Consider the following 288,358-nt stretch of genomic DNA (forward strand, 5'->3'; position numbering starts at 1 on the left):
TACATTTGAGCGTTATCTTCATTTCAAGTTTGGGAACACGAATCACGTTATTATCGCAATCTAAAACAATTAATAATTACTCCTTCGTGAACAAACTAAATTTATCTTGCTTTCATTATACATGATATTCTATGTGTAACATTATGTTATTCTATGTGCAATACTATGTTATTCTATGTGAAACTATTTGACAATTTATGTGAAAAACAATGTGCTATGTGATGCATACATGAAATCAATTTTTCCTAAACAAAAACATTATGATTAAAAGTCTCATCCATTCCTTGTTTTGAATTTCTAGATGTCGTCATCTCGTCAGTACTCTCACTCTCCCAGAAAATCCAAGGCTAACTCCAAAAAGAAAATGCTGACGTTCATGGCAAATCAGATTGCCAGAATCGTGCCAAAGATAGTGTCTGAGATTCAAGCCTCCAGCACTCCCAATCATTCTGGCGATTCTCACGTAGTACAGCCTAAACCAGTCTCGTTTAACTACAAACACTTCACTGCCTGTAACCCCAAAACATTTGTGACATCTGTGTCACTTAAGCCATCAAACAAATACCAAACCAATGAAATATTGTATTTCATACTTGGGATTTGTATAAATATGTGTATCGTTTGCACATATTGATTCTTGTTCGATTTCGGGCTTTAAATCACTTTCTGGAAGGTTATACGCGATCTGATTCGTAAATATAACCAGTTTAATGCAACAAACATTCCGGAATAGTGACATTGGCTTAACATGCCTTAAATAACCCTTACATAACTTAGAAATAAGTTTTGGGTGGTTTGGTATGCCAAAATCAAGTTTATTCACTTACAGGGACTAAATATGACAAACTGCGAAAGTATGCCAATTTGAACTGTAACGAACATTCCGGAACTTGACCATAAGTTAAACATACCCTAAATATCCTTTGCATAGCCTAGAAATAGGCTTTGAGGTATTCGGTGTGCTAAAATAAACTTTTTGGTCATTCAGGGACTAAAAGCGTCAAAAAGTGCATAAGTTTGCACTTTCGCGCATAACTTACGTTCTGGATACTTCCGGACATCCAAAAATTTATGTAAGCATTAAAATATTATGTTTTAGTGTTTGGCATGAGAAAAATCCATTCGTCGCGAAATTTGGATCGTTTTTCGCGCTTATGCGCATTCCGTCGTAATTAAGCGAACATCGCGATCGTACGACCAAACAAACCGACATCCGAGATATTTTTGAGCATGTTTTGAGTTCCCTATACTTTAACTTCATTTTAGAGCCTTGAAATGAGGTTAACGGGGCTTAAACGTGTCAAAAATGGGCCGAAACGCATGTTTCTAAGCTGCAGGGACCAAAACTGACAAATCTGTCAAACTTTGCCCAGGCGGCCCGCGTGAACATTCATGCAATCCTTAGGCGGGCCGCGTGAGGTCCCCAGAACTGCAAAAACAGTTTTAACAGCTGCTAACAGCTGTTATGCACTCAAAAACCCATTGCAAATGGTATTTTCGAATCAGGGGACTGAAACAATGGGCTCAAATGGTTTTTAAAAACTATGGGTACACATGGATGGCCAAGATCGAAGCACGCTTTGCGAGGAACGATCTTAACGGCTCAACGAAATCTATAAATACCCCTCCATGCCTTGCCCATTTCCCTCACACTTGAATTCTGAGGTTGCTCTCTAAGTTGGGGTGCTTTGACACTTCATACCTGAGAGTACTCGGAATTCAATCTTGCGGGGACCCGTTGTAAGTATTCCTTCGTTCTTTTATTGCTTTTCGAGTCCGAAAGTCAAACTTTGTTTGACTTTCTGCATTGACCAGTTTATGGTCAATGCGAAGTTCGTTTGAACTTCATAACGTGAGCGTAATCACGATGGTTATAGTCCCCAGTGACTATACCTACTGATTACCACGTTATCTAGGCTCAGTGACGAGCCGTAGCTTCGGCCAGAATGCGCATTCTCGCGTATTTTGTAACCAAGCTACTTTTAGGTGTCAAAACCGTTTGTTTTGATACCAAACCTGTTTTCTAACTTTGTTAAACATGTTTCAACATGTTTAGCTCGTCACTTTTAGTTTAGTGCTTGTGTAGAGTCGTAAGTCAAGCGGACTAAACACCCGCTTAGACTTTCGGACACGACCCGTTTGGTCGATCATTAGGATCCGACCAAACATATTTAGGGACCATAGTTGCATAGGAAATAACCTTCCGAGGTTATATCTTATGGTAACCTAATTTAGGTAGTTGTATGATAAGTAGTTTATATGCCTTAGGTAAATTACCAAAATGCCCTTTTCATACATAATTGGTAATTAAGCATATGTAACCCAAACTTTTGTCACTTAACTGATTAAGCAACATAATTAAGCATGTTTAGGCATATAATACTTGTCATAGGACTAGTTAAACGGTCCGAACGCGTTTTACGCAAACGACGCGTTAAAGTAGCATAAGCTACCTAAACGGGTCGTAATAGGTCGAAAGCACTAAGGTTAGGTTTCCTTTTAGTATGTAGGCCTTGTTAAACCATATCATATGAGTTCCCATACTCATTTGGTTTACGAAACCTCATACCATCCAATTCCCCGATTTAGGTCCGGTTAATTATGTAGTTATCTATATAGGGTGCCGTTTGATTCCGTGATCTTCTAGCATTGCTTGGTGGTTATCCTACGACTTCTAAGCAATCTCAAGTGAGTACATAGTCCCCTCTTTTACTGTTTTCCAAACATTTTGGGGTGAAACACATGTGCCTACTTGTTACTTTCATTCTTTTCATGCTTTCATATCATATACTTGCTATGTTCATTAATACATTTGTTTTACATGACATTTTCACGCTATGTATGTTCATCATACTTAGTGCATTTGTTTTACATGACATTTTCATGCTTACATTTTGGGTATGACATTTGGTTTGTTTAAGTGGGACAATATACATTCATTAACATTGATCACGCCGCTCGTTAGTAGGTAATGGTACCATAGGAATTGACAACTCCCGTTCCTGAAATCCTGGGTATGTTTGGATTGGAAGGAATGACCGAATTCGATTAAACATTTAGACAGATAGACCTTTAATTTGTTTAAAGGTTTATCACCACAGTTGCAAGGCTTGGATGTATGCATTTTCACAATACCGCATAAATGTCTGTATTCATTATAGCATGCATTTTCCACAAAACATAACGTTGATTTAAACCACGTTTTACTTCAATACATTGTTTTGTGCATTTTTACCTATGGTTTAGTTGATACATATATCACTTGCCATACATGACATTTTGTTTACACATTACATGATTGACATTTGACATAGACATTTTGGTAATGACATATACATTTCATAAACATTTTGACATAAACATTTTGACATGGTTTTCACAATGACATTTGACAATTGGTTTAGACATGGGCAATTTACATTGGTGGTTTGTTTGGGTAAGTGATTTGGGTAACGAGGTGTGTGGGTAATGTGATACAAGCATGGTGGATACGCCGCTGGTACTTCCTATGTATAAGTGTTTGTATGATATTACATGTCGCAGCGTTGTTTAAATCATTCATTTTGGACCTATACATTTTATACAAATAACATACTTTTCACAAGATATTGTTTTACAAAACATTTTGATTTATACAAATTCATTTTACTTGGTTATTCATTTAACCTTACATTATTCTTTTAAATATACATATCTATCATCGCTTTTCAAATGATTTATAAAACAAAACATTTTATAAGGATCAATACTAACTTTTTGATAAACAAACTTTTTTCTAAACTTATAAGTCATGAATCCTAAATCAATAAAACCTATGTACTCGCCGGCATTTTTATGCTGACGTACTTTCACATGTGTTTCAGGTACAATAGTTGATGATATTTGCTGATGATATCGATGTCTGCTCACATAGAATTGGATGAGGCCTTAGTGACATTAAAAGATGCAAGACTAGTAAATTTTGTTATGTTTCTTTATTGTTAAGACATTGTAACTCATTTAATTCAATATAACGAAATTTGTTCAATCCATGGTTGTGAAACAATGATTCTATTACAACACTCCCCGACGTTTCCGCCACGTTTTGTTGTTTTACGTGGTCGGGGTGTGACAGAAAAGTTGGTATCAGAGCCCATGGTTATAGGGAATTAGGTTATTAGTAATGCTTTGACCTAGACTATAACCTTCCTAGGACCCTAACGCGAGTTTACTTGCGTTTAGTCATAAAACAATACCGTCACTTATCCTTAGGTGACAACCACAACAAGAACATAAATTTGATCCGCTTTGAAAACTAATCATTTGTTCTAGGATGATTGATTACTAGGTTTTGAACCCTTTGATGTAAGGTTTTGAACCCTCCCAGTTTAACTCATATTTGGCTTTGTGCCTTTCGAGTTTTCAAAATCCCGTCAAAGTTTGGGTCTAAATGATGTGAACACGTGCAAACTAGAAGAGTGAATGCCAGTACTCTGAGTTTTCTGTCTAAGGCTAGAGTGTTCGTACAAATCCGCAGTATCGGACCAGTCACTCTTACCTGGGAACTCTTGGGGTGAGTGTTCACTTATAGGCGAGCATGTCTTCAGCAATACATTATTATGACCCGCTTACTTTGATTCTTCACCATCTCATTTGTTTGCCTTAAGTAACAAACAAATGATCTCAATTTCTATGCGTTGTCATTTTGTTTTGATCAACCGATAACCTTTCAATCTTTTCTTCCTATGTCTTTCATTTTCTTCTAGAATGTCTCTTTATCTCAGCAACGGTCAGATGTCCAAGCAAGCAGCCAAACTTGCCCAGCAAATAGGCGAAGTAGTTCTGAAGACCGTGGACTTAGGTATTGCCATGTCCCGCCTCAAAAATGGAGCCACTCAAGAATCACTGAGGAAAGTAGAAGTCAAACCTGCACCAAAATCAAGGAAGCGTAAGGCTTCAAAGAAACCCGCAGCAGTTGCACCTAATCCAGCAGGACCTAGCCAAAAGGCAACACCACCTGCTAAGAAGCAATACAAGGGAACGGCACCATTATGCGACAAATGTAATGGGCATCACCAAGCTCACTTACAGTGTCGTCTATGTGAATCATGTGGGCGAGTTGGTCACCTGGCGAGTGTTTGTCGAACTAACCCAAACCAGGGTGGTCCAAATCAACCACAAGTCAATTCTGCTCAAGCTCGCTTTCCCCATGGATCGTGCTACAACTGTGGCGAGACAAGCCATTTCAGGAACAAATGCCCAAAGCTTGCTAAGGCAAATCCAACCCACGAATAAGCAGTTGGCTGATTAGAAGATATTGTTGTCTTATGCTTCTGTTTCTTTTGTTTTCTTGTAGTGTGAAACAATCCGTTTTGTTTACAAATGAAAGTTGTTATTTGCAATTCTGATTTACAAATGTAGTTACATGTGTGTATGGCATTTTCCTATGATACCTACATCAAGGAACTATGTTCCTTACGAACTACTCTTGTGATTCTCCCTTTCAAGTGATCGCTCATGATTTCCTCAAAAATTTTAAGTACTCGTTTCGTTCTATGAGACAAAGTGCAAGAAATAAAGCAAAATTTTGGGTAATCGTGCTTCTGCACATTGTGCCATTGAATCCTTGGTAAGATAACTAAGGGTATTTTCAAATCTCATACTCACTATGTTCTGATTTTTCAACATGCATAACATAAGTTTTCAAAACAACCTTCATGACTTCAAAAACATTTTATATATAGTTCAAAAAAAAAAAGTTTTTAATATAGTGTATTTACTTAACATATCATATGCATAATTTCAAAAACATTGTCTGTATTTTCAAAAACGACCTTCATGATTTCAAAATATTATTAATACAGTATAATTACTTATATCAAGTGCATGATTTCAAAAGCATCATTCATGTTTTCAAAAACCTTATACATAATTTCAAAATTCATCCCGCATGATTTTTAAACATTTTTATAAATATACCTACCTAATACACCTACTTTATGATTTCAAAAGTATTATATATAAGGTTTCCAAAAACATTAAACACATTTTAGAACCCCATGCATAGTTTTCAAAAATATTTTCTTCATTCATTGACTTAACCTTCAAATTCTACTTCATATGTCACCTTGACATATCCAGCATCCCATCTTCATAAGCATTTTTACTTCACGTTTTGACTTAAGCACATCCTGTGCAAGGTTTCAAAACATCTTCAACTTCTAAAATCCATATGGGATCTTTTTTATCTTTACAATTAGACCCTTGTGGTTAATTATCATTCAAATCAGAGTCCTTAATTGGATTCCTTGTGTATCTCAATTCGAACATTTTGGTTCCTTGCAATCGAAATCAAATTTTCTATTTAAGATCTTTCTATCTTCATAGTTGGATTCTTGATAATGTTTAAAGCCCCAATCAGAATCCACTGATTGGATACCTGGTGTGCTTTAAATGCATGTGCTCAGTTAACAGAACAAATTAAATCATGACAAATTTAAAATCAAGATAAACAATTTTGTGGTTATGTGACTATGTGTTTATGCATTTTGTGTTTCCTTTTATGCATTTTTGTGATTTTGTATACTCTGGATAATTCGTTATCCAAATCCTCATAGAACCTTTCGTATTTTTATATGAGAGATTCGTAGTAGGATATTCGAAGGTACTATCTCGAATCCTTAATTGGGCTTCTACGTGATAGTTAAGACCCATGGATTTTATAAGTGCCACTCCATCATTCATAGAGACCCCTTTTAGTGGTCTAGGTCAAAAGATTGATTCAAATTCTGGTTGAGAATGACATGCGATGATATAAGCTGAAAAGACTCCTTGGCGGTCTGGAGATCATTTATTGACTCAATTAAAAAGGACCCCATTATGGTCTAATCACAATCATCACAGGCTCGTTCATCGTTTTCCTCCCCTACACATTATAAGATGCACTACGTGACTATGCAAGGAATTACGTAATTATGGATGCATACATAATTATGAAGTTCAGTGCACGGAAACCGCGGTAAGACTTATTATGTGTAAGAACCAATAGTGGCAACCATAACAAAATGTGAACAATGTAATAGAGGTACGGTGGACGCACCAATAACGCTTTATATACTTGTATATAAGTGACCCTCTCACATTGCAAGCATGATGTTAATTAAAGTTACTAGAAGTTCAGGACTCTAACCAGTGATTGTTCGATCTTTTCAACTTCATGTCTCAAGCTCTCACAAGTTTCCTCTAAATAAATTTCGGGACGAAATTTCCTGAAGTAGGGGAGACTGTGACATCTGTGTCACTTAAGCCATCAAACAAATACCAAACCAATGAAATATTGTATTTCATACTTGGGATTTGTATAAATATGTGTATCGTTTGCACATATTGATTCTTGTTCGATTTCGGGCTTTAAATCACTTTCTGGAAGGTTATACGCGATCTGATTCGTAAATATAACCAGTTTAATGCAACAAACACTCCGGAATAGTGACATTGGCTTAACATGCCTTAAATAACCCTTACATAACTTAGAAATAAGTTTTGGGTGGTTTGGTATGCCAAAATCAAGTTTATTCACTTACAGGGACTAAATATGACAAACTGCGAAAGTATGCCAATTTGAAGTGTAACGAACATTCCGGAACTTGACCATAAGTTAAACATACCCTAAATATCCTTTGCATAGCCTAGAAATAGGCTTTGAGGTATTCGGTGTGCTAAAATAAACTTTTTGGTCATTCAGGGACTAAAAGCGTCAAAAAGTGCATAAGTTTGCACTTTCGCGCATAACTTACGTTCTGAATACTTCCGGACATCCAAAAATTTATGTAAGCATTAAAATATTATGTTTTAGTGTTTGGCATGAGAAAAATCCATTCGTCGCGAAATTTGGATCGTTTTTCGCGCTTATGCGCATTCCGTCGTAATTAAGCGAACATCGCGATCGTACGACCAAACAAACCGACATCCGAGATATTTTTGAGCATGTTTTGAGTTCCCTATACTTTAACTTCATTTTAGAGCCTTGAAATGAGGTTAACGGGGCTTAAACGTGTCAAAAATGGGCCGAAACGCATGTTTCTAAGCTGCAGGGACCAAAACTGACAAATCTGTCAAACTTTGCCCAGGCGGCCCGCGTGAACATTCATGCAATCCTTAGGCGGGCCGCGTGAGGTCCCCAGAACTGCAAAAACAGTTTTAACAGCTGCTAACAGCTGTTATGCACTCAAAAACCCATTGCAAATGGTATTTTCGAATCAGGGGACTGAAACAATGGGCTCAAATGGTTTTTAAAAACTATGGGTACACATGGATGGCCAAGATCGAAGCACGCTTTGCGAGGAACGATCTTAACGGCTCAACGAAATCTATAAATACCCCTCCATGCCTTGCCCATTTCCCTCACACTTGAATTCTGAGGTTGCTCTCTAAGTTGGGGTGCTTTGACACTTCATACCTGAGAGTACTCGGAATTCAATCTTGCGGGGACCCGTTGTAAGTATTCCTTCGTTCTTTTATTGCTTTTCGAGTCCGAAAGTCAAACTTTGTTTGACTTTCTGCATTGACCAGTTTATGGTCAATGCGAAGTTCGTTTGAACTTCATAACGTGAGCGTAATCACGATGGTTATAGTCCCCAGTGACTATACCTACTGATTACCACGTTATCTAGGCTCAGTGACGAGCCGTAGCTTCGGCCAGAATGCGCATTCTCGCGTATTTTGTAACCAAGCTACTTTTAGGTGTCAAAACCGTTTGTTTTGATACCAAACCTGTTTTCTAACTTTGTTAAACATGTTTCGACATGTTTAGCTCGTCACTTTTAGTTTAGTGCTTGTGTAGAGTCGTAAGTCAAGCGGACTAAACACCCGCTTAGACTTTCGGACACGACCCGTTTGGTCGATCATTAGGATCCGACCAAACATATTTAGGGACCATAGTTGCATAGGAAATAACCTTCCGAGGTTATATCTTATGGTAACCTAATTTAGGTAGTTGTATGATAAGTAGTTTATATGCCTTAGGTAAATTACCAAAATGCCCTTTTCATACATAATTGGTAATTAAGCATATGTAACCCAAACTTTTGTCACTTAACTGATTAAGCAACATAATTAAGCATGTTTAGGCATATAATACTTGTCATAGGACTAGTTAAACGGTCCGAACGCGTTTTACGCAAACGACGCGTTAAAGTAGCATAAGCTACCTAAACGGGTCGTAATAGGTCGAAAGCACTAAGGTTAGGTTTCCTTTTAGTATGTAGGCCTTGTTAAACCATATCATATGAGTTCCCATACTCATTTGGTTTACGAAACCTCATACTATCCAATTCCCCGATTTAGGTCCGGTTAATTATGTAGTTATCTATATAGGGTGCCGTTTGATTCCGTGATCTTCTAGCATTGCTTGGTGGTTATCCTACGACTTCTAAGCAATCTCAAGTGAGTACATAGTCCCCTCTTTTACTGTTTTCCAAACATTTTGGGGTGAAACACATGTGCCTACTTGTTACTTTCATTCTTTTCATGCTTTCATATCATATACTTGCTATGTTCATTAATACATTTGTTTTACATGACATTTTCACGCTATGTATGTTCATCATACTTAGTGCATTTGTTTTACATGACATTTTCATGCTTACATTTTGGGTATGACATTTGGTTTGTTTAAGTGGGACAATATACATTCATTAACATTGATCACGCCGCTCGTTAGTAGGTAATGGTACCATAGGAATTGACAACTCCCGTTCCTGAAATCCTGGGTATGTTTGGATTGGAAGGAATGACCGAATTCGATTAAACATTTAGACAGATAGACCTTTAATTTGTTTAAAGGTTTATCACCACAGTTGCAAGGCTTGGATGTATGCATTTTCACAATACCGCATAAATGTCTGTATTCATTATAGCATGCATTTTCCACAAAACATAACGTTGATTTAAACCACGTTTTACTTCAATACATTGTTTTGTGCATTTTTACCTATGGTTTAGTTGATACATATATCACTTGCCATACATGACATTTTGTTTACACATTACATGATTGACATTTGACATAGACATTTTGGTAATGACATATACATTTCATAAACATTTTGACATAAACATTTTGACATGGTTTTCACAATGACATTTGACAATTGGTTTAGACATGGGCAATTTACATTGGTGGTTTGTTTGGGTAAGTGATTTGGGTAACGAGGTGTGTGGGTAATGTGATACAAGCATGGTGGATACGCCGCTGGTACTTCCTATGTATAAGTGTTTGTATGATATTACATGTCGCAGCGTTGTTTAAATCATTCATTTTGGACCTATACATTTTATACAAATAACATACTTTTCACAAGATATTGTTTTACAAAACATTTTGATTTATACAAATTCATTTTACTTGGTTATTCATTTAACCTTACATTATTCTTTTAAATATACATATCTATCATCGCTTTTCAAATGATTTATAAAACAAAACATTTTATAAGGATCAATACTAACTTTTTGATAAACAAACTTTTTTCTAAACTTATAAGTCATGAATCCTAAATCAATAAAACCTATGTACTCGCCGGCATTTTTATGCTGACGTACTTTCACATGTGTTTCAGGTACAATAGTTGATGATATTTGCTGATGATATCGATGTCTGCTCACATAGAATTGGATGAGGCCTTAGTGACATTAAAAGATGCAAGACTAGTAAATTTTGTTATGTTTCTTTATTGTTAAGACATTGTAACTCATTTAATTCAATATAACGAAATTTGTTCAATCCATGGTTGTGAAACAATGATTCTGTTACAACACTCCCCGACGTTTCCGCCACGTTTTGTTGTTTTACGTGGTCGGGGTGTGACAGAAAAGTTGGTATCAGAGCCCATGGTTATAGGGAATTAGGTTATTAGTAATGCTTTGACCTAGACTATAACCTTCCTAGGACCCTAACGCGAGTTTACTTGCGTTTAGTCATAAAACAATACCGTCACTTATCCTTAGGTGACAACCACAACAAGAACATAAATTTGATCCGCTTTGAAAACTAATCATTTGTTCTAGGATGATTGATTACTAGGTTTTGAACCCTTTGATGTAAGGTTTTGAACCCTCCCAGTTTAACTCATATTTGGCTTTGTGCCTTTCGAGTTTTCAAAATCCCGTCAAAGTTTGGGTCTAAATGATGTGAACACGTGCAAACTAGAAGAGTGAATGCCAGTACTCTGAGTTTTCTGTCTAAGGCTAGAGTGTTCGTACAAATCCGCAGTATCGGACCAGTCACTCTTACCTGGGAACTCTTGGGGTGAGTGTTCACTTATAGGCGAGCATGTCTTCAGCAATACATTATTATGACCCGCTTACTTTGATTCTTCACCATCTCATTTGTTTGCCTTAAGTAACAAACAAATGATCTCAATTTCTATGCGTTGTCATTTTGTTTTGATCAACCGATAACCTTTCAATCTTTTCTTCCTATGTCTTTCATTTTCTTCTAGAATGTCTCTTTATCTCAGCAACGGTCAGATGTCCAAGCAAGCAGCCAAACTTGCCCAGCAAATAGGCGAAGTAGTTCTGAAGACCGTGGACTTAGGTATTGCCATGTCCCGCCTCAAAAATGGAGCCACTCAAGAATCACTGAGGAAAGTAGAAGTCAAACCTGCACCAAAATCAAGGAAGCGTAAGGCTTCAAAGAAACCCGCAGCAGTTGCACCTAATCCAGCAGGACCTAGCCAAAAGGCAACACCACCTGCTAAGAAGCAATACAAGGGAACGGCACCATTATGCGACAAATGTAATGGGCATCACCAAGCTCACTTACAGTGTCGTCTATGTGAATCATGTGGGCGAGTTGGTCACCTGGCGAGTGTTTGTCGAACTAACCCAAACCAGGGTGGTCCAAATCAACCACAAGTCAATTCTGCTCAAGCTCGCTTTCCCCATGGATCGTGCTACAACTGTGGCGAGACAAGCCATTTCAGGAACAAATGCCCAAAGCTTGCTAAGGCAAATCCAACCCACGAATAAGCAGTTGGCTGATTAGAAGATATTGTTGTCTTATGCTTCTGTTTCTTTTGTTTTCTTGTAGTGTGAAACAATCCGTTTTGTTTACAAATGAAAGTTGTTATTTGCAATTCTGATTTACAAATGTAGTTACATGTGTGTATGGCATTTTCCTATGATACCTACATCAAGGAACTATGTTCCTTACGAACTACTCTTGTGATTCTCCCTTTCAAGTGATCGCTCATGATTTCCTCAAAAATTTTAAGTACTCATTTCGTTCTATGAGACAAAGTGCAAGAAATAAAGAAAAATTTTGGGTAATCGTGCTTCTGCACATTGTGCCATTGAATCCTTGGTAAGATAACTAAGGGTATTTTCAAATCTCATACTCACTATGTTCTGATTTTTCAACATGCATAACATAAGTTTTCAAAACAACCTTCATGACTTCAAAAACATTTTATATATAGTTCAAAAAAAAAAGTTTTTAATATAGTGTATTTACTTAACATATCATATGCATAATTTCAAAAACATTGTCTGTATTTTCAAAAACGACCTTCATGATTTCAAAATATTATTAATACAGTATAATTACTTATATCAAGTGCATGATTTCAAAAGCATCATTCATGTTTTCAAAAACCTTATACATAATTTCAAAATTCATCCCGCATGATTTTTAAACATTTTTATAAATATACCTACCTAATACACCTACTTTATGATTTCAAAAGTATTATATATAAGGTTTCCAAAAACATTAAACACATTTTAGAACCCCATGCATAGTTTTCAAAAATATTTTCTTCATTCATTGACTTAACCTTCAAATTCTACTTCATATGTCACCTTGACATATCCAGCATCCCATCTTCATAAGCATTTTTACTTCACGTTTTGACTTAAGCACATCCTGTGCAAGGTTTCAAAACATCTTCAACTTCTAAAATCCATATGGGATCTTTTTTATCTTTACAATTAGACCCTTGTGGTTAATTATCATTCAAATCAGAGTCCTTAATTGGATTCCTTGTGTATCTCAATTCGAACATTTTGGTTCCTTGCAATCGAAATCAAATTTTCTATTTAAGATCTTTCTATCTTCATAGTTGGATTCTTGATAATGTTTAAAGCCCCAATCAGAATCCACTGATTGGATACCTGGTGTGCTTTAAATGCATGTGCTCAGTTAACAGAACAAATTAAATCATGACAAATTTAAAATCAAGATAAACAATTTTGTGGTTATGTGACTATGTGTTTATGCATTTTGTGTTTCCTTTTATGCATTTTTGTGATTTTGTATACTCTGGATAATTCGTTATCCAAATCCTCATAGAACCTTTCGTATTTTTATATGAGAGATTCGTAGTAGGATATTCGAAGGTACTATCTCGAATCCTTAATTGGGCTTCTACGTGATAGTTAAGACCCATGGATTTTATAAGTGCCACTCCATCATTCATAGAGACCCCTTTTAGTGGTCTAGGTCAAAAGATTGATTCAAATTCTGGTTGAGAATGACATGCGATGATATAAGCTGAAAAGACTCCTTGGCGGTCTGGAGATCATTTATTGACTCAATTAAAAAGGACCCCATTATGGTCTAATCACAATCATCACAGGCTCGTTCATCGTTTTCCTCCCCTACACATTATAAGATGCACTACGTGACTATGCAAGGAATTACGTAATTATGGATGCATACATAATTATGAAGTTCAGTGCACGGAAACCGCGGTAAGACTTATTATGTGTAAGAACCAATAGTGGCAACCATAACAAAATGTGAACAATGTAATAGAGGTACGGTGGACGCACCAATAACGCTTTATATACTTGTATATAAGTGACCCTCTCACATTGCAAGCATGATGTTAATTAAAGTTACTAGAAGTTCAGGACTCTAACCAGTGATTGTTCGATCTTTTCAACTTCATGTCTCAAGCTCTCACAAGTTTCCTCTAAATAAATTTCGGGACGAAATTTCCTGAAGTAGGGGAGACTGTGACATCTGTGTCACTTAAGCCATCAAACAAATACCAAACCAATGAAATATTGTATTTCATACTTGGGATTTGTATAAATATGTGTATCGTTTGCACATATTGATTCTTGTTCGATTTCGGGCTTTAAATCACTTTCTGGAAGGTTATACGCGATCTGATTCGTAAATATAACCAGTTTAATGCAACAAACACTCCGGAATAGTGACATTGGCTTAACATGCCTTAAATAACCCTTACATAACTTAGAAATAAGTTTTGGGTGGTTTGGTATGCCAAAATCAAGTTTATTCACTTACAGGGACTAAATATGACAAACTGCGAAAGTATGCCAATTTGAAGTGTAACGAACATTCCGGAACTTGACCATAAGTTAAACATACCCTAAATATCCTTTGCATAGCCTAGAAATAGGCTTTGAGGTATTCGGTGTGCTAAAATAAACTTTTTGGTCATTCAGGGACTAAAAGCGTCAAAAAGTGCATAAGTTTGCACTTTCGCGCATAACTTACGTTCTGAATACTTCCGGACATCCAAAAATTTATGTAAGCATTAAAATATTATGTTTTAGTGTTTGGCATGAGAAAAATCCATTCGTCGCGAAATTTGGATCGTTTTTCGCGCTTATGCGCATTCCGTCGTAATTAAGCGAACATCGCGATCGTACGACCAAACAAACCGACATCCGAGATATTTTTGAGCATGTTTTGAGTTCCCTATACTTTAACTTCATTTTAGAGCCTTGAAATGAGGTTAACGGGGCTTAAACGTGTCAAAAATGGGCCGAAACACATGTTTCTAAGCTGCAGGGACCAAAACTGACAAATCTGTCAAACTTTGCCCAGGCGGCCCGCGTGAACATTCATGCAATCCTTAGGCGGGCCGCGTGAGGTCCCCAGAACTGCAAAAACAGTTTTAACAGCTGCTAACAGCTGTTATGCACTCAAAAACCCATTGCAAATGGTATTTTCGAATCAGGGGACTGAAACAATGGGCTCAAATGGTTTTTAAAAACTATGGGTACACATGGATGGCCAAGATCGAAGCACGCTTTGCGAGGAACGATCTTAATGGCTCAACGAAATCTATAAATACCCCTCCATGCCTTGCCCATTTCCCTCACACTTGAATTCTGAGGTTGCTCTCTAAGTTGGGGTGCTTTGACACTTCATACCTGAGAGTACTCGGAATTCAATCTTGCGGGGACCCGTTGTAAGTATTCCTTCGTTCTTTTATTGCTTTTCGAGTCCGAAAGTCAAACTTTGTTTGACTTTCTGCATTGACCAGTTTATGGTCAATGCGAAGTTCGTTTGAACTTCATAACGTGAGCGTAATCACGATGGTTATAGTCCCCAGTGACTATACCTACTGATTACCACGTTATCTAGGCTCAGTGACGAGCCGTAGCTTCGGCCAGAATGCGCATTCTCGCGTATTTTGTAACCAAGCTACTTTTAGGTGTCAAAACCGTTTGTTTTGATACCAAACCTGTTTTCTAACTTTGTTAAACATGTTTCGACATGTTTAGCTCGTCACTTTTAGTTTAGTGCTTGTGTAGAGTCGTAAGTCAAGCGGACTAAACACCCGCTTAGACTTTCGGACACGACCCGTTTGGTCGATCATTAGGATCCGACCAAACATATTTAGGGACCATAGTTGCATAGGAAATAACCTTCCGAGGTTATATCTTATGGTAACCTAATTTAGGTAGTTGTATGATAAGTAGTTTATATGCCTTAGGTAAATTACCAAAATGCCCTTTTCATACATAATTGGTAATTAAGCATATGTAACCCAAACTTTTGTCACTTAACTGATTAAGCAACATAATTAAGCATGTTTAGGCATATAATACTTGTCATAGGACTAGTTAAACGGTCCGAACGCGTTTTACGCAAACGACGCGTTAAAGTAGCATAAGCTACCTAAACGGGTCGTAATAGGTCGAAAGCACTAAGGTTAGGTTTCCTTTTAGTATGTAGGCCTTGTTAAACCATATCATATGAGTTCCCATACTCATTTGGTTTACGAAACCTCATACTATCCAATTCCCCGATTTAGGTCCGGTTAATTATGTAGTTATCTATATAGGGTGCCGTTTGATTCCGTGATCTTCTAGCATTGCTTGGTGGTTATCCTACGACTTCTAAGCAATCTCAAGTGAGTACATAGTCCCCTCTTTTACTGTTTTCCAAACATTTTGGGGTGAAACACATGTGCCTACTTGTTACTTTCATTCTTTTCATGCTTTCATATCATATACTTGCTATGTTCATTAATACATTTGTTTTACATGACATTTTCACGCTATGTATGTTCATCATACTTAGTGCATTTGTTTTACATGACATTTTCATGCTTACATTTTGGGTATGACATTTGGTTTGTTTAAGTGGGACAATATACATTCATTAACATTGATCACGCCGCTCGTTAGTAGGTAATGGTACCATAGGAATTGACAACTCCCGTTCCTGAAATCCTGGGTATGTTTGGATTGGAAGGAATGACCGAATTCGATTAAACATTTAGACAGATAGACCTTTAATTTGTTTAAAGGTTTATCACCACAGTTGCAAGGCTTGGATGTATGCATTTTCACAATACCGCATAAATGTCTGTATTCATTATAGCATGCATTTTCCACAAAACATAACGTTGATTTAAACCACGTTTTACTTCAATACATTGTTTTGTGCATTTTTACCTATGGTTTAGTTGATACATATATCACTTGCCATACATGACATTTTGTTTACACATTACATGATTGACATTTGACATAGACATTTTGGTAATGACATATACATTTCATAAACATTTTGACATAAACATTTTGACATGGTTTTCACAATGACATTTGACAATTGGTTTAGACATGGGCAATTTACATTGGTGGTTTGTTTGGGTAAGTGATTTGGGTAACGAGGTGTGTGGGTAATGTGATACAAGCATGGTGGATACGCCGTTGGTACTTCCTATGTATAAGTGTTTGTATGATATTACATGTCGCAGCGTTGTTTAAATCATTCATTTTGGACCTATACATTTTATACAAATAACATACTTTTCACAAGATATTGTTTTACAAAACATTTTGATTTATACAAATTCATTTTACTTGGTTATTCATTTAACCTTACATTATTCTTTTAAATATACATATCTATCATCGCTTTTCAAATGATTTATAAAACAAAACATTTTATAAGGATCAATACTAACTTTTTGATAAACAAACTTTTTTCTAAACTTATAAGTCATGAATCCTAAATCAATAAAACCTATGTACTCGCCGGCATTTTTATGCTGATGTACTTTCACATGTGTTTCAGGTACAATAGTTGATGATATTTGCTGATGATATCGATGTCTGCTCACATAGAATTGGATGAGGCCTTAGTGACATTAAAAGATGCAAGACTAGTAAATTTTGTTATGTTTCTTTATTGTTAAGACATTGTAACTCATTTAATTCAATATAACGAAATTTGTTCAATCCATGGTTGTGAAACAATGATTCTGTTACAACACTCCCCGACGTTTCCGCCACGTTTTGTTGTTTTACGTGGTCGGGGTGTGACAACATTCACTGGGAAGGATGGAGTGACAGCTATGTTGGAATGGTTTGACAGCATGGAAGTCACGTTCATAAATAGTGAATGTCCAGAGGAACTCAAGGTGCGAAGTGCCACTGGTGTTTTCCAAGCCAGGGCACTAGACTGGTGGAATAACGAGAGAAACATTCGATCCAATGAGCTAGCTTACGCGTTGTCTTGGGAAGAGCTCAGGCAGCTTATGATGGAGGAATTATGCCCTCCTCATGAGCAGCAGAAGTTAGAAGAAGAGTTCTGGACCCTCAAACAAGTTGGGGATGAAAACCTTGCATACACTACTCGGTTCAAGCAGTTGTGTTTTATCGTGCCTCATTTGGTGTTGACCACAGAACGCACCATTCGGAAGTATATCAATGGGTTGCCTCCTACGATGCGTGATACCATCGAGGTGGCTAGGTTGGATAATATTGAGGATGTGTATCGCCTCGCGGCAAGTTTGAATAATAATCGAGTTCGTGATAAACAAATCGCAGCAGCATCTAAACCTACATCCTCCTCCAAACCCGCTCATCAAATCACCCACAACAATAGGGGAAAGAAGCGTGCTCACCAATCCTCAGTGTGCAACGCTGTTACACCAGTTGAAAATCCAAAACCTAACCCAGCAAACCCAGAAAAGAAGCAATACACAGGAACAAACCCTAAGTGCACCACTTGCCACTTTCATCACCCAACTACGGGCCCATGTAGACACTGTACCTCCTGCAATCGTTATGGACATTTGGCAGCATACTGTCGCAACAACCCTGTGACAGCCCAAAATCCAAAACCAGCAAATGTGGTCAGGGCATGTTTCAAATGTGGGGATCCAACTCACCTACGACCTCAGTGTCCTCAATTGAGGCAAGATCTACAGCAGAAGGCACCACAAGGCCGTGCTTTTGTTATCAATGCTCAGCAAGCGCGCAATGACAACGAGGTCGTGAACGGTACGTTCCTCATTAATAATTTGTATGCCTCTGTTTTATTTGATACTGGTGCAGATAAATGTTTTGTATCTGTAGAATTTGAACCATTGTTAAAATGCACACGCTCAAAACTACCTAAGTCATTCCCAGTCGAAGTTGCCAATGGCAAGTCTATTCGTATCGATTCTGTTCTTCGTAATTCTACTCTCACTTTGAATGATCATGCCTTTTCAATTGACCTCATACCCATGGAGTTAGGTAGTTTCGATATCATAGTAGGCATGGATTGGCTTCGAAAGAACCATGCTGAAATTGCCTGTTTCGAAAAATACGTTCGTTTGCCTCTTCCATCAGGCGATACCCTACATGTTTATGGGGATCGACCTTCCAATGGTCTAAAGCTAATGTCATGCACCCAAGCGAACAGATACTTATGTAAAAAGTACTTTGCCTTTTTAGCCCACGTAGTGGAAGAAAAGGGCAAGGGAAAATGCGTAAGCGATGTTCCAGTGGTGTGTGATTTCCCAGAAGTTTTCCCTGAGGATTTACCTGGTCCTCCTCCTCCTCGGTCAGTTGACTTTCGTATCGACCTTGTGCCTGGTGCAACTCCTGTTGCACGAGCTCCCTATCGCCTTGCACCATCTGAGATGCAAGAGCTTTCCAGCCAACTCCAGGAGCTTCTTGACAAGGGTTTCATTCGACCCAGTACCTCTCCTTGGGGTGCTCCTGTTCTATTCGTTAAAAAGAAAGATGGTTCATTTCAAATGTGTATCGATTATCGAGAACTCAACAAACTTACTATCAAAAATCGATATCCACTACCTCGCATTGACGACCTCTTTTGATCAACTCCAAGGTGCAAGTTATTTCTCCAAGATCGATCTTCGATCTAGCTATCATCAACTTCGTGTCCTCGAAGAGGATATCCCAAAAACCGCTTTTCGAACGCGCTATGGACACTACGAGTTCGTGGTCATGCCTTTTGGTCTGACTAACGCGCCTGCTGTGTTCATGGATTTGATGAATCGTGTTTGCAAACCTTATCTAGATCGATTCGTAATTGTCTTCATTGATGACATTCTAATTTATTCTAAATCTCGAGTCGATCACGAGCGTCATTTACGTCTCATACTCGAACTTTTGCGAAGTGAACGTTTATACGCAAAGTTCTCAAAGTGTGAATTCTGGATCAAGGAAGTCCAATTCCTTGGACATGTCGTCAGCGAAAAAGGTATTCATGTCGACCCTGCTAAAATTGAAGCAGTCAAAAGTTGGATCGCACCTAAAAACCCATCAGAAATTCGTTCATTCCTAGGATTGGCGGGTTACTACCGTCGATTCATCTCGAATTTTTCTAAGATAGCTGTTCCTCTCACTATGTTGACCCAAAAGGAAAAACCTTTCGTCTGGAGTCACGAGCAGGAAGAAGCTTTTCAAACCCTCAAGGACATGCTTTGCAATGCTCCTATCTTAACCCTACCTGACGGAAATGATGACTTCGTAGTATATTGCGATGCATCAAATCGTGGTCTTGGTTGCGTCCTTATGCAACGAGGCAAGGTCATTGCATACGCTTCTCGCCAATTAAAGATTCATGAGAAAAATTACACTACTCACGATCTTGAACTTGGTGCTGTCGTCTTCACATTAAAAATATGGCGTCACTATCTATATGGTACGAAATGTGTTGTATACACTGACCACAAAAGTCTACAACATATCTTCAATCAAAGAGAATTAAATATACATCAACGTCGTTGGGTGGAATTACTTAACGACTATGACTGCGAGATTTGCTACCATCCTGGAAAGGCGAATGTCGTAGCTGATGCCCTGAGTCGTAAGACTCATTCCTATCGTATGCGTTGTTTTCAAGTGTCAAGTGACCTTCACAATTGTATTCGTGAGGCACAGTTTGCGTCAGCTAACGAAGGAAGTCTGCTCGTCGAAATCCGTGGTGCCTCTATGGATCAACTTGTGACGAAATCAGACGGACTTCAATATTATCTTAATCGCATTTGGGTACCAAATCGCGACAATCTTCGTGAATTTATCATGAACGAGGCTCATAAGTCTAAATACTCAATACATCCTGGTGCTGATAAGATGTATCATGATCTTCGAACATCTTATTAGTGGCCTGGTATGAAGAATGATATAGCCTTGTATGTCTCAAAATGTCTTACCTACTCGAAGGTTAAAGCAGAGCATCAGCGTCCCTCTGGTTTGCTTGAACAACCAGAAATTCCTGTTTGGAAGTGGGATAGTATTGCAATGGATTTTATAACTAAACTTCCTCGAACCTCATCTGGTAATGATAGTATTTGGGTCATCGTTGATCGTTTGACCAAGTCAGCCCATTTCTTACCTATTCGGGAAGACTTCAAAGTTGAAAAACTTGCTCGAGTCAATACTGATGAAATCATCTGTCGTCATGGCATACCTCGTGACACCATTTCAGACCGTGATGGTCGTTTCACGTCTCGCCTATGGCAAACTTTTCAATCAGCCATGGGTATTCATTTAAATCTTAGTACAGCCTTCCATCCTCAAACAGATGGACAGACTGAGCGTACCATTCAAACTCTCGAAGATATGCTTCGATCCTGTGTCATTGACTTTGGTGGTAGTTGGGATGTGCATTTGCCTCTGGTCGAATTCTCGTACAATAACAGCTATCACTCCAGCATTCAAATGGCCCCATTCGAAGCATTATATGGGCGAAAATGTCGATCACCAATCAGTTGGCACGAAATTGGTGATAAGCAATTTACTGGTCCTGAGCTTATTCAAGAAACCACGGACAAGATTCTTCAAATCCGTGACAATTTACTCAAGGCCAGGAATCGACAAAAGAGTTACGCAGATAAAGGACGCAAACCCATGGAATTCAATGTTGGGGATCAAGTATTTCTTAAAGTATCTCCATGGAAAGGGGTTGTTCGATTCGGTAAAAAGGGTAAACTTGCCCCTCGTTACGTTGGACCTTTCAAAATCCTCGAACGAGTTGGCAAGGTAGCGTATTTGCTGGATCTACCACAGGAACTGAGTAATGTTCATCCGACATTTCACGTTTCAAATCTCAAGAAATGTCTAGCTGATGAAGGACTTCATGTCCCAATCGACGACTTGCAAATCAACGATACGCTTCATTTCGTGGAAAGACCAGTTGAAATTGTGGATCAAGGTACCAAGCAGCTCAGACGCAGCAAAATTCGCATTGTAAAAGTACGATGGGAAGGCAAGCGTGGTGCTGAGTTTACTTGGGAACTCAAAAGTGTCATGATGGCAAAGTATCCACATCTCTTCGATCAGTCTTCTTCTTAAGATTTCGAGGATGAAATCTCCTAAAGTAGGGGAGACTGTGACACCTCGTATTTTCGATCTTTCCATTTTTGGCAAGTCTACTTGTACTTTCTATTTTTGTAAGTTGTACCTTTGTGGTATTTGGTTTTATTCCCAAATTGTACCTCGAGACTTGAAATCATAATGAAAGTGCATTATTTTATTCATATTTGTGTTTGAATACTATGTATTGTCAAAACAATTGATAACATGTTAAACTATGTTAAACACGTAAAAACAGTGAAAATACATCTTAATCTCAGCTCTCAAATTCATCACTGCCAAGAGATTACCCTAAACCGTACAAAAACCGGGAATTTATACGTTAATTCGGTAAAAATATCAAAATTTGGGTTAAAATAATTTTTTATTATTTTATTAATATTTTAAATAAGTAAACTAATAATTAAAATTAAATAAATAAATATTTAAAACTGAATTTTTAATGATTTTTGTTAGTTAAACTAACTCAGTTAGTGAAAACCCAGTTAAATCAGCTAACTGGGTTAATTTTATCAAAGGGCAACACTAACTGAGTTAGAAAACTCAGTTAGTGGCTAACCCAGTTAGTCAGACTAACTAATGGCAAAAAGGGGGTCTCCTGGGTGAGAACCGGCCCTTGTGCGGTTCGAACCCGGGTCTTTCGCCTCACACACACGCGCACTTACCACTCGGCCGGGCATGCCTCATCCGACAGATATCGCAATTTAATTGCATTTAACAACAAATTAATTACGCGAATTTAAACTTAAACCGCCAAATGATTCATCTTCTTCGACGGTTGATACGTTTTACCGGAAACCTGACCCTTCATGCTCGTAACTGAAGGAGACCGATCGATGTCCTGCATCTCCCTTATAAAACCCGACCAAATCTCAAACACAAACGGTTCCTTTCACGTCCGATCACCGAAACGAACATCGAACAATCCCTCACTATCGAAACCATAACCAACCTGTTCGCTATCGATACCGCACCGACCCGCACCTTCGTTTACACCTTCGCCGGAGGTTGCCGGGAATCGTCAGCCACCACCGCCTGCCGTCGCCGGTACCGATTTCGTTTCTTTCTTTTCCTGCTCCTTTTATATTTTCGGTTTCTGTAATATTTTTTATTATTATTATTATTATTAGTATTATTATTATTATTATTATTAATATTATTAATCAGATTTATCAATATTATTATTATTATTGTTAATAATCAGAATTTTATTTAATATTAGTATCAGAATTATTTATATAAATATCAGAATTTTTATTTTATAATTAATCAGATTTACTATTTTATTTAAATCAGAATTATTATGTTATATAATAATCAGACTTATTATTATTATGTTATATAATAACCAGATTTTATCAGAATTATTATTTATTTTATTTAAATCAGAATTTATATTATATAATCAGAATTATTATTTTGTATAATAAACAGACTTATTAGTTTATTTAAATCAGAATTATCATTTTATATATGTAAATCAGAATTATTATTATATAATAATCAGATTTATTATTTCATTTTAAATCAGAATTTTTATATAATAAACAGAATTATTATTTTATACAAATCAGAAATTATTATTTTTAAATACATAATAATCAGGAATTATTATTATTTATAATCCAGAATTTTAGAAATGATAGTTATAATATATTGGTAAAATCAGAAATATTATATCATATAAAAATCAGTATTATTATATTCACTTATTTATAAAAATAAATTTGACATTATTAAATACAAACTATAAAAATGAGACATATGATTATTATTTTAAAAAATGTTAATATTAATTTATAAATGCCTTGTTATTTAAATGACCTTTAAATTCCCAATATTTAACAAATCCTCAAAATTAATAGGATAAATCTCTTGTGCGCATTCTCTTGGACAATTCCTTGATTCTTAATCTTTTCCAAGAAAAACGCAACGCAACCTAAGGTAAGTATACATGACCCATTTTCTATTTTATCACATTTTGGGTACTGTATGCATTTCTATATGAAACACACTATGTTAAACATTTTTGCACCCTCAATCCACATTTCATGTGAATCTATTTGACTCATGTTAATCACGTTATGCTACTGTTAAACATTTATGACTGTGTGTTCATTAACTTTGCAAGCCTCCCCTAACAATGGCAGCGCTGTAGGTTGAGAAACGCCCCTCCCATAATATTATGGGTATTGTTAGGTTTATTCTATGTTACTCATTTACCACCCTTCTAGGGTTAGGCTATGTTAATTGCGTTAAACTTTGGTTTGAACACATAGATATCATCGTTACGAGTATAATTGTTAATATGAAATCATGTAGTCACGTGGATTTGAGCATGTTAAACTATTTCAAACATATTATACTATATTTAAACTTGTATACTCGCCAACATGTTTTGTTGACTTTATTTTAAATGCATACTGCAGGGTGAGGAAGTCAAGATTTGAAGGAATGAATAGGATGGCTTAGAAACCCACTTTTGAAATAAACTATGTTTAATGTTTGTTATTTCCTTTTATGACAATGTATGAAGCTTTGCAATTTTAATAAATGAAATTTAATTATATTGTCACATGTAGTCTTATGATGTTTTGAGCAATTTGTTCGTCTCATCCCGATGTTTCCGCCATCGGTTGGGGTGTGACACCCACCACTCACTTGATCGCGTAATAAAAACCCCTCCTTAAGCTAATCATACCAATTATAAAATGTCTGAAATAATTTGTAAACATGTATTCCACCCCCGAATTATAAAACCGAAAACAGTAAAGGAATAGGGGGTCATGAACTCACCGTAGTGCGTCTTGACTCGAACTTAACTCTTTCCGCTACACGACAACCTACAACGTACTAATGTCTATTAGACGAACGGGCCGTGCCTTGGCTTAGAGTTTAGTGTTTTCATTTGCGTTACTTAGGTATTATTTTGTTAAAATAATAATAATTATTTTAACTTAACTATTGTCTTTAGAAAAATAGTTAGACAACTATTTCGTATCTATTTTCTCGAATATTTTACTAAGTGTTCAGATTTTCGGAAAATTTCGGCAGAGTCTCCTCTATAAATAGAGGTGTCCATGCTTAAATAGCATATCATTTTCTTTTACATAAATCCAATAGTTCATTTTCAATAACCAAACCGACATATCGACAAACAAAACGTTACATACTTCATTTCAGCTTTATTACTCGAAACCGGACTGTTTTCAAGGATTTTTATAAAATAGTTAACCTTTTCTAAAAATTCTCAAATTTTTACAGAATGTCACATATGTTCCAAAGTTTATTGTGTAAAAATATTAAAGTCCAATTCATTACCCATATTTTATAGAAAATCATTTTCTCGACTGCAATCAGATTTGTTACCGTCTGATTACAGTTTACGGAAATATTCACTAAAAATTAACCGTAAGTCTGTTTGACGAAATTCCAGTTGGAGGGTCGTCCTGATAATGGTGTCTATCTACTGTAAAAATTTCATGAGTTGATTTTACTCAGGTTTTAAGTTATGACTCCGAAAATAACACACTTTTTCTGCAGTAAAAATGCAGCTTGAGCTGCTGTCCAAAAATAGTCTTTTAAAAATAGTAAACGGTCTCGAAAAATTATGATTCTAGTGCCATTTGTTTAGTTATTCCAAAATACTCATTTTAGGCTTTAGAAAATCCGTTTTTCGACTTAAAATGATCCCATTACAGCCTGTTGAAGTTGGCTGGATATCCAACTCAGCAAGCTGTTTACATTGTAGAAGCGACTAAAAGTGCATAAACGAAGATCCTAACCATGGTTTATTGATGAACAAATGTTAAAACTTCAATCATGCTTTATCCAACCCTAAATCATTCAGATTTCAACCTCACACAACCTTTTTATATGTGGTTTTTAGGCAGAAACTTAGGTTCATATTTTAGTGTTTAAACTTTTGTGTGTGAAGAACATTCAACAAATCGTAACAAGAATCAAGGTGGAACAAGAGTATGAAGGGACTTACTACTAGCACAAGGCTAGGGTAGTAATCTTAGGATGAGATGATGGTGAAAAGTTGGTGACAAAGCTTGAATCAAACTTCCTCGAACACCTTCAATCTAGCACCTCTATGGATGAACTTCACAACTTGAAAGAGCTTGATGGAGAAGAAAATGGAGGATGTGAGAGTGATGGTGGTGATTTCGGCTATGGAGAGAGGGGGGGGGTATATGAGCCGAAAATTAAGAGAGAGGAAGGAGGAGATTGGTTGAAGTTTTTGTAATGATGGAGTTCCCTTGGAAACATGCATAACTAGAAGTTAGGGTAATCATACCCATCCTCTTGGCCAATGGAAGCAAGATCCTCTTTACAAAATCTAAACTAAAATATTGTTTAATTATTTGGGCAGATTTTCGGTTAGGGGGGGGGGGTAAAGTGTAATTTTTTGTTAATTAGTAGGTAATTATTAAAAGGTTAAGGGTATTTACAAGTATGGTGGGTGTATGTCATGTTTACATGGTGCATGGGGATTTTTGTGACCATAATTTATTTAAAATGATAAAATAATATTTCTAACAATATTTTCATGTCTCGGGTAATGTCTGGTTGTTCGGTTTCGCATCGTTCCGTTAAAGCGTTTAATTGTCCCGTAAAGCGTCTTTTGTGCATCTTTTTGTAACGAAATTAATTCCAACACTTAGGAAAGTGTACAGGACCATTTAGTCAATACTCTGTATAATATGAGTGTGTTAAAAACTGAATTGTTACTAAAAATGTGGAATTTTGTATATAAATTGCGTTTTAGGCACTTTCCGGCACTCAAACTATCACCTAGTAACCTAGTCTTATGGTCCTCACTTCCCTACACTCCATACTGGTGTAGTGTTTTATCCCTGGCCCATACTGACCTAAAAATAGTATCTGTCTAAGTGCTGGCATTGTCAGCATGTGTCTGAGTTATCCGCTTACTGTGCTAACTGTGCTTTGTGCATCAGGGTTGTCACTAAGAGTCTGTATGAAATAATTGGAGTGACTGTATGTAAAGAATGCACATCTATGTATATAACATGAATCAGTAAGCAGTTTAAAGTGTCAGATGTAGTCAAGCACAGTCATTAAGCACATAATTAGGGTTAATTAATTTGTACAGTACTTGTAATTGTACGGGTTGTCACATTCTCCCCCTGTTAAGAAAATTTCGTCCCGAAATTTTAGGTTCTACTTCTAGTTGCAGGGGTCTTGGGGAATAAATGTGGGTACTTAGCCTTCATACGATCCTCACGCTCCCACGTGAACTCCGGGCCGTTTCGTGCATTCCATCGAACTTTGACGAGTTTGACACTACTCCGGCGTGTCTTATTAATCTTCCAATCCGTAACCTCAACCGGTTCCTCAACAAAGTGGAGTGTGTCATCGATATGGACCTCGTCAGTAGGAATGACAACTGTCTCCTGAGTTGGACTCTTCTTCAGGTTCGATACATGGAATGTATCATGAACACCATTAAGTTCCGCAGGTAAGTCCAACTTGTATGCTACAAGTCCAATCCTTTGCAGAATTCTGAAAGGACCAATGTAACGCGGATTCAACTTCCCACGCTTTCCAAAGCGTGCCACACCCTTCCAGGGTGAAACCTTTAACAAAACCATATCCCCAACTTGAAATTCCAAAGGTTTCCTTCTTTGGTTTGCGTAGCCTCTCTGTCTTTAGCGGGCTGCCTCGATGCGTTTCCGAATTTGAAAGATCTTGTCTGTTGTTTCTTGAACCATTTCGGGGCCAACCAACTGTCTATCACCCGCATCAGCCCAGCATAGCGGTGATCGACACTTGCATCCATATAGAGCTTCAAATGGTGCTGCTCCAATGCTGGTGTGGTAGCTGTTGTTGTACGAAAATTCGACCAAGGGTAAGTGTTTGTCCCAGCTACCACCCAGGTCCATTACACATGCTCTCAGCATATCTTCCAATGTCTGAATCGTTCGTTCACTCTGGCCGTCAGTTTGTGGGTGAAACGCTGTACTCAGGTTCAATTGAGAACCAAATGCTTCTTGGAAGGACTGCCAAATCCTTGATACGAAGCGTCCATCTCTATCAGAGATAATCGAGAGAGGCACTCCATGACGTGCAACAATCTCCCTCATGTATATTTCAGCCAGTTTACTCGTATTGTCCTTTTCCTTGATCGAAAGGAAGTGCGCAGACTTTGTCAGTCGGTCTACAATTACCCAAATTGTATCATGGCCCTTGGGCGTCTTTGGCAATTTCGTTATGAAGTCCATGGAAATCGGTTCCCCTTTCCATTGGGGTATTACAGGTTGTTGCAGGAGACCTGAAGGCTTCTGGTACTCGGCTTTAACCTTGGCACACGTTAAACATCTGCCAACATATACTGCAACATCGCCTTTCATCCTAGGCCACCAATAGAAATCCTTAAGATCTTGGTACATTTTATCCGCTCCTGGATGAATAGAGTACCGTGACTTGTGAGCCTCATCGAATATAACCTTCCTCAATCCTCCAAACAGAGGAACCCAAATTCGATTCATGAAACGCAAGATTCCTTCCTTGTTTGGCACTAACTGTTTCTCCATTCCATGGAGATACTCATCCTCAATATTGCTTTCTTTCAAAGCTTCTCTCTGCGCGGCACGAATGCGCAACGAGAGGTCTGTCTGGACAATCATTTCTAAAGCCCTAACCCTTATGGGCTTAATCCTTTCTTTTCGACTTAGGGCGTCAGCAACTACATTCGCCTTTCCAGGGTGATACTTGATTTCACAGTCGTAGTCGTTCAACAGTTCAACCCAACGTCTCTGTCTCATGTTAAGTTCTTTTTGATCAAAGATGTGCTGTAAACTCTTGTGATTAGTGAAGATTATACATCTTGTTCCATACAAGTAGTGTCGCCAGATTTTCAATGCGAACACTACGGCGCCTAACTCTAAGTCATGCGTGGTGTAGTTCTTCTCGTGAACTTTCAGCTGGCGCGAAGCATAAGCTATAACCTTCTGTCGCTGCATCAACACGCAGCCTAAACCCTGACGCGAGGCGTCACAATACACCACGAAGTCCTCCGTGCCTTCGGGTAGAGCTAAAATCGGTGCGTCACAAAGCTTGTTTTTCAACAATTGAAACGCTTCTTCTTGCTTATCGCTCCAATCAAACTTCTTGTCCTTCTGAGTAAGTGCGGTGAGAGGTTGAGCGATTTTGGAAAAATCCTCAATGAATCTGCGATAATACCCAGCCAAACCTAAGAATTGCCGAATCTCGGTTGGCGTTTTCGGTGACTCCCAATTCTTGATCGCCTCGATCTTTGTGGGATCCACATGGATTCCACTTCCATTAACCACATGTCCAAGAAACTGGACTTCGCGTAACCAAAACTCACACTTCGAGAACTTAGCGTACAACTTCTCCTTCTTAAGCAGCTCTAGAATAGCTCTCAAGTGTTGCTCGTGCTCTTCCTTCGTCTTCGAGTAGATCAAAATATCGTCAATGAATACGATTACAAACTTGTCGAGGTACGGCTTGCAGACTCAATTCATCAAGTCCATGAAAACTGCTGGAGCGTTTGTCAACCCAAACGGCATAACCAGAAACTCGTAATGTCCATATCGAGTTCTAAAAGCAGTTTTTGGAATACTTTCCTCTTGTATTCTCAACTGGTGATAACCTGATCTTCGATCGATCTTTGAGTAAAAACTCGAACCTTGTAGTTGATCGAACAGGTCATCGATCCTTGGCAGAGGATATCTATTCTTGACAGTCAACTTGGTAAGCTCGCGGTAGTCTATACACATACGAAAGCTACCATCCTTCTTCTTAACGAACAAAACTGGAGCTTCCCAAGGCGAGAAGCTTGGTCTGATGAATCCTTTATCTAACAGCTCTTGGAGTTGTGTCGACAGCTCTTGCATCTCTGAAGGTGCAAGTCGATAAGGTGCCTTAGCCACAGGCGCGGTGCCTGGAACTAAGTCAATGCGGAATTCGACTTGTCTTGGAGGCGGCAATCCTGGTAAGTCTTCTGGAAAGACTTCAGGATATTCCTTCACGACAGGAATGTCTTCGATCTTTGGCTCGGCGGCTTCCTTATCCACGATGTGTGCCAGAAAGGCAACACATCCTTTCCTCAAACACTTCCTAGCTTTCAAGCAGCTAATGATCCTCAATGGCGTATCGCGCTTCTCTCCGTGAACTACAATCGTCTCTCCATCGGCCATTGGGATGCGGATGGTCTTTTCGTGACAAACCACTTCGGCTTTGTTTCTAGACAGCCAATCTATCCCTATTACCACGTCGAAGGTTCCCAACTCGACTGGCAGTAGGTCTAGCGTAAATTCGTGTCCTCCCAGTTCTATCATGCATCCCCTAATAACTTCACCCGTTTCCACTAGTTTTCCATTCGCCAATTCAATAGAGTACGGAACGTCTAACTTACTAGCGGTTAACCCAAGCATGTTCTTAAAGTCTAACGATACGAAACTATAATCGGCACCAGTATCAAAAGGAACAGACGCATAGCGTTGATTTATAGGGAACGTACCAGTGACAACATTCGGATCTTTGCGCGCTTCCCTCGCACCAATGTTAAAAACTCGTCCTTGCGCTTAGCTTTGGGCATTCCCTTTTGAAGTGCCCGACGTCCCCGCAGTTGAAGCATCCTGGCCCTCGGCCATTCCCATTACCATTTCCGTTTAGATTTCCGTTAGTTCCCCGGTTACCAGCTTGATTCGGGGCATTCCCACGATTTCCGTTTCCCCCATTATTTCCTTGCGGTCTGTTTCCATTACCGCGGTTGTTGTTATTGTAACCCCTTTGGCCACCTTGGCCTAATCCAACCCAACACGTCTCCTTTGAATGGCCCGTCTTCCCGCAAGATTCGCACTTTCTGAGTCGGCACGGGCCGGGATGGTGGAACTGACATGTACCACACTTGGGCAGAGTGCCCATGTATCCTCTTCCTCTGGTTTCGGCACCAGTTCCGGCCCTGGCTGGTGCACTTCCTTCTTCCCTCTTGCTAACACTGCTGTGCCCTTTTTGAAATTTGAGAACTTCCTCTTGTTCTCACTTGGCGACGATTCAACATGTGTTTCCTTCTCTTTCGGTTCAGAGATTGAAAATTTGTTCAATCTGATGGCTTCCTCTGTAAGTGCCACACTGAGATCAATGGCTTCGGTAATCTTTGGGGGTTTGGACGTCGTTACCATGCTCATGATTTGGGGTGCCAATCCCCAGATGAAACGCTCAATGCGTTTAAACTCAGGCTCAACCATATACGGCACAACGCGTGACAAGTCGTGAAACCTTTGCACATATTCAGCAATCTTTGGGCCGTCCATTTTGAGGTGCCAGAACTCAGTTTCCAGTTTCTGTATCTCGGCCCGAGAACAGTATTTCTTCCTCATGAGCTCCTTCAGCTCAGTCCATGTCATAGCATACGCCGCTGCTTCCCCCAGGGTCTGTACTTGAAGGTTCCACCATGATAGGGCACCATCAAGAAAGAGCCCTGAGATGTACGTAACTTGGTGCTCGAGAGCACACTTGCTCATCCTTATAACAGAATCCGTCTTCTCCGTCCACCTAACGAAAGCAACAGCACCCCCAGTGCCGTCATAGTTCAAGGGCTTACAATCCAGGAATTGCTTGTAGGTACAACCGTTGGGAGGGTTGTTGTTGCTGTTCGGAACGTTGCCGCTTGTTTCTCCTTGAGAAGCAGCATACTGCGCAATAGCGGCAGCGATGATTCCTTGTAGTTCTGCCTGGTTAGTCGGCATGCGTGCGTCACGTCGAGGAGGCATTTCCTAGAGGATGTCCCATATTGGTCAGGTCATAGTAAGTATAATAATCATACGTATATGTAGTAACATTCATCATTCACATAACATCTCATGTCATAATCATAACAAATAATCAACAATGCATGAAATTAAAGGACTTGCGATTAATGTTTCATAAACAAACCACCAATACAGTCTCACAATTTTACCATGTGTCAAAATATATGTCTGAGTACAATAACAAATAAACCAAAAACCAAAATCGTGGTCTCAAAAGATCTTCTTAATCTTGGCTCTAGCGCTGTCTTCCTCATTAAGAGTAGCCGGTCTGTGAAAAATCTGGAATCCCTGTTGCCCCGAGTATATCCCTAAGCTGACGGTGGAGGAGGAGGTGGAAAATGAGAGAAAATCAATCGGCGCAACTGCACCAAATCCTCCTCAAGTGCATAGGCAAAACGTAACACGAAAGCAACCTGTCGATCGAGAGGGAGGAAATGAACGTCTGAATCCTGAAATGAGGGAAAAGAAGTGTGCGATGCTGAAAACTGAGCCTGACAGGGACAGTGAGGATGTGGAGCTCTCTCCAACCGCTGGACACATTGCCGCAAGGCGTCCCGCCGTAACTGCAGCGACGTGAGCGTATCCTCCACAGAGAATCCGTCATAAAATGGATGATAAGTGTCAGATACAGGCATGACATAGGGTGCTGGCCATAGGGATGGTTCACCCATCGGGGCTGAAACCGGAAGTGTAATGTGTGGGGTAAATACAAACTGTGAAGTGACATGGGGTAACTGGGTCTCGAAAGGTGCAGAAAATGACACTGGTGGAACAAAATCTGAATAAGGGACCTGCGGTAAGAACTGGCAAACCTCTGGCATGAATGGGGTGTGCCCGAAAAGCTGACTCGACGATCCCTCCCCAGGTTGGGGCGGAGGAATGTCCTGAAGGACGGTGATAGGAAGGTCAGTGCGGTGAGTATCGGATGTGGATGGAGGAAACAAGGGAGCATCGAAGGGTACCGCGATAGGTGCGGGAGGGGGAGTGACTGGGACTACGTACGAAGGGTAGTCATCCTCCTCAATCCACCCATTGTTGGAGTGGGCATACCTCGGGTCCATGTAGGTAGCGAATGGTGCAAGATCATCAAAGATAGCCATGGGATCGGGTATCTCAACGGCTGGTGGTGCAACAACGGGTGTAACAGAGACAGTAACAGGGTCGATGGCAAGAACGGGCTCGGAAGTGACTGGAGCGAGCTGATAATCAACGAGCATGGCAGGAATCGGATCATTTGGATGAGCAGGAGCCTCAGCAGGCTGCTCCAACTCCATCTCCTCATCAGCGTCCATGCGAGGAATGGAACCGAGTCCCAACGGTGGGATATGTGAAGCTATCGACTCAAAGGAATCAGAAGCGGATGAATCGGACTGAACCTCCATATCAGGAAGCTCGACCATGGGAACAATAGGATCAACATCTGGGATATCATCAAGTGGAAAACCGTCCTCTTCCGGGGCCCCACCATCCTGGTCTCCCTCCGGGGGACCCTCGATGAGTAGGTCGATGTCACCATCGGGTAACGCATCGATAGGTTGTTCCTCAAAGGGAACTGCAGCGAAGGGGAGAGGGGCAGGGATTGGAACAAGAGGTAGGTCCTCTCCTGGTGGGCCGTCAGCTAAAGGTACGTCATCTCCGAAGTCTGGTAGGGCAAAAGGCTGAAAGTCATCTTCATCAGTGCTCGTGTAGTCTGAGGTGTAAACTCCCGAATCGGTAGCCATCTCGTCGTCAGAGGTAAAAGTCCTCGGGTTACTCGCATCGGATACTCCGCTACCGGATGATGCCATGGTGTCTGTAACACATCCACAACATATGCACACAAATAAGGTAAGCATGTAAACAAATAATAATGAAGTCATGTATGCATCCTAGTCTTCCCAGACTATCCCACCCAATCTCTAAGACTGAATTCCCTAGTCTCTCAGACTAACTCCCTGGCCTCTAAGACCAACCTCCCAGTTTCTAAGACTAATTCCCTGGCCTCTAAGACCAACCTCCAAGTCTCTAAGACTAATTCCCTGGCCTCTAAGACCAACCTCCCAGTCTCTAAGACTCGAATTTTTCCCAGCCTCTAAGGCTAAACATCCCCAATCTCTAAGATTGAATCCCTTAGTCTCTAAGACTGAACTCCCTCAGTCTCTAAGACTGATACAAAAATTTTGAAAAGTGTATTTGTGCCCTTTTTGTTTGTAAAAATGTTTGTGCCCTGGATCTGGACTTTTAGTGTATGCAAATGTAAAAACGTTTGAAAACATTTTCGTGAGAGCCCTACTGATCATAGTCTAGACTCGAGAAGGAATCCTAGTTCGCTATGATCGAGGCTCTGATACCAAGCTGTCATACCCTGGCTTTTGCGGAAGCGTGGGTTTATTTGGTGTGACTTCTTAATACCATAGCAACAATCACAACATGCTATATGATAAAAACAAGTGATGTTCATCCATTAAAATAGTTCAGAAATATGCATAACAACAATTGTCTTAACACATCAACCACAAAAGAAACGTTACAAAACATGACTTGTTCAAAAAAAAAATGAGTTCATAAGACTCGACGAAAAGCTACCAACGACACAAGGACTTGAGACATGTAACTCGTCCAGGAAAGAGTTACACTTCCCAAACCTACGACTCCGGATGACATCCTTATTAAGTACGCAGCTAATCATGCATCACTTGCCAGATCCAAATTAATTACCTGGAATACATGTAGTTTAAAAAGTCAACAAAAAAGTTGATCGAGTTCATGTGTAAGTCTGTGTATATAAAACCGTTTTAATATGTCTGTAAATAAAATAGTCCCTGGTATGTAGCAATAAGGAAAAATGATCACCACTGGGTTGCAAATCCAATAGTATATGTGAATGATGCAGGAAGACTCAAACCTAGCAAATTTGTCTCTGGTATGAAGACATAGTCACCACTATGGGCCCCCGGCCTCATGGGTGTGGGCTCGCTACACCCAAATAGATCTATCACTCATGTCCCGTGGTCCTACGATGAGGATTAATGGCCTTAAGTGTCATGCCCACCACTCACTTGATCGCCTAATAAAAACCCCTCCTTAAGCTAATCATACCAATTATAAAATGTCTGAAATAATTTGTAAACATGTATTCCACCCCCGAAGTATAAAACCGAAAACAGTAAAGGAATAGGGGGTCATGAACTCACCGTAGTGCGTCTTGACTCGAACTTAACTCTTTCCGCTACACGACAACCTACAACGTACTAATGTCTATTAGACGAACGGGCCGTGCCCTGGCTTAGAGTTTAGTGCTTTCATTTGCGTTACTTAGGTATTATTTTGTTAAAATAATAATAATTATTTTAACTTAACTATTGTCTTTAGAAAAATAGTTAGACAACTATTTCGTATCTGTTTTCTCGAATATTTTACTAAGTGTTCGGATTTTCGGAAAATTTCAGCGGAGTCTCCTCTGTAAATAGAGATGTCCATGCTTAAATAGCATATCATTTTCTTTTACATAAATCCAATAGTTCATTTTCAATAACCAAACCGACATATCGATAAACAAAACGTTACATACTTCATTTCAGCTTTATTACTCGAAACCGGACTGTTTTCAAGGATTTTTATAAAATAGTTAACCTTTTCTAAAAATTCTCAAATTTTTACAGAATGTCACATATGTTACAGAGTTTATTGTGTAAAAACATCAAAGTCCAATTCCTTACCCATATTTTATAGAAAATCATTTTATCGACTGCAATCAGATTTGTTACCTTCTGATTGCAGTTTACGGAAATATTCACTAAAAATTAACCGTAAGTCCGTTTGACGAAATTCCAGTTGGAGGGTCGTCCTGACAATGGTTTCTATCTACTGTAAAAATTTCATGAGTTGATTTTACTCAGGTTTTAAGTTATGACTCCGAAAATAACACACTCTTTCTGCAGTAAAAATGCAGCTTGAGCTGCTGTCCAAAAATAGTCTTTTAAAAATAGTAAACGGTCTCTAAAAATTATGATTCCAGTGCCATTTGTTTAGTTATTCCAAAATACTCATTTTAGGCTTTAGAAAATCCGTTTTTCGACTTAAAATGATCCTGTTACAGCCTGTTGAAGTTGGCTGGAAATCCAACTCAGTTAGCTGTTTACATTGTAGAAGCGACTAAAAGTGCATAAACGAAGATCCTAACCATGGTTTATTGATGAACAAATGTTAAAACTTCAATCATGCTTTATCCAACCCTAAATCATTCAGATTTCAACCTCACACAACCTTTTTATATGTGGTTTTTAGGCAGAAACTTAGGTTCATATTTTAGTGTTTAAACTTTTGTGTGTGAAGAACATTCAACAAATCGTAACAAGAATCAAGGTGGAACAAGAGTATGAAGGGACTTACTACTAGCACAAGGCTAGGGTAGTAATCTTAGGATGAGATGATGGTGAAAAGTTGGTGACAAAGCTTGAATCAAACTTCCTCGAACACCTTCAATCTAGCACCTCTATGGATGAACTTCACAACTTGAAAGAGCTTGATGGAGAAGAAAATGGAGGATGTGAGAGTGATGGTGGTGATTTCGGCTATGGAGAGAGGGGGGGGGTATATGAGTCGAAAATTAAGAGAGAGGAAGGAGGAGATTGGTTGAAGTTTTTGTAATGATGGAGTTCCCTTGGAAACATGCATAACTAGAAGTTAGGGTAATCATACCCATCCTCTTGGCCAATGGAAGCAAGATCCTCTTTACAAAATCTAAACTAAAATATTGTTTAATTATTTGGGCAGATTTTCGGTTAGGGGGGGGTAAAGTGTAAATTTTTGTTAATTAGTAGGTAATTATTAAAAGGTTAAGGGTATTTACAAGTATGGTGGGTGTATGTCATGTTTACATGGTGCATGGGGATTTTTGTGACCATAATTTATTTAAAATGATAAAATAATATTTCTAACAATATTTTCATGTCTCGGGTAATGTCTGGTTGTTCGGTTTCGCATCCTTCCGTTAAAGCGTTTAATTGTCCCGTAAAGCGTCTTTTGTGCATCTTTTTGTAACGAAATTAATTCCAACACTTAGGAAAGTGTACAGGACCATTTAGTCAATACTCTGTATAATATGAGTGTGTTAAAAAATGAATTGTTACAAAAAATGTGGAATTTTGTATTGAAATTGCGTTTTAGGCACTTTCCGGCACTCAAACTATCACCTAGTAACATAGTCTTATGGTCCTCACTTCCCTACACTCCATACTGGTGTAGTGTTTTATCCCTGGCCCATACTGACCTAAAAATAGTATCTGTCTAAGTGCTGGCATTGTCAGCATGTGTCTGAGTTATCCGCTTACTGTGCTAACTGTGCTTTGTGCATCAGGTTTGTCACTAAGAGTCTGTATGAAATAATTGGAGTGACTGTATGTAAAGAATGCACATGTATGTATATAACATGAATCAGTAAGCAGTTTAAAGTGTCAGATGTAGTCAAGCACAGTCATTAAGCACATAATTAGGGTTAATTAATTTGTACAGTACTTGTAATTGTACGGGTTATCACAATTTCCACATGATTAAACAATGTTTTCACATAGATTTGCACATATTCATGATGAAAATGATTGAAAGATGCTTTTCCAACTTTCTTTCAATTCTTTTACACTCAATGCACTCAAAACCGATAGAATCGGAGCTTGTTCTGATTTTCTACTCTTTCTTGGTGATGTGTTGGTTCAAGATCTGGTTTCTATCAAAGAGACAATCGATTCCGGGTTAAACATGAACAACCGTCACGAACCAGTGAACGGGTCGGATTTGGGTGATTCCTGTTCGATCGGGTCACTAGGGTCTTGACGAGGTTCTGTTGTTTAGTATGTTGTCAAACCATCTCGAACAAACTACAAAACTTTCAAAACAATCAAGTGTTAAAGGCGATCAGGCCGTTGGGACGGATTGCCATCCGATCGGACAACCATTCGATCGTCTTACACTTGGTTCCACACTTAAACTTTTGTTTCAATTTTCAAAGATTTGGACGTCGAATGGAATGCCGTCCGATCGGATAGCCATTCGATCGAACGACCATCCGACCATGTGATGTTTGGAACTTCAACACTTAACAATTTTCAACGTGTTCAATGCACTACTAGTTCTAGCGGATTGCCACCTGATCGGTAGACCATCTGATTGGATGACAACGCTGCTGTGAGCTTGTTCTCTTAGAGATGTCTCGCCGAACGGATCGTCATCCGATCTAGCAACCTAAAAGGTAGAGATACTTCTCTATTTTCAAAATGCTATAACGAAAACTTCAAAGGCAAACCATCATACACAAACACATCCTTACCAAACAAGGTGTCAATCTAATCGAATGGCCATCCGATCGGATGACCATCCGAACGGATTGACATCCGATCGACTGGCCATCCGATCGGATTGCCATCCGATTGGATTACCATCCGACACTTACCACCTTTGCAACGTTTTACGCGTCGCTTATCGTTTATGCTATCGTTAACTGTTCAGACTAATCTCTCTCAGCGCTCCCTTCAATCCAAGAGAGTGTTTACTTGTTAAACATAATCTGTGAGTATACTCGATCCCTTTTTGCTTTATGCACTTTTGGGTGTTACATACGTTACTTATTCTAAAACACAATCGACACACAACGCAAACACTATTTATACGCTAACCATTATTGCATGCTACGTGTAATTCGATGAATGCTTGTATGGTATGTTAACACAGTGATTGTTGCCTGACACCTTAGCAACGATAGTACTATAGTTTGGACTCAGCACCTGTCATGGACAGGGGTTGTTAAGGGCTTTACTTCACGTGTCCCAGTGGGGATATGTGTTGCGCATTCTACAACTCGCAGTCACGTCTGTGCATATTTCTCTGTCGATAACCTACTAGCTTTCACTTTGCTAGATGTTACATGCTGGTTATGCGTAAACTATTTCGAACCCTATATATTACTATCAAACTTGTATGCTCACCTTTACACTATGTGTATTGACCTTTATTTTAACGCATGTGACAGGTGTTTAGGATGCTTGCTAGGAATTGCTTTGCTTTACCTGCTTTTGTGGAATCAAGTAGGATGTAGTCTAGAAACAAACAAAGACAATTTATTTTACTTTATTAAATCTGGGTTGTTGGAACATATTTTGTTTTGAGAATATCTCTGTCTGTAATAATTAGATTACTTAATGGGTTATGGTATGGGACATAATATTAACTATTTAGTAATTTAGTCGTTATAGAATTTCTCTTGACAATCTGTTTCGCTTAGTGCCGCGCCCCGATGTTTCCGCCATCGGTTGGGGTGTGACATTTTCTGACTCTCACAATGAAGAACTTATATTGTTGGAAGTATGTGACCGACTTTAACTCTTTGTCGAGGTTAGTACCCTATCTGATTACTTCAGAATCAAAACACATTGCGTGTTTCATAGGTGGTTTGGCACCTGAGATTAAGGGCATGGTAAAGGCTTTCAAGCCTACCTCCTATAGGTCAGCAGTGGACCTATCATTGTCTCTCACTCTGGATGCAGAGAGACAAAATTTGGTTAAAACTGAGACCGATGGAAAGAGGAAGAAGGAGGAGGATAACACCCAAAAGTCCAAGAAAAAGGGTAAGTCCGGGTTCAATAAGAACCAGCAGAGGTTAGATGAGAGACCAGTCTGCAAGACCTGCAACAGAAGACATTAGGGACAATGTCATTCGGATCAGCAGGCAAAGCGTTGTGGTATTTGCAATAAAACGGGGCATAAGACCATAGATTGCAAGGATCTTAAGAATGCCGTCTGTTATGGCTGTGGCGAGAAGGGCCACATTAAGACTAACTGCCCTAAAGCTGCCAATGAAGGTGCAGCTAAGCCTGGAGAGGCAAAGAAAGGAAACACCTGAGCCTTCCAGAGGAATGCAAGGGAGGCAGTCAATGACACTAATGTCATAACAGGTACGTTCCTCATTAACGATATCTTTGCTAGAGTTCTTTTCGATTCAGGAGCTGATAAGTCTTTTGTAGACCATAAGTTTAGTAAACTACTAAACCTACCCATAAGAACTCTAGATATTGCTTATGAAGTAGAACTAGCCGATGGTACTTTAGAAACTGCATCTTCTATTCTCGATGGATGTTCTATATCCATTAAGAATCATTCTATCCCTATCTCTCTTCTGCCAACGAATTTGGCAGGGTGCGATGTAGTCTTAGGCATGGATTGGTTGTCACACAACTGACGTGACCGTGTCATCCCGATCAGTCAAAAACCCAATTAAACCTAGGTAGCTAGGGTAAGTCGGGTATCGAATCCACGAAGAGCATGTGGTCAGTATCGCACGACCTGTTCGACTAGTTAGACTATTTACAAAAATGTACAATGTGATTATGAAGATTCCTAATTTTTTTTATAAGTTTATTTGGTCGGAAAATAAATCGGAGTTACCCGACAATTGGTATTATCTAAAACACTTGTGATTAACTAAAATTGCAACTAAATTACTAAATGATTAAAACAAGAAATTAGAGACAAGTTCCACACCGGGTTCGATTATTGCAAGTCCTAGGGTTCCTACGTGTTTTGACTTGATTCAATTGCATATAGTGATTAACATATTACTATCACGAAGCTTAGGTGCCAATTGTTATCGACATCATAGACAACGGACCGTAATGTATTTCGTTACCTCGGACATGTAAATCCTAACCTACGATAAGGCATAAGTGCACAAATTCATTTCGCAAAGTCAAATTTTATAATCATTCGACAATTCACAAATTCAATTCAAATGCACGACAATTATCAAAGGTTTCAAATACTAAAAAATTTGTCGTAAAATAAAAAGAAAAGACAAATTCATAAACCCTAGAAATTCTTACAACAATCTATACCTGGGTGAAACCGAATAGACTAGCCGTTCATGGTCGAAGAGGCGTGATCACCGGAGGATGAATACGATCACCGAACCATAATCTTGAGTCTTGAAGGAGAGTTGAGGGTTAGGGTTTGGATGGTGGAGAATGGATGAAGATGAAGTGGTGGTGTGTTGTGGCTCCAAGATCACTTTTTTAAACTCCCAATAAAAGTGTTGCTGTTACGTTTTGTTCCTTTTTCTTTTAGTCAACATGTATCAATTAATTCCAATAAGATAAACTCTGTTGGTGCACTACGTTTGTCGACTACGTCTTACATCGAGTCTTAGTGTTGTATAGAATAGACATGGCATGAAAACCAAGAAATGTGTGTTAGAGATAGTTTCGCTTTTATGGTCAGGGTCATAGGTTCGCTTATTTGTTCATGGTAGGTTCGCTTATACGGACATGACCGTATAAGCGAAAGTCCCTCACCTATATATAGGCAGTCATTTCAAGCGAACCTAAGTAGTGTGTTGTTGGTGTGTTCTTCCGGTGAGCCAAAAAGTGCTGCCGAAGTGCTGTCAGAGTCTGTAAACGTTATCAAGATCAATAAAACAGCAATTATAAGTGAATCCGGCTGAAATCGCACCAAATCATTAGTTTTCGCCTCTTGATTTGGATAGGAATTCTTCTGATCGACTCAAACAGGGCCGAACGCGATCCTACAAGTGGTATCAGAGCTCAGGAGGAGGAGTTCTTGCCATTTCAACTGCATTTCTTCTGTTTTTCTACACTTTCTTCAAATTTTCAAAATTTTATCGGTTGAAATTGTCTCAAAATTTCACAGAGTGTGCGTAATTGAATATTAACAAACCCTGGAAAGTTTCAGACCAAAATACAGACAAAAAATGGACAAAATGACCTTCAAACTTAGTTCCGCTTTTACGGACCCTTGATAGTTTCGCTTCAGTGACAGTGTTGTTTCACTCCAAGGGACAGTAATGTTTCGCTTCAGTGACAGTTAGTTTCGCTTAAGTGTCATCTTAGTTGTAGTTCCGCTCAAGAGATCCGCTTGAAAAGACATCAGGTAGATCCGCTTGAACAGACAACTTGTAGTTCCACTCGAAAGGTCCGCTTATAGGGATTAATTGTTGAGGGTTCGCTCAAGAGTTCCGCTTATTTGACACTTTGGAGGTTTCGCTCTTTTGACCAATCAAAGGTTTCTCTTTTAAGACAGTTTGAAGGTTCCGCTTTTAGTAACATTGGAGGTTCGCTTTTAGTGACAAGTGAAGTTTCGCTTTTCTGTACAACCAAAGGATTCGCTTTTGTGAACAAGTTTGCCTAAGCTTGAAAATTTGTGATCTTTGAACCTTGAACAATGGACAGCGAATTCTATAACGCTTTTGCTAGCCCGATCTCTACTACTCAGAATGCTTTGATTGATAATGAAACCGGAACGTCTCAGAAACCACCTAAACTCATGGATATTGATTATTATAACGTGTGGTCTGAACGATTTGGAAACTGGGTCGAGGCTTATCACCTAGATGCGTGGGAACACACTGAAGAACCATATGTTAGACCCGTTACAAATGGTGTGTAGCAAACAATTCGAGAAATGAGTACTGAAAATAAAAAGAAATATCGAGATGAGAAACTGATGGTGAGTCTACTTCAGCAAGCGATAAAAGAAGACATCTTGATATTGCTTCAACATGATGTAACTGCTTATTCAATCTGGACAGAATTGGAAGCAAAATTTGTTGGAAGTGATGATATGCTCAAAAATAAGATGTCTCTCATGAAGAAAGAATTCGATTTATTCCGTGGTTTGAAAACTGAAAACACCAAGCAGATAATTGATAGATATTGTAACTTGGTGAGAAATATGACAAAACTTGGAATTAAGAAAGATACTGATGAATTGATTGAAAAACTTGCAGATGCGCTACCACATGAAACATGGGGAACGTTTCTGATGATGCTGAGATCCAACAGAAAAGATTATAAGAATATGACACTGGGAGATTTCATCAAACACCTGGAAGCTCAAGAGATGGAGCAAAGGAAGATAGCCAGGATGAAGAATTACGATGGAGAACAAGATATCAGCTTATACTACAAGAGTGGTGTTCCTGGAACGACAAGTCATTCTCCAAAAATTGAAACTGCATTCAGTGTGAAAGATTCTTCTGAAAAGAAGTCATCCCAAGGATCAAGCAGCACAAGATTTTCTTCATTCGATCCAAATATTTCTGTAACAAAGAATGGAAGAAAACTTCAGTGCAATATTGTTCTTAGTATTGAAAATGATCAAGATTACACTGAAGAGATTGCTAAAAATCAAATATCTTTGTTGGGAATCGTTCTTGAGTCTTATAGTAGTTTTGTAGCCGGAAAGATCGGTAATCCAATGCTTACGAAAGAGGATTACGATCAAATTGATGCTGAGGAAATGGAATTAATGGACATAAAATGGTGCATGGCTAGTGTGATGAGACGAGCTGAGAAGTTTAAACAAATTACGGGAAGAGATGATTTTCGTGATGCAAATGTTTCAACTTTAGGCTTTGATAAATCTAAATTTACGTGTTTTCGTTGCAGGGAAAAGAGGCATTTCAAGAGAGAGTGCAAAAATCGTGAAGCTACTGGAGCCCAAAATCCTTTTGGAAACAACGATTATCACAAAAAGGCAATTTATCATCAAGTCACACCACCAGCACAGCATCAGGCACAAACTGCACATGGGAGAGATGTGATTGACGGGTCAAAAATAGCATGTCTAAGCAAATATGAAAACTTTTCATGGGATAAATATATTCCAACAAACAGCAAAGTGTGTTTGGCAGAACAAGATGATGAGAAGTTGGCTGAAGGTTTTTGTTGGGATGATGTTTGCCCAGATAAAGAACTCATGACCAAAGAGATGTCCAAAAACACTTCAAATGTTAATGCTTTCATTGCTAATGCCTATGATTTGAAATGTGCAGAAAGAAGCAGAAAAGTCATAGAAGCTGCTGAAGCAAGACGGAGAAAGCTTGAAGAAGAGGAAGAGAGATTAAAAGCTGAAGCTGAAGCTGAGAGAAAAAGGAGAGCTGAATTTTTACGATCAAACAGAACAGTCAAAGAGGTTCCTGAATTTGTAGTAAAAGTTGATGCTGAACCAGTCAAAGTTCTCGAAAAATGCATGAACTGTGATTCTTTAATCAAGCAGAACAATGAGTTGCTGCATAACATAAACAGATTGAAAGAATCATATGATAGAATGAACAGAGAAATAAACAAGTATACTGATTCGAGTGGTGAACAAGCTGTGGCAATGAATACAGTGAAGATAGCGTACCTGAGACAGCTTGATGATGCTAATTTTCATATAAAGAAATGTGCTGATCTGGAGTTGGAGTTAGCAACACAAAAGATAGAAACTGAGAAAGTTAAAAAATTATTAGAAAGTTACTCATGTTCTACTTTTGTTGTTGACAGGATTTATCCGGTTGTGGAGAATTTGAAGACGTTTGGAGAAGAGAAGACGTCCGAAGAAAAGAAATCTGTGACAAAAGACGAAGAAAAAGTGAAGACTTCTGGTAAGAAATCAAGTGTGGTCTACAATAGATGTCCGCCCCCGGTCGAAAATGGATATTCACCTCGAAATCCAAATTCCGAGAGAGTCGAAAAAGCAATAAACTTAAAATGGGAGTCTGGGCCATCGGATAACTTGCCAGAAAATATTGATGTCACGTACACGTCATCCGACACTGATCATGAGTCAAAGTTGATAAAAAGTGTGGTCGATCAGGTGTTAGATAAAGATGACAGTGAGGAGTCCAAACCCGAGTCAAAGTCTGGGTCCAATGCGTCAAAGCCGACATTCAAAAAGGACAAACGGGTTTATGATAAAGAGCTTTTGATGTCAAAATCTAATTTGAATGATGAATCATTCAAAGTGGCTTATACTTTGAAAGATTCTGACAAATTATATTCTGATGATGCTTTTCCAATAAGAAGTGTCAGACTTGAAATGATTCAAAAGGTCTTCAAAATATCAGAAATTAATATTTCTGAAATAAAAGATTTAAATCTTATCGGAAAACCTAAACAATACACTTCAAGAGATCAACAAAGAATTAACAAGAAAATGGGTTACAATTGTGGTTATAGTTTCCAAAAGAAACCAAACCATAATTGTAATTTAAAAAAAAAGGATTAGGATTTGTACCACCGAAAAACTATAAAAATGAAAAAATGTATAAACCAAAAACTATGTTTGTTTCAGGGAAAACGACAGAAGCTGAAAAAGAACAATCATTCAGAAAGCAGACAAATCAGGAATTCCTTGCCAAGAAGCAAGAAGAATTGAAGAAGAATGATGTTCCAAAGAAGATTGAAAAGAGAACCTGTTTTCAGTGTAAAACTGTTGGTCATGTTGCTAGAAATTGTCCGAAGACATTCAAGCCAAAACAGGAAGTCTCTAGTAAAATGAAAGAAAAGGTTGTCGAGACGACTGAACTGTCAACCCGGAAGTTTACTGGCTTTGAAAATTCAATTTTTGAAAAAGGAGAATGTTCAAAGAGTGCTTCAAGAAGAAAAGAAAATGTAAAAAATAAAAAATGGGTTGTGAAAAGTTCAGGTAACAATTCTGGTGATGAATCTGATTCCACAAAATCAGAGGAGCCACGTGTTGAGAAAAAGGTTGATAGAAAAGTTCAAACTATGAACGATGAAAATTTTCCACCGTTGCGTGCTGAAAATTTTATGAAGAAAGTTGGAAAAGTTGAAATTTCAAATCAATTTTATTCTGATAAGAAAAAATTTGATGTTGAAAAGACTTTCAACGGAAATGTGAAACATATTGTTGGTGCAGTCATCTGTCGACTACGTCTAATGTCGAGTCCGGGTTGCGATGCGGATCTGATCAAGCATGATGTCATCATGGTTAATGATGACATCATGTGACATTAGCATAAAATGAATATCATCAACATATCAGTAAACGACAAAGTCTTGAAAGTGAATTGTGACAATTGATTGTGATTGGACCAAATGATGGTCCAATGAGGGATCACCATCACAAGAGCCAATGATGTGCTTCCATTTAGAGGTCAAATGAGATGAGTTCAAATGAAGACAAAAGATCAAGGTGAGTCGTTTATTTGGTCAACTTTTCAGATCGCTTTTATGGCAAGGTGGAATCGCTTTTAAGTCAAGTTGTCAGATCGCTTTTAAGGACACAAGGTGAATCGCTTTTAAGGAAAGCATGTAGAATCGCTTTTTCGGTTAATCATGAGGATCGCTTTTGTGTACACTGTCATTACGAGCGGTCCTAGACTACTATAAATAGGTTCAATGTTCATTTCATTTGTAACATAGTTCAGAATTGATACCGAGGTATTGCCGGTTTTTTCCTTGTAATCTAAACGTTGTGAAATCAATCTACAAGAGGTTTAAAGTGTGAATCTAGCTGTGTACGCATCCGTTTCTTTGTTTCCGCCTCTGAAACGGAGTTGAGCTCTTCCAAACGACTCGTTTAGGTCGGAAATCGATCCTACAATTGGTATCAGAGCCAAGGAGGAGGAGATCTCGCATATACAGCTCGTTTTTCATCATTTTTCTGCTTCTACACCTTTCTTTTTCGGAAAAACGCAACTTTTTACGGTCAAAATCGCTTCAAACTTTCACAGGGTCTGAGTAATCATGAATTAACAAAACCTGGAAGTTTTCAGAACTAAATTCGGCTTAAAATTGATTAAAATTGAAGTTTTGTTCAAAAGCGGTTCGTGTTTTGCTGACATCACATCGTGGACCGCTCCAATATACTGTCTTGGGTCGCTTATTTGGTAAAAGGCTTGATTCGCTCTTAGTGACATTACTGAACCGCTCATTGAGACAAGTCGTGGCTCGCTTTTAAAACATTTGAGGACCGCTCATTGTGCCAAAAATCGTGGCTCGCTTATAGGACATCATCAGGCCCATCTGGCTCGCTTTTATGTCATTGCTTTTAATAAGCATTTATGTTAACTGCCCAACAAATATTGTTTCCCAATATTAAAAACGGTCCACTAAAAAGCATTTGGTAAAAAAATTAGTGGAATTTTAATTCAGTTTTGTATAATCGAGGTCATTTGTGTTGATGCATATTTTGTCTATTGCCTTCGTCAATCCGGTTAATCCGAGTCATAGTGAAAAGCCGAGAAGAAATCAAGCGTATTATGTCATATCTAGTTAGAAATGGCAAGGTGGCAAACTTGTAATTAGTGGGAACTCTCACTAAGTTGCCTTGACCATATAAATAGGAGTTATGTCATATTTTGAGTTAGACTTTTGGAAGACTTTTGGAAGACTTTTAGAAGAGATTTAGAGAGGAGACTTGGAGAAGACTTTCTAGAGAGAGAAAGTAGAGAGAGAAAGCTGTAAAGTTGTGATTCTTGTATCAATCTTGTCAAAGTTAGCAATGGAATCACATTAAAAGTACGTTATCGTGTGTTCGGTCACGTTCGTTCACGGATTCCGCACGTGAAACGTTCGTTACGCAATCGAACGGTGCCAAAACCGGTCCTACAAGTGGTATCAGAGCTAGGAGCTCGATTGCTTGATCAAACACGTTGTTTTCGTACTGATTCAGAGCCGATTCAGATCCAATTTCGTCGATTTTTCATATTCTACTCGTTCTTTTCTGAAAAACGTCAAATTGAATAGGTAAATACGGTCCAAATCGTCTGATTTTTGGATATAAGGTGCGTTTAGACCCGATCTACAACCCTACCAAGTTTCAGCCCGAAACTCCAAGCCGTTTTGGAGAAATCTCGATTTTTAGGTCCGAATTCGCAGGTGTGGATCGCTTTTAGAACACCTGGATCGCTTTTGTGGATCGCTCATTGAATGATCCTGAACCGCTCGAAAATACATGTTAGGATCGCTCTTTTGGTAAAATATCCAGGATCGCTCCAAATTTTCTCTTAGGATCGCTCAAAATTGTACTGCATGGCTCGCTCATAAAGTCAATCGTTGAACCGCTTTTGTGAAAACATATGAACCGCTGATAAGACTTCTTATGAATCACTCATAAAGTCATCACAGTGAATCGCTTATATGTCAGATGACAGGAATCGCTTATATGTCAGATGACAGGACCGCTCAAAGTGATTGGGAACCGCTTATTGATCATTTACGTGGACCGTTTATGTGACAAGTGTGGATCGCTCAAACAGTTCAATTTTGGTCCGCCTATATGACCTGCTTTTGAGACATTGTCTGGATCGCCTTTATTGCACCGTCCAAAATTGCACATGATAGCAAATAGTCCACCGCCTTTTTGTCTTTAGTGAAGGCACAAATCCAAACACTGTCACCGTCCCATATTGCATGATTCACCGCCCCATTTATTTTCTTTTGCCCAATCAAAGCTATTCACCGCCCAATCCACTTATTCTTGTCACCCATTTCCTATAATTGTTCCACTGCCCATTACCTAAGCTTGACCCAATAAGAGCTTTTGATAACCGCCCAAAAATTGATAAAAGCCCATCATTGATTGTTGTCGGCCACTCAGTGTCAAGTATTAAAAAAAAGTATTATTTGTTGATTGCTGTTAGGTCACCGCCCACAAAGACATCGGCCCTATAAACTCTTGTTATCACCGTTCCACTTGTTACATGTATTAATTGTGCCGTCCACATTCATATAATTGTTTAGTGAATGGATTAGAAGTTGGTCAAATCATTTGGTTTGAATGTGAATGGATTTTTAATTGGCAAAATTTTGTCAGGTCGAGTGGTTTGAGTTTTTGGTGTCTATCAGTTCACACAAAAGACAATTCAAGTTTGCACGAATTCACAAAAATATTGTTTGTAAATATTTCATTTCTGCATTTCAGTTTCTCTTTCAGAAAAATTCAAAAATATTTTTGGTGTGTTTTAGCATAAATTTTTGAAAATTCAAAAAGATTTTCGACAACTGATGTTGAATAGCTGATTTTCAAAATTCCGAGTGCTAAACATGATGAGCAATACTTGAGGGGGGGTGTGTGTGTGAAATTGAAATGTTTTTCATAATCTAACCTTTTCAAGTGGTTCATCACAATCTGAGTTTGTTTTGAATGAGAATCTGGATTGGTTCAAATTCATATGTTTGAAATATATGTGAAAGAAATTTACTCTGAGGTAGAGTTTTTACAGGAAAACCAGACGTCGATCCTGAAGATGTTGCTGAAGATCAAAGGAATACCAGCAAATCGAGAGGGGGAGTCTGAAGATAGAGAGAAAGAAGTCCAAAGACTGATAAAGACTGAAGTCGTTGAAGACTCGACACTTAAGACTCGTCAACATCTGAGGGGGAGTCTGTTGGTGCAGTCATCTGTCGACTACGTCTTAATATCGAGTCTAGTTCTCGTTGCGGATCCAATCAGACATGACACCACGAGTGACATCACCCATATGACATCACAAGTGATGTCATGAATTAACAAAATGGATATTAGCCGTTTACCAATTCACATCAAGGTCTTGATAATTAATAATGTCAACATTTTGTGATTGGACCACTAAGTGATCAAATGAGAAGTCACCAATCAAAGGACCAATAAGGTGGTGCCTTTTGAAGGACCAATCACATGGGAGGTCCAATCGATGAAGATGATGCTGCTATTTGAAAGATCACAAGACGACAAAAGCTTTTTTAGGAAATCATGTGGAATCGATGATAAGGTCAAGAGAGGGGAACCGCCTTTATGGCATCTTGTGGGATCGCTCGTAGTGTAACATGCATGAACCGCCTTTGTGGCATGTCTCTATAGGCGGTTCACAACTAGTATATATAGGATCATTTGCCATTTCATTTGTAACGTGGTTCAGATTTGCTACCGAGGTGCTGCCGGTATTTCCTTGTACTGTAAACATTGTAAAATCAATCTACAAGAGGTTTAAAGTGTGAATCTAGCTGTGTACGCATCCGTTTTTTTGTTTCCGCCTCTGAAACGGAGTTGAGCTCTTCCGAACGACTCGTTTAGGTCGAAATCCGATCCTACAGTGCGAAGCAGGAATCGGCATCCTGATTGGTAAAATGGTGATGTAGACGTAACATTCCTACAAGTGGTATTGTTTGTTTACAAGTGGTTAGAAGATTTGTTTGTGCATAACTTGTGCATACGGTAAATCAAGGACATTAATTTGTACTTGATTTTCTACTGATGGTTTATGATCAAACTGGAAATGATAAATCTTTAAAATGTTTGAAGAAAACAAGATGAAGAGATAACCCCGAATCTACAAATGGTTTGAACACAAACTAATTTTTCCGGAAAAACCATTTTGATTGAAACAAACTTAAGTGTTTTGAAATCATTATGGGAAAATAGTTTGTTGTGAGGGGGAGTTCTGATTGTTTTTGCACAAGAATGGTGAATTGAGGTGATTCACATAATGTTGTCATATTTCTTGTATAGTTTGTTTTCAATTTTTTTTTCCTCGGAAAATCAAAATTGAAACATATTTTGATTTTAGGGGGAGTAATAAAATTTTGAAAAATTTAAAAAAATTGAAAAATGAAAATGAGTTTTGTTGCAAAAAGAGGAGATGATAGTACATCGGTGGACTATCACAGCATGCTAGAGATTTGTAAAGACAAAATTGTTTTTAAACAAGTCTTACTAATGATGTGTCAGTAGACTTCGCACAGTTAGTAAATTGTATTCGAGATATAAACATAAAATCAAAACTTACTTATTTTGTGGGGAACACTACTTGGATATATAGGTAACCCCTGAAATCTCGTTTGAAAGGTTTCTTATTCTGGAATACTAGGTTCTTGTACTCAATTGATGTCTGGGGTATTATTCCGGGACTTCTGCTGAACGGTAGTTCTGACCTAGTCCCTGGCTAATACTTTCTTCATATGCTTGAAACATAGCATAAAGCCCTCAGCTGATTAGACAATAAAATTGATGATCAGTTGTTGTAGCTGAAAAGATCCTCTAAAGGGGACCCACTGCTAAGTCGAAGCTGATATCTCTCTGCTGAACGGAAGTTCTGACCTGAGATCCCTCAGTTCTCGCATTTTTCCCCTAATTTATATACAGATATCATTTGTAGTTATACTTACCTGTAGATCAGAATATTGGGATCTGGATACGGGAGTATATTCAAGAGGTGGGACACTCAAATAAGTTTAAGTGCTAATACATTAAATACGTATCTTGAATCAATTGAAAATTTGTGTAGAGGTTTAAGTGGACAACAATACTGACAATCAGAAGTAAATTTGTTTTTAACATTTGCTGATTAATCAAGATCAACGGTGTTGGTGATATGTCTCAAAAACCGATATGATCCTCTTGCACAATCTCTCAAAAATAGTGTTCATTTCTGTATTGTTCAAAATTCAAAAATCCAAAAATATTGTATTTTTGTTTGATATTTGAAAACTACAAAAAGATTTTCGACAACAGAGTGTGAAGAACTGATATTTGACATTTCAAGTGCTAAACATGTTGAACTTGTGGTTTGAGAGAGAGTGTAAAACTGTGAAGATTTGAAATGCAAATTTGGTTCATTAACTTGATGAATAAGTTGAATGGTAACCTACAGTTTGATCTTCATAATTCTTCTTTTATGATTTGTTGATTCATTAAGTTGAATTGAAAATTGTATTAGTTTGTAATAGTATGGTTGAGTTTTGCAGGTTTCTGATCCTGTTGCTACGAATAGCCAGGAGACACATCAGAACCAGAGAAGAGCTTAAACAGAGAAAGCCAGGAGTTGATTTCAATGGTGATAACGATTTCCAGACAGAGATCCCAGCATGATGATAGGGGGAGTCTGATGAAAGTTAGAGCCAGAGAATGATCCAGGCATGTGATTCCAAGAAGAAATTCTTGAAGAAAATTTGATTCCAGGCAGAGTTCCTGAAGAAGACCGAACAAGAGTGAAGAGCTGGAAATGATTGAAGACTCTCACTAAAGATTTCGTCAACATCCAAGGGGGAGTTTGTTAGTGCAGTTGTCTGTTGACTACATCTTAGTTCGAGTCTTAGAGAGAGAGAGAAAGACAAGTCGTTACGAGTTTCACTACGAGATTGACTACGGCAATATCCAAGGGGGAGATTGTTGATGCATATTTTGTCTATTGCCTTCGTCAATCCGGTTAATCCGAGTCATAGTGAAAAGCCGAGAAGAAATCAAGCGTATTATGTCATATCTAGTTAGAAATGGCAAGGTGGCAAACTTGTAATTAGTGGGAACTCTCACTAAGTTGCCTTGACCATATAAATAGGAGTTATGTCATATTTTGAGTTAGACTTTTGGAAGACTTTTGGAAGACTTTTAGAAGAGATTTAGAGAGGAGACTTGGAGAAGACTTTCTAGAGAGAGAAAGTAGAGAGAGAAAGCTGTAAAGTTGTGATTCTTGTATCAATCTTGTCAAAGTTAGCAATGGAATCACATTAAAAGTACGTTATCGTGTGTTCGGTCACGTTCGTTCACGGATTCCGCACGTGAAACGTTCGTTACGCAATCGAACGGTTCCAAAACCGGTCCTACATCCTTAGTTTATCTTTTAAATTCAGCTTCAAATTCTTTGGAACTTAGATCATCTTCATCCCTATACAGTGTAAGTTCAAGGAGATCCTGCAAATCTTCAACACTAAGGCCTAGTGCTTCTTTCCTTGATATGTACTTCACTTCACCATTGGTTCTGACCAGAGTCAATACGTGGGTCTTTTGATCAGATATCCACTTTAGTATTTTTAAACCAAATGGGTTTCTTGGGAGAGATTTATTCTTTGATGAGTTAGGAGATAATGGCCTTGTGAACACTTGCAGACTTTCAGACATTCTTTTGAAGGCTTCTTCAATGACCTTGTTTGCTGCAGCTATGTCTTATGCAGTTTCTTTCTCAATTTGCTCTTGCCTTTCAATTTCTGACATGTCTGTTGCCGTGTTTGGTGATGCAGGTTTGTTTAATACCTTCTTAACATGGTTTTGAAGCTTTGTTGAGCTGTCTTCTTTTAGACCCATTTTCATGATGGTGTCCTTGAAGTACTCTGCTTCCTTTTCTTTGACCTCTTCTTCAGTCAGTTGTTTACCTTCTTCTTGGTTTGACACAAAAATAGGTTTGTCTGCTGTTTTGAACAATGTTCTGAGGTTTTCAATCTGCTGTTCAAGCTTCATCATTTCTCACGTTTCTTTGAAGCACTTGAAACAGTTATCTTTCTTTTCTTTAGCCTTTCATAGGCTTCATCAGTCTGCTGCCTGGACCATTTTGATATGGCTTCAGCAGTATCCATTTTTGCATCCACCAGCTCCTTTTGCTTTCCTTTATACTCTGTAGTTAGGTCAGCAAAGAGCTTTTTGTATTTACTCCAGTTCGGAGCATTCTTCTTCTTTGTAGGATCATTCTTGATTTTCTCAATCCTTTCAGCCTCATGCTTTAGAGCAACTAATGGCCATTCTTTGAACTGTTGTTCTTCAGCAGGATAGAATTTCTCTTTCATGATGTAGGCTAGATATTGTTTTCTTAACCTTTTCTTTTGATCAGCCTTTTCTTTGTTTAGCTCTTGTGCAAATTCTTCTATCTGCTTTACTTTTGTGAAGTAGAACTCCAGTCTTTTAGCAATGCCTTCGTCGCTTAGACCTTCACTTTCACTATCAACCTTAGCTTTTACTTTAGCTTGCCTTGCCTTGATCTTGAGGTAATCATCCATATCTTCTGGTGCCATGTAGCCTATGAGTGAGGAGAATCTTCTTTTTGAAGGATCTTCTTCTGTATAGAATTGCCTCATCTCATTTTTGATAGCTTCAAGTTCTAGTGGATATTGTGAAGCATTAGGATCGTGTATACCCTCATTGGCAGAGATTGGCTTTCTTTTTCTACTGAAGAGCTTTGGTTGTGATGTAGAAAAGGTGAGAGCAGTGGTGGATGGTTGACTAATAGCTATTGAAACAACTGGTGCTTCAACCGCTGTTGTCATTACAACTACTGATGTATCAGCAGATGTCTTCTGCTTTTGAGCAGGGGTTATGATGGCAGATGTTTGAGTGGTGATAAGTGGCTGACTAACAGTAGTTGAAACAACTGGTGTTTCAACCACTGTTGCCATTACAACAGATGTTATAACATCTGTTGTCTTCTGCTTTTTGGCAGGGGGTGATGATGGTTTGGCTGTTTTTGATGGTGATGGTGGTTTTTGTGCTGTAGACACAGATGGTGGTGGAACAGTAGTTGTGGTGGTGTGTGGTGATGTGGTGTGTGTTGATACTGTAGTTTTAGTTTGGCTACTTTCTGGCTCAACATATATACCATCATCAATTCCCTTTTTCTTCCACTTGATCTTCTCCCCCTTTTTGGCATTATCTGAGAAGGGTTCACTCATGAAGAGAACAGTGGAGGGAACCTTTCCAGAGGCACTTTGAATGTGAGCCTTTATAGCTTTTATATCCGCTTGAGTATCCTTGAATCTTGATTCCACCATATTTGTCAGCTTTTGAACATGTATGGCATGCTACTGATCTGCCATCTGCTTTTGTCTTTCCAGCAGTGGTTGAAAAAGATTCCATAACTCATTTGCAGCAGGTGCTTGTTGAGCAGGTGCTTGAGCAGGAGGAGTAGTGGATTGGGCTTTCTGAGCTTTTAATAGCTGCTGCACCATATCTTTTATTTCAGCAACTGAGGTTTCAAGGTTTTCGACCCTGCCCGTCAATTCCTGATATCTTGAATCGTCACCTGAGTTAACAGGATCACCTGAATCCCCACCAGCAGTATTGGTTTTACCAATGAATGACTTAGGAACAGAGTCCCAAAGTCATCCACTGATGCCCCTTGTTCTCGGTACTGGGGACTTCTTTCTTCAGCACTTGATAACCTTTTGATGTTGCCAGTAGTCAAAACAAACTCACTGGTGGTTCTCAGTGGTGCTATAGAAGAAATTGCCTTCAAGGGAGTCTTACTAATGAAACCACTGTCCAAGTGTAAACCTGTAGATTCAACACTTGTAGTGGCTGCTCCACTTGAACTACTGATAGGAATTACTTGTAATTCCTGCAGTGTAACCTCCTCAATTGTTGCTGGGATAGCAGAAATGTCAACATCAGACCCAGTCACCTATTGAAGTATACTCTCAGTGATAGGTGGTTGAGAGGAACTGGTTTGTGTCTGAGTAACATCAGCTGCATGCAACAAGGTTATGGTGGATGGTGGTATTATGTGGGGTGAGGGTAAAGGAGTTGAAAGTGACATGTCCTTGTGATCAGGACTGTGGAAGATGGATCCGAGTGGGTCAAGAGCTTCATATTGTGGTGTCCCTGTGCTTACAACCTGATCCTTTTGTGAGGATGCAGGAGGAGTTTGAGGCAAGGGTTGAGATCTTTCTTCCACCTGCTGTGAGGAAATAGCAGCAGTGGTTATTGGTGACTTTTGTGCTGTCACTGGCATTGTCTCTGGGATATCATCTTCCAGAGATGCCTTTGTTTTGGGTTTGGTGGGCTTGCTGGATATTTTTCTTTTTGTCTTTTTAGTGGTGGCAGGTGTGGGTTTCAAAACAGTGGGTGTGCTGCTTTGATCACCTGGAGCAGTGGGCTCAGCAGCAGATACCTGAGGAGCAGTTTCATCTGCTGAATTCTGCTCAGGCACCTCTGCTTTTGTTTTTATTGGTGCCAACATTCTAGAGAATGTTTCAGGTGTTAAGCAGTTTATTTTAAAAGAGGCACCTTGTTTGGGCAAATCTGCTTCTTTCTCTACAAATTTTTGTTCAAAATAGTAGCTTAAAAATCTTGGAAAGAGCAGAAATGCCTTATTATCAACGTTTTTTTTTACCAAATCATCAAATATTTCCTGGGAGTAATTAAAGTTTTTATTATTTAAAATCGCATACCCCAGGCATTGAATTTTTGTTGGTATTTCATTAAAAGACGTTGTTTTATTAGAAACACACATTAACAGTGTGTGAAATAAAAATCTGGGTGCAGAAGGAAAATAACCTTTTTGTAAGGTATCCCTTTTCGGTTGCTCTGCATAGCCCCTGTTTATGAAATCCTTTTTCAACTCGTCTTTAGAAAATGAGGTTTTTCCTTTCAAATCATCGTGTTTAAAGATTTCAGAAATAGATTGTGGAGAGATTTGAACCTTCTTACCCTGTATCGAGGAGTTGATGGCTGTGATGATGTCTCCTTGTTTTTCAAGGGTGGCTTTTTTCCAGAACTCTCTCTGGGTTTGAAGATAAATGGGAGCGTCTGCTGTTATCAAAGTTTTGTACTTTGATGCAGATAAGATGTCAATGATGGAGTCGAAAGTGTTGTCAGTTGTGGGTTTTGTGAGTATACCCACATAGTTGTGAGGGGATTTGTAGCGAATCTCCGTAGTTTCAGCGGCCATTTGAGTGGCGTCTGATGGGGTGGAGGAAGAAGATGTTTTGATTTTGACTTCGATTTTGGTTTCGTCATTTTTGATGAAGAAGATCGAAGAAAGTTTTTGGAGTTATGAGAGGGAAACTGCTTTGTGAAGAGAATGTTTGGAATTCAATTCGACAGTGAAACCCTTTTTGGATTTAATCAGGGTTTTATTCAGGGAAAAAATGAATGCTAATGTGGCAGCGGTTATAATGATCTGATGGCTAAAAACTGACCAAGTGCCAACCCCTGATGAAATGGTAAATAATGCAGGACAGTTGTTTTGACAACCACTGATGGATCAATCATCAGTAGTTACAACGGTAATGAAATGAAGCAGTGGGTGTATCAGTGGATAAAACAATGATTTTAAACATCAGTGTTTTTGAAAGAGCAGGGGTTGACTATTAGCAGTGGACATACTTTAGAGAACAGATGTTGAGGCACAACAGCATTTAAGGTACAGCAGTGGTTGAAAACAATAATGAGGATCATTTGTGTAACAACTATTTGTGCAGCAGTGTTTTGACTTTCGACAAATAATTTTAGCATCTGCTTGTTCAGATGTAGGAATTGATTTTGTCTTGTCTTGTGAGAGCACAATATCTTATCTAACATCTGTTTAGCACCAGAAATGCTATTCTTAACAAAATACATTTTAGATGTATATTATCAAGATTAAATTGCCAGCAGTTATCTACAGAATTTTTGTTCAAGGTTTTGCCAAATGTCCATTATTCCAGACAGTGGTTTAGCATCCCAGATGATGAAGACAATTCTACTAAAGCTACTCATTTTGTGTCTAATTACTTGAACTAGAACATGAGTATCTCAGTAGTTCAAAATCAATTTGCAATCAATTTTTGATCTGTGACAACCAAACTTGAGCTTAACATGACCTTGATATGTGTGCCATTTTCTTTTGATCAGATTTAAGGATAGTAATTTCACACAAAAATAAGGAAATTGCATCCTGACCAGAGATGAACTTTTACTAACAAAAATGAGTAAAAGTACAAAATATATTTTACAAGAAGTAATATATATATCTGGTTTTATTTGAGAAAAACACCTTAAAAAAATTAAAGGATGTTTTGAAAATTATCAAAAGGATCTGACAGCTTTTCAATAAGTTCATGATCATATCATTCTCAAGTTATTTTGACCATTGTTTGGGGTCATTTTCTTGTCAATCGATTGTAAATTCTTCTTTTAAGGTCAATCACTGGGAATGTCATTGTTACCTGAACAATTCCTGTATTGATGAATGCACATAGTTGCATGATTCCATTGTTTTACCCAACTTTAACCTCAAGAGTGTTTTATGCTTATACTCTTTTCTTTTGATTTCAAAAGTTTTGAGATAACCACACTTTGAGATTTGTTCATTTCCCTTTTCCCTTTTTACCCTTTCCATTCACATGTTCAGAAATACTCACTGGGAGATTTTATTTTGAACAAGCTTAGTCCAGAATCATTTTGAAGTAATGTTTTGAGAGATCTGGCCACATTTGTGCATGTTTTATTACCAGATCTCACATTACGTATGATTAGGACTGTTTTGACTCCTTATTTTCTTAATATGTTTTGACAAAGTTGATTTGGTCCTTTTTAGGATTCTCAACCTGCCTTTGAGCACATAAGAAATTTTGACTAAAGCTTTATTTCCCTCTTTCTATGTCAGCAGAACACTAGTGTTTAGATGAACATAGGTTTTGCTGATCTGAGGTGCATACTTTAGTGTAAAATATGAAAACATCACAAATTTCATAACAACAGTTGAAATCAATTTTGAATGAAGATGAACACACCATAGTTTTCAGATAAGTTTCCAGATCAGGAAACTATGAGTGATTTGTGCATGACATCACCAGTTGTATGAGATTTGTGAATCTTATGACATCTTGGTTGTTTTACAGAGCTTTTGAGTCATCATTTTGAACATGATTTCTCGTTACTCTGTTTTTCAACTGAAATACGACCAACCTTAGTATCAATGAATTGTGAGCTGAACTGTTATGCCAAATTGATTGTTAGATCGAATTTGACTGTCCAAGCTCTGATACCAATTGTTAGGATCGGAGGCTCTCATGATTGTGTTTGTTTGTATAAATTGAACAGTCAGAATATAAGAAATGATATAAAGTGCAGCGGAAATGGATACAAACTTTGTAAACACAATCAAAGAGGAAAATAGTTTGATAAACAAATGCTTTTCATTAAGTTGAATGATTGAAATACAAAGCAAATGATTACAGCATGTTTACAGAACTAAGCTCCCCCTCAGCCTGATACCCCAAGGTTGGTTGCACAAGATGAAAGGGTTGGACTGAAGAAGAAGAATCCACTCAGTCAATCAAATGTAACAGTATAGGGTACTGCTCCATTTATAGGCAAACCAAACCACTGAAGCATCTCAGCTGACGTCACCATGATAGTGACATCTAACAAACTAACAACCTATATACACTGTTCTAAACAAACTACTGATATGCAACATTTGATTATCAGTACAATAAGAGATAACAACTGCTTCACGTTCCACTGTTGTAGCCTGAGCACTGATGTTGAACTTCAGTGCTTTCTTCAAAGGTGATCAGTCTTTGAGTGGGCAGTGCTTGTGTCTTCAGCAGTACTTAGGAAACAGCAGTAGATAGAGCAACAGTGTTTGTCTTCAGCAGTTCTTTAGAGTTTCGTCAGTGTTTGGTTCATCAGTTGTTGTAGTGAGCAGTACTTAAGATTCATCAGCTGTTAGAATACCACTGTCAAGGGGAAAGCAAAGTGTAGGCTGCTGCTTATTGTTAGTCCACTGATGTGATCCGGTTTTGGCTTTACATTATCTGTTCCTCTGGTAGGGTTCAATCCCAACAACATATCATTTAATCATTCTAGAATATTCAGGGATTCCCACCCTACTTTGATTGGTAAATAATTAATTTCCTTGGATGGTGAGCATTTCACCAGATGGGGTTTTAACTTCGATGAGTTTCTTATCACATGCAATACGGACTTGGATGTTGATCGGTGTATTTTTGTATACTCTAGTTTATTTTAATTATAAAAAAAAATCATCGATATTGTTATAAAAATACCACTTTGATCGGTTTTGTTGTTTTGTAGGTTGTGAAGAGAACTAGTTTAAAATGATGAATTTATAATTAATATAACATAAATAATAAACTTTGAAAAATCAAATAAGAAATACTAATTGCAATTGATATTCAAATTGTTTTCTTTGTTTTTGGAGTCAACGAGAAAACAAAACAGAATACTAAACAATTAACTTAATTAAAATTGCAATTAACGTATTTGTAATTAATGTGTTTGTTGTTTTGGAATTGTGTACAGAATGAAATATAAATGGAGTTCAAAAAGTGTGTTGAAGAATGGTTATACAGAAGTGAAATGGAGCATGTGCAACTAATTGGGTTTTCTATAACTCTTGCCATAAACAATCATGCATAACCCACCATAGAGTTTATCTTATTGGAATTAATTGATACATGTTGACTAAAAGAAAAAGGAACAAAACGTAACAGCAACACTTTTATTGGGAGTTTAAAAAAGTGATCTTGGAGCCACAACACACCACCACTTCATCTTCATCCATTCTCCACCATCCAAACCCTAACCCCTAACCCTCAACTCTCCTTCAAGACTCAAGATTATGGTTCGGTGCTCGTATTCATCCTCCGGTGATCGCGCCTCTTCGACCATGAACGGCTAGTCTCTTCGGTTTCACCCCGGTATAGATTGTTGTAAGAATTTCTAGGGTTTATGCATTTGTCTTTTCATTTGATTTTATGATAAATTGTTTAGTATTTGAAACCTTTGATAATTGTCATGCATTTGAATTGAATTTTTGAATTGTCGAATGATTATAAAATTTGACTTTGCGAAATGAATTTGTGCACTTATGCCTTATCGTAGGTTAGGATTTACATGTCCGAGGTAACGAAGTGCATTACGGTCCGTTGTCTATGACGTCGATAGCAATTGGCACCTAAGCTTCGTGATAGTAATCTGTTAATCACTATATGGAATTGAATCAAGTTAAAACATGTAGGAACCCTAGGTCTTGCAATAATCGAACCGGGTGTGGAACTTGTCTCTAATTTCTTGTTTTAATCATTTAGTAATTTAGTTGCAATTTTAGTTAATCACAAGTGTTTTAGATACTACCAATTTTCGGGTCACTCCGATTTATTTTCCAACCAAATAAACTTATAAAAAAATTAGGAATCTTCATAATCACATTGTACATTTTTGTAAATAGTCTAACTAGTCGAACAGGTCGTGTGATACTGACCACATGCTATTCGTGGATTCGATACCCGACTTACCCTAGCTACCTAGGTTTAATTGGGTTTTTGACTGATCGGGACGATACGGTCACACCAAAATGGCGTCGTTGCCTGGGAGCTAGTGCGCTTAGTATTGTATTATTCGTTTGATTTGTTTTATTGGGTAGTTTTAAATCTTAAAAAAAACTCAAAAAAAAATTAGTTTTTAGTATGCTTTCTTTTTTTTTCTATTTGATTTTACTTTGGGTAGTCGAGTTTTTCCTGTACAGGTATATGTTTTGCCAGCACCTTATTTCACCATGAATTGGGTAGATGATGACCCATGTATATGTTGTGGGAGCAACTGTCACTGGGTTGAGGATTGTCTGATGTTTGAAGTTAAATACGGAAATCGCGGGAGGTATTGCTCTGAATATAGGCGAGAAAAAGGATATATGAGGATTTGCTATGATGATGACGGGATACCCTTTTATTATCCCAACTTTGAACCACCTCCACCACCAGAGCAAGAAAGCGAAGCTTATCAGTCATGCCCTTGTTGTGGAAAAGTTCACATACATGAAGATTGCCCAGTGTTTTGGAAAGATCCAGTGTTTTGGAAAGGAAAAATAAAGTCCGGTTACAAGCCACCTTCATATCAAGGATACTATCAGGCAAATGTCAACAACAATTATGAGCCAAAGTGGGATTATGATAGTTATGAACCCGAGATGTCACGTTTCCCAAGTTACCAGGAGGAGTATGATGACTATTATTATGAATACCCTCAACCGGCATACGAGGAACCTCAAGATTCAATAATTTCAAAGCTTGATACGATTCTGAATGTAATAGAAGATTCAAGGCAAGAAATTAAAATGGAATTGAAAAAGGAACTTGAGGTGAGAGATAAAGCTCACGAGGCATTGGCAAAGCAAGTGGGTCAACTCGCCGAAGAACTGGCTCAACTTAGACGGGACCAAGAGATGTTGACTAGTGGTACCGTGGTAGATGGTGATGTGGTGGAAGAGGTTATGGATCTTCCAAAGCAAGAAAACGAGTGTTTAAATTTAAATGAAGACATAACACCTTTCAAAGAAGTAGTAACTGAGGTAATCATAGTGTATCCTAACTATGATAAAGTTGGGGAAAAGAGCGTGAGATTGAAGGAAAGAAAGGTGAGATGGCAAGACCTCGCTCAAACTATCATGAAGTGGCCCCGCATAAGTGTTTCAATTTTCATACCAATCGTTTGGATGGAAATGTGGAACTGGCAAGTCAACTACCGAGCGTATGTTGGAAACTCGGTAGGCAAATGTTCACTTCGACCACCATGAGAGGCAAATCAGGTATGATTGTTGTAGAGTTTGTATTATTATTCGTTTTATTTTTTTTCTTAGATAAATGAACTTTGTGGGTGTGTTCCCTATATAACCCTCAAGAGACCTTTCTCGTCCTCCCGAGCTATCGGGAGGTTTAAAGGGCTTGTTGCATACACTAAATGCAACCGTGATTCCTATGAAAGTGAGTTAGGTTTGTTGTTGTAAATTATTTTTTTCCACTAATCAAAGCAATTAATAGATTACTTGGTAAATGTTTTTGTGAAATGGTAAAATGAACAATCTTATGGATTTTAATTGTTGTGATAAGCTTGCTTCTACACATATTTGAGGTTTGTAGGTACCTTCATGCTTTGCTTTGGCAACCATTTCGCTTGGAAACAAGGACTATCATGAAATGTGAAGAAATCATGTGTATCTATTTTTAATTCTCTAAGCTTTGATTTTTGTATATATATTTTTTAATAGTGGATTGTAATTGTATATTATTGGGGTGAGGTCATTGTAGTTGTAACATTTGTGCCTGTAATCATCATGAACAGTTCAATTATCAATAAAATAATGTTATTTGATCCCAATGTTTGTTTGGTTGTGTTTTGCATTTTTCATGTTTTGACTTTTGTTCAAATTCAAACTCTACATCGCTTTCTGGAGAATTATACGCAAACTGGTGCGTAAACGTACTCAGTTTAATGCGACAAATACTCCGGAACATCAACATATACTCAACATACCTTAAATAACCTTTACATAACTTAGAAATAAGTTTTGAAGGCTTTGGTATAGCAAAAACAAGTTAATTCGCTTACAGGGACTAAACTTGACAAACTGCGAAAGTATGCCAATTTGAACTGTAACGAACATTCCGGAACATGTCCATAAGTTAAACATACCATAAATATCCCTTACATAGCTTAGAAATAGGCTTTGAGGGGTTTGGTATGCTAAAATAAACTTTTGGGTCATTCAGGGACTAAAAGTGTCAAAAAGTGCACAAGTTTGCACTTTCACGCATAACTTACGTTCTGAATACATCCGGACATCCAAAAATTTATGTAAGCATCCTAATATTATGCCTTAGTGTTTGGCATAAGAAAAATCCATTCGTCGCGTCATTTGGATCATTTTTCGCGCTTATGCGCATTCCGTCGTAATTAAGCGAACATCGCGTTCGTACGACCAAACGAGCCAACATCCGGAACATTTTTGAGCATGTTTCATGTCCACAATGTTTAGGCATCATTTTAGGGCCTTAAAGTTGGCTTTACGGGCCTTAGAAGTGTCGGAAATGGCTTAAACACGCAACAGGGACCAAAACTGTCATTTTTCAAAGTATGTGCAGATCAGACGGGCTCAGGCGGCCCGCCTGAGTTTTTGCATATCCTGATGCGGGCCGCGTGGGACTGTCAGACAGATTCAATGCATCTATTTAATGCAGTTGGCCTTTCGTTCGATCAAGGGGCGATGCCCTTTCACCCAATCAAGAGCAAAGGGGCATTTTCTGACTTACCACAAGAATTTGACAAGTGTACGCTCGAGATCGCGGCACGATATTCGATAAACGATCCTAACGGTTCCACTTTTCCTATAAATACCCCCCCCCTTTTGTGTAAAAACCCACAAGAATCAGATCTAAAGCTCTAAGTTGGAACCATTGTTTCATACCTGAGCTATTTGATCTAGATTAGCACTCGGGGACCCTCCGTAAGTCTTCTTTCGCTCTTTTATTCGCTTTTCGAGTCCGAAAGTCAACGTTTTGTTGACTTTCTGCATTGACCAGCTTATGGTCGATGCGAAGTTCATGGAACTTCATAACGTGAGCGTGATCACGATGGTTATAGTCCGTAGTGACTATACCTACTGATCACCACGTTATCTAGGCTCAGTGACGAGTCGTAGTTTCGGCCAAAATGTGCATTCTTGCATATTTTGTAACCAAACTACTCGTGGGCATCAAAGCCGTTTGTTTTGATGTCAAAACTATTTTCAAACTTAGTTAAGCATGTTCTAACATGCTTAGCTCGTCACTTTTAGTTTAGTGCTTATATAGGGTCGTAAGGTAAGCGATCTAAACCATCGCTTATACTTTCGAACCCGACCCATTTGGTCGATCATTAGGATCCGACCAAACACTTTAGGTGGCCATAGTTGTAACCTTCCGGGGTTATACCTAGTGGTCACGATGTTAGGCGTTCCAGACACGTTCTACGCAAACGACGCGTAAGGTAGCATAAGCTACCTAAACGGGTCGTGATGGACCGTAAGCACTTAGGTTAAGTTTCATTTTAGTATGTAGGCTTTGTTAAACCATATTACACGAGTCTCCATACTCGTTTGGTTTACGAACCCGCGTACTATCCGATCCTTCCGATTTGGTCCGGTATATTAACATAGCTACCTATTAGGTGCCGTTTGATATCCCGTGACCTCTAGCATTATCTGGTTATTATACAAGAACTCCAAAGCAATCTCAGGTGAGTACATAGAACCCCATCTTTTACTGTTTTCCAAACTGTTTTGGGGTGAAACACATGTGCCTATCTGTTACATTCATGCTTTCCATGTTTTCACATCATATGCCTGCTATGTTGTTAGTACATTATAGTACACGATTTCATTACATTTTATGCTATGTATGCCCATTGTGTGCGTACTTAGTGCATTGATTTACATGAACATTTCTGTTGCATATGTTTACTCAGCATATGGACACATCGATTTACATGAACATTTCAGTTGCATATGTTTACTCAGCATATGGACACATTGATTTACATGAACATTTCTGCTTCGTATGTTTACTTAGCATACTTAGTACAATTGTTTACATCACATGCCTTCATTTTGTTATGACATTTGGTTTGTTTAACATGGGACAATACATTCATTAACATTAGCTACGCCGTTCGTTAGTAGGTAGTGGTACCATAGGAATTGACAACTCCCATTCCTGAAGTCCTGGGTTTGATAGGACTGGAAGGAATGACCGAATTCGATATACATAACTAAGATAAACCTTTAATTTGTTTAAGGGTTTATCGCCGCAGTCTCAAGGCTTGGATGTATGCATAGTTTACAATACCACATAAATGTTAATATCAATAGAGCATGCATTTTTCCACAGAACATAACGTTGATTTAAACCACGTGTTTCTTCAACGACTTGTTTTGTGCATTTTACAAATGGTTTAAGTTGATACATTTCGCTTACCATACATGATACATTTTGGGATGCACATTACATGATTTACATTGAACATAAACACGTCGACATTGACATACACATTTGGTGGTTTACATTTGAACATAAACATTTGACATGGTTTACAATAACACTTGACATTTGGTTTACACATGAACAATTTACATGGTGGATTGGTTTGGGTAAATGATTTAAGTAACGTGGCGTATGTAATATGATACAAACATGGTGGATACGCCGCTGGTACTTCCTATATATAAATGTTTGTATAATATTACATATCGTGGCGTTATCTAAGTCATTTCAGTTTAGACACATTACATTTTACATAAATAACATATTCTTCACAAGACATTATTTTCACAAACAACTTATCTTATTCAACTCATTTTACTTGGTTATTCGTTTAACCTTGCACTTATCTATACATATCATTTGATGTTATCGTTTTTCAAATGGTTTACAAAGCAAGACAAATTACAAGGTTCATGACTGACTGTTATTAAACATTCTTTAAACTCAAGTCATGAATCCCATTTTCACAAAACCTATGTATCTCACAGGCATTTTTATGCTGACGTACCTACTTTCACATGTGTTTTCAGGAGCTGTTCCATAGGACGATGAACACGACACTAGGGCGGACCTGTGCCTTAGAGACCAAAAACTGAAGATAGAACTAGAATAACTGTGTTCTGGATTCTGTACTTCCTTTTAAGACAATGTAACACCCTTGTTTAATAAATAAAATGTAACTTTAATTTCCATGGTTGTATAACAATTAATTCTGTCCACGACACTCCCCGGCGTTTCCGCCGCGGTTGCATGTTATACGCGGCCGGGGTGTGACAGAAGAGTTGGTATCAGAGCCAATGGTTATAGGGAATTAGGTTATTAGTAATGCTTTGACCTAGACTATAACTTTCTAGGACCCTAACACAAGCTATCTTGTGTTTAGAGTTTAAAACATGCACATCACCTATCCTTAGGTGATAACCACAACGGGAACTTCGGTTCCGAATCCGCTTTGAAAATTAATCATCTGTTCTAGGATGATTGATTACTAGGTTTTGAACCCTCTGTTATAAGGTTTTGAACCCTCTGTTATAAGGTTTTGAACCCTCTGTTATATGGTTTTGAACCTCTTTGGATTTCAAAAAAAAATCCCGTCAAAGTTTTGGGTTAATAGTGTGAACACGTGCGAACTGGAAGAGTGAATGCCTGTACCCTGGGTTTTCTGTCTAAGGCTAGAGTGTTCGTACAAATCCACATAATCGGACCAGTCACTCTTACCTGGGAACTCTTGGGGTGAGTGTTCACTTATAGGCGAGCATGTCTTCGCGATACACTAATCCTGACCCATTTACTTTGACTAGACATTTCATGTCGCTTAATTGCTTTGCGATGCATAACCGCCATCTTTGCTTTTGTTGATTTTGCTTCATCTCATTCTCTTCATCCAATCATCTCACTCGTTTCATTTCATGTTTTTCTCTTCTAGAATGCCTCCTCGACGCGACACCCAGATAGCTACTGCCGAGTTGGCGGAGATTATTGCGCAGCAGATGGCTGCTCAATTTCCGAATCTCTTTACTCAATGGAACCAGGCCAACAACAACAACAATGGTACATGCAAATACAAGGATTTTAGCTCGGCTAAGCCACTCAAGTTTAGTGGTTCGAGAGCATCGAGAACACTTTCCGTCATGTGCAGTGTCCGGATAATCGCAAGGTCAAGTTTTCTTCGAGCGTGTTTCAGAAGAGGGCTCTTACATGGTGGAATGGGGTTATGAGAGATCAAGGTGCAGAAGTTGCTCTAGCTCAAACATGGGCTGAATTGAGAGCTCTTATGATGAGGGAGTTTTGTCCTCGTCATGAGCAACGAGCGTTGGAGAAAGAATTTGATGTTTTGAAGCAAGATAGTGGCGAGCACAGGGCTTATACGGATAGGTTTGAGGAGTTGAGTCTTCTTTGCCCGACTATGGTTACCCCACTCGATAAGGCCATCGAAAGGTACATCGACGGCCTACCTGACTCAGTACAAGACATTCTCACTGGTAGCAACCCTACCACACTCCGTCAGGCAATCGAGTTATCAGCGACACTGACTGAGTCGCAGATTCGGAAGAATAAGCTACACAGGAAGGGTGACAAGGGCAAGAAACAGTCGGCTGACAAGGAAGATAGCAAGAAAGGTCAAAACATGAAGGGGAAGGATTCTGGTTTCTCAAGGGGGTCAAGGAAGCGTAAGGCTTCCCAAAACTATGCTGTCACTGCCCAAGCAAACCAGGCAGCTCCCAACCAGCCTCCAGCAAAGAAGCCCTATTCAGGGAGTGCACCTTTGTGCAATCAATGCAACAGTCACCATCAGCCACAACATCAGTGTTGTTTCTGTACAAACTGTGGGAAGTCGGGTCATCTTGCCGATGTTTGTCGGTTTGCTCAGAATCGCGCAGTTCAGAACCCTGCTCAACAAGTTGCTCAGCAACAGGGTCAGGCTGCACGACCAAACTACCCACCAGGTGCTTGTTATAACTGTGGGGATCTGACCCACTACAGAAATCGGTGTCCAAGGCTAGCCAACCTGAACCAGAATGCAAACCAGAATCAGGCACCGGCTCGAGGTCGAGTCTTTAACATGAATGCACAAGAAGCACAAGCAGACAACGAGGTGGTGAGCGGTACGTTCTTTATTAATAATCAGCCAGCATCTGTTCTTTTTGATTCGGGTGCCGACAAGAGCTTTGTGTCATTGTCTTTTGAGACAATGCTTCGCGTGTCTAGAACGAAACTAGGTAAACCTTTGACAGTAGAGGTTGCCAGTGGTGAACCCATTGTTCTTAATTCTGTTCTACGCAACTGCCAGTTGAACCTTAACGACCATATTTTTCCTATTGACCTCACGCCAATGCAACTTGGAAGCTTCGACGTTATTGTGGGAATGGATTAGTTATCTAAGCATCGCGCAGAGATAGTTTGTTCTGAGAAGATTGTTCGTGTGCCGCTGTCTACAGGCGAGATCCTACAGGTTCGTGGTGAGAAGCCTGCCGGTGGTCTCAAACTCATGTCTTGTTTTAAAGCTCGGAAGTATCTGCGAAAGCACTACGTGGCTTTCTTAGCACATGTTACAGCAGATAAAGGCAAGGGTAAGACTATTTCAGATATTCCTGTCGTTCGGGATTATTCTGAAGTTTTCCCTGAAGAGTTACCTGGTCTACCTCCAGCACGCCAAGTCGAGTTCCGTATTGATCTCCTACCTGGTGCAAATCCCATTGCCAGAGCTCCATACCGTCTTGCACCATCAGAGATGCAAGAGTTATCTAAGCAGCTTCAGGAGCTCTCCGACAAAGGTTTTATCCGTCCTAGCTTTTCACCTTGGGGTGCTCCCGTTCTCTTTGTAAAGAAGAAGGATGGATCTTTTAGGATGTGTATCGATTACCGTGAGCTTAACAAGCTTACCATCAAGAATCGGTATCCCCTACCTCGCGTTGATGATCTCTTTGATCAATTGCAAGGCGCTTCTTATTTTTCAAAGATTGATCTACGATCTAGATATCATCAGCTTCGTGTATATGAAGAAGACATTCCCAAGACGGCGTTCCGTACTCGTTATGGACATTATGAGTTCACAGTCATGCCATTCGGTTTGACTAATGCTCCTGCTGTTTTCATGGACTTGATGAATAGGGTCTGCAAGCCTTATTTAGATAAGTTCATCATCGTTTTCATTGATGATATTTTGATATATTCTAAGACGCGAGCTGATCATGAAGAACATCTTCGCCTTACGTTGGAACTCCTAAAGAAAGAGCAACTTTTCGCCAAATTCTCCAAGTGTGAATTCTGGCTTAAAGAAGTTCAATTCTTAGGACATATTGTCAACGAACAAGGTATTCATGTGGATCCCTCCAAGATCAGTGCGATTAAGGATTGGGATACACCTACTACTCCTACTGAAGTTCGTTCTTTTCTTGGTCTAGCGGGTTATTACCGCCGCTTCATTGAGAATTTCTCAAAGATTGCAGTTCCTCTAACTGCTCTAACTCAGAAGAACAAGCCCTTTGATTGGGGAGTCAAGCAAGAGGAAGCGTTTCTGACTTTGAAACAGAAACTTTGTGACGCGCCTGTCCTAACTTTGCCCGAGGGTAATGATGATTTCGTCGTTTATTGCGATGCATCTAAATTAGGTCTTGGCTGCGTCCTGATGCAAAGAAACAAAGTCATAGCATACACATCAAGACAGTTGAAGATACATGAGAAGAACTACACCACTCATGATCTTGAGTTGGGTGCAGTTGTCTTCGCTCTTAAGATTTGGAGACACTACTTGTACGGTACGAAATGTGTGGTTTTCACTGACCACAAGAGTCTTCAACACATCTTCAACCAGAAAGAACTCAACATGAGGCAAAGACGTTGGGTTGAACTCCTAAACGACTACGACTGCGAGATTCGCTACCATCCTGGTAAGGCGAATGTCGTAGCCGATGCATTGAGTCGCAAGGAACGTACTAAGCTTCATTGTGTTCGTGTCCAATCTGTTATTCAAACCGACATCCAAGCACGTATTTCTCAGGCTCAACAAGCTTGTGTTTCACAAGGTTTAATGGATAAGGAATTTCCTTATCACATAACACCTGCTCTTGAACTGAAGGACAATGGATCATATTACTTCATGGACCGTTTGTGGGTCCCGAGCCAAGATAATCTTCGTACCTTGCTTATGGATGAAGCCCATAAGTCTCGTTATTCTATTCATCCTGGCTCAGATAAGATGTATAAGGATCTTCGTATACAGTATTGGTGGCCTGGTATGAAGAAAGACATTGCCTTATATGTATCAAAATGCCTTACTTGTCTTAAGGTTAAGGCTGAACATCAGCGTCCTTCTGGTTTATTGGAGCAACCGGAGATCCCAGTTTGGAAATGGGAAAACATTACTATGGATCTCATTACTAAACTTCCGCGCACAAAGAAAGGTCACGATGCCATCTGGGTAGTCGTTGATCGTCTTACAAAGTCAGCGCATTTCTTGCCAATCCGTGAGGATTTTTCGGCTGACAAACTTGCTCAAATCTACGTGGATGAAATTGTAGCACGACATGGTGTTCCTTTGAACATCATTTCTGACAGGGATGCTCGTTTCACTTCTCATTTTTGGAGAACCATGCAATCTGCTATGGGGTCTCAACTTAATCTGAGCACAGCTTATCATCCGCAAACGGATGGTCAATCTGAAAGAACAATCCAGACACTGGAGCATATGCTTAGAGCTTGTGTGATAGATTTTGGTGGTAGTTGGGATTCACATCTTCCATTGATTGAATTCTCCTACAACAACAGTTATCACTCCAGCATCAACATGGCTCCTTTCGAGGCTCTCTATGGTCGAAAATGTCGTTCACCAGTCTGCTGGAATGAGATTGGCGAGGCTCAACTTACTGGACCTGCCCTCATTTTAGAGACAACAGAAAAGGTAAAGAAAGTTCGTGATAACCTTCAGACAGCTAGAAGCCGTCAAAAGAGTTACGCGGACCTAAAACGCAAGCCCTTGGATTTTCAAGTAGGTGATCGTGTATTACTCAAGGTCTCACCTTGGAAAGGTGTGATCAGATTTGGAAAGAAAGGAAAACTTGCACCTAGATACGTTGGACCATTTAAGTTCGTCGAAAGAATCGGCAAGGTAGCCTACAGACTTGAGTTACCTCCTGAACTTGGAAATGTTCATCCAACTTTTCACGTGTCCAATCTCAAGAGGTGTTTAGCTGATGAGAACCTCCACATACCGCTTGACGAAATTCGTGTTGATAAAACACTGAAATTTGTCGAGAAACCAGTGGAAATCATGGAACGTGAAGTCAAGTGGCTTAAACGCAAGCGCATTCCTTTGGTCAAGGTTCGTTGGGAATCTAAGCGTGGACCTGAGTTTACTTGGGAACGTGAAGATCAAATGAAGGCAAAATATCCGCATCTTTTTCCACGAGTTTCCTCTAAATAAATTTCGGGACGAAATTTCCACAAGTAGGGGAGACTGTAACATTTGTGCCTGTAATCATCATGAACAGTTCAATTATCAATAAAATAATGTTATTTGATCCCAGTGTTTGTTTGGTTGTGTTTTGCATTTTTCATGTTTTGACTTTTGTTCAAATTCAAACTCTACATCGCTTTCTGGAGAATTATACGCAAACTGGTGCGTAAACGTACTCAGTTTAATGCGACAAATACTCCGGAACATCAACATATACTCAACATACCTTAAATAACCTTTACATAACTTAGAAATAAGTTTTGAAGGCTTTGGTATAGCAAAAACAAGTTAATTCGCTTACAGGGACTAAACTTGACAAACTGCGAAAGTATGCCAATTTGAACTGTAACGAACATTCCGGAACATGTCCATAAGTTAAACATACCATAAATATCCCTTACATAGCTTAGAAATAGGCTTTGAGGGGTTTGGTATGCTAAAATAAACTTTTGGGTCATTCAGGGACTAAAAGTGGCAAAAAGTGCACAAGTTTGCACTTTCACGCATAACTTACGTTCTGAATACATCCGGACATCCAAAAATTTATGTAAGCATCCTAATATTATGCCTTAGTGTTTGGCATAAGAAAAATCCATTCGTCGCGTCATTTGGATCATTTTTCGCGCTTATGCGCATTCCGTCGTAATTAAGCGAACATCGCGTTCGTACGACCAAACGAGCCAACATCCGGAACATTTTTGAGCATGTTTCATGTCCACAATGTTTAGGCATCATTTTAGGGCCTTAAAGTTGGCTTTACGGGCCTTAGAAGTGTCGGAAATGGCTTAAACACGCAACAGGGACCAAAACTGTCATTTTTCAAAGTATGTGCAGATCAGACGGGCTCAGGCGGCCCGCCTGAGTTTTTGCATATCCTGATGCGGGCCGCGTGGGACTGTCAGACAGATTCAATGCATCTATTTAATGCAGTTGGCCTTTCGTTCGATCAAGGGGCGATGCCCTTTCACCCAATCAAGAGCCAAGGGGCATTTTCTGACTTACCACAAGAATTTGACAAGTGTACGCTCGAGATCGCGGCACGATATTCGATAAACGATCCTAACGGTTCCAGTTTTCCTATAACTACCCCCCCCCTTTTGTGTAAAAACCCACAAGAATCAGATCTAAAGCTCTAAGTTGGAACAATTGTTTCATACCTGAGCTATTTGATCTAGATTAGCACTCGGGGACCCTCCGTAAGTCTTCTTTCGCTCTTTTATTCGCTTTTCGAATCCGAAAGTCAACGTTTTGTTGACTTTCTGCATTGACCAGCTTATGGTCGATGCGAAGTTCATGGAACTTCATAACGTGAGCGTGATCACGATGGTTATAGTCCGTAGTGACTATACCTACTGATCACCATGTTATCTAGGCTCAGTGACGAGTCGTAGTTTCGGCCAAAATGTGCATTCTTGCATATTTTGTAACCAAACTACTCGTGGGCATCAAAGCCGTTTGTTTTGATGTCAAACCTGTTTTCAAACTTAGTTAAGCATGTTCTAACATGCTTAGCTCGTCACTTTTAGTTTAGTGCTTATATAGGGTCGTAAGGTAAGCGATCTAAACCATCGCTTATACTTTCGAACCCGACCCATTTGGTCGATCATTAGGATCCGACCAAACACTTTAGGTGGCCATAGTTGTAACCTTCCGGGGTTATACCTAGTGGTCACGATGTTAGGCGTTCCAGACACGTTCTACGCAAACGACACGTAAGGTAGCATAAGCTACCTAAACGGGTCGTGATGGACCGTAAGCACTTAGGTTAAGCTTCATTTTAGTATGTAGGCTTTGTTAAACCATATTACACGAGTCTCCATACTCGTTTGGTTTACGAACCCGCGTACTATCCGATCCTTCCGATTTGGTCTGGTATATTAACATAGCTACCTATTAGGTGTCGTTTGATATCCCGTGACCTCTAGCATTATCTGGTTATTATACAAGAACTCCAAAGCAATCTCAGGTGAGTACATAGAACCCCATCTTTTACTGTTTTCCAAACTGTTTTGGGGTGAAACACATGTGCCTATCTGTTACATTCATGCTTTCCATGTTTTCACATCATATGCCTGCTATGTTGTTAGTACATTATAGTACACGATTTCATTACATTTTATGCTATGTATGCCCATTGTGTGCGTACTTAGTGCATTGATTTACATGAACATTTCTGTTGCATATGTTTACTCTGCATATGGACACATCGATTTACATGAACATTTCAGTTGCATATGTTTACTCAGCACATGGACACATTGATTTACATGAACATTTCTGCTTCGTATGTTTACTTAGCATACTTAGTACAATTGTTTACATCACATGCCTTCATTTTGTTATGACATTTGGTTTGTTTAACATGGGACAATACATTCATTAACATTAGCTACGCCGTTCGTTAGTAGGTAGTGGTACCATAGGAATTGACAACTCTCATTCCTGAAGTCCTGGGTTTGATAGGACTGGAAGGAATGACCGAATTCGATATACATAACTAAGATAAACCTTTAGTTTGTTTAAAGGTTTATCGCCGCAGTCTCAAGGCTTGGATGTATGCATAGTTTACAATACCACATAAATGTTAATATCAATAGAGCATGCATTTTTCCACAGAACATAACGTTGATTTAAACCACGTGTTTCTTCAACGACTTGTTTTGTGCATTTTACAAATGGTTTAAGTTGATACATTTCGCTTACCATACATGATACATTTTGGGATGCACATTACATGATTTACATTGAACATAAACACGTCGACATTGACATACACATTTGGTGGTTTACATTTGAACATAAACATTTGACATGGTTTACAATAACACTTGACATTTGGTTTACACATGAACAATTTACATGGTGGATTGGTTTGGGTAAATGATTTAAGTAACGTGGCGTATGTAATATGATACAAACATGGTGGATACGCCGCTGGTACTTCCTATATATAAATGTTTGTATAATATTACATATCGTGGCGTTATCTAAGTCATTTCAGTTTAGACACATTACATTTTACATAAATAACATATTCTTCACAAGACATTATTTTCACAAACAACTTATCTTATTCAACACATTTTACTTGGTTATTCGTTTAACCTTGCACTTATCTATACATATCATTTGATGTTATCGTTTTTCAAATGGTTTACAAAGCAAGACAAATTACAAGGTTCATGACTGACTGTTATTAAACATTCTTTAAACTCAAGTCATGAATCCCATTTTCACAAAACCTATGTATCTCACAGGCATTTTTATGCTGGCGTACCTACTTTCACATGTGTTTTCAGGAGCTGTTCCATAGGACGATGAACACGACACTAGGGCGGACCTGTGCCTTTGAGACCAAAAACTGAAGATAGAACTAGAATAACTGTGTTCTGGATTCTGTACTTCCTTTTAAGACAATGTAACACCCTTGTTTAATAAATAAAATGTAACTTTAATTTCCATGGTTGTATAACAATTAATTCTGTCCACGACACTCCCCGGCGTTTCCGCCGCGGTTGCATGTTATACGCGGCCGGGGTGTGACAGTAGTGGTGGTTAAGTCTTGTGCATCCTGGTTACGCTTAAAAAGTTTTCAAAAGTTAAATTTAAATCTTACCCTTCATTAAAAACACTACACATTGAGGACAATGTCAATCTCAAGTGTGGGGATGGAGAAGAAAAATTGGAAATTTTGAAAACTTTTGCCTTTAAGTCGACTTGATCGTATTTGAAGACCGAATTTCTCAAAGTAAATCATCAACGGGTTCCGAACCAAACCACATGTATAGGTCCTTAGTCATGGTCATGTTCCATGTGATTGTAGTAGAAAAGGTAATTCTAGCAATTTTTTAAGAAAGAGGAAAAGAAATGCCTAGCTATAGCTAACAAGCTTTTGGTAAAATAAATGCATGCTTCACATCGGTAACCTTTCTCCCCTACTTGGTGAGATTTTGAGCCTACTTTAAAACAAAAAAAAAATCATTATCATATACATATATTTTTCATTTGTTTGAGAGTAGGCCATATGTTAGCTCTATGTTAGAACTTGTATGATTTGATACACACCGAGGCCATGGACTAGACATTCGCACATAGATGATAAAGGCAATTTAGGACCACCTTTTTGTTTTAACACCCTTATGTAGTTTTACCAACTTATCCACAAACCACCCATTAGAAGCCAAACTTGAACCCTTTTCCATTCGTTTGTTAACCCATATCATTACCCAAGTTAAACCTTAACCTCGTTTGAAAACCGTCTAGATAAGATCCATTTGTTTATAGTTTATAAAAGCCAACAAACGGGTCGAAAGACCACAATCGAGGCTAAAAAAGATATGAATAAGTTAGATACGGGTCAAAATTACCCAATATCTTAGTTTATTTGCTTAGAAGAAAATAAGGATTCTTTAACGGTTCGTGTTCACCATTTTTCATTTTAGCCACTTTTTAGCCAAAAAAATCCTAACCTTCGCCTAAGCCAAAAACCGTAAGACCTTTTAATATGTGCGATGTCTATGTGTTGTAGTGGAGGTGTAATTGTCATTCAAGCTTATAATTATAGAATAATATAGTTGGTCTTTGAGTGCTTATTACTAGTGTATTACATGCTAGTTCAGAAATGAAACCGAGAGGAGTGATCAATTGTGAGGGGTATGTTGCATGAGAATAAAAACCAAAGCACGTTAGATTTGGTTAGGCATTTCCTTGTTTTAAAAAGATTATCACTTTGATTTGCTATTTAATAACCAATAAACTATGATTAACATTGTGAATGGGGTATGACTATTGACCTTAACTAAGAATTCGTAAGGAATTTGTGAAATGTATTTGTTAAATAATGGTTGGATAATATCGAAAGAGTTTGCTTGAGGGCAAGCAAAAGATAAGTGTGGGGATGTGATCGGTGTATTTTTGTACACTCTAATTATAACCTTATTAAAAAACAACTAATTTATGCATATGGGAATTGTACAATTGGCTTTGGGAGCTTTTCAAAAAAAAATTGGAATTTCCCTTTTTGATCCTAAAGTTTTAAACTTTGACAATTTAAGTTTAAAGTTTTAATCTTTGTTTCATTTTTCACCTTAAAGTTTTAATCTTTGACAAATAAGTTTATAGTTTTAATCTTTGTTAATTTAACCTCTTTCATTAATTTGATATTTCACTTCTAATTCAAAAGTTTTCATCTTATATAATTTAACCCCTTTGATTAATTTGATTTTTCACTTCTAATTCAAAAGTTTCCATCTTTTGCGATTTAACCACTTTGATTTTTTTACTTATGTGTTGTAATCTTGGCTTTGCGAGTTTTTCAAAGAAAAAATGGTTATGCATATGGTTGTTGAAACCTTGGCTTTGAGGGTTTTTAAAAAAAATTGATTTTTTTTACTTTTCACTCAAATGTATTTCATAAATTACCTTTAATGCAAAACTATTTGTTTTTTTACTTTTAACATAAAACTTTTTATCTTTTGCAATCTATGCTAACAACTTTTTTACTTTCAACTTTGGCCCTTTATATTTTTCATTTTCCGCAAATTTTTCGCTTTATGCTTCGTTCTAAATTTTGTGACTAAACACATCGAAACGTGCGTTTTTGGTTTAAAGTTTTTATGTTTCGTTCTAAATTTTGCGAGTTAACACGACGCAACGTACGTGTGTGGGTGAACGTTTTTACATCGTCTATTTTTTTCCCGTTTGAAAGGTTCAACATAACGTGCGCGTCCTAAATCGACTTAGTTATAACTAAAGAATCCCCGCCGCATTGCGGCGGGTCGTAATTCTAGTTTATTTTAATTATAAAAAAAATTCATCGATATTGTTATAAAAATACCACTTTGATCGGTTTTGTTATTTTGTAGGTTGTGAAGAGAACTGGTTTAAAATGATGAATTTATAATTAATATAACATAAATAATAAACTTTGAAAAATCAAATAAGAAATACTAATTGCAATTGATATTCAAATTGTTTTCTTTGTTTTTGGAGTCAACGAGAAAACAAAACAGAATACTAAACAATTAACTTAATTAAAATTGCAATTAATGTATTTGTAATTAATGTGTTTGTTGTTTTGGAATTGTGTAGAGAATGAAATATAAATGGAGTTCAAAAAGTGTGTTGAAGAATGGTTATACAGAAGTTAAATGGAGCATGTGCAACTAATTGGGTTTTCTATAACTCTTGCCATAAACGATCATCCATAACCCACCATAGAGTTTGTAGGATCGCGTTCGGCCCTGTTTGAGTCGATCAGAAGAATTCCTATCCAAATCAAGAGGCGGAAACTAATGATTTGGTGCGATTTCAGCCGGATTCACTTATAATTGCTGTTTTATTGATCTTGATAACGTTTACAGAGTCTGACAGCACTTCGGCGGCACTTTGTGGCTCACCGGAAGAACACACCAACAACACACTACTTAGGTTCGCTTGAAATGACTGCTTATATATAGGTGAGGGACTTTCGCTTATACGGTCATGTCCGTATAAGCTAACCTACCATGAACAAATAAGCGAACCTATGACCCTGACCATAAAAGCGAAACTATCTCTAACACACATTTCTTGGTTTTCGTGCCATGTCTATTCTATACAACACTAAGACTCGATGTAAGACGTAGTCGACAGACGTAGTGCACCAACAGACTCCCCCTCGGATGTTGATGGAGTCTTCGAGTCTTCGATTGTCAACCTACAGTCTTTATCAGTCTTCAATCTTCCTCTGAAGAATTTGTTATTTCAAGAATCCGCAAACTCTATCTTCATCATCAACAAACTTCTCTCTCTAGGATGTTGACACGGTGTCTTCAGACTCCCCCTCTCAATCTGCTGGGATTGTAGTCTGGAATTCACAGCTTCAAAATTTATCTTCAAGATCGATACCTGGCTCTATTCCATCACAGAATAGTCACCTGGCACACATTTACCTGCACAATCTCTACCTTCACATAAGTTTCTTTAAAGATTAAACTTTCAAATTTAAGAAACTATGATGGTAAACTACAGTAATGATTTTGCATTCAGGATCTTTTACTGGCACTTTTCAAGCAAACTTAACAACATCACATACTCTCTCCCAAACCTGTTCTTCATGTTTAGCACTTTGAACTTCGAAAATCAGCTTCTTAACACCAGTTGTCGAAAATCTTTTTGGATTTAAAAAAAAACAAAGTAACTAACACCATTTGTAAAATACAAAACAATGCAGAAATGAAATATTTACAGACAATATTTTTGTGAGTTCATGCAAGAGGATCATATCAGTTTTAAGACATATCAACAACACCGTTAAGCTAGATTTCATTTTAAGTTCTAAACAATTTACCTAGATTGTCAGTATGTTTGTCCTCTTAAATTTTCACACAGTTTTCAACTGTTTCGAGATATGCAATTAGTGTCTTAGAAACTTAAACTTATCCGTGTGTCCCACTACTTGAATATACTCCTGTATCCAGATCCCAATATTCAGTCTTACAGGTGAGTATACCACAGATGATATCTGTAAAAGGGTTAAGTGCGAGGGCCGTGAGAGCTCAGGTCGATACTTCCGTATACGCAGAGAGATGACGGCTTCGACTTTCGGTGTGTTCCCTTTAGAGGATCTTTTGTTACAACAGCAACGACTATCAATTTTATTGTTTCATCAGCATGCTGAGGGTGAGCTTATATTTCAAAGCTTTTTTGCAGAAAGCATTATCCGGGGACTAGGTCAGTATTTCCATACATCAGAATTCCCGGGATAATACCCCAGATATCACTGAGTATAAAGACCTAGTATCTCAGAATAAGGAACCTTTCAAACAAGATTTCAGGGGTTACCTATATATCCAAGCAGTTTTGTTAACCCACAGAATAAGCAAGTTTGAAATTTAGGTTTATATCTCTTTACAGTTTACTAAATGTGCGAAAACCTACTGACACATCCACATTAAGATTGTTTATCACATTTTGACTTTACATTTCTTTAGCATGCTGTGATAATCCACTGATGTACTATCATTTCCTCTTTTATGCAACAAAAACTCATTTTTCAGTTTTATCATGTTTTTGGCTTTTTCAAATTTTCTGATGTTTTTGGATTTTCTAAAATTTCTTACTCCCCCTAAAATTCAAATATATCTAATGAAAATTTAAAACAAACTATACAGAACATGACAACTGATATCGAATCGCTTCAATTCTCCATCCGTTTGGCTTAAACAGTTAGAACTCCCCCTCACAACAAACTATTTTCCCATACTGATTTCAAAACACTCAAGTTTGTTTCAATCAAAATGGTTTTTCCGGAAAATAAGTTTGATGGATTTTACCACTTGTAAATTTGTCAATTAACAAATTCGGGGATGTGGTTCATCATATTATCTTTCAACCACTTGTAGGAAAAATTCAAGCACAAATTAATGTCCTTGATTTACCATATGCAGATATGCACAAACCAATCTTCAAACCTGTTTTTCAACCAATTACCATCTGTTGGTTGAATTCTCAAGGTGCCGATTCCTACTCCTCGCTTACAAACCTGGGAGTTCCGGCAAGTCCTGCAAAAACTTCTCAAACACATTATACAAAACATGATAAAGAATGATGCCGATTCATGATCCACGATTACCAACTTGGGATCTCCGGCAATTCAGGTTTTTACTCTTTGAAAAATATATCCACCCAAGCCTGACCTTCCTTGGGTGTAACTGTAGGATCGATTTCCGACCTAAACGAGTCGTTTGGAAGAGCTCAACTCCGTTTCAGAGGCGGAAACAAAGAAACGGATGCGTACACAGCTAGATTCACACTTTAAACCTCTTGTAGATTGATTTCACAACGTTTAGATTACAAGGAAAAAACCGGCAATACCTCGGTATCAATTCTGAACTATGTTACAAATGAAATGAACATTGAACCTATTTATTGTAGTCTAGGACCGCTCGTAATGACAGTGTACACAAAAGCGATCCACATGATTAACCGAAAAAGCGATTCCACATGCTTTCCTTAAAAGCGATTCACCTTGTCTCCTTAAAAGCGATCTGACAACTTGACTTAAAAGCAATTCCACCTTGCCATAAAAGCGATCTGAAAAGTTGACCAAATAAACGATTCACCTTGATCTTTTGTCTTCATTTGAACTCATCTCATTTGACCTCTAAATGGAAGCACATCATTGGCTCTTGTGATGGTGATCCCTCATTGGACCATCATTTGGTCCAATCACAATCAATTGTCACAATTCACTTTCAAGACTTTGTCGTTTACTGATATGTTGATGATATTCATTTTATGCTAATGTCACATGATGTCATCATTAACCATGATGACATCATGCTTGATCAGATCCGCATCGCAACCCGGACTCGACATTAGACGTAGTCGACAGATGACTGCACCAACAGACTCCCCCTCAGATGTTGACGAGTCTTAAGTGTCGAGTCTTCAACGACTTCAGTCTTTCTCACAGTCTTCGGGCTTCTTTCTCTCTATCTTCAGACTCCCCCTCTCGATTTGCTGGCATTCCTTTGATCTTCAGCAACATCTTCAGGATCGACATCTGGCTTTTCTACATAAACTCTACCTCAGAGTAAATTTCTTTCACATATATTTCAAACATATGAACTTGCACCAATTCACACTCTCTATCAAAACAAACACAGATTGTGATGAACCACTTGAAAAAGTTAGATTATGAAAACAATTAATTTCATACAAACACTCCCCCTCAAGTATTGCTCATCATGTTTAGCACTCGGAATTTTGAAAATCAGCTATTCAACATCAGTTGTCGAAAATCTTTTTGACTTTTTCAAAATTTATGCTAAAACACACCAAAAATCTTTTTGTATTTTGAAATAAAGAAGCTAAAATGCAGAAATAAACTATTTACAAACAATATTTTTGTGAGCTCGTGCAAGAGGATCATATCAGTTATGAGACAAATCACTAACACCGTTAAGCTTTAAACATACTCAGTTATAAACAATTTACCTAGATTGTCAGTATGTTTGTCCACTTAAACCTTCACACAAATTTCAATCGATTCGAGATACGATATTAATGTTTTAGAGACTTAAACTTAATTGTGTATCACTCCACTTGAATATACTCCCGTATCCAGATCCCAAATATTCAGTCTTACAGGTGAGTATACCACAGATGATATCTGTAAAGGGGTTAAATGCGAAACCGTGAGAGCTCAGGTCAGAACTTCCGTTCAGCAGAGAGATGACGGCTCGACTTTTGGTGGGTCCCCTTTAGAGGATCTTTTTGCATTTCATCAGCAGCGACTATCAATTTTATTGTTTCATCAGCATGCTGAGGGCGGCGCTTTTTCAAGCATTTGCAGAAAGTATTATCCGGGGACTAGGTCAGTACTTCCATACAGCAGAAGTCCCGGGATAATACCCCAGATATCACTAAGCATAAAGACCTAGTATCTCAGAATACGGGACCTTTCAAACAAGATTTCGGGGGTTACCCATATATCCAAGAATAGTTACCCACAAATCAAGCAAGTTTGATTTAGGTTTATATCTCGTTTCAATTTACTAAATGTGCAAAAATCTACTGACACATCCGCAGTAAGATCGTTTATCACATTTTGACTTTCCAATTCTTTAGCGTGTTGTGATAGTCCACTGATGTACTATCATTTCCTCTTTTATGCAACAAAAACTCATTTTTGATTTTATCATGTTTTTTGACTTTTTCAAATTTTCTGATGTTTTTGGATTTTCTCTAAAAATTCTTACTCCCCCTAAAATTCAAATACATCTAATGAAAATTGAAAACAAACTATACAGAACATGACAACTGATATCAAATCTCCTCAATTCGCCATTCACTAGGTATAAACAATCAGAACTCCCCCTATCAACAAACTATTTTCCCATTTAGATTTCAAAACACTTAAGTTTGTTTTAATCAAAATGGTTTTTCCGGAAAATAAGCTTGATTGATTTTACCAATTGTAGATTATCATTTGTAGAAATATCCAACAAATGTTCGGGGTTGTGGTTCATCATCTTGTCTTTCGACCAATGTAGGAAAATACAAGTACAACTTAATGTCCTTGATTTACCATTTGCATTTCAGAAACCTCTGTACCAGTTGTAAGAAATACACAAACAAACCTCTTTACCGTTTGAATGATTGACGTTACCGAATAAAATTCTGAGAAAGATGCCGATTCATGCTCCACGCTTACCAACCTGGGAGCTCCGGCAAGTCCTGAGACTTACTGTTCATAATATGTACCATCCCAGTCACAAACCAGGGATGGTTCAACCTTTTCTTTCTTTGTTTTCTTCTCATAAAATTCCTTAACCCCTTTGACTTTTCGATCAATCATTTTGCCAAAGATATGTTTTACCCTGGGGTTAAAGACCTTCTCAGCATCAAATTCATGTTCATCATGATAAAATTGGTTAGAAATTTCAACTTTACCAATTTTCTTTTTATAATTCTCAGCACTAAGTGATGGAAACTCATCATCACTAACACTCGGAACTGAGTTCTCAACTTTTTCATCAGCTTCACATTTTGAAATAACTTGTGGCTCAACTGACTTTGTGGAATCAGTTTCATCGCCTGAAGATAGCTCCTCTGATTTCGACCTATCAGAATCATCGCTAGAGCTTTCACTACCCTTCTTCACAACCCATTTCTGGTTTTTAGATTTGGCTCTCTTCTTGTAAAACCTGTTTGAACTCTCACCAATTTCAAAAATAGAATCTTTGAACAATTTTGTTCTATCATGTGGTGATTCGAACGCAAACACTTTTTCTGAGATTTTGCGAAAAACTCCCTGTTTTGATTGTATCGCCTGAGAACAATCTTTGGCGATATGTCCAACGTTGTTGCACTTGAAACAGGTTCTCGAGTCCTTCTTTTGTTCAGCTTGTTTCTTTTTCAGAAATTCACTGTTCTTTTCCCTCCAGAAACATGTCTTTTCTTCTTCATCAGTTGAAGTACCTGAAACAAATGACGTCTTGGATTGAAAATCACGAACATATTTTTCATTTTTCTGTTTTTCTGTAGGAGTAAAACCTAATCCTTTCTTTTTAAAATTACCGCTATGGTTTGATCTCTTTTGGAAACCAGAACCAGAACTGTAATTCTTTTTCTTGTTTAATCTCTGTTGTACTCTAGAAGTGTATTTTTTAGGTTTTTCATTAAAATATAAGCCTTTGAATTCAGAAATATTGATTTCCGAGAGTATAAAAACCTTTTTAATCAGTTCAGTTTTAACACCTCTTATAGGAAATTCCTCATCAGAATATAATTTGTCCGAATTATTCAAAGTATAAGCAACTTTAAACAATCCATCATCCAAATTAGATTTTGATAGAAGGAATTTTCTATCATAAACCAATTTTCCCTGTTTTTCTGTTTGCCCCGGAGTTTTTGACTCAGATTTTGACTCTGACGCTGACTCCGACTTTGACTCTTCACTGTCGTCACTATCTAACACATGATCCACAACTTTCTTCATCAATTGAGACTGTTGATCAGTGTCAGATGATGTGAACACAACATCAATACTTTCTGGAAGATTAACCGACGACTCTGACTCCCACTGTAGATTTGTGGCCTTTTTGACTCTTTCATCGTTAGGATGTCTAGGCAAATATCCGTTTTCCAGTGGAGGTGGACATCTGTTATAACTGACACCTTTCTTCTTACCAGATGAAGCCTTTTCAGTATCCTTTTTCTTGTCACTCTTCCTCTTGTCAGCAATCTTTTCTTCAATACTGACTTCAGCTGCTTTTTCTTCAGTTACCTCATCCTCTTCCCAGACCTTCATGCTCTCAACAGTCGGATAAATCCTGTCAATCACATAGGAAGTACATGAGTAACTTTTCAATAAATGATTTACTCTTTCAGTTTCTATTCGTTGCAGCTCAAGCTTCTGTTCTAAAGCAGCACATTTTTCAATGTAATTGTTTACAACTTTTTGTTTTGTCATAAATGCTCCCTGAAGAGTCTTCATTGCTACAGCTTGCTCTTCACTAGTTTGATTGTACTGATTCATTGCCTTGTTCAGCACATCATAAGACTCCTTCAGTCTGTTTAAGTTGTTAATCAACGTGCTGTTCTGCTTTTTCACAATCTCACAGTTTTCACACTTTACCGGAATCTCTTTCGCATCAACACTTCCATCAACTTTGAACTTAGGCACTTCTTTGACAGTTTGCCTTTTCATCACTGGCACTTCTTCATCATCACTACTCACCGGCGTTTTGATCTTCTTCTTTTTCTTTTCCTTCTTGACTTTTTCGTCTTCGCTATCACTCTCAGCAAGCAACTTCATATCTTCTCTATATTTTCTTGCCCAATACTCTGTATCATCATCACTATCATCTACAATCTTTGCTGTAAATGCAGTGTAAGCTGTAGTTTGATCAGGAACATAATCATCCCAAGTAAACTTTGCCCAGCTAAAATCTTCTGGTAATCTCTCATCATCTTGGTCAATTATCAAAGCACTACCATCTTTTCTTTTTCCACAATCATAACTGCTTACACAAGCTCTTTTTCCGGTATCTTCAATCACATCTCTTCCGTGTGCAGTCTGAGCTTGATGTTTCTGTTGTTGAGACGATTGACCAACTTGGTGATAGACGGCTTTGCGATAATAATCGTTGTTGTTGAACGGATTTTGAGCTCCACTTGCTTCTCGGTTTGTGCACTCCCTCTTGAAGTGTCCTTTTTCCCTGCACCGAAAACAAGTGACTTTAGATTTATCAAAACCTAAAGTAGAAACGTTCGCATCACGAAGATCATCTCTCCCCGTGATTTGTTTGAACTTCTCAGCTCTCCGTAAAACACTAGCCAGACACCACTTTATGTCCATCAACTCCATCTCTTCAGCATCTATCTGGTCGTAGTCTTCTTTGGTTAGCATTGGATTGCCGATACGACCTGCAACAAAACAAGTGTAAGATTCCAAAACCATTCCTAATAAAGACATTTGGTTTTTTGCAATATCCTCAGAATAATCTTGATCATTTTCAAGATTCAATACAATGTTGCACTGTAATTTTCTCCCGTTTTTAGTTGCAGAGATGTTCGGATCAAATGATGGAAATGAAGTAAAACTGGTTTTGCTGCTTGATCCAGATGATGGGCTTTCAGAGACACTTTTTGCACTCATACCAGTAACAATCTTTGGGGATGAATTCGACGATTTCTCATTTACCCCAGCTTTATAATATAACCCGATATCTTGTTCACCATCGAAATCTTTCATTCTAATCACTTTCCTCTGTTCCATTTCTTGAGCTTCAATCTTTTCGATGAACTTACTGAGTGTCAGGTTGCTAAAACCTTTCTTGTTTCTGAGCATCATCAAGTATGTGCCCCAACTCTCATATGGCAACGCATCAGCAAGTTTGTCAATCAACTCTTCATTACTCTTTTCAATACTCAATCTTTTCATATTTGCGAGCAAGTTACAGTATCGTTCAATAATCTCACGTGTACTCTCATTCTTTAACCCACGAAAGAGATCAAATTCTTTCTTTAGAAGCGACTTCTTACTTTTAACCATCTCCTCACTTCCCCTAAACTTCAATCGCAACGCTTTCCAAATCGAGTAAGACGTTCCGTTGTGTTGTAGAAGAACCATGATGTCTTCCTTCACTGCCTGCTGTAGAAGACTAAGCATCATTTTCTCATTTTTATACTTTTTCCTCTCATCATCTTTAAGATCTTTAATTGGAACTGGTTCTTCATCATCGTTCAATGGTCTAATATACTTTGTTTCTACGCATTCCCAAGCGTCAAGATAATTCGCTTGCACCCAATTCTCAAACCGACCTTCCCAACCTTTGTATTCTTCGATGTTCATTAACTTGGGAGGTTTTTGCATCGTTCCGGTTTCGTTTTCGAGCATTGTGGTTTGAACAGCAGTGATTGGGGTACTCGGAGTAGCGAATGCGTTGTAAAAATCAGAATCCATGCTTCAAGAATCAGATGATATTTCGGGAAATACCTGAAAGACAAACAAACAACACAATCAGTTTAAGAATTTATCAATTAATAGAATCGAAATGGTACTCGAACTGATGAATTTTCTGTGCGGACTGAAAATTGACACACTGAGCGAACTGCTTTGACTCGGATCAATGACCTGGCAAAATCACACGACTTGGAACGAAATCGAACTCAAACAACCGGAACATAATCAAATCTCAAATGAACTGGCTTGATGTAAACTGATTCACCTAGTGAAACACCTCAGATTTAACTAACTCAACTTTCTAATATGATTTGAACGGTTGTTTTATAGTGGGGAGGTCTTGAAGATTAAAGGACAGTGTAAGTGGGCGGCTATTGCTTTGGACTTTAAATGGGGCGGTGCTGACTTGCCGACAAGACAAATTGTTAGTGCAGTTGTCTGTTGACTACATCTTAGTTCGAGTCTTAGAGAGAGAGAGAAAGACAAGTCGTTACGAGTTTCACTACGAGATTGACTACATCTTCATCGATTGGACCTCCCATGTGATTGGTCCTTCAAAAGGCACCACCTTATTGGTCCTTTGATTGGTGACTTCTCATTTGATCACTTAGTGGTCCAATCACAAAATGTTGACATTATTAATTATCAAGACCTTGATGTGAATTGGTAAACGGCTAATATCCATTTTGTTAATTCATGACATCACTTGTGATGTCATATGGGTGATGTCACTCGTGGTGTCATGTCTGATTGGATCCGCAACGAGAACTAGACTCGATATTAAGACGTAGTCGACAGATGACTGCACCAACAAAGGAACTTTTGGTGAGAAATAAAGGTCCTGAATAATGAAGGGTTTTGGCATTATCTGTTCCAGGGGGAGATTGTTGGGATTGAACCCAACCAGAGGAACAGATAATGTAAAGCCAAAACCGGATCACATCAGTGGACTAACAATAAGCAACAGCCTACACTTTGCTTTCCCCTTGACAGTGGTATTCTAACAGCTGATGAATCTTAAGTACTGCTCACTACAACAACTGATGAACCAAACACTTATGAAACTCTAAAGAACTGCTGAAGACAAACACTGTTGCTCTATCTACTACTGTTTCCTAAGTACTGCTGAAGACACAAGCACTGCCCACTCAAAGACTGATCACCTTTGAAGAAAGCACTGAAGTTCAACATCAGTGCTCAGGCTACAACAGTGGAACGTGAAGCAGTTGTTATCTCTTATTGTACTGATAATCAAATGTTGCATATCAGTAGTTTGTTTAGAACAGTGTATATAGGTTGTTAGTTTGTTAGATGTCACTATCATGGTGACGTCAGCTGAGATGCTTCAGTGGTTTGGTTTGCCTATAAATGGAGCAATACCCTGTACTGTTACATTTGATTGACTGAGTGGATTCTTCTTCTTTAGTCCAATCCTTTCATCTTGTGCAACCAACCTTGGGGTATCAGGCTGAGGGGGAGCTTAGTTCTGTAAACATGCTGTAATCATTTGCTTTGTATTTCAATCATTCAACTTAATGAAAAGCATTTGTTTATCAAACTATTTTCCTCTTTGATTGTGTTTACAAAGTTTGTATCCATTTTCGTTGCACTTTATATCATTTCTTATATTCTGACTGTTCAATTTATACAAACAAACACAATCATGAGAGCCTCCGATCCTAACATATGTATCTCCAAACATGATACCATTTAGTGTTTTTAAATCGATGCATCATCACAATGGTCATCAAATCCACAACCTGAAGTTTGAGTGATCGATGCTTAGCTAATGTGATAGCATGCATATTATTCCAGACTGGTAAATTTATTTTGGTAATAACAATGAATTTAATTGTTATTAATGATTATTGGAATAATTGTTGAACATCGTATAACTTATGTTCACATAAGAATTGCTTAGTTGAGAAGATCACTAGATGTTTACAATTAATTGCAAAGCAAATGATCATGAGATCAACAGTTCATTTGGGTACATGTGATTTTACATGTACAACGGATGCGTGTAGAGTGTGTTATATTTTTATTAATATTTTAAGCCCATTTTACACATTAGTCAAGGTTTAAATTTATAAAACACGATATTCTACTAACACTAAACACACATATGGGCAAGTGCACCCATCGTGAGCGTAGTATAGCGTTGGTAAGATACCGAGGTCGTCTAAGGACATAAGAGCTTTTAGTACCGGTTTATCCTCAACGTCTAATCAAATCAAAATTTTTAGAAAAGGTTTTAAACATGAAAAATAAAAACTAAAATGCTGAAAAAAATAAAATAAAAACAGATAGACAAGATGAATCACTTGGATCCGACTCGCCTTTAATGTAACCTTTGATGATTTTCGCACTTTTGCACTTTTTAAGAGATTATCTTAGTTATAGTAGTAGGCCCCTCTTTTTAAGGTGACGTTACCCTCAACCCAGTGGTTTGAGTCAGCAAGGATACAATCCCAAAGGGTCGGAATATTGAAAGATAATTAATTAAGTTATTAATGCGTAAAGTGGTAGGCCCCTCTTTTGAAGGCGACGTTACCCTTGGCTAAGTGGTTTGAGTCAGCAGGGATACAATCCCAAGTAGCTGGTTTAATGTATTAATAGTAGTTTACATATGAGGGGATCAAGCCATTCGCACCACCGCCATCTAATACCAATGGGTATTGAAGGAAGTCCTAGTAAGCTTGACCCAGGTCCTGTCCTTACAGGATCTATACACTGAACAAGGCAAAAACCTTACCAAACCATTCCCTTAACCCCCGACCAGGTAGCCAACATATCTCTATATAGACCGTAGAGATATGAATGGTGAAAATCTTTTACTTTATATAGACAGTAAAGTAATGCCAAGACACCACTGACAAATGATAAAGAAAGTGCGAAAGATTAAAAATCAAAAGTATTACATTAAATGCTTGTCTTCACCAAGTGATGTAAGAGACTTAGCCAAACATGGCCTTTGATTGACAAGGACTCTTACTATCAATCTTGGATCCCGAGACTACTACACACACTTTAAGGTGGATGATGGATGATGGTGGTGGATGTGGGTGTTGTAGTGGTGGTGAAGTGGGAGAGAGGTGGTTTGCCAAGGGATGCCTTTGAAGTGAACCAAGCACCCCTATTTATAGCCTGAACAGAAGCCAGGCCACGGCCCCGTGTCGGCTGGACACGCCCCCTGTGGCCATCATCTTTCTCTTTCTTCATTAATTGCAATTGTTTGCATTAGGCTCCACACGGCCCCGTGTTCGCTGGGCACGACCCCGTGTGCAGAAGCGTATCTGCACTATCAAGATTTGCAAGATTCTGCGAATCTTAGGGTTGACCACGCCCCGTGCTGAGCTGGGCACGCCTCCGTGCTGGGAATAGAAGCTTCTACAGCTTTTTCATCTTCTGCAGACACCTGACCACGCCCCCGTGTCCGCTATGCACGGGCCGAGGTCAGCCTTCTGTTTCTTGTTTTTGCTTGGGGAGATGCTGTCGAGGGGTCGGGCATGCCGTGTTTATTCCTTTTCTTTGTATTTATGTTAGTTTTTGCTGCATATTTGTTCCGTTTGTTCATTTAAGCTCGTTTGGTCCTGAAAATACAAAAGGGAGACAAAAGCACACTTTTTCCAACATTAGTACTAAAAAAAGGTTAGTTTTATGCCTCATTTGATGTAATTTATATGTTGCATTTTACACACATCAACAACATTAATTCACATCAAGCTAGCAAGTTATAATACTTTCTCCCCATATAGATAGTTTTTGGTCAGGAACTAAAGATATCCCATTAAAGAATTTGGTTGTGCGATATATATTGAAATTGATCCACCACGATGCACAAAGATGAGACTTGGAACATGGGTGAGAATTTATGTTGATGAATAGATCCATTAACGAGATATTTATTGATATCCATCTCAATGGATTAACATTCTCAACATCAGGGGAGAGATAAAAGGCAGTTGGTGTCACACCCCCAAAATCCACCTGCGGATAACACCCGCTTCGAGGGCGTGACTGACCAGGATCCAGCCACCAATTATACTGAATAACTAAGTTGATAACAAAAGCAATACTTACTAACCATACGATTAGCCGGTGTTAAGTTTAAAGTTCAAAGTCTTAAGTTCAGAGTAAAATGTAGCGGAAGCATAATTAACAGTTTTAAACATTGTTCAAAAGGTAGACATGATAAATGCCCAACATACGGGCCGACGACCACTACACATCCCAAGCAGCTGCTCCAGTCACTGGCCACCTGCAAAGCATGCAGTAAGGGGTCAACAATAATGCTGAGTGAGTTCACTAGTTGTCCAGTTTTAATTACCAAAAACTTGTTTCACCAGTTAATTTATCCGTTTATACATGCCATGGGGAGCTACCCCAAAAGTTAGCGACTAAACTGTTTTTTCCAATACCGAACACTAGGTAACCGTTTGCGTTTCCGCAGGATGCCCCGATGTCAATGTTCTATCATCATTGACGGATGCCTGAGTACATTAGTTCACGACCGATCCCATACCATGGCACGGTGTGAGGCTGGTAAAACCTAAATAGCGCTATCAACTAATAACCCGTTCGCCTGGCACCGGCGACTAATCGGTATTATGTAGTAGGGACTTGAGTGATAGAGTTGCGTTTAGTGCCGTTAGTTGCAATCCGTATAAACAGAAATTAACTAAAAAGGTTTCCCAATACAAGGGAAGATAAAGTAAGTTTGTTTCCCAATAACTAGGGAAGGAGTGTAGACGGTATCCCCTTTACAAGGGGATAGGGTTGTTTTAGTCTCGTGTCCCAAACCACCGGGACGCATGCTTTTAAGTTGTGAACTCACCTTGGGTTGCTCGGTATGATACGTTACTTGGTTAAGTGTGTTGGTCACCACGTCCTAACATGGTTACCAAATATGGGTCAAGTCGGGTACAAGTAAACACGTATAGCATGCACGTATACAAACAGTTAACAGGCAGAACTACAAACAGTAACATATGTACATACAGTAGCAGATCAGAATGAAGTCCAGTCAATAGGAGGCCCAACAGTTGAAGCCCAAAACAACAAGACAAACAGTCAAGGCCCAATAACATAAAACAGCCCAGTCGAAACTAAGGTGGTTGCGACTCGCAACCGAGGTTGCGACTCGCAGCTGCGGTCTCGGTCCGTCATGTTTTGGTTACGACTCGTAACCGGAGATTGCGACTTAGCAGGTGTGGTTGCGACTCGCAACCAGGTTTGATGCATGCTGATTGCGACTCGCAACTGGGAGGTTTCGACTGGTCACGCGTGGTTTCGAGTAGCAACCAAAGGTTGCGACTCGCAACCGTGATAACTTGCATGGCAATCCCTTCTAGAACCTGCAGACTTGTACTATCCAATGAAATTGCATTTTCATGTAAATGTTGTACCATTTCCACTAAAACATGTTTGTTTGTCTGATCATTAGCCAAAACAGATCAAATATACACATTTCAAAATATTTCAAAGGCATTCAAATTGTTCTTCATGTTCATCATCATTTTACATAACATTCAAGCAATAAACTGAAAATCATTCAAACAAAGACATATTACTAAAACCCAAAACCGTGCACTTAAAACCTCATAATCAAGCCCTTGATATAATTATTCAAGCAATTTGCACGTATCCGAAACATACATTTATAATGATCACAATCCATCTAAACTTTCTAACAAACCGAGATACACACAAACATCTTTTTAATCATCAACATTAACAAGCACAAACCAATAAGGATCATATAAAAGCCCAAACACTAACCGGTTACCCATTTAACACATTTTGATCCACACACACATGTCAAACAAACATCATCCATACACAAGAATCATAGTAACACATAACACATATTTGTCCTAGTGACCTTATTAACACATGAACATCTAGAAAGAGCTAAAACCACTAACCGGTTATAGATTCAAGATGTGCGGGTATGATGGATCGATGAATGAGCTTCCGGTTGGCGGTTCCGAGCTAAAGCCGAGTATGTTCTTGATGTTGGTTGAACCCGAGAAGAAGGAGAAGGATGAGAAGAGTGGTCTTGGTTGCTAGAACTTTAGGGTTTTGTGTGAGAGATGAGAGTGTGAGAAGGGAGTGTGTAAAATGGCTAAGGGAGGTGGGGTTGGGTTTATATAGTGTACCGAGTTGGGCTAAGGGTTTCCGGGTTGGGTTCTCGGTTACAAGGCCCAAACGGCCCAAGTCACTTGTTCACTCGAGACCATTCTGGGTCTCGAGTCGGGTCGAGGTTTCGGTTTACATATATAACACTTATACATATATATATACATACACATAAGCAAATCGGCATATAACACATAATAACAAATAGTTTTTCATACATTTTTACTGTTAGTCGATTACGTACACGTTTGTTACATCAAAAGGTTATCCGGAAAGATCCGAGGTGTCACATTATCCCCAAGTTTTAGGAACTTTCGTCCCGAAAGTTAAGGCAGCCACTGTCAAGCTAGTGTAACTGAAAGCGTTTCAACGGGGTGTCACATCATCTCCCCGTTAGTTTGGAATTTCGTCCCGAAATTCGGCTGTAGCTTCAGTGCTGGGGTTTTCGTTAGGGAACAGCTGGGGATACTTGTGCTTCATCTGGTCTTCCCGCTCCCAGGTATACTCTGGGCCACGTCGCGAGTTCCAACGGACTCGTACGAGAGGTATCTGGCTACGTTTGAGGGTTTTGATCACTCGATCCGTGATCTCGATTGGTTCCTCAGTAAAGTGTAGCTGTTCGTCAATCGTTAGTTCCTTAAAAGGAATTACAAGTGTTTCATCTGACAAACACTTCTTCAGGTTAGATACGTGGAAAACGTTGTGTACCGCACTCAGTTCTTCAGGCAGGTTTAATCTATAAGCGACCTTACCGATCTTCTCGGTAATTTCGAATGGTCCGATATATCGCGGATTAAGCTTGCCCCGTTTACCAAAGCGAACCACACCCTTCCAGGGTGAGACTTTAAGTAGAACCCGGTCACCGACCTGGAATTCCAATGGTTTCCTACGCTTATCAGCGTAGCTCTTCTGACGGTCACGAGCTGCCGCCATGCGTTGTCTGATCTGGGCAATCTTTTCCGTTGTATCTACCACCATCTCTGGGCCCGTGATTTGACTATCACCGATTTCTGCCCAGCAGAGAGGTGACCGGCATTTACGACCGTACAATGCCTCAAAAGGTGCTGCCTGAATACTAGTGTGGTAGCTGTTGTTGTAAGAGAACTCTACTAACGGTAGATGTTTCTCCCAGTTCTTGCCAAAGTCGATCACACACGCTCTAAGCATGTCTTCGAGAGTTTGGATGGTGCGTTCGGACTGTCCATCCGTTTGCGGGTGATAAGCAGTGCTCATATCCAAACGTGAGCCAAAGCATTTGTGCATAGCTTGCCATAGTTCCGAAGTAAATCGAGCGTCTCGGTCGGAAATAATTGAGGTTGGCACTCCGTGCCTCGAGACTACTTCCTTTAAGTAAATCTCTGCCAAGGTAGAAAACTTGTCTGTTTCCTTAATAGCCAGAAAGTGCGCGGACTTGGTCAATCGATCTACGATTACCCAAATAGCATCATTTCCGCGTTGAGATCTAGGTAACCCTGTAACAAAATCCATGGAAATTTGCTCCCATTTCCATTTCGGGATTTCTGGTTGTTGGAGTAGGCCTGCCGGCTTCTGGTATTCTGTCTTGACTCTCGCGCAAGTCAAGCATTTGCTGACGTATGTTGCTATATGGGCCTTCATACCAGGCCACCAATACGTAGTCTTCAAGTCATGGTACATCTTGTCCGAACCAGGATGTACTGAGTAGCGGGACTTGTGGGCTTCATCCATCACGAGTTCACGTAAACCTCCAAAGAGTGGAACCCAGATGCGCCTTGTTACATAGTAAGCACCATCTTCTTTCTGTTCTAGTTGCTGTCTCGACCCTCGCAGAGACTCAGCCCTGATGTTTTTCGGCTTCAATGCTTCAACTTGAGCATTTCGAATCTGGGTAGGGAGGTTAGACTGAATGGTAAGTTGCAGTGCTCGCACGCGCCTTGGTATAGTGTCCTTTCGGCTGAGGGCGTCTGCCACGACATTGGCCTTGCCCGGATGGTATTTGATGGCGCATTCGTAGTCATTCAAGAGTTCGACCCATCGACGTTGTCTCATGTTCAATTCCTTTTGCCTAAAGATATGCTCGAGACTCCTGTGATCGGTGTAAATAGTGCACTTGGTACCGTACAGGTAATGTCTCCATATCTTAAGAGCAAAGATCACTGCTCCCAGTTCCAAGTCATGCGTCGTGTAGTTCTTTTCATGCGTCTTGAGTTGTCGTGAGGCGTAGGCAATAACTTTCTCGCGTTGCATTAACACGCAACCGAGTCCATGAATAGACGCATCGCAGTAAACCACAAAGTCGTCAGTACCGTCGGGCAACGAGAGAATAGGAGCGCTACAGAGGTTATCCTTAAGCCTCTGAAAAGCAGATTCCTGTGCTGCATTCCACTTGTAGGCGACGCCTTTCTGAGTGAGTGTTGTGAGAGGTTGTGCAATCTTTGAGAATCCCTGAATGAATCTGCGGTAGTAGCCTGCTAAACCCAAGAATTGACGAACTTCAGTGGGGGTCTTAGGTGTAGGCCAGTTCTTTATCGATTCGATCTTAGCGGGGTCGACGTGAATTCCGTTCTCATTAACTACATGGCCGAGGAAATGGACTTCTCGAAGCCAGAAGTCACATTTAGAGAATTTGGCGTACAGTTGCTCGTTGCGAAGGAGTTCGAGGATAAGGCGTAGGTGCTGTTCATGCTCTTCTTGACTTTTTGAATAAATCAAGATGTCGTCGATAAACACAATCACGAATTTGTCGAGGTAAGGCTTACATACGCGGTTCATAAGATCCATGAACACAGCCGGCGCATTGGTCATTCCAAAAGGCATAACGAGGAATTCATAGTGACCATAACGAGTCCTGAAGGCAGTCTTGGAGATGTCTTCATTACGAACTCTCAGCTGATGATAGCCTGATCGCAGGTCAATCTTTGAATAGTAGCTCGATCCTTGCAACTGATCGAATAGGTCGTCGATGCGCGGGAGGGGGTAACGATTCTTGATGGTAACCTTGTTCAGCTCACGATAGTCGATGCACATTCGGAATGTGCCATCCTTCTTCTTGACAAAGAGCACTGGGGCTCCCCAGGGTGATGAACTAGGACGGATAAATCCTTTATCCAAAAGTTCTTGTAGTTGCGTAGAGAGTTCCTTCAGTTCTGCAGGGGCTAGACGGTACGGTGCACGAGCTATGGGTGCTGCTCCAGGAGCTAGCTCGATTTGAAATTCGACCTGACGATGGGGAGGGAGTCCAGGTAGTTCCCCAGGAAATACCTCGGGATAGTCGCGTACTACAGGAAAATCTTCAATCCTCTTTTCCTTTTCGCGAGTATTGGTGACGAGTGCTAAGATAGCGGTGTGCCCTTTCTGCAAACACTTCTGGGCTTTTAGAAGCGAGATAATGCCTGTGACTTCTCCACCTTTGTTGCCTTTGACGATGAGGGGTTGACCAGAATGGCGAGGTATGCGAACTGCTTTCTCTTGACAGAGGATCTCAGCACGATGTTTGGATAACCAATCCATACCAATAACAACGTCGAAGCTTCCAAGTTTGAGAGGGAAAAGATCGATACTAAACGTATGGCCAGACAATTCTAGGGTGCAGTCATGGATCACATGCGTGGCCTCGATGTTCTTGCCATTAGCTATCTCGACGATATGCTTAGAACTTAATAATGCGGGCGAATGCTTAAGTTTCTTACTAATGCGAAGGGATACATAACTGGCATCGGCACCGGAATCAAATAACACAGAAACATAATGATCATCAAGTAGGAACTTACCCGCCACGACGTTGGGATCGTTCCTAGCCTCTCCAGCTCCAATCACGAAAGCTCTGCCCCTTGCATTTCCAGCATTGTTGTTTTGCTCATTGTTCCCAGCTCCCTGATTGTTGCGATTCTGATTCAGTTCAGGGCAATCCTTTCGCATGTGTCCTGTTGCCCCGCATTTAAAACATGCTCTGTTGTTTCCCTGCTGCTGTTGCTGTTGGGGTTGTTGCTGATTTTGCCTTGCCGGGAACTGACTTCTACAATCCTTGGCTTCGTGCCCCATCTTGTGGCATCGCTGACACTGACCCTTGTTACATGCCCCATTGTGGTGCCTGTTACACTTGTTGCACTTAGGGTAGTTTCCCCGGTAGCCACCCTGTTGCTGAGCGCCCTTGTTGTTGTCAGTTTTCCTTTGCTGAGCTGGGGCTTGAGTAGGGTTAGCATCCTTGCCCTGATTTCCATCCCACTTTCGTTTGCCATCACTAGAACTTCCTTCCGCAGCACTGATCCTTTTGGGCAACCTGCCCTCTTCCACAGCCTGATCAGTGAGTTTGTGAGCAAGTCGAACGATCGGCTGAATGGTAGTGTGGTTGGCTGAAGTTACATGGCTTCGAATTTCTGGAGCCAGACCCTTGATGTACAGTTCGATCCTTCGATACATAGGTCGAGACATGTTTGGACAAAGAGCAGCATAGTCATTGGACAGCTTGGTGTAGGCCTCAATCTCTGACCCAACCATCTTGAGTTCATAGTACTCATTCTCCAGCTTGTGGATGTCATCCCTGTGACAGTACTCTTCCTTGATCATATCCTTGAAATCTTCCCACGCAGTAGCGTTAGCAGTCTCTAGACCAAGCATTTGAATTTGCGCTTTCCACCATGAAAGTGCGCTTCCCTCTAGAGTACCAGTAGCAAACTTCACCCAATTAGCAGTTGGGCATTCACAGACAGCAAAAACAGCTTCGACCTTCTCAATCCAGTGCAGAAGGCCTATGGCACCCTCCGTGCCATTGAAAGGAAGAGGCTTGCAATCCATAAAGGTCTTGAAGGTACAAACACGTGGTTGCACAGGTGCAGGCTGACCTATCGGGTGAGCTGCGAAAGCTGCGGCCACGGTGTTGAGCAGGCTAGTGAACTGAGCCGGGGTCATGTTGACGTTTCCTCGTCCGCGTCCACTCATTGTCTTCATAACCAGAAAACATAGTATGAGTGCGTGATAGCGAGAATAAGATAGAAGAGAGAAGATGTATCTATCTATTCAGGCAAACTAGTACGTATAGCAAAACGGAAAGCATAAGACAATCAAGCTAGTAACTATGGGTCCGAGCTATGAGGTCAGATAAGTCGAGCCTTGTACTTGGAGTGTAGTGTCGTCACGAGTCACGGGTTATAGTCTGGTTTTTTTTTTTTTTTTTTTTTCTCAAAAAGATTTTTTTCCCCTTTTTAAAACCAAGTTCACTATAACCAATGGCTCTGATACCAATCTGTCACACCCCCAAAATCCACCTGCGGATAACACCCGCTTCGAGGGCGTGACTGACCAGGATCCAGCCACCAATTATACTGAATAACTAAGTTGATAACAAAAGCAATACTTACTAACCATACGATTAGCCGGTGTTAAGTTTAAAGTTCAAAGTCTTAAGTTCAGAGTAAAATGTAGCGGAAGCATAATTAACAGTTTTAAACATTGTTCAAAAGGTAGACATGATAAATGCCCAACATACGGGCCGACGACCACTACACATCCCAAGCAGCTGCTCCAGTCACTGGCCACCTGCAAAGCATGCAGTAAGGGGTCAACAATAATGCTGAGTGAGTTCACTAGTTGTCCAGTTTTAATTACCAAAAACTTGTTTCACCAGTTAATTTATCCGTTTATACATGCCATGGGGAGCTACCCCAAAAGTTAGCGACTAAACTGTTTTTTCCAATACCGAACACTAGGTAACCGTTTGCGTTTCCGCAGGATGCCCCGATGTCAATGTTCTATCATCATTGACGGATGCCTGAGTACATTAGTTCACGACCGATCCCATACCATGGCACGGTGTGAGGCTGGTAAAACCTAAATAGCGCTATCAACTAATAACCCGTTCGCCTGGCACCGGCGACTAATCGGTATTATGTAGTAGGGACTTGAGTGATAGAGTTGCGTTTAGTGCCGTTAGTTGCAATCCGTATAAACAGAAATTAACTAAAAAGGTTTCCCAATACAAGGGAAGATAAAGTAAGTTTGTTTCCCAATAACTAGGGAAGGAGTGTAGACGGTATCCCCTTTACAAGGGGATAGGGTTGTTTTAGTCTCGTGTCCCAAACCACCGGGACGCATGCTTTTAAGTTGTGAACTCACCTTGGGTTGCTCGGTATAATACGTTACTTGGTTAAGTGTGTTGGTCACCACGTCCTAACATGGTTACCAAATATGGGTCAAGTCGGGTACAAGTAAACACGTATAGCATGCACGTATACAAACAGTTAACAGGCAGAACTACAAACAGTAACATATGTACATACAGTAGCAGATCAGAATGAAGTCCAGTCAATAGGAGGCCCAACAGTTGAAGCCCAAAACAACAAGACAAACAGTCAAGGCCCAATAACATAAAACAGCCCAGTCGAAACTAAGGTGGTTGCGACTCGCAACCGAGGTTGCGACTCGCAGCTGCGGTCTCGGTCCGTCATGTTTTGGTTACGACTCGTAACCGGAGATTGCGACTTAGCAGGTGTGGTTGCGACTCGCAACCAGGTTTGATGCATGCTGATTGCGACTCGCAACTGGGAGGTTTCGACTGGTCACGCGTGGTTTCGAGTAGCAACCAAAGGTTGCGACTCGCAACCGTGATAACTTGCATGGCAATCCCTTCTAGAACCTGCAGACTTGTACTATCCAATGAAATTGCATTTTCATGTAAATGTTGTACCATTTCCACTAAAACATGTTTGTTTGTCTGATCATTAGCCAAAACAGATCAAATATACACATTTCAAAATATTTCAAAGGCATTCAAATTGTTCTTCATGTTCATCATCATTTTACATAACATTCAAGCAATAAACTGAAAATCATTCAAACAAAGACATATTACTAAAACCCAAAACCGTGCACTTAAAACCTCATAATCAAGCCCTTGATATAATTATTCAAGCAATTTGCACGTATCCGAAACATACATTTATAATGATCACAATCCATCTAAACTTTCTAACAAACCGAGATACACACAAACATCTTTTTAATCATCAACATTAACAAGCACAAACCAATAAGGATCATATAAAAGCCCAAACACTAACCGGTTACCCATTTAACACATTTTGATCCACACACACATGTCAAACAAACATCATCCATACACAAGAATCATAGTAACACATAACACATATTTGTCCTAGTGACCTTATTAACACATGAACATCTAGAAAGAGCTAAAACCACTAACCGGTTATAGATTCAAGATGTGCGGGTATGATGGATCGATGAATGAGCTTCCGGTTGGCGGTTCCGAGCTAAAGCCGAGTATGTTCTTGATGTTGGTTGAACCCGAGAAGAAGGAGAAGGATGAGAAGAGTGGTCTTGGTTGCTAGAACTTTAGGGTTTTGTGTGAGAGATGAGAGTGTGAGAAGGGAGTGTGTAAAATGGCTAAGGGAGGTGGGGTTGGGTTTATATAGTGTACCGAGTTGGGCTAAGGGTTTCCGGGTTGGGTTCTCGGTTACAAGGCCCAAACGGCCCAAGTCACTTGTTCACTCGAGACCATTCTGGGTCTCGAGTCGGGTCGAGGTTTCGGTTTACATATATAACACTTATACATATATATATACATACACATAAGCAAATCGGCATATAACACATAATAACAAATAGTTTTTCATACATTTTTACTGTTAGTCGATTACGTACACGTTTGTTACATCAAAAGGTTATCCGGAAAGATCCGAGGTGTCACATTATCCCCAAGTTTTAGGAACTTTCGTCCCGAAAGTTAAGGCAGCCACTGTCAAGCTAGTGTAACTGAAAGCGTTTCAACGGGGTGTCACAGTTGGAAATAGAAATGAGTTAGAATGAATTGTCATTGATCCTTGTACTAAACAATGTGAACTAGAAGTTCAAAGGAGAATTCATTCTCAAAGATTAGCGAATCAATTATCAGACGCATTCACTGACCTGAAAAGAATGACTAGCTAAGTCACATATGCCAACTGCTAAGGCTCCAAATTAAGATTATTGTCCCTGCAGGACAAACCACATATTGGTGATAAGTCTATGACACACCTAAAGCGTGGTAGACTAGTCGATTCCAAGAGGAAAAATCCTCGGGAAAGGTAGCAAGTAATGAAGTTGGTCAAGTCGAGGTGTAGTAAAAGGTCTCCTAAAGAGACATTAGACATGATGGTTCCAGAAGAACCACATGTACCTATGTATGTGTTAATTAAAAAGTTTACAAGATTGTAGATATCTTAATTAATGGTCAAACAAAACTACATATATAAACGTCGTATTTAGTTGAAGAACTAGTTTTATAAAAACGGAACAATTTTAACAGTTGAAAAAAGTTCGAGTGACTTTAAGAAACAATATTGAAACTTTTCATTACATTCTTTCTAACGAATGGCAAACTTAAGCGAAGATCTTAATTAGTTTCACAACTCAAACGATCAATCGTTACCTTCATCATAGTCAAACAACCCAACACTACCTTCGAATTTAGCTTCGGTTCCTATTAATCATACATAAAAAAGAGTCATGGCATTTTACAAATAAATAAAAGATCAACTGACCAAAACAATTCAAATATAATAATAATAATAATAATAATAATAATAATAATAATAATAATAAAATAATAATAATAATAATAATATGTTTTACAAACCAAGCAAACGAGTTCCAACAATTGCCGATGCAAAGTTGGAATTTTGAACGAGATCCTCACAAGAGCGTTTACCGTTCACGTGAGCTTGTATACCTATATTCGTACGTGTAAATTAACAAGCTGGTAAGATTGCAGATATCTTAATTTAACAAATGAAACAATTTCAAAAGTAAAGAAAACTTTGAGTGAAAATATTTTCAAGAACCATGAACAAAGCACACAAACCCGAGTGGTTGCGAATGGCTTCCACTTGAGCTTGGATCATACCTGTCAATAGTTATAAACAAAAAAGCGTTGTAGCATTTTACAAACTAAATAAAAGATGAATTAACCAAAATAATTCAAATATCTTAATAATAATATGTTTGTATTTACAACCCAACCTACCAAACAAGTGGTTACCAGCAGTAGCTGATACAGAGTCGTTCGGATTCTCAATAAGACCATCGGAACCTATGTATTAATGAACAACGTAAGACTAAGCATCTTGATTATATAGTGCTCAAACACTAAACCACTATTAGAGTGAATTTTAACTGTTTATATTCAAGAAAAAAAAGTGAGTACCTTAAGGAAATAATATTGATTAATGCTCAAACTAAAGCCATACATAATTATTAAAAGAAAGAGTAGTGTGCATAAACCTAATTGTTATTTCCATGAATCTGATTTTGTTCATAATTGTTCTATTTAGTTCAATGATTCCGTCTTCTTACTTGAGTTGAACTCCTACACTACAACTTCCACCATTTCGTCTTCTCTGAGTTCGGGAACACTTGTACAACTGTGCAAATTTACAACTCATGGCGATCTAAAATAAGGAAATTTAGACTCTTTGTTTTTCCTAAGGAGTACATCTAACATCCTACACTTTCACTTGGTAGGCATTTTATCCAACACTTGGTAGGCATATGCACATGACACGAAATTACCGCAAACTCAAATCTTGTAAAACAGTTAGACCTAAACACAACACAAAATTAAGACGTAAAATTGCAGAAGGATAAAACAAAGTAGGAACCACAATCTGGATCACTAAAACTCATTTTGACATAATAGAACAAGTAAAAAAACTCAATATTGCAAGTCTATTGTATATAATAAATGAAAGGATTTGGGCTGCCTCTAGGATTCCATTTTGGCGGGAAAATGAGCCGTGTTTTATCCTTCCACGCGGATCCCATTTTGAGCAACCCGAAACCCATGTTTTCGGACCCTATTTGTTTATCTATTTGAGGAGCCTTTTTCTTTCTTTCTCTTTCACCATCTAAAAACCCTAATCTCTCAACCGCCACATTCTTCTCCTTCACGCCTGTTCATCCTCCTCCTTCTGCTTCAACTTCCCATCTGATGTTGATTCTATATACAAACAAACTCTAATGAATAATATACCCGTTCAATGCGTTCTTTAGTTTGTTCATTCCTTTTTCAAACCCTAAAACTCTAGACGTACATAGATTGAAGAGATTCAGCAGGGTTTTATAAATCTTTCAATGTAATATTGATTCTGATTGTTTTGTGTGATCTGATGAATCTCTGCAGTGGCGCTTCATTTTCTAAAACCCTAGATATGAAATTCGTTCTTTATGATCTACTCATCTTCAATCCAGAAGATTCATGTGACAACTCGAGTTTCTGAGATTCCACTTTCGCATTTATTGCACATTCACTGTTTGTTTAGTTGCTTACTTACACAATTGGTTTGCTTTGTAACTGTATACGTTGTGATTTGATAAAGTGTATTGTGATTGTTGCATGGTTATGTGTTATTTTCGAATGATTTGACAAATACATGAACTTGCCGATGAAACTGTAAATTATATTGTGATGTGTGTGCTTTATGTAAAAGATGATACTTAGGGGTGAGTAGAGTAGTTAGTGAAATCTTAATAACTCTTAACCCTAATCTCTTTCACCAATCATCATACGTACTTTACAATCTTCCTCTACAATCCTCTCCTACAATTATCTTCTTCATCATTCTTGGTGGCACAAGCTCTCAATCATCATTTTTGATCCCTCTCTTCATCTAGAATCAATCTAAGGTAAATGTTTAATGATTATTTGTTGTTAATCATTGGTTATTTGATTCTTGCAAACCCTAGTTCTCCAAGTACTGGTTCTGTGTTTATTGATCAATTTTGATTATTGTGAAATGGTTTATGATTAGTTGTGTAATCACTCGCTTGATGTTAAGATGCCTGTTATGATACAGATGTTTGATTGTTGATTATATTACTTCATTGAGAATGTATGAAAACTAGGGTTTTTGATCGTAAATGTAACTGTTCCATTGAAATTCTGTAAAATGGTTTTGGAATTCACGCATATTGATAACTCGGAGTTAAGTGTCAGGGTTTTGTGAAAGCCACAAGTCTGAGTTTTATTTGATGCACATGGTCCGAGTTTGTAAGGATGTTTGATCTGAGTTTTGATTAAATGTTATGTAGTCCGAGTTTTGGTTAAGGGGTTTGGTTCGAATTTCTTGTGATGCACACAAGGTCCGACTTTTGCATAAAGGTTATAAGGTCCGACCTTTGTATAAAGGACACTAGGTCCGACTTTTGTATAAAGGACACTAGGTCCGACCTTTGCATAAAGGACACTAGGTCCGACTTTTGTATAAAGGACACTAGGTCCGACTTTTGTATAAAGGACACTAGGTCCGACTTTTGTATAAAGGACACAAGGTCCGACTTTGTTAAGAGGATATGGTCCGACTTTTTGGTGATGAAGGGTAGTCCGAATTTGGTGATGATGTGTAGTCCGAATTTTTGTAATGCTTGAATGAACCGAGTCTTGTAATGCTTGAATGATCCGAGTTTTTGATGCTTGTAATGTTAAACGTAATACTTATGAACTAGAATTGTTACATGACTGATAAGACCCGATGATATGGTAAAGCCTGATATAGTTGATTTAATCTGATTTCTCGGATTGTAAAGGTTCAATGATAAACAGAGCGTGTTACCAGTTGTATAGCGTATTCATTGGATTAATTTGAACTTGTATAGCTGATAAATGCAATGTGTTGGTTGTTACTTGCATGTACGTGATGACCTTGACTGTTAGTTGAACCTTGTGAATGTAAACTAATTGCGAATACGTGCATAACCTTAGGACTCGACTGATTATTTGTGAGCATATACCTTGCATACCGAGCAAACCAAGGTGAGTTCACACTCTTACTAAGGCATGGGATTCCCGAGGATTGGGAATGGGTTGAATGATGGAATTGAACAATTACTCGTACTTACACGGCTACTAGACTATCTACCATGGTCCTCGGGTTAAGCAGGATACTTATGTAAAACCTACGTAAACAAGTACTTACCACTGTCCTCAGGTTTCAAGGGACACTTACGTAAAACCTACGTAAACTCACACATGCTACTGTCTTCCGGAGTCAGGAAGGACACTTACGTAAAACCTACGTAAACCCTACGCGTACCACTGTCCTCGGGTAAAGAAGGACACTTACATAAAACCTACGTAAAGCTTGTACGCACTACTGTTCTCGGGTTAAGAAGAACACTTATGGTTACAAATAGTCTAGTGTATATACAAATATGGGAAGCCCCCACTAATAGAACATACTATCGGCCTAGTAGAGCCACATGTGATGAAAAGAACTTACTATTACGAACTTACTTACTGTGAACTCGCTCAACTAGTTGTTGACTCTCTGTTACATGCCTTGCAGGTCGTTAAGTATACATGGAGCTTGCATGGGGAGGCGTGGTCGTTGTGGACAAGGATCGTGATTGCTTTGTTTAAACATTTGACATTTCATACTTTACTTATGTTGGACTTTTACTCATATGCTTCCGCTAAACGTTGAATTTATACCTATGTTCTGAACACCTTTCATATGGATTGGTTTGGTTAAATTACATTTACTTTTACTATTTACGTTGTTCTATATGATTGGTGGCTTGATCCTGGTCAGTCACGCTCCCAAGCGGTGATACTCCGCGGGTGGATTTTGGGGGTGTGACAATTCAAGCTGCAATCATCAGGGATTCTCAATCCTTATTCATTCCTGCCCTATTTTGGTCATTTTCAATCTTCTTTTAGTTATACTTATTAGATCTGGACATGTTTTAATTCGAAGACAGACTTGGTAGACATGTGTCAAGTCATTGATTTTACGGTGCATCCATCATTTTTTTAACTTCATCTAAATCTTACTTTTTGGAATAATTAGGTGTTTCCAAGATTTTCAAGCGTCACCAGCAACCGTTATATTGTTTATCGTCTTCGTAAGTGGTTCTCTATTATTCCTACTTTTGATTAGTTTTGATTTTGATGTAGTATTGTTAACGAATCCTTGGTTTGATTTGTTATTGATTAGGGTAGATTGAAAACACTGCGATGGGTTAGGTTGCATCAGGTATGTTTTCTTTTCACTGGGAACAAGTAGTTTTCAATTTCGTGAATTCGATTTTTTATTTGTTTCTTCATGAACTCTGATTGATCTGTAGAATCATGTCCTGCTCATACCTTTTCAAGTGTAGAGAGTGGTCTCCCTCAATGGTTTTGTTGCTAACTTTATTTGGTTAAAACCATATGCTTGTAGTAGACACTAATTTTCCAATTGCTAAGATATACTGATATGCTTACAAAAGAATAAAGAGATAAAATAGTATTCATACTCACTTCTAAGTGTGATCAAGTTCTAGTATGTGACACACTTATTTGAAATAATATATGAATTCTTTGAAGTTGGCCTTTTGCTTTGTTTATGTGTTAACATTTTGTTTTTGTTTGTGATATGTAGTTGGACAATTTCAGGCCCGAGTTTCGAATCTCAAAAACCTCTGCAATCTAAAGAAATCTTCACTTATTTGTCTTCGTTTCAGCCATTCGTGATGACTAAATAGGTTCTTGGTAGTGGGTAGGGTTCGTATGTTCTAAGAATGATTGGTGGAAAGGGTTCGGTTAGCACTTTTAATTGATTGTTCTTGTATTGCCATTCATTTATTGTTAGAGTTTTTAAATTTTTTTTTAATTGTTATGTCTTAAAAGTGCATATAACAAGACTGTAATGCTCAAAATGTGACAGGTACAACCTATTATGGAAGCGGGATATGAGACCCAATATTGCTTAGGGAGATTAAGATCCCTTCGTTGCAGAATTCATCAGTGCGTATATGGACCATGAATGTTTACTTTTGTTTGTTCTTGGATTAAACCTTGTGAAATAATTGAAACATCATTGTAATGGTTTACTGTTTTTAGGTGGCAAAATGTTATCAGATTTGTTGTACCTGCTGGTCAACGTGATACGCCTCCTTCAAAGTCAACAGTAGTAGCCAGAGTTACGACTTCTGTAGTTAACATGGAATTTCTGCATTGTCTTAATGCTCAATAGGGTCAACGTCAAATGGAAGAGCTCGTCAGTTAAGAAGCGAAGGTTACGATAGGTATACACTATACACTTTCACATTACTTCTTTTAAAAGTCTTTCACTTTCACATGTGATATCCATCTTAATGTTATTTGATACACTTTCACATTTCTTTACTTCTTTTATAGTAACACTTTTTAAACTGGAATTTGTTGGAATAAAAGTTGTAATTTAGGTTGTTCAGGGGCTATTTTTCAGTCGTATAAAACTAAGAAATGCAGTCACACAAGATTGTGAAATATGCTCGTACAAGGCTGGTATATATGCTCATACATGAATGGAACTTTAACAGTGTAGGGGCTGTTATACAACCACATAAGGCTGGGAAATACAGCCACAAAGGGCTAGAAATATGCCCGTTTAGGGCTGGTTATACCTAGGGTTGTACTAGACATACGATGGCATTAAACTAAATGTTGAGATAGATTGTAGAATGACTTGGTATATGGTCCGAATCATAAAGGTAAAAAAAGGACTTTGTAGTAGTTCATGTTGAACCCTACATGTGTTGGAAATGGGTTTTATACAAGTACAGAATAAAAATCTATTATATATAAAAAATGAAAGAATTTGGGCTGATGAGGAGCAAGATTAGAGCCTCCTAGGTGTGTCTTTGCTATACCAATTTGTCTTTTTTTTACTAACTGTTTGGTTTTTTTCATGTAGTGTAAGCGTATTAATTTATTTTACTCTAGATTCCAAGAAGATCTGGGTATTCTGGTGAATAAGAGTACAGTTAAATTAGAAATGAATTTTATAAAATTTGAAACTAGGTTAATAACATAACCATAGACATATATGAAGGGCCCAGTTGGGTTGAAATTATAAAAAGAACGGGTCGGAATTGGTCGTTTAGGTTTTATGAGAACGCTTCACATATCATATTTTTTTTTCAGGAATACTCAGTAGAGATATGTGAGTGGTCTGGATCAAGTTGGGACTTGGGAACTGCTGCTGATATAGAAGCCACCACAGGTACTCTTCTGCTCACATAATCATCTACACAGGGGTAACCCGCAAAAAATAGACGACCATCTAGATATGTCAAAATGGCTAGCGTCCTTTGCTCGGGTAACCGGTAAAAAACAGACCATTTTAGTAGTAGAGCTAAAAGGCTGGTCAGTCTTTTTTTGTGTAACATATCAAAATGGGTTGGGTCGGGCTTCTCCGGTATATTGTTAAACTAAGCCTTTTTAATATATGTAAAGGTGGGTTATTGTCTTGCAGAATAGGTCAAAAGGATTTAGGATATTATAAGCATTTTTAATATATTAAAAGTGGATTATAAGCTAAGAAATGGTTTTGACCATTTTGATCTCACACCATGAGTAGGTGAAAAAGAATTAGAACTGATGTAAGGCCAAAATGGTCATAATTAGTTTGATGCTGTTCGAGCACCTCTCAACCAACAAAATGGTCATAATTAATTTGATGCTACTCGAACACCAGTGCTCAAAAAAGGCATGCTTTGTGAATATTCTTTTAATTGATTGGTTTTCTTTGACTTTGTTATCATTGTGAAACTTTAGAAAAAACCTGCAGTTTTGGTCGGTTTTTTTGCAGAAAAAGTCGGCTGTTTTTCGGGCCTTTTTTGCCAGAAAAACATGCATTTTTTCGCTGAAAAAACAACAGATTTTTTGTTGTTTTTTTTTTGCTGAAAAACCTGCAGATTGTAACTGCTGTTTGTGCCATTTATTGTTGTAAAAAACTGCAGTAAATAACTTATATATTGTTATAAAAACCCAATGAAGAAAAACTATAGAAAATCAGCAGAATGCAGCTGCTGTTTGCTGTTGTTTATTGCAAGGAACACACTATTTTTTTGCAGAAAAAACCTTATAAATTGCTATAAAAATGCTGATAAAAACAGAATTTTTTTAATCAAAGACGTTAAACATAAAATACGATTCATTGATTAAACGTTAAATGTGAAAAACCATCAAACATAACAAAGGAAATACATAAAGTTAAACTATTAACCCGCAAGAACGTCCACTAATATATAATTTTTTAGTGGAACTAAAATACTAATATATCTTGATTAGCGTCATTTGATCTTAGTCGCCACCCGAACCGGAACATTCCAGCACTTAAAGTTGTCTGGTTTGTTGACATCAAGCCTTTTATAATTCTATGTTAGGCTAGCACCCTTTAGGCCTACTTTTAGATGAAGATAGTTAAAACAGGGGCATTTAAATCCTTTGCAAATGAACTTTTGCACAAATAAAGCATATGATAACATTAACTTTTTAGGATTTCATGTGACTAGGGATGAGCATATGGTACCAGTATCGAAAATACCGGTACTGAAAATCACCAAAAATGGGTACCGGTACCGGTACCGAAAATGTTCGGTGCGGTACTGGTATTTGATGGTAAAATTCTTTACTTTATCGGTACTGTATCGAACCAATACCAAACCGAAAGTATCGATACCGAAAACTCCAAAAAGTGGGTGCCGGTACCGAAATTCCGATATTTGAAGGTAAAAACTGGTATTTTACCGGTATCGCATCGAACCGATACCGAACCGAAAGTACCGGTACCTAAAACTCCAAAAAGTGGCTACCGAATAAGTACCGAAAATGATGAAGTACGGGAAATTCAGTACCGATACTCGGTATCAAATGCTCATCCCTACATGTGACCACACTTTTATGTTGTTAATCATTTTGGGCTTCCACCTTTAAAGTTCATTGGATCTTTATATTTTTAACTAAAGTAACTGTGTTTTCTGTGTTGATCATATTTGGACCGAGAGATCTAAATCAATCATATTTCTTCTGAGTTATGCTAAAGAGGATATTTTGTATAAAATAAAAAATTAACATTTGTCGTTTTAATAAAAATTAACCAAATTTGATGGATGGATCCGGTTACTAAAAACTCATCGTAGTAAATTAGGACTTTGTGTTGTTTCTAATGATTGTTTCATATACATGGCCATTATGACAGCGTGTGGAGACACTGATCCACTGTATTTCAACTTCTGAGGCTGAAGAAATGACTGCAAAACTTGAGGAATATTAGATTAAAAATCTACCTAGACCTGGACAAGTGGATTTTTATCAATGGAGGCCCCTATATGCTAGGTACTCATTTCTTATACAAAGCTCTCTTAAATTATCAGAAGTCATATACAAATTATGGGTGTTAAATGGGTCGTGTTCATGATTTGACTTATCAAAACCTACACGACATGAACGTGAAAATCGTTCCAAAGATGACATTCGTGTATCAAATGAATGTCTCACATATGACCAATATGCAACAGTTAGCCAAATTTATAGATATTCAACAACTCTCCTATGGTTTCTTAATAATATATTGGACAAATGCAATATGATATTGTAAAAAAAATTATAACTTTACTGTATTTAGAAAAATAATATTGTCTCACGATATATAAGTTATATTCTAATAAAGTTACGAATTGCAAAAAATGATATAGTAACTCTTACATAGGGTTGTAAACGAACCGAACGAACGCGTTCGTGTTCGTTCGTTAAGGAAATATATGTGTTCACGAACGGTTCATGAACACTTACCGAACGAGATTGTATGTTCGTGTTCGTTCATTAAGGAAATGAGCGTGTTCGCGAACGGTTCACGAACACAAATAAATTTGGCGAACGCGACGAAGGATAAAGATAGATGGCCCAGAGAGTAGCACTTGAACTTGAATCCCTTATTATGGAATGGAGATTAATGGTATTCGCTGATGCAAAATAATGAGAAATGAAAGGAATGTGATGCATAAACAAGGTAAAAGTGGGTTTCCTAGTTTAATTGTTAGGGTAATAAAATAAATAAAAGTTTAATAATATAAAAAGTACAAATAAAATATAAGAAAGTACAAAGATCTTCAATTAAAACCCAAACATACATAAACGAACGCAAATCAACGAATGTTCAGGAACACCTTACCGAACGTTCACGAACACAATCGAACGAACGAGACCTCTGTTCATGTTCGTTCATTTAACTAATCGAACGGAATTTCTTGTTCATGTTCATTTGTTTATTAAACGAACGAACATAAACGAACTTCCCGTCGAACGGTTCACGAACTGTTAGCTGAACGTTCGGTTCGTTTACAACCCTACTCTTACGTAAAAGTTTCCTAATGCTTTAGCTTTATTAGTGTTTGTTTCTATTGATTGAATTATTTAGGAGGTAATGTGCTTTTTTACCCTTTTTAAAATATTTGACAAATACTTAATGAGTTATTATAACTATAAAAACAATACTATTAACTTTCGATGTTTTTTTATCGAAAATTTTATAGATAATTATAATATTTGGAATTTTCAAACAACAATTATTTTCCACCTATTCATGACAACCTTGAATCTTGATAATTGTAGCATTTTCATGAGACGGTCGATGCATTCCGAGTGAAAGCAAATGACAAACGGTGTAAGTGACTCTTTTGTTGGTGCTCTCCTAATAAAGATTGTTGACGACCAATCCATTTTTAGAGGTAATATCAACATTCCAATGTATTTTATTGAAGTCGATTTTACATGACAAAAGGTAAACATGTTACCGGTTCAATGCCTTTACTCATGGACAGGTCCATGTAGTTTACACTTTATATAAAAGACTAATTCACACGGGTCATTTTTATCTTTTAGTACGGAGTGAAATGGGTTTGGGCACTTTTGTGGTCATTTTATAAATAACTAATGTGGTAGTTATGGTTATAAAAACGATGTACTATCTCTATTCGCTTTTAATTTGGGAACACGGTCGAGGACATGTTAGTTTCTTCTCTCTTTTCCCAAGTAGTTTTTTGCTCGATTTTGCCTCATATCTATTTTCTTGTGTTGTAGGTACTTGAGAGATCCAAGACAGTCATGTTGTCGTAAGAGTAGTGGAAAGGAAGCTTCTTGAGTTGCAACAAGTGTGTATATGTGTATATAAAAGGATAATGTTACGGAATACTTTATTTAATCCATGATTTTAATTATGTATTAATCATAAATAGTTTTTAATAAAACTAACTTTCTTGAGCTCGGGAAGCAATCCCGGGTGATAACCTAGTATTAACATATAAAAAACAAGTTTTTACATAAAACAATATGTCAATTCACATTAAACAACTATGAATGCTTATTATCTAGAAACTCAATGGATCTTAAAACAGAATTATGACAAATTTGTTATAAACTACTCAATCCAGATAAGGTAATTTGAAATCAGAAACGAACAAGATCACGTGTAGAATGAACATCACAAATTCACCGGTACCATTCACAAAGAGTAGAAGCCTTCGTTTTGACGGCGATAGAGATCGTGATTTATGCGGTGGAGATCATGATGTGTATTTAATTGAACATAGCAGGTGAAGGAGGGACGGCGATGAGAGGTGGTAGCGGCGGTGAGGAAGCCAGAAAAGGGAAAGGGGCGGTGGAGGAGGGACGACGGCGAGAGGTGGTAGCGGCGGTGGGGAAGCCAGAAAGGGGAAATGGGCGGTGGAGGAGGGGTGAACGAAGACTCTCTAGAGACCTAATTCAAACTTTTAAAAAATGCCTAAAATACCCCTCTGTGTTTTTTAAGCTTTAAAAAAATCTAATCTAATCTCAACCCTTGATTAAGTTAATCCTAGGGTTCCTAAGGAGGTTCCCCGGTTCGCCACTTTTTTGGTGTTCCCCATTGAATCTCACACAATATATGTGTGTGTTCCTTGCTTTGAGTGATTTAGGTTGCATTGTCTTCAAAACTAAAACGAAGTGCATGCCTTCTCTATCACATAAGTGTAACAAACATAGTTTACTACCTTTACAAGCCGAATGAAGTCTTTCCGTTTTCGAGAAAGGATGACAAGTAGTAGGTTGACAGAAGCAATCCACATGGGATTTGTTCGATAAAGGATCAGTATAGTGATGTGTTGGATTGGAGCCCATTTTCCCTACAAGTTAATATGTGCTTTTGTTGCATCAAGACAGGTCTAACGATTGTTCTATTAGGTCTAAGCAATCGGATCGTAATGCTTAACGATTGTTCTATTAGGTATAAGCAATTCGTGTTTGAAGATTAACGATTAGCAGTCAACCAGTTACCTTATTATCACGTGTATAACCATCTCAATCTTTCCTCTCTTATCTTATCCGATATACTAGCTGATTCCAACGTTCTCCCTAAAAACCTCATTTTTATTTTTTATTTTTAATCTTCCGAGAGAAAGGACAAGTTTTAGGAAAGAAAGGGACTAAAAGTGTAACTGAACAAGGGGGCAAAGTGAAAGATGAAAATACCCAATTCCCGTAAGCTTACAAACCCTAAATCGGAAGCTGTCTGTCTCTCAGAGATGGCATGCGAAGAAGGTATGTAATCGATGCTCTCGTTTACGATAGAGGTCATTTATCGTAGGTATGAATTTTTTATGATGTTTCCGTTGAACAATATTCTTATAAAATCACTCGTTTGGCAACTGAATTCAGTTGTTGTTTATAAAGAAGAAGAAAGTGATGAAAAGTTGTTGTTTCTTAAAAACTTTTCTTTTTAAGAACCGTTCCATTGCTGTTATAAACAATTGTGAAAGTTGACAGATTCATAAACATTCAAAAACTGTCTGATAGTTGTTTATTGTTTGAGCATTACTCTTATATTTAAATTCTTTTGCTCAATTGATCTTTTATTTGCTTTGTAAAATGCCATGACTCTTTTTTCTTTTTCTTTTTTTCATCTTTGATTAATAGGTTCCGAAGCTGAATGGGAAGGTTACGCTCGATCGTTTGACTATGATGAAGGTAACCCTCGATTGTTTTGAGTTGTGAAACTAATTAAGATCTTTGCTAAAGTAATGAAAAGTTTGAATATTGTTTCATAAAGTGACTCAAACTTTTTTAACCTTTAATCAAGATATCTGCAATCTTATCAGCTTTTTGATTAATACATACATAGGAGCTTTCATAATCGTGTTTATTTGTGGGTATGATAAACAAGATTGTCGTTTTCTAAACTTTATCTTCTTCTTCTTTTTGGTCATTGACTTTCACAATCGATTCATTGTTGTAAAAGTTGTCTTGCTATATAGAACATTGGGTTTGTAATAAAAATGGAAAGGGTTTTGACTTGTAATAAATAATAGAATCATGATGAACAGTTGTTTGAATGAAGTCAATAGAACAAATTTGATTCTGTTTGAATCGTCATAGTCCTTGATAATATATAATAAATAAATTGAATAAACTATGCCATCGGTAAAAACGCCAAAAACGCCGAGACTTATCAAAACCCTCCTTTTCCATTTCACTTTTTCCCTATAGATCTGATCGATCTCTTCGTTTTTTTTTTTTTTTTTTGAACAGCTCATCGTCTTCAAAGAAGGCAGCAAGTTGACCGATTAACTGGATTGGGTGATGATTTTCTCTACCTAATCTTTTCCCGATTGGATTTTCTGGAATTGACAAGCATTCGAGGCACATGGTCGGTTTCGATCTTTTGTTTCCGGCAAAGAGTTCATACGGGTATATCACAGGGGAGCGGGAGCTAGCTCTCTGTGGAACTTTACCTATATTCCTGGCCCGAGATCTAATGACGATTATAGTTACCGCCGCGAGAAGTTACCCGGTCAACAGTCGATTCTTGCAACACGGGAAGCCGATGGGATGCAAGTTATCATCCCGCTTACCAAATTTGGGGCACAATTAAGTCCGTGGTCCATTTTCTTTGTTGGGGTTTGGCGTTCAATCTTAGTATTCCGTCTTATCAGCTACGGTTTCCTCCTGTGCAACCTGTGGACCATGAAATCGACAACAATTTGGTCTCCGTTTCCTGAACAGAGGTATCTTGACTTGGCTCAGTTGGGTTGTAGACTCATCGAGCACCCCAAGGACGAGCTCCACACTTTATTTGCCTATGTTCATCTACATCGCGCGGAAGGTGAACAAGGAGTGACCACTCTGCAGCATTTCACTCATCGCGCTTTTCAAGATTTTCAGATATCCTCCGCTACTTTGTCCACTCAAACCTCGCTTCTCATGCCCCAAGAGATTGCTCATCCTTTGGCATGATTATGCCGATTAGGTTAGAGCCGATGCATGCCTTTCTCACTATGCGAGAAAAGGAGCCCGTTCACCTTCTCGTACCAAATGAATCCTTCGTCAATGTGCCTCTCCCACTGAAATGTTTTTTGTCATGAAAGATCTCTGTTCCAACAATCAGGGGTATTTAGCAATTGTGGAGTTTAGGCTGTAGGGAGGGGCCTGGAACCCTAAACAGCTATTAAGGGTCACGTTATTTCGGGTAACACCTACTGGTTATGAGTTCTTATCTACTTTCCCACCACAGTTGTTGCAACAAGGATTCTTTCATTACAATGATTTTATTTTGGGAGAATGTGACATACTTGTAACACTAAGTGTTCACATGAGATTGTCGAATGATCCGCTTCTCAATTGGACTCTTGTCATCATGCATTACGACGTTCACACCTTGAAATGGACATCGGAAACATTTGCCTTAGGCGTGACGCACCTCGGTCATACCTTTAGCTCTCGGCTAAAGGTGATGCCGTTTTGAAGGTAAATCAATTCTACTCCTTTATTGTAATATTCAGAAATTTTTATAGTATATATGAATACAAATTTCTTTATTTATTTGTTTAAAAAAAATTGGGAAATGAATTAATTAGATGAAATGAATATATTTAGAAAGTAATATATACTTTAAAATGTATGCTTCCTTTTAGAAGCTGATCTCGTTAAAGAAAAAAAAAATTATGGTGTATACATGTTTTTGCAAATTGGTGCAAGGAAACAAATAATAGGATAATATAACAAATGGATTTAATTTAGGTGAGTTGACCAAAGATTTAATCTTTTAAGCCTGCTTCGTTTCAACCTTTGCAAAAGTCGTTCAACATTAATATTAAATACTATCCCCATTTTCATCATCCTAATTAGGCTCATCCCATGTTTACTTTTAAAATTTTGATCCCCTCCTAATAACCAACATTGATTCCTCTATAAACCTTTAAACCTTGTAAAAGAAATCCTTCTTATCTATTTCCGTCTCTGGCCGCGTCACCACTCGCCAGCAACCACAACCTACCACTATCATATCGACCACCTCTGTGTTCGAAGGATCACCACTGCCGCATCTTCACCACACGGATCGTAGTTAGACTTAACCGAAGAAAAAGCTTAGTCAAAGCCGCCACTCCAACTCGCCGCAGTTGTTTTAGTTCGAAGCCGCACCGTCGTGACAACTTCGCCACTAACCAGAATTATAGTCTCCGTCATAGTTCCAGTTACCACTTAAATCTGCCACCACACCGTACCCACCTCGTTCCAATCTACAAGGTAAAGGAACCTACCGGCCTTGTTTGTTTAATTTTCTGGTTAAGACTTCCGAATTGGGTTATGGGCGGGTTGTTTCCGGCGACCGCGGGTTGAGGTTTGGTTTGGGTTGTTAGCCTGCGATTTTGATGAGAGAGAGAGAGAGACTTGATAGCGTGTGTAACGGATTTGAGTTTGTGTGTATGTTTGTGCATGAATGTGTTTTGGATGTTGGATGTATGTGGTCATGTTGTTGCATGTATATGTACGTTGGTTGTATGTGGTGTATATGAATATGTTTAGAAGTGTGCGATGTCGATAATATATGTATATATGCATGTGTTATGTATTGTGTACTGTATGGATGAATATATAGTCTAACACTAGGCTATCACCCGGGAACATCCCGGGATAGGGAAAATTATATTTGAAAAATCAAATACATAGATAAAATTAGTAAACTAATTAGTGTGTTCTTTCCCGTGCTAACAAAATCTTTTATTCGGTTTTAGTAATATTCCAATTTGGCCTCCATGAGTGTTTAAAGGTTTCATGTGGAATTATTAACTTTTAGGTTAAGAGTGAAATATAATTATAATAATGTTTGGAGATGGTGAAGATATTTCTATGTGATGATTTTATGAAGTTTTCAAAAGTGATATTTGTTGATGTTTAATAATGCTCTGTAATAGCGGTGATATTCGGTCCAGATAGCAAAGGATTAAAAACATATTTACATAAACCCCGTTTAGTATGATAGTATTTTTTTAAACCTTATTAATTAAATGAAAACAGAAAAAAAATATAATTATTAAATTGAAATATGTTTACAGCTTTGACTGGCATTTTGAAAAGATTGGGGTATTTTTGGATACACAGTTATAAATAGTGTATAAAATCTTTTAAATTACTAATACAAAATTTTAAGTTAAATAGGAAAGTTTTGTGAACGTATATAAGTAAATTTGAGTAATATATTTTTTATTGACATATGGTATTATAGTAATAGAAAATATAATTATACCAGGTTAATGGGCCGCTTTATAAAAATTGATTGGGCCGCATTATAAAAAATAATCCACAATCACATATACCAACAAATACTGGCCTACAAATTTAATTTGTAAACTATCATTGGGCCATCCAAACTATCATTGGGCCGTCCAAATATGTAATTTAATACAGCAAATTTTTTGACATAATTAAACATGAAACATAATACACTTAATTCTTTTATTATTAAACTAAGGAAAAGATAAAACACAAGACACTTGAAACAAATTAAATAGTTCGATAAACAAAAGATGAAATAGCATCATTTAATTAAATTTTTCTATCAGAAAGGCGAAACGATTGTCTCCAAAAATAATGCGCCTTTAGGTCCGTTAAAGCTGTCAACATGTTGAATGTAGTTAAAGGAATCGTTGCACAGTAGAACTTCTACAGTATCTCCCCAAATACTTGTTACCAACCACTTATTGTCTTGAATTATATTCGTCCTTTGCTGCGGATCCAATTGTTGAACTATGCGAGCATTGGTGAAAGAAAATACCGTTATCCAATCATCATGTTCATATTTGACCAATTCTGCAGTTAGTTCATCAGAATATCGAACAACAATGCCATGGAGCCTGTCCGAAATTGTTAGAAAATGCACTTGGCAAGGATTGACTTGAATACGCTCGGGAAAACGAAGAATACTGAACGATTCAGATATAACATCAAAAGCAACAATGTTACATTCACCAGGTGGAATCCAGTAATTGGAAACAGTGAAATAAATTGTTTTGCCCGAATAACTTCCGTGAGACCATGAATAAAAGCTTGAACCAAACAAACATCCTTTCAAGAAACTCAAGTTTCTCCATGAGTCATTATGTCGTGAATATACACGAGCAGTAACTGCGCCAGCGAAACAGTTAATATGAAGCACTTTCAGATCGTTGTGCTCGTCAACGTACATCCCACCCGTATCGTCATGTCGACCAAAATAACGACTAAAATAGTCGTCCGATATCAACTTAAAACGCCTAATCGTTGGATTCCAAAGGACGAGCTCATTCGCATCAGTCATCCTAATGCAAAGTAAAATCAGTCCATTAAACGAACCTATAATGATTAATCTTGATGGCTGGACATCGTATGGAAAAGTGACGATTTTTCTGGTATCGACTTCCAAGTTGCCAGATACTATGTCGTCAACGACAATGGTATGTTCATTCAAAGAGAGCAGCTTCTTTTGTAGTAAGTTTGAAAGTCGTCGAGTATGTATTAAAACAAACTTTGGTGTAGATAACTCATAACACCATTGTTTGCAAACACACTTGAATTGACAAACTACCTTTGCAGGTAGTCTCGATAAGATCTCTTCAAACATCATGTCATCACCAATACGTTCCATGATCCTTAATACTCTGATAACAAAAAAAAAATAAACAAAAAACGATTGTATAAAAACTTATTGTATAAACACTTGAGAACTATCAATTGAATATCAAAAATTTTATAATAGTAAAATTTTATACAATAACCATAATAGAATAATTTTAATACTTCAAACAGGATGTTCAAAAAATATAAAAAAAAGACATTAAAAAAATAGAAAATATTTATATAAAATCACCAAATCTAACCATTAACAGTAAACCTAATCAAAACAAAATCCATTAATAAAAACACGAAATCTTCAAATAAGTTTATGTCAAACCCAATACTTTCGATCACTGTACCATAACAATATAAACAAAATTCCATTGTACAAGATTGAAGACATAGATTATTACACTCCAGACCAAACAATCTTGAGTATTGTTTTGGTTTCCGGTTTAATCTATAGATAAAACATCAAGAAACACATACTATCCAAGTATATGATTGAAGATAATCTTATACAAAATACTTGTATAAGATTGAAGACATAGATTATTACCATAAAGAACAAATAATTTCGAGTAAAAAAGATGAAAAAAATACACCAATCGGAGATGGAATCAAACATTTAACCAGAAATATTAGATGAAGACAAACAAAACATCCAGGTATGCGATTGCATGTATAGTTACATAATCGGAGATGGAAAGCTTTACATTTAAAGTAAATAAGATGAAAACAATACACCAAAAACATTTTAGGTATGAAATATGCAGGATATTACCGATGTAGATTTTGAGGTTTTTTGATGAACTTGTTGAAGATCAAAGGATTCCTTGGTTCTCGAGATGAAGCAATATAAATAAGTGAAATATTGTGTGAGAGATATTACTAAAATATCTCCTATATATAGTCCGGATACAGATGGATGGGCGGTTCGGATTTCTTGCACATCTCATGGAGTTATGTTATAACTTTGTAGGATTAATTTTAAAACTATATAATGTATTAAAAGTGACTAATATTGGTATGACTGTACAATAAATATTTTAAATTTGAAAATACAAACCTATACAATATGAATATGAAATTTATATATCTAAATATATATATAACGTATTTAAAGTGACTACGGGAGATCTTTAAGAGTTAGGTTCATTCGTTTGGCTGTAGTGCCATCCTTTTTGTAGGTATAACCAATATCAAGACCCTTATGGTGATGCCATCTCATTATCCAAGGCCACAGATTAACATGACACACCATACCTTATTTAGCATGACACACCATACCTTATTTAGCATGTCCAAACATTGATATTGAAATACCAATGAAATCGTTTAAAGAAACCGATATAAAATTTGAATTAAGAGAACTTTTTATATTATTCATAAAATATTAAAAATAACATATAACGATCAAATACCCACATCAAACATACTAAAAATCCAAAATACCATTGTTATAAAATTTAAAAATCAACAAAACTGATTTTAAATAATAGAAATATGAACTAACTTAATTTCTTGCTAACTTTCTCCAAAGTCTTGAAAGTACTTGAAGTTGAAGACATGTAGACGTCATCCAATGTACGTTTTTTATTTTTATTGGTATCACAACTGGTGTTAACATCATCGTCCTTCCCAATTGGGATGTGACTATTCTTCTTTATAAATTCTTTATCATTTACCTAAAACAAATGTGAAAATAAATTAAAATATAATATAATTAAAAATTATATAAATACTAATTTATTAGTATGAAACGTGTATTGGAAAAAAAAATACCTCCGTAATCTTCATCTTTTCTTTGAGCTTATTAATAATTGACTCATCATCAGTCAAGTTCGTGACAGAATACATTTCATCAAAGTTAGTAAGATTATAAGTTGTTATCTCAATTTTAAAGGCAAACTTCTTTCCAATCAAGTTGTTTAAATCCACGGGAAAGATAACTTTTTCAACAACCTATGAATCAAAATATTGTATTCAAAAGTTAATAAGAAATTTTTAGAAAATAGAATGAAAAAAAATACACAAAGGTAAAAAATGATTTGTACATACAGGTGTTATATTTTCTTGAAACAATTGTTCAGCCGACTTGAGAACAACTTTTTCAATGATTTCATCAACCAGAGGATGAAATAATATTAGTGGAACATCATCACTGCTGTCTTGCACTTGAACTTTTATTTTGAATCTAATTAAATTAAATAGAATCATTCATATATACAAATAGATTATTTTACAAAACATATAAATATTAAAGAAGAAAAAAAATTATCATATTACCTTGGAACTGGATATATAACACTTTCGTCACAATTAGGGTTCTTGCACACATAGAAAAATTGTTCCTCCATACTCTGGGTGTCTATAAAATCTGTACCAGCCTCGATTAAACATTTAGGACACTCCATATAGTGCCAACCAAAATGCTTATCGATACCAGTAATAGTACCAAGTATAATAACAAATTGAGGCTGTATAAATAAAATTTATGAAAATAGTTAATTTAAAGACAATGTTCATCTACTTTTGGCATTATAAATATATATACACACCTTCATAATTTGCCAAAGATCATATATATTCCTCAAAGGAGTATTCATGATAAATTCATCAGTTGACATCTACAATAATATAAACGAAAAGTTAATTTTGTATGTAGAAAATCAACTACTAAGTGACATTAATAAATTAATAAAGTTCTTGTATATTACAGTAAAAAAAAAAAATTAAACTCATACCTTCTCAAATTCAAGGACAAAAAAAGTTTTTCCTCTTCGAATGTATACATTTCTAACAACTATGAACATGTATTTATAAAAACGTTGTAATTTAGGAAGTTGTTTCATTTTAAATGTTATATTACGATTTAATTTTAAAATAAAGGTATATATATAAAAAATAAACAGATGATTGTATTTATTTTTGGATTTATGAATTTTATAGTTAATATATTTTTTTTTTTAGAAATAGTTTGACTATTATGTTTTTGGAATGAATCGATGCCTAGATAATTAATACACTTAATTTAGAAAGTTTAAAACTATGTTAACAATTAACAATGTGTAACTAAATATTTTTACGCAAACTTAATAAATTCTAAGTTGAATTTAATAGACATAATATATTGCAAATAACCAAAATTTACAATTCTTATTAACTAAATTTACGGCCAGAATATAATTTTATGAAATCACTAACATATATATGCATATATTTAAATTATGATAAAAAAGTTTTAATTTTGGAAGTTGTTTAATCTAAAGTGATATGTAAATTGTTTTGGAATTACTGAAATTTCTTCCTGTAATTAATCCAAGAATATCAAATTCGTAATTAAATATTAATTAGGTATTCAAGAATATCAAATTTAAATTTGAAATAATGAAGTATGGATTTTATAACACATTAAACTATATTTTAGTATGCCTCATAAGTTTAAAACCTATATTATATTATAATAATTAACAAACTATAAAATTAACAAACCATTGATGTGAAAGAGAACATAGAATTGTATCGACGGATATTTTTTAGAAAATACTTGCTGTTTTCATTACAATTTACAAATAGATCCTTGTATATTGAAGGAGGCTCTTTCAATTCTGGAAGCTCAACTTTTCCATAACCACAACATAAGTAATAAGTTAATTTACCAAATGTAATTCTCCCTTTTCCACCTTCATCAGACCATAATAATGAGTCACACATCTCACATTTAAGGCTTTGATTACCATGATCCAAGTAATCTGAAAGCATCAAATTTATTGACCAATAAATAATAAATTAATTAATAACGTTTATTAAACTACAAAGATTTCTAGTTTTATTATTACCTTTGGATACACCTTTAAAAGGGTCTTGAATGCAATGTAACCCTTGATTCTCATCATCAGAAGTAAGATCTACCATTGGAATAGGTTCGATAACGCGTTTTTTAGGTAGAATCTTTTGTTTACCAGATTTAAGCTTTGTCAACGAAGAAGCTTGAATAAAGTTGCTATTCTGTGTAACAATGTTTGAGAGCACAGAAGATGGATAACTGGTAGAAGTAGGGGTTAATTGGTTATCCAAATTAAGTGTACCTGTAAAAGACAAATATAAAAAATACTACCATAAATTAGGATTATATCTTTACATATATGCAGATTTATATAAAACAATTTTTGACAATACGTACCGTTTGTTATGCAACTTAAAGGTGTTGTTATGGTTAAAGATTTCACACTATGAAGGGTGTGGAAAGTATTAGATGATGAAGGAATATTAGGATTATTATTCTCTTGGTTGATGAAGTTGGATCTTTTAACAACTTTAGATGAGCCTCTACCACGCGGAACATTATTTTGTTTATTTGAAGTTTTCCGCCTACCATCGAGATAAAGCTTGCGCATTTTCCTTCTATGAGCGGCAAGTAATGCTGAAATTTAGATATATTTAGAATCTATATAATTCATATTAATTTATATATAGTCTAATAATATACAAAAAAAAATTAAACAAAAGTGTTTCAATTATTTTTTGGTCATAACACATTACGCTAACTGTAAACATACCATTTGAGTTAAGAGATAATGGAACTGCTTCATTTATACCTATAATAGTAAATATATAAATAATTTGTAAGTACAATAAACAATAGACGAAAATATATAACAAAATCATTTTAGAAAATATAAAATACCGATGGATGATTCAGTTGTGGTCCTGAATGAGATACCTTATTGAATTGCTCAAAAAAACATAACAAATTAGAAATAGATTTTAAATGTACATTAAAAAAATAATGTAAAATTGTATAATGTAAAATGTAAAATATTACCATTGGTGATATTTGACAAAGGTGATCTTCTAACGGTACCTAAATTATTATTTCATAACAAACAATTACAACCATATAAATTTAATATGCTAATTCTATAACTGTTAACGACATACTAAACATAAAAATAACTTACTACTCGATGATTCTCCAAATGAAGAAGAACATATAATCGGTGTACTTTCTAATCTTCTCTTATTCGACATTTTCTATATTAAATAATCCAAAAATAAACAAATATATAAGTCTTATTTTAATTATTAGTATAATATAATAAATAAAAAAGAAAAATAGGCAACATATCATAGCCGTTGTAGAAACCTATAACATCAAATCAATATATATTTTAATTGAAGAAAATGATGACAATGTATAAGACACAATTCTCAACACAATTACCAAACCAAACTCATCTTCATCTACGGCAAGGGTTTTCATCCTCCATTTCAGCTACTACCTCGAAGATAATCAAAGGGTTTCGACCGACTGGTTTAATTTCAATCAAAAAGGTACGATTTGCATCTTCGATTATCATCATCATTTAGAAATTTCGAAGTCTAACAACTTCATTAAATAGATTTATATGTTAAAGTGTAATAGAGTATGAACAGGGTAATAATTTGAAACTCCAAATCAGTAATATTATTAGCTTTCATGTTTGAAGTATCTAAGGATTAGGGTGTTGATGAAATTTACCTATGATCTTCATTAAAAAAAAGGATAAAGATTAGGTAAGAAAACACATTTACAATATAAGGAATGTGGAAAGAAATGTGGAAACAAAAGTTCATATTTTGAAGAAATATTCATAATTTTTTGTTTAGGTATACATATTATATTGAAATACTTTGATTAGTAACTAAATAAAGTTAGTTTCTTAGATACTCATAATAGTGGTTTAAACAAAATAACAGATGGATGGATGAAATACTTTGATTAGTAAGTAAATAAATTTTTGTGTCATTTATATTCTAAAGTCATAAGATACAAATGATATAAAAAAATAATATGAAATAATAAGTTTGATACGTTGCAGTTTTGAAGATGGTTTTATCATTTGTTCAACGGATGGATGAACCTAAAGACATGTCATTGGTATGAGTACTTTGAGTATCTAAGTTGATTAAATAAAATGTTGTGAACATTACAGTCCATATTTAACTTTTTTGTTTATGTATAATATGACATTGTTAATGAAGGTGGTACCTGTTGAATTTGTTAAAAAAAAATGGGGACAAGACTGGCAACATATGAACATAGAGGTTCATCATGAAGACGGTAGACATTGGATGGTAAGACTTAGACACATGGATAGCCTACCAGTATTAACCGATGGTTGGAGGGCCGTTGTTAATCATCTTCATTTGGCAAAAAACACTTGGTTGCTCTTTAAAAGTATTGGAGACAAAAAATTGGAGATCTATCCTTTCCTAAACGATGTGTGTGGTCAAACTTACATAACAATGAACAACTACACAAAATTGGGTCTTACGGTAAGCGTATTTTTTGTAAAAACTTGGTTAGTAACACATATATTACTAATTATATTTTATACTATATTATATTAACTTGCAGGTAATTCCAGAAGAGTTTATTACCATGTTTTACAAAAACCATGAGTTAAACGGAAATTACAAAGTATACGCAGGTGGTAAGTACTGGGATGTGATGGCAGGAAAACTTCATGTAACATATGCTTTTACAGAAGGATGGTCGAAACTGTGTGGGAGTCTGAAAATTATGAATGGTGACACAATGACGTTTGAGAAGGTTGATAATGTTGTATTTCAGTTGAGGGTATTCAGGAATGGCGTTGAAGTTGAATTGGGTTTTAAAGAAGAATCAGAAGACAGTGATTCTTGTGAGCTTATATCCCGACAGACATTCCAAGAAAGTGTTTATTTTGTAAGTATCTTTTATTACATAAATATCATTTGAGTAACAAAGATTACTTATATTTTAAAAATTTAATTACAGAACTATGATAACTCTGAGAATGGAACAGATACAAGTGGAGATACTTTGATGCATGAGGTAGTGTATTAGAATAAACTTGTATTAGTTAGAATAAATTGATTGATAAATTCACATAACTGTTTAAATTGAAACAGTGCATAAATGAAAGTTGAACTAACATTAAATAGCAGGAAAAAAATTCTGGGAATGAAAGTGACGAAATGTTGAATATGACCCATCAAGTTAAAAAACGTGAAGAGTTGACACCACCAGCTAAAAATAGTTCAAGTTCTAAAGTTCCCGTGAACGAAGAGGTAATGCTAACTGAATAAACGTTTATATGCCATTATATATGATTGTATATATAACAATTCAGCTGAAGCATAGTTATATACTGAACTTATTTTTATCATAGATTGGAAAAAAAGGCAAACAGGTTGCTCAAGTGATTTGCTCAACATCAAAAAAAAGAAAAGTAAGTGACCAAAGTGAAGAAGTCGTCACACCGTCATATTCATATTGTCTTCGATCATCAATCCAGAGAGAGGTAATTTTTACTAAACTTACAAGTGTAATTTAATTATGATTGATTACTTTTTGTAACTCTAATAACCCTAAATATTCAATGTTTTACATTCATATTGAATTTTGAAGGTAAAAAACTACAATGAGAATGCACGAAAAGTTGAGGGTGAAAAGCAACCGACATGTGATAGAAAAAAACCAATTAAAGCTCAACTTGATCCTGAAAATTATGAGTTTAGTAAAAAAGGAGAAAACAGACTAGTATGAAATTATGTAACATAAATTAATAAAAGTTTTCTATGATTTATAAGGAAATGATAATAATGGTATGTTTCATTGTTTTTTTTGGTAGCGTCTACCAATGGAAGTTGCAAGGAGATCAGGTCTAACAAAGTCACTACATTCATTGAAGATTCAGACACTGGATGGAACAATGATGGAAAACAAAGTGGACATAGAGAAAAATGGTCTTAAACCACGTTACTCAATGGTCAAGTGGGGGGATTTTATGGCTGCAAATGGTTTGAAAAAAGGTGACATTCTTCACTTCAACTTTGTTACGTCAAAACAGGTGCTGGAGTTAAGAAATGTGGATCGAGTTTAAGACAAATGTGTTGACTGATGGTAGTAGGTATAACTTTTGATATATGGGATGTTAATGATTATGTTTTTTTTGAAATATGCATATATTTGCATATGAAAACATTGGTACAACTGTGGTTAACTATATGCTTATATAATATGTGCATATGTCTGCATATATGGATAATGTTAAGTTTTTGGAACAATATATGTTAGTATGTTATGAATGTTAATCATCTAATTTATCTGTTGAATGGAATATAGTAGAAATAGTTAGTCTAATAAAAACAAACACCATTAAAAGTTGTATAACAAAAGGAAGTAACATATAAAATGAATAAAACATACCTGATAATATGTATTCACTAAACGGCTTGATATGATTATGAAGGAAAGACACAGAGATTAGGGAAATGGTAGTAACTTATTCTTGTAAGTGATTAAGAAGGGAAAATCAGAAAGTATAGTGTTTATATGAAACAAAACACAATGAGAGCCAATATAGTTGAATGTATACTTTATATAAAACAATATCAGTATTTATAGAAAAACGATAAGTTTGGAATATATATCAATCAATTTCTAAAATTGTAACAATTAAAACATAAATTAAGGAATAAAACGTTGTAATGATTTTAGGAATTTAATAACAAATTCCTAATATTAAGAAAGGAAATAAATATATATTATTTGAATTATAATCAATACTCCATGTAGGAATGTTTTAATTAGACAATGACGGGAGCAATATATCTCATGATAACCCATACTTAAAATACGATTATTCCATAGTGAAATCACAAATTATTTGATGTCAACAAAACCGCTAATTGTAAACATCATAAAGTTGATAAACAAAACGCTGGCCATTCTGAACAATCACCATCTCCTCCAAAACATTTGAATTATTTTGAGTTAAATGATAATCATCACCAAAATATAGTTGACTGAGTTCACGCGGCCACAAATCCATCAAAATAGACGAATTGATGAACAAACCTTGATCTTGGAGCATTTCCTGGAAAACAAATCATAAACAAAAGAGGTTCAAAACACATAAACCTAATAAGAAAAGTAATTGTGTTGTCATATAATCAAAATAAGACGATAAATAGTACCATATAATCCTCAACATAAGAACCACGTTGTTCAACAAATTCTTTGGAGGATAAACCATCACGCCATTCTTTGCATACTAACTTGAAACGATGTATAGATTTGGTATCAATTTTGATTAAGATATTGAAAAGTATCAGGTGAAAAGGAAGCTCAACCATTGTATCTCGAATACCTAAAACATTTTAATCATTGCACAATATCATTTGGCGGTATGAAAATGAGTTGTGAAGAACCAATATATATATCACCATTACGAATTCATGAAGATAATAAGAGTAATAACTTACTGACCTGCTTAGCTGTTATAGAATAAGTGATCTAAAGACAAGGGTATATATAATAATAATAAACATGTCAATTATGGAATGAAATTGATAAGGATGTTTTCAATTCTTAAGAGATTTGAAATATAATATTAACTTTTAATATTATACAATGTTATTTTTTTATATCTTCAATTATATGTATCCGATTAAAACAATACATTAAAATAAGATATTTTAGTTAGAGTAAATACAGATAAAAATATTTAAGTATCATATCATTTGAATATAGTATGTTATTTTTAGAACAAGATCATTATAAAATAATGTTTCAAAAATTGAAGATATAAAAAATAAATAACATTACGATTATAATATGTTATTTCTTTATGATGAAATTTAAAAAGATAACATGAATATGACGGACTTTGAATTTTGATCTGTGTTTAATATTTAAAAAAATATTAAATAACTTTATAGATTTAAATATAGTAAGTTTTTTGATAATGTAAAATTATTTACCAAATATATACAAAAATTGAAGATTATAAAACATAGAAATGGTCAACAATTATTTATTTTCTGAAAGTTGATGTTTAGTAAAGTAAATAAGGTCAACAATCCTTTACAACATAAAAAATGGAGACAAAGATTGTTACACGATAGTAAAATAAACCAAAACAATCAATGGAAGAAAAAATTTATGTTTTCCGGTTACAATGTGGTTACCAACATTTGTTTAAATTGATAAAATCCTTTTTAATAATTAACATTAGAATCATATTAACTAACAATTAAATACGTACTGAACTAACTAATATTTTTTACAAATTATTCACCACAAAACAAACCAACAAACTATATAACGTATATTAGGAAATATTAATATCCAGTTAAAAACCAATTCAATATTCAAAACAACCCGCAAAATGTATTATTGAGAAACACCAAACTAAAAAAAAACTGGAAATTAAATTCGACACGACACGGATATTTCTTTATTTCTCTAACTTTGGGGTGATCAGGTCCAAATTGACATCATCGTTGAGGTTATCATTCCCAGGACTGTTTCGACGTTTAGTAGACGAACTTTGAACAGCATCAACATCATAAACATCTTGAAGGTTACGTTTGATGTTCTCGAACTTTGACTGATCTTGATCATTAACATCAAAATTATCTGGCGTAACACTATCGCCGATCACAGATTGAGACCCCTATAAAAGGTGAATATAATAATATATCATAAAAATCAAATAGTTATTTATATTTAATACACAATGATGTTAAATAAATAAATAAAACAACATACCTTTGAGCAACATTTAACATTTCCAACAGAATCGGACAAGCATTGGACATTTGAATCAGACATATCAGACTGTAAAAATATACAAAGGTCGGTTAATTTGTCACATCATGATTAATAGGATATATAAAATAAATTTTTTTTTTAAAAATAAACACTAACATCATTAATTTTCCATTTATTCTCCAGAGCAGAAAGTATGTCATCATCACAACTTAACATCGAAATTCCATAGTTTTCTATCTGGTTAGAAATGTTAAAACTGGAAATTTTGATTTGAAATGCAAACTTTTTGTTGATCAAGATATCAAACTCAGATGGAAGTGACTGAAAGGAGCCTTCGGTAGAATTGTCAACCTATACAAAATTACACAATCTTATCTTAGTATATATAAATAAATATGGTGTGGATAACAAAATAATTTTACCTTTGAGTACACATCAAGAAGCTCTTTGGAGGTTTTTTTTATAAGCTTAATAGCTTCATAATCAAACAACGTACAAGAAACAGTCCCGGTCGAGTCCTGAACCCTTAGAGGAATCTTGTAACTGACAGATGAAATAAAATAAAATATTATAAAGTAATAAAGAAAGAGTACAAATTTAATTAACTAAAACACAAACAATACCGATAAACAGGAACAACATCAACAGCATCACAATCAGAGTTTATACACTCAAAAGTCTTCTCATCCAAAACATCAAAACTTCCGTCATCTTTTTCAACCAATGTTGACTTCTCTTCAATTTGCTTCTTACAATTATTGCATGATAAATAATACCAAGGCTTATCATTTGAAATTGCTATAACAGTACCAACAATGATAACCTTTTTCTCCTATAAAATTTATATTAAAATTAATAAGATCAATACCATAGTGTACCAAAATTGGGAATTAAATAAAAACTAAGATAATCAATATAAATATAATATAATTTTTATCACAGAAATTGATACAATATAAGCAGTCAACACAAAGTCTTCAGCATTAAGAAACTCATCTTCTGCACTGGATATAACTTGAGAGCACGACTGTTTAATGGAAGATGAGTTAGAAAACTCCTTCTCAATATACCTGTAACAGTAGATTATATTATATACTCAGAATGAATAATTATCATGTCTCATCATTAAATAATAATTATATACCTGTCCTTGAATTCTTGTATCTGATCCAGATCAGAATTTATGAACACACGACTCGCTTCAAACATATTAGTCAGGCCAATCTTACCTGAATAGAACGTCATAATTTACTACATGATTAAAAAACGATATAATTTTGTAACATCATAAAAGGAGGTACATATCGTTACAAATATTTAATATAGATTTCTGAACTAAATTTAAGAATTTAAATTTATACCTTGATAAATGTTTACCGTGCCAAAATGGACGAGAATAACAACATGATCAGGTCGATTTTTATCATTCATGTACTCTGACAAACTGATTGCATAGTTTTCCCATAACGTAAGACTAATCTTCTGATCTCTGTATAATGAATATTTAAAAAATTAAAATAAAACATATCAACTTAAGAATATGTACATAAAAAAATATCAAAAACTCAATCTATATATATATGTATATATAGATATAGTCAATACTCGAGATCTTTCAGAGTTATGTTCATTCGTTTGGTTTTAGAGCCATCCTTCCTGTTTGCATCTTCAATAGGATAAGACACAACAACATAACCGATGAAATCTGTATGTTTACAACAAATTGTGAATAGAAATATATGAATTTATGTAAATGTTATAATAATAGTGATACAACTGTAAATACCTATTGGAGTATTGACTTCAACTTTTTTACTCAACACTGATTTAAAATCAGTGAAACGAAAAAAGTACCGAGGACCAGACCAGTTTTCAGTTTTCAGAACGGAACTGAATGCGTACAGAGATAGCTTCTGATCATTTCCAGTAACCTTAATCTTGGTTGTATCTTTGGCTAGTGATGGCTTGTGAAACAATAGACAGTCATCAACAACAAAAAATTTAAGGAACCGTTTGAAAAGTTTATGTAAACAGCTACATTGAATGAATGAACCCTGAAATAGTAAAGATATAATGTGCAATTTAGATAAACAACATGGAAAAAAGTTGTTAAAGAGGAATATAGATAATATTTAAAAATCTATAAATTTGTTACCTCCTCATCCATCAACAACATGTCAACTCGATAGATCTGACTATTAGAACCATTCATTTTCTTATTCCACATGGATATGATCTTGGCCTTGACTGTGTAGTTCGTAGATTGAGCATTAAGTGACCTGAACAAAGTGATCTTATTGTTCTCCATCTCACTGTTAAAAGAAGAAAAATATGATGAGACACTTATGATGTTTAATATAATATTAATATGAGAATTGAACAACTGTTAAGGGTTGTACCTTGATTCGTAAGAAAAATGATATGAAAAATGAGAACGAATATGAATGACAAACAATAGAGATGTTCTATATATATAACAAAAGCAAAGAGAAAGATATGGAATGATTTGTACTTTTTTTTGGAAGTTATAAATTAAAATTATTTTTTATGGCAAATGACAGGAAGAAATTTATGTTTCATTGGTATTTCCTAATATAATAGTCTTGGAAAAAATTTTGAAAATATTCAAAAAAAGTCTTTTGCCGGGTTAAATTATTCAAACCAAGGAATAAATGTAACAAATTAAATACAAAAATTGAAGGAAATAATAAGTTTAATGTGGTAATGATGAGTGAAGGAAAGACGATTAAATTTAGGGTTATAAAATTTGTAACGTAGATTGTGTAAGATTTTAAAGATATTGATACAACCATATAATTGACACAAGGACTTAGGTACCAACTAAATACTACAATTGAAATTTGGATATTCATCAACATGAAAAAAATAATTGTATGTAGAAGAAAACAGAGACAACTATGACCATCAATAATATAAATTGTAATCTTAGAAATAAAAAAATTAAAACTTACTTTTAGTCATATAAGGCTTTGGTGTGCTTACATACCTGAATAGTATGAACATGAAAAGAAAATCAACAAATGAATACAAAATCAAGGAAGAGCACGATAAGAACATACCAAATAAACAAAAAAATATTGAATAAAATGAAGCAGCAGTTTATGATGGAAAAAATTGGATCAAACCTTGTAAGAAAATTGCTAACCCTAGCTTCTGTAATTCAGAATCCGCATGTATCCCCAATGTTTATTCCTTACATTCGAACAAAGATCATGTTACGGGAGATAAATGAAATGAAAGTAATACAACTGAACTGATTTGTTTACCAGGAACAAAATAAGAAGGATTTATGGTACCAAAAGCACAAAACCTAGGTTATGAAATCCCAAAAGTTGCTTAATCAATCCAGTGTTATATGTTACAAACACAAATCAAAAAGAAGAATGAAACAATAAATCTCGAGAAACCGTTCCTGAAAGGTAATAGACAAACCGATTTAGGGAAATACTGGATTGATGATGAAAATTGGTTGCTTCACGCTGAAAGGGACTTGAAAAAACTGTATCGATGAAGAGAAAATCTCAAAAGAAGGTTAACCCACAAAATTTAGGGCTTTTTATTTACTCTTATATACCCGGGTCAAAACTTTGCGGGTATGGATATGTTAACCGGATCCCGTGTAGCAACATCACAATTCTCTAAGTTTCCCGCCAAAAGTTGTGTGAGGTTGCACCATATATGGACACGTGTCCCACATCTTGTTTATTTATTATATATATAGATGTGTGTGTTTTGGTTTCTGTTTGTGTGAGTGTGTGCTTTGGTTTGTGTTTATGTGTGTGCGTGAGTGAGTGTGATATGTATAAGTGTGTGCAGTGGCGAACTTATAGTGTGAGTAGGGGTAGCGCGGGCTACCCCTCAACCCCGTCTCCGTAGTGTAAAAATACCACTTAACTCCATTTCCGTAGTGAAAAAAAAATACCCCTCAACTCTGTTTCCGTTATATAAAGGATACCCCTGATCCTAAAAAAAATATAATAATAAGATACCCCTAACTTTTTGGGCTAGTTCCGCCACTGAGTGTGTGTTTGATTACATTTTGCGTTATGAGTGTACGTGTGTGTGAGTTTGATGTGCATGGTGTATGTGTGTTAGATATATTATGTGTGTGTGGGTTATATTTTATATTATATATTATCTTATTCAACCATATCTTATCTTATATTATATATATTATATTCAGCAACATGAACGACAAGAAAAATAAATAACTAGGTAATATCAAATAGATCGTGTATGTGTCTGATATATACATATATATATAACTAGCTCTTGTGTTCGTGTAAAACGAGACAATTAAATTAAGTATCGTGAGTGCTAAACTAAAAGCGTATTTTATTATTTCATAAGTTAATTAGTCCGTGGTCGCCGGGAAAAAAAATTTAAAGAACGATCCTTTAAATGAAATTATACAATTATAATAAACTGATCTCGTAAATGCGGGATTTAGGTTTGCTTAACTTTTGACGAGGATCCTATTTGTGGACTTTTGCTTGCTAAACTAAGGTACGGATTCTGTTTCGATTACATCGTAGTATCTTTTGATTATTAGATTCATTACTCTTTGGTACGAATCCTTTAGTCTTCTCATCATAGTATTTCTCTTTATCATATCCGTTACTTTGTAGTACGGATTATTGTCTCTGTCTTAAAGTGTTATTTTCATGATTCGGCACCTATATTCGTTTGATATGTGCTACATTATAGGAGTCAGTTTGTATTTGTTTGTTTATTAGTGTGTTGTAACATGCCATACCTCAGATTTGTACTCATGGTCGCATGTTCTTGTTACTATTATTTTTAGTTGCCTTTAAATTATTTATAAGGCCTTAGTATTGGTACTCTGTCACCCAAGCATGTCTGACTTGTCGTTTGGGCGTCAACGGCATGGCACTTATCGTGACAGTGCATAATAAAAGTTCACGGCGTCTCTAGCTTGTGCTTGTGTAGCACCTTGGCCACTAGAGGCGTATAGATCGATCTTAGCTCTGAGTTTGAATCTGTTTGTTTGTCTGGAGATGGAATAAGGGGTGCACGCCACACTCACCATCTCATAGGTGCATGGACTAGCTAGCTGTGTACCAGTCTGTTTCTGGCTCTGGGTGCTTCTGTGTTAGACGATTATTTTGTTGATATATACATCTGTCGTGTAAGTTAGTATACGTTTCTGTATGTGATTATGTTCAATATGGTCTGATACGTCTAATATGTTTTGTACGCGTCTGATTATGCTTCCAATCGTGTATCGGGTTATGTTTCCGATTATGTTCTCTGTTCCGATATGTCTGATATGTTTGTACGCATTTGGTTATGATCCGATAATGTATCGAGTTAGTTATGCTTCTGATTATATGTTTAGTATCCGATTATGTTATGTATTAGTTATGTCTGTTTCGACTCAATATCTGTATCGGTTCGTATCAATTTCGCCCCAGTATTAGTCTCGATTTGGATTGAGACTCTGTGTTATACGTTTAGTTTGTATCCATCAGTATCTATATTCAGTATCTGATTCAGTGTTTGTTCGACATTTGTCGTTGAATGTGTCGTTGTTTGGTGTCGATTTTCTAATCGGTTTATGAAGTTTCATAAGGATTTTATTATTCAACATAGAAACTCACATTATCTAAATTATTTCAGTCACTAAATATAGATCTTTAAAGTTATAAAATAGTTATTTTGACTAAATAATAATTTATGAATATTGATTAGCTAATAGATATGGATCTTACTCTAAATGTTTATTTAAAGATAATGGTTTTGATAATTCTTTCTTTTAAAGATTTCGAGATTTTAAATGGTATTTAAAATGTCCCGGCTTACGTATTTGGTTTTGTTTCTGTATCGGCTTCCTGTGTCGGTTTACGAAACTTTTATAAATATTTTATTTTGAAATACATATTATATAAATTATTCTATTTCTCGAATACAGTTCGTGGAAGTTATAAGATTATATATTTTTTTATAAGGAGCCGTTATGAAATTGGCAAATTACTTTGTTTTATCTAAAAATTCACTATAACAAAATATCTTTGCCAAATAACTCTTTTAAAAATATTAACACTATTAAACGATGTTGAAATATTTGATAGCCAATAGATCTGATTCCTTCAAACATTTTATTAAAGACGCTAGGTATGACCAATTTCTTATTTAGATAATAAATGACATTTAAATGAGTCCAGTTATACAAGATAAAATGCTTTGGTCGCCATGGTCAATGATGTACTAGTCACTTCATCGGTTTTGCGTTGGGTTCGGTATCAATTATGTATATGACTGAATTTTGTTTCCGTATCAGTTTCCATTACAATTTAAAATGAGTTTGTGTATCCGTTTTGTATCAGTCTTGTGTCTACATCTGTTTTCAGTACTCGTGTCAGTAATCGTTTCAGTTCAGTTTCAGTTCTATTATGTTATGTTTTGCTTCCGCTGATATGGCTTTACTTGTACTGTTGATTTCTCCGTTACTGAGCAATTTTTGGCTCAGCCGTATTTCTTTTTGTGTTTGTCTTATTTGTTTTTCAGGTAATCTAGGATAATTTGGGATTTCAGTGAGGAGCGTTAGGATGTTGCTGACCAAGATCTTTATTTCAGTAATGTAATAAAATGTAATTAGGATCTTTTATTTAATGTTATGGATTGATTTTTAGTTTTGATATCTGTAAAAGTGACACGTCAGCCCTAGCGGGCCTGGGATGTTACATTTATTGACCTTTTAGTTGTATTTCAAGCAACATACATTGACTCAAAAGTACCATTAGCCTTCTACTGGTTAATAGAGTTTTGAGCGTCCACCAAGTCAGTTGTTCTTGTTTTCTTTTTATATCGATATACATATAAAAAGAAAACAAGAACAACTGACTTGGTGGAGGCTCAAAACTCTATTAACCTGTAGAAGGCTAATGGTACTTTTGAGTCAAAGTATGTTGCTTGAAATAAACAGTTTCACACCAATTATATGAACAAAACACTGAAACTGAAACCTCTAAGGAATAATTTATAAATTTTTATCTAAACACTACTATAAGAACGACAATGAAAAATAAAGGGCAGAAACGACTAATCATCAACTTTACCAAAAATTATAAACATATTCTATGGTCCTGTTATTTTGATGTCACTTGTTTAGATTATAAAAAAAATCATGTCTTACCCTACAGACAAGTTAAATGATGATTTTACGGGACAACTAAAAGGTCAATAAAGGAGTAGAATTGATTTACCTTCAAAACGGCATCACCTTTAGCCGAGAGCTAAAGGTATGACCGAGGAGCGTCAAGCCTAAGGCAAATGTTTCCGATATCCATTTCAAGGTGTGAACGTCGTAATGCATGATGACAAGAGTCCAATTGAGAAGCGGATCATTCGACAATCTCATGTGAACACTTAGTGTTACAAGTCCGTCACATTCTCCCAAAATAAAATCATTGTAATGAAAGAATCCTTGTTGCAACAACGTGGGAAAGTAAATAAGAACACGTAACCACTAGGTGTTACCCGGAATAACGTGACCCTTAATAGCTGTTTAGAGTTCTAGGCCCCTCCCTGCAGCCTTAACTCCACAATTGCTAAATACTCCTGATTGTTGAAACAGAGATCTTTCATGACAAAAAACATTTCAGCATTCGGATCCGATGGGAGAGGCACATTGACGAAGGATTTATTTGGTACGAGAAGGTGAACGGGCTCCTTTTCTCGCATAGTGAGAAAGGCATGCATCGGCTCTAACCTAATCGGCATAATCATGCGCAAAGGATGAGCAATCTCTTGGGCCGTGAGAAGCGGGGTTTGAGTGGACAAAGTAGTGGAGGATATCTGAAAATCTTGAAAAGCGCGATGAGTGAAATGCTGCAGAGTGGTCACTCTTTGTTCACCTTCCGCGCGATGTAGATGAACATATGCAAATAAAGTGTGGAGCTCGTGCTCGATGAGTCTACAACCCAACTGAGCCAAGTCAAGATACCCCTGTTCAGGAAACGGAGACCAAATTGTTGTCGGTTTCATGGTCCACAGGTTGCACAGGAGGAAACTGTAGCTGATAAGACGGAATACTAGGATTGAACGCCAAACCCCAACAAAGAAAACAGACCATGGACTTAATTGTGCCCCAAATTTGGTAAGCGGGATGATAAATTGCATCCCATCGGCTTCCCGTGTTGCAAGAATTGATTTTTGACCGGGTAACTCCTCGCGGCGGTAACTGTAATCGTCATTAGATCTCGGGCCAGGAATGTAGGTAAAGTTCCACAGAGAGCTGGCTCCCGCTCCCCTGTGGTATACCCGTATGAACTCTTTGCCGAAAACAAAAGATCGAAACCGACCACATGTGCCTCGAATGCTTGTCAATTCCAGAAAATCCAATCGGGAAAAGATTAGGTAGAAAAAATCATCACCCAATTCAATTAATCAGTCGACTTGCTGCCTTCTTCGAAGACGATAAGCTGTTCAAAAAGAAAAAAAAAACGAAGAGATCGATCAGATCTATAGGGAAAAAGCGAAGTGGAAAAGGAGGGTTTTGATGAGTCTCGGCGTTTTTACCGATGGCATAGTTTATTCAATTTATTTATTATAGTTTATTCAATTTATTTATTATATATTATCACGGACTATGACGATTCAAACAAAATCAGATTTGTTCTATTGACTTCATTCAAACAACTGTTCATCATGATTCTATTATTTATTACAAGTCAAAACCCTTTCCATTTTTATTACCCCCTTCTAACAATCTCATCATCCTCAAAGACCGACTTCATTCAAACAAGTGTTCATCATGATTCCATTTCAAACAACTGTTCATCATGATTCTATTATTTATTACAAGTCAAAACCCTTTCCATTTTTATTACAAAACCCCTAATACTTTGACTTTTTCTATTACCATAAAACAAAAGCCCCTTCTTACAATCTCATCATCCTCAAAGACCGACTTTATTCAAACAAGTGTTAATCATGATTCCATTTCAAACAACTGTTCATCATGATTCTATTATTTATTACAAGTCAAAAACCCTTTCCATTTTTATGAAACTTAGGAGAGTTGCATGTACTTGAAGAACCATTGGGTTGTTATAAACAATTGTGAAAGTTGACAAAACATTCAAATTCAATATGATAGTGAGTATTAATTAATCAAGATGTTTATGCACTCTTATGTTGTTCATTAATACATACCGACGTAGGCTCCGATGTTCTCAATCGCACCTGTGATGATATTGTTGAGAATCCAAACGGCTCTGCTTCTGCAACTGCTGGTAACCACTTCTTTGGTAGGTTGGGTTGGTTTGTGTGTATATACATATATATATAAACATATTGTTATTATTAAGATATTTGAATTGTGTTGGTCGATTCATCTTTTATTTATGACTCTTCTTTTATTTATAGGCATGATCAAAGCTCAAGTGGGAGCCATTTTCAACTACTTTGTTATGTGTGCCTTGTTCTTGTCAATGCTGTCACTCAAACATTCCTTGACTTTTAAAATTGTTCCATTGGTTTAACTGAACGGGCCTGTCGGGTAGCAGATCCATTCATGATTAAAGTGGTTTTGTTTGAGCATTATTAAATCTGGATATCTGCAATCTTATCAGCTTGTTAATTAACACGTACCAACATAGGTAGAAAAGCTCAAGTGAAAGGGAAGCACCCTCGTGAGGAGGATCTTGGTACGTTTGATTGTGATGAAGGTAACGCTCGATCGTTTTGAGTTGTGAATTAAGATCTTTGCTTAAGTTTGCCGTTCGTTAAAAAGAAGCAAGTAATAATAGTGTTTCATAACGCCACTCAAATTAAGTAAGGCTGGGACTATCCGGACACCGCCTGCGCCTATTTTCACACTTTTTCAAACCTAGACGCCTCGTATAGCTCTATACGAGGCGTACATGCACTGAATTCGATGGGGTCTCAGAGGGTGTCAGGCACGTTGTTTAAGGAACCCTATACGCAGGGTATAGGGCTATACGAGGCGTCCATGTTTGGTTTTTTTTTTTGGCTGAAATGAGGGGTGTTTTGGTGGGTTTGGGTATGGTTTTTTGGATAGTTTTTGAAGATGTGTTTTTTTGTTGAAATTTTTTTTGGTTTTAAAAAAAGTTTTTTTTCTTTTTTACACTATAAAAAGTTTTTGTTTTTTAAAAATTAACTATTTGCCTTTAAAAATCGTTCTTTTTTGGTTTTTAAAAAAGTTTTGTTTTTTTTTTTTTTTTTTTTACACTATAAAAAGTTTAAAAAAGTTTTTGTTTTATATCAATTAAATCAACTATTTTAAAAATCGGCTCTTTAAATATATTATATTGATTAAATATTATATTGTTTTTAACATTTTACTTTTTTAAATATTATTCTTTGGATTAAAATTTTATTTCTTTCAAATATTGTATCCATATTATATTCAGGGGGTTATATTGTTTCCGTATTACCTAAATTTAAGACAACAATCATTAAGTAACCGAATAACTGAAAACAAACATAAATATGACATATATAAGATAACTGTTTACATCCATAACAAAAATATATAAGATAAGTTTGTACATCCATAATAACAATAAAAACAACAACGGGTCTATGCATCCAAATCCGAATCTGAATCCTGATGCTGCTGCTGCGGCTGGTGCTCCTGATGTGGTGCTCGAACCGGTGGAAGCGGTATCGGGGGTAATCCCTCTCTCTCTCGTCTATCCTGCTCCGCCCGTACCAGCCAACCTACCAAATCGTCGAGCCTGTCAAGCCTGGCTCGTACATCCGGATGTAGCGCAGCTCCTGGGGCACGACCTCGAATAACGTGACGTGGAAACTGAGGTGCCCCGGCAGGTGGCGGTGGCTGTGGCTCCGCTGCACCGTCTAGATCCTCCGGAGGGTCCTCCACGGGCACTACATCAGCAGGATCTGCAGGAGGATGAACGGGCTCGAAATGCTCTGGTAAGGCCTGCTCTGTCCATACGCCCCCTTCGCGGTTTTTAAACCGCGGGCCAATGGGGAACCTCCTGATAACCCTCATCCCCCATAGCGACTGCATACCCATCCGCGTCGGCATGATGGCCGGCGTCCGTAGATGTGGGTCCTGGTGTGGTACGAGGCCCAATGAACGGGCAATGACGGTCACGTACGCCCCGCCATACAAAAATCCGCGCTCCTGCCGGTGATGGCCGGAGGCGAAGTACTGGGCTAGACCGTGTGCTAGCGCGCACGGCCTCCTATACAACAAACAGTAAAGGAAAAAAAGATCTGTGGTCGTACACCACTCACGGCTGTAGCCGCGCGCTGAAATAGAAGTGGCGAGCAAATGGTGCAGATACCTGCAGATAGTGTTAGCGAAATACAAAAACAGAGATTAATAAACAGTGCATATAATCACAATAATTGCAATAATAAACGTACATACCTGTATAGTGGGTCCCTAACAAACGACACCCTCCCCTTCGACTTTTCGTGCTCCCAATGATCCGCCCCCGCAATCACCTGCCAAAACCCTACAAGAGTGGGTTTTTCAACCACCACTAGCCCCGCTGTGTAAATCTCAGTCTCGATCTCCTCCTGCATGTATAAACCACAATGCACCGCAAACTGTGCTAGCGTCATCGAACGCATAACGCCAGCAAGCCTGAAAGAAACCTCAGGCGGATGGGGAGCACCTGGGTACGGAAGCGGCACTGGCTCCCCAGGAGGGTGAAACGTGAATGACGAAAGGAACTCGACCAGCAGCTCCCTGTAGGTCGGCGTGTGCGCCAAATCAAAAAGACGATGCCACGGCGAATCGATAGGTATAAACCGACGCACTCTCGGCGTCTCAGCAATCTCCTCCATCGCATCCCAGTCGATCGATGCATGCGATCCAACGTGCATCCTCCTAAGCTTCTGGCAATGACGGGCGGCGTCAGTGCCGTCGGGAAACTCAAGATATGGATGCCCCTGCAGCGTATCCACAGGCGGTCGCTGTCTCCGTCGTGGACCCTGCTGAACCGGCTCTATGTGAATGTCATCGCCCGGTATCAGATCGTCCTCCATAATAAATACTGTATACGTATACAAACAATAATAAATAAAACAATAATAAATAAATAAATAAATAATAATAATAATAATAATAATATAATAATAATATAATAATAATATAATAATAATTAATAAATAATAAATAACAATAATAATAATGTTTTTAATAATAATAATTAATAAATAATAATAATAATAATAATAATAATAATAATAATAATAATATCTAATAACAATAATAATATTAATAATAATAATAATGTTTTAATAATAATAATTAATAAATAATAATAATAATAATAATATTTAATAACAATAATAATATTAATAATAATAATAATAATAATATAATAAGAATATAATAATAATTAATAAATAATAAATAAAAATAATAATAATGTTTTTAATAATAATAATTAATAAATAATAATAATAATAATATAATAATTAATAAATAATAACAATAATAATAATTAATAATAATAATAATAACAATAAACAATAATAACAATAATAATAAAAAAAAAATTCAGACCCTCGTATAGCCCTCGTATAGGGCTATACTCGGCGTCCTGTTCTACAAGTTCATCATCATCATCATACTAAAACCCCCAAAACCCAACAAAATTCAAATTCAGGGCAAACCTACGGTCTAAAGGCATAAACGAGACAAAAATACTTAACTAGGGGATGAAATACGTACCGGTAATGCTTCGATTCTTCAAAAATACGGTTGAAAATACGTCCGACGCGTATAGATCAAGCAGCAGCGTATGTGTGTGTTTTTTGTTTGGGTGTATGATCTGTGTCGTCTAGCCCCCCCCCCTGTGTTATACGAAGCCTAGACGCCTCGTATAGATCTATACGAAGCGTCTATTCTTTTTGTTAAATGACCATTTTGCCCCTGTTTAGCCCTCCGTATAGCCTTTTTTCAGGGGCAAAATGGTAATTAACCAAACCAAAAAGATATTTCTGGAATGGTTAATTACCATTTTGCCCCTGAAAAAAGGCTATACGGAGGGCTACACAGGGGCAAAATGGTCATTTAATAATACATTTTAATAATAAAAAAAGAAAAAGGTGATAAAGTAATCGCCTCATTTGTACTCCTCGTACAGACCTGTACGAATCGTACAGGCTTGAAATTACCTTTGAGCCCCTGCTAAAAGGCTATACTGGGGTCTAAACAGGGGTAAAATAGTAATTAACCAATAATATTTTCAAAATTCAAATTTAAAAGAAAAGAATTGTTACCGCTCAAATAGACGCCTCGTACAGGTCTATACGAAGCGTCCATTTTCAAAAAATTCAAATTTTGAAATTCAGATATTCAAAATTTGAATTTTCAAAAACCCGCTCTGATAGACGCTCAGTATAGCACTATACGAGGCGTCTGGTTTAAGTGAAATTACTTTTTAGCCCCTGAAATAAGCCTAGATTGGGGGCATATCAGGGGCTAAATGGTCTTTTGTGCAACTATATACGAGGGGTCTAGTTCTGTACGAGTCGTACAGTTGTATTTTTTGTAGAAAATTAAAAAAAAATAGTATTAATAACAAAAAAATACTATTAATTACAAAAAAATAGTATTAATTACAAAAAAACACTATTAATTACAAAAAAATAGTATTAATTACAAAAAAAATACTATTAATTACAATAAAATACTATTAATTAAAATAAAATACTATTAATTACAATAAAATACTATTAATTAAAATAAAATTCTATTAATTACAATAAAATACTATTAATTACAAAAATCATTCTTCCGTGTAACTATCTATGTAATTAAGACTGGGGTTTGATCTTGGCCGAGGATTCATTATCGATGTATACCATTCTAGACGTGGCAAGTACATATCTTCCCATTGTTCTGTATGGGGTCTTCGGTGGGTCAACCATAGCCCGTGTGCTGGTGGCATAGGATAATCCCCTTCCAGCTTAACATGTATGAAGTGGTTCTCGTTAACATGTGTAAGCGTTATGAATAATGGTTGTTGATTAGCCGGAGGACTTAGTATTGGGAAGTAAGTGGAACTCGCACCCATGGTTGTCGTTAACAGGTGCACCCCGATACCGTACGTTTGTGCAATAAGAAGTCCTGCAAAGGGGAAGTCCATCCAGTGATTCTCCCCACAACCTGTCACACCCCGAAATTATCAGAGCATTGGCGTGACTGGACTGGTATCTTCATTGCACAGCGGAAGCAAACAATCTAAGTCTTTTAGAAGTTGAACGCCCACTAAGTACTCGACTCTTCATGGTCCTCCTATTCCAACCGTGCCTTGTCTTAAAATGCAACCTGAGAAAGAAACATGCGAAAAAGTCAACATAAAGTTGAGCGAGTTCATAGTTTGTTTGTAAAAGATTTGAAATAAATCTTTTTGAAGTAACCGGTTTTTGAAGTATTGTTGAGAAAACGAATTTTAAAAAAATCATTTTCTTGTACACATCACGCATTCTTACTTATGTATAATTCACATTTCTCTTGAGTACCCCACGTACTCAAGTTAGTTCCCGTTTTCTTGAGTACCCCACGTACTCAAGTTTAATTCAAGTTTTCCAGAGTACCCCACGTACTTCAAGTATTAATCAAGTTTTAGTATGGTATGAATTTTATGTAATTAAAGTATTCCTGTAAATATCAGGATTGTTAATGGGTTGCAAAGCCATTAACATGTGACACGACATAGGAAGTCACCAAACCTTAGGCATTTAATTGGTATATTCTGAGACACAAAAGCACTACTCGATACTCGCCCTCATCGAGAGTGTGGCTGCCCGGCACCCGTTAGATCTAACCTTTTGTTCTGCGGTCTAGGTATATTGTTGATTAATGGTGCTTCTGTACCCTATTCGTGACACGATTCCTCGCATCATTTTTTCATAGCGCATCCTACTTGGTACTCGTTTCTCACCAAGCGCGCTTCCCGTATTCTTATATCACATCACACTTGGTACTCGTTTCTCACCAAGTGTATTTCTTGTATTCTTATATCGCTACACACTTGGTACTCGTTCTCACCAAGTGTGCTTTTTATATTTTCATACCATAACTCATGTATTTGTAAACTCTTGTATTTGTATTTTAAAAAAAATACGCTTGTCTGGAAAACCGGTATAAATCATAAGCATTTCATAAACCATTTGTGTTCTTTGTAACATGGTTTAAATATATAATTCTTGTATGCTTTGCAAAAAGTGCATGCCTTTCCACCCCGAAAACATTTATAAAAGTGTAAAAATGTGGGGTTATGAACTCACCTGAATATTCCTGTGCAAAGCTAGCTAATTTACGACTTCTTGATGTCGTTTCCAAGGCGGGACTTGCTAGCGTGCATTCTACAATATTCCTAACATGGAATATCTAATAAGTTTCTAAGCAAAAATGGTAACTACGTGTTACCGAGCTCTACCGAATCGTTAACTGAACGATTTGACGTAAATTGTCAACTTAAAATAAGCGAAGAAGTTATACTGGTTAGCTCGTTTTAAGAAGTTGTATGTTGATATAAAGGAATATTCGTATGAAAGTAATATATAATAAACTCGTATTATATATTGCGTCTTGTGTATATTTGCCAAAATATACGTATATGCCGTTTCGGCGTTTGAAATAAATATAAAAGTTATATTTATAAAATTTCATCGAGTCGTTGTATGCTTAAAATAAATATATACTATATTTATTTATTTTTATGAAAGCGAATCCGTGTTGTTCGATATCCGAAATAAATATATATAACACTATATTTATTTAATAAAGGATGTGTTTTGGTTGCTGTCGAAAACAAATACATAACTATATTTATTTTTATAAAAGGATTCGTCGAATTTCCGAAGTTCAAAACAACTATGTTTGTTGTTGTAAATAGTTTCCGAATCGTTGTTTTTTTTTGTTATATAATAAAACGCGTTATTTTTACGGATTTTCTCGAAAAACAGGCAGAGTTTCCTCTGTTTTTGGACGCCCCGACAACACAAGTTGTCTTTATATTTTCAAAATCAAATCAATACTCAACAATAATTACGTATCATCAATTTATAAAAACGAAATAATAAATCAAAGTACTCTTTAACTATTACTTTCGTTATTTTGTTTGGTTCGAGCTCGTTATCACGTAAGTATAAATCACGAAAATACTAAACGTGTCATTAGTTTTTACCAAGTCTTCATGTCGAAACGCGGACTAAGTTGACCCGGGTTGACTCGCTGAGTTGACTGAGTCAACCGGGTTTGACCCGAGTTGACCGAGTCAAAACTGAAGCTGACCGAGCCGCTTGACTGAACTGACCGAGTTGACTCGTAAGCTGAGTTGACCCGTACCGAGTGGACCCGTAAGCTGAGTTGAACCGAGCCGGACTAAGTCGTGCTGAGTGGGGCCGAGTTGGACTGAGTCGAGACCCGAACTCTCAGATGCGGACCCGGAGCTGAACTTAACCTGAACCCGAACCGAACACACCTTACATCTGACCCGTATTGAACGGTTAATTCTTAACCAAAAAGAATACATGTAATTAAAATGTTTTGAAATCTGAAATTTATATAGCATTTACCTTAAGAAAAGAACTACAATATAAGCCTCCTGAGCAAATTACTAACATCAACAATCAGCTGAAGTTCAAAATCCACCAAATCTGAACTCAAATCTGAGATGAAAATAACCCGAACCAAGCTTGACCCGAACATGAATCCGGTTCCTAAACATATAATCTGACCCGAGCCTTACGGGAGACCCGAACCGCGGTTGTGACTCGAACCGCTCTCCACCCGAACCCGAAGCTTCCAAGAACTGAACCGGAACTAGTTTGCCCACCGAACACCGAAAATTTGTCGAAGCATACGCACCACCGCTGCTGTTCGACTCCACCGCCGCGAAACTGAACCGCCCAAAGTGAATCTGAACCCTCGAATCTGACCGGAGTTTGAAACCCGTCGGAAAATCATGCCGACCATCAGACACATGAACCGACCGGATAATTGATCGGACCACTGGATAATCGATCGGACCGCCGGTTTTTCTCTCTCTCTTTCAGTCTCTCTCTCTTTCAGTCTCTCTCTCTCTCTCTCGGACTCTGTCTCCGCCGTCGCACCACCACCGGACTGTGGTGGTGGTGGTGGTCGTTCTTGTTGCTCGAAAGAGGGGGGGTATTCAGGGGTGTATGGGTGTTACCGGAGGAGGAAGTCGCTGGCATCGGTGCTGATGTTGGCTCCAGTCGGCTTGACCAACCGATCGAGAGCAGGAGAATGTTGTGGTTGGTCTGGGTGTTGTTCTTTTCACATATCCGAAAGAGAGGGAGAGAAGGGAGATCAACTTTAGGTGTGTGTATTTGTTTTTGGTCTGCCCAATTGAAGAGGGGTATGGGCCTTTTTATACACGTGAATGTGGGTTTTGTTTAGAGGTTAATGTCATTATCTTTCAACAAATTATTATCCATAAGAATTTATGTTCCCATTTTTGAGACCAAATCTCTAGTGTATATTTTGTAGCGATTTAGTGTAGATCTTATAAGATCTTGTAAAGGATGTTATGCAGGTTTAGATTTGTGGGTGTTGGGCTTCGGCCCAGGGCCCACAAGCCCATCTCATGTGTAGGTGGCCCGTAATTTCTATGAGACCCGATATCGCGACCCAAACTCCCTGAGCATAAAATATTCGTGTAACGTCCATATTTGTCGGCGTCGTCATTATTTCGTACGGTATCAGTCCGTTGTCATTTCATGTTCCGCAGATTCCACACGAGTTTTCATACGCGTACTGTAGAGTCGGATAAGCATTCCTAGGCACTCCAAAGGCCTAATTAAGTTGATTTATGCTGTAATCACTATTTATTATTGCGTTAATCTCCTGTTAATCGCATAATTAAGAGCCGTAAATTACCGGTTGTCACAGTCTCCCCCTGTTAAGAAAATTTCGTCCTCGAAATTTAGACTACGTTAACTCCCTAGAGTTACGTTATGCGTAGAAAATACGAATAGTACCAAAGTGAACAATCATGAAATCGAATCAAGACTTATTCGAATGATGTGAATTCAAGGACGTATCACAAGACGCAAATGAATTCTAGAAATGCTTGCATCCAATAAATGAATTTAGATTTCAACAAGCTCAAATGTACTAGTTTGCATGAAACGCTCGATCATGATCAGCCCAAGCTGCAAGTTCTACCGACGCCACAAGGTGTCGTAGTGAATGAAACAATTCAAATATAGCGGTGATCGAACAAGTATCACCTGTGTTTTGCATAAAACGTTTAATCATGATTAGCCCAAGCTACAAGTCTGTATTGACACCACAAGGTGTCGAAATCAACAAACGACTTAATGGAGTCGTAGATCAAACAAATGTACTACGACTCGGAACAATGAAACGATTGTTAAAACGAATTCGAATACGATGTTTTCAATACATCATATGGTGTCTTGAATTGAATATGTGAAATGAAGAAGTTCAAACAATTGAATTTGACTTCGGCGCAAGCCGACAATAATTGCATGTATCGACAAGAAAACTTTCGGCATGGTCACAACGAAAACCATGTATGTAACTTGAAAAGAAAAGAAATTTCAAGAGAACGTGTTGACTTGATTACAAAGGAAGCCAACAATTTCAATAATGCGGGTCATTCGAATCACAAATCAACAATAAGATTTAGCGAAACAATATTTGAACTTCAATGAAACGCTTTATTCGAAACGAAACCACATGCGTAACAAACGATGCATGCGTAACATATGAATTTTCAAGAAATGAAGCAAATGAATATTCGCTATACTGAAAGAAATGATCGTGACACAATAACCATCAAGAGGAGTAGAGATACGAAAATCTACTCAGTAAGTGTGAAAGTCGAAATTTCAATAAAAGAAATTTAAGGACTTTACCTGGGGTTGCATGTGACGACCAGTTGTTAGGTGACATTAACATGGAATGTCAAACATAGCGTACTTGTCATTATTCAGATAGGGGGGATACGGTGACTTGCGTCTTTTCCTTAGCATGGCTCGTGTCGTTTGCAGGACCGCGTGCCAAATCGCCGCTTCCTGATCGATAGTTTTCGTGCTGACAGGATCTAGCGTCGTTGCTGAATTGCGCCATCGTGTCCTTTCTAAGGCATCGCCTTGATAGTCGTATGTGACATACTTCAACCTCCGTTGATCGAGTTTTCGTGTACTTTTGCACGCTCGTGCTTCGTTTTGCGTAGGTTACCTGCTCGGCTAAATAGCATAGATGACATAAAAATGACGTTTGTCCGAGTTAATAAACGTGGTACCTACGTGGTGACCTTTAATGAACTTCTACATGAGTTTCCGAAGGTCTTAAATGCATGTTTCCTAAATTCTCAGAGTTTTGTGTACTGTATGCGACTGTTTTGTGTACCGTGTGTAAAACACCACTTTAGCGTATGTTTGAAAACAAAAATCTTGACTGTTTGTTTTTCGGCAACGGTTGGAGACCATATTCGAGTACTAGGCGTTCTTTATGTGTCCAGGTTTTAATATTCTAAGTTCCCAGAGGAAAATGAGGTTAGAGCCTAGGTATCTTCTCAGAAAACCCTATTCGCTGTAACCTATAGCTCTGATACCAATCTGTCACACCCCGAAATTATCAGAGCATTGGCGTGACTGGACTGGTATCTTCATTGCACAGCGGAAGCAAACAATCTAAGTCTTTTAGAAGTTGAACGCCCACTAAGTACTCGACTCTTCATGGTCCTCCTATTCCAACCGTGCCTTGTCTTAAAATGCAACCTGAGAAAGAAACATGCGAAAAAGTCAACATAAAGTTGAGCGAGTTCATAGTTTGTTTGTAAAAGATTTGAAATAAATCTTTTTGAAGTAACCGGTTTTTGAAGTATTGTTGAGAAAACGAATTTTAAAAAAATCATTTTCTTGTACACATCACGCATTCTTACTTATGTATAATTCACATTTCTCTTGAGTACCCCACGTACTCAAGTTAGTTCCCGTTTTCTTGAGTACCCAACGTACTCAAGTTTAATTCAAGTTTTCCAGAGTACCCCACGTACTTCAAGTATTAATCAAGTTTTAGTATGGTATGAATTTTATGTAATTAAAGTATTCCTGTAAATATCAGGATTGTTAATGGGTTGCAAAGCCATTAACATGTGACACGACATAGGAAGTCACCAAACCTTAGGCATTTAATTGGTATATTCTGAGACACAAAAGCACTACTCGATACTCGCCCTCATCGAGAGTGTGGCTGCCCGGCACCCGTTAGATCTAACCTTTTGTTCTGCGGTCTAGGTATATTGTTGATTAATGGTGCTTCTGTACCCTATTCGTGACACGATTCCTCGCATCATTTTTTCATAGCGCATCCTACTTGGTACTCGTTTCTCACCAAGCGCGCTTCCCGTATTCTTATATCACATCACACTTGGTACTCGTTTCTCACCAAGTGTATTTCTTGTATTCTTATATCGCTACACACTTGGTACTCGTTCTCACCAAGTGTGCTTTTTATATTTTCATACCATAACTCATGTATTTGTAAACTCTTGTATTTGTATTTTAAAAAAAATACGCTTGTCTGGAAAACCGGTATAAATCATAAGCATTTCATAAACCATTTGTGTTCTTTGTAACATGGTTTAAATATATAATTCTTGTATGCTTTGCAAAAAGTGCATGCCTTTCCACCCCGAAAACATTTATAAAAGTGTAAAAATGTGGGGTTATGAACTCACCTGAATATTCCTGTGCAAAGCTAGCTAATTTACGACTTCTTGATGTCGTTTCCAAGGCGGGACTTGCTAGCGTGCATTCTACAATATTCCTAACATGGAATATCTAATAAGTTTCTAAGCAAAAATGGTAACTACGTGTTACCGAGCTCTACCGAATCGTTAACTGAACGATTTGACGTAAATTGTCAACTTAAAATAAGCGAAGAAGTTATACTGGTTAGCTCGTTTTAAGAAGTTGTATGTTGATATAAAGGAATATTCGTATGAAAGTAATATATAATAAACTCGTATTATATATTGCGTCTTGTGTATATTTGCCAAAATATACGTATATGCCGTTTCGGCGTTTGAAATAAATATAAAAGTTATATTTATAAAATTTCATCGAGTCGTTGTATGCTTAAAATAAATATATACTATATTTATTTATTTTTATGAAAGCGATACCGTGTTGTTCGATATCCGAAATAAATATATATAACACTATATTTATTTAATAAAGGATGTGTTTTGGTTGCTGTCGAAAACAAATACATAACTATATTTATTTTTATAAAAGGATTCGTCGAATTTCCGAAGTTCAAAACAACTATGTTTGTTGTTGTAAATAGTTTCCGAATCGTTGTTTTTTTTTGTTATATAATAAAACGCGTTATTTTTACGGATTTTCTCGAAAAACAGGCAGAGTTTCCTCTGTTTTTGGACGCCCCGACAACACAAGTTGTCTTTATATTTTCAAAATCAAATCAATACTCAACAATAATTACGTATCATCAATTTATAAAAACGAAATAATAAATCAAAGTACTCTTTAACTATTACTTTCGTTATTTTGTTTGGTTCGAGCTCGTTATCACGTAAGTATAAATCACGAAAATACTAAACGTGTCATTAGTTTTTACCAAGTCTTCATGTCGAAACGCGGACTAAGTTGACCCGGGTTGACTCGCTGAGTTGACTGAGTCAACCGGGTTTGACCCGAGTTGACCGAGTCAAAACTGAAGCTGACCGAGCCGCTTGACTGAACTGACCGAGTTGACTCGTAAGCTGAGTTGACCCGTACCGAGTGGACCCGTAAGCTGAGTTGAACCGAGCCGGACTAAGTCGTGCTGAGTGGGGCCGAGTTGGACTGAGTCGAGACCCGAACTCTCAGATGCGGACCCGGAGCTGAACTTAACCTGAACCCGAACCGAACACACCTTACATCTGACCCGTATTGAACGGTTAATTCTTAACCAAAAAGAATACATGTAATTAAAATGTTTTGAAATCTGAAATTTATATAGCATTTACCTTAAGAAAAGAACTACAATATAAGCCTCCTGAGCAAATTACTAACATCAACAATCAGCTGAAGTTCAAAATCCACCAAATCTGAACTCAAATCTGAGATGAAAATAACCCGAACCAAGCTTGACCCGAACATGAATCCGATTCCTAAACATATAATCTGACCCGAGCCTTACGGGAGACCCGAACCGCGGTTGTGACTCGAACCGCTCTCCACCCGAACCCGAAGCTTCCAAGAACTGAACCGGAACTAGTTTGCCCACCGAACACCGAAAATTTGTCGAAGCATACGCACCACCGCTGCTGTTCGACTCCACCGCCGCGAAACTGAACCGCCCGAAGTGAATCTGAACCCTCGAATCTGACCGGAGTTTGAAACCCGTCGGAAAATCATGCCGACCATCAGACACATGAACCGACCGGATAATTGATCGGACCACTGGATAATCGATCGGACCGCCGGTTTTTCTCTCTCTCTTTCAGTCTCTCTCTCTTTCAGTCTCTCTCTCTCTCTCGGACTCTGTCTCCGCCGTCGCACCACCACCGGACTGTGGTGGTGGTGGTGGTCGTTCTTGTTGCTCGAAAGAGGGGGGGTATTCAGGGGTGTATGGGTGTTACCGGAGGAGGAAGTCGCTGGCATCGGTGCTGATGTTGGCTCCAGTCGGCTTGACCAACCGATCGAGAGCAGGGGAATGTTGTGGTTGGTCTGGGTGTTGTTCTTTTCACATATCCGAAAGAGAGGGAGAGAAGGGAGATCAACTTTAGGTGTGTGTATTTGTTTTTGGTCTGCCCAATTGAAGAGGGGTATGGGCCTTTTTATACACGTGAATGTGGGTTTTGTTTAGAGGTTAATGTCATTATCTTTCAACAAATTATTATCCATAAGAATTTATGTTCCCATTTTTGAGACCAAATCTCTAGTGTATATTTTGTAGCGATTTAGTGTAGATCTTATAAGATCTTGTAAAGGATGTTATGCAGGTTTAGATTTGTGGGTGTTGGGCTTCGGCCCAGGGCCCACAAGCCCATCTCATGTGTAGGTGGCCCGTAATTTCTATGAGACCCGATATCGCGACCCAAACTCCCTGAGCATAAAATATTCGTGTAACGTCCATATTTGTCAGCGTCGTCATTATTTCGTACGGTATCAGTCCGTTGTCATTTCATGTTCCGCAGATTCCACACGAGTTTTCATACGCGTACTGTAGAGTCGGATAAGCATTCCTAGGCACTCCAAAGGCCTAATTAAGTTGATTTATGCTGTAATCACTATTTATTATTGCGTTAATCTCCTGTTAATCGCATAATTAAGAGCCGTAAATTACCGGTTGTCACACAACCGGCCACTGAATCCCAAATTAGGCCCTGACGATGCGTGTGAAAATAACCATCAGCCCATGCTTCAAATATTGGGAACCAGATCGATTCGTTCTGATCCATTTCTTGGACAAGGTCCCTCCTAATAAGCCCCCATGAACTCTAATCCATCCCTAAGCCCACAGCCACAGACCGAAACCCACAATGACCGTCCGGCATCACATCTCGTATGCACGAGACGTACGGATGGAACACTGGCGGAATGTCAGACTTAAACCGTTCGATGATTCCCACGTACTCGTCCCCAATGATTAAAGGAAAACCGTGATCATCTCGTGTCTCTTTCTTCTTAGAACTCTTTGAACGGCTTAGGGTCGCTTTGGGTTTTTGGGACCTTATAACCGACTGTCGTGAGGCCTGAGACGGAACGTACGAGCTGTGGCGAGGTTTATCGTACTTACTTTGTCGTGAACCTTCAAAGCACGTGTTTGCATCACCGAAGGAGCTTCTCCTCAATTCTTCATCTATACGAGAGGCCTCGTCCAACCTTTCTTGTACCTGCTTTGTTGTTGGTCGGCCACGAGTATTTTGTTGGACAACCGGTGGTTTCTTGGTAGATTTCGTTGGAGTCAACACCGCTTTAATCTTTGAAAGCAGGCTTTTTTGCTGAGCTGGGGGGTGCGACTGTAATTGTTGTCTAACAACATCTAGCTCTTCGACCACGTCAAGTGAGTCGTCTATCAATTTACAACTTTGGAAGTTAAGTTTCCGCTAGAAGACGTCTATGTCTTCGAGTTGAATCGGACGCTCTTCACGGTTAAAAACAATATTGTTTAAGTAAAATGAAAAAAGGAAATATATCACACAAGTGTTGTACGTTCAACAATTATTACCTTCACGCATGTACTTTTCTATCCTACAAGCACAGGGCAACCCACAGCTGTGCCACATTTGGCAACCACATGATGAATTAAAGCGCTCCAATACATCTAGCCTCCTAATTGCCTCTCCATGCAACAAGTCAAGGGCTTTGTGGGATACTTTTCCAAGTAGGTGTTGAAACATCGGGCGTTTGTGGTGTTTCATTGTTTTTTCGATGCTTTCTCGAAAAGTCTTCCTTATTTCACCGAACTGTGTCTCAACTATATCCCGGACACAACCAACTATACGGTCCAGCGAGCTCCTATCTTCGACGTATCTCTTTAAGTTGGCATGTTGGCTCTCAACTCTGTTTGTAGTACGATTACCAAAGTTGCGCCTCTTATCAGTCCACGCAAAGACAAACATCTCCTTATAGTCTTTTAGCCAGTTATCGTACACGTATTTGAAGACTCCTAAAAAGTAAAAATAATTTAATAAAATTTGCATAGGTGAGTCGTATGTTATTAGAAAAACTTACTAGAACGTTTGCACTCCACAAGTCGCTTTCGCATGTTGCGCAAGTGGTAGTCGTAGATGGGTATGGATGGAGACTCAATCAATGTCCCCCAGAATGACATAAATTTCTTCCAGTCGTCGTCTGTGAAGGCACCCTTGCAGTGCTTCATAACATTCTGTTGTATGTGCCACCTGCAAAGAAGCCTGGAGGCGTCTGGAAATACTTTAGCACACGCGCCCATAAGGGCTAGGTCTCTATCCGTTAAAATCACACGTGGCTCCATACATTCATCCAACAATGCCTTAACCCTCTCAAGCACCCACACAAAGTTATCACCCCGTTCTTTACTAACAACGGCATGCGCGATAATAAACGATTTGTTGGTAGGCGTCATACCAACAATCTGGATAAAGGGCATATTGTATATGTTTGTCTTGTACGTTGCATCGATCATCATGACGTGGGGGAATGCACGCCACATGACTCTCGAGTCCTGATGAAGAAAGAAGATCTCTGTTACGATCTCTGTTCCGGGTTCTTCCCGTGTCTCGTAAATAAAGTCGTTGTTCATCAGCACATTTTCTAGTGACTGCATGGGAGTCAATCCTTGTCTTTGTTCGGCTCTAATCTTCGCTACAACGTTTTGAACGTCTTTCTGAACATGAAACCTGTCGGGGTCCTGCTTCCTTATCGTTTGAAATATTTTGCGCGGCTCCATGTTTTGAGCTGTCAGCTGCTCGATCAGTTTCATTTCGCTTGGAGTAAACCTTCGCACAAACGCGTGGGCCGACAGGTCCTCACAAAGTTCGTGGTTATGTTCAATTGTTCCGTCTTTTATCTCCCAGGTTTCATACGGGTGGTTTCGAACAGCTAGCAGGTAAAACGGGCAACCGGTTTTTTTGCTTCCAGCTTTTCTAAGTGTTGCTGTACTCTGGTGCTCACCACCACGATCACATTCAAGCCATACCCTCCCGGTTCTTCCCCCGATTTTCTTTGATCGACGGGTGACAATAACGAAACCATCCGCATTTGCTATTTCTTGTATCCGTTTCTTTAGTTCATCTAAGGAGTTGAAAACCTGTAACATCGACAATATTAATAATAATAATAATAATAATAATAATAATATAATAATAATAATATAATAATAATATAATAATAATATAATAATAATAATAATAATAATAATAATAATAAAAATATTAATAATAAAATAGTAATTTATACCGTCTTTTTTAAGTACAGACTGTCCAGAATCGGAGGTGCTTCACCACCATATCTACCATATCCACCATAACCACCATATCCTCCAACGTCCGAATTGTTTTGATGAACATAAGGAGTGCCCGGGGAAATGAATTGCTGATGATCACCGTCTCCTCCGTATCCACCGTATCCCCCGTATCCACCGTATCCACTGTCTCCTCCGTATCCACTGTCTCCTCCGTATCCACCGTCTCCTCCGTATCCACGGTGTCCTCCGTATCCACCGTCTCCTCCGTATCCACCGTCTCCTCCGTATCCACCGTCTCCTCCGTATCCACCGTCTCCTCCGTATCCACCGTCTCCTCCGTATCCACCGTCTCCTCCGTATCCACCGTCTCCTCCGTATCCACCGTCTCCTCCGTATCCACCGTCTCCTCCGTATCCACCGTCTCCTCCGTATCCACTAGCATGGTATGAGTCATCTACAGGGGCTGTTTCATCAACAGGAGGATGCTTGTTCAAATCTAGAAACGGGCTGTTTTGTTTTCCTTGTATACTAGACACAACCTCCTCTTGCTCATTAGAATCGGGAACGCCAGACTCCTCCAAAATAGACAACCGTATCATCATTAGTAAATAATAAACTAAAACAACAAGCAATTAAAACATTTACGCTAATAACTGTTACCGGAACGCCTTCGTGCCCCCACTTTTCGCTAGAATACTGCCCGAAGATATAGTTGCCGTCCCAATATGATGACATTTCAACACTCCGGGATGATAATAACGCAAAGACAAATAAAAGAAGAAACAGAATGTGAGTGTTTGTTTGTTGAATGCTCGGATGTGGACCAAGAACGCACTGTAGGTTGCAATTTATGTGAGTTAAAGACGCCTCGTATAGGTCTTTACTCCCCGTATGCCTTTAAGTCATGTCGAACATAGTCTCATCATAGTCAAATCGGTCAGTCCAAGACGCCTCGTATAGACCTATACGAGGCGTCTAAGTACCTTCGTATTGACCCTTCGTACAGGGCTAGACTCCCCGTATAAGTTGACTGATGTGACGTTGTACGAGGTGCAGAAGCTGTCGGGAAAAGCAAACCTATACGCCTCGTATAGGTCTATACGAGGCGTCTAGAAGGGTGTGGATTTAGGGGATAAGGTGTCTGAATATGTACACCCTTAAGTAATTTTGTTTGACCATTAATCAAGATATCTTATCAGCTTTTTAATTAATGCATACACAGGTAGAAAGGCTCAAGTGAAACGAAAGCGCCCTTGTGAGGATCTTGGTGAGAGTTCATCAGCAACTGCGGCTGCATCTGGTAAGCACTCGTTTGGTTGGGTCGTTTTGGTCAACTGTTATTTTGTGCAATGCTACAGTTTATTTTTATTTAATAGGTACCGAAGCTCAAGTGACAGAAGAAGAAGAAGAAGAAGAAGAAGAACCCTTTACCAAGAACCGACATCCGTATGATGTATATCCGTATCTTGGTACAGTTAACACTCTGAGTTCTAAAACTAATTAAGATATTCACCTCTTCACTTAAAAGTAAATAAATGTGATATTTGTCACTAGTTGATACTATAGTGTAATTTAATAAGTAGGAAAAAAGTATCGATTTTATAATGAAGTTTACGTTATAAAAGATATCCTATTTATGAGATGTATCAGTTTTCCTTGCTAATTATGATGTTTTGTTATCCGAATCTCAGATATTGTGTACCAATACGAGGGAACTCCTTAGTGCAAAAATTCTTTTTCCCTCCCTCCCGCCTAAATTACGTACGGCTTGTTAAAAGAAGAGGACCTATAACTCCCGAGGAAGCTGCTATAAAGGAGCCATACTATCATCACCTTGTTGCTTCTGGCTGGGGTAAACTTTTTCCCCCCTCAAGATGTCATTGGGTCTTATGGTGGTTATTACAAGTAACTAACTAAGTTAATGTTGGTTGTTAGGTCACAAAGTTAAACCAATGGGAAAACAATAGTTGGCCAAGCTTAGTTGAAACTCTGCAGCAGCAGCAGCAGATTCTTAAATCCACTCAAGATCCTTTTGGGCTGTAAGTAAGTAAACCTTATCTAAAATGTTTTGGTGTATTGTCACTTTGACCTATGGTATGGGGCAAAATTACTAGGTTTGAAGGTTGCAAGTCAGTAAACCGTATTTACATCTTAAATGTTTTGGTGTGTTTAGCACTTTTCTCTATGGTATGGACAATATTACTAGGTTTGTTTGATGTTTTCATATTCCGTCATGCTTGTTAACGTTGGTGCCATTTTCAACTTGCTAATCCACTGCACACTTTTAACTAATTCATAAAGTTCTCTTATTAATTCACAGTCCAAATCCAGTGGGTTTTACAACTTATTAGTTATCTGAAATGTTTTGTACAAATCCAATCTCTACTATCTTTGTATGCTTTGAGCCTTACCAGACGACTACTTTTGTGGTGGGTTTTTTTTTTTTATCCTTTGATGCTTTCGGGTACAACCTCCTATTTGTCTTCTTGGGTTTGTGGAATGACATCCAGTTCGACTACTACGGAATAATGCTGATAAATAATAGTTATAATGAAATTTGATATGAATTACTAAAAGTTTGATATGACAATATACATGCATTACGAAATGATAAATAATACTGATGCAAGGTTATCTAAAAGTTTGATATGAATTACTTTCCACCACGCCAACTCCTTTCTTTATGTTAGGATCGGTCTTGCAGGGATTTGAACCCACGTCTACCGGTTAAAGCACCTCTATGTCCCACATATGTACGATGACCCATGAAAAACATAAAGAATTGTGATAGAATCAAGTTAACCAACCATAAGCCATAAACTTGTGAAATCACGAGAGTACATACCTACAAAGCGCGGGTCATGTGACCATTGTAAGAAGGCAGAAAAACATCAGCATTTAACGTAAACAATATATGTTTCAATATGGACTGAGTTCACCATCTCAAGCCAACATACAACATTATCAAACTAAGTCTTCAATGGCAAACAGAACATGTAATGAGCTTTACACAAATTGTCATTGTATTAATGGACTTTCAAACCCAAACACTTTATACGAGCGAACAAACATAGAACCATGCCAAAACTTTGTAAAACAACAGAAATTGTCTCTTACTTTACAAGTTAATAATAGCAAATTATAAATTAATTGTTTAATGCCTATTCAACAACACATGCGTAAACCATTTTATATAATGTGCTAAGCGGGTTGAATAGTTATAATGAAGTTATTAACATATCAAATGGCATGTAATCAAAGTACACAAACAACTCAAATTCTCATAAAAAATGTTATAAGTTGCAATTAGGTAGGGTGATGTGAAATAAAGCCTCTAGCTAGTTAAAACGATAAGTTTGCGCCACGTAGACGGTGCGAGCTATAAATAGCTTCACCCTTAACACCCATGGTGTGGAATAAAGCCTCTTAATCATTTCTCAATTTATTATTAATTTATTCCTCTACTTAAACATTATAAACTTAAATAAAAATTACATATCTAAAAAAAATAAAATACATAATTCAAAATAAAAATTATGTTACTAGAAAAAGAGTACATAATTAAAATAGAAACGGCTTAAAATAAAAACTTTTAAAAATAATCATTAGTGTAGAAATGGTTACCCAATCAACTTCAACAAACAATCAAACCCCTAAATTTAATCCACGTGGCCGGTCTTATTTGTCACTCACTCTCTCTATATCTGATTTGGGTTTTTGATTATAAAGGATCTGACTGAGTGATGAAACAGTAGTTAACACTAGGCTAGTCAGCTAGGTCGTCTTGTGTCTAAGGGTTCAATCTCTCTCTCCACTCGCCGTATGCTGGGTTCCTGCAAAACAGAACACCGGTGACTCGACACAAGGAGGGGAATAGGGGGTTTCTCCTTGTGACCACCATCCGGCGTGAGAATAATTACTGTTATGAGGAGAATAGTGTGTGTTGTAGGTGAAATAGAGAGAGAGTAGAATGTTAAACCTGAGGGAGGAGTCTCCTATTTATAGCCGAAGGATGAAGGAGGGAAGGAGGGCCTTGCCAGCTACCGCTGAATGCCAACTACCGCTGAATGCCCCGACCAAGGGGAATATCCTCTTGGTCTCCTCTGTCATTCCCAGAGTAGTGGATGACGTGGTGCATCCCTATTTGTCCAGATAGGAGAATTTCAGCAGTGGTTATTGGCCTGTCCTAGGAATATCTCGCAGGTCCAGCTGGCGTCTAGCTACTGGTGACACGTGTTGTCCTTTTTGTCTGGGAGAGCATCTTTAGGTGTCACCTGCGATTTCTTCCTAGAAGCTTCTGGATGTGTCTTGCTGATGTAGGCATCATACTGGACAAAAGTGGTGTGGTCCCTGTCATGTGTGCATGGAGTTGGGACCATGCCTCTTCAACTCCCCCCAGTCTAGTGTGCTTTTCAGTTGAGTTTATCCTCTAGGAAGAATTCTGGACTCAAGGGTAGAAGTATTGAGATTGGATTTGTACAAAACATTTCAGATAACTAATAAGTTGTAAAACCCAGTGGATTTGGATTGTGAATTAATAAGAGAACTTTATGAATTAGTTAAAAAGTGTGCAGTGGATTAGCAAGTTGCAAATGGCACCAACATTAACAAGCATGACGGAATATGAAAACATCAAACAAACCTAGTAACACTATCCGTACCATAAGATAAAAGTGATAAACACACCAAAACATTTACGGCTTACTGACTTACAACCTTCAAAACCTAGTAATTTTGTCCATACCATAGATAAAAGTGATAAATACACCAAAACATTTAAGATATAAATACGGTTGGTTTACTTACAACATTCAACCCTAGTAATTTTGTCCATACCATAGAGAACTAAAAGTAAGATGTTAATACAGTTTGTTTACTTACAACCCAAAAAGATCTTGAGAATCTCTGCTGCTGCCTAGCCAACCAGTGTCTTCCCATCAGTTTAACTTTGTGACCTATAACCAACATCAAGAATAAGAATGTAATAAACATAAGACCCGATGACCTTTTGATAAAAAAATACAACGGTAAATACCACAAGCAACAAGGTGATGATAGTATGGATCCTTTAGAGCGGTTTCCGATGGGCAAGTCTCAGGGAGAACTATTCCTCTTTTAGCAGGCAGTATATTACTGTTGCGGGAGGGAGGAAATAAAAACGGTCTGGTGGTTAGTATGTGTTTTGGCCAAGGTGCGGGTCCTGACAACGCTCACCTCGGTCTCGCAACTGTTATCCCACTGCTTGGCGTTGGATATGGACCGCCATAAAAAGCGGATGGTTTATGCGGTATATCTATTAACGTACGCGCTTTTAACAGAAAGTCAGCAACAGCATAAAAAGCGGATGGTTTGCGCTTTTAACGTTCTGCCGCTACTTCAAATTTTTAGTCTTCAAAAATCTTTTATGTTTGTTAATGGATCCTGCTCGGAGCCGAACTGATGAGGAATGAAAAGATAGCAAGCAGGGCTGGCTCAACAAAGCGGATGACAGAATTTTGGGCCCTTTTCTTTAAAAAGTTACTTTACTGTTTTCATCCTAAATCATGGTCCATAAACTCAAAAAATGCCACAAAAAAAGGTTTGATTTGCCTGTATCTACATTAGTTATCATGTTTTCCAACATTTACAATCTAAGGAGAGTTTATAGCTTGAGGAAATACATATCAACAACAAATGATATACATATAAAAAGAAAACAAGAACAACTGACTTGGTGGACGCTCAAAACTCTATTAACCAGTAGATGGCTAATGGTACTTTTGGGTCAAAGTATGTTGCTTGAAATAAACAGTTTCACACCAGTTATATGAACAAAGCACTGAAACTGAAACCTCTAAGGAATAATTTATAAATTTTTATCTAAACACTACTAAAAGAACGACAATGAAAAATAAAGGGCAGAAACGACTAATCATCGACTTTACCAAAAATTATAAACATATTCCATGGTCCTGTTATTTTGTTGTCACTTGTTTAGATTATTGAAAAAATCAAGTCTTACCCTACAGACAAGTTAAATGATGATTTTACGGGACAACTAAAAGGTCAATAAAGGAGTAGAATTAATTTACCTTCAAAATGGCATCACCTTTAGCCGAGAGCTAAAGGTATGACCGAGGTGCGTCACGCCTAAGGCAAATGTTTCCGATGTCCATTTCAAGGTGTGAACGTCGTAATGCATGATAACAAGAATCCAATTGAGAAGCGGATCATTTGATAATCTCATGTGAACACTTAGTGTTACAAGTCCGTCACATTCTTCCAAAACAAAATCATTGTATTGAAAGAATCCTTGTTGCAACAACTATCGTGGGAAAGTAGATAAGAACTCGTGACCACTAGGTGTTACCCGGAATAACGTGAACCTTAATAGCTATTTAGGGTTCCAGTCCCCTCCCTGCAGCCTAAACTCCACAATTGCTAAATACCCCTGATTGTTGAAACAGAGATCTTTCATGACAAAAAACATTTCAGCATTCGGATCCGGTGGGAGAGGCACATTGACGAAGGATTCATTTGGTACGAGAAGGTGAACGGGCTCCTTTTCTCGCATAGTGAGAAAGGCATGCATCGGCTCTAACCTAATTGGCAAAATCATGCGCAAAGGATGAGCAATCTCTTGGAGCATGAGAAGCGGGGTTTGAGTGGACAAAGTAGCGGAGGATATCTGAAAATCTTGAAAAGCGCGATGAGTGAAATGCGGCAGAGTGGTCAGTCCTTATTCACCTTTCGCGCGATGTAGATGAACATAGGCAAATAAAGTATGGAGCTCGTCCTCGGGGTGCTCGATGAGTCTACAACCCAACTGAGCCAAGTCAAGATACCCCTGTTCAGGAAACGGAGACCAAATTTGATGCGTGTCAGTGTATATATGTTTTAGATGTATATTTTAAGCCCCTTTTTACACTTTTAGCCAAGTTTTAAATTTATAAAACACGATATTTACTAACACTAAACACACATATGGGCAAGTGCACCCATCGTGGACGTAGTATAGTGTTGCTAAGATACCGAGGTCGTCCAAGGACACAAGAGCTTTTAGTATCGGTTTATCCTCAACGTCTAAACAAATCAAAATGTTAGAAAAAGATTTTTAAACTAAGAAAATAAAACTAACTAAATGCTGAAAAATAAAATAAAAATAAAAACAGATAGACAAGATGAATCACTTGGATCCGACTCGTGTATTAGTATAACCTTTGATTATTTTCGCACTTTTGCACTTGTTTAAAAGATTATCTTAGTTATTGTAGTAGGCCCCTCTTTTGAAGGCAACGTTACCCTCAACCCAGTAGTTTGAGTCAGCAAGGATACAATCCTAAAGGGTCGGATTATTGAAAGATAATGAATTAAGTTATTAATGCAAATTATGGTAGGCCCCTCTTTTGGAGGTGACGTTACCCTCAACTAAGTAGTCTGAGTCAGCAGGGATACAGTCCTAAATAGCCGGGTTATGGTATTAATAGTAGTTAACTTATGAGGGGGTCAAAGAGTTTGGATCCTCGCCATCCAATACCTTTGGGTATTGAAGGAGATCCTACTAAATTTGACCCAAGTCCCTTGCAGGACCTCTAAACGCTGAACAAGGGCAAGACCCTTACCAAACCGTTCCCTTAACCCCCGACCAGGTAGCCAACATACCTCCATATAGACCGTGGAGATATGAATGGTGAAAATCTTTTATTTTATATAGACAGTAAAATAATGCCAAGACACCACGGACAAACGATAAGGAAGAATCACCTTCAACATAAGCAACTAGTTATTAAAGTCATTAATACAAAACCAAATAAAAAGTGCAAAAGATTAAAAATAAAAAGTATTATACTAAACACTTGTCTTCACCAAGTGATATAAGAGACTTAGGCAAACATGGCCTTGATTGTCAAGAACTCTTACGATCAATCTTGGATCCCGAGACGACTCACACACTCTATGATGGATAATGGATGATGGTGGTGGATGATGGTGTTGTGATGGTGGTGGATGGTGGATGAAGTGTGAGAGAGGTGGTGTGCCAAGGGATGAGTTGCAATGAAACCAAGCACTCCTATTTATAGGCTGAACAGAAGCCTGGGCACGGCCCCGTGTTCGCTGGGCACGGCCTCGTGCCTGTCTGACAATCTCTCTCCTCATTAATTGTAATTCACAATTACAATTAATGCGCCTGCAGTACTTTCGCTACGCCCCCGTGTTCACTGGGCACGGCCCCGTGGTGGGCAATAGAAGCTTCTATAGGTTTGTCTTATCTGCTGCTTCTTGGGCACGGCCCCGTGCTGGCTGAGCACGGGGCGTGTTCAGTCTTCTGCCTTCTCTGTTTTGCTTGGGAGGATGCTGTCGAGGGGTCGGGCAATCCACTTATATTCCTTTTCTTGTATTTATGTTAGATATAGCTGTCTTTTTGCTTCTTTTGTTAATTTGAGCTCATTTAATCCTGAAAATACAAAAGGAAGACAAAAACACTCTTTTTCCAACATTAGTACTTAAAAAGGGTTAGTTTTATGCCTCGTTTGATGTAATTTATATGTTGCATTTTACACACATCAAATATCCCCACACTTGAATTTTTGCTTGTCCTCAAGCGAAACTCTTTAATACGTGGCTTACACTCCCAAATGGAATGGGTAGAAGAGAAGGTTTTGGCTTGTCATAGAGTGTCGGGAATCCAAGATCTTTATTGGGTTTTATTTTTATTTATTTACAATCCTATTCGTTATGATTTATTTAGAATGTTTCATAAGAGCTTTTGTTTTAGGAGCTTTGTTTGTTTATTTATAACTTCATTGTAAGATTCCCTCTCTCTCTCTCTCTCTCTTTTTTTAGTCACACGAAAACCGAGCTAGTTACTAAAATAAAGGGTAAAAATAAAAGGGTTTTTTGGTGGGTAAAAAGGGTTTTGGGGGTAAGAAATGAAAAAGGTTTAGGCTCAAAGGGGTTAATTAGGGGATTTTTGGGTAGGTAAAAAAAATAAAAATAATGGTGTTGAAAGAAAAAGGGTTAGTCCTAATGCCTCCATCATATACTCACTTGGGTTTAAGTTGGTAAGGACCGGGAATGAATTGTCGTGGCAAGTTCTAGAGTCGTAAGAACCAAGCGGCTATTCACACAGGAAACGAAAAATGAGCATTTAGCATAAAGATGTATATTTGTATGCTCAATAAAGGCTCAAAACTCACTTTTTGTGGGAATGGGTTTTTATGTGATCAAGTATATATAATCGAATTTTAACTAAGCTTGTCATGCCGTTTCATAATTTTCTTATGTTGGTTCTTTTTATCACGACGCTATCGGTTGTAAATTTGTAAAAATATAACCTTGTTAGTCTTAGAATTCCCCAACTTAAACTTTAGACAAGTAAAAAAAATGAAAATTTTTGAAAAGAATTTGGGGTGATTAGCGGTTCCAATAGAGTTTTGTGTAAGGCTTGTTATTAGGACTTGCAAAATTCAAGGTTTTAGCATCCCCCCACACTTAAATTACACATTGTCCTCAATGTGTCCCAAAAATAAATTTTTAGGGTGATTGAATGTGTAACATGGTGTTAAAAGCAAAAATTTATGTTACTGGCGGTCTAGACACGGCCCCGTGTTCAGGTGCCAGTAACGATAATTAAAGAAAAGAAACAGAAGCCTGGACACGGGGGCGTGTCCGGTGAACACGGCCCGTGTCCAATTACCTGAACTGGGCATTTTTCTGCAGGGTGTTCAGCACGAGGCCGTGTTGGCTGGGCACGGCCCGTGCTGAACTTACTGTAATGGAGAAATTGTTGTCGGGTGGCCTTGTTCTTGTGCATGGGGCCATGTTTCTCGTTTCCCTTATCATCCTTTACCACCATGAGAGTGTTTTATTTGTTATGATCCATTCAACCCTTAAAACCATCATTCCATTAAAACCATAGAGAGATCTTACATAGTCCTAAATTTATATTAAGCTAGATAAGAAAACACAAGAAGCATTAAACCATGGAGTTCTAGCCTACACGTTATTTTAATTAGCAAAATTTCCAAGAAGCTAGTAGTCTTGGTCAGATGTGGCCTTATAGAACTCCTTCTTCCGGGTGTGGCTTTCCTCACATGTCGGCGAGCCACTCCTCCACCTCCCTTGGGAGGAGAAAAGAGGGCTCGTTGGCGTTGGTTTGAGGAGTTGCGACTTCCACCGGGATTTCTTGTTGATGCTCTATGGGAGGTTCCGCCGGAATGTCGTTCCATCGGCTCCATCGGGGGTGTTACAAGAATATTTAACCTCTGGTGCAAGAGGTTAATCTCTTGGAAGCTACTCTCAAGTCCCACCGTAAGACCGTTAATACGGTCGATTAGGACCTCCTCTACTGACGTCATTTCGTCGAGAGCCTCCCTTGATGCTATGACATAGTGCACAAGTGTAGCTTCAATGGAGGGCCTCCTTCCTCTTCGACTGTTTGATGAATGCACGGAAGATGTCTCGCTGTTTTCACTCGACATTCTACGAAAAATAAACTGAAAATAGTTTATTTGCTGAAATAGTAGACTGGACACGGCCCCGTGCTCATTGAGCACGGCCCCGTGTTCATCTTTCTGCAGAGTTTTGGAGCAAGGAAACTTGAAGTTTTAAGTTATTTTCTGAACTTGTGGGGTCTTTTTAAACATTAGTAACTTAAAACAATGTTATACAACATATTTTTGCTAAGATTCCTTGAACAAAACTCAAAAATCCCTACCACAAAGCTTGAAAATTCAAACTTTAATGGAGGTTCTTGGAGAAAGATGAGGAAGAAGGAAATGGTTAAAAGATGAAAGGACATGATGGGTTGTTGGAACCTTGTTTTAGAACATACCTAGGATAGTTGAGAGAAGATTCCTTCAAATCTCTGTCCCAAGTTGGTCCAAATGTGCAGAATTCTTGGCTGCATTTATAGAAAACGACAGCATCCTGGACACGGCCCCGTGTGCAGATAGAATTCTGACACAGTTTGTCCGTATCCTGACGTAAGGGTCAGAAGGGAATCTTTTGGTGAACACGGGGGCGTGTTGGTTGGACACGACCCCGTGTCGAGAGGCTGGTTATGAAGCTTGTCTAGTTTTTTTAAGGAACTTAATCGTATCGGGTGGTTCTTGACTGTTTGGAACAACCCCAAAGTGCCTAAGATACCTTAATTGTCCTAGACTAAGGCGAGAACGCAAGAGGTTGTCGGTGAGGGTAATTCCTATTTTTATTCTAGGTGGACAAGTCCAACCCTTTCCCGGGCTCTCGTTAAAGAAGGTATATGCCGAATCGCTCAGGTCTATGTATGCACCGAACGAAGTCGATGGAGAGTCCTTCACGGCATAATCGGCACAGGGACGACTATCGTCCAAGTCTTTGCTAGGTATGAAGGTATTTTTGGGAGCAACGAGGTTGTTGGAATGCAATCCCAACATTTCTTCATGGTCATCGTCTTGGGGTGGATTAAGGAAATCCTTCCTAAGCTCTTTTGACCAATTTAAAATTAGATCTTCTAGTTGAAATAACTCGTCAAGGAGCATTTCTCCTAGAATATCTGGCTGGGCGCATTCGAGGGAGAGATAGTGATTATTTTTAATTTCGCCCCTCTTAAGGTTATAGGGAGACAGTGGGTCTATGTATGGGGCTTATAATTTAGAAAGTAACATTCTAATTCTTTATGTTCGCCTCCACATAATTGACACCACGTACCATAAGAGTGCCGAAAGTAAAAAGAATTACCATCACTCATGTTTGTGTCAGAAATTACCAACCGCCGGGATCTAACGGTTCTGTTTTCAGTAAGTGAATCTTGGGCATGGGGGCGTGTTGAGTGAGCACGGCCCCGTGTTCAGCTTACTGTCTGACTTAAAATAAGATTTCCAGTTCCAACGATTGAGCACGGGGGCGTGTTCAGCAGCACGGCCCGTGCTGAGCTCTGCAGAAGCTGAAAAACTAAGAAAGTCCTAAAAAATTAAAAAGAAAAATAAAAATATGATTAGGCCGTTGATTCCTAACTTTCTTAAAATCCTTGTGTCCCCGGCAACGGCGCCAAAAACTTGATGCGTGTCAGTGTATATATATGTTTTAGATGTATATTTTAAGCCCCTTTTTTTACACTTTTAGCCAAGTTTTAAATTTATAAAACACGATATTTACTAACACTAAACACACATATGGGCAAGTGCACCCATCGTGGACGTAGTATAGTGTTGGTAAGATACCGAGGTCGTCCAAGGACACAAGAGCTTTTAGTACCAGTTTATCCTCAACGTCTAACCAAATCAAAATGTTAGAAAAAGATTTTTAAACTAAGAAAATAAAACTAACTAAATGCTGAAAAATAAAATAAAAATAAAAACAGATAGACAAGATGAATCACTTGGATCCGACTCGTGTATTAGTATAACCTTTGATTATTTTCGCACTTTTGCACTTGTTTAAGAGATTATCTTAGTTATTGTAGTAGGCCCCTCTTTTGAAGGCGACGTTACCCTCAACCCAGTAGTTTGAGTCAGCAAGGATACAATCCTAAAGGGTCGGATTATTGAAAGATAATGAATTAATGCAAATTATGGTAGGCCCCTCTTTTGGAGGTCACGTTACCCTCGACTAAGTAGTCTGAGTCAGTAGGGATACAGTCCTAAATAGCCGGGTTATAGTATTAATAGTAGTTAACTTATGAGGGGGTTAAAGAGTTTGGATCCCCGCCATCCAATACCTTTGGGTATTGAAGGAGATCCTACTAAATTTGACCCAGGTCCCTTGCAGGACCTCTAAACGCTGAACAAGGGCAAGACCCTTACCAAACCGTTCCCTTAACCCCCGACCAGGTAGCCAACATACCTCCATATAGACCTTGGAGATATGAATGGTGAAAATCTTTTATTTTATATAGACAGTAAAATAATGCCAAGATACCCCGGACAAACGATAAGGAAGAATCACCTTCAACATAAGCAACTAGTTATTAAAGTCATTAATACAAAACCAAATAAAAAATGCAAATAATTAAAAATAAAAAGTATTATACTAAACACTTGTCTTCACCAAGTGATGTAAGAGACTCAGGCAAACATGGCCTTGATTGTCAAGAACTCTTACGATCAATATTGGATCCCGAGACGACTCACACACTCTATGATGGACAATGGATGATGGTGTTGTGATGGTGGTGGATGGTGGATAAAGTGTGAGAGAGGTGGTGTGCCAAGGGATGAGTTGCAATGAAACCAAGCACTCCTATTTATAGGCTGAACAGAAGCCTGGGCACGGCCCTGTGTCCGCTGGGCATGGCCCCGTGCCTGTCTGACAATCTCTCTCATCATTAATTGTAATTCGCAATTACAATTAATGCGCCTGCAGTACTTTCGCCACGCCCCCGTGTTCACTGGGCACGGCCCCGTGGTGGGCAATAGAAGCTTCTATAGGTTTGTCTTATCTGCTGCTTCTTGGGCACGACCCCGTGCTGGCTGAGCACGGGGCGTGTTCAGTCTTCTGCCTTCTCTGTTTTGCTTGGGAGGATGCTGTCGAGGGGTCGGGCAATCCACTTATGTTCCTTTTCTTGTATTAATCTTAGATTTAGCTGTCTTTTTGTTTCTTTTGTTAATTTGAGCTCATTTAATCCTGAAAATACAAAAGGAAGACAAAAACACTCTTTTTCCAACATTAGTACTTAAAAAGGGTTAGTTTTATGCCTCATTTGATGTAATTTATATGTTGCATTTTACACACATCAAATATCCCCGCACTTGAATTTTTGCTTCTCCTCAAGCAAAATTCTTTAATACGTGGCTTACACTCCCAAATGGAATGGGTAGAAGAGAAGGTTTTGGCTTGTCATAGAGTGTCGGGAATCCAATATCTTTATTGGGTCTTATTTTTATTTATTTACAATCCTATTTGTTATGATTTATTTAGAACGTTTCATAAGAGAAATTACTTATTTGGGCATAACATGCCTTTTTAAAATTCCATTTATATACAAGTTCACATACCTCACGGGAGAAATCACTCACACTCGGCCGAAGGTGTCTTTTTTAGTGAATCACTCGAGAGCGGCATAGAACTTATTCCTACCATAGGCTTGCCAAGCAATCAATCCTCCTTTTTTTTAACTTTTTTACCTTTGTAAATATCAAGATGACTTTTTAGGTAAAGGCTTGGGCTAAAGGTGGGTAGTTGGGTTAGTGGTTAGTAGAAAAGGGCGAAAAGCGTAAAAAGCGTCGGTTTTCGTAAAACATTTTGTTTTAGTGACTTTTTATTCTTAATGAAGTATTTCACCACATGTGCCTCGAATGCTTGTCAATTCTAGAAAATCCAATCGGGAAAAGATTAGGGAGAGAAAATCATCACCCAATTCAGCTAATCGGTCGACTTGTTGCCTTCTTCGAAGATGATAAGCTGTTCAAAAAGAAAAAAAAAAGAAAAAAACGAAGAGATCGATCAGATCTACAGGGAAAAAGCGAAATGGAAAAGGAAGGTTTTAATAAGTCTCGGTGTTTTTACCGATGGCATAGTTTATTCAATTTATTTATTATATATTATCACGGACTATGACGATTCAAACAAAATCAGATTTGTTCTACTGACTTTATTCAAACAACCGTTCATCATGATTCTATTATTCATTACACGTCAAAACCCTTTCCATTTTTATTACCCCTTCTAACAATCTCATCATCCTCAAAGACCGACTTCATTCAAACAAGTGTTCATCATGATTCCATTTCAAACAATTGTACATCTGATTCTATTATTTATTACAAGTCAAAACTCTTTCCATTTTTATTACAAAACCTCTAACACTTTGAGTTTTTCTATTACCATAAAATAAAACCCCCTTCTAACAATCTCATCATCCTCAAAGACCGACTTCATTCAAACAAGTGTTCATCATGATTCCATTTCAAAAAACTGTTCATCATGATTCTATTATTTATTACAAGTCAAAACCCTTTCCATTTTTATTACAAAACCCCTAATACTTTGACTTTTTCTATTATCATAAAACAAAACACCCTTATAATAATCTCATCATCCTCAAGGACCGACTTCATTCAAACAAGTGTTCATCATGATTCCATTTCAAACAACTGTTCATCATGATTCTATTATTTATTACAAGTCAAAACCCTTTCCATTTTATTACAAAACCCCTAATACTTTGACTTTTTCTATTACCATAAACCAAAACCCCCTTCTAACAATCTCATCATCCTCAAAGACCGACTTCATTCAAACAAGTGTTCATCAAGATTCCATTTCAAACAACTGTTCATCATGATTCTATTATTTATTACAAGTCAAAACCCTTTCCATTTTTATTACAAAACCCCTAATACTTTGACTTTTTCTATTACCATAAACAAAACCCCCTTCTAACAATCTCATCATCCTCAAAGACCGACTTCATTCAAACAAGTGTTCATTATGATTCCATTTCAAACAACTGTTCATCATGATTCTGTTATTTATTACATGTCAAAACCATTTCCATTTTTATTACAAAACTCATAATACTTTGACTTTTTATATTACCATAAAAAAAAATCCACTTTTAACAATCTCGTCATCCTCAAAGACCAACTTCATTAAACAAGTGTTCATCATGATTCCATTTCAAACAACTGTTCATCATGATTCTATTATTTATTACAAGTCAAAACCCTTTCCATTTTTATTACAAAACCCCTAATACTTTGACTTTTTCTATTAACATAAAACAAAACCCCCTTCTAACAATCACATCATCCTCAAAGACCGACTTCATTCAAACAAGAGTTCATCATTATTCTATTATTTATTACAAGTCAAAATTCTTTCCATTTTTATTACAAAACCCCTAATACTTTGACTTTTTCTATTACCATAAAACAAAACCCACTTCTAACAATGTCATCATCCTCAAAGACTGACTTCATTTAAACAAGTGTTCATCATGATTCTATTATTTATTACAAGTCAAAACCCTTTCCATTTTTATTACAAAACCCCTAATGCTTTGACTTTTTCTATTACCATAAAACCAAAACCCTCTTCTAACAATCTCATCCTCCTCAAAGACCGACTTCATTCAAACAACTATTCATCATGATTCTATTATTTAGTACAAGTCAAAACTCTTTCCATTTTTATTACAAAACCCCTAATACTTTGACTTTTTCTATTACCATAATACAAAACCCCCTTCTAACAATCTCATCATCCTCAAAGACTGACTTCATTCAAACAAGTGTTCATCATGATTCTATTATTTATTACAAGTCAAAATCCTTTCCATTTTTATTACAAAACCCCTAATACTTTGAGTTTTTCTATTACCATAAAACAAAACCCCCTTCTAACAATCTCATCATCCTCAAAGACCGACATCATCCAAAGAAGTGTTCATCATGATTCCATTTCAAACAACTTTTCATCATGGTTCTATTATTTATTACAAGTCAAAACCTTTTCCATTTTTATTACAAAACCCATAATACTTTGACTTTTTATGTTAACATAAAACAAAATCCCCTTTTAAAAATCTCGTCATCCTCAAAGACCGACTTCATTCAAACAAGTGTTCATCATGATTCCATTTCAAACAACTGTTCATCATGATTCTATTATTTATTACAAGTCAAAACCCTTTCCATTTTATTACAAAACTCCTAATACTTTGACTTTTTCTATTATCATAAAACAAAACCCCCTTCTAATAATCTCATCATCCTCAAATACCTACTTCATTCAAACAAGTGTTCATCATGATTCCATTTCAAACAACTGTTCATCATGATTCTATTATTTATTACAAGTCAAAACCCTTTCCATTTTATTACAAAACCCATAATACTTTGACTTTTTCTATTACCATAAACCAAAACCCCCTTCTAACAATCTCATCATCCTCAAAGACCGACTTCATTCAAACAAGTGTTCATCAAGATTCCATTTTAAACGACTGTTCATCATGATTCTATTATTTATTACAACTCAAAACCCTTTCCATTTTTATAACAAAACCCTAATACTTTGACTTTTTCTATTACCATAAACAAAACCCCCTTCTAACAATCTCATCATCCTTAAAGACCGACTTCATTCAAACAAGTGTTCATCATGATTCCATTTCAAACAACTGTTCATCATGATTCTATTATTTATTACAAGTCAAAACCCTTTCCGTTTTTATTACAAAACCCATAATAATTTGACTTTTTATATTACCATAAAACAAAATCTCCTTTTAACAATCTCGTCATCCTCAAAGACCGACTTCATTAAACAAGTGTTCATCATGATTCTATTATTTATTACAAGTCAAAACCCTTTCCATTTTTATTACAAAACCCCTAATACTTTGACTTTTTTCTATTAACATAAAACAAAACCCCCTTCTAACAATGTCATCATCCTCAAGGACCGACTTCATTTAAACAAGTGTTCGTCATGATTCTATTGTTTATTACAAGTCAAAACCCTTTCCATTTTTATTACAAAACCCCTAATACTTTGACTTTTTCTATTACCATGAAACAAAACCCTCTTCTAACAATCTCATCATCCTCAAAGACCGACTTCATTTAAACAAGTGTTTATCATGATTCTATTATTTATTACAAGTCAAAACCCTTTCCATTTTTATTACAAAACCCCTAATACTTTGACTTTTTCTATGGCCATACAACAAAACCCCCTTCTAGCAATCTTATCATCCTCAAAGACCGACTTCATTCAAACAAGTGTTCATCATGATTCTATTATTTATTACAAGTCAAAACCCTTTCCATTTTTATTACAAAACCCCTAATACTTTGAGTTTTTCTATTACCATAAAACAAAACCCCCTTCTAACAATCTCATCATCCTCAAAGACCGACATCATTCAAAGAACTGTTCATCATGATTCCATTTCAAACAACTGTTCATCATGATTCTATTATTTATTACAAGTCAAAACCTTTTCCATTTTTATTACAAAACCCATAATACTTTGACTTTTTCTGTTAACATAAAACAAAATCCCCTTTTAAAAATCTCGTCATCCTCAAAGACCGATTTCATTCAAACAAGTGTTCATCATGATTCCATTTCAAACAACTGTTCATCATGATTCTATTATTTATTACAAGTCAAAACCCTTTCCATTTTTATTACAAAACCCCTAATACTTTGACTTTTTCTATTATCATAAAACAAAACCCCCTTCTAACAATCTCATCATCCTCAAATACCGACTTCATTCAAACAAGTGTTCATCATGATTCTATTTCAAACAACTGTTCATCATGATTCTATTATTTATTACAAGTCAAAACCCTTTCCATTTTATTACAAAACCCATAATACTTTGACTTTTTCTATTACCATAAACCAAAACCCCCTTCTAACAATCTCATCATCCTCAAAGACCGACTTCATTCAAACAAGTGTTCATCAAGATTCCATTTTAAACGACTGTTCATCATGATTCTATTATTTATTACAACTCAAAACCTTTTCCATTTTTATAACAAAACCCTAATACTTTGACTTTTTCTATTACCATAAACAAAACCCCCTTCTAACAATCTCATCATCCTCAAAGACCGACTTCATTCAAACAAGTGTTCATCATGATTCCATTTCAAACAAGTGTTCATCATGATTCTATTATTTATTACAAGTTAAAACCCTTTCCGTTTTTATTACAAAACCCATAGTACTTTGACTTTTTATGTTACCATAAAACAAAATCCCCTTTTAACAATCTCGTCATCGTCAAAGACCGACTTCATTAAACAAGTGTTCATCATGATTCCATTTCAAACAAATGTTCATCATGATTCTATTATTTATTACAAGTCAAAACCCTTTCCATTTTTATTACAAAACCCCTAATACTTTGACTTTTTCTATTAACATAAAACAAAACCCCCTTCTAACAATCTCATCATCCTCAAGGACCGACTTCATTTAAACAAGTGTTCATCATGATTCTATTATTTATTACAAGTCAGAACCCTTTCCATTTTTATTACAAAACCCCTAATACTTTGACTTTTTCTATTACCATGAAACAAAACCCTCTTCTAACAATCTCATCATCCTCAAAGACCGACTTCATTTAAACAAGTGTTCATCATGATTCTATTATTTATTACAAGTCAAAACCCTTTCCATTTTTATTACAAAACCCCTAATACTTTGACTTTTTCTATGGCCATACAACAAAACCCCCTTCTAACAATCTTATCATCCTCAAAGACCGACTTCATTCAAACAAGTGTTCATCATGATTCTATTATTTATTACAAGTCAAAACCCTTTCCATTTTTATTATAAAACCCCTAATACTTTGAGTTTTTCTATTACCATAAAACAAAACCCCCTTCTAACAATCTCATCATCCTCAAAGACCGACATCATTCAAAGAAGTGTTCATCATGATCCCATTTCAAACAACTGTTCATCATGATTCTATTATTTATTACAAGTCAAAACCTTTTCCATTTTTATTACAAAACCCATAATACTTTGACTTTTTATGTTAACATAAAACAAAATCCCTTTTAAAAATCTCGTCATCATCAAAGACCGACTTCATTCAAACAAGTGTTCATCATGATTCCATTTCAAACAACTGTTCATCATGATTCTATTATTTATTACAAGTCAAAACCCTTTCCATTTTTATTACAAAACCCCTAATACTTTGACTTTTTCTATTATCATAAAACAAAACCCCCTTCTAACAATCTCATCATCCTCAAATACTGACTTCATTCAAACAAGTGTTCATCATGATTCCATTTCAAACAACTGTTCATCATGATTCTATTATTTATTACAAGTCAAAACCTTTCCATTTTTATTACAAAACCCCTAATACTTTGACTTTTTCTATTATCATAAAACAAAACCCCCTTCTAACAATCTCATCATCCTCAAATACTGACTTCATTCAAACAAGTGTTCATCATGATTCCATTTCAAACAACTGTTCATCATGATTCTATTATTTATTACAAGTCAAAACCCTTTCCATTTTATTACAAAACCCATAATACTTTGACTTTTTCTATTACCATAAACCAAAACCCCCTTCTAACAATCTCATCATCCACAAAGACCGACTTCATTCAAACAAGTATTCATCATGATTCCATTTCAAACAACTGTTCATCATGATTCTATTATTTATTACAAGTCAAAACCCTTTCCATTTTTATTACAAAACCCCTAATACTTTGACTTTTTCTATTACCATAAAACAAAACCCCCTTCTAACAATCTCATCATCCTCAAATACCGACTTCATTAAAACAAGTGTTCATCATGATTCCATTTCAAACAACTGTTCATCATAATTCTATTATTTATTACAAGTCAAAACCCTTTCCATTTTATTACAAAACCCATAATACTTTGACTTTTTCTATTACCATAAACCAAAACCCCCTTCTAACAATCTCATCATCCACAAAGACCGACTTCATTCAAACAAGTGTTCATCATGATTCCGATTCAAACAACTGTTCATCATGATTCTATTATTTATTACAAGTCAAAACCCTTTCCGTTTTTATTACAAAACCCATAATACTTGGACTTTTTATATTACCATAAAACAAAATCCCCTTTTAACAATCTCGTCATCCTCAAAGACCGACTTCATTAAACAAGTGTTTATCATGATTCCATTTCAAACAACTGTTCATCATGATTTTATTATTTATTACAAGTCAAAACCCTTTCCGTTTTTATTATAAAACCCCTAATACTATGAGTTTTTCTATTACCATAAAACAAAACCCCCTTCTAACAATCTCATCATCCTCGAAGACCGACTTCATTCAAACAAGTGTTCATCATGATTCCATTTCAAACAACTATTCATCATGATTCTATTATTTACTACAAGTCAAAACCCTTTCCATTTTTATTACAAAACCCCTATTACTTTGACTTTTTCAATTACCATAAAACAAAACCCCCTTCTAACAATCTCATCATCCTCAAAGACCGACTTCATTCAAACAAGTGTTTATCATGATTCTATTATTTATTACATGTCAAAACCCTTTCCATTTTTATAACAAAACCTAATACTTTGACTTTTTCTATTACCATAAACAAAACCCCCTTCTAACAATCTCATCATTCTCAAAGACCGACTTCATTCAAACAAGTGTTCATCATGATTCTATTTGAAACAACCGTTCATCATGATTCTATTATTTATTAGAAGTCAAAACCTTTTCCATTTTTATTACAAAACCCATAATACTTTGACTTTTTATATTACCATAAAACAAAATCCCCTTTAAACAATCTCTTCATCCTCAAAGACCGACTTCATTAAACAAGTGTTCATCATGATTCCATTTCAAACAACTGTTAATCATGATTCTATTATTTATTACAAGTCAAAACCCTTTCCGTTTTTATTATAAAACCCCTAATACTATGAGTTTTTTCTATTACCATAAAACAAAACCCTCTTCTAACAATCTCATCATCCTCAAAGACCGACTTAATTCAAACAAGTGTTCATCATGATTCCATTTCAAACAACTATTCATCATGATTCTATTATTTACTACAAGTCAAAACCCTTTCCATTTTTATTACAAAACCCCTATTACTTTGACTTTTTCAATTACCATAAAACAAAACCCCTTCTAACAATCTCATCATCCTCAAAGACCGACTTCATTCAAACAAGTGTTTATCATGATTCTATTATTTATTACATGTCAAAACCCTTTCCACTTTTATTACAAAGCCCCTAATACTTTGACTTTTTCTATTACCATAAAACAAAACCCCCTTCTAACAATCTCATCATCCTCAAAGATCGACTTCATTAAACAAGTGTTCATCATGATTCCATTTCAAACAACTGTTTATCATGATTCTATTATTTATTACAAGTCAAAACCTTTTCCATTTTTATTACAAAACCCATAATACTTTGACTTTTTATGTTACCATAAAACAAAATCTCTTTTAACAATCTCGTCATCCTCAAAGACCAACTTCATTGAAACATGTGTTCATCATGATTCCATTTCAAACAACTGTTTATCATGATTCTGTTTTTTATTACAAGTCAAAACCCTTTCCATTTTTATTACAAATCCCCTAACACTTTGACTTTTTCTGTTACCATATAACAAAACCCCCTTCTAACAATCTAATCATCCTCAAAGACCGACTTCATTCAAACAAGTGTTCATCATGATTCCATTTCAAACAACTGTTCATCATGATTCTATTATTTATTACAAGTCAAAACCTTTTCCATTTTTATTACAAAACCCATAATACTTTGAATTTCTATATTACCATAAAACAAAATCCCCTTTTAACAATCTCGTCATCTACAAAGACCGACTTCATTAAACAAGTGTTCATCATGATTCCATTTCAAACAACTGTTCATCTTGATTCTATTATTTATTACAAGTCAAAACCCTTTCCATTTTTATTATAAAACCCCTAATACTTTGAGTTTTTCTATCACCATAAAACAAAACTCCCTTCTAACAATCTCATCATCCTCAAAGACAGACTTCATTCAAACAAGTGTTCATAATGTTTCGATTTCAAACAACTATTCATCATGATTCTATTATTTACTACAAGTCAAAACCCTTTCCATTTTTATTACAAAACCCCTAATACTTTGACTTTTTCTATTACCATAAAACAAAACCCCCTTCTAACAATCTCATCTTCCTCAAAGACTGACTTCATTCAAACAAGTGTTCATCATGATTCTATTATTTATTACAAGTCAAAACCCTTTCCATTTTTATTACAAAACCCCTAATACTTTGACTTTTTCTATTATCATAAAACAAAACCCCCTTCTAACAATCTCATCATCCTCAAATACCGACTTTATTCAAACAAGTGTTCATCATGATTCCATTTCAAACAACTGTTCATCATGATTCTATTATTTATTACAAGTCAAAACCCTTTCCATTTTATTACAAAACCCATAATACTTGGACTTTTTATATTACCATAAAACAAAATCCCCTTTTAACAATCTCGTCATCCCCAAAGACCGACTTCATTAAACAAGTGTTTATCATGATTCCATTTCAAACAACTGTTCATCATGTTTCTATTATTTATTACAAGTCAAAACCCTTTCCATTTTTATTACAAAACCCCTAATACTTTGACTTTTTCTGTTACCATAAAACAAAACCCCCTTCTAACAATTTCATCATCCTCAAAGACCGACTTCATTCAAACAAGTGTTCATCATGATTCCATTTCAAACAGCTGTTCATCATGATTCTATTATTTATTACAAGTCAAAACCCTTTCCATTTGTATAACAAAACCCCTAATACTTTGACTTTTTATATTACCATAAAACAAAATCCCCTTCTAACAATCTGGTCATCCTCAAAGACCGACTTCATTCAAACAAGTGTTCATCATGATTCCATTTCAGACAACTGTTCATCATGATTCTATTATTTATTACAAGTTAAAACCCTTTCCATTTTTATTACAAAACCCCTAATACTTTGACTTTTTCTATTACCATAAAATGAAACCCCCTTCTAACAATCTCATCATCCTTAAAGACCGACTTTATTCAAACAAGTTTTCATCATGATTCCATTTCAAACAACTGTTCATCATGATTCTATTATTTATTACAAGTCAAAACCCTTTCCATTTTTATTACAAAACCCCTAATACTTTGACTTTTTCTATTAACATAAAACAAAACCCCCTTCTAACAATCTCATCATCCTCAACGACCAACTTCATTCAAACAAGTGTTTATCATGATTCCATTGTTATTTATTACAAATCAATTAATACTAAAAAGGAGTAAACTTTTCACAATTTACCTTTCTTTCTTGAGCTTCTCCTCACTCTGTTGAGCATGTTTGATATGGAATAGTATGGATGTTGATGTTAGTGCAAAAAATGGTTTAAATTTTAGATAGCATTGTATTATTATTATAACTAGGTTTATCACCCTAGCCGCGTTGCGGCGAACTTCTTTTGCTATTTAGTCTGTATTTACATGTGTTTTAAATCACTACGAGCGCGTTGCACGCGAAACCACTAACAAGAATAAAAAGAAAATGTAAAAAACAATAAAAAAATAATCGAAATAAAATCAACCAAAATTTTGTATGTTAATGATGTTGTCTGTATGAAACCCGTGGTCAGAGATGAGCAAATAATACTGGGCACCGGTACCAAATTTCCCAAACCGAAGGATCCTAAGTACCAATTCGGTACCGACTTTTGGCGTTCCTAGTACCGGTTCGCTACCGATTTTTACCTTCATATACCGGTACCGTAACCGGTATTTTCGGTATCGGTTGCCACCGAGCTCATCCCTACCCCTGAAACTAAAAAAGGAAATAATTAAAAGTTGAAGAAAATCAACAATACGATACCGTTGTTGTTTGTACAACACCCGTGATCAGAGATGAGCAAATGGTACCGTGTTGCAGTACCGAATTTCCCGAACTAAAAGATTTTTCAAACTCAATCTGGTACCGACTTTTGGCGTTTTCTGTATCAAGCTGGTGCCGTTTTTTACCTTCATGTACCGATAATGAACCGGACCGTACCTGTATTTTCGATACCAGTATTGGTTGACACCAAGCTTATCCAACTGAGAAAGTAAAAGATTTTTCAAACTCAATCTGGTACCGACTTTTGGCGTTTTCTGTATCAAGTTGGTGTCGTCTTTTACCTTGATGTACCGATAATGAACCGGACCGTACCTGTATTTTTGATACCAGTATTGGTTGACACCAAGCTTATCCAACTGAGAAAGTAAAAAGATTTTTCAAACTCAATCTGGTACCGACTTTTGGCGTTTTCTGTATCAAGCTGGTGCCGTCTTTACCTTCATGTACCGATAATGAATCGGACCGTACCTGTATTTTCGATACCAGTATTGTTTGACACCAAACTTATCCAACTGAGAAAGTAAAGAAAATAATAATAGTAATTATTATTATATTAATGTATTATTATAATATAATAAAACTACTGTTCATTTCACTTCTAAAAGTAATATATAGTAATAATATATAGTAATATATAGTAATAATTTATATTCATGGTTACTAAGTACACGTGACTTTACTAATGTACACAATTTACATTTAAATACATCAAATCAAAAATAGATGAGCAACCTTGACAGTCGTATGCGTTACGTGTGCAATATTTTGTTGTTTAGATGATTTTTTGGTTGTTACAACTTACAAGACACCCATGAAAAATAGATAAAGACTTGCTTAGGAAAGTAGCTCTAAATAATGTTTTCGATAGATTTCAAAAAATGAAAACCCGCAGGATGACATTTTAAATATGTTTGTAACGACGTTTGACAAGTTTTAGCTTGATGTTCTTTTGTTTTACATGACCCAATCCGAATCGACACGATCCGACCTGATATGAACCAATTTTTTTTTGTATATCTAGGGCCTAAATCTTTAAAAATATTCCGCACTCTCACGAAAAACTTTCTGGGTCAGCCACTGGTTTTACCTTATACATGATAGATAGCAAAGAATTGCCTATCAAAGGACAAATATATACAAGGTATAAACAGAATCATTCTTTCTATGTACAGTTATATAGAGAATTGGTCTAGTGGATTTAACCTTGGATCAAAAGACATCGAATATTTATGTAGTTATGATGTTGGATTTCTCACGTAGTTATTAGAACAAGTTCATATAGTTATTTTGCGTGTGATATATCTATAAATATTTATAGGTGTATGTTTTCAAGATCAATTGATGGACTGAAAACGTCAATCAATTTCATATTTCACAAAACTTTCTCCGTAGCCTAGATTATTCTAGGCTAGTTTCGGTTCTCTTTGTATTTTAATCTTATTACATACACATTTGTAAGAAATTATAACGAACGTCACTCTTCGAAGCTAAGCATATCTTTCCATAACGTTGATACTATAAAGTATGAGAATATGCATACAGATGGATGTTGACAAAGTGATAGTACTACATACACTACTTATAATGCTAGATATAATAAATCATGGTCATACCTCATACGAATGAATTCAATTGAACATTAAGTCTTCTTAGCCATACAGAATGAAGAATTATGCAGTGGCGGAGCCACACTTTGAACAACGGTGTCGTCCAACACCATTGAATTTTGTGTAGCAAATACAACGTATAATAGGAAAAATCCGAGCGACACCATTGTATCTTTACGAGCGACACCATTGTCTTTTTACAAACGACACCATTATTTTGTTTTCTTCTAAAAGAATTACATAATAAACAAATTTATATTTCAAAAATTAAGCCCAGTTACTTGAATTTAATTAGTATACTTTAAATCAATAAAGGTCCATGCTTAATTTTTATTTTTTTCTAATACATTAAGCATTATAGCCACATGTCTAGTTGGTTTTGTTCAATTGTTTAACCTAACAGGATGTTTGATGATCGTTTGAATGATGCGTGCATTTGTTTGTTATCATGAAAAAGAGGGGTTTTTTTTGCAAGTTGCCATTGAAAACATAATGAATCGTTTTCAAAACATGAAAACACGTACAGAGCAACTATTAAATGCATTTTTTTTACATATTTCAAATGACTTTGTAATTTTATTATGTGTTTTTATTTAATGACATTGTACGTTTACTTGATATTTGCTTTTATTATGTGATTTGACCCGACTAGATCCGAACTGATCCAAAAGTTTGACTCCGAGTTACTATAAACCGAGGAATCCATAAAAAAAAGACACCGTAAGAAAAAATTTCTGCCTCCGCCACTGGAATCATGTGGAGGACATCAAAGTGTTTGGCTGGAAGGTTAACCATAAAGTGTCGTTGCACCTCAAGTACCTTTTTTTGCATTTCCAAATACTTTGAAAAAGGTATCTCTTGCAAGATTCTTTTGATTTCTGGAATCTTATCTATTGGTACTTGTATGGAAAACTGACTCCAATCACATCACTATATGGTAGAGCATAATGATCCTTGATTAGTACGGGAACACATCCCGTGTAGATTGCTTCCGTCGCCCTAGTGCTTGCAACTTCATAACCACTAGGGCATAGACAATATTTACTCTGGCTTAATAACTTGGTGTAGATTTTACCCTTGGGAAGGTAACTTAAGACTTGAATATCATCGTCGTCTTTGTTACCCAAAGTTGAAATAATCTTTCCCGAACAAACCCATGTTTTCCACCTGAGAAAAATGCGAGAATTGATCGATTGTAAGGTGGTTGACCACTACTTGAAGTTGGGATATTATCCACTGGTCCGTTAATCTCAGTCATAGATACATCCCGGATTGGAATGAAACCTTCGGAGGTATTGGCATTGCAAAGCACTCTTATGAAGTTTTTAAACAGGTTAGGATTTCCTAACGAAACCAATGGTGCCTGCCGTGCATATACAAAGATATATATCAATACACTATAACTAAAATATCATCTTTGATAGGCTTTACTTACGTACCCAATCATGACATGATACAAAGAAGTGATCGGCTCCATTGCTACGATTCCAACAAGAATATCTTTCCGCGATGACACCAATGTAGTCTTTGACTATTGCTTGCATCCTTTCTCAAAAACCAAAGGCTTCACTTGGCTTGTAAAGGTAGGAAACTATGTTTGTTATGCTTATGGGGATAAAGAAGACATGCGCTTCATCCGGATCTCTAGCAACCATAGGATTTCCTTTTCTCTCCATCTCTTCGATGAAGTCGCCCTCGATACTGTATACATATTTCATTGGACCATTATGCATCAAGGGGGTTTCTCCTTCCTTGTAAGTCCATATTACCAAACCGGGTGTGAACCTTGTTCTCAAGTATTGTTTAAAACCATTAATTAAGTTTTCGTGTAATCACAAGCATTCAGGTTTTAGTAGTTAATCATTCTCGCATCATACTTGTCGGTTTAATCCGACATCTCTTTTCAAACAAACAATTAAACTAAATTAGCAAGCTTCATAAAGTGTGACAACATTAAACAATCAATCACGTCTATACGCAAACCACAAACTCTTCGTAGTTCGACCCTTAACACATTGTTAAGGGTAATTTGGGAACTATAAATATTATCTTTGACCGGGGCGCGACACTCCAATCACTCATAAAAATACGCTAAATTGTAATGGGCCTAACAAATTTAAATTAATATATTAATGAACGAACTTAAACAAACAACATAAATAAACATGAACAAGGGAACATAAACGAATGTAAACAGACGTATAAATAAACGAAGATGTATAAATGAATGAATAAGACACGTTTTTATGTTTGTTCTAACTAAATGAACAAAAAAAATTGTTCATGTCCATTCCTTGATTAAATAAGCGAACTTTCCGCCGAATAGTTCACGAACAATTCACTGAACGTTTAATTTGTTTATAGACCTACTTGAGTATCAACGTGTTTGAACGCCTTAGATGTTTTCGGGATGAAAACTTACTTAACTATCATATCAAAGCAACCCTTTGACTTAGGATGTGTCCCACACCTCAACAAGGACATTGAGTCCTGCTAGAGAAGGATGAGGACGGGAATGAAAACATAAATGTAAAGAAGGATCTACACATTGTCTTCACCTAAAAAGTTGATGTACCAAAAACAAAGTTCTAAGCTAACAGTTGGCAAACCAGTTAATGTTGATTGATAGGAGTGATAAGATGTTACATTAATATTGTTACAATACATATTATTTTATTATACATTAAAATTAACAAGTCGGATCGTCAAAATTAAATACATGAACTTTAAGCTTCATCCAAAGAAAATAGTGAAATACATTTTCATAATGTTGGTCCATGCTTTCAGATCCAGAAAGAACAGATGATAAGGAAAGCCAAAACTGGTTCAGAACAGTTGATCTTCATAAGCAGTGTTTGAACAAGATTCTCCCCTTGACAGTGGTTATCCAGTATCTGATAGACTCCAAAGCACTGATCAACACAACATTTGTTTAGCCAAAGACCTGATCTGTTTAAAGACTGAAGCTCTATCTATTGTTCTCTCCTAAGTGCTATTGAAGACCAAAGAACTGATGACTCAATGAAGAAAGCACTATGCTCAACATCAGTGCTTAGGCTACAACAGTGGAACGAAGAATCAGTAGTTTAATGTAATCAGTGGTTGTATGTAACAGTGTTTAGAGTTTGTTAGGAGGTTAGATGTCACTTTCATGGTGACGTTAGCAAAGATGCTCAGTGGTTTGGGCTGTACTATAAATAGAACAGTACTCTGTACTATTCCATTAGCTCTTTTTTCACAAGTCATTTTGTACGAACAAATCACTGAGCTCAGGCTGAGGGGGAGTCTTGTGCATGCATGCAAGTTGTTTTGATTATTGTAATTTGATACAATCATTCGATTAAATGGAAAACATGTTTGCTTAAACTTTTCTTCCTTGATTGTGTTTACAAAGTTTGATTGTTATTTCCGCTGCAATTACTACATCTCTGTTCTTTTATTTTACACCAGTTAATTCAAACAAACACAATCTAAAGAAACTCAGATCCTAACACATAATAAAGTAAATAGTACAACAACCGAAAAACAATCCATCACAAAGGAGATACATCATCTCCAAACTCAAACGTTATATAGATATATTATTCTTGTATCTTCGAAGTATTCCTTATATTATCAAGGAGTAAACCTAGTAAAACCAAACCTTAACATCATCTAACACAGGACCACAAAAGTGACCATAATCATGTAGCTTTGTGTGATAAAAGGCACTATAAAACGTTAGTCGTGTCCGGTTTGAAATGGCTTTGAATTTGAGAACTCCGGTTTTGAACTCCCCCTTTCCTTGAGACTCGTGTCTCACTTTAACCGTTTCCCTAGCGGCAAAGGCCTCAACCATCATGGACCCGTGGCAACCATTCTTCGCATCACCAATAACGAATGTTAGCCTATAGAACTTGTTAGGAATAGTTCGTATGATTTGCGCAATGGCTGTTTCTCGGCCTCCAACCAACTCAATCGCGGATAGCCCCGAAGGTACGTTAAAGTGCCTTGAGTCAACGTATTTAGCTGGTTTGAGCGATTCAACGATCCATCCGGGTAATGGGGATATAATGTCGTGTATTTTGGGGAGGAGTAGGACTCCGGTTGAGAAATTCTTGAAGACGTATGGACCGATTTCAAAGTTGCCATTTTTCACAAAATTTCCTGCATTTAAAGTTATTATTTGTTAAGTTCATTTTCCTGTAAAAATATGAGAGTATAATTTTCTATTTTAATTTAACTATTCCTTGTTGATACAACAAAAGCAAATGGGATGAGAAGCGGTACATGTTTGGTATTAAATCCGTAAAATAAGCTTCATCACTGTTCATTCACTCGCTCTACTAACATATATTAATATTAACTAGTTGATTTTCCGCCCGCGCGTTGCGGTGAGGACCCAATGACTGCAAAACGCGTGTCAGTAACGGCAAGTAGATACCGAATATCAAAACATAAATAAAAATGTCGTGAAAAGCATAGACACTCCGTCCTAAAAAAACGATTCTAAATAACCTAATATATAATAATAGGACCCACACGTCATACACGTTGGAAATTCGGTTGTTTTCAGTTCAGTTATTACGGTACTAACACGTTAAAATATGGATGAGCTAGGTACCGATAACGGAAACAAAAGTACCGATCCAGAAAATTATCGAAATTAGGTACCGACACCGAAAATGCTCGGTACAATACAGTATGGTATTTGAAGGTAAAAATCAATAAATACAGGTATGGTGCTAGACCGGTGTCGAACCGAAAGTAACGATTCTGAAAACGCCAAAAGATGGGTACCAAATTGGTACCGAAAATGATTTGGTATAGTAAATTTGGTACCGATACAATAACGGTTTGATTACAGGATTTGATACGATTTCTCATCAATAATCGAAATATCCAAGTTAATTTTATATGCTAGAATTCATTCATTACAGAAAAAGACAAAAAATAAAGCAAAATAAGTTGTGTATATAAAACCTCATTCAAACGAAATATAGTTTACTTACTGTGTGTATGAAAAGTAATCTAAACGGCGCAATTACTTGCATTGCTACGTTGCTACAGGATTTGATGAGCTCGGTACCAACCAGTACCGAAAATACCGTTACCGAAATCCCCAAAAGTGGGTACCGGTACCGAATATACCTGGTACGGTACCGGTCGGTACTCGTACGACACTGGTATTTGAGGGTAAAACCCGATGAATACCGGTGCCGAACCGGTACCGAAAATACACCCGGTTTGGTAAATTTAATACCGGTACCGGTACCCGATACCATTCATTCAATTCTATTTTTATTAGTGTTCATTCCATTCTGTTTATAACTAGGTGTTGCCCCGCCCGCGTTGCGGGGCGATGTCCAAATAATTCTTAACCAATTAAAAAAACAGTACCATAGTTTTGCTAGAAAGAAAAAAGTAAAAAAAATGTTAGGCAACTTCTTGACACAATTTTTAGCTGCGGGCAAAGTCATATTTTTATTTTTACTTGGGGGAAAATCAATTTTTTTCCCGATGGTAAAATCCTAATTTTTAGCTAGCGGCAAAAGCATAATTTTATTTTGAACTGGGGGTAAAGACGTAATTTTAAACTGGGGGAAAAACCGTAATTTTAAAGTGGGTATAAAATAATAAACTGGTGTAAAATCGTAATTTTGAGCCGGGGGAAAAAGAAAATTTTATTTTGAACTAGGGTGAAAACGTAATTTTGGCTAAGGGTAAAAGCGTAATTTTTTTTATCGAGGGCGAAACCGTATTTTTGGTTTAGCTAGGTGTAAAGTCATATTTTTATTTTGAACCGGTGGAAAATCATAATTTTGAACCGAAAGTAAAATCGTAATTTTGAGGTAGGGGAAAACAATAATTTTAGGGCGGAAAAGGAATTTTAAACTGAGGGTGAAATCGTAATTTTGAACCGAGTGAAAAATCGTAATTTTTAGCTGGGGGCAAAATCATAATTTTATTTTGAACTGGGGGCGAAGACGTAATTTTCAACTGGAGGCAAAACCGTAATTTTAAAGTGGGTATAAAATATAAAGCTGAGGGGAAAATCTTATTTTTTAACCGATGGCAAAATCGTAAATTTGAGCTGCTGGCAAAAGGGTTATTATATTTTTTTAGTTGGGAGAAAAACGTAATTTTAATCTGAGGGCAAAAACGTAATTTTAAAGTGGATATAAAATAATAAAATGGTTGGTCCAATAAAGGAAGGCCGGCCGCCCATTTCAGCCAATGGCTGGCAAGAACTATTGAAAAATGATGTCAGCATCTTAAAAATGTATGTGTTGATAATATAACTCGGTTTGATAAATTTAATACCGGTACCGGTACCCAATACCATTCATTCAATTCTATTTTTGTTACTGTTTATTCCATTATGTTTATAATATATATTTATTACTGTTCATTTCATTAAGTTTTTAATATATAGGTTAATTAGAGTAAACTTTCGTTTTGCTCTCTGTGGTTTGGTTATTTTAACGGTTTTTCCCCAATCATTTAAAAAAAAGTATTTTGGTAAATTCAAGTATAAATCAGAGGGTATTATGTTACCAAATACCCTTTTAGTTAACAAACAATTTTGATAGAGTTAGAGGCGATGAGCAAAATGGGAAAAAAATAGTTTGGAGGAAAATGGTCGTTTTTAAATGATTGGGACAAAACCATTAAAACGATCAAACCACAGGGAGCAAAACGAAAGTTTACTCTATTAATTAATTGTGTGTGGTTATGTTTTGAATTAGTATAAAAAATTAAAAAGATACTAAAGCTTTTTTTTTTTTTTTAAATAATGTAACATCAATAACGAATTAATTTCATATTAAATATTATCATAACGATTAACAACTTAGTCACGTCACTTCAAAAACCATTGTCGGTTACTCTTTCTTTTTAAAAAAACTATTTTTTACACATTAAATCTACATTAATTTTATAAAGGACAAATATCATATCACTAGTGGTTCAAACATGAATTATTTGCTGGGGGTACGAATGAGTGGTTCAAATATATTTTCAAGTGATGGTATCGGGTTTTTTTTGCCTAAAAATACACTAATTTTTTCTCAAGGGGTGCGTCGATCCGCCCACCTAGGGTTGCACCTGGGTCCGGCCCTGGGCACAGGTCTTAGCTGGTTACTCATATCACTATATTTTACATGTATAGTTCAATCAGTATTCTTGAAACTGGAACGATAGAACTATAAATCGCCTGCCCAACTCATTTTGTGTACCATATTCATTTGGACTAATGGATTAAACCGTCAAACAAATCGGTGGTTGAGCTGTATTTGTAAAAAAAAATTTGCGAATCTCATTTACTATTTCGGAGTTTATATTTGTTTGTTCTGGACTTTATATGTTGTACATATTAAAATATACATATGAAAACGTAAGAGAGGTTTATACATTAATATAGAAAACTGAGTTTAATGCATTTATTCATTATGAACTTCGGTGGTTCAGCTTAAGAGGTGCTGCGGCTAATTTACTCAATATCATGGCACATGTCTCCATGCCTAATCACTTACATTCGTTATGTTTTAATAATAACCAATAAAACTCCCTTCGTTTTAAGATGTGACATGCCCAAAAATATATCACTAGTAAAAATGAATACTGATATCAAGGGGGACGGGGCGCTACGTGGTGGCACGGTGACCACGCGTGGATCCTCGTGGAACACCGCCGCCGCTCAACCCTATCACGTGTGGAACTGATAACGAGTGGCTACTATGACGTGTGAAAACTTGCAGAGAATGTGAGGTAAATTGTTGGGTTGTGAGGAAAATTGTTGGGTGTGGTGAGTGATAGGCGTTTCCACTAAAATCAACCACTAGTGATGAAATAAAGCTCGATGACGTGTACCGACAATCGCTTACCGTAAAATATATTATTCAGTTATTACAAATTTAGTTATTTTATTATTTAATTTTAGATTTTCTATGTATTCAAAAATTATTTTGTCAGATAGTATGTTAATGTTTACGTGAGAATTTATTGAACTCTATGAGAATAATAGATTGTGAAGATGCTGCTATCTAGAATATAAAAAGTAATAAGTCAATGGTCAAGGTTATTAAAATTTTAACAAATTACTGTATTATTTGTCGCTCGCTTGAACAATCACGTGATGGAACATGTACATCTAACATTTCCTTTCATGAATATCTTGTTTTAAATCTGGTTCTGGAGAGTTTAACGGGAAGGAAAAGTTATTAAGAATTACTAAATTAGATGAACATTTCTAACGCATACAAATATAATCGGTTTTAGTTTATTATTTTAACCTGTTAAAGAAACAAGTAGTGTTGGAGTTGAATTTGACATGTATGATTAATATATTAGAATTAAAAAAAACATTTTATTAAGATCAACATGTAAACCAACTTGCTTATGACTCTTATAACTTGATTACAAACAATAGGTTACATAACTGTATTTGGGTTACACAATTTTAAGCATGTTTGGACTAAGTTTTATTTATTCCGAAAAGGAAAATATCACAGAATAGTAACCAAGTTTTAAAGGTGTTCTAATTAGGTCACTTGTATCGTTTTTATCTTAATTAGTTAACTTAACATTCAATTCGAGCCATGTCTTTTTTTCTATGTGTAAGAAAAAAATGGAGCATAAGATGTTGAGGTCGGATTATTTTAATATATGAAATTATATTATATTTATTAAAAATAAAACACTATAATTACATTAAAAATTAAAAAAACCAGTTAAAATTCACGTCATCACTCGACGTTAGCATCAAATAAAAGGAAAAAAACAAAAATTCACATCACCATGGTTACCTATGAAATGGATGAAAAAACCCTTAATTTAAATGAAAAATGAATGTTGAATGACTTTATTAGAACACTTTTAAAGTTTGAGTAACCTAATTAGAACACTTTTAAAAGTTGGTTACTATTCTACAAAATTACCTATATTTGAAACATGCAAGGAAATACATGGTCATGCTTGGGAAGATCAACCCAGCCCGCTAACCCGAAATCCTTTAACATCTTCTTCGTTTGGAATCTTAAAATATAAATATCATATTATCAATAATATTATAATATTTTACTAAATTACTGTAAAATCTGAAAGATGTATCTTTAATATCTGTAGGTACAAAATCAAAATTGTTGAGTACATTACAGATAAGGAATCAGATAGTACATACATATAATTGTATGTACGAGACCGTATATTTACAAAATGTCCCAATTACGTAACACTATTGTCAAGTAATTTAATTAAAATATTAAAAAACCTAAATTGCTAATATATGGTGCATGTGGTTACAAGCTAATGAAATTATAACCATAACTACCTATCTTATGTTAAATATTAATCAAGCAATTTAATTAAAATATCAAAAAACCTAAATTGCTAATATATGGTGTATTGGTGCATGTGGTTACAAGCAGGGGCAGACCTACCATGTTACTAGGGGTAGCCTCCGCTACCTCTTAACGCTTCGTCGGTAGGGTAAATTTTGGAAAAATTTGACGTTATTTCGATTTCGTTACCCCTTTTTATATGTAACGTTGCCCCTATACGGATTTTCTAGATCCGCCACTGGTTACAAGCTAATGAAATTATAACCAAAACTACCTATCTTATGTTAAATATTAATTGAAGAAAATAAAAGTACATGTGGTTACAAGCTAATGAAATTATAACCAAAACTACCTATATAATTTAAGAAAAATAAAAATAATATAGCTGATCGTGGTTATCATTTGCAATGTAGTTTCGTGATAAATCTTTCTTCATTTTCCCGCAGTGAGCCCAAGAATATTGTCTTATTATCACATGTTAGTATTTTTTTTTTCTTTAAATTTGTATGTTATGTATATGGATGTATAAATGTAAATATTTATTTTAATTTCTATATTTCTCGAAATCTTGGTATCTGAAACTATCTAGAGAGTGTTTGAATTTAGTATTTCCGGTACAAATGAATTGAGCTGCTCGTAAGTTACTCAAGATTGTCCTATTTAGAACTCGAATTAAGCCGAACTTAGCTAAGCTCAAGCATAAGCTTCACATATCAAGATTGAGTATAAACCCACTATTTGTACATTTTTTATTTAGTATATTAAATACTTATTTGCATGCTTATTGTTATTATATTTTAAAATTTGTTAAAAGTAAATAAATAATATATATTATGTTATATAAAAAAATCATAATTATATCTACAAAATTTTGTATAAATAAAATTATTAAATAATTAAAAATGAAAAACAAGCCGAGCCCAAACCGAAATCCAACTCAAGCTTAAAAGCTACTTACAAGTTGAGCTTAAAAACTACTTACGAGTCGAGCTCAATCTTTATCATTAAAGCTCTAAACAAACCTTGAACTCAAACTCACTTAACTTAAATGAGCAGAGCTCCGGCTAAAACTACCATCTGCTAGGTTTTATAGATCAACTTTTCTACTAGAGTAAATTACAAAAATTGTCTTTTATGTTTACAACAGATTGCAAACTATGTTATTTATTTTCAAAAAATATAAAAACATACTCGATATTTGCAAACTGTTGCAAATTATGTACTATAGTCTTAACTCAGTTAGTTTTCATGGTTAAATCTGACCAAGAGGACCTCACATAAGGGTATTTTAGTTATTTTACCCTATATACTAAAATAATAAACATAAAAAACCCCTATCTCTTCATCTCAAAACTCACTATCTCTCCTTCAACTCTCTCACCAGTCACCAACTCCGTACACCACCACCATCCACCTGGCATCACATCCATACACACCGCCGGACCATTGCCATCACCTCCATACACCCCACCGGACCACCTCCACACACCCACCCCACCCCACACTACATGTCACCGCCACTCAAACCACATGACCATTCTCTCTCTTTGTCCATCTTTCTCCACCACCAACCATTACCTCCCCCACCTCAACTACTCTTAACATTACCACCACCACACCACGTGCCTTCACCCTTAACATCACCACCATTCAAACCCAAACCTCTATTTTACAACACAGTACCAACCCTAACCAACAATGCCATTAAACCCCAATGACGATGGTGCTTCTGGATCTGGAAGAACGGTGGTTCATAAGAGAAAGAGTGGTGGTTTGACGACGCTTCTAGATCTGGTTCTCCGATGACGGGTAGAAAGAGAGAGAGAGATAATGGTGGTGGTGGGAGGTGGTGGTGGCGGTGTGTGGGTGGGTGACGATAGGGGCGGGTAGGTGGGTGGTGGTAGCTTTAGAGAGAGATAGATAGATAGATAGAATGGTGGTGGTAGCGGTGACGGGTAGGTGGGTGGGTGGTAGTCGGGTAGTTTTAGAGGGGGGGGGTAAAATGACCCAAAATACCATCATGTGGGGTCCACTTGTCAGATTTAACCATGAAAACTAACTGAGTTAGGGTTAAAGAATGTAACATACAAGAGTTTGCAAACATATCGAGTGTGTGTTTTTTTTTTATTTTCTAACGGTAAAGGATATAGTTTGTAATCTGGTGTCAACATAAAGGATGATTTTTTTACCCAAAAAATAAAGGATGATTTTATAATTTACTTTTTCTACTATTATTCTCCTTTTCTAGCTAGGGTGTTTGGGGTTGCAATAGTACATAAAACTATAAAAAGGCTCTTGTGACAAAAGCATTGGTTGCAAACCGTTGAAAAGGTTCCTTTCAACGGAAAATGTCAGTGTGTATGGTTTGTGTAATAACTAGGAAACCTACGCTCCTAGTCCAATTTAAAGGCACTCCTTATTTATTCTGAAATAAGAAGTTACTACATGAGTCGAAAGTCTCGAGCTCGGTGAATGAGGCATCTCTTGATTATACTATGTCAAAAAACATAGCGTGGGTAAAGAATTACCAATTGGTGATTGATTACCGATGGAGTTTACCAAGAGATCATTGACAAGTATTATCATCAACAGAATAAACACCGATTTTTTTAGCAAAAGTCTTATCTGAAATCTTATAGTTAGTATTAGCAACATATAGACGGACAATCCACCAGATAAATGTTACGTACCTTCGGACATATACTCAATTTTATAGTAGCTAGGAGAAATCCATCCAAACTGCCTATTTGTATCCTTTTAAATTAAATACAACTAAAAAGCAATCTAGAAACTATTTCCAAACACCCTACTAATATAACACTTTATTACTCTAATCTCTACTAGTCTTCAAATAAGAGATAAACAATGCAATAATTGAAAGACTATAAGCATAAAAGATTAGGATATAATAATAATAATAATACCTGCAGAGTATTTCAATGGTGGCATCTTCTTTATTGCAATGGCATCCAAAAGAGGACCACAAGTGGGATCCTCTTGTATCCCAGGATTATGAAATGTAACCTTCACTGTGCTACGAATAGCTTTAAAAGCATACGCATAAGTGTCCCCTCCATCCGTACTATACAACGTCTGAATCGGAAGCTCGCCCGAGTCGCCATCAGCGTGCACCATGAGCTTCTCGTCTTGCGCACATGTTCGTGTGGCCGAAAATGTGAGAGAGTATGTGGAACCCGCCTCAACAGGTACATATTGCGATATGGAAGCTTCGTTACCTAGCCTCGCTGCATGCGTCCCACGAGGGACCGCAAAGTAGAACCCGCCTGGTTGGGGCCCCCCCGAGATGTACTCTACGATGCCCTTGATTTCCCATTTGGGCAAGGAGTATTTACCTATGATCATCGTTTTCTTGAGGTTGGATGGTTTTGGTCCTAGCTCAAAGTTACCATTTGGAAGCATGCCTAGAGATAAGATACATAGAACATATTTAGTAATTCAATTCTATGTTGTCAAAAGATAAACTAAATTCTAAAAAAAAAGGGGTAGTTGCACGGTACCCCTGACCGCGGAAGGGATCTCCCTTCCCAGTTCACCACCCGACAAGGATCCCTGGCGGCAAATACCCATAGCCATCAAAGAGGGGTAAGAAACATGTTTCAAACCCGAGACCTCGAGTGTCCTCAGTCCGGCTTTAAAGCAGGTGTCGGTGGCCACCAAAGATAAACTCAATTCTATACAGTGCCGGAGCTTGACCAAAAGTTTCGCGGGGGCGGAAAGTCATGGGACCCAATTTATATATTGTATAAATATTTAGACAAAATAATTGGGGGGACAATCCTATATAATTTTATAATTTTCGGACAAAAAATAGAAAATTTTACACTTCTAACCGAAACATCGTTAGCAAAAAAGCACCCTGATTCTATACGTTAGCAAAAGCGTCCTAGGTGCAGAAACGCAACTCAACATGCACCCTGAAAAGCACCCTTTCAGAGGTTTTACGCAAGTTCAGCACATTTTCCGGCCAAAAAAGCGTAAGAACCCCTAAATAAGCTGGAACCAACCTAAACAAGCTTAAAACATGTCTAAAACTTCTAATAATTTTATTTTGTGCTATGCACTTAGCTTAAAAAAAAAAAGCCTTTGCTTTTTAAGCGCACGACACATAGACGTCTTAGGTTTGTTAGAACATAGATTCAGTTAAACATATATGTTTAGATTTATGAAGAAAATTGGAAGTAAATGAAAAATACCATCAGGAGTAGGAATCGCAGTAGTGTGAGAGGATATATGAGCCAAGTAAAGAACAATGCAAAGAGAAGTTAGAAAAGACATTTTCAGCAAGTACAAAGGAGGTACGGGTGGTGGGGTATTACTCCCTTTCACGCTATTTATAAGTCTTTTTGCATATCACCCACCCAAAACAATGTGCATGTATATTCCGCATCAAATGCAAAAATTAAAAACTCTACCAAATGTATAAAATAATATGGACTCTTATCAACAGAAAAAAAAAATCAATAGTAACGGTAGCAATTATGTAGTTAGTTGAGATATTAGAACAAAAGTGATAAAAGGAAACAATTGTTTCTTTTTGTCTACTTGCAACATTTTTAGGCATATATGATAATACTTTATTTTAATACTTTATTTTCTTATGAAGAGTCTAATAAATTGATATAAAAACTCTACTTAAGAGTTTATATACCCTATAAAAAGTCTAGTAAATAATTATAATTTTACTAAATTAATATTCATTCATATTACTTAAACTTACACCAGTTCATATTTGATCCCTTTAATGACAAACCACACATAAAGCTTACGTTCGATGTTATGAATTAATCATGAAATGAACATCAAACGCTTTAGAGAAAACCCAAGTGAGCCATTTAGATTGTCCAAAATACATATTTAAAAATCAAGAAACAATTTCAAACTAAGAACCACTGTTGATGCTACATATCAACTCTGAATCAACCGTCCAACCATTATGAACATTTAGGGGGAGTGATCAATTTACTATAAGGTTTATTCATGAGTTGTATGCCTCAACTGTTTGTTATTTGCTAGGATTCTTAATGTCCACTACAAACATATATAGAAAGTGGACGTTTGCGTATAAACGATCTCTCAGGTAGAATTTAGACACCCTACGATCATGTATTGTTGTTTTATATTTACTATCATGACTTACGAGGTTTCACATACCATATAAAATTGTCTTATAACTATTTCACATATTAATTGTCTTATATAACCTATTTCACAATATTATATGTTCTTCAATCTTATATGTTCTTTTTAAAGTAACTTTACTCATATATATGATCAAACACAAAATATCCAGATCCACTATTTCTTTTAGGCTGGACGGTATGGTTGATGGAGGATGACCCGCCACGTAAGCGCCGTGTAGATCGGGTGTGAGGATGGAACAAAGAGGATGGAGGTAAGGAAATGAAAGATGGGCCTAAAATATATGGATATGTTGTATGTATATGTTGTATGTATATATGTGTGTGAGATGGGGAGGCCCGTCCAATTCGTCTCACCTCCGACGATCTGGACGAAGCAAGCACGGCGACGATGGGCAAAAAATGGAGAGGGGGCACGACGACGATGTTGGACGGTCCCCATACCATACAACCTATCTTTCCCACCAATTAGTTTCTTGGGTTCTTAATAATAATTATTATTAAAAATAAGAAGGAATTTTAATTGGACACTCACCACCTTTTCAAAACCAACGGCGTCTATTTGCAAGTTTGTAAAAGTGGAATTATGAAATTAGTTGTATCGTTTACTTTGCTATTTAATAACTAGAGTCTCTTTACACTGTGTTCTCGAGTTTCATTAAATGAGAGAAAAGAAAAGATTTGGAAGGAAATAATTTTTAGTTGTGTTCCAGAGTTTCATTAAAGGAGAGAAGAGAAGAGAAAATGAGAGGTTTTTTTTGCCTAAATTTAATCATTCCAATTTGGAAAGAAACGGAGAGAAGAGAAAATAAAAAGTTATTATTAATGATAGATTATAAAATGCTATTCCGATCCCATTTTTTTAATGGTGAACAAATCCTTCAAATGTGCTACTGGCGAAATTCATCACATTGTGGTACACTCGCCTTTGATCTAGAGAAAACCCTCACCTAGGGCTGAAACCCGTGAACACTCACCCGAAGGCACGACAGTGTGGTGAGGTAAAACCCTCTCAGTTCAAGGATCGAACTAGCGATCACCGCCTACTCGGCTAGTCTCCCATCATCTCCAGATGTCGCCAAAACTAAATGGTTGTGATAGGAATGACACTTGGGTCACTAGAAATACTATGTCTCTCCCTTACCACTTTACAATCAACTCATTAGCTATTCCGATCTAATTCATATAATTTTTTAATATAAACTTTAATCATTTGAAGTTGATAGTGGTGGGGGCATTAAAGTCGGTCGGTTGCGAAGAACATATTACGGCATATGTGTGGGTACTCCATGTGACTGTGATAACCATGAATACAAGTGATTCTCACTTATACATTTGACTTTCTTCCTTACTTCACGTGACTCTATAATAATGTTTTTCGATTATTTTATTTCTTTTAAGTTTAAGAAAACTAAACAAAGTTAGGCTGTAATGTACAACACCACACGAAATATGACACAAAGTCAAACCTATGTAATTTCGAAGTTTGGATTAGTTTAAACGGTTTCAGATCAAGGTCATTGGGAGGTTCACGTATTGACTTGTTTAACCAAATTATTTTATAAGTTTAAAAAATATGTTTTGTATCATAATTTAAAGGGATATTAGATTTAATAACCTCAACTTTCATCAATTGGTCGATAACACTTCCAATTTTCGATTTGTATATCAGCACTCACAACTTTCAACTTATTGGCCGATAACACTCTCTAACTAACGGCACCCTAACACAGTTAGCTAATGTTAGCTGCCATGTCATAAAAAATGCCATTTCAGCTGCCACATCAGCTGACACGTCATCAAAAATGAAACACCAACTGCCACGTCATCAAAAATGTCACATCAGTTGCCACATCGTATTCCACGTCAGCAAAAAAGACCACATCAGATACCACATCAGCAAAACTAACTGAGTTAGGGTTCAGTTAGTTAGGGAGTGTCATCGGCCAATATGTTGAAAGTTGGGAGTGCTAGTGTACAAATCGAAAGTTGAGAGTGTTATTCGTCTTTAGTGAAAGTTGGCGTTATCTAAATCCAATACCCCTAATTTAAATTAAATGGTATTCTATATGAAAATATTTTTTTTTTTTTGACTATTTTATGTCAAAAGTTCCTAAGTACTATAAATCTAATTATGTCAAAGTTTTTGTTATAAGGTTGAGTTATAACGTAAAACACAATGAGCATCAAACTAAAAATACAATGAAAAGTAGAATAAAACACAATTGATAACAGTAGATAAAATAAACAATGGACAACAAATTAAAACGAAAGGGACAATAGCCAAAAAACACAATAAATAACAGACTAAAACACAATTGACAACAGACTAAACACAATGAACAACATAATAAAACACAATGAATAATAGATTAAAAACAATAACCATAACCAATAACACAATGTATAGAAAACTCAAATATAACACCATCTTCATTGTGTTATAAATTATGTTACATGTTCTATGTTCTGATAAAAACAAAACCCAAATTAACATTATGTTATAAGTTTTTATAATAACACAATGCAAATAAAATCAAGTAAAAATAATTTTTTTTATTTTATTTTCATAGAGCAATATCGTACTCATATTAAAAATATAAAACGTTTATTATTACACTGAATTTTTTTTAAATGTCATATGAAAAAATTATAAATGTTTTAAATTGATGGGAGGAATTAACATGTGACTTGCATGTACAGAGAGAAAATCAATAAATTTAGGATTCTTTTTTTATTTTTTTAACGACAAATGTTACTCCTTTTAATTATATCCCCTTGCCCATGTTTAAACCTGAGACCTTCCCCTTAGACCATAGGTAATGGTTAATGCCCACTAAGGGACATTTTTCACCACATCATCATCATAATGCCCTTTTAAAAAAGGTGTAATGGTTAATGCCCATTTCATTTATTACTTTCCATTATTTTTCTTCTCTTTGGGCATTATTATAGAAATGCCCCTCACTCTTCATGCCCCTATAATGCCCATGAGTAATGGTGTAAGGGCATTATCAAAATCTTTCATGCCCTTATAAAGCCCCATTACATATGGTCTTAAGAGCCATGTGCCTCTACTAAGTGGGTTATCCCACATTTGCATATGATTCCTTTTATAGCCTTCTACTATCTTATTTTCTCTAAAACTAATTTTAACCATTCAAATATAAGATTAACTGACTATATATATATATAATATAATCTTCTTATTTATCCCATATTGGCATATGATTCCTTTTATAGCCTTCTACTATCTTCTTTTCTCTAAAACTAATTTTAACCATTCAAATATAAGATTAACTGAGTATAATCTTTGTTACTCTTCTTATTTATATTTGATCCTAATCCCTTGTTATAAATGAAATTATTATTATAAAGTATATATACACATCTGTTTTTACTGAATTTTAGTTATGTTACATATCTATATCTATATCTATCTATATATATAATATATGAATAAAGTGTGGGGACACGTGTCCCTATATGGTGCAATCATTTGTGATTTCTGGCGGGAAACAGTGGGAAACATGTTAATTTTACACGGGATCCGATTGTGATATCCATACTCGCAGATTTTGACCCGACTATATATTGCTTCTAAAATTCCTCAATCACTCATTCACCAAACCCTAATACGCGGTTCAATCTCTCTGCCGATTCTCCCCTGCCTTCGATGCACAACCTCTAGAAGGCAAACCCTAGAGGTTCTCCATAACTCTTCGATGCACAACCTCTAGATCGACAACTCCAGAAATGATGGTTGTGGTTTGACTAAGAAGAAGATGTTGACGGTGGTTATGGCCTGAATAAAAAGATGACTGCTACAAGGATTGGTTTTGGGTTTCGCCGGTTGTGGCCTGACGACTAGAGAGTGACGGATTACGAATAATTATACAACAGCAATATTTTGAAGGTTAAAACCGTAACCTTCAATTTTGTTCTCATTCATTTTGTTTTGTTTTTAGTTCTTTACATATTCGATTGATGTTCGATTCTGGCATAAATGTTCGTCTGATGTTAATTTTTTTTGTATTCGTATTAATTTTATGGAAATTTGTTGATATAGGTGTGGTTCAAGGCACAGGGCGGCGGTTAGGGTTCCATCACCACATAAATCTGACACTTCTTTCTCATTGTTATTGTTTGCTCTTATTTCAAATCTTTATGATTTATTTCAAATTTGTTGATAAAGTTTTTATTTTGTGTGAAGTCTTATAAGCATCTATCTGCTTTTGTAGATTGGGAGTCGGCTCGCGGAGGTTACAATGATCAGGTCTTATACCCTCAGGTCAGTGTTTGTCAAGTTATTGTGGATGTGATTCTTCTTATGTTGGCCTTCACAATGGTTTTATTATTATGGTTTTTGAAAAAGATGATTTGTCGTCTCGTCTGTTGACTAGACCCGAATGAGAGCATTGTTACTATTTTCATGTGATTTTGATCCATCATTATGACATTTCAGAGAAGGGTTGATGTCTTATAAGCAATTTATTCAAGAGCTTGAAGATGATGTTCTGCCATCAGAAGCTGAACGAAGGTATATATCAAGGGTTTTACTTGTACTAATAGTTTGTCGTACCTTTTTTTCTTATTCTTTACATTTTCGAGTATTGATATTCTTTTGCGTCACAAGTATCAAGAATACAAGTCACAGTATATATCAACTCAGAATTGGATGGCACTATTGGTAATTGCTTGCAAGATTCTTATTATTTTTATTTTTCAACCTTTTCTTTACTAGGAGAAATGAGGCGGCTTAAAAGCTGGCTAAGGAGTTTTTGCATGACTTGCAAAATGGGTCATTAGACTTGTAAGAGACGTTGTCATGATATCACCTTTACATCGTCTATTGTATTCTAATTAGGCCTGTAAATGAACCGAATTTCAACCGAACACTGACACAAACAAGAACATATAACCGAACACATTTTTTTTTGTTTATGTTCGTTTATTAAGAAACTGGGCATGGTCCTGTTTTTAGGGTAGTGAATCGGTTCCTTATTTTATGTTTGATCAGTTCTCGGGTCGGGTAATGGTTGGGTAGGGTCGGTTTTTCCTTTTGCTCACCCCTATTTGGTGTGATGTCAACTTCCAAGCTATCCAACTGTGTGTGTCATTATTTTATTATATTTATTTATTTATTTTATTATTATTGTTGTTGTTAATAGGGAGCAGAGTATAAATACGGTTATAGGTTCACCTTAGGTATTCGGTGTGAAACTTTATATTAAGTTGTATATACTATTTGATTATAGGAGACAAAAGCTATCAAGAGCAGAGAAATTCTTTAGATGACCAAGTGAGTTATCATAAGTGTTTTTACTCTGATGGTAATAATTTAATACTTGTCCAAATTGGTATCATTGCAAGATCCGATTGGTTAGTAAGCTTTAATATAATTTATTTCATTGATTATTGATTATATTACTATATATATAGTTAAAAATTGAAGAATTTGAAGGAGAAATTAGCAAAGATAGTAACTTTTTTCAAGAAACTATGAATGGAAGCTTTTTTGAATGAAAATTAACAGGTTGCAGGTGGTTAATGATCTGGTCATATTCATATCCACTTATTTCATTTTACTTCGGGTTTAATTTTTTTATGTTTTTTGAAAAAGGTGTTTCATGTTTGTGAAAGTAGGAGCACATTCAGTATACTTATGACTGAGCTAAGTACTACGCTTCTTTAACTTTATAAAACAGGTTTGGAATAGTAATCTGAGATATTTTCATATGATTTTTCACAGACAAAAACCTCCAAAAGGGTGCTACCTTGCATGGTTGCCACCCTTTGGCTAACACCAGGTACGTATAGTTTTATGATGACTGTCTGCAATAACTTTATTTGATCGTATGTGGTTTACGACCCTGCAACTTTGTTCCATAAACTTGCATAAGTTGAATGTTTCTAATTGATACTATATTTGGCATTTTTTCTTTAAGCTGGTATAACTAACACTTATATGTATGATATTTTTATTGTCCATGTATAAACTGCAATCAAAATGTTTGTAGGTTTCAAAGTATGGATCATTCTACAAGTGGCCCAGATGCTCAAGGCATACGCTGTGACAATAGAACTGGTTGGTTTGAAATTTCTACTTTCTTCCTGTTTTTATTTATATATAATTTTATGATTTATGATTTTTGTTAGGGGTATTCGTTATTCGGTTAGAATCCGATTAAACCAAAAACTGATCCGAACAGAATTCTTATTTCGTTATTTGGTTTTGGCTAAGAACTTATCTTATTGGGTTAGGTTTGCGGTTATTACTGAATAAAATTCAAAACCAAATAAATCGAACTGATGAACACCTGTTGCTGGATATAATTATGGGATTTTGCAAGGGGACGTTTGTCCAAGGAGCAGATCAAATCACTTCAAAAGCAAGATGTGAAGCCAAAGGTACTTTACTACTTGTTTTGTTATTACATCAAGTTTTGCATTCTGAAATGTTGCACCATGAAATCATTTATGACAAACCAATAACTTAGATACCAATAAGAAAACTAGCATTTAAAATACTTAAGTTGAGTCTTAATTAGCAATGTTTTGAACAGGAGATAAAATTGGAATGGGGCAAAGGTCTAGCTCAAAAGTGGGAAGCAGAAGCAAGAGTGCATGAATTAGAACTCGAGAAGGCCAAACCCTTTGCAAGGACAAAGTACGTCCTACATTTCACATTCTAAGTTGGTTACATCGTATGAAGTAGTTTATTTCATTCTCCGACACAGTAACAAATCCACTGTTGCCTATAACAACGTTAGGTTCACTTTTTTTTCTTTCAATCTAACACGTGGATGCATCCTTTTGTTTTCAGAGATGATCATGATCTTAACAATATGCACAAGGGCAAAGCAAGATGGGGCGACCCGATGGCACATTAGGTGAAGGTACTACGTTATTCAAACATCTTGGATATGACTACATGTTGAATTTGGACGATTACTTATGAATGAGCAAATTCGTGTTATGTTTCATCTCTACTGGTTAAAAAAATCACTATCATTATTCGTGTTATGTTTCATCTCTACTAGTTAAAAACTAGGTGGCAATTTCAAGTTTTCAACCCATTTTCCTGTGAATGGGTCAATCTGAGTTAATCTCTACAGGTCAGACCGGATTTTTTTTAAAACTAGACTAAACATGTAAACCAGTCGAAAGTTACACAGTTTTCTAAATGCTTATAACCTCCCAAATAGCTTTACAAAAATATATATTACTATTTTAATAATAAAAGCTTTATATATCTTATAAATATATATTACTATTTATAAAGTTACAAAAAGATGGAGTAAAAATGTAACACCTCGAATTTTTGTGTCCAATGATGTGTTAACACGTGTCATTTGTTCACACGTGGCATCTATAATAAATAAAGGACTAATTTTGACAAACCTTGAAAGTATATAAATTCGAGGGTTATAAACGTCAACAAGGGTAAATATACTGTATAGTATCCCTAAATAATGCTTAAACCTTCAAACGAATAAATTATAGATCGTACAAAAACAAAACGCGAAAGAAAGTGAGAGATTACAAACTACAGGGGTTAACTGTGTCAACATGTTTAATAATACCTCTGAGTGACCCTTTAACGCTCCAAAGACTTTGTAACGGTATTATACACTCACTAAAATAATATATATGAATTTCGCGAAGTTTCGATATGAAACGAGAAAGTTACGATCGAATTCGTAGAAGAAGGGTTAAAAGCGTCAACAGTGAAGGTTAAGGCTTTCCAATATAATTAATAAATAAACCGGGGACTTAATAATGCGGGTAAATAACACGAGGCCCCTATCGGTAAATAACCGAGGGCCAAACCGCAAAGTTACCCCTTCAAACCCGAAAGGTCAGGTAAATCATTACGAAAGATTTCGTTATTAATGGCCAGATTCTGTAATCATAACAAAAGATTTAAAGTTTCTGAAATTATAACCTCTCGCGACCCGCGTGAAGTTTAGGGGTAAGTTGAGGCGGGCCGCGAGCCACCTCAATTACGCATCTGATTTATTAAACTCAAGCGACCCGCATTAAAATGCATGGGAACTCCCATGCGGGCCGCGTAAAGTGCCCAGATGCAGAATGTTGATGTTTTCTTGACTTTTGGAGCCTTGAACGATCAATAACCAACAAATGGGGCATGGGCACCCTATGCTCAACCCATAACACTTAGGGGACACCTACCATCACCTCTGGTCTGATTGTAAGTGTTGTAATGATCATGTTTGCTTGGCATTGGCTATAAATAGCATGCCTTAAGCTCATAACAATTCACACAACTCAAACTCACATCCTTGATCATTCTAAGTGCTCTCAAGTCCTCATCTCTGCTCCATAAGCAAGAACACAACCTCTGTAAGTGATCTAACCCTTTGTGGTTCCACATTTGCTTAGTATTTAGCTAAAAACCGAACCATCGTAAATACGGTTTGACATTTAAATAACTCAGTGATGGTTCAGACTTATGACGAATCAAAAGTGGTTATGAGTTGGTATTTATGTGGGTAATAAACCTCTAAAATGGTTCCCCCTGATCACCACTCTAACTATGTCAAATGTCGAGTCAAACGTGCGGTTAAAAAGTCAACAGAAAGCTATTTTAGCGATTTATGCATAATCTGTAATGTATATGTTATGGAACCTGTTTTGACAATCATAAAACATGATAATAAGTATATAAACCTGTTTGCGCTCGTTTGAATCGATCATTTACTATATTGAACCGGTTCGGAGCCGAATGTCGCAAAAGTTTGACTTTTGCTTTGACTTCAGTTCTGACTCGTTTTAGTAAGGTATAAATATACCTTAGGACTCTCTTAGGACCAGGTCACATGTTGGTATAAACCTCTGTGGTCGGTTCATGAGTTATCCGAGTCTTTTGCGCAATTCCGTCATTCGCCTAAAAGTTGACCGTAACGGCCTTTTAAAATTAAAACGAGTATTTCGGACACGTGAACGGACCAAAACCTTGCTTATTAAATTATAAGCATGTCCTTAAAGTTTCACGTCAATCCGAGGTCTAGAATGAGAGTTATGCTAAAAAGCGCACTTTTAAGAAAGTTTTGTAATTAACGGCGCGATTAGCATAACGCCCATCTAACCCAAGTTTTCGTCACCAAAACTTTTACCCACTGTGGTAAAATAATATTTTGGGAATTTTGAAGATTTTTAATAATTTTTACCTTGCTCATAACCTGCGGTTATGGCTATGGTTCGGTAAATACCGAATACGCCCTTTTTGGCCAAAACGGGAGTTCTACAAGGTCTTTTGACCCGATTCCAGTTGCCACTGATTTTAAATAATAAATAAAGTATTTTAAGCTTTCTAAGCTGTTCGGGAAACTCAGATTTCCTGTAGAACTCGAAAAGCCCTTTTAAAGTCTTTAAAATGACCGAAAAGCCCCTACGGGGCATAATATAAACTTAAACTCGTTACGGGCATTACGGAAGGTATCCTACTGATACCAAAATACCTTTACGGCATATTGACTCAGGAAATAAGCGTAGGACACTTATGGTTAAACCGTTTCGCCTATTTGCGCACACGGTACGGCTCATGGAACTAGTTTTCGTGCAATAGCCGATATGGGTCAAATTATATTATTTGAACCCCAAAATCCAGAGTATGAACTATAAACCCATATAAAACAAGTCTTTGAACTTGTTGGGTCCAAATCATACTCCACTCTCGGTTTTCGCCTTTTCGTGCGAATTAACCATATCTATGTATCGGAATCAACCGGTTTAAAGCTACGGCTAATATAAGGACCGTTAGGATTCTAAGAGGTTAATTAAAACCTTCGTTCCAGATTAGGAGCCCCAGTAAAAGCTATCGGTGACTTGATCTAAATTAAGGATTTATACTTGCAAAGGTAAATACTTTAACTTATTTCCCCTATATGGGCTTGGGTTACGGTATATTAATACCGCTTGATTGAGCATTATATAATTCCATCGCTTAGGTGGTTAATTGATTAAATATGATCGGCTCATTTAAACAGTTTTGTTGCTTATAAGCCTTTGGGGGGGTTAATGACCGTTGTCCCGGATATCCTTGGCATCATTTTACGAAATGGCCACGACCATCGACATCCCGGTGTAGGCGTACACCCGGTATAAAGTGTCGACATTAAAAATTAAAAGACGTAGCCGTTGGTTTTTATACTACGGTTTTACGCAAACGTGGCGTGTCTATAAATCTTTAACCCGGCACGACCTGGGCTACTGAACGCATAAAAGAACATGTAAAACGTTCACAAGATCATTATGAATTTTCCCAAGTTATAAAAGAGTTTGTGCCTTGTGCATTCAAATCAATTTTAATAAACATTTTCAAATGTGTCAGTTGAATGTATTTACCAGTGTAAACTGACGTATTTTCCCCAAAAGATTAAGTGCAGGTACCTAAACGTAAATTGGCTGGTATTAGCTCTCTAGCGTCGTGATAAGTCTCGCAAGCTTGATTGCAGTATCTGATGGAACAATACTTTATCTTTATTTACGATCCACTGTGGATATATTGAACCCCTGTAATACATTTTGATATTACAATCAGAGGTTGAAGTTTATATATTTATCTTATGCTTCCGCTGTGCATTATATAATTGTGTGGTTTGACTATATCGTTGCCAACATCGTCACGGTAATCCCCCACCGGGCCCACCGGTGAGACACGTGGAAATCGGGGTGTGACAGGTTGGTATCAGAGCCAACATTGAGTGAATTAAACACTACCCTATTGTGTTTAATCTCAATGACACAATTGCACATACTTGAGTCTAGACAAGAACTTAGGACAAATTCGGATTATTACTCCTTTTTGTCTTTATTTTCGATTTGATTTTTTTTGATAAGTTTTGAAGCAGGAAAATGCCACCTGTTATATTCCGAGGAAGAGGAAGGGGAAGAAGAGGCCGAGGAGAAACCGTGACACATCACGATAGCGAAGCTGGACCATCTGGTACAAGACATCCTTCGATGACACGGAGCGAAGAGCCACAACGACGAAGAGATCTTTACGAACCCGCGAGGCATTCCACTTCGCACAGCTCGACGCCATCCTACCGGCACTCCTTTGGGCCAAATTCAGAAAATGATCCCAACAACCCACAACCTTCCTTCATACCTCTACAACGTTCGGTTTCGCACCGGAATTATGACGACCCTACTCCCTACTACATAGGTCAGTTTAATCCGGCTGACTACATACAGGAACCTTCAGGTTTTGTTCCACTAGGGCCACAAGACCACTTTTCTGAAGATCCCATAGAGGAAGATGAGGATCCAACTGAACCTGCGCGTGGTACGCCCACGCATCCGATAGAAGTTTCTGATGGGTCATCCTTCCATGGAACGCCCTATCAAGGACCTGACAGTTTCCAAGCGATGTTTGACCGACATGAATGGTACTACACGCCATCTCGACAGACATCTCAACAACCGAGACATCCACAGGATCCCTCTGAGGATTCACGCTTTGAGGCAGTTACGCCACCACCTCCGCCACCGGCGCGACCAGTAATACCTGATCCGCCGAGGCGTAGGAGGACAAATGCTCGTATGTCTACACGAGGAGGAGGGGGTATCCACTTCAGCACTCCTCGACATTCTAGTAGTAGCCACTATCCGCCACTACAAGAAGAAGGACCTTCAAGTCCTATACAGGAGGCGAACTCCGCACCAGCTGCACGAAATTCGCCACCATTTGGGTATGACCAACCCATACCTGCCTATACGGGTCCGACGGCTTACAACCCGTTCGAACCGTCACAAGCACAATACAACTACGGCTATGAGCGCGACCCCTATGTGGTGTCGGCAAGATATAATGCGCGCTACCCTGACGGAGCACATGAAAACATGGGACCACCGGACTACTCAGCTCATGGGTATCCAATACCTCCCAGACCTCCAGTTCCACATCAAGCGCCACAACCACGTTTCTCTCCTCCTGAACAGGAAGAAATACTCCATCGACTAGATCGTGTGGAGAGAGAGTTCGAGGAAGAGAAAAAGAGCCACCGAGGATTTCTCAAAGGCTTGGCGAACCTACTAAAGGGCAAAAAGAAGAAACGTGACCACTAGCCCTTAATAGTTGTACTACTGTAATTTCTACTTTGAAATAAGTCCCTGCGCGGACACCTATCATATTACGGTCCCTACGTGGACTTATCTTTAGTCCTTGCATGGACACCTATCTGTATTAGTCCCTGCGTGGACTTGTCACTTATTTTAAAACCTCTCTGGAGGTATGTATTATTTGAAAGACCCGTTTAGGGCAATATGTAATGGTATTTGAGATTTTGGAATGTATGTTATGAGTTTTGTTTTAATATATATAAAAAAAAAATCAAAACCAATCCTTTTAATTGATCTGCCTAAATAAAGAATCTTGAAAGGTGAAACCTAGCTTGGTGTCTTTTAAAATCCAGCCAAGATGGTACGACCTAAATGAAAGGATTCTGATTCCCTGTTAACCTCTGTACGCATGTTAACAATCATGGCAGATGTGATTCGTTAAAATCACGCACGTCATTCCTATACAATAATCCTTTAAGGATTTCAAAACCCAACTAAATGATCTATAAATCATGGGTTAAATCACCAATAAAGGTGATCAGTATTATAAAGACATCCATTAGTGATGCAGTGCCTACGGGCCAGTATTATAAAGACATCTATTAGTGATGCAGTGCCTACGGGCCAATATTATAAAGACATCCATTAGTGATGCAGTGCCTACGGGCCAATATTATAAAGACATCCATTAGTGATGCAGTGCCTACGGGCCAGTATTATAAAGACGTCCATTAGTGATGCAGTGCCTACGGGCCAGTATAATTAAAACATCCGTTAGTGATGCAGTGCCTACGGGCCAACCTTATTAAACACATCCGTTTGAGATGTAGTGCCTACGGGCCAACCATACTAAAACATCCATTAGAGGTGTAGTGCCTATGAGCCATAATAATTGTCTTATAAAGACAAAAGGCAGTAGTAGTCTATGACTCTCTGTCAGAAAGAGATAAAAGAACTACGGTTCAAATCTCTATGCCTTTGATTCTATGAAATCTCGGCTAATATTATAAAACATCATCATGATTAGGCTTTATGCCGCCAATATTATCTATATAGCTGAAATAGGACATATTCAGATCCTAATATGTAATGAATAAATGAGTTAACCAAATATGGTCTCTGTACCATGGTTGACGAATTGTCATAAAAGACAATCATATAACAATCTCCTAAGTAAAATTTTGTTATCTTCTGTAACAGATTCAAGTTACAATGGCGGATCCCAATGGAGAGAACAGCCACACAAATGAAGATGACTATGACAATGCGTCAGTGCATTTGACAGGCGCACAACTGAAGGCTCTGATTGACAATGCTGTTCAGGCAGCTATTGATCGTCAACATACTGAGTCTCAAGGCAGAACTGTGTCAAAACCACCCTCTAAGCCGAAGACACACTCCAAACCACCCTCTGAACCCAAGAAAGATAACGACAAACATTCGTCTACTGAGCACAGCGTTCATCGCGATAGAGAATATACTGATGCGTCCAGTGCTAAGGGTTGCACCTACAAATACTTTGTATCATGTAAGCCCCGTGAATTTACAGGGGAGAAAGGTGCGGTTGACTGTATCACCTGGCTAGACGAGATGGACACGATAGTGGACATCAGCGGGTGCGCTGAGAGGGACGTGGTTAAGTTTGTGTCCCAGTCATTCAAGGGCGAGGCCCTGGCGTGGTGGAGAGCTCTGGTGCAGGCTTCAGGTAAGTCTGCCTTATACAAAATGTCATGGGGGGAGTTTATTACCCTCATAAAAGAAAACTACTGCCCTCAGCACGAGGTTGAGAAGATTGAGGCGGATTTTGTCTCGCTAGTGATGACAAACCTGGATTGTCAAGCATATCTGACAAGCTTTAACACTATGTCACGCCTGGTGCCATATCTTGTGACACCAGAACCTCGAAGGATTGCCCGATTCATTGGGGGCTTAGAGCCGGCGATCAAGGCTAGCGTAAAGGCCTCTAGGCCGACGACCTTCAGGTCAGTTACTGACCTCTCCTTGTCTCTCACACTTGATGCTGTCCGTCTGAGGGCACAAAGGAGCAAAGAGGCTGAAAAGCGAAAACGTGAGGATGATACCTCACGAAAGTCTGGGAAAAAGCACCGTGGAAACGGTGAGGGCAAGAGAGGGTCGGAGGCAAAGAAGGAGGGGCAAGCTGATGGAAGACCTCACTGCAAGGTCTGCAAGAAACCTCACTCCGGGAAGTGTAGGTTTGCGTCTAGTTCACAGTCGCAACAAAAGACTTCTTCCTGTGGACTATGCAAGTCCAAGGATCATAAAACCGTGGAGTGCAAAAAGATAAAGGATGCAACCTGCTATGGTTGTAACGAAAAGGGGCACATAAAGAGTAATTGCCCGAAGTATGCCAAGAAGGCGGAAGAGACGAAGAAGTCAAATGCGAGAGTTTTTCGCATGGATGCAAAGGAAGCGGTTAAGGACGACAATGTGCTTACAGGTACTTTTCTCGTAAATGATATATTTGCAAGAGTACTATTCGATTCTGGCGCTGATAAGTCCTTTGTAGACCAGAAATTTTGCCAACTACTAAATATGCCTATCAAAACCCTTGACGTGAAATACGAAGTAGAGTTAGCAGACGGCACGATAGAAACCGTCTCTACTGTTCTAGAAGGATGTGAAATGTCCATTAGGAACCATTCTTTTCCTTTATCTCTACTTCCCTTCAAATTAGCGGGTTTTGACATTGTGCTAGGCATGGACTGGTTATCTCGTAATCAGGCCCAAATCATTTGCGGCAAAAGGCAGATAGTTTTAAAGACTCCGAGTGGTGAATCTCTTACCATTCGAGGGGATACGCAGTATGGGTTGCCCGAAGACGTATCTATGCTGAAAGCTTCAAGATGTTTAAACAGAGGCTGTGTAATTTACATGGCTCAGGTAATAATTGAAGAACCAAAGCCGAAGATCGAGGATCTTCCTGTCATTTCTGAATACCCCGAGGTTTTTCCCGAAGAACTACCTGGTTTGCCACCAGATAGACAAGTGGAGTTCATAATTGACATCATTCCTGGAGCAGCTCCGATAGCAAGAGCACCTTACAGATTAGCTCCGACGGAAATGAAAGAACTGAGGACCCAGTTGGATGAACTGCTGGCGAAAGGTTTTATCAGACCTAGTTCATCTCCCTGGGGAGCTCCTGTCCTATTCGTAAAGAAGAAGGACGGATCGATACGGTTGTGCATCGACTATAGAGAACTGAATAAAGTTACCATAAAGAATAGATATCCTTTACCAAGGATCGATGATCTATTCGATCAGCTGCAAGGAGCGAGCTACTTCTCAAAGATCGACTTAAGGTCGGGCTATCATCAACTAAGGGTCAGAGATGAAGATGTACACAAGACTGCATTTAGGACTCGCTATGGTCATTTCGAGTTCCTAGTGATGCCTTTTGGGCTCACAAATGCACCGGCTGCGTTCATGGATCTCATGAACCGCGTTTGCAAGCCGTACTTGGACAAATTCGTCATAGTCTTCATCGACGATATCCTTATCTATTCCAAGAACCAAGCTGACCACGAGAAGCACCTTTGTTGCATTCTCGAATTACTACAACGTGAGAAACTCTACGCCAAATTCTCGAAATGTGAATTCTGGCTAAGAGAGGTTCAATTTTTAGGGCACGTTGTGAGCGAGCGTGGTATCCAAGTAGATCCCGCTAAGGTAGAGGCGGTCATGAACTGGCAAGAGCCAAAGACGCCTACCGAAATTCGTAGTTTCCTGGGGTTAGCAGGATACTACCGAAGATTTATTGAAAACTTTTCGAGGATTGCTGCGCCCTTGACTTCTTTGACCAAGAAGAAAGAAAAGTACATTTGGGGCCCAAAGCAGCAAGAGTCCTTTGAAATACTGAAGCAGAAGCTGAGCAACGCACCTGTGTTAACCTTACCTGAGGGTACAGATGAATTCGTAGTTTACTGCGATGCATCACACACGGGCATGGGGTGTGTGCTTATGCAAAAGGGCAAGGTGATTGCTTATGCTTCAAGGCAATTAAAGGTGCATGAAAAGAATTACACCACCCATGATTTGGAGTTGGGTGCCGTTGTATTTGCACTAAAGTTGTGGAGACATTACCTTTATGGTATTAAATTTGTGATTTATTCTGATCACAAAAGCCTCCAGCACCTGTTCAACCAGAAGGAGTTGAACATGAGACAGCGCCGTTGGATGGAAACCCTGAATGATTATGACTGTGAAATCAGGTACCATCCCGGCAAGGCGAATGTGGTCGCCGATGCCTTGAGCAGAAAGGAAAGGGTAAAACCTATCCGAATCAATGCCAAGAGCATTGAGGTTAAGAATAATTTGATGGAAAGGATATTAGCTGCGCAGCGTGAGGCTGTGTTGGAAGCTAATTATCCTAATGAAAAGCTGGGAGTAACTGAGGAGCAGTTGACTCTTAGCAAGGATGGAATTCTTAGACTGAATGGACGTATATGGGTTCCGATATATGGAGGACTACGAGATGTTGTTCTCCAGGAAGCCCATAGTTCCAAATACTCAGTCCATCCTGGTGCTGACAAAATGTACCAAGACTTAAAGGCAAATTATTGGTGGATAGGCTTGAAAAAGTCTGTAGCCGCCCACGTAGCAAAGTGCTTGACTTGTGCTCAGGTCAAAGCCGAGCACCAAAAGCCATCTGGCTTGCTACAACAGCCTGAACTTCCCGAGTGGAAGTGGGAATGTGTAACTATGGACTTCATAACCAAGTTACCCAAAACCAGGAAAGGAAACGATACAATATGGGTCATAGTCGATAGGCTGACTAAATCAGCTCATTTTCTACCCATCAAGGAGACGTATAGCTCCGATATGTTAGCCCAACTTTATGTTGATAAGATCGTAGCCTTACACGGCATACCTGTGTCTATTATCTCCGACAGGGATACTAGATACACATCACACTTCTGGAAAAGTTTCCAGCAATCTTTGGGCACGCGTTTAAACTTTAGTACGGCTTACCATCCACAGACGGACGGTCAAAGTGAGCGTACTATCCAAACGCTAGAAGACATGCTTCGTGCATGTGCGATCGATTTAGGTGGTAACTGGGATAAGAACCTACCCCTGATCGAATTCTCCTACAATAATAGCTACCACACCAGCATAAAGGCTGCGCCTTTTGAGGCATTATATGGTAGGAAATGCAGATCGCCTGTTTGTTGGGCGGAAGTAGGGGAGGTCCAACTATCAGGACCAGAGATTGTTTTCCAGACAACGGACAAGATTGTCCAGATCCGGGAACGTCTCAAGGCTGCCCGCGATAGGCAGAAGAGCTACGCTGATCCAAAGCGTAAGGATTTTCACTTCGAAGTAGGTGAAAAAGTGTTACTTAAGGTATCACCCTGGAAGGGGGTGATGCGTTTCGGCAAGAAAGGCAAACTGAGTCCGAGATACATAGGACCTTTTGAGGTCATTGAACGGGTCGGATCAGTTGCCTATAAACTGAACTTGCCTGAAGAGCTCAATGGAATTCACAATGTGTTCCACATCTGCAATCTCAAAAAGTGCTTCGCCGACGAATCGTTGGTGATTCCACACACAGATGTGCATATAGATGAGAGCTTAAAGTTTATAGAAAAACCTTTGTCGATTGAGGATCGACAGGTAAAGAAGCTTCGCAGAAAGCACGTACCGATTGTAAAAGTCAAATGGGATGCTCATAGAGGTCCCGAATATACGTGGGAAGTCGAAGAAACAATGAAAGAAAAGTACCCCTATTTATTTGAGTAAATCTCGGGTCGAGATTTATTTTAAGGGGGTGAGGATGTAACACCTCGAATTTTTGTGTCCAATGATGTGTTAACACGTGTCATTTGTTCACACGTGGCATCTATAATAAATAAAGGACTAATTTTGACAAACCTTGAAAGTATATAAATTCGAGGGTTATAAATGTCAACAAGGGTAAATATACTGTATAGTATCCCTAAATAATGCTTAAACCTTCAAACGAATAAATTATAGATCGTACAAAAACAAAACGCGAAAGAAAGTGAGAGATTACAAACTACAGGGGTTAACTGTGTCAACATGTTTAATAATACCTCTGAGTGACCCTTTAACGCTCCAAAGACTTTGCAACGGTATTATACACTCACTAAAATAATATATATGAATTTCGCGAAGTTTCGATATGAAACGAGAAAGTTACGATCGAATTCGTAGAAGAAGGGTTAAAAGCGTCAACAGTGAAGGTTAAGGCTTTCCAATATAATTAATAAATAAACCGGGGACTTAATAATGCGGGTAAATAACACGAGGCCCCTATCGGTAAATAACCGAGGGCCAAACCGCAAAGTTACCCCTTCAAACCCGAAAGGTCAGGTAAATCATTACGAAAGATTTCGTTATTAATGGCCAGATTCTGTAATCATAACAAAAGATTTAAAGTTTCTGAAATTATAACCTCTCGCGACCCGCGTGAAGTTTAGGGGTAAGTTGAGGCGGGCCGCGAGCCACCTCAATTACGCATCTGATTTATTAAACTCAAGCGACCCGCATTAAAATGCATGGGAACTCCCATGCGGGCCGCGTAAAGTGCCCAGATGCAGAATGTTGATGTTTTCTTGACTTTTGGAGCCTTGAACGATCAATAACCAACAAATGGGGCATGGGCACCCTATGCTCAACCCATAACACTTAGGGGACACCTACCATCACCTCTGGTCTGATTGTAAGTGTTGTAATGATCATGTTTGCTTGGCATTGGCTATAAATAGCATGCCTTAAGCTCATAACAATTCACACAACTCAAACTCACATCCTTGATCATTCTAAGTGCTCTCAAGTCCTCATCTCTGCTCCATAAGCAAGAACACAACCTCTGTAAGTGATCTAACCCTTTGTGGTTCCACATTTGCTTAGTATTTAGCTAAAAACCGAACCATCGTAAATACGGTTTGACATTTAAATAACTCAGTGATGGTTCAGACTTATGACGAATCAAAAGTGGTTATGAGTTGGTATTTATGTGGGTAATAAACCTCTAAAATGGTTCCCCCTGATCACCACTCTAACTATGTCAAATGTCGAGTCAAACGTGCGGTTAAAAAGTCAACAGAAAGCTATTTTAGCGATTTATGCATAATCTGTAATGTATACGTTATGGAACCTGTTTTGACAATCATAAAACATGATAATAAGTATATAAACCTGTTTGCGCTCGTTTGAATCGATCATTTACTATATTGAACCGGTTCGGAGCCGAATGTCGCAAAAGTTTGACTTTTGCTTTGACTTCAGTTCTGACTCGTTTTAGTAAGGTATAAATATACCTTAGGACTCTCTTAGGACCAGGTCACATGTTGGTATAAACCTCTGTGGTCGGTTCATGAGTTATCCGAGTCTTTTGCGCAATTCCGTCATTCGCCTAAAAGTTGACCGTAACGGCCTTTTAAAATTAAAACGAGTATTTCGGACACGTGAACGGACCAAAACCTTGCTTATTAAATTATAAGCATGTCCTTAAAGTTTCACGTCAATCCGAGGTCTAGAATGAGAGTTATGCTAAAAAGCGCACTTTTAAGAAAGTTTTGTAATTAACGGCGCGATTAGCATAACGCCCATCTAACCCAAGTTTTCGTCACCAAAACTTTTACCCACTGTGGTAAAATAATATTTTGGGAATTTTGAAGATTTTTAATAATTTTTACCTTGCTCATAACCTGCGGTTATGGCTATGGTTCGGTAAATACCGAATACGCCCTTTTTGGCCAAAACGGGAGTTCTACAAGGTCTTTTGACCCGATTCCAGTTGCCACTGATTTTAAATAATAAATAAAGTATTTTAAGCTTTCTAAGCTGTTCGGGAAACTCAGATTTCCTGTAGAACTCGAAAAGCCCTTTTAAAGTCTTTAAAATGACCGAAAAGCCCCTACGGGGCATAATATAAACTTAAACTCGTTACGGGCATTACGGAAGGTATCCTACTGATACCAAAATACCTTTACGGCATATTGACTCAGGAAATAAGCGTAGGACACTTATGGTTAAACCGTTTCGCCTATTTGCGCACACGGTACGGCTCATGGAACTAGTTTTCGTGCAATAGCCGATATGGGTCAAATTATATTATTTGAACCCCAAAATCCAGAGTATGAACTATAAACCCATATAAAACAAGTCTTTGAACTTGTTGGGTCCAAATCATACTCCATTCTCGGTTTTCGCCTTTTCGTGCGAATTAACCATATCTATGTATCGGAATCAACCGGTTTAAAGCTACGGCTAATATAAGGACCGTTAGGATTCTAAGAGGTTAATTAAAACCTTCGTTCCAGATTAGGAGCCCCAGTAAAAGCTATCGGTGACTTGATCTAAATTAAGGATTTATACTTGCAAAGGTAAATACTTTAACTTATTTCCCCTATATGGGCTTGGGTTACGGTATATTAATACCGCTTGATTGAGCATTATATAATTCCATCGCTTAGGTGGTTAATTGATTAAATATGATCGGCTCATTTAAACAGTTTTGTTGCTTATAAGCCTTTGGGGGGGGGTTTAATGACCGTTGTCCCGGATATCCTTGGCATCATTTTACGAAATGGCCACGACCATCGACATCCCGGTGTAGGCGTACACCCGGTATAAAGTGTCGACATTAAAAATTAAAAGACGTAGCCGTTGGTTTTTATACTACGGTTTTACGCAAACGTGGCGTGTCTATAAATCTTTAACCCGGCACGACCCGGGCTACTGAACGCATAAAAGAACATGTAAAACGTTCACAAGATCATTATGAATTTTCCCAAGTTATAAAAGAGTTTGTGCCTTGTGCATTCAAATCAATTTTAATTAACATTTTCAAATGTGTCAGTTGAATGTATTTACCAGTGTAAACTGACGTATTTTCCCCAAAAGATTAAGTGCAGGTACCTAAACGTAAATTGGCTGGTATTAGCTCTCTAGCGTCGTGATAAGTCTCGCAAGCTTGATTGCAGTATCTGATGGAACAATACTTTATCTTTATTTACGATCCACTGTGGATATATTCAACCCCTGTAATACATTTTGATATTACAATCAGAGGTTGAAGTTTATATATTTATCTTATGCTTCCGCTGTGCATTATATAATTGTGTGGTTTGACTATATCGTTGCCAACATCGTCACGGTAATCCCCCACCGGGCCCACCGGTGAGACACGTGGAAATCGGGGTGTGACAAAAAAGTTGCCCATTTTGCCACCTATAGTACAAATAGCTACGAACCTTTGATCATTGTAAAATTATTTTAACAATTTAAAAATAATTACTAAGTATTGTGATTTTAGTAGTTATTAGTTAAATGAAGCACTGACCTTGGTGACATTTGGATGATCAAGCTTATGCCACACAGAAACCTCTTGTCGAAAAGACGTACGCAGATTTGCGATCTCGGCAGCAGTGGCAAGACCGTCCTCTCCCCAATCCAATACCTTCACTGTAAGTTCTCAAAACACATAAGTTGAAAGAAACATGAAATAATTATTAGAAAAAGTTTTAGATCAGTATATATTCCATGTCAGGGGAAAATTATGCTTACATAGAGGGTGTTTGGATGTGCTTAAGTTGGAATTATGAACTTTTTAGTGTTAGTTAATAATGATAGTGATTTTTTTGAATATCGGAGTCGTAATAATCACTTTGTAAATGCACATCCAAACACCCTCATGATCATAAACAAATCCCTCTAATAACGTATGAATTCGGATGTTCAAAACAAATCCCTCGTGTTATGTTGAATTTCGGGTCTGAACGGCTTTCGGGTCGGGTCAGGTCGGAACGGGTTCGGGTCAAAACGGGTTTCGGGTCGGGTCGGGTTGGTTAAAAAAATGTTTTTTTAAGTGACTGTACATCAAGGGGCCATTTTGTCGGGGTTCGACACGAACCGTATCGTTTGAGATTTTCGATTTCAACAGGTGATTGACGGTTAACATTGTGATAATTTTGAACAGATTCGATAGGTGTTTGATAAGATTTGTTTTGATTTAATGCACAAGTGATAACAACTATAACAGTTAACAGAAAACAAACTCAGTTGAATGTTTTGAACGGATAAAATGACATTTAGTGATCATATTGTTCAGTGATTTGTCAAACAGTTAATACAAAAGTTCTGTTCGAATACTGTTAAAAGATTTGAGTTTCGGATTGATTCAGACGAATTTTTGATTTGTGTCAGTGATTTTTGATTGATTTCGAACTGATTCGATTGATTTAGTCGTGATTACAGTTTGTTTCGGATCGTTTCAAAGTTATACAAACTGTTTTTGTGATTGATTTTCGGTCAAGTTTCGTTTGCAGTTTATACAAATTAATCTCTTTTCTCAATTGATCACAAGTATCCCCAAGGTAAAAACTATGATCTCATCCGTTTTGTTTTAGATTAGTCTGAAATTTGATTTTAAGACTTTGATGTTCATTTTTTTCGTTTTAACGGTTGTCATGACATTTCAGCGAATGTTGTGACAATTGGCTTAAAAATTTAGTTGCGAACATAGTATTTCTTGATCACCCTGTTGGGTCTGGATTTTCCTGCGGGGAAACTTCTGAAGCTTACATAGTGAATGGTACTTTATTAGTAATACACACTTACGATTTTATGAAGAAGGTATGTGCGTTACTCAGTATTCTTCTTGATGAAAGGCATTACAGCCCTCCACCTTTTACATATATTTGATGCATTTCATTTTTCATGTGATTAAAGTTGGTCAGGAACATATTGCAAATTACTCTTTTATCTTTAATTAGCTTTCTCTTCTAAAGTTGATACCTATTTTTGTCGTTCTGTAGGTAAATTGTCACTAACAATTTACTGTTAACAACTCATTTACTGTAATTAAAACACACTCTTTTCTTTTTAAATTATACTAACTGCTTATAATTATTTGAAGCAGGCATCGAGTGATGTAGGACTTTCATTATTTACACCGTACACATGTTGGCATGTTTTTTGGCTGAATTTTACAGCAACTCTAGATGTATTGGTGTGGTCTAAACTTTGTTTTGGTCCGAAACGGGTACTTCCAGATAGGGATGAGCACGGTACCCGTTCGGTACCGAACCGGTATCAAGAAAGGAGAAAAGTGGTACCGGTAGCAGTAACTGTCACACCCCCAAAATCCACATGCGGAGTATCACCGCTTGGAGGCGTGACATGACCAGGATCAAGCCACCAATCATATTGAACAAGCATGTAAGTAGTTTATAAAATCCAACACAATACAATTGGTGTCCAAATAAAACATAGTTTAAGTTGCAAGCGGAAGCATAAAGTATAAAACCAAATCATAAGTTTAATTGTTTCAAAGGTTTAGCATGGCACACAGCTGTCCATGTCCCACAACGACTCTTCCCACTCCCAAGCAAGCTCCAAAGATACCTAATGACCTGCAAGGCATGTAACAGAGAGTCAACAACAAAGTTGAGCGAGTTCACAGGAGGTGTTTGGTTAAAGTAGTTTCTCAAGAACTAAGAGTTTGTTTTCGACGGTAGGTTAAATCAACTTTCCTTATTTTCCAAACCATAAACGGTGGGGGCTACCCCATGTTGTAAACCACTAGATTAGATGTATCCATAAGTGTCCTTCCCAATCCGAGGACAGAGGTACGTATTGAATACGTACGTTTAGCGTAGGTGTCCTTCCCAATCCAAGGACAGAGGTATGTAGTGTATACGTAGGTTTAGCGCTGGTGTCCTTCCCATTTCGAGGACAGTGGTACGTAGCAAGTACGTAGGTTTAGCGCTGGTGTCCTTCCCAATCCGAGGACAGTGGTAAGTAGTCTAGTAATGGTGTAAGTACAAGTTCTGTCGTAGCTATTCAATCCCATTCCTAACCCACCGGGAATCCCATGCCTTAGGAGTGTGAACTCACCTTGGTTTGCTCGGCAGATACACGAAAAGGTTACTTGAGCTATATGTGGTCAACCACGTCCTAACATGATTACCATACAAGTCAGGTCTAGGTTCAAGTAGTGCACGTACTAATCAAGTTACTAACACACAACAAGCATGGCATACATAAAGAACACGTTAAACGATAACTGTTACTAGAAGCCCAAATTTTTACTCGGCCCAACATGTTGTGCGATCGGCACTATCTTGTGCGATCCACAACAAGTTGTGCGATTAGCCATAAACCCGGCCCAAACCATCAAAAAGCCCAACCATAAATACACGACCCAAATAACAAACATGAGTCTTGTGCGGTCCGGATGGACTTGTGCGATCCGGATGACTTGTGCGATCCAGTTAGGTTGTGCGAATGGACATTGGGCTTTAAGGCCCAACAGTCCAAACGTTCGTGTGTGGCCCAAGCCTTGTGCGATCGGCACTGTCTTGTGTGATCCACAAGGTCTTGTGCGATCATGCATATCCTGATTGTACATGGTGCTTAAAGTGGTTGTACCAAATCTTGTGCGACCAAATCTTGTTCGATCAGATCAGACCTTGTGTGATCTGATCTTGTGCGACCGACAAACTTGTGCGATTGGTTATGTGATTGCCGTAAATCATGGTAGTCAGTTACAAATCATTCAAACAGTTTCCTATTCCACATGTATTTCACCAAATCAATGATAACAGTTTTCCAATCATGCATTTGTCGATCAAATTGAACATTTACCAATTAATTCTTATGAACCCTAATTACAACAAATCATAATCAACAACCTATCATAACATTCAATCGGATTAAACACCAGGATTAACACATAACATCCACATATGAACACATATCAGCCAATTAGCAAGCATTCGATTAATAATCATCTTTATCATTGTCCGATTATTAATTCCTATCATGATTTAATCATACACATGTGAGCCGAATAACAACCCTAAATTCCAGTACAATCAATTACGAAGCATCCTAAGGCTATCATGTAGAATCACATCGATGACAACATCATTCAAATCATATAACCAATAATAAGAACACTAACCGATTAGAAGGTAGTACGAAAAGGGTAATCCGAATCAAGAAGATCTTCGAAGAGATAGGTGTTGTTGCCGTCGGCTTCGAGATAGAAAGAGGAGAGAATTAGGGTTTGTGTGTATTGTGTATTTTGCAAGTAATGAGAAGCAACCCCCACACATGGGTGCTTGTATTCGCATAAAAGGGAGTGGGCCGAACCCTTTCTTTGGCTGCCCTTTTTGGGTTTCGAGTACAAGTTGTGCGGCCCAACAGGGCTTGTGCGATCGGGTTGTGTTGTGCGATCGAGTTACATACATTCACATAACACAATATCAAGTATAACATTTCATTAATCATCAAAGTTCACATAATCACATAGGGTCCACATACGTTACATTACATACAAAGATAGGTTTGAAATACGAGTTGTCACATCATCCCCAAGTTGAAAGAAATTTCGTCCCAAAATTTAGCACGTACTCACTGAGGAAGCTAGTTAAGTTTCATGGTTTTCCTGGGGTGTCACATCCTTCCCCCGTTGGTTGGGAATTTCGTCCCGAAATTCCGCGGTAGCTTCAGCCTCAGTAGTGGTTTCGTTGTTCTTGAACAATTGGGGATACTTGTGTTTCATCTTGTCTTCGCGTTCCCAGGTGAACTCTGGGCCACGACAGGAGTTCCAACGAACTCGAACAAGAGGAATTCTAGTATGTTTGATAACCTTAACTTCTCGGTCAGTAATCTCTACTGGTTCCTCGACGAATCGCAGCTGTTCGTCGATAGTGAGTTCCTTCAAAGGAACTATGAGGGTCTCATCTGACAGACATTTCTTCAGATTCGACACGTGAAATACGTTGTGAACTCCACCGAGTTCTGCTGGTAAGTTTAGTTTGTAGGCCACTTTGCCTATTTTCTCAATGATTTCGAAAGGTCCAACATATCGTGGGTTAAGTTTGCCTCGTTTGCCAAAACAAACAACACCCTTCCAAGGTGAGACTTTGAGTAGCACTCGATCCCCAACCTGGAACTCGAGTGGTTTCCTGCGCTTATCAGCGTAGCTTTTCTGACGGTCACGAGCTGCCGCCATTCGTTGCCGTATCTGAGCAATCCTTTCTGTTGTGTCTACCACAAGTTCTGGGCCAGTGATCTGGCTGTCGCCAACCTCTGCCCAACAAAGAGGTGATCGGCATTTACGCCCGTACATTGCCTCAAACGGAGCGGCCTGGATGCTGGTGTGGTAGCTGTTGTTATACAAAAATTCCACTAGTGGCAGATGCTTTTCCCAGCCGTTGCCAAAATCAATCACATATGCCCTAAGCATGTCTTCAAGGGTTTGGATGGTGCGTTCAGACTGCCCATTCGTTTGTAGATGATAAGCTGTGCTCATATCTAAACGTGAGCCAAAGGACTTGTGCATTGCTTGCCACAATTCAGAAGTAAAACGTGCATCACGATCTGATATAATAGAGGTTGGCACTCCGTGCCTCGATACTACTTCCTTTAAGTACACGTCTGCTAAAGTAGAGAACTTGTCCATCTCTTTGATAGCCAGGAAGTGTGCAGACTTAGTTAGTCGATCCACTATCACCCAAATAGTGTATGTTAGTGCACCTACGTCTGCTGACTACGTCTTCCATCAAGTCTTGAAGATTTAGGAGATCAAACATGACACGGAATCCTAGAATAGCTTGTTTGTTTATGGATCGCTTATCTATACCTAGTCTAGGATCGCTTTTGTGTCATAGGTTGTCAGGATCGCTTATGTGATCATGTGGCTGGATCGCTTATATGTCACAATGTAGGGTCGCTCATACGGCATGTCGTATGAGCGGTCCAGATCATCTATAAATAGGTGAGCGATCCACAACACATAGTGAGATGGTGTATTGTTCCGGTACTCTGCCGAAGTGCTGTCTGATCGTGTAATCTTTCAAGATATCAATACAACAGCAATATGAAAGTGAATACAGCTTCAATGCACCGAATTATTAGTTTCCGCCTCTTAATTCGGACACGAACTACTCTGAACGACTCAAACAGGTCGACGAACGATCCTACAAGTGGTATCAGAGCTCAGGAGGAGGAGTTCTTGCCATTTTAGCTGCTATTCTTCTGATTTTCTACACTTTCTTCACTTTTTCAAAATTTTTTCACGGTAAAACAAGCTCAAAATCACACAGTGCACTCGGAATCATGAATTAACAAATCCTTGAAGTTTTCAGATCTAAAATCGAAGTAGAAACCAAGATTTTAGGTGATTTGTTCATTCAGGATCGCTCAAAAGGTGACATCAGCTTCTGGACCGCTCCAAATTACGTGCCAGGACCGCTCCAAGGAACAGTTTTCAGTTGGATCGCTCGAAAATTTAATCTTGGATCGCTCATTTGACAAAACATTGGATCGCTCTTAGTGTAATTAGTTTGAACCGCTCGAACTAACATTAGTGTGAACTGCTTGAACAAACATCAGTGTGAACCGCTCGAACGAACATGTTTTGAACCGCTCATTTGTCAGTTTTGTGGTTCGCTCATCTGATCAAGAGTTTGGATCGCTTATTTGTTCGGCCCGCTCGAAAGGATTGTGAATTGGACCGCTTATTTGGACATTTAGTTATTTCATTGGACCGTTGTTGTGAATTGATTGATAAAATTTGAAAATTATTGAAAATTTTTGAACAATTTGAAAGATGGGTACTGATTTTTATAATGCCTTTGCTACCCCGGCCTCGATTACTCAAAGTGCTTTGATAGAAAATGAAACCGGAACGTCTCAGAAACCACCGAAACTCATGGATATTGATGATTACAATGTGTGGTCGGAACGATTCGGAAATTGGGTTGAAGCTTATCATCTTGATGCATGGGAACACACCGAGGAACGATATGTTAAACCCACAAAGGACAATGTTGTGAATGGTACTCCGCTAACACTTAGAGAGATGAGTACTGCAGATAAAAAGAAATATCGAGATGAGAAATTGATGGTGAGTCTGCTTCAGCAAGCTATAAAGGAAGATATCTTGATACTGCTTCAACATGACGGAACTGCATATTCTATTTGGACAGAGTTGGAAGCAAAGTTTACGGGAAGTGATGATATGTTAAAGAACAAAATGTCTCTCATGAAGAAAGAATTCGATTTGTTTCGTGGTTTAAAATCTGAAAACACCAAGCAGATTATTGATAGATATTGTAACTTGGTGAGAAATATGACAAAGTTAGGTATTAAGAAAGATACTGATGAGTTAATTGAAAAACTTGCAGATGCACTTCCACACGAAACATGGGGAACATTTCTGATGATGCTAAGATCTAACAGAAAAGATTACAGAGCTATGACTTTGGGAGATTTTATCAAGCATTTGGAAGCTCAAGAGATGGAGCAGAGAAAGATCGCTAGGATGAAGAACTACGATGGAGAGCAGGATATCAGTCTGTACTACAAGCATGGTGCTACTGATTCAACAAAGTTCTCTCCTAAGATCGAAACTGCTTACAGTGTTAAAGATTCTACTGAAAAGAAGACATCTCAAGGATCAAGCAACAGCACAAGATTTTCATCTTTCGATCCTAACATTTCTGTAACAAAGAATGGTAGAAAACTTCAGTGTAACATTGTGTTAAGCCTAGAGAATGATCAAGACTACACTGAAGATATTGCAAAAAATAAATGTCTTTGTTAGGGATGATTTTAGAGTCTTATAGTTGTTTTGTTGCAGGAAAGATCGGGAATCCAATGCTCACGAAAGAGGATTACGATCAAATTGATGCTGAAGAAATGGAATTGATGGATATAAAATGGTGTATGGCGAGTGTGATGAGACGTGCTGAAAAGTTCAAACAAATTACTGGCCGTGATGATTTTCGTGATGCAAACGTTTCAGCTTTAGGTTTTGATAAATCTAAAGTTACATGTTTTCGTTGCAGGGAGAAGGGGCATTTCAAGAGGGAATGCAAAAACCGTGAAGCTACCGGTGCCCAGAATCCTTTCGGAAACAATGATTATCACAAGAAGGCCATTTATCATCAAATCACTCAACCAGCACAGCAGCATCAGGCACAAACGGCTCATGGGAGAGATGTGGCTGATAAAAGAGCATGTGTTGTTAGTCAGGGAAAATATGATAATTTTACCTGGGAAAAGTATCTTCCAAAAGATAGCAAAGTGTGTCTAGCTGAACAAGATGGTGAAAAAATGGCTGAAGGTTTTACTTGGGATGATTTTTGTCCAGATCAAAATCTTATGGCCAAAGAGATGTCTAAAAATATTTCTCATGCTTTCTTTGCTAATGCTTATGATTTGAAATGTGCAGAAAGATGCAGAAAAGTCATGGAAGCTGCTGAAGAGAGACGAAGAAAGATCATAGAGGAGGCTGAAGAGGAAGAGAGATTGAAGGAAGAAGCAAAAGCTGAGAAATTGAGAATAGCTCATTTTTTAAATTCAAGCAGGACAGTGAAAGAAGTTCCTGAATTTGAGATTAAAGTAGATGCTGAACCGGTCATGGTCCAAGAAAAATGCATGAACTGTGATTCGCTGATTAAGCAGAACAATGAGTTGCTGCACAATATTAACAAGCTGAAAGAATCGTACGATACTATGAACAGAGAAATCAACAAATATACTGATTCTGATGGTGAACAAGCTGAAGCTATGAATACTTTGAAGATAGCTTATCTGAGACAGCTTGATACGGCAAACTATAACATAAAGAAATGTGCAGATCTCGAGCTTGAGTTGGCAACACAAAAGATAGAAACTGAGAAAGTTAAGAAATTATTAGACAGTTACTCATGTTCTACTTTTGTTGTTGACAGGATTTATCCAGTGGTGAAAGATTTGAAGACATTTGAAGAAGTGAAGATATTTGAAGAAGAAAAATCTGTGACAAAAGATGAAGAAAAATTGAAGACTTCTGGTAAGAAACCGAGTGTATCCTACAATAGATGTCCGCCCCCGGTCGAAAATGGATATTCACCTCGAAATCCAAATTCAAAAAGAGTCAATAAAGCGATCAATTTGAAATGGGAGTCTGGGTCGTCGGATAACTTACCAGAAAGTATTGATGTCACATATACGTCATCAGACACTGATCATGAGTCAAAGTTGATAAAAAGTATGGTTGATCAGGTGTTAGACACAGATGACAATGAGGAATCAAAACCGAAGTCAAAACCCGAGTCAAAGTCTGGGTCCAGTGCGTCAAAGCCAATAGTCAAAAAGGACAAACGGGTTTATGATAAAGAATTTTTACTTTCGAAATCTAATTTGAATGATGAATCAGTCAAAGTGGCATATACTTTGAAAGGTTCTGACAAATTATATTCAGATGAAAGTTTTCCAATAAGAAGTGTCAGAATAGAAATGATTCAAAAGGTTTTCAAAATCACAGAAATTAATATTTCTGAAATAAAAGATTTTAATCTTAATGGAAAACCTAAACAATACACTTCAAGAGATCAACAGAGAATTAACAAGAAAATGGGTTACAATTGTGGTTATAGTTTCCAAAAGAAACCAAACCATGATCGTAATTACAAAAAGAAAGGTCTTGGTTTTGCTCCACAGAAAAACTATAAAAATGAAAAAGGTTATAAACCAAAAACAATGTTTGTTGCAGGAAAAACAACAGAAGATGAAAAAGAGAAATCATTCAGAAATCAGACAAATCAAGAATTCCTTGCTAAGAAGCAAGAGGATATGAAGAAGAAGGATCCAAAGAAGGTTGAAAAGAGATCTTGTTTTCAGTGTAAAGCTGTGGGTCATGTTGCGAAAGATTGTCCAAAGACATTTCGACCAAAACAAGAAGTCTCAAGAAAAATGAAAGAAAAAATTGTTGAAAAAACTGAACTGTCAACCCGGAAATTCACAGGCTTTGAGAATTCGACTTATGAAAAAGGAGAATCTTCAAAGAGTGCTTCCAAAAGAATAGAAAAAGCTACAAATCAGAAATGGGTTGTAAAAGGTTCAGGTAACAAGTCTGGTGATGAATCTGATTCCATAAAATCAGAGGAGCCACGTGTTGAGAAAAAGATTGAAAAGAAAGTTCAGAAAGTGGACGATGTGAATTTTCCGCCACTAAATGCTAAAAATTACAAATCTAAAATTGGAAAAGTTGAAATTTCAAATCAGTTTTATTCTGACAAGAAGAAAATTGATGTTGAAAAAACTTTCAATGGAAATGTAAAACGCATCTTTGGAAAAATGGTCAGTGGTAAGGCCCAAAGCATTCAGGATTTTTATGCTTCCAAAGGATGGGTTTACAGGTCAGTTGAAAGAAACAATGAAAACGATGAGGTTACACCCAAGGAAGGTCAGGCTTGGGTGGATATATTTTTTCAAGAATGAAAACCTGACTTGCCGGAGATCCCAAGATGGTATTGTGGATCATGAATCGGCATCTTTCTAAATCTGTGTTTGAGAAGTTGCAGGACTTGCCGGAACTCCCAGGTTTGTAAGCGAGGAGTAGGAATCGGCACCTTGAGAATTCAACCAAAAGATGGTAATTGGTTGAAAAACAGGTTTGATAAGCTTAATTGCTACATCTACAAGTGGTTGTATGGTAGTGATTGAAGTTGATCTTACAAGTGGTTAAATCAAGGTCATTGAATTGGACTTGATTTAATGATCATTCAAGAATTTGGTAAACAAAGTGATGATTTGAACCCCATTTTTACAAAAGGTAAAAACAACTAAACATATTTTCCGGAAAAACCATTCTGATTAAAACAAACTTAAGTGTTTTGAAATCATTATGGGAAAATAGTTTGTTGTGAGGGGGAGTTCTGATTGTTTATGCCAAACGGATGGAGAATTGAAGTGTTTCGATATCAGTTGTCATGTTTTGTACAGTTTGTTTTCAATTTTTATTTAGATGTATTTGAATTTTAGGGGGAGTAAGAATTTTTAGAAAATCCAAAAACATCAGAAAATTAGAAAAAGGCAAAAACATGATAAACTTGAAAAATGAGTTTTTGTTGCATAAAAGAGGAAATGATAGTACATCAGTGAACTATCACAGCACGCTAAAGAATTGTAAAGTCAAAATGTGATAAACAATCTTACTGCGGATGTGTCAGTAGATTTTCGCACATTTAGTAAATTGAAACGAGATATAAACCTAAATCAAACTTACTTGATTCGTGGGTAACTATTCTTGGATATATGGGTAACCCCCGAAATCTTGTTTGAAAGGTTCCGTATTCTGAGATACTAGGTCTTTATGCTCAGTGATATCTGGGGTATTATTCCGGGACTTCTGCTGTATGGAAATACTGACCTAGTCCCCGAATAATACTTTCTGCAAAAAGCTTTGAAATATCAGCGCCGCCCTCAGCAAACTGGTTAAACAATAAAATTTGTAATCTTTGCTGTTGTAACAAAAGATCCTCTAAATGGGACCCACCAAAAGTCGAGCCGTCATCTCTCTGCTGAACGGAAGTTCTGACCTGAGCTCTCACGGTTTCGCATCTACCCCTTTACAGATATCATCTGTGGTATACTCACCTGTAAGACTGAATATTTGGGATCTGGATACGGGGGTATATTCAAGTGGAGTGATACACAATTAAGTTTAAGTCTTTAAAACATTAATATCGTCTCTCGAATCAATTGAAATTTGTGTTGAAAATTTAAAGTGGACAAACATACTGACAATCTAGGTAAATTGTTTAGAACTTAACATGTAATCAAGCTTAACGGTGTTTGTGATATGTTTCATAACTGATATGATCCTCTTACACAAGCTCACAAAAATTTTGTTTGTAAATATTTCATTTCTGCATTTACTTTTATTCAAAAATCCAAAAAGATTTTCAGTATGTTTTAGCATAAATTTTGAAAAATCAAAAAGATTTTCGACAACTGGTGTTGAGATACTGATTTTCAAAATTCAAAGTGCTAAACTTGAAGAACTGGTTTGGGGAGTGTTTGTGTGTAGATGGTAAAATTGTTTTGATAAGAACCAGTAATATTCTTGAATGCAAAATTATTACTGTATTGGTTCAACATAGTTTCTAAATTGTTGAAAAGTTTTTATCTTTGTAGAAACTTACGGTTGGGTAGAGATTGTGCAGGACTTAAGCAAGGTATTGATCCTGAGAGAGAATGGAGCCAGGTATCGATCTTGAACCTGATGGGAGCCTGTTTATGATCTCAGAAATAGTGAAAGATTGACTTCCAGACTACGATCCTAGCAGTGTGAGAGGGGGAGTCTGAAGACACCGAGTCAACGATTCAAGAGAGAAGAGTTTGTTGATGATGAAGATAGAGAACGAGGATTCTTGGAATGACAGATATTTCAGAGGCAGGTTGTCGACTGATGAAGATTGTAGATAGACATGTGTGAATGCAGACTGGAATGATCTATGAAGACAGTTATGAAGACTCCGTCAACATCCGAGGGGGAGTTTGTTAGTGCACCTACGTCTGCTGACTACGTCTTCCATCAAGTCTTGAAGATTTAGGAGATCAAACATGACACGGAATCCTAGAATAGCTTGTTTGTTTATGGATCGCTTATCTGTACCTAGTCTAGGATCGCTTTTGTGTCATAGGTTGTCAGGATCGCTTATGTGATCATGTGGCTGGATCGCTTATATGTCACAATGTAGGGTCGCTCATACTGCATATCGTATGAGTGGTCCAGATCATCTATAAATAGGTGAGCGATCCACAACACATAGTGAGATGGTGTATTGTTCCGGTACTCTGCCGAAGTGCTGTCTGATCGTGTAATCTTTCAAGATATCAATACAACAGCAATATTAAAGTGAATACAGCTTCAATTGCACCGAATTATTAGTTTCCGCCTCTTAATTCGGACACGAACTACTCTGAACGACTCAAACAGGTCGACGAACGATCCTACAGTGTCATTTCCACGTTGAGATCTAGGCAGGCCAGTAACGAAATCCATGGAAATTTGCTCCCATTTCCATTGTGGTATCTCTGGTTTTTGGAGTAGGCCCGATGGTTTCTGATATTCGGTCTTGACTCTCGCACAAGTCAAACATTTGCTAACGTAGGTTGCTATGTGGGCTTTCATGCGAGGCCACCAATACGTAGTTCTTAAGTCGTGGTACATCTTATCCGAAACAGGATGTACTGAGTAACGAGACTTATGCGCTTCATCCATCACAAGCTCGCGTAAGTTTCCATAAAGTGGGACCCAAATGCGTCCCGTTACGTAGTAGGCGCCATCTTCCTTTCGTTCTAATCGTTTCCTTGATCCTCGTAAGGACTCAGTCCTGACGTTCTCTGGTTTCAATGCTTTAACCTGAGCATCTCGTATCTGAGCAGGAAGACTAGATTGAATGGTAAGTTGTAAAGCTCGCACGCGCTTAGGTGTAGTATCCTTTCGACTGAGGGCGTCGGCCACAACATTGGCTTTGCCCGGATGGTACTTAATCGCGCATTTGTAATCATTCAAAAGTTCAACCCATCGTCGTTGTCGCATGTTTAACTCTTTTTGCTTGAAGATATGTTCGAGACTCCTGTGATCGGTGTAAATGGTGCACCTGGTACCGTACAGGTAATGTCTCCATATCTTAAGAGCTAAAACCACTGCTCCCAATTCCAAGTCATGCGTAGTGTAGTTCCTTTCATGAACTTTAAGCTGATGTGACGCATAAGCAATGACCTTGTCACGTTGCATCAACACACATCTAAGACCCTGAATGGATGCGTCGCAATAAACCACAAAATCGTCTGTGCCTTCAGGCAATGAGAGGATAGGTGCGCTACAAAGTCTATCCTTTAAGTGCTGAAACGCCGTTTCCTGTGCATCACCCCATCGATAGGTGACGCCCTTCTGAGTTAGCGACGTGAGGGGTTGCGCAATCTTGGAGAAATCCTTGATAAACCTTCTGTAGTACCCTGCCAAGCCCAAGAATTGGCGGATTTCTGTTGGTGTACGGGGCGCATGCCAGTTCTTGATCGAGTCTATTTTGGATGGATCAACATGAATCCCATCCTCATTCACCACGTGGCCTAGAAAGTGGACTTCACGAAGCCAGAAGTTGCATTTCGAGAACTTTGCATACAGTTGTTCTGCTCGAAGGAGTTCCAAAATAAGTCGTAGATGCTGCTCGTGTTCCTCCTGACTCTTAGAATAGATCAGGATGTCGTCGATGAAAACGATGACGAATTTGTCCAGGTACGGTTTGCACACTCTGTTCATAAGATCCATGAAGACCGCTGGTGCGTTTGTCAACCCAAAAGGCATAACCAAGAACTCGTAATGTCTATAACAAGTTCTGAACGATGTCTTAGAGATGTCCTCGTCTTGGACTCTTAGTTGGTGGTAGCCTGACCTTAAGTCAATCTTCGAGTAGTAGCTCGACCCTTGCAATTGGTCGAACAAGTCGTCAATGCGTGGAAGAGGATAACGATTCTTCACGGTCACCTTGTTGAGTTCACGATAGTCAATGCACATTCTGAAGGTACCGTCTTTCTTCTTCACAAATAACATTGGAGCTCCCCAGGGCGAAGAGCTAGGACGAATGAAACCCTTTTCCAAGAGCTCTTGTAGTTGCGAAGATAGTTCTTCCAATTCTGATGGAGCTAAGCGATACGGTGCACGAGCTATTGGTGCTGCTCTAGGAGCTAGCTGATTTGAAACACGACCTGACGATGAGGCGGAAGACCAGGTAATTCCTCAGGAAATACCTCAGTGATATCGCGTACAGTTGGAATGTCTTCTATTCTCTTCTCTTTCGTTGATGCATCAGTAACGAGGGCTATGATAGCTACGTGACCCTTGCTTAGACACTTCTGGGCCTTAAGGAAAGAAATGATGCCCACCACAGCACCACTCTTGTCACCATGAATTACCAAAGGTTCTTTACCAGAACGGGGAATGTGGACGATCTTCTCCTTGCAAAGAATCTCTGCTCGAGGCTAAGATAGCCAATCCATACTAATAACGATGTCGAAACTACCAAGAACGATGGGGATGAGATCGATAGAGAAAGCCTGACCTGCTAAACGAGATTACAACCCTTAATTATATGTGTGGCCTCTAGACTTTTACCATTAGCTAACTCTACTATGTGCTTGGTGTTCATAGGTGTTGGTGTGCGCTTGAGCATTTGACTAACTTTTAAGGACACATAACTGGTATCGGCACCTGAATCAAATAAAACATTAACATAAAAGTCATTCAGTAGGAACTTACCCATCACAATGTTGGGGTCATTCCTAGCATCCCCTGACCAATCACGAACGCACGTCCCCTGGCGACATTACCGTCGTTGTTACCCCCGTTGTTGCCTCCATTATTGTTCCCGTTTCCTTGGTTGTGGTTCTGATTCTGGTTCTGGTTCAACTGTGGGCAGTGTCTCTTGAAGTGACCTTCAGCACCACACTGGTAGCATCCCTTGTTACCCTGCTGTTGCTGGTTCTGTGGGGCTTGTGGCTGCTGTTGTCGATTCTGGTTTACAGGACGTGAGCTTCTGCAATCTTTGGCTTCATGACCAAGCTTGTTACATCTCTGACAACGATCTTTGTTACACTGCCCGCTGTGGTGCAAATTACATTGATTGCACTTAGGGTGGTTTCCCCTGTATCCACCCTGACTTCGATTACCAAAAGACTGCTGACTGGGGCTCCTGTACTCATCTGTCTTTCGCTGCTGGGGCTGAGACTGAACTGAAGTGGAACCCTTGCTCGAATTTCCATCCCACTTACATTTGTTGTCACTAGGAGCATCTGAAGTGGTTGTAGCAGCATTGATACGTTTTGGCAGTTTGTTCTGCTCGACCGCCTGATCCATGAGACGATGAGCAAGTCGAGTGACTTGCTGGATGGTGCCAAGATTAGCCGCGGTCACATGACTCTGAATTTCTGGCACAAGACCCTTGAGGTACAGCTCGATACGTTTGATGGGAGGGTCTACCATAGGGGGACACAATGTAGCTAATTCATTTGATCTCTTCGTATAAGCCTCAATTTCAGATCCCGTCATCTTTAAATTGAAGAACTCCACCTCTAGCTTGTGGATGTCATCATGACTGCAATACTCTTCCTTAATCAGATCCTTAAAGTCGTTCCATGGGGTGGCATTAGCAGCTGCCAGCCCTAACATTTGAACCTGTGCTTTCCACCAGGTTAACGCAGCACCTTCGAGTGTTCCAGTAGCGTACTTTACCCTACGAGCCTCAGGGCATTCACACATCTCGAAGACAGATTCGAGCTTTTCGAACCAATGGAGGAGGCCTACAACTCCCTCAGTACCGCTGAAGGTACTAGGTCGGCAATCCATGAAGGTTTTGAACATGCACACAGGTGGCTGAGCGTTCTGACCTGTTGCGCGAGAAAGATAAGACAAGGTTAAGCGCGAGAGTTGGCTCACGAGAGTAGGATCTAACATCCTAGGATAGGTTTGGAATAGCAGGTTATACCTCCTGCCTGAGCGGTTGCAAGTGCTGCCGTAACTTGTTCATTGATAAGAGCCGTCAGCTGGGCTTAAGTTAGGTTCACACGTCCACTCATGATCTTCATATCAAAGGAAACATGAGTAAGAAAGGTGGCATGAATGTGCGTAAGTGTGGAGTGACAGAAAAGAGCGAGCATGCAATGTTGCAAACAGTAGTCCCTATGTTATCTAAGCATACCATGAGCAATGTTCTATGTAAACTAACAAGCAGGAAATATAAACGTAAATCATATCACCTAGTATGTTGAGCCTTGCACGTGGAGCGAAGCGTCGTTGTGGATCGTTGAGCACTATACAGGTTATAGTCTGGTTTTATCAAAAAGCTTTTCCCTTTTTAAAACCAAGTTCACTATAACCAATGGCTCTGATACCAATCTGTCACACCCCCAAAATCCACATGCGGAGTATCACCGCTTGGAGGCGTGACATGACCAGGATCAAGCCACCAATCATATTGAACAAGCATGTAAGTAGTTTATAAAATCCAATACAATACAATTGGTGTCCAAATAAAACATAGTTTAAGTTGCAAGAGGAAGCATAAAGTATAAAACCAAATCATAAGTTTAATTGTTTCAAATGTTTAGCATGGCACACAGCTGTCCATGTCCCACAACGACTCTTCCCACTCCCAAGCAAGCTCCAAAGATACCTAACGACATGCAAGGCATGTAACAGAGAGTCAACAACAAAGTTGAGCGAGTTCACGGGAGGTGTTTGGTTAAAGTAGTTTCTCAAGAACTTAGAGTTTGTTTTCAACAGTAGGTTAAATCAACTTTCCTTATTTTCCAAACCATAAACGGTGGGGGCTACCCCATGTTGTAAACCACTAGACTAGATGTATCCATAGGTGTCCTTCCCAATCCGAGGACAGAGGTACGTGTTGAATACGTAGGTTTAGCGCTGGTGTCCTTCCCATTCCGAGGACAGTGGTACGTAGCGAGTACGTAGGTTTAGCGCTGGTGTCCTTCCCAATCCGAGGACAGTGGTAAGTATTCTAGTAATGGTGTAAGTACAAGTTCTGTCGTAGCTATTCAATCCCATTCCCAACCCATCGGGAATCCCATGCCTTAGGAGTGTGAACTCACCTTGGTTTGCTCGGCAGATACCCGAAAAGGTTACTTGAGCTATATGTGGCCAACCACGTCCTAACATGGTTACCATAAAAGTCAGGTCTAGGTTCAAGTAGTGCACGTATTAATCAAGTTACTAACACACAACGATCATGGCATACATAAAGAACACATTAAACGATAACTGTTACTAGAAGCCCAAACTTTTACTCGGCCCAACATGTTGTGCGATCGGCACTATCTTGTGCGATTGGCTATGTGATTGCTGTAAATCATGGTAGTCAGTTACAAATCATTCAAACAGTTTCCTATTCCACATGTATTTCACCAAATCAATGATAACAGTTTTCCACTCATGCATTTGTCGATCAAATTGAACATTTGCCAATTAATTCTTATGAACCCTAATTACAACAAATCATAATCAACAACCTATCATAACATTCAATCGGATTAAACACCGGGATTAACACATATCATCCGCATATGAACACATATCAGCCGATTAGCAAGCATTCGGTTAATAATCATCTTTATCATTGTCCGATTATTAATTCCTATCATGATTTAATCATACACATGTGAGCCGAATAACAACCCTAAATTCCATTACAATCAATTACGAAGCATCCTAAGGCTATCATGTAGAATCACATCGATCACAACATCATTCAAATCATATAACCAATAATAAAAAGACTAACCGATTAGAAGGTAGGACGAAAAGGGTAATCCGAATCAAGAAGATCTTCGAAGAGATAGGTGTTGTTGCCGTCGGCTTTGAGAGAGAAAGAGGAGAGAATTAGGGTTTGTGTGTGTTGTGTATTTTGCAAGTAATGAGAAGCAACCCCCACACATGGGTGCTTGTATTCGCATAAAAGGGAGTGGGCCAAACCCTTTCTTGGGCTGCCCTTTTTGGGTTTCGAGTACAAGTTGTGCGGCCCAACAGGGCTTGTGCGATCGGGTTGTGTTGTGCGATCGAGTTACATACATTCACATAACACAATATCAAGCATACCATTTCATTAATCATCAAAGTTCACATAATGACATAGGGTCCACATACGTTACATTACACATAAAGATAGGTTTGAAATACGAGTTGTCACAGTAACGGTACCGAATATACCGGTTCGGTCCTAGTACAGGTATTTCATGGTGTTTTACCCACTGGTATCGAATATACCAGTTCGGTCCTGGTACCGGTACCAAATATACCCTGTACGGTCTGGTACCGGTTCGGTACCAGTACCCGGTACTAAATGCTCATCCCTACTTCCAGGTAGGGGGTTTGGCTGGATTGGGTTGATACTTCTGGTGTCCAACTTCTTAAGAAAATATATAAGATATTATGTTTAAAAAATACACTTAGAGTTACATTCGGTCTAAATGAGTTTAGGTCAGAACAAGTCAAGATGGGTCAGTTGGGTTGCATTACTTTCTTCAACAACAAATTCAAATCATAAACTAATTTTTGATCTCTTGCCTCTTGGATCAGGTGGGTGTTCTCAACTGAAGACTTGTAAATATTTTGGGAGGCTGAAAAGGTGGTCATAATTATCTACATTTTGGATCACTGCAAAGTTAACCCTCACTTCTTACAGTTAAGGTAAACACTATAGTCATTATAAGGGAAGATTATGTTAAAATGGTCATTAGTCACTGCAAAGTCAACCCTCACTCACTGTACATATCCACACCAGTTGGTTTTTATTATTCCATCGAAATATTAGGTTTCATATAATATGACATAACATTTCTTTATTTTTATTTATACACTTTTTATTTAATGAAAAATTTTAATTCATATAATTTCTCAAAGTTTGTAGAAATCCAGGAAAAGCCTTCTCTTGGGCCAACCACCAGTTTGCGCAAGTCATGTTTTGGTATGTCAGATGGTTCAGAATGTATGTAGTTTGGATCCATGATAAATGTGGTAGTTAACATGACTTTATTTGTTTTGTTTGGTGGATAAAAAGACTATGTAATCACGAAGGAATGACTGTTAAATCGTAATTGAAATATGTATCCATCATTAAATAAGTACATTTCACTTTAAAATCCTATTTCCATGTTAGTTTTGAGCAATTATGAATTTATTTGGTAAATTAATAGGATTTGTAATTAAAAAAAACAATATTGAGTGTACCATGTATAATGGACGCTAGCCTATATATAACCCGTGAACTTAACGGGTGTGAACTTTACGGGTTGGAAAACTTGATTTATGTTGATCGAAGTATATGGTTAAATAAATTGAAAACTCCCGCACCCACAAAATCAATTGTTTTTAAAATAAATTTGATTTTTTAAAACAAAGTAATTTATAAACACGAATCGTAAGGAATCAATAAGTTTATAAGTTTTATCACAAGTTCATAACCCGTGATTAAGTTTATAACTTTCTTATAGCTAAGGCATTTAATATGCCATACTTTTATATGATTTTAATTATGTAGGAATCATAAATATTTTTTATATAAGTAATTTTCTCGAGCCCGGGAAGCAATCCCGGGTGATAACATATCTTCTATATCTAAATCTTCATTACCAACTATTTAATATTTCTTTTATTAAATTCATTTAATATACGAATTTCTAACTAATTTATAATAAAAAAATAGATAAATAATTGGCTAAATGATATACAAACTCAAAAGGCCAAAACCTAACTCTAATTTTAGTAACTACGGATCTCTGTCTGTTTTAATTTCACTCTACGGATCTTACGTATTGGTTATTTCTTTCCATAAATATTATTGTAACGTAAACAAATTAAACTCTATCGTCGATCTAGATGTAGATCTCACGGTTTCCTCCTTATCTATAGTTTAGCTGTGAGAACTTATAACTACACAAAACATTTCATCAACATAATACATATTGTGAGTTTGAGTCTAATTTAAATGTATTTGGGCATTTTCGGCTTGAAACCATAAAGCGTTTAGCTAAACAAGTTATGTTCGGATAAACTTTGCATTTCTCGAGTTAACCTATTTAACATACATGATGAATATGGTCCTGGCATACATGAGGCTGCTTCGTGAAAATAAAGCGGAAGTACGTATTGCGGCAACTGCCAAAGTCACCAAATCCTCTCGCTATGTGTATGCCTTTATGTACTTTTGTTTATTGTAAATTAAATTTTCCTAGCTCGGGAAGTTCCCGGGTGATTAAATAATTATTAATTAAGTTCGGGTCAATATGGGTTTTGGAGCAAAATAAGTTCTGGTCAAACGGGTGGTTTTTTTAAAAAAAAAAACTTTAAAGTTTTGAAACTTTTTATAGCACCTATCGTTATGTATGATAATTTTGTCGAAGAAATGGGTTTTGAGAAACAGTTTGATGTTATAGATTACTAAACTCTTCTTCACTAACTTTGATATAAGGGATATCAGTTTAAGAACTTCTATGGTTTAAAAGTTACATGTTTGGATTCTTATTGCCTAAAACCTAATCTTAAATTTAACCCAAATTGACTTGAAATATTATATGCTTAATTACAATTACAATTCTAACAATATAAAGTTCATAAGAAATTTAATATATTACTTATATATTTTTAGATCATATGATTTATCAACATATGCTCTGATACCAGATGTTGGATCAGTTCTGTTTAAATGTAATGGAAAACATGAATAATACCTGTTACAGCATACAGGCCAGCAGAGAATCCAGTCAGAGATGCAGCCATTGAGTTCGACATGATTGTCAGGATGATCTGGTTCCTCCTTAGGGTGTAAGTTAATGATGGTGATGAAACCAAAATTAGGGAGGTTTCGGTTATGGGGAGAGAGAGACGAATTCTTGATGTTATGAAGGTTTGTGATTGTGTAATATATGTAACCCTTTAACTCTCTAATAAGCCCCTTATTTATACACCCAAGAGGAAACCCAATTAGTTAATAAGGGTAATATGGTCCATCAACAATTACCAACTAATTATTAATAGGTTATTAAATATATTTTGATCTAATATAATATAAATGATTATATAGGCTACAAGATTAAATATTACATTTATATATTTAATCTCACATTCTCCCACTTAGCCAAGTAATCATTTATCATGAGTATTAGGTAAGCCTGGCCAGGAGTTAACACTCATTTTAGCTTTAAACCAAGAACTATAGCAGAGTAATACAGCCGTTGAATCATCATTCGACTCAGGACCCCCATTAATCATACTATAGCCTCAATTTAAAACCTAATAGTTACGATCAAAATATGTATAAGCCCTTTAGCGTCTGATTTGTATTTATATTTGTCTATATGTCATTACACCGGCAGAACATATGTTAGAGACATACAAAATCAAACTGAGGAAATTTTATTAATTAAAACATAAGCTAGTACAATATGCCATTAAATAAGGTCTTTAGTAAGTCCCATATTCGATACATGTTCTTCGAAAACTTTAGGTGGGAGACCTTTAGTCATCGGATCTGCTAGCATATCTTTAGTACTAATATACTCAATACAAAGATTATTTTCCTCAACTCGTTCACGTACGAACAAATATTTTGTATCGAGATATAAACCAGCTCCAGTCGAACTGTTACTGTTCGAGAAACTAACGGCAGCTGAGTTATCACAGTAAAGCTTCAATGGTCTAGAAATGGAATTAACGATTTTGAGTCTAGTGATCAGATTTCTAAGCAACATTCCATGACAGGTTGCGTTGTAAACAACAATGTATTCTGCCATCATTGTGGAAGTTGTAGTTAACTGTTGTTTATGACTCTTCCATGAGATAGGTCCGCCTGCTAACATAAAGATGTAGCCCGAAGTGGATTTCTTGTCATCTTTTCATTTGGCAAAGTCAGAATCAGAATAACCTACCACTTCTAAGTGATCACTTCTTCTATAAGTCAGTTTGTAGTCTTTCGTCCCTTGCAGATATCCGAGGACCTTCTTAGCTGCTTTCCAGTGATCTAGGCCAGGATTAGTCTGATAACGGCCTAGCATTCCAGCAATATAAGCGATATCTGGGCGAGTACAGACTTGAGCATACATCAGGCTCCCGACTACTGACGCGTAAGGTATCTGGCTCATTTGCTCCTTTTCAACCTCTGTTGTTGGACACTGGAATGAACCGAAAACATCTCCCTTAACTATTGGAGCGACGGAGGGTTTGCACTGGTGCATGTTGTAACGTGTAAGGACACGATCTATGTAAGTCTTTTGAGACAATCCTAAGATCCCTTTGTGTCTATCTCGGTGAATTTCGATGCCAATGACGTAAGAAGCATCTCCGAGATCCTTCATGTCGAAGTTATGCGAGAGTAACCGCTTCGACTCATGCAACATGTCTAAACTATTACTTGCCAATAGAATATCATCTACATAAAGAACAAGTATAGTGAAGTTACTCCCACTCATCTTGAGGTAGGTGCATTGATCCACTTGATTCTTCATAAAACCTTGCCTCTTCATGACTTCATCAAACTTGAGGTACCATTGACGTGATGCTTGTTTTAACCCATAAATGGATTTCTTCAACTTACAGACTAGATGCTCTTGACCTTCAGGTTTAAAGCCTTCAGGTTGTTTCATGTAAACATCTTCGTCTAAGTCTCCGTTAAGGAAAGCAGTTTTGACGTCCATCTGATGTAGCTCTAAATCAAAATGAGTTACTAGGGCCATAACGATCCTTAATGAATCTTTACGAGAGACAGGTGAAAACGTCTCTTGATAATCAATTCCCTCTTTCTGAGTGTAGCCCTTTGCAACCAATCTCGCTTTATAGCGTTCAACGTTCCCATTCGGATCTAGTTTTGTTTTGAACACCCATTTACAACCTACAGATTTGACACCGTTGGGTAATTCTACCAAATCCCAAACGTCATTTTTCTTCATGGATTCAAGCTCATCAATCATTGCTTTGTTCCATTCAGAAGACTGATCACTGCTAATGGCTTCATTATAAGAGATAGGATCATTGAGCTTTCCAGCATCCATTTCAGTCAGGTAGGTAACGTAATCATCCCAATTAGTAGGCCGTTTCTGCCTAGATGACCTCCTGAGCTGATTTGCGGGTTCAGCGTTGTCTTGGTTTTGAGCGTTTGATGTGCCTTCGTTATGAGGTATGATGGGTTCTGATTGTGGAGATGGAGTTTGTGCAGTGGCTTCAGGTGCAGTTGCATGGGGTACAAGAGGAGTAAACGGAGTAATGGTAAGCGACGAGTCTCTCCCCCCCGCGTCTTGTACTTCTTGCAATTCTTCGTAAGGGTTGGTACTGCTCCCACTGACCTTGAAATCCTCCAGGAACGCAGCACGCTTGGTTTCAACAATACGGGTGACATGGGAAGGACAATAGAAACGATAACCCTTTGAATGATCAGGATACCCAATAAAGAAACAGATAACTGTTTTAGGGTCAAGTTTCCTTAGGAAAGGATTATATAATTTTGCTTCAGCAATGCAGCCCCATACTTTCATATATTTAAGACTCGGTTTCCTTCCTGTCCAAAGTTCATAAGGAATTTTGGGGACAGACTTAGAAGGAACTCTATTGAGTATATGAACAGCTGCTTTTAACGCTTCAGTCCAGAGGAATAATGGTAAATTAGTGTTGGCTAACATACTGCGCACCATGTTCATAAGGGTACGATTTCTTCGTTCAGCGACACCATTCTGCTGAGGTGTACCAGGCATGGTGTATTGGTTCACAATCCCCTGGCCCTTACAAAACTCATAAAATGGACCAGGAGCTTGACCCACATCAGTATGTCTTCCATAATATTCACCGCCTCTGTCTGATCTCACAACTTTAATCTGACGATCTAATTGCTTTTCAACTTCAGCTTTATAATCTTTAAAAGTTGTAAGAGATTCAGACTTTTCCTTAATAAGATACAAGTACATGTAACGAGAATAATCATCAATGAAAGTGATAAATGAAGTATGTCCTGTGATGCCAGCGATTTGATAGGGACCACTAATGTCAGTGTGAATGAGTTCTAATAAATTAGAGCTCCTAGTGGCACCTTTCTTATTCGCTGATGTCATTTTGCCTTTAAGACATTTGACACATGTTCCAAAATCAGTGAAATCGAGAGGAGGTAAGACTTCATCCTTTACGAGACGATTTAATCGTTCTCTTGAGATGTGGCCTAAACGTTAATGCCACAACATAGATGAAGTCTCTAAGTCTTGAATTTGTTTCTTTTCCATCTTTGTGAGTGATTCATTTATATTATATGACAACAAAGATTTGGAAAAATTATCATCTAGTTCTAATCTATAGAGACCACCATCCAGAATGCCAGTACCATAAACAACGGAATCATAGAGAATAGAGAGTTTGCGATGACCATGAGAAACGACAAAACCGTCCATGTCTAACTTTGGTCCTGATACAAGGTTCCGAGTTACCTCAGGAACATATAAGGTATCATAAAGTTTAATACATAAACCAGTTTTCAAAAATAATTGTAATGTTCCTATGGCCTTCACTTCTAATTCCCGATCATCCCTAACTTTAAGTGTTCTTTGGTTTCTTCCCAGCTTCCGGATTGTAAGGAATCCCTGAAGTGAATTGGTAACATGAACCATAGAACCAGAATCAAACCACCAAGAATTAGCAGGAACATTTAAATTAAAGGACTCAAGTATCATGAAAAAATCGTTACTTTCTTAGCCAGCCACTCCTTGAAGTCAGGGCATTCCTTTTGCTTATGTCCTGTTTTCTTACAGAACTTGCAATAGGGTTTGCCTAAGGAGTTCTTAGAGCTGGAAGGTGCACTTGTATTAGGATTTGGATTTGGCTTTTGAACCTTAGAAGCATCCTTTCTTGGATAAGAGTTCTTCCTCTTCTTTGAGCTGGAGGTGGTGAAGTTAGCAACATCAGTAGTGCGATCCATCTTCATACGCTCTTCCTCCTGCACGCACATAGCGATCAGCTCACTCATCGTCCATTTGTCCTTCTGAGTGTTGTAATTGATCTTGAATGCTTCATAGGACGAAGGAAGCGAAGTGATGATGAAGTGAACAAGAAAACCATCACTGATTTCCATCTCAAGGCCCTTCAGCTTATTGGCCATGTCATGCATCATCATGATGTGTTCGCGAATGCCGCTCCTCCCATCATATTTAGTTGTCACCAGCTTGAGGATAAGAGTGCTTGCGTGTGCCTTTGATGTTCCCTTGAATTGATTCTCCACGGAAGCCAAATAGGTTTTAGCATCTTCAGAATCAGGAATGGCCCATCTGATTGAGTTATGAATGGACTGCTTCATGAACATGAGAGACATGCGGTTACACCTAGTCCATTTATCATGGACTATCTGCTCAGCAGCAGTACTTGTAGCGGTAAGGTTCGCTGGCTTATTCTCTCTTAAAGCATAATCAAAGTCTAGCAATCCTAGAGTAAGCATGAGGGCATCCTTCCATTCAGCAAAGTTATCACCAGTCAAAGGTGGAATCCCGCAATTGGGTGCTGATAGTGGAAATAAGATGAGCAAGTTATGATACAAAAAGAAGAAGTCCTAATGTGATCTAATGGGCTTGTGATACTAAGGCAGGCATAAATAATGACCATTTTAATTATGAAGCTGTGATAATGTCTATTACTAACATCAAAATAATAGACTTAGTTAAAATTCTACTTAAACGAAGACAAATCAGCTTTGGCCAGAAGTGTAATCATTTAAGTATGTGTGCAAAGTAATCGTGACAAATCAGCTTTGGCCAGAAATGAGACAATCACTCTAGTTATGCACTTGTCAAGCATGCTAAACATAAATGAATTAAATCAGCTTTGGCCAGAATTAAGACATTTCACGTTTGTAATGCATACTTAACATAGCTTTCATAATACTTGAACAATAAATAGATGTATTAAATCAGTTTTGGCTGGAATTAATACATCAGAAGCTCATTCAAGTAAAGCTATTTTGGTTTTGCAAAAATTATCTGATTCTGATAAATTAATTAAGTGTTAACAAAACCAAGTATTTAATAGCAAACCACCTGTTAGCGCGGTTTAAACAGCCTAAGTTTTGAGATCTCGAGTGAGGTCTCGAGTCATGGTCTCGAGTCATGGTTTCGAGTCATGGTTTCGAGTCATGGTTTCGACTGAGTTTTGAGATCTCGAGTTATGAGGTCTCCAGTCGCAACCTTAGTCTCGAGTTGTAGCCTTATTATCTCGAGTAGCAACCTTGGTCTCGAGTAGCAACCTTGGTCTCGAGTAGCAACCTTATGGTCTCGAGTTATGACCTTATGGTCTCGAGTAGCAACCTTATGGTCTCGAGTAGCAACCTTATGGTCTCGAGTAGCAACCTTATGATCTCGAGTAGCAACCTCATGGTCTCAAGTAGCAACCTCATGGTCTCGAGTAGTAACCTTATTAACAGCTGTTTTGTGATGATAACTGAAAACTCGAAATTTTAGGGATTGTGGGATAATGTTTCCTGCTTTAATGCTGATATAAACTTATCAAAAGATTTCGAAAATAATAACTGATTATCTTTTAACAGTTTCCGAAATTTTTAGTAGATAAAATTCAGATCAAAAACAGTAAAACACCCACTAATCCGGATTATATTCCAAAACTTAATGAATTTTTCGAGTTTTCTTAGAACAATATGATGAACCCTAAAAAATATAAACATAATTCTGGGTTCCGAAATCTAGATTTTAAGATTCCAGTTAACAGATTTCGGATATTATTATCCCGTTTATAGTTTTGAGTCAAAATTATTAAACTTATTTTCCGAAAACAGGGATTTCGGCTCATTAGGACTCGAAACAGTTGTGATTTTAATGACTTAAAAAACTTCCGTTTTCCAGATTATGATCCCAGAATGATGGATACGAAAACAGAACTGATTTATCAACATATGCTCTGATACCACATGTTGGATCAGTTCTGTTTAAATGTAATGGAAAACATGAATAATACCTGTTACAGCAGACAGGCCAGCAGAGAATCCAGTCAGAGATGCAGCCATTGAGTTCGACATGATTGTCAGGATGATCTGGTTCCTCCTTAGGGTGTAAGTTAATGATGGTGATGAAACCGAAATTAGGGAGGTTTCGGTTATGGGGAGAGAGAGACGAATTCTTGATGTTATGAGGGTTTGTGATTGTGTAATGTGTGTAACCCTTTAACTCTCTAATAAGCCCCTTATTTATACACCCAAGAGGAAACCCAATTAGTTAATAAGGGTAATATGGTCCATCAACAATTACCAACTAATTATTAATAGGTTACTAAATATATTTTGATCTAATATAATATAAATGATTATATAGGCTACAAGATTAAATATTACATTTATATATTTAATCTCACACATATAGTATATTAATATCTTGATTCTTGATGCCGGTAAAGAGATATGAAATCATTTTCGAGTAATCTGCATGTCATCACCTAATATCAAACCCTTAGAATTTCTTATACCCCAACCAATCTTTCTCCTTGGGTTCGGAGTTTTTAAGCCATCCAAGTAATCTTAAAACCATTTTTTTCTGATTCTGCATTAAGTGATTGCTACTCTCATTTTATATAATGGAGAAGAAGGCATTCACAAAACTTTTTAGCGAATTTACACAGGCTAGGTTGACGTCTACAACTCTTCCAACTCCAAGGAACGCCAAGGATTCGGAGAAAGTTAGCAAGAAAGAGACTTAGCTCCTATCTCTATGAATTCAAAGCAGTTATCATTTGTCGTGTAAGGATTTCATCACGTTGTTTATAATATGTTTATGAATTTTATTAGTTGAAAATTCAAGTAAAAACATAATATAATATAATTTAAAAACAAACAATATAACATTTTGTATCGGTTTACGAAACATTTTTTAACTGGGATCTCATTAAGAATTAAAAGGTAATAAGCTTTACACGAAAACTATGAATACACACGGAGACAAAGTTAGGATACTGATGAAACGGAACAAATAAATTATCGTGGGAAGGGAAAGAAGATACTAACGCGTTTCAAAATGTTATTTATGTACCTTTTATTATTGAAAACTAAATTTTCCTAACCCAGTATGTTCCCGGGTGATAGCCTAATTTAATGTAAATGATATATGTATTTTTGTAACCATAAACAAATGATAAAAGAGCACATTTTATTTAGTTCTTTTAAACAAGTTGTCCTTAACATAATACATAATCATAAAATCAAAGAAAAGAAAAGTGAAACAAGAACGTACAAACTCGTACATCTCAAGGTCAGAAGAGTTTTATATGATGTAATTCATTTCTGGCTCACGTAGTCACGTGATCAATCATGTGATGAAATATAATACTCACAAATAGCGAACGTATTTCAACTTTTTCAGGAAAATGCAAAGTTGATTTTATATAGGGTCCCTTTTATATATTCAAAAAGCGAAATCAGCACTTTTTTTTTACAATTTAAGTAGTAATTAGAATCATGTGTGTTGCGGCGTATGTACATTTTAAATATCGAACAAATTAGTGCAAAAGTTATGTGATTCATGGTCGATGCACAACAATCAAAAGAGATTTATTATAGCTATAAAAATAGAATCCACAAGAAATGTAGGGTAACTCAAATTTATACTGTCAATATTATATTTAACGACGCTCGGTTTGGTACATAACGAAAACATATTATACTTTCACTTACTCATTTCCAAATAAAAGTTTTCGTTCAAATGTATATCAACTCGAATTATATGGACACGTACATAAAAAAATCCGCACGTAAAAAGTTAGTTTTTTTAAGTAAAGGAATCAAAAGGGTCAAGTCGAAACTTTTGAAACTCAATGAAGGTAACGAAAATTTCATTCTTAAAAAAAGAAATTAACGAACGAAAATCATTAAAGAAAATGATATGTTAAAAACGCACATTGTATATGTAGGAATATTAGAAACCTTGAGGATTAAAGCTTGATGTTTGCATTGCCAAGGGACTAAAATTGCAATGTGGTGAGACTTTGGATTAAAACTCAAAAACAAAAGCAAAGGTAGTAAAAATGAGAACTTTGAAAGTATAGAAGGTGCTAATAAGGATTAAAACTCAAAAAGAAAAGCAAAGGTAGTAAAAATGAGAACTATGAAAGTATAGGAGGTGCTAATAAGGATTAAAACTCAAAAAGAAAAGCAAAGGTAGTAAAAATGAGAACTATGAAAGTATAGGAGGTGCTAATAAAATGGAAAGGGGGATAAAAATGCCATTTTGCAAAGTTAGAGGTGCATATGTCATTTTGTATGAAGAAGAGGCACAAAAAATTACAATTTCACCAAGTGGAAGGGTGGGTTTGTCATTTTTTTTTTTTTGAAAAATGGCGGGTCAGAGACGTTTTGTTCTTAAGATTATTAGAAGATATATAACTAGGTTAGTTCCTCATGTGTTACACGGGTTGAACAATTTAAACCATATAGTATAGATATTTCCTGTAAATGCAAAACAAAGACAAAGTCATTTACATACCATATTGACATAAATGAGTTAATATAAATGTAATCCATCAACTCGTACATATTAATTAATGACGTAGAGTTCCATAAGACGGCTCTAATGTTGGTTGAATGAGATCAATCAGAGTCTATTTGATACCCTTTGTACGACTTCTTATTTTTTGAATCTTTCTATTTGATTCTAAACCTATTATTAATATTATTGATAATAATTTTAGTTATATATATCAATATTATATATATATATATCAATAATATATTTAGTCTAACATATTAATATTATTATGAATTTCAAAACTTGTTTAGCTAGGATTTAAGATTCTATTAAAGTTTTAGTTTAACAATAGGTTATTGAATTAATAATAAGAATTTGTATTAGATTAGATTAAATATTATTATTATTTGTATTAGATTAGATTAAATATTATTATTATTATTATTAATTTTAATCAATTAAATGAGAGAATGACAAGTGTCTCAAAACAGGTTTCTTTTATTATATAGTATAGATGTCTTGTATACATAATATAGATGCGGATCTATGAAGCAGGTATTAGCTTTGTCGACGAAATGCAAAATTAGTGCAAATTTGTTTTTTTTTTCTTCATTTTTGTTTCGGATAGCCGTGTGCAAATATTAGGATACCTCTAAATCCAAAAATATTTTTAGGTTACAAACAAAACCCCTGAGAAAATAATAGGATACCCTAGGTCTTTTTTTTTTTTTTTTTGAGATATCCCTGATTTTTTCTTCTAGATATGTCATCGCTTGTATACATCTAAAAGGTTGACCTATCATTTTGCATCATTTAGGCAGTGTTTGGTATGCATCAATGTGAGGTGGAATGGAATGTGAACTATTGCGAGGGAATGAAAAAAAAGTGTGTTTGGTTGGTCAACGTAATGGAATCACCCATTACATAAGTCATTTCATTCCCTCAAATTCATTCCATCCACTCCCCTTGTTTTTTTTCCATTCTATTCCCTCTCTCAGCCTACGTCACAAACACCGCCCATCACCTCCATTATTTGCCACCACCACCACCTGCCGTTCACCACCCGCCACCAACCTCCGCTGACCACCACCACCACTACCGTCCTCTGCCATCGACTACCATTGCTGCCACCCGCCATCGTAAACCACCGCCACCCCCACCACTACCGCCACCCTCCGCCGACCACCACAACCATTCCCTGCTGCCACCACCCGCTACCGACGAACACCACAATCCACCGTCGTCGTCGCCACCACCACCCGTCACCACCACCATCGACCACCATCCCCGCCACCCGCCACCACCGACCACCGCCATCCTCCGCGGCCACCTCCCGCAACCGTCGACCACTACCACCCACCGTCGTCGTCGCCACCACCATTGACCACCATCGCCGCCACTCGCCACCACCGACCACCGCCACCTCGACCATTACCGCCACCCTCCGCCGACCATCACCATCCTCCGCGGCCACCACCCGCTACCTTCGACCACCACCACCCACCATCGTTGCCACCATCGCCGCCACCTGCCACCGCAGATCACCGCCACCTGCCACCGCAGATCACCGCCAACCCCAACCATCGCCGCCACCACCGCTAACAACCGTCACCCACCGACCACTGCCACCCACCACCGCTACCACCGACTACCGCCACCCATCGCTGCAACCGCCACTAGCCGCCACCGATCACCGCCACTATAACAACCCTCCTAGAACCCTTAACGTGACCCTAAAACGTTCCTAATATACCCCGTATGCAACAAACGGACCCGAAATACCCTTATACTTAGAAAAATCAAGAAAAACAAAGTTCAGGAGTCGCTCGCGGGGCGTGACTGCCTTAGCTGAGTTAGTCGCGGGCCGCGACTTACTTTGTTTGTCAGACAAGGCATTGCGCCACGTGTCCGGTGACTCAACAGGGCTAGTCTTTGACTCGACCAAGCTATAAGTGACACGTGCTCTCTCGCGGGCCGCGAGAGAGATAGCTTAGGTTTACGCAGGCCGCGAGCCGCCACAGACCAGGCCTATAAATTGAGGTGAACGGCTCATTTGATAATTCGTTTAAAATCGATTTCTCTCTCAAATCTCTAAATAGTAGATATTATACCCGGGCATAATACCCACTTTAAAGCGAAGCTCTGCCTCGTTGTAAGTACTATAACCCTGCTATTACCCTACACGATCGATTTAGGATTCCGTAACGCATGTCAAGGCTTTGCCTGACTCAGTCGTTGGAGTTATGTCTCATGTTACACTCGATTGATCTAGGATTCCATAATGCATGTCAAGGCTCTACTTGACTCAGTCATTGGAATTCTGTCTAGAGTTGTACGGTTAATGTGATTTGGGTTATTTTACTAACACGTGTGCATTGTTTAATTTTAATAGATAATAACCAGGAGAATTACCAGGAAGCTATAATAGTATCACCTAAATCTACAATGTGAGTACATCTTGCTTTTTCGCACTATTTGTGAGTACATTCTCTTTTTGTAAATCTTTTTGTGAGTTAAAATGTTTTACCAAAACCTCAAATGTTTTAAATTACACTTAACAGTAATTGAGTATTTGTGATTCTACAATTACTGCCGGTATGTTGGGGTTTTCTATACAAAATGTGAAAGACGTTACCATTGGACAAAAAGTTAGCCAATGAGTAATAAGACCCACAAGTCAGGTGTTGACAGTACTGAATTAGTAAGTGAATAGATATAAGCAAATGTAATTGCGGATGCCCTCAATTCTGTGAAGTTATAAAACTGTTTTGATTAAACTGGGATGCACTCACCAGTATTTCTTGCTGATAAAATCTTTTTAAAACGCATTTCAGGTAACAAAATGTGAAAGCCAATAGAAACCAGCTGGAGAGCACTGAAGGCTTGGAAAAGTGGCTATAAAAGTTACCTAAATAAAAAGGAGTTTTTATTTTTAATAATTAGGGTTTATCCCTACAAATGTATTGTCAAATGAACTTGGGTTTTATCCTAATGATTTCTTATTATAAAAAGTTTGGTGTTTAACTCTGATAAAAATATTTTCTAACTACGGTCCTGATGTATTCCACTGCTAAATTAATAAACACCGATACCACTGATCTGGATCTCGCGGCACCCGCTCCCGGGGTAGGGGTCGGGGTTGCAACAGCCACCACCCATCGCTGATTTAATTCATTCCTCTTTTCTTACCTACCAAACAACACAAGGTAATGATTTATTCCTTTCCTGCATGGCAACCAAAGAAGACTATGGAATGTAATGATCCATTTCATTCCTTTGTCCATTCCATTACCTCGTCTATTCCATTGCATCATCTATTCCATTACGTTATACCAAACAGACCCTTAGTTTTACACACTCGAAAAGAGTGTGTGTGTGTGTGTGTATATAGAGATGGTTATTATATGTAACACCCTTAGTATTTGGACGGAATATAATTAATAATTTTATTAGTTAAGGTACAAATCAGAGTTTATAAAAACTTTTTCTTCTTTGAAGGACCATACATACTTGTTTAATTACCAAAACCTTGTACAATAGTGCTTAACAAGTTAAAAGTTAACCCTTGCTAGTAAACTAATCACTAGTTTAAGGGATTTAAAACATGATTAGCAAAAGCATTAACAACATAATAAAGTTCTAGACATAGTTATATTTAGTGCGGAAGCTTCAAAATGCGTGTTCGGTTCTTGACAACATACTTGATCACCATCCGGGGGAAACTCATCCATACCTAGGGTCATACACTAAATACATTAGTTTTGGCATTAATTCATTACGTATAAATGGATTCTAACAACACAAAGTAATAAACAAAATATGATTTTTGTTCTGGGTTCCACCGTAACTTACGGTGTCACCGTAAGTTACGGTGGACCTGGAATGTCCCTGGTTCTGCCGTAAAACAGGGGCTCCTCACCGTATCATTTTAATCTCCACCGTAAATTACGGTGGAACCGTAATTTACGGTGGAACCGTAATTTACGGTGGACTATGCATTCTTGCCCTTTAATTATTTTCCAACTTTTAAAGATCATAACTTTTTATTCGCTTGTCCGTTTTAGCCGATTCTTTTTCCTATGAGTCCGTAATAAAATTACGGATTCAACCATGTAAATTTTTCATCGCAGAAACCGAGATACCGACAATCGGTTCACAATTTCCTTGTCTCAATTATCCGACCCATTAGTGAAAATGCATAGCACCTCCTCTCCATTCTTAAAAACTTTTAGACATAATTACCCAAATTCCCGGGCTCATATATTTGGTGTATTCGCGCCATTCCATGGCTTTGCGTTCCCTTAGGACCAATTACTTGTTTCTTTGGAATTCAAGCATTCCGTTTCAAACGACACTTTCATAGAGCTTCTATTGTTTGACCCGATATCCCGGGTTCTTAGTTTTAAAATTTATATAGCCAATTTAATAGCGTGGTACAATCCACCACTTAACGAAATATGAGACTTTCAAGTCTCTATTCTCTTGATTCTTTTTATAAAGCATCTTTTGACCCGTTTGGCTATTTAGTGAAAACTATCACTTCGTTGACATGCCAAACTAATTTCCAAGTCCTTATTTTGACCCGTTTAATGGTCGAGTGTACTTCGTCACTTTAACGACACATCAAACGCATCCTTTACACTACAACATCAATTACATATCAAACCAAAGCATTTAAGCATAATTTAACGGGACTAAAATCACGTACCTTTAAAGCACACCTTTTCCGCGGGTATCACTTCCGGCGTGTCCACTTGACGTTCCGGATTCCTTGCCTAAAGAGTTCAATTCATAACAAGATTAGAACTTTTTCATAAGCTTTAACGCATTAATTCATAACATATACAAATCTGCGTTTTTAGCAATCTTTAACATTTTAACCCTCATTTAGGCGTTTTATCAAACACCTTGCGGGTCAGATTTCTACATGATCTAAACCAAGTTCATAACTTGAAATTATCACTCAAATTAACTTCAATTAGACAATATACACATATTTTAACATCCACAATTTTAGAGATTATCTAACAATTTCAGTTTTCACTAGAACAAGAGTCTTAATCCTAGTGTTTATCAAGTTCTACTAACTTACTAATCACCCACTATAGTGATTTTGATCCTTACAACTAACATGCAAGATTTTGACAAGAAATCATCCAGGGTTTGTCCCTAGACTTCACATTACTTCCAATTTCATGTTTTACAACACATAATCAATCTCAACCTTCGATTTCAATCACATGCAAGAATTTGAGTTGTATCAAAACAACCTAATTTGACATACCTTATGACCTCCTTGACGAGGAGATCACGATTCTATGTTCAGATTTCGATTACTACGTGATTTGAGCCTTCAATTTGAGAGTTTAGTAGAATTTAGGGTTGTGAAGGTGTCGCCCTGTGGTTTCTTGATCGACCAGGAACTCCAAAATGGAGTGTTTGGTCTTTATTTTACTAATTATTAGTAATTTAAGTTTCAATTTTGACAACCTAGGCCCCTCCACTCTTATTTAGTTTATATCTTTGGCTTTTTAACTCATTCCTATGTCACTACAAGACTTCTAACTAACTGGGTTATTTATCCTAGTTAGTTTATTCTTGTTTATTATACACTTTATAATTCTAGTATAAAGTTTTGAAATTTCGGGATGTTACAAGTCCACCCCCCTTAAAAAGGGTTTCGTCCCCGAAACCGTAATACGTACCAAATAGTTTAGGGTAGAGCCGTTGCATCTCTTCTTCGGATTCCCACGTGGTATCCGCACCCTTCCTGTGTTCCCACTTAACCTTCACTTGGTTAATTATCTTGCTCCTCAAACTCTTCTCCTTACGATCTAATATCGCAATTGGCTTAACTGCATAGTTGAGACTGTTATCCACCTCGATATCATCATAGTGAATGCGAGCGGTTTCATCTGCCAAACATTTTCGGAGATGTGACACGTGGAATGTGTTATGAATCCCACTTAACTCATCGGGTAGTTCAAGACGATATGCTACTTTACCAACCCGTTCGGTGATTCTGAATGGCCCAATAAATCTTGGGCTCAATTTCCCTCTTTTTCTAAACCGTATTATTCCTTTCCACGGAGATACTTTCAGCATTACCTTATCGCCCACTTGAAACTCAATAGGCCTATTTCGCTTATCCGCATACAACTTTTGTCGATCCTGAGCTGCTTTTAGGTGAACTCGGACCATATCGATTTTCTCATTCGTAGATCGGATTATATCAGTAGGGGCTAATCCTCGTGTTCCCACTTCTCCCCAACACACTGGGGTTCGACACTTTCTACCATATAACATCTCATTAGGTCATGGGTTCGATTCCCACAAAGGGGGTTTTCCCAGATTTATTGGGTTTCCTCCTGAATTGGTGTATAGGCATTATTGCCTAGTGGAGATGGATATGATCGGGTGGTTCTGCTGGTGGCACGATAATACTCTAGTGGTCCATCAGTGATCCAAATTTGCCGTTCAAAAAAAAATAAAAAAATAAATAAAAAATAAAAAATAAAAAATAAAAAATACGATAATAATGTTAACACTAAATAAACCGTTTTCTATTGTTTTGTCATGGAGCGCATGGAGTGAAAAAACGCAGGAGCAGGGGTTCTCATCTGTCACACCCCCAAAATCCACACGCGGAGTATCACCGCTTGGAGGCGTGACATGACCAGGATCAAGCCACCAATCATATTGAACATGTAATTAATATCAAGTAAAAAATAAATGCAAACCAATCATTCAATACGATAGGTGTTCAAAACATAAGTATAGTTTCAAAGTGTAGCGGAAGCATAGCGTAAAACCAAAGCAAGTAGTAAATTTCTAATGTTTAAGTTTATAACATGGCATCCACGATCCATGTCCCACAACGACCTGCTCCTCCCTGTGCAAGCTCCATATGTACCTAAGGTCCTGCAAGGCATGCAGCAGAGAGTCAACAACTAGTTGAGCGAGTTCACAGTTAATAGTACAGTAATCGTAATAGTATAGTAAGCCTTGTGTTCGTTCATTAAGTCATGTATCGTATTAGTTCGTATCGCGGCCCTCTAGGCATGTATGCGAAGATTAGGGAAAGTTCCCAAGTATTCTAGACTAGGTATATTTGTATCGCGGCCACCCGACATGTGTGCGAAGTTTAGTGTATAGTTCGCGGCCTTCCTAGGCATGTGTGCGAAGATTAGTCATATTATCGCGGCCAACCCCGGCGTGTGTGCGAAGATCAGTTCTATAAGTATCACTAGTCTAGTCGTATCTTATCAATAACCCTTCCTCACCCGAGGACCATATAACTAAGTTCCATAAGCTAGGTAAGTACAAGTAATTAATCCAAACCCATTCCCACCCTAGGAACCCCATGCCTTGGCTGTGTGAACTCACCTTGGTTTGCTCGGTATGCTAAGTATATGCTCACAGTAAATCAATCAAGTCCTAAAGTGCACGTATACATAAATCAGTTCATTTCGCATTGATTTCTCGTAAGTTAAAGTATAGAATGCATGCAAGGTAATCATCACCGATTCAACACATAACAGTTATTTCACGTTCTTACAATCATGCATCATATGATAGAGTTCTTGGTCAATTCTAACAAGGTTATTCGGTAACACATTTAACAGGGTCATCGTGTTTAACAAGATCAACATACTTAACAAGGTAACAAGCTTTAGCAGAATTTACGCACTTAACATGGTTAACACTTAACACAGTTAACATACTCAACTCAACACAGTCATCACTAACTGATAATAGCATCACACGTATATCACAGGCATCACGGCGAAACACTCATGTGTTTCGTCAAGGTGGGCGTTTCGTCGAGGTCACAAGAGCATCTCTTTGATTCGTCGGATCCCATATCAGTTTCAGTAATAATAAGCAAAATATGACAGAATTTTAATTGCCCTAGTGGCCGACATCTATCACAACCGCCAAGCATCATTGGACCAAAATGAATACCACAGCCGACAATCACTAAACAATCATATGTAAGCATAATTTACTTTTGATATATTTGAGTATCTAGGGTGCCTCTATTTGATTGGACCAACATTTATCCAGCCAACAATTGAACCAATGGCACTCAAACATTCAATCAACATTGACTCCTATTTTAATCACATATGAACTGACATATCACGTGCAATACTAAGCATGATGGCCGGCAATTCTTATGACTACCGCTTGGTGTTATTGGCCAAACAAATCGGTGGGTTTGATTTCTTACACACAATAATGATACCAAGGAATATAGTAGAGGACAATTATGATATCAAAAAACAATGCAAGAGATGTTATTGGACCGAAAAGAAATCAACAGTAGCCGCCACTTATCATATCAATTATCATCACAGACACATGCAGGGATATTATTCAAATAAACGTTTTAACACATAATCGGATAATAATAATATGCACTAACCACGATGAACAAAGAAGTAATTCTGATCGTTCTTTGAGGATCACTAAGTCGCAAGGCTGTCGTTAATAGGGGAGGAGTCTAGGGTTTCAGTATTTTGATAACCGTTCCCCTAATCTAATATATATATATATATATATATATATATATATATATATATATATATATATATATATATATATATATATATATATATTTACGCATACAAGTTTGGGCCGTAACTGGGCCTCAACGAATTGACGGGTCGGCGAAACAAAACCCCATTTCGTCGACTGGACCTATGGCGAAACATATTTTTGTTTCGTCGGGCTGTTCCACACTCAAGCAGTTAAGTTCATGAAATCAAACTTTACACATATTTAGCACATAACAACTCAACATTCATTTCAATTCAACTTTTAATTCAACGTGCAATTACGAGTCAAACGAATCAAACACTAAACAGTTAACGCGTAATGAATGCGAGAGTGAAAGTCGGAAACTCGAGTTGTCACATTATCCCCAACTTGAAAGAAATTTCGTCCCGAAATTTAGCATGCGGTTACTGAGGAAGCTAGGTAAGTTGTATCGTTCACTGGTTTTCCTGGGGTGTCACATCATCCCCCCGTTGATTTGGAATTTCGTCCTGAAATTCTACAGTAGTAGCTTCAGCCTCAGTAGTGGTTGCATTGGTTTCGAATAACTGGGGATACTTGAGTTTCATTTGATCTTCACGCTCCCAGGTGAACTCTGGGCCGCGACGGGAGTTCCAACGAACTCGAACAAGAGGGATTTTCGTGTTCTTGAGGACCTTAACATCCTGGTCCGTGATTTCAACAGGTTCCTCGACGAACTGCAACCGCTCGTCGATAGTGAGCTCCTTCAAAGGAACTATGAGAGTCTCATCTGAAAGGCACTTCTTCAGATTTGACACGTGAAAAACATTGTGAACTGCACCGAGTTCAGCTGGTAAGTTCAGTCTGTAGGCCACTTTGCCTATTCTTTCTGCAATTTCGAATGGTCCGACATACCGCGGATTGAGTTTGCCCCGTTTGCCAAAACGAATCAAACCCTTCCAGGGTGAGACTTTAAGTAAAACCCGGTCCCCGACCTGAAATTCCAATGGCTTCCTACGCTTATCCGCGTAGCTTTTCTGACGGTCGCGAGTTGCCGCCATGCGTTTTCGTATTTGTGCAATCTTTTCCGTGGTGTCCACTATAAGTTCTGGACCCGTGATCTGACTATCCCCCACCTCTTCCCAACAGAGAGGTGACCGGCATTTACGCCCGTACAATGCCTCAAATGGAGCGGCTTGTATGCTGGTGTGATAACTGTTATTGTATGAGAACTCCACCAAAGGGAGATGCTTTTCCCAGCTGTTGCCGAAATCGATGACACATGCCCGAAGCATGTCTTCTAGAGTTTGAATCGTGCGCTCAGACTGCCCATCCGTCTGAGGGTGATAAGCCGTGCTCATATCTAACCGAGAGCCAAAAGCCTTGTGCATTGCTTGCCATAGTTCTGATGTGAATCGTACATCACGATCCGAAATGATGGAGGTGGGCACCCCGTGCCTTGAGACTACTTCTTTCAAGTATATGTCTGCTAGTGTGGAGAACTTATCAGTTTCCTTAATAGCCAAGAAATGAGCAGACTTGGTGAGTCAATCCACGATCACCCAAATAGTATCGTTCCCACGCTGGGATCTAGGTAGACTTGTAACAAAATCCATGGAAATTTCCTCCCATTTCCACTGTGGTATCTTTGGTTGCTGGAGTAGGCCCGCTGGTTTCTGATACTCTGCCTTGACTCTTGCACAAGTCAAGCACTTGCTGACATAGGTAGCGATGTGGGCCTTCATGTTTGGCCACCAATAAGTAGTTCTGATGTCGTGGTACATTTTATCCGACCCTGGATGTACCGAGTAGCGAGACTTGTGAGCTTCGTCCATTACAAGCTCGCATAAGTTGCCATACAGTGGAACCCAAATACGCCTTGTTACATAGTAGGCACCGTCTTCCTTCTGTTCTAATCGTTGCCTTGAGCCGCGTAGCGCTTCAGCCCTAACGTTTTCTGGTTTTAATGCTCTACCTGAGCATCTCGTATTTGTGCAGGAAGACTAGACTGAATGGTGAGTTGCAATGCTCGTACGCACTTAGGTGCAGTGTCTTTCCGACTGAGGGCGTCAGCCACAACATTGGCTTTGCCTGGATGGTACTTGATAGCGCATTCGTAATCGTTCAAAAGTTCGACCCATCTTCGTTGACGCATGTTCAAATCCTTTTGCTTAAGGATATGCTCGAGACTCCTGTGATCGGTGTAAATAGTGCACTTGGTACCGTACAGGTAGTGTCGCCATATCTTAAGCGCGAAAACAACAGCCCCCAGCTCTAAATCATGCGTCGTGTAATTCCGTTCGTGAACCTTGAGTTGACGAGAAGCGTAGGCAATAACTTTATCCCGTTGCATCAATACACACCCAAGACCCTGTATCGATGCGTCACAATAAACCACAAAATCCTCCGTGCCCTCTGGCAATGAGAGAATAGGTGCGCTGCACAGCCTATCCTTTAAGTACTGGAAAGCGGTTTCCTGGGGATCTCCCCAACGGTAGGTGACACCCTTCTGTGTCAGTAGTGTAAGTGGCTGCGCGATCTTCGAAAAGTCTTTGATAAATCGTCTGTAGTAACCCGCCAAACCCAAGAATTGGCGTATTTCCGTTGGAGTGCGAGGCGCAGGCCAATTTCTGATCGAATCTACCTTGGAAGGATCAACATGAATCCCATCCTTGTTTACCACGTGGCCTAGGAAATGGACTTCACGAAGCCAGAAGTCACATTTTGAAAACTTAGCGTACAGCTGTTCTGATCTTAGAAGTTCCAAGATAATTCGTAGATGCTGCTCGTGTTCCTCCTGACTCTTGGAGTAGATCAGAATGTTGTCGATGAAAACGATGACGAATTTGTCAAAGTACGGTTTGCACACCCTGTTCATAAGATCCATGAAAACTGCAGGCGCGTTCGTTTGCCCGAATGGCATGACTAGAAACTCGTAATGGCCGTAGCGAGTTCTGAAAGCTGTTTTGGAGACGTCCTCATCCCGGAATCTCAGCTGATGATACCCTGACCTCAAGTCTATCTTGGAGTAGTAACTCGACCCTTGCAACTGGTCAAATAAGTCGTCTATACGCGGAAGAGGATAGCGGTTCTTCACTGTTACCTTGTTCAGTTCCCGGTAGTCTATGCACATCCTGAAGGTACCGTCCTTCTTTTTCACGAAAAACACTGGAGCTCCCCAAGGCGAAGAGCTAGGACGAATAAAGCCCTTTTCCAAGAGCTCTTGCAGCTGCTTTGACAGTTCTTCCAGTTCAGTTGGAGCTAAACGATATGGTGCTCGAGCTTTGGGTGCTGGTCCCGGAGCGAGCTCGATTTGAAATTCGACCTGGCGATGAGGCGGTAGACTAGGTAAATCTTCAGGAAACACCTGAGGGAAGTCGCGTACAACTGGAATGTCCTCCAATTTCTTTTCCTTCGCGGATGCATCAGTAACGAGTGCTAAAATAGCGGTGTGCCCTTTTCGTAAACATTTCTGAGCCTTTAAGAAAGAGATGATGCCAACCACCGCACTACTCTTGTCGCCTTGAATTTCGAGACGTTCCTTGCCCGAACGAGGAATGCGAACTATCTTTTCCTTGCATAAGATTTCTGCCTGCTGTCGGGACAGCCAATCCATCCCAATAACGATGTCGAAGCTTCCCAAGACTATGGGAATAAGATCGATGGAGAACGCTTGACCGGCTAAGACAATATTACAACCCCTGACTACATGCGTGGCTTCTAGACTCTTACCATTAGCTAATTCTACAACATGTTTGGTGTTTAGGGGTGTTGGTGTATGTTTTAACAATTTACTCACTTTCAAAGACATATAACTTGTATCCGCACCCGAATCAAACAAAACAGTAACATAAATATCGTCGAGAAGAAACTTACCCATAACCACATTGGGATCATTCCTTGCGTCGCCCTGACCCAGCACGAAAGCACGACCCCGAGCTTCGTTGCCATTGTTGTTGTTGTTTCCCCCATTGTTGTTGTTCCCATTGCCCTGGTGATTGTTGTTGTTGCGATTCTGGTTCTGGTTCAATTGAGGGCAATCACGTTTGAAATGACCTTAAGCCCCACACTGGAAACATCCCCGGTTTCCTCGCTGTGGCTGCTGTTGTTGGTTTTGTGGAGCTGGTGGTGGGAGTTGCTGATTCTGGTTCGCAGGTCACGCACTCCTGCAGTATTCAGCTTCATGCCCTAACTTGAGACATCTCTGACAACGTTCCTTGCGACACCGTCCACTGTGGTGTCTGTTGCACCTATTGCATAGTGGGATCCACCCTGCCCCTGACTGCCTGATGGTTGCTGACTCGGATTCTGGTAGTCATTTGTCTTGCGCTGCTGTGCTTGAGACTGAACAGAAACTGATCCCTTGCTGGAATCCCCATCCCACTTTCTTTTGTTGTCATTGGGTGTAGCAGAAGTAGCAGCTGGAGTGGTAGCACTGATGCGTTTGGGTAACTTGTTCTGTTCCACCGCCTGATCCGTGAGGCGATGAGCAAGACGCTGGATGTCTTGGATGTTGTCGAGGTTTGCCGATGTAACATGACTCTGAATCTCTGAGGCTAGACCCTTGAGGTACAATTCGATACGCTTGATTGGAGGGTCCACCATGGTTGGACACAAGATGGCCAGTTCGTTCGACCGTTTCGTGTAAGCTTCGATTTCTGACCCCGTCATTTTCAAATGGTAAAGCTCCACTTCCAACTTGTGGATGTCATCGCGTGTGCAGTATTCCCTTTTGATCAGTTCTTTGAATTCGTTCCAAGAGGTGGCGTTAGCAGCTGCCAGCCCTAGAATCTGAACTTGCGCGTTCCACCAGGTTAGCGCAATCCCTTCCAACGTGCCAGTGGCGTACTTGACCCTGCGAGCCTCAGGGAATTCACACATCTCGAATACTGACTCGAGCTTCTCAAACCAATGGAGTAGTCCCACTGCTGCTTCCGTGCCACTGAATGTGCTTGGACGACAGTCCATGAAGTTCTTGAATGTGCAGACAGGTTGTGGAGCGTTTTGACCTATTGTGCATAGAATAGGACAATGTTAAATACAAGAGTTGATTTAGGAATGTAGGATTCAAGATCCTAGTGTGTATCCCATCCGCAGGGTATACTACCTGCTTGTGCAGCTGCAAGTGCCGCAGCTACTTGTTCAGCAATGAGAGCCGTCAACTGGGCTTGGGTCATGTTCACACGTTCAGACATGATCTTCATAGTAAAAGTAGAATAAGTGAGAATGGTTCGCGAGTAGTGCGATGACAGAAGAGTGTAAGCACATAGGTGTTCTCATGTAATGACGTATAGTAGGCAATGTTATCTAAGCATACTACGAGCAAAGTTCTATGTAGTTCTAGCAAGCAGGTAATAAACATAAACCTTATTACCTAGGATGTTGAGTCTTGCACGTGGAGCGAAGCGTCGTTGTGGATCGTTGAGAGCACTGTTCTGGTTATAGTCTGGTTTTAATAAAAACATTTTCCCTTATTAAAACCGAGTTCTCTATAACCAATGGCTCTGATACCAATCTGTCACACCCCCAAAATCTACACGCGGAGTATCACCGCTTGGAGGCGTGACATGACTAGGATCAAGCCACCAATCATATTGAACATGTAATTAATATCAAGTAAAAAATAAATGCAAACCAATCATTCAATACGATAGGTGTTCAAAACATAAGTATAGTTTCAAAGTGTAGCGGAAGCATAGCGTAAAACCAAAGCAAGTAGTAAATTTCTAATGTTTAAGTTTATAACATGGCATCCACGATCCATGTCCCACAACGACCTGCTCCTCCCTGTGCAAGCTCCATATGTACCTAAGGTCCTGCAAGGCATACAGCAGAGAGTCAACAACTAGTTGAGCGAGTTCACAGTTAATAGTACAGTAATCGTAATAGTATAGTAAGCCTTGTGTTCGTTTATTAAGTCATGTATCGTATTAGTTCGTATCGCGGCCCTCTAGGCATGTATGCGAAGATTAGGGAAAGTTCCCAAGTATTCTAGACTAGGTATATTTGTATCGCGGCCACCCGGCATGTGTGCGAAGTTTAGTGTATAGTTTGCGGCCTTCCTAGGCATGTGTGCGAAGATTAGTCATATTATCGCGGCCAACCCCGGCATGTGTGCGAAGATCAGTTCTATAAGTATCACTAGTCTAGTCGTATCTTATCAATAACCCTTCCTCACCCCGAGGACCATATAACTAAGTTCCATAAGCTAGGTAAGTACAAGTAATTAATCCAAACCCATTCCCACCCTGGGAACCCCATGCCTTGGCTGTGTGAACTCACCTTGGTTTGCTCGGTATGCTAAGTATATGCTCACAGTAAATCAATCAAGTCCTAAAGTGCACGTATACATAAATCAGTTCATTTCGCATTGATTTCTCGTAAGTTAAAGTATAGAATGCATGCAAGGTAATCATCACCGATTCAACACATAACAGTTATTTCATGTTCTTACAATCATGCATCATATGATAGAGTTCTTGGTCAATTCTAACAAGGTTATTCGGTAACACATTTAACAGGGTCATCGTGTTTAACAAGATCAACATACTTAACAAGGTAACAAGCTTTAGCAGAATTTACGCACTTAACATGGTTAACACTTAACACAGTTAACATACTCAACTCAACACAGTCATCACTAACTGATAATAGCATCACACGTATATCACAGGCATCACGGCGAAACACTCATGTGTTTCGTCGAGGTGGGCGTTTCGTCGAGGTCACAAGAGCATCTCTTTGATTCGTCGGATCCCATATCAGTTTCAGTAATAATAAGCAAAATATGACAGAATTTTAATTGCCCTAGTGGCCGACATCTATCACAACCGCCAAGCATCATTGGACCAAAATGAATACCACAGCCGACAATCACTAAACAATCATATGTAAGCATAATTTACTTTTGATATATTTGAGTATCTAGGGTGCTTCTATTTGATTGGACCAACATTTATCCAGCCAACAATTGAACCAATGGCACTCAACCATTCAATCAACATTGACTCCTATTTTAATCACATATGAACTGACATATCACGTGCAATACTAAGCATGATGGCCGGCAATTCTTATGACTACCGCTTGGTGTTATTGGCCAAACAAATCGGTGGGTTTGATTTCTTACACACAATAATGATACCAAGGAATATAGTAGAGGACAATTATGATATCAAAAAACAATGCGAGAGATGTTATTGGACCGAAAAGAAATCAACAGTAGCCGCCACTTATCATATCAATTATCATCACAGACACATGCAGGGATATTATTCAAATAAACGTTTTAACACATAATCGGATAATAATAATATGCACTAACCACGATCAACAAAGAAGTAATTCTGATCGTTCTTTGAGGATCACTAAGTCGCAAGGCTGCCGTTAATAGGGGAGGAGTCTAGGGTTTCAGTATTTTGATAACCGTTCCCCTAATCTAATATATATATATATATATATATATATATATATATTTACGCATACAAGTTTGGGCCGTAACTGGGCCTCAACGAATTGACGGGTCGGCGAAACAAAACCCCATTTCGTCGACTGGACCTATGGCGAAACATATTTTTGTTTCGTCGGGCTGTTCCACACTCAAGCAGTTAAGTTCATGAAATCAAACTTTACACATATTTAGCACATAACAACTCAACATTCATTTCAATTCAACTTTTAATTCAACGTGCAATTACGAGTCAAACGAATCAAACACTAAACAGTTAACGCGTAATGAATGCGAGAGTGAAAGTCGGAAACTCGAGTTGTCACATCATCCATTAATTAAAATATTAAAATATTAAGATATAGTTGATGGCTTCTAGGTCGAGTGGCATCCAATGATGAATACATGCCCAAAGTAGTGTGGGCACATGCCTATCGTTTGCGCCCAATTTTAAAAAAAACAAAACTTTTTTTATTAGCTCAATTAGTATTGGTATTTATAGGGCCACAGGCCACAATCCCCAACCTAATTTTTTCTGATTAAACAAGTTAAGAGTTACAACCCTATAATTTCATCGTGAATTGTTTTCATCATGGTTTCATAGACAGCACGAATGCAACATTAAAGGGAACATCTCTCGCAAAATCTCATAATCAAATCCGATTAGCAATTCAATCCTTTGACTTCTGGTTTTCACCACTAAACACACCTGTGGTTTACGTTTTATTTTTGTTGTTGTTGCTGTTACTCGAGTCGGACCAAAAGCCTTCGGTGGTTAACGAGCATCATTTGAGGTAAATGAACTATCATCTACTTGTTATTTCGCTCCGAATAAAATCCGTAAGATTTCGATTGCAAACTATAAATGTTCGAACACAAATTTTGTAAGTAAAATAGGGATAGTTCTAGTGCTTTTGAGGATTGGGTTAATACTGTAAAGAAAACCATCGCACAATCTTGGTTGTTTTTATTTGAATATGTTCAGCCATTGACTTTGGATCCACCACATATTTGTTTATTTTCAAAGCAACTTTCTTTTGTTATATAAACTAGGTCCCCCCTCCACTCGTGCACGCGTGTTGCGGCGTGGAATTTTCAAATTCAATACTATACACGTTGTTGCGAGAAATTCAATCGATATTGATATAGGTTTACGATACTGAGGCACGCTACAACAATAGAATGAAAAAACACAAAAAACAAAGTTGTATCACATCCAAAAGCATATATACACGTGTTCATTTTGTTAGATGAAAAATTAACCACTAAGCACACGTATATGAACAAGTGTTTGATTTCTTATTTCTTTTTTCAAATCGAATTATAATTTATCCACTTAAATAAGCTAAAGGCCTTAAACAATAAACTCAAAACATCAACGAAGTTAAACAACTTAAATTAGATAATAATCTGAAATTTTAATAATAATTACTAAATTTATATAATGTTAATTTAAAAGATTTTTATGCATTGTGGGAACATTACCTTGTGCTTTGTTACTTGTACTTACTTTAGGTGTTTGTTTGTCTTGCTATTTTGTTTGTACATTTAGTCCGTGGTGGTGGTGGGGGGGGGGAGGTTAAAAGGCTGACCCATCACCGCGTCTTCTTCTTTATGCTTTCTCTCTGTTTCTGCGCCGACTTTTTGGCTACTGTAGATAATGACAATCAGATTCTTCGTTTGTTTACGATGTTGTTCGACTGTCTTTCTTTTCGTTTGTTATTGTTTGAACGGTTTCTTTTTCAAGCTTTGTGTGTTACTTATGTATATTTCCTGGCCAACGCCGTGGAGTATTTGCTTACTACGTTGACGTATGTTGTTTCATCGTCAGTGAGTTTGGGCTTCCGCCTCTCTGACTTTTGGTTTGCTGGGTTTGTTTGTTACTGATATTATCAGAGTTTTTACATGATGGTATGGTTTGTGTTTATTTGTCTGTAAGGCAGGCGTATTTTAGGCTTTTATACAATCTGCTGATGTTTCAGGTTTATTCATTGCTTTTGACGTTTCATCTCAGATGTTGAGTCTTTTGATGGTTTGTCTCCAATGTTGAGTTTGGTGATGTTTGGTTGGGTTTTATGTGTTTTCACGTGCGATGACATAGTTGCATATGTTCAAAAGTTGTTGGATTTTGTGTTGTTGATATTTTTTTGACGATGATGATTAATGTTTAGTTTACACAGACTATTTAGATTGTTCGTTTGGTTCTATGATGCTTAATGTAACATTCTCCAAAACCGGATCCTAGAAACCCGACTTGTTTTGTAAGCCGGATCCTAAACGAAGTAAACGATTATTTCTAATATTGTCGTGAATTAATTTGATTAATATAATTATCTCGGGTTAAAAGTAAAAATTTTATAAAGTATATCACTTAGTACCGTTACTTAGTATAAAAGGAATTAAGAAATGAAGTTAGAAATAAACATTAAAATGGGTTAGTGATGCCTTGCGTCTAGTGATGTGTTGGTCTAGTTAATTTAATAACTTTTAGCACGTATTAGATTGGTTAATTTAATACCATTTAGAGACTTGCACTTAGCTTTAATTCTAAAATAAATTACTTTTACTTAGGCTAGACACACACAACAAGCAAGCATACCTATCATTTGTAGTAAAGCTTAAGGTAAGAACCAAGTATTGAACCCAAAGGATACGATTTTTAATAGTTACTCTAAACTAGCAACTAGTTTAATTAATTATCTTTTGCTATTTTTATATTAAAAACAGAAAATAAAAGCAAGTAATAGATGATTAGTAGGGAATATGAAGAGTGTTGCTTTGGATCTCCGAATCCACTTGGGATGAAGTATAGTTATCTTATTGGTAAGAGGTGAGGTTAACTAACTCAAAGACCCGACTCCTAGTTAAGGTTACCGGCGAATTTTTTTATTAGATTTACAAGATGTGAATTTAAGGTTAAAATAGAATTAGAGCCGGCTAAATATAATTCATTGCCCAATCTTAGAGAAAGGTTCTTTTTAAGGAACAATCCCCTAATCTTGGGTTAGTTACATCCAACTACTCTTCTTTCTTTTACATTGTTCCCATGCTGTGTCTCACTTCAAAAGTAGCAAGGATATTTCAAAGTGCTCCCCACGGGTGCTAATAACACTTGTGATAAATTAGGGTGATTGATCTTTATTTAATGGGTGGCATTATAATAATAAAATATATATAAAGACGTATAATATTTTAACATGGGTAATCATTGAGGCCAAGTTTCGGCTAATTGTTGAGGCCTAGCATATATACCGTGCAGGCCACAAACGATCTTCTTGATAAAAGAGGGTTGATCACAAAATGTGTTTCCACAAAAGGGTCAACCACTTCTCCAATATCGGATTTCCCTTATTAGTATATGGGTTGTTACACTCCATGAGTGTATTAATAAGCTTCACCTCCTTTGGTTATCAAGAACTCCCAAAAGATCAAAGACCAAAACAATCATAAGCTCATTACGAAATAAGGGTAGAAGGAATTATTAAATACAGAGCACATCTTTTTGCCAAAGATTAAACATTTAATTCATACCAAGCTTCATCTTCAACCCAAGCAACACAAGGGGTTTAGCCTATAATGCCCATAGCTTGTCCATAAACAATGATTGTTGAGTGAATCATAATGGATCAAGTATGATAGGTTTAAACAACTTGTGGAAGGCTTGTTGATTACAAGTAGTTTGTTGGACCTACAAAAGAACAAATGATATTCAAAATCCAAAACATGAACAACTAATCAAGAAATAAACAAAAGATTGAACTAGTCTCTCCCCAAAGATAGTGAATCTTGAACACCTAATCAGAACATATGTTGAAGACAAAGCAAACATTTGTTCAAGCCTTGGAACCACTGTTCAAGAAGAAACTACATCTGTTGAAGGTTAAAGGATGTTGAAGCCAAAGGTCTAATGAAGAAGGCCAAACATCTGTCTGGCCAAACAGATGTTTGGATCACAATAATAGAGGATAGTCTAGACAGTGGTTTACCAATGTAACAGTATTTATCTTGTAACAATGTTTAGACTAGTTAGAACAGATGATAGGATTTGCACATATGTTTGCAACATCTGTGGCATCTTTACTGTTAGGAATGTTAGATGTCACTATCAGGGTGATGTCAATCAATCACCGAACAAAGCTTTCGTACTTAGTATAAATAGATCACACTTGTTAGTGATAATTATCACACACATCACCTTTTCACCTCTATGAACTGTTTCGTTACGTAATCGATTAAGGGGGAGTCTATAGAGTCAATGGATTGTAAAACTTTTTGTAATCATTCCATTATAATTGAAAAAAATAGTTGATGATGACTTTCTACTTATGAATTCTATTGTGATATTCAATATTTGTTTGCAAGTATTGTAGGATCGAGTTGTGACCCAAACGAGTCGTTCAGAAGAGCTCTTATCAATTCAAAAGGCGGAAACAGATGAATTGACTTGGAAAACAACTTGTTTCACACTTAATTGTCTTGTTTTATTGATTTAACAGCTTTTCAGATCACACGACACGTCGACAGCACTTCGGTACCTGAATTACAAAAGTTACAAATGATTTCGCATGGCGGCTATTTATAGTAGTCTAATTCCGTATGAAACAGTTCCAAACGAAATTAGATTTCATGTGAAATCTAATTTCGCACGGAATTACATGAATGCCACTTTCATGCGGAATTACTTACTTCATGCGAAATTACCTCTAAAACCTAATTTCTTGAACTACGTGCCCTGATCTAACATACTTAATACAAGACTCGATACAAGATGAAGTCGACAGACGTATGCACCAACAGACTCCCCCGATGTTGACGAGTCTTAAGTGTCGAGTCTTCGTAGTCTTCAGTCTTGATCTGTCTTCGGGCTTCAACCTCTCACTCTTCTTCTTTCTTCAACTAATCTCCCCCTCGGATGATGCTCTATCAATCTTTTGCCTATTCAGGATCTTAGAGTTGGCACTTCTCATCTACAAATTCACTCTTTCTAACAAACTCCCCCTCAAGTTGTGCTTGGATTGTAGTCTAACTTTCACAGGATCAGGATTGTGACCTGGCTCTCTACTCAGAATCAGAATCAGAATCCAGGCTATCCTGCACATCCTCTACCTCAACATAAGATTTACAAATTTAACAATTTTGACAAATTTAAACTTTTGCATATTTAATCAATCAATGAAGGATTTAAAAATGTTAGTCCATGTGACAACCCTCACTAAACCAGGTATCCGTACAACTTAATTAATAATTAATTACTGCTTGATTACTGTGCTTGCTTGAAATTACTGATGAACTGCTACTTGATTTCTGATACTTGTACATATCTGCATCATACTTTAATTACTGTCACTACATTATTTACATGCTGAACCCTAGTGACAAACATGATGCACAAAAGCATAGTAGCACTATGAACGGATAACCTATTGAACATGCTGATAAAGCCAGCATCAGGCAGACACTGCCTCTAAGGCCTGTATGAGTCGGAAATATTTCACTACACCAATAGTGAGTGTGAAGATACAAGGGTTGTAGAACTGCGTCTCTAGGAATAAGTTACAATGACTGGATGTGTCTAAAACGTACACTAAGCACAAAACTCAGCACTTTAATAAACAATTTAGCTTTTAGCTAACTAATAAAGTGCCAAAACATGAGGAAAATATTATTATACACTTTCCAAAGTGTCGGGAATAAGTTGTGTCACTAAAAATGGTATTAACGACACTCTAAAGCTTTGTTAAGGGCTTTAACGGATTACTATCCAACCGAACAACCGGACTATACCCGGAACATGAAAATATTGTTAATAACATTATTTATCTTTTTCTGAGCCAGTTAGGGTCCCTGAATACCCTAACACCCGCCATAAAGCACAACGCACTACTAACCGGGTTAAGCACTTAACTAACCTAACTAACCTAACTATTAACTAACTAATTAGTTAGATTTGAACTAGCTACCCCCCCCCCTTTACAAACCGTCCCCAAGAGGGGGGGACATACCTTGTCCTCCAAAATATTATTTTAATCTACATGTTTAGTATCTAAATGACATAAGAACCTTTGGACCATAACCTAATCTTTGCCTATAAGTAACAAGCATTTGCACATATGATCAAAACATTCACAACTCAACTCTCAAACACTCCCTCTCTCTCTCTCAAAGGCTTCGGCCGAACACCCCTACACAAGCCATCATATTTTCGAGTTTAGTTCATCCAATTCCAACATCATTCAAGTGTTAAGGATCCTATCCGAGGAGGCTTGGTGCAATCGGAAGGCGAAGGACCTCACTCTATTGCTTTTATCCTCTCATTTTACGTCTAGATTCTTCCCTAGTCTCGAGCTAGTGGTAAGTTACTTAAATCACACTCTCGAACTATTTTGAAGTGGTTAAAATGATTTTTAACAGTTAAAACTCGTAAACATGCTAGTTGAAACATGAAAGTCTACTAAAAACACTAATAGTGATGGTTAAAAGCTTGTTTGTTGTGTAAATCTTGTAGTATTCGATTTGTGTGATTATTTGGACCCGATCTATGTTGTGGTAGCTCGGATCATCATTTAACCCGGGTTGGTCATGATCATAGATCATGACATAAGGTTGTTATGGAAGTAACAAGGGTTAAAGGATGAAACTCTACCACACACGAATCATGAACTTGTGTAAAAGTGATTTTACTTACAAAATAGTGTTTAAAACTAGTAGATCTACGGATCTACAAGTGGTATTTTCAAAGGACCGAGTGTCAAAGAAATCATGTTTTCTAAAGACGGATCTTACACTAACAAGAATGATTTTTAGAACACACAAGTGTGTAAACACTTGTGTAGCTCAAAGATTCGACAAAATAACTATTTTTGTAAAAGATGACGAGAAGTTGTAAAGACGGAATTTCTCTAAAAACGAGGTTTTTACGAAATCGGATTGCTTTATATAAAGATCCGCTAAAAGTAATGGGATTTACTTCATAATTTTAGAAAACTACAAGTTCATGTGATTTTTGCGATTTACATGTTTATGGACTAGTTGATGCGTTGAATATTGTTTTGATTGAGTAAGAAAATGGTTGATTTGATTTATAAAAGAAAATGATACGCTTGAAAGCGTGGCCACCTCCAGTTACAGAGGAAACTCTGACGAAATTTTTCCAAAAACCTAACACTTAGAATTATTTTCACTATAAGTGTTAGAAATACTTTCGACATGTTTTCAAAATATAAGTTTCGCCACGACTTTATTTACAAAATATCGGAGGTGGGATTTTCACAAAATTTAAACGTGATAAATATATTTAGTAAATATATTTTTTCACAACGTCACTTGTCAATTATTTCGTGAAGTGTATAAATATTATTTTTAGGGTAAAAATAATATTATCGAACGTTAACGAATCCAAAATAATACGAACGCTTTCACGATAAACATATAAGTTACACCGGTAATTATTATTACCACTCGATCGTTAAAACGTAACTTACGCATTTTACGGAAATAATTGTGAACACGTATTTTTGTTAAAGTATTATTTTGGGAAAATTATGTGAAATAAAAATATAATATTTTTGAGAAAAATATTTATATTTTGAAGTTAGAAATAAAATATATTTTAAGTGAGACTTAATAATATATTTCGAACACACATGTATTAAATCCCCCATCCTTGGGAAGGAAAATAATTACCAAGTATGCACAGAATGTAAACACGAAATAGTTGTCTAACTATTTCCCAAAACTTAAACCATAAAGCTAAGGCACGGCCGTCCGTCTAATAGAGTAGTACATGTAGGTCGTTGCACAGCTGCTTGACTTGGAGACATACTTGGTAGAGACGCACCACTGTGAGTTCATGTCCCCCTTTTCTCTTAACTGTTTTCAGTTTTCTAAACTGCGGGGGTGAAATACATGTTACTATGATTACGAATATTTCTCACATGGTATGGTTAGCGTAAGGAGGGTTATTACTTAGATCATGTGAATGGGTAGGCGGAAACTTGAGGTCATTAATCCTCAGGATAGGACCGAGGGGCAGGAGCGGTAGATCTATCTGGGTGTAGCGAGCCCAGCCCCAGGCCCAGGATAACGGACCTCGGGGTGACTTTGTACCCAACGCATAAATCTGCTAGGTTTGAGCCTTCCTACTTGCATTTCACACATATCAATGGCCTTGCAAACCATTGGGGATCTCTTTTCCTTATTTGCTACATACCAGGATTTTTTATTCAAAGGTTTATTTACTCACTTACACATGAACTCGCTCAACATTATTGTTGATTTTTCAACTTACATGTATTTCAGGGAATTAAAGGATCTGGCGCGGTATGACACGTTTTCCCGCTGCACTAGTTATGAGATCATCCGGGTTTAGGGGATGTGACTCTTTCCTGGACAAGTCACAGTCCTTAAACTGTGTTTATGTTATGTTTGTGTTTGTTGAACAATGTTTTTGTCGTTAGGATGTGTTTCCGTTAAAACAATGTTGTTGTATTTGGTTTTTAAAACTTAATTAAATGGATGATCTTGCATGATTTTATTTCATAAAGCTTTGTTATGTTTAAGCTATGGTATTAAGAAGTCATACCAAAATAACCACGCTTCCGCAAAGCCAGGGTGTGACAGCTTGGTATCAGAGCTCTGATCATAGCGAACTAGGATTCCTTCTCGAGTCTAGACTATGATCACTAGGGCTCTCACGAAAACATTTTTACTGCATACCACTTAAGTCCAGATCCAAAACGTTTTTACAAACAAATGTTGAGCACATTTTATTTATTTCTTTTAGGCTCAGTCTTGGAGGCTGAGGCTCGGTCTTGGAGGCCGAGGCTCGATCTAAGAGATCGAGGTAGATGGCTAGTGAGACTAGGAAGAGTAGGCTCAGTCTTGGAGGCTGAGGCTCGGTCTTGGAGGCCGAGGCTCGATCTAAGAGATCGAGGTAGATGGTTAGTGAGACTAGGAAGAGCAGGCTCAGTCTTGGAGGCTGAGGCTCGGTCTTGGAGGCCGAGGCTCGATCTAAGAGATCGAGGTAGATGATAGAGCAGTCTTAGAGGCTGGGAGAATTTGGCTAGTGGGACTAGGAATGTCAGTCTAGGAGACTAGGAGGCTAGTGGAACTAGGAGAATCATTTGATTGTTTATTGTTGACTAACATGTTTATATGATTATATGATTGATTGTTATACGTATATGTGTTTGTGTTACAAACGTCATGCCTTCATCGTGTACTAGAAAGATGGACACTACGAATCCCATAGCCATAGTATCAGACGACATAGTTTCATCGGAGCACGAGGTGTACATTTCCGATACTACCGGCACAGACAATGACGACTTTCAGCCCTTTTTGCGCTGCCTGAAGTCGTAGCAGAGCCTACTGATGGCCATCTTGTTGGGAATTTGCCACTCGCGGTGATCCCTGCTCCTGTGCCCCTTGCCGCTTATCCTGTTGTTGATATGCCCCCCCCCCCCCCGACGTGGCCTCTGACGACGATAACGATCTACTAGAGGAGGACCCATTCGAGGGCGAGGCCCTATTGCTGCTGGTATTAGCCTACTGCTTGCGGACGCTCCTGCAGGGGAAACTCATGCCCATTCCCCTGCCCCAGACTCATTTGAGTTTCTGACATCTGCATTTTCGCATATACAGGGAGTGCAGCACCATTCACACGACGCCGACCCTGATACGACATCATCAGCTGCACCGGTTCCCGCACACAGCTTTGAGTTTGATCACAGTATTGAGGGTGATCTTGTTCTTCCACCTGGTTTTGATCCAGACCATGACCTTGAGTTCATACACTTAGACAAGCCCTTGGAGGAACCTGTAACCCCCTGTGATGGTTGATCCAGCTGATTTTGAGATGGAGTTTGTTGATCCGGAGCCAGCCGTGGCCCCTGAGCCAGGCGTTGCTCCTAACACCGCATTGGAGCATGACCCTGTTCATGCCGATGCACCTGCTGTTGCTCCTTGATTGATCATCTGCTTGGACGAGAGAAAATTTGGGGTAACTGTGCAAGACAATTTATTATTATGGGGGCCCACGTAATAACGACTTGTAGTGCACAGAAATCCTGGTGGACTCTGCGGGTCAAGCTAATGAAAACCAATGTAGCAGGAAATAACTTGAACACGAATGACCAAGGCGATGAAGCCTCGAGTTCATTCTATTTCAAGCAACAAGCCATTGGCAAGCCTATGTGATGGCTCAGAAATTTATTTCCCCACCCATACATTGAGTATATTTACGTGTAAAATTGGGTGAGTACATGATGGCTTATGGTGCTATGTATCTCATAGACAATTGGAATGTTGTCTAACCCACTTCATGCCATCTCGGCAGAAGAGAATGCCACCCAGGCGTGACACAAACACCAGTATGTTGCCAAGGATAGAAGCCGAGTTGCAAAAACGCATCTCACAGGCAAATGCATGACATGAAGCACTCCGCTCTAAGCACAGCGATGGCACTTCTGGAAATAACCCCCCCCCCCCCAACTGACAGCACCTATAAGCAGTTCCTGAACTGCAAGCCTTTGAACTTCGACGAAACAGGAAGCGCCATTGCATTTGCTCGATTGGTCCAAAAAGATTGACTCTATTCTAAGAATGACTAACTGTTCACCCCAACAGAGTGTTACCTGTACCTCGGGGTCATTTCTAGATGGCACACTCTCATGATAGGATCTTCGGATTCAGACCCTTGGTACAGATGCTGCTTATGCACTGAGCTGGGACGAGCTCAAGGAAATGATTGAGGAGAAATGTGGTTCTAAGACTGGAATACAGAAGCGTGAGATGGAGTCCTGGAATTTGAAAATGGACGAACCAGAGATTCCTGAACATGTCCAGCGATCGCACGACTTGCCTAGGGTCGTCCCCTACTAAGTCATTGATGATTGTATGATACAGTTGGGTACCCGTAAACCTTACATTTTGGTCTCGATTTGTGGCAATGCAATCGCAGTGATCTATTGTTTATGTTCTATGACATGGGATGTTATGTGGCTGATTTATTTATAACATGAGATGTTATGTGCTGATATTGTTGAATACATACGTACGTTTCACCTGCTATGACCTAACCTACGTGAAACATCTTTTAGAAGATGCCACCAAGACGCGAAATGCGCATGCCCACCTCAGAGGCGGAACTTCAAAAGATAATTGCTGCAGCTATAGCACAGCACGAGGCCCTACGCTCCGAACCTAGCAGAGGCACCTCAGAAAATAACGGTTGTTCCTACTGGCATTTCATCAATTACAAGCCTCCGAAGTTCGACGGCACTGGGGGTGCCATAGCTTTTGTGAAATGGATTGAAAGTATGGAATCCATCTTTCGAATGAGTGGTTGTACGCCAGAACAACAAGTCCCATACGTTACTGAGTTGTTTCAAGATGGAGCTCGATTATGGTGGAATCTTCAGGTTCGAATAATGGGCCTAGCTACAGCATACGCGTTAACTTGGGATGAGTTGAAAGGAATAATGCGTAAGAAGTATTGCACTCAAACAGAAACACAGAGGTTGGAAGGTGAATTCCAGAGCCTGATAATGGAAGGTCCGAAAATGTTGGAATTCATGCAAAGACTACATGATTTGGCACGAGTCGTTCCGTACTTGGTAGAACCAGAATTGAGGAAATTAGGACATTTCATTTGGGAACTGGCACCTCAAGTCCTGAGCTTAATGACAGCATCTACGCCACCAACATCTATGGCTGCAAGTAAGATGGGCTTGGCACTCGTTACGGAAGTCATTAGACTAGAAAAACTTGCAAACCCTGGCAAGGAGACTCACGTCGAGTCATCCGGAGATAACAAACGGAAGTTCTCGAACTTCAAGCAAGGCACTAGTGGGGTTATTAAGAAAGGAGAGTCAAGCGTGCCAGCTCAGGTTACACCTGGTAGTGGAAAGAAAGGAAAGGGATATATGGGCACTCAGCCCAAGTGCAACACCTGCCAGCGTCACCATTCTGGTCGGTGTAGTTTGAAAGTGTGTGAAGCGTGTGGAAAACCTGGCCACTTGAAGGATTCTTGGTGGGCCACTGTTGGCCAGGGAGGCCAAGGAGGATTTGGAAACAGAAACAATAACCGGGGTGGTAATGGAAATCGCCCACAAGGAAACATTGGAGGAAATGGGAATCGAGGCAACAATGTGAATCAAGTGGGCACTGTGAATCGTAACCAGAGGAATAATCAAGCGGGTGGAAACGGGCAGAGATCCGGATGCTTCAACTGTGGTGATCTTGGGCACTACAAGAGGAACTGCCCAGAGTTGAACCAAGCCCGTGGAAGGGTTTTCAACATAGAAGCGAGGGAAGCGCGCCAGGATCCCAATATCGTTACTCGTACGTTCCCTGTAAACCAACGCTATGCATCCGTTTTATTTGATACTGGCGCCGATTATAGCTTCGTGTCGTTAGAGTTTAAGAATATGCTTGGTTTAGCCGCTAGTAAATTAGATGTTCCGTACTCAATCGAATTGGCTAATGGAAAGTTGGTAGAAGCCAATGAAGTTATCAGAGGTTGTGTGATCGAATTGGGAGAGCGTGAGTTTGCTCTGGATCTACTATCAGTCCAGTTGGGAAGCTTCGACGTGGTGGTAGGAATGGATTGGTTATCAGGCAACAAGGCTGAGATAGTTTGTCACGAAAAGGTAGTTCGTATCCCAACTGATGATGGTGAGACCATTGTGGTTCACGGAGAGAAGCGTGATACGCCGTTAAGAATTATCAGTTGCTTGAAAGCGCGAAAATGTTTACAGAAGGGATGTGCTGCCTTTCTGGCACACATTGTGGATAAGAAAGCTGAAGAACCGAAGATCGAAGACATCCCTGTCGTGAGGGAATATCCAGAAGTCTTCCCAGAGGACTTGCCTGGATTGCCGCCTCAGAGGCAAGTAGAATTTCACATCGATTTAGTCCCAGGCGCCGCGCCTGTGGCTAAGGCACCCTATAGACTTGCTCCGTCTGAGATGCAAGAGCTGTCGACACAACTTCAAGAGTTGTTAGACAAGGGATTTATCCGACCAGGCTTCTCGCCTTGGGGAGCTCCAGTTTTGTTTGTCAAGAAGAAGGACGGTAGTTTTCATATGTGTATTGACTATAGAGAGTTGAACAAGCTGACGATCAAGAATAGATACCCTCTGCCAAGGATTGATGATCTATTCGACCAACTACAAGGTTCAAGCTTTTATTCAAAGATCGATCTTCGATCTGGATACCATCAGTTAAGGATACAGGAGGAGAGTATCCCGAAGACAGCCTTCAGAACTCGATATGGACACTACGAGTTCCTAGTTATGCTGTTTGGGTTAACAAACGCACCTGCAGTCTTCATGGATTTGATGAACAGAGTTTGTAAGCCGTACTTGGATAAGTTCGTGATAGTGTTCATCGATGATATTTTGATTTATTCAAAGACGAAGGCTGAGCACGAACAGCATTTAAGAGCCATTTTGGAACTGCTGAAGAAAGAACAGTTGTATGCCAAGTTCTCTAAGTGCGAGTTTTGGCTACGAGAAGTACAATTCCTTGGGCACGTGGTAAATGGAGATGGAATCCACGTGGATCCAACCAAGATCGAAGCGATTAAGGATTGGGAAACGCCAAAGACGCCAACCGAGATCCGGTAATTCTTGGGTTTGGCTGGCTATTATCGGAGGTTCATTGAGGATTTTTCAAAGATCGCTCAACCATTGACGCTCCTCGCGCAGAAGGATAAGAAGTTTGATTGGGGAATCAAACAGGAAGAGGCGTTCCAGATATTGAAGGATAAGCTCTGCAACGCGCCAATCTTAGCATTACCGGAAGGTACAGATGATTCCGTGGTATACTGTGACGCCTCACGTCAAGGATTGGGTTGTGTGTTGATGCAACGCCAAAAGGTTATTGCTTACGCATCGCGTCAATTGAAAGTACATGAGAAGAACTATACCACACATGACTTGGAACTTGGCGCAGTAATCTTTGCATTAAAGATCTGGAGACACTACCTTTATGGTACAAAGTGCACAATCTTCACAGATCACAAGAGCCTACAGCACATATTCAACTAGAAGGAGTTGAATATGAGACAAAGACGATGGGTAGAGTTGTTGAAAGACTACGACTGCGAGATAAAGTATCACCCAGGGAAGGCGAATGTGGTCGCCGATGCCCTAAGTCGAAAAGAAAGGATCAAGCCCATAAGGGTTAGGGCTTTAGAAATGATAATTCAGACCGATCTTTCCTTGCGCATTCGTGCCGCGCAAAAAAAAAGAAGCTCTCAAGGAAGGAAACCTTGAAGAAGAATATCTCCGTGGGATGGAGAAGCTATTGGTACCAAACAAGGAAGGAACGTTATGTTTTGAGAAAAGGATTTGGGTTCCTTTGTTTGGAGGTTTAAGAAAGGTTATTTTCGATGAAGCTCACAAATCACGATACTCTATCCACCCAGGAGCGGATAAGATGTACCAAGACCTTAAGGATTACTATTGGTGGCCTAGGATGAAAGGCGATGTTGCTGTTTATGTGAGCAAGTGTTTAACATGCGCTAAGGTTAAAGCGGAATACCAGAAGCCTTCAGGACTTCTGCAACAACCTGAAGTTCCCAAGTGGAAGTGGGAACAAATCTCCATGGATTTTATTACGAAGTTGCCAAGAACGCCAAGAGGCCATGACACTATTTGGGTAATAGTGGATCGATTAACGAAGTCAGCGCACTTCTTACCTATCAGAGAGAAGGATAATACGAGTAAGTTGGTCGAAATTTACATGAGAGAAATTGTTACACGCCATGGAGTACCTCTCTCGATCATCTCTGATAGAGACGGAAGGTTCGTATCAAGGATTTGGCAATCCTTCCAAGAAGCTTTTGGCTCGCAATTGAATTTGAGCACCGCGTTTCACCCGCAGACCGACGGGCAAAGCGAACGGACGATACAGACTTTGGAAGACATGCTGAGAGCGTGTGTTATGGATTTGGGCGGTAGCTGGGATAAGCATTTGCCTTTGGTCGAATTTTCATACAACAACTGCTACCACACCAGTATTGGTGCCGCGCCATTCGAAGCTCTATATGGCCGCAAGTGCAGATCACCGCTCTGTTGGTCTGATGCAGGTGATAGACAGTTGGTTGGTCCTGATGTGGTCCAGGAAACCACAGATAAGATTGCATAGATCCGAGATCGCATCAGTGCGGCTCGTGACCGTCAGAAAGCCTACGCGGATCGAAAAAGGAAGCCTCTAGAATTTGAGGTAGGAGATATGGTTTGGTTGAAGGTATCACCCTAGAAGGGTGTGGCACGCTTTGGGAAGCGTGGGAAGTTGAATCCGCGGTATATTGGTCCGTTCAGAATCTTGGAAAGAATTGGGTCCGTAGCATACAAGTTGGATCTACCTACCGAACTGAATGGTGTTCACGATACGTTCCACGTATCAAATTTGAGGAAGAGTCCAACGCAAGATACTGTTGTCATTCCTACCGACGAAATTCATGTTGACGACACGCTCCACTTCGTTGAAGAACCTGTTGAGGTTACGGATTGGAAAGTGAACAAGACCCGCCGGAGCAGTGTCAAGCTCGTCAAGGTTCGTTGGAATGCCAGACATGGTCCTGAATACACCTGGGAACGTGAGGACCGGATGAAAGAGAAATACCCTCACTTATTTCCTAAGAACCCTGCATCTAGAAGCAGAACTTAAAATTTCGGAACGAAATTTTTCTAACGGGGGGAGAATGTGACAACCCTCACTAAACCAGGTATCCGTACGACTTAATTAATAATTAATTACTGCTTGATTACTGTGCTTGCTTGAAATTACTGATGAACTGCTACTTGATTTCTGATACTTGTACATATCTGCATCATACTTTAATTACCGTCACTACATTATTTACATGCTGAACCCTAGTGACAAACATGATGCACAAAAGCACAGTAGCACTATGAACGGATAACCTATTGAACATGCTGATAAAGCCAGCATCAGGCAGACACTGCCTCTAAGGCCTGTATGAGTCGGAAATATTTCACTACACCAATAGTGAGTGTGAAGATACAAGGGTTGTAGAACTGCGTCTCTAGGAATAAGTTACAATGACTGGATGTGCCTAAAACGTACACTAAGCACAAAACTCAACACTTTAATAAACAATTCAGCTTTTAGCTAACTAATAAAGTGCCAAAACATGAGGAAAATATTATTAGACACTTTCCAAAGTGTCGGGAATAAGTTGTGTCACTAAAAATGGTATTAACGACACTCTAAAGCTTTGTTAAGCGCTTTAACGGATTACTATCCAACCGAACAACCGGACTATACCCGGAACATGAAAATATTGTTAATAACATTATTTATCTTTTTCTGAGCCAGTTAGGATCCCTGAATACCCTAACACCCTAACTAGCCTAACTAACCAGGTTAAGCACTTAACTAACCTAACTAACCTAACTATTAACTAACTAATTAGTTAGATTGAACTAGCTACCCCCCCCCCTTTACAAACCGTCCCCAAGAAGGGGGGACATACCTTGTCCTCCAAAATATTATTTTAATCTACATGTTTAGTATCTAAATGACATAAGAACCTTTAGACCATAACCTAATCTTTGCCTATAAGTAACAAGCATTTGCACATATGATCATAACATTCACAACTCAACTCTCAAACACTCCCTCTCTCTCTCAAAGGCTTCGGCCGAACACCCCTACACAAGCCATCATATTTTCTAGTTTAGTTCATCCAATTCCAACATCATTCAAGTGTTAAGGATCCTATCCGAGGAGGCTTGGTGCAATCGGAAGGCGAAGGACCTCACTCTATTGCTTTTATCCTCTCATTTTATGTCTAGATTCTTCCCTAGCCTCGAGCTAGTGGTAAGTTACTTAAATCACACTCTCGAACTATTTTGAAGTGGTTAAAATGATTTGTAACGGTTAAAACTCGTAAACATGCACTACGTCAAAAAAGGGCTATAGCCACACAAAAAAGTGTCACCATATGTCTTCCGCCACACGAATTTTTTTCAGCTCAAGTGTGACCAAAGGTCTAGTCATCGTAGGTACCATATGGCCACATTCACTTTTTAGTGGCCGTTGCAACTTAAATCTGTGGCTAAAAGGTACTAAAATTTCTGGTTGAAACCAAGGAAAAATGTGGCTAAAAGGTAGCAACGACCACATTAAAAGTAAATTCATGTGGCCGTTTCTATTATATAGTCACATATATTTGCTAAAAAGTTTGTTTTAGCCACATCCATTAAAAAAAGTGTGACAAAAAAAGGTTGTTATAACAAAAAATTTTGTCCATTAAGTGTGGCTAAGGGGTGGCAACGGTCACATGAATTTTCATTAAGTGTGGTTAAAGGGTATTTACGGCCACATGAATTTACTTTTAGTGTGGTCGGTTCTATTATATTGTCACATCGATTTGGTGTAAGTGTGGCTAAAAACCTTTACTAGACACACAAAACATTTATTTGATTTTAAGTGTGACTATTGTCTTACCTTTGGTCACACATCTTTGTTTTTACTATGACGTTCGTATCATTTTGTCACACAAAAAAAAAATAAAGTGACTAGTGTGGCTAATTATTATTTATAGTCACACAAAATTTTGTAATTTTAATTGTGACTATTCTCTAATCTTTGGTCACACATATATATTGTGGATCTATGTGTGGATCTGGCCTTTTTGTTTTCAAATTTTTTAAAAACAGCTGAAAACATTAGAAAACCCAAAAAACAAAATAGTATTAGCAATAATAAATCAAAACCCATACATAAATTTTCAATTAAAAACACTAAAAGCGTAAACTTCTTATCAAAGATTATCTACAAAAGTTGCAACGGGAAATGACAATACACATAAACTACAAACTATTTCTAAGCTATTTTTTAATACATGGTTTTTAAAAGAAGTCATCCATCATTTGGTTCTTCTGTTGCAGTGGTAATGAGGTGGATGAAGTTAACACTGTAGTTGATGGTAAAACTGCTGCTGATGTTGATCTTGAAATTGCTGCTAATGTTGATGTTGAACAGTAATGCCTTTTCCAAAAGAGATACACGGCTTATCTTGAGAGCTCTCTCCTTATGGTATTTTGCCTGGCCTGCATATAAACATTCATCAATCTGTGAAAATTAAAAACAATATTAGATAATCAATAATAAGTTGACCACCTCTGCTTCGATTCTCTCTTTTACTTTAGCTTTACTGGTCTCAAGCCTCGCAATTTCAGCCCTTCAAAATACCAAAAAAGTTCATAATTACTAAATACATAAACTAGAACAAGTACATGAATCTTCAGATCAAAACAAGCACAAAAAACAACTAAAAACTTACCAATTTGTCACTCCATCCAAGAACAAGTATTTGGTTGCTTTCAATTACTTCACTTGGTATAATTTCACAATGAATCTACCTTATCTATAGCATGTGAAACAAGCTCGAGCATTTGAATCAGTAGAAAAGAAAAACGATTAACTGGCAAATACAAACCAACAATCATCAGTCACAACGCATAATCACCAACACTACTAGAATCAAACACAAAGGTACCTACTGCCAAGCCAAAACGCATACGTAGAGTCTTTGATCACGCGAAGAGAACGAGCACCCATCGCCTTTCAATCCAAATCCACTACCGCCATCTAACCATCAAACACCCTTGAATGCTACCGTCAGACCACCGCGCCATAACCATCGCTCTAGGTTGGGAAACGAGAACAAGCTGTTGAAAAATAATTTATCGCACGCCTATGATAACAATCGTAATCTGCGATTCGCATCCATTGGTTGTTGCTCCTCAATTGTATCAATCTGCGATTCTCATCGGCGATTCTCATCCATTGGTTTGTTGTTGTTGTTCTGAATCGAGATATCTGCCAATTTTTTTTTATCAATCTGCGATTCTCATCCATTGGTTGTTACTCCTCAATTGTATCAATCTGCGATTCTCATCGGCGATCCAATCGTTCTTCAATTGTATCAATCTGCGATTCTCATCCATTGGTTGTTGCTCCTCATCGGCGATTTGCATCGGTTCATCATCATCAACTTTATCGTATATATTATTTGCAGAAGTTTGTGTTTGTGTGGTGTGAGAGAGGAAGTGAGCGGCGGCTTTTCACATTAGGGTTAGTGAGGTGGGAAATAATAAAAGCACAAGTAAATTTTAAAAGCTCTAAAAAATTCAAACTCTACGTGAATTTCAAAACCTCCAAAATTTTTAAAAGCTCTAAAACATTCAAACTCTACGTGAATTTCATAACCTCCAATATTTTGGTATAACTAAAATATAACATTTATGTTAATGTAGCACAATTAATTCCATGGTTGAAAAAATCTTTGCTAGCCTCTGATTAGTAGTCGATTAATCGCTAGTCCCAAGTTTCATCGAGTAATTTTTATCAAATCGATCAATTAATCAGTAGACGACGATCAATGGTGGTCAAATCAAATCCTAATTGGCTAAAATTACGTGGTAATCTAGCGATTCCAGCCAAATTAGGCTATATTCTTGACCAAAACCTGTAAATTCCAGCAATTAATCATATCTACTTGCAAATATGGGTTGAATAAGGTGTTAAAGCATGTCTACTTAAAAAATACATAAAAAGTATATGTATATACATATAAAAATAAAAAATACATATAAAATCCAAATCCGATTAGCCCGATAAATCGTAAGTAAGTACCTCACCGGCCGACTAGCGCCTAGCGATTCTTACAACCTTGATTAATACATATAAATTAGTGGCCAGTAAACTATTTTTTGTCGCACAAACTAACATATTTATATAAATCAATACATATGACTTTATAAAAAGTAAATTGAAATTATATATTTTTATGTATTAAATATCTAAATTACATGTTATGTATATAATCTTCTATTATCCATGTGATCCATTAAAGCCCAATACGGTCAAGTAAAACATGTACGATTTATTATTTTCTATTTTCCATTTTCCATTGTGATCCATTAAGGCCCAATATGGTCCATTAAGACGTGTTTGATCTACCATTGTCTATCGTGATTCATTAAATCCAATATGGTCCCTTAAGACATGTATTATCCACCATTCTCTATTGTGACCCATTAAGGCACATTATGGTCCATTAAGACATGTGTAATATATTGTTGGCTATCATGATCTACTAAGCCCGATGGTTCATTAAGACATGTATGATCTACTATTGACCATCGTGATCCATTAAGACCCAAATGATTAATTCAGACATGTATGCTCTACTATTGTCGATTGTGATCCATTAAGGCCCAATATGATCTATTAAGACATGCACGATTTACTATTGTCCATTGTGATCCACTAAGGCCCAATATGGTCCATTATGACGTGGTCGATCTACTATTGTCCATTGCAATCCATTAAGGCCCAATATAGTCCATTAAGACATATATGATCTACTATTACCTATTGCGATTCATTGAGGCCCAATATGGTCCACTAGGACATGTATATGACCCAATAAGACATGCACGGTCTACTATTGTCCATTGTGATCCATTAAGACATGCACAGTCTACTATTGTCCATTATGATCCATTAAGACATATATGATCCACTATGGTCCATCGATCTCCATTAAGGCCCAATATAGTCTATTAAGACATGTATGATCCATTATTGGCAATTGTGATCCATTAAGGCCCAATATGGTCTATTAAGACATGTTTGATCTACCATTGTTCATTGTGATCCATTAAGGCCCACTATTGGCCATTGTGATCCATTGAGGCCCAATATGGTCCACTAAGATATGTTTGATCTACAATTGTTGATTGTGATCCATTAAGGCCCACTATTGGCTTTTATGACCCATTAAGGCCCAATGTGCTCTAATAACACATATATTATTAGGGATGAGCTCGGTACCAGTGTCGAAAGACACCGATACTAAAAATCGTCAAATATGGATACAGGTACCGGTGCCAAAAATGTTCGGTACGGTACTAAAAATCTGTCTCGAATCACTTACGTCTCATCTTATTATATATTCTTTTCTTATTAGTTAATTTCGTCAGCTAACACGTAAAAAATATTAACAAGAGTATAGCACTTTTAAATGACAGTATATATTTACTATATCTACACATATGTTTCTAAGAGCTAGTTACCTATTTTAAATGACAGTAGTAAGATTTTTTTTTTTTGTTTATTAATATTAAACAATATAGTTTTTTAATGAGAATATTATTTGAGAGAGAAGTTTTGGAGGAAGTTTAAGTTTTTGGATGAAATATTTTGGGGGGAAAATTTTATAGTGAAATAATTTGACGGGAAGTTTAAGTTTTTGGATGAAATATTTTGGGGGGAAAATTTTATGATGAAATATTTTGGGGGAAAGTTTAAATGTTATGATAAAATATTTGGGGGGGGGGGATTTTAAAGATTTACATTTGGTCACACATTTTTTCCATAACATTTAATAACATTTCGTCACACAAAATAAATAAAGTGACGATAGTGTGACGAATGTTTATGTAAAGCAATATGAAATTTTGTAATTTTAAGTGTGGCTATCATATATACTTTGGTTACACAAAATAATATCTGTGGCCAAATATCTTAGATTTTAGCCACATTATTAAGCATATAATGTGGTCGTAGATCACCTTTGGCCACACTTTTCTAGTGTGGTTGTTTTTTCTTAACATGTGGTTAAAGGTTTTGAATTTATATGTTTTTAGTCACATGAAACGACTATTGGGGCCATAGATCACATTTGGCCACACCTTTTTAGTGTGACTAATAAATGTCACAATTTTTTTCCTTAAAATGTGGCTGGAGGTTTTGAATAAATATGTTATTGGTCACATGAAAACAAATAGTATCATCGTAGATAATATTTGGCCACACGTTGTTACTGTGGCTAATATATGTCATAGTTATTTTCTTAAAGTGTGGCTAAAGGTGTCAATTTTTTATCACGGGAAACAAAAATATGGCTATAGATAACATACAGTCACATATTTCGAGTTGTGGCTAATAAATGTCACATTATTTTCTAAAAGTGTGGCTAATGTTTCTGAACCGGTATAAATGGTCACATTAATAATAAAATGTGTGGCTAAATGTGTTTTAAAATGTTATGAATGACCTTTAGCCACACATTTTTTAAATGTGTGGCAGGGCGGTTTTGCCAAAAGTGTGGCCGTAGCCCCTTTTTCACGTAGTGATGCTAGTTGAAACATGAAAGTCTACTAAAAACACTAATAATGATGGTTAAAAGCTTGTTTGTTGTGTAAATCTTGTAGTATTCGATTTGTGTGATTATTTGGACCCGATCTATGTTGTGGTAGCTCGGATCATCATTTAACCCGGGTTGGTCATGATCATGGATCATGACATAAGGTTGTTATGGAAGTAACAAGGGTTAAAGGATGAAACTCTACCACACACGAATCATGAACTTGTGTAAAAGTGATTTTACTTACAAAATAGTGTTTAAAACTAGTAGATCTACGGATCTACAAGTGGTATTTTCAAAGGACCGAGTGTCAAAGAAATCATGTTTTCTAAAGACGGATCTTACACTAACAAGAATGATTTTTAGAACACACAAGTGTGTAAACACTTGTGTAGCTCAAAGATTCGACAAAATAACTATTTTTGTAAAAGATGACGAGAAGTTGTAAAGACGGAATTTCTCTAAAAACGAGGTTTTTACGAAATCGGATTGCTTTATATAAAGATCCGCTAAAAGTAATGGGATTTAGTTCATAATTTTAGAAAACTACAAGTTCATGTGATTTTTGCGATTTACATGTTTATGGACTAGTTGATGCGTTGAATATTGTTTTGATTGTGTAAGAAAATGGTTGATTTGATTCATAAAAGAAAATGATACGCTTGAAAGCGTGGCCACCTCCAGTTACAGAGGAAACTCTGACGAAATTTTTCCAAAAACCTAACACTTAGAATTATTTTCACTATAAAAGTGTTAGAAATACTTTTCCACATGTTTTCAAAATATAAGTTTCGCCATGACTTTATTTACAAAATATCGGAGGTGGGATTTTCACAAAATTTAAACGTGATAAATATATTTAGTAAATATATTTTTTCACAACGTCACTTGTCAATTATTTCGTGAAGTGTATAAATATTATTTTTAGGGTAAAAATAATATTATCGAACGTTAACGAATCCAAAATAATACGAACGCTTTCACGATAAACATATAAGTTACACCGGTAATTATTATTACCACTCGATCGTTAAAACGTAACTTACGCATTTTACGGAAATAATTATGAACGCGTATTTTTGTTAAAGTATTATTTTGGGAAAATTATGTGAAATAAAAATATAATATTTTTGAGAAACATATTTATATTTTGAAGTTAGAAATAAGATATATTTTAAGTGAGACTTAATAATATATTTCGAACACACATGTATTAAATCCCCCATCCTTGGGAAGGAAAATAATTACCAAGTATGCACAGAATGTAAACACGAAATAGTTGTCTAACTATTTCCCAAAACTTAAACCATAAAGCTAAGGCACGGCCGTCCGTCTAATAGAGTAGTACATGTAGGTCGTTGCACAGCTGCTTGACTTGGAGACATACTTGGTAGAGACGCACCACTGTGAGTTCATGTCCCCCTTTTCTCTTAACTGTTTTCAGTTTTCTAAACTGCGGGGGTGAAATACATGTTACTATGATTACGAATATTTCTCACATGGTATGGTTAGCGCAAGGAGGGTTATTACTTAGATCATGTGAATGGGTAGGCGGAAACTTGAGGTCATTAATCCTCAGGATAGGACCGAGGGGCAGGAGCGGTAGATCTATCTGGGTGTAGCGAGCCCAGCCCCAGACCCAGCATAACGGACCTCGGGGTGACTTTGTACCCGACGCATAAATCTGCTAGGTTTGAGCCTTCCTACTTGCATTTCACACATATCAATGGCCTTGCAAACCATTGGTGATCTCTTTTCCTTATTTGCTACATACCAGGATTTTTTATTCAAAGGTTTATTTACTCACTTACACATGAACTCGCTCAACATTATTGTTGATTTTTCAACTTGTAGGATCGAATGCTGACCCGAACGAGTCGTTCAGAGGTTAACTCTTGCGTTTCAGATGCGGAATAATAAGAAATGCAAGTAGATATAGCTTGTTCTTCCTCCTAAATGCTTGTTGTATTGACTAGAAACGTTTTACAGCTCAAACGTCACACCGGCAGAGCTTCGGCATGGAATACAATCAATCACTATTGAGGATCGCTCTTGATACACCTATATATAGAGTTTTGGAATCGCTCATGTGGCCATGTGACACATGAGCGATCCAGACTTGACCAAACAAGCGATCCACCATGACACATAAGCGGTCCATGACTACTGTGACCCTATAAGCGACCCAGACTCCTAAAACCAATACAGACTCCCGTTTTCTCGTATTTCGTGCCCTATGCTATACAATATGATGTAAGATCTGATCCTAGACACTTAGACGGAATCAAAAGATGTAGTGCACCAACAGACTCCCCCTCAGATGTTGATGGAGTCGCCAACACACCTTGACTTCAAAACTGAGTCTTCACATCTTCAGACTAGATCAGTCTCTCGGCGTTTTCTTCTTTCAATCTACAGACTCCCCTTCTCGATTTACTGGCATTCTTTTGATCTTCAGTAACATCTTCAGGATCGTTGTCTGATCTTCACAGGCTTTCAGAATCGAATAACCTGGCTCTAAAAACACTCTAATTCTCTTGATCAGATCTCTTGATTCCTTAAGTTCATCAGCATCAACAGTTGACATGATCTTTAGAATCAGAATTGATCTACCTGACTCTCCTCTAATCTTTAGAAACCAAAACCTGATTACCTGCACAATCTTATCCTAGAAATATCACATATCAAATACCTATGCACCAACATATGACTCTCTCAACAATCTATGATGAACCACTTGAAGAAGGTTAGAATAACACAAACAGTTAGATTTCCACAAACACTCCCCCTCAAATGCAGCTCATCATGTTTAGCACTCGGAATTTTGAAAATCAGTTTTCCAACATCAGTTGTCGAAAATCTTTTTGACTTTTTCAAAACTTTATGCTAAAACACACACAAAATCTTTTTGAATTTTTCAATGTAAAGTAATGAAATACACACAATGAAATATTTACAAACAATATTTTTGTGAGTTCGTGCTAGAGGATCATATCAGTTTATGAGACAAATCACCAACACCGTTAAGCTTAATTTCATTATAAGCTTTAAACAATTTACCTAGATTGTCAGTATGTTTGTCCTCTTAAATTTTCAACACAATTTTCAATCGATTCGAGATACGATATTAATGTTTTAGAGACTTAAACTTAATTGTGTATCACTCCACTTGAATATACTCTTGTATCCAGATCCCAAATATTCAGTCTTACAGGTGAGTATACCACAGCTGATATCTGTAAAGGGGTTAAATGCGAAACCGTGAGAGCTCAGGTCAGAACTTCCGTTCAGCAGAGAGATGACGGCTCGACTTTTGGTGGTCCCCTTTAGAGGATCTTTTTGCATTTCAACAGCAGCGACTATCAATTTTATTGTTTCATCAGTATGCTGAGGGCGAAGCTTATGTTTCAAAGCTTTAGCAGAAAGTATTATTCGGGGACTAGGTCAGTACTTCCATACAGCAGAAGTCCCGGGATAATACCCCAGATATCACTGAGTATAAAGACCTAGTATCTCAGAATATGGGACCTTTCAAACAAGATTTCGGGGGTTACCCATATATTCAAGAATAGTTACCCACGAATCAAGCAAGTTTGAATTTAGGTTTATATCTCGTTTCAATTTCCTAAATGTGCGAAAATCTACTGACACATCCGCAGTAAGATTGTTTAACACTTTTTAGATTTTACATTTCTTTAGCGTGCCGTAATAGTCTACTGATGTACTATCATTTCCTCTTTTTCGCAACAAAAACTCATTTTTGAATTTTATCATGTTTTTGGCTTTTTCAAATTTTTAAATGTTTTTGGATTTTCTGAAATTTCCCTACTCCCCCTAAAATGCAAACACATTTTAAAGAAAATTTGAAAACTTCAAGACTCTTGACCTACTAGAAACATAAAAAGTAAAACAAACTGTACAGAAACTTGACAACTGACACTGAATCACATCAAATCGCCATCCACTAGGCATAAACAATCTGAACTCCCCCTTTCACAAATCATTTTCTCATTTAGATTTCAAAACACTTAAGTTTGTTTTAATCAAAATGATTTTTCTGGAAAATGAATTTGTGTTGATAACAACCACTTGTAGGAGTATCAATTTTAAGAACGGGGATGTGGTTCATCATTTTGTCTATCTTTTGCCATGAATAGTAAATCAAGTACAATTTAATGTCCCTGATTTACCATTTGCATTTAATAGCCTCCTGTACCACTTGTAAATGTAATCACTTCAAAGTATACAAACTTTTCAAGATTTAATCGCAAATACCACTTGTGGGATCAAGATTACCACTTGTAGATACCCAAAAACTTCCAATTGTAGGAATGTTACATCTACATCACCATTTAATCAAAGTGCCGATTCCTGCTTCGCAATTAACCACCTGGAAGCTCCGGCGTAGTCCTTTCACCTGTAAAAACATCCAAACATTAATCACAAACATTTAAACTTCTCAAATACTAGAAAAATGCCGATTCCTGATCCACGATATAAACTTGGGATCTCCGGCGTAGTCCTTCGACTATTCTGGGAAACAAACTTCCCTCCAAGTCTTCTCAGACTTGAGGACTTTCAACTCTTCAGCAGTAGGGTTGTATGTCGCCTTTTTAGTTGCGTAAAAATCTTTTACCCCTTTAGCTTTCCCACTCAACATTTTCCCAAATATCTTCTTAACATTCCCGTTGAATGTTTTCTCGACATCAAATTCCTTTTCTTCATTATAAAATTGGTTTAAAATTTCAA

General features: G+C 37.7%; 6 protein-coding genes and 5 long non-coding RNA genes across 20 annotated transcripts; 5 read left to right on the top strand and 6 right to left on the bottom strand.

Annotated features, from left to right (window-relative positions):
- Positions 1-105,072: 105,072 nt before the first annotated feature.
- LOC110881387 lies at positions 105,073-110,882 on the top strand. The gene is made up of 6 exons (XR_004868829.1): positions 105,073-105,580; positions 105,677-105,861; positions 106,742-106,820; positions 108,801-108,937; positions 110,213-110,328; positions 110,681-110,882. It is a non-coding gene; the product is annotated as an uncharacterized LOC110881387 (long non-coding RNA).
- A 1,152-nt stretch (positions 110,883-112,034) lies between these two features.
- On the top strand, positions 112,035-155,455 carry LOC110884637. 3 transcript variants are annotated; one of them, XM_035978463.1, is made up of 6 exons: positions 112,035-112,174; positions 112,550-112,600; positions 137,297-137,368; positions 137,502-137,803; positions 155,267-155,344; positions 155,421-155,455. In XM_035978463.1, exons 1-4 carry the CDS (start codon positions 112,096-112,098, stop codon positions 137,615-137,617), a joined length of 318 nt encoding a protein of 105 aa, XP_035834356.1. In that variant the 5' UTR covers positions 112,035-112,095; the 3' UTR covers positions 137,618-137,803; positions 155,267-155,344; positions 155,421-155,455. The 3 variants fall into 3 exon arrangements, 2 of the variants coding, with proteins under 2 accessions (XP_035834356.1, XP_021988054.1); XM_022132362.2 differs by lacking the exons at positions 137,297-137,368; positions 137,502-137,803; positions 155,267-155,344; positions 155,421-155,455 and adding an exon at positions 113,162-114,496 and having other exon boundaries at positions 112,060-112,174; XR_002561391.2 differs by lacking the exons at positions 137,297-137,368; positions 137,502-137,803; positions 155,267-155,344; positions 155,421-155,455 and adding an exon at positions 113,162-114,496 and having other exon boundaries at positions 112,111-112,220.
- Positions 138,569-153,298, bottom strand: LOC110884635. The gene is made up of 3 exons (XM_035978462.1): positions 152,832-153,298; positions 139,498-140,128; positions 138,569-139,411 (listed from the first exon to the last, which is right to left on the bottom strand). The coding sequence occupies exons 1-3, from the start codon at positions 153,289-153,291 to the stop codon at positions 138,679-138,681; spliced, it is 1,824 nt and encodes a 607-aa protein (XP_035834355.1). The 5' UTR covers positions 153,292-153,298; the 3' UTR covers positions 138,569-138,678.
- LOC110884636 lies at positions 141,856-151,835 on the bottom strand. Its single transcript, XM_022132361.2, has 2 exons — positions 151,456-151,835; positions 141,856-142,251 (listed from the first exon to the last, which is right to left on the bottom strand). The coding sequence occupies exons 1-2, from the start codon at positions 151,553-151,555 to the stop codon at positions 141,872-141,874; spliced, it is 480 nt and encodes a 159-aa protein (XP_021988053.1). The 5' UTR covers positions 151,556-151,835; the 3' UTR covers positions 141,856-141,871.
- LOC118482795 lies at positions 143,395-146,020 on the bottom strand. 2 transcript variants are annotated; one of them, XR_004868833.1, is made up of 3 exons: positions 144,669-146,020; positions 144,278-144,581; positions 143,395-143,453 (listed from the first exon to the last, which is right to left on the bottom strand). It is a non-coding gene; the product is annotated as an uncharacterized LOC118482795 (long non-coding RNA). The 2 variants fall into 2 exon arrangements; XR_004868832.1 differs by having other exon boundaries at positions 143,406-143,464.
- LOC118482794 lies at positions 148,845-151,210 on the bottom strand. Of its 2 annotated transcripts, none has more exons than XR_004868831.1 (3): positions 150,119-151,209; positions 149,728-150,031; positions 148,845-148,903 (listed from the first exon to the last, which is right to left on the bottom strand). It is a non-coding gene; the product is annotated as an uncharacterized LOC118482794 (long non-coding RNA). The 2 variants fall into 2 exon arrangements; XR_004868830.1 differs by having other exon boundaries at positions 148,856-148,914; positions 150,119-151,210.
- On the top strand, positions 155,452-156,248 carry LOC118482796. The gene is made up of 3 exons (XR_004868834.1): positions 155,452-155,513; positions 155,736-155,896; positions 155,980-156,248. It is a non-coding gene; the product is annotated as an uncharacterized LOC118482796 (long non-coding RNA).
- Positions 156,249-183,451: 27,203 nt separating this feature from the next.
- LOC110884634 lies at positions 183,452-193,686 on the bottom strand. Its single transcript, XM_022132359.2, has 3 exons — positions 193,581-193,686; positions 192,291-192,788; positions 183,452-184,192 (listed from the first exon to the last, which is right to left on the bottom strand). The coding sequence occupies exons 1-3, from the start codon at positions 193,660-193,662 to the stop codon at positions 183,675-183,677; spliced, it is 1,098 nt and encodes a 365-aa protein (XP_021988051.1). The 5' UTR covers positions 193,663-193,686; the 3' UTR covers positions 183,452-183,674.
- Positions 193,687-198,161: 4,475 nt separating this feature from the next.
- LOC118482797 lies at positions 198,162-200,203 on the top strand. Of its 6 annotated transcripts, XR_004868838.1 has the most exons (7): positions 198,162-198,441; positions 198,595-198,669; positions 198,767-198,816; positions 198,991-199,065; positions 199,270-199,338; positions 199,784-199,827; positions 200,149-200,202. It is a non-coding gene; the product is annotated as an uncharacterized LOC118482797 (long non-coding RNA). The 6 variants fall into 6 exon arrangements; XR_004868839.1 differs by lacking the exon at positions 199,784-199,827 and having other exon boundaries at positions 200,149-200,203; XR_004868836.1 differs by having other exon boundaries at positions 199,784-200,193.
- A 5-nt stretch (positions 200,204-200,208) lies between these two features.
- LOC110881383 (BUD13 homolog) lies at positions 200,209-216,918 on the top strand. Its single transcript, XM_035978464.1, has 6 exons — positions 200,209-200,334; positions 200,544-200,614; positions 200,879-200,936; positions 201,092-201,195; positions 201,352-201,424; positions 215,971-216,918. The coding sequence occupies exons 1-5, from the start codon at positions 200,308-200,310 to the stop codon at positions 201,416-201,418; spliced, it is 327 nt and encodes a 108-aa protein (XP_035834357.1). The 5' UTR covers positions 200,209-200,307; the 3' UTR covers positions 201,419-201,424; positions 215,971-216,918.
- A 33,165-nt stretch (positions 216,919-250,083) lies between these two features.
- LOC118482632 lies at positions 250,084-251,753 on the bottom strand. The gene is made up of 2 exons (XM_035978201.1): positions 251,153-251,753; positions 250,084-250,088 (listed from the first exon to the last, which is right to left on the bottom strand). Exons 1-2 carry the CDS (start codon positions 251,751-251,753, stop codon positions 250,084-250,086), a joined length of 606 nt encoding a protein of 201 aa, XP_035834094.1.
- Positions 251,754-288,358: the final 36,605 nt, after the last annotated feature.

Source organism: Helianthus annuus, chromosome 10 (assembly GCF_002127325.2).
Source record: "Helianthus annuus cultivar XRQ/B chromosome 10, HanXRQr2.0-SUNRISE, whole genome shotgun sequence".
Classification (NCBI taxonomy): domain Eukaryota; kingdom Viridiplantae; phylum Streptophyta; class Magnoliopsida; order Asterales; family Asteraceae; genus Helianthus; species Helianthus annuus.

Excerpts from the sequence above, each read along its gene's own strand:
- LOC110884637 (XM_035978463.1), top strand. The coding sequence starts at position 112,096 with ATGAAAATACCCAATTCCCGTAAGCTTACAAACCCTAAATCGGAAGCT. Across the intron at positions 112,601-137,296 it reads ATCGTTTGACTATGATGAAG|GCTCCGATGTTCTCAATCGC; the intron begins GTAACCCTCGAT and ends ATACCGACGTAG. Across the intron at positions 137,369-137,501 it reads CTCTGCTTCTGCAACTGCTG|GCATGATCAAAGCTCAAGTG; the intron begins GTAACCACTTCT and ends TTTTATTTATAG.
- LOC110884636 (XM_022132361.2), bottom strand. The coding sequence starts at position 151,555 with ATGGATCAGAACGAATCGATCTGGTTCCCAATATTTGAAGCATGGGCT. Across the intron at positions 142,252-151,455 it reads AATTTGGGATTCAGTGGCCG|GTTGTGGGGAGAATCACTGG; the intron begins GTTGTGTGACAA and ends GGGGTGTGACAG.
- LOC110884635 (XM_035978462.1), bottom strand. The coding sequence starts at position 153,291 with ATGTGGCGTGCATTCCCCCACGTCATGATGATCGATGCAACGTACAAG. Across the intron at positions 140,129-152,831 it reads TGTGGAGTGCAAACGTTCTA|TATTTATTATGGAGGACGAT; the intron begins GTAAGTTTTTCT and ends ATACGTATACAG. Across the intron at positions 139,412-139,497 it reads GTTAGGGACCCACTATACAG|GTATCTGCACCATTTGCTCG; the intron begins GTATGTACGTTT and ends CACTATCTGCAG.
- LOC110884634 (XM_022132359.2), bottom strand. The coding sequence starts at position 193,662 with ATGTCTTTTCTAACTTCTCTTTGCATTGTTCTTTACTTGGCTCATATA. Across the intron at positions 192,789-193,580 it reads TGCGATTCCTACTCCTGATG|GCATGCTTCCAAATGGTAAC; the intron begins GTATTTTTCATT and ends TCTTATCTCTAG. Across the intron at positions 184,193-192,290 it reads ACCATTGAAATACTCTGCAG|GAAATTTTGTGAAAAATGGC; the intron begins GTATTATTATTA and ends CTTTAAATGCAG.
- LOC110881383 (XM_035978464.1), top strand. The coding sequence starts at position 200,308 with ATGGTTGCCACCCTTTGGCTAACACCA. Across the intron at positions 200,615-200,878 it reads CGCTGTGACAATAGAACTGG|GGGACGTTTGTCCAAGGAGC; the intron begins TTGGTTTGAAAT and ends GGATTTTGCAAG. Across the intron at positions 201,196-201,351 it reads AAACCCTTTGCAAGGACAAA|AGATGATCATGATCTTAACA; the intron begins GTACGTCCTACA and ends TTTTGTTTTCAG.
- LOC118482632 (XM_035978201.1), bottom strand. The coding sequence starts at position 251,753 with ATGTTATATGGTAGAAAGTGTCGAACCCCAGTGTGTTGGGGAGAAGTG.